At 39.9% G+C, this 288,358-nt stretch overlaps 2 protein-coding genes across 2 annotated transcripts; one reads left to right on the forward strand and one right to left on the reverse strand.

Moving 5' to 3' along the window:
* Positions 1–22,444: 22,444 nt before the first annotated feature.
* Positions 22,445–26,516, reverse strand: FZD4 (frizzled class receptor 4; the record flags this gene model as incomplete). Its single annotated transcript, XM_082278169.1, has 2 exons — positions 22,445–25,057; positions 26,256–26,516. 2 exons carry the CDS (start codon positions 26,514–26,516, stop codon positions 23,729–23,731), a joined length of 1,590 nt encoding a protein of 529 aa, XP_082134295.1. The 3' UTR covers positions 22,445–23,728.
* Positions 26,517–45,604: 19,088 nt separating this feature from the next.
* On the forward strand, positions 45,605–206,466 carry TMEM135 (transmembrane protein 135). The gene is made up of 15 exons (XM_082278441.1): positions 45,605–45,881; positions 56,043–56,170; positions 61,544–61,636; positions 80,530–80,563; positions 113,642–113,707; positions 144,117–144,163; positions 186,723–186,764; positions 188,089–188,235; positions 190,404–190,473; positions 195,727–195,894; positions 198,497–198,560; positions 199,238–199,314; positions 200,879–200,977; positions 202,465–202,532; positions 204,082–206,466. The coding sequence occupies exons 1-15, from the start codon at positions 45,741–45,743 to the stop codon at positions 204,212–204,214; spliced, it is 1,377 nt and encodes a 458-aa protein (XP_082134567.1). The 5' UTR covers positions 45,605–45,740; the 3' UTR covers positions 204,215–206,466.
* Positions 206,467–288,358: the final 81,892 nt, after the last annotated feature.

Raw genomic sequence — 288,358 nt, forward strand, 5'->3', positions numbered from 1 at the left:
AAGAATTTCTCATCTGAGCTTTGTGCCATCTGCTCTAACAGTGCCTTGATGTTGTTGTGCCAGTCAAGGTTTTCGTCTGCTTCCAAAGGTGTTTGTTTTGCCTGAGTGAGAGATTGGAAACATTTGTGAACCATGAGTATTTTCACAGAGAGAAGGAGAAACATTTCCTGGCCAGCCTTAAATATATCCCATGGCTTGAGGTGAACTCTATCTCAAAAATCCTCTAGTCTGCAAGCACCCAAATTGGAGAAAACAAGCTCTTCTGTCCCAGTTTAATAGGTGACAGGTGCAGATTTTGAAAAACTTACCTGAGGTGGTGCATCAATGCAGCATTTCATAGGCTGCTGGGTGCTTTTGAAGGCTATACCAAATTTACATGCAGAACAGCTCAGGAATGGCCCAGCCTATCTGGTGGGTGGTGTACACAGCACATGGGCAGCAGATGGGGCAATTGCTGAGTGCATTGTGCTTACAGCTGGCTTACATATCTGCCCACAAATCTGCCCCATATCTGCATGGATCCTCTGTGAAAGTCAGTATTTGAACCTCCAGCTCATTCCCATATAAATGATATGGATCATGAGCTATATTTAAAATTCAGTAGAAGAAATTTTTTTCCAACTTACAAAAATGTTCACAGTTTCACCAATCTCAGGATGAAATCAACACCTTCAAAGGTATGACAGAGATAAATAAAAGCAGCTGCCATTGAAAGCCTTGAATTCCCTGGGTCTTCTACTGTACATGTGGGAAGCCTTTCTTCCTTATTTGAAAAACACATGGGTAAAATATGTATTTATGTGTATACATTTGTATTTATAAACATAAGTCTTCTTCTTAACACTGTTGAAGCTGCAGGGACGCTGATATCTAAATCTAGGGCTGTTTTGGCAAAGAATGTCATCTCCAGATACAAATGTTCTTGCTGAACTTTTTTTTTTCCAGAATAAGTAAAACAGATAAATATAAAATTTAATAAATATAAAAGAGATAAATCTCTAGTGAAATTCTCCTGAAATTACGTCAGAGATTAAATTTTGTCCCACGTTCTTCTGTGTTAACAGCTTTCTTCCAACAGTGTTGGCTTCTTCTAAAGGTGGAAAGACAGAAAAACTGTTTACCCTACCAAGAGTTGCTTGTGTTTCTCGAGCACAATGAGATTATAAAGGCTGGTATTAGAGGGGTTTGCTCTGAGGACAATGCATCTTGATCTGGGTTTGTTGGTCCTTGTGTCTATCGTGCAACTTTCTCAGGGACATTGTGTAAAATCCCACAGATAGGCAGGCAATATGGCTAAATGAATAAAAACCACAGTTATAATGGAAGGAAGACATAAACCCAGTCCAAGGCTCCTATTTTACATTTCCATGACACTGGTTGTCCAGCACTTCAGCCTAAACTGCCAGGAAAAGAAGTTTTTCTCCAGTCTCCTCTGTGATCATGGTTGCCACAGAGCAACTCAGTCCTTTTGCATAATCTTTATAATAGATAATTATCCTTATTGTATAATAAAAAGATTGCCCATAAGTGTTATGGTGGGGTAAAAAACCTCTGCTGTTGCCTGCCTTCGTTCTCACCTGACTCCATGCTTCTGCTCTGACCTTGGATATCTCATTAAATAGGTCTTCTCGTGTGAGAAGCTTGCAAGAAGGACATTCATCTGAATCCTTGAGGTTTTATTCCCTTGGCAAGGCTTGTCCCAACCCAGCAGTCCTAGCAATGCATCTTGAGCGTGATCTGCCCAGCTGTTTTTCTCTCACAAGCAATAAATGTTCAAATATTAATTCTAATTCTCATTCTCATGGGGAATCAGGCCAATCCACATTATGTCAGGCTGTGAAGCAGACTTTCCAGAAGTTTACACCCTCATATCAAGAGGTTCTAGACAAACATGACACAGTTTCAACTTTGAAAGATGCTCTTAGACCTCATGTTGAAGGCAATTTTGCTTTTCATACACTCTGGGCATGATTAATTCAGGCTGCATTTTAATTTATCTGCTTTTGAGATTGTGTGTGGGTGTTGGTTGTGACAATTAGTGTCTGTATTTTGGTATTCTGGTATGTTTGTTTTATGGCACGTGGATGGGAGCTAGTTACATTTTACAGAGATATTTGTTGCAAAATTGAGGGGTATAGATAGGATTGAGGGAAATGGTATGCCAGTCTCTTCTGCTTAATTCACCACGTAGTGTAACAGTGCCATGAACTGGAAATGTATGTTTCAGGACTCCTAGATTACTTTGGGGTTTACAATCATCTATCTATGATGGTTTGGCTGGTCCTTTAGAGTTGTCTTTGAAAATTTTCTTCTCCAAGGCAATACTGCTACCCGTGTAATTCCAATGGTATGGTTTTTCCATCTACAGAAACTGAAATCTCTTCGCTTATGAAATATTTTAATGTTTGGCAGATCCTTGGGCATCCTATGGGCATGAAACTGTTCTGGTTGGCTTGCAGTGAGACTGGGAGCTATGAAGATATGGAAGCTTGTATTTTGCAGGATTTATTTCCAGCAAATATATTTTGTAGCAAATATTGCAACATTTGAACTTGGTAGTAAAAAATTTAAGAGTCAGTATCTCAACTATATTCCCATCCTATAAATTCTGATGAACTAAAATGGTTTTTTTAGTTAATAATCTCCCATCAGGGATAAAACTAACATCTGGAGTTTGTAATGAAAAATGAGAGTGAGATCATCAGAATAATCAATAACCTTGGGACTGGGACACTTTGCTCAGACTGGATGGAATGACCTAAATTAAAACTCTCTTAAAAAAAAAAAAAAAAAGGTGCTAAATAAGTCTGACTTTGGGAAGTTGAAGCTTACAAGATGCTCTTCATGTCCCAGATACATGGTGTGGTCAATCTGTTGCTCTGGGTCAAAAGTCACTCAGTTTTGACCAGAAATCCCACACTGGAGTTGAGAACAAGTTTATCAAAATTTTTGAGAGGTTTTGGGACTTGATAGTGGACACGCAAAAAAAGTTCATGCCGGCAGCTTTTTCCAGTCCTCAGATCATTATTATGATTGTAACTGGGTAACTACTGACTTATTTGAATTCTGTCCCTGGGTGATGCCTTAAAAAAACCCAAAATCTGTTTTACTCATGGATGGGATTTTGCAGACTGCAAATAGCACAGGGACTTGAGATCAGCAATGAAAAAATCTCATGAAGGGGCTGGCTGTGCACACTGGAGTCCCTGAGGAGAGCTTGAGCATTTGTATATTGTGTTTTTCATTGTGTTTGCTTAATGTGAGGACCAGCTGCCTTTAAATGGCATAATTAATTTCTAAATATGTAAGGCTGTGCTGGTTAAGCTACATTGTCATAAAATTAATAAACACAGTCCACATGTAAAATGCATTTCTTCCTGAATATTTACTTGAGTTTTCTTGTAGACAGGTATGTTTAGCATCATCAGTGGCCACACTTCTGCTTTTTAAATCATTTCCTAAAGCTTCATCTGACATAAATAAGTAAATGGACGGTATGACTCATAAGTGAAAAGAAACACATGTATATTTATGTAGCAAAGTTCAACAAACTTCAATTTTAGATGTCTAGTACTCGATGTAGAAAGCAACCCTACCCCAGAAGGCTTCCTGCTGCAAGTTTAATTGCAGGCTTCTGACCATTTGTTCCCTGAGTGGCGTACAGTGAGTTCTGTTCATTTCTCCTACCCCTTTAACGCTGACTTCTGTGCATTTCCCGTGTGAAATCATCCAAACAGATTTGCAAACTCTCTTGTTTTCACACAAAGATAGTGCCCTGGAATCCTGGCTCCTACATGAGACAAACACCCACCAGTGCCTCCAAACCAAAGGAGCTTGCTATGCTCTCCATCAGATCGCTGACACACTTGGTGGCCCCAGCTGAGACCACACCATGTTCTTTACAAGCAGAAAAAGACAGTCTGTCAGATAAAAAGGTGGTGCAAAGGAGGAGCGATGCTCCGAGGTGCAGTGATATTAAATGACTGGCTGGTGGTCAGCCCTTTCCAGGACTGTGAGTAACACCCAATTTGGTGTTCCATTCTGTGATAAAGGCAGCAAACCTCCTCTTGCAGTCCACCAAAACTCTTGGCAAAATGCCATAAATTGCAAACACAAATTATTGAAGCTGAATGCACCCTGTGCTTGCAGTTAAATGACAGCCTGCTCTCCTCTTTTGTTCCACAATTCCTGTCCTTGTGTGCCAAATCACAGTGAACCATAGCAATGAGCCCATTTAGTGACTCTTGAGTGAAAATAAAAATGATTTTTCATTTCATGAAGTTGTCATCAGAAATGATGTATGTAATTAGAAGACAGAAAATCTGCTAGGCTGCCTGAAGGCTTATGCCAGGATGCAGCCCACTGTGTGCTCCCTGTGCTGACTTCAGTTTTCTGAACATGGTCTGATAACTGAGTGGACTCAGGAACTCCCTCTGAACTGACAGGAGGATGGGAACAAGTGATACTCAGGCGTGTCAAGCTCATCTGCTATTGTCATCGTGATTCCTATGGTGCCAAGTCTGTCTGATGTTGGACAATGGAGGCTAAATTCACCCATGATGTAACTCTGCCAAAGGCCAACAGAGCTCTGCCGCTGGAGGGATTAGTCCCTCCTAAATCTTTTTCAGAGTGTTGGATGTGGTGCAGCTGATGTGTTAATGACTCCTGACATGTGCTGCAGGACTGTTTTTGCAGAGCAGCTCACAGGGAATCTCTCATGCAGCTCAATTGCTATTAATTTACATTACTGGAGGTGGTGTGCATTTCCCACATGTCATCTTGAAAACAGACCCCCCCAAAAAAGCTTTACTAGTGAAGCAGATCACAATGGGAAGCAGCTGATCCACACAGCCTCCCAGTGAGGGTAATCCCAGCTCCAGCAGTAGAAAAGTAAACAGAGAGGCTGGCTGAATGTGGGCATGTGGATAGTGCTAAAAGAGAGCAGGAGACCTGCAGGCTGCTTGGTAGCAAGGAAGAGAAAGTTTCAGGAACAGAGTAAATGAGCTGCCTCCTTTCTCACAGACACAGCCTAGCTGTATGAAATCTCCAGCATAACCTGGCTGAACATTTGATGATATAAACCTCATACAGCAATGCTTTTAGGGACCATTTCTCTGAAACACTGATTTTATGGTCTGGGTGGAAATTACAGTATGTAAAGCATTTGTCACTTTTTCTTTTGTGAAGAAGCAGAGTACTGTGGTTTAACTCCAGCTGGCAGCTCAGTCCTACGCAGTTGCTTGCTTATCCTCCCTTGGTGGGATGGGGAAGAGAATTGGAAGAGTAAAAGTTAGAAAACCCATGGGTTGAGATAAAGAGAGTTTAACAGGCAAAGCAAAAGCAAAACAAGAATTCATTCACCACTTTCCATGGGCAGGCAGGTGTTCAGCCATTCCCAGGACAGCAGGGCTCTGTCACACATGACTTGGGAAGAAAAGTATCGTAACTCTGAATGTCCCACACTCTCTTCTTCTCCCCCAGATTTATCTGCTGAACATGATGTGATATGGTCTGGATTATCTCTTTGGTCAGTCAGGGTCAGCTGTCTTGGCTGTGTTCCCTCCCAGCTCTTTGTGCACCCCCAGTCCTCTTGTTGGTGGGCCGGGCAAGGAGTAGGAAAGGCCTTGACTCAGTGTAAATCCTGCTGAGCAGTAGCTAAAACATACCTGTGTTATCAGCGCTGTTTCCAGTGCAAATCCAAACCATAGCCCCATACCAGCTGCTACAGAATGAACTATCGCAGCCCAAACCAGCACACGGTGCTTAAACATGAACTGGGGAAGCCCATCTTTGGAAATACTCCACAAGAAGGGAAAGAGTTTAAGGCTTAATTACAGCATTGTGGGACATGTGTGAAACTTGACCAGAAGCACCGGCTACAACACCCATTAGTCATGTGAAAGAAATACTCATTTTCCTGGAGCATGTGCACAGACTGTGCACTGGGACACCTGGGAAATGTAGAGCCTGTTTATGAGATGGTTTGCCTTGTGAATAAGCTTTTTCAAGTCAATCCGAAAAGTCAGTCCTTCACCTCCAATTGCCTCCCCTCACTGTGCTGTGCTGAGCCAGCCCATGGCTCTGGTGACACCCTAAATTCTCCCACCTTTGGACTCCTCCATGGAGGAAGGGTACAGCCAGGTTCGGGCTCTGCCTCCTCCCCAGGGCTTTTATCAGTACTCTGTGGTTTCCCGCAGCTGCCAAGAGCGGGGGATCCTGGCTGCTTCCAGGGCTGGGGGACAGGGTGGCTTCTGTGGGACAGCCGTGACACCTAGTGGTGACACACGCGAGATCCCGGGCAGCCGGGAGCTGCTCCCACAACCGGCCCTTGGGAGACCATCGCACAGGTTTTCAGATGCCACGAAGTATAAATAAAGGGCACCAGCTTTCTCTGAGACCACCAGTGGGAGCACCAGAACACATTTTCAAAGGATCTCCACATATTTAAGGAAGTTTTGTTCTGCTCAGATTTCCTGCCAGCCTTTTGAGGATTCCTGTTTCCCTGTCACCCTCCTGATCCACACTCCAGCAGTCTCTGTGAGCCAGCCCCCCTGCAGTGGGAGTGTGGCAACCACAGAAACCCTTCTGCACACCTTGAAAATAGTTTACATGATGAACAGAAAAAAACTAAGGGACCTAAACACAGCAGTGCTGGGAAGTGAAACATTAAACTTCTAGCTTGCAGGCATCCAGAGTGGGTTCTAAATCCCTGTTTCAGGTCCAATGCTGTGGTCATCTCCAGTGATCACCGAATCATAGAATCATAGAATGCTTTGGGTTGAGAGGGATCTTAAAGATCATCTAGTTCCACTCACCCTTCCACAGGCAGGGACAGTTTCCACTAGACCATGTTGCTTCAAGCCTCATCCAACCTGGCCTTGAACACTTCCAGGGATGGGGTATCCACAACTTCTCTGGGCAATCTGTGCCAGTGCCTCACTACACTCTGACTAAAGAACTTCTTCCTAATATTTAATCTAGATCTCCCCTCTTTAGTTTGACAGCTGGATGAAGAGCTGCACATGAGCCACGGACAGAGACTGGACGTTGTCTCTAGGTGTGGTTGTGTTCCTTACCATAGATCTGTTTGGGTCACAACAACCCCAGGCAGCACTACCAGCTTAGGGAAGAATGGCTGGAAGGCTGACCACCAGAAAAGGACCTGGAGTGCTGGTTGACAGCAGCTGAACATGAGCCAAGGTGTGCCCAGGTGGCCAAGAAGGCCAATGGCATCCTGGCCTGTATCAGCAATAGTGTGGCCAGCAGGACCAGGGCAGTGACTGTCCCCCTGTACTCAGCACTGGTGAGGCCACACCTCGAATCCTGTGTTCAGTTCTGGGCCCCTCACTAACAGAAGGACATTGAGGGGCTAGAGTGTGTCCAGAGATGGGCAATGGAGCTGGGAAAGGGTCTGGAGCACAAGTGTGGTGAGGAGTGGCTGAGGGAGCTGGAGAAAGGAGTGTGAGGGGAGACCTTATCACTCTCTACATCCACCTGAAAGGGGGTTGCAGCTATGTGAGGGTAAGTCCCTTCTCCCAGGTAACAAGTGATAGGACAAGAGGAAATTATCTCAGGTTGTTCTAGGAGAGTTTTAGACTGGATATGAGGGAAAATATCTTCACTGCAAGAATTTCAAGCACAGGAACAGGCTGCCCAGGGAAGTGGTGGAGTCACCATTCCTGGAGTTATTTTAAAAGTGTAGATGTGGTGCTTAGAGACATGGTTTAATGACCCGGCAGTGCTGGTTTAATGGTTGGGCCTGATGATCTTAAAGGTCTTTTCCAACTTGAATGATTCTAAGATTCTATGATTTTAAATAGGGCACACACCCAAACCCACATGCCAATGATCTACAGTGTTCCATCCACACAACCTACTGCCCACTTTGCACTTCCATGTAAAGTGTAAAATGTAAATTCAAAGTTTATGTCCAGAACCCTTCCAACTCAGCCTGCTGTACTGAAAGTGAGAAGTGAATGCTGATGCAGACAAGGGCAAGGAGATCTGCATGAGATATCAGAAAATTTGGGATGTCTAAACCAGAGCAGAACTGCAAGTGAGCTGCGCATGCCTCGAGGGATACTCAGTGCTCTGCAAGTGCTGGTAAATTTACAGCCAATGGCAGTGTGATGAAGGTGCTGCAGGAGGAAAGAGACCAATTAGACCATGGGGAATGATTGACTACAGGTGAAGGTCACAAATCTTTGCAAATATACAGTAGAGTTAATGTTGTGAAAGATTTACAAGGCCTGAGTAGGCATAGGAAGAGGGTTGGGGGTGGCAAATTTTGAAGCAGTACAAAAGTTGACAGCCATGTCTTGGCAGGAGATGAGCAAGCCTGTTAGATCCTCAGTAGCAAAGAAGAGAAGGGAGTGACACCTTTGGAAGCCACAGCTGGGATGGACTATGGAAGTCTTCATGTCACAGATTGTCACAGTCTTGAAGAACTTTTAAAGCATCTCCTTTTGTGTCTCTGTGTAAGGTGGCCCTGCTAAGGAGGTGCCTCAGAACCTTCTCCCAAAAGACCCAGAAACTGCATATGGTAACATAATTTAAAAGTATGAAAGCAGAAGGGAGTAAGAACAGCTTGGGAACAAACTTTCATAGGGACATCGTGAAAATGCCAGCAAATGGAAGAAGTAGCTGAGGCACAGTTCACACCACAGAGAGCAAAATGCAAAGGAAACAAGTCAGTTGTGAGCATGGCAGCTTGCCCAAGTGCACCATGTGCAGCTGACATGCCAGATTGCTTATCAAAGGTCCCTTATCTGCCCAGAGCCAAGGCAAGGGGTGCATTTGTGCTGCTGGCACAGAACAGGTAGAGGAATAAGTCACAGCTCCCCATCAAGTCGGTCCCAGCTGACAGTGGAGTGGATGCAGGTTTTAGAGACGAGCACACTTTTGCCTCTTACTGACCAGTAGCCAAGTGAGCTCCTGTGTGCCTTTGGTGGGAGTTAGCAGCACAAATCTACAAAATGCTCAGTTCTTAGAGTTAAACCAGGAGAAAATAGTCCCAAACTACCCCGAATCAAGACATGTCAGAGATGTCTGTTCTTCAAATACCATTTTCTTTTAGCTGTCTTGGGAGGAATAAAAACCTCTCCTGATAATTTTTTGTGATAATTTTTAAGACTTAGAAGTGTCCTTTCCATGTCAGAACTTACAACTAAATATTTTTACTTCTAAGCAAAGGGTGTCTGGAGCTGAATGCCAAGAATACAGAAAACAGAGAGGCAGAAGATGGCATCTCTGAGCAGTCCCTCTCTGCTTGCAGACTCCACTTGCATACCCTGAAACCAGGTGAAATTCCAGGCATTCTTACTTTATTGGACAAATTCTTTCCTCCTTCCAAGTGTTCAGGCCTGTGCCTTGGGGTTAAGGCTGTCCTTTCACTCCTGAGGGGCAACCTCTTCATTTGTTTCAATAGAAAAGCTTTCTACACAGTCCATCAAACAGAAAGTTTACAGCATTAATAAAAGTCTGAGCACCTTAGCACTTGGAGAAATGCCCCTCTTGGTTCCCTCTATAGAGGGGACAGGATAAGGTTGCTGTGTTCCTGCCTGTAGAACAACACTGCTTATGCATAGCTAAACTGACAGCAGAACAGGTTCATTATTCCTCATTCTTGGATTAATGTAAAGGCAAAAGGATCGTGACGGATGCTAACAGGAACACAAGGTTTGATCCTATTTTCGGTTTTCAGATCCCCACAGGTTTTTAATACATGATTCAGGCTGCTGCTGACAGCAGACTTGTTTTGCTGTACTTGCCCTTGCAGGCATGGCGAAGGTTACGCATGGGATTGAACCAGTCTGTGTCCACCAAAGGAAAGGGGCTGCTCAGGAATGAGAAGCTCCTCTTGAATTTTCAGCTCTTGCACTCTGATTTGGTGTCAGAAGGGTGGAAGGAAGATTGACCTGGGAATAGGGAGAAAGTCCTGTGTTCATCACTGGGAAATTCAGTTTTCAGGATGGAAATGGAAGATTTGTCTTACTGTTAGAGCTGCAGACTTGCCTTTGGCAGCTGTTATAGACTCACAGAATGGTTGAGGCTGGAAGGGATCTCCAGATGTCTTCTTATCCAATGGCCCTGCCCAAGCAGGGCCATCTAGAACTGGTTACCCAGGACCATGTCCCACTGGATTTTGACTGTCCCCAAATGTGGATATGAAGAGTCCACAGCACCTATGGGCAACCTCTTCCAGTGTTTGGTCACTGGTTTTGTTTGGAGAAAAAAAAATGAAAAAAAAAGTTGTTTCCTGATATTCAAGTAACACTTCCAGTGTTTCAGTTTATGCCCATGACCTCTGGTCCTGGCACTGGGCATCACTGGAAAGAACCTGGGTCCACGCAAAGTCTTTGCACCTTCCCTTCAGGTATTCATCTACACTGATGAGATTCCGCTTGAGGCTTCTCATCTCCAGGCGGAACAGACCCAGCTCACTCAGCCTTTCCTTACAGGAGAGCTGCTCCAGTATTTTTATCATCTTTGTGGCCTTTTTCTGGACTGTTTCCCAATGCAAGGACATACTGGAGAGAGTCCAGTGGTGGTTGATGGCAGGGGGCTGCCCTGGCTCTGCTGCTGAATGGTGAGCACAGACTTACAGGGGTTGTTTTCTCCAGACTGGTGTTCCCAGAAGGGGAAAAAGAATCACTCCCTTTCCCACTGCAACTGCCTTGATGAATGAGCGATGGCAGGTTAGTGGGCAGTGAGGTCTGTCGAGCCCACATGCTGGTTTCTCACGTTTCAGAGAGTTTTTTTCACCTTTCTGTCAAGTAAAAATAACATATTTCCAAGGGACTTTGAGTCTGGTGATGTGGGAAGAACCACCTGTTAAAAAAACACCAGGGAAGTTTTCCTGCTAATTTGTCAAAGGCAGAATTTTAATCTATCTTTGTGGAAAAAGCACCCCTGAGAACCAAGTCCTTGCTGGGGGGCTTAACATGTGGCAGAAGTTATGGGAGCAGTCAGGAAAGTGTGGTGGTTTATTATTAATGAGAGTAGCAGTTCACTGAGGGCCCTGCTAAGGTCAGAGATGTTTTTTGCCTCTTACTCCAGGGGAGTGATATCAGGGGTTTCAGAGAAATAAAGCTTTCCCTGCCTCTGAGACAAGCCTGGTGGAAAGATCCATCTCAGACTGGGCAGGCTGGTGTTATTAACTGTGTAGGGTACAGCAACAGGACAACACAGGTTGGAGGGCTTTTGCTGCTTCGGGATACCCTTCTCCACCCACGGGTAGGTGGCCCAGCAGGCAGAAAGCCGGGGTGATGGACTCATGTGTGGGCTGTGCCTGGCAGGACCATGCAGGAGCGTGGGGAGAGAGCAGTGCTACCGCAGCAGGAATATCCTCAGTGCCCTGGACATCTCCCCATCACCGTGTGGGCCTGAGCAGCCCACACACATCACATTCTGGGAGACTCCAACCCACAGCCTTCCCTAAGCAGTGAACAGGGCAAAAGTCCTGCCCCCCGAAAGGAGCTCAGCGCCTCCTACTTAATTTAGTAGGAGAAGCACAACTTCCTTTTGCTTTTTCTCAACAGAAAAAATGGAGAATGGAAGATGGCTGAGCTCCATGGCGGATCTCTAGAACATCCAAAGTCTAGCAAGCATTCTGCTGGTCTTCAGGATCTAAAAATTAGTTTTCAGGCCTTGCTGTTGGAAAAGACTTCTTGTTTAGAAACAGAGCAGTAAAAAGTCCTGCTCTGGCACCAGTGGGACATCGGTGGGGTATCAGGTCTCAGCCAGCTGTTTGTGGTGGTGATGTGACATCCTTGTGTGCTTGCAGACCTCAGGCAGTGTCGCTCAGCCACAGTTCCTCCTGGCACAAAAGCAGGCAGGTCCCAATCCCTGCAGAATGATGTTCCACTACAGCTTTTGCAGTTAGACGTTTGCTGTCTTTGAAGAGGACATGGAAATTCTGCACAAGGTTTTCGTTAAGAGAATTTTAAATTGAAACCACAAATATTTACACACACATACATATAAATGTATATACACATATATATATATATATATGTACCTGGCACTTGCTACTTACCAACTTTCTGTGTCTGTCCTCAGAAACAGAAATAGTTGGAAATATCCAACTATTTCTCATGATAGACCAAGGAGGTCTGCCCTGTACCATCTTAACCTCATAATCACTATGCAAAAAAAAAAAAAAAAACAAATGCAGAGAATATTTCATGGCATATATAAAGTCAACACAAAAAATAACACATATGAAAAGTACAGATGCCAGATGCTTGATATCTGGAATATTCTGCTTATTTACAGAAATAAAAGTGATGTTTCATTGTGTAGTTCAGTGCATGCTTTTTTTTATTTTTTTATCAACTCCAAAATCTGTTATAAATGGTTCATGCATTTTTCAAATGACACACTAACTGTTGCTTGAATAAACAAAGTGCATTTTCCTTCATCCCTGCCTGTTCCATTGGCTTTGCCTGAAATGCCAATGAGGAACTTTTGTTTGCAAAACTCGTCACAGAAAGATAACGGTGTGAATTCTGTCCAGCAGTGTTTGCACAAGCACCAGCAGTAGAACTAACACGAATACTCTTGGGAATTTGTTTCTACAAGGTTAATGTCAGAAATGATTTATTGAGGCCTTCCTCCTGCTTGCCAGTCTGGCATTCATCAAGTGAGTAAACATACCCCCCAGCCCCCCTCTCCATGATTTCAGAGTGCTCTGAGACTGATCACTGAGCAAACACTTCATTTCTGAGTCAATATTTTGGAAGTAATCAATCAAATTGTATTTATTGCCACAAAATTTAGGTTGAAATACTTTGAATAAAAATCAGAGGACTTTTCAAGACAAATTGAAGAGCAATCCATTTTTCCTGCTGATGCGCTGAAGTTGTTCAGCAAAGTGGCAAGATAGTTGATCCAGCTAAAGATACATTCACATTATATAGAATAATTTTAAAAAATCCCAAAAACAACCCAGTTGTTTTTTTTGTGAAATGACAGAAATTAATATTTCTGTCCTCATGTGCTCCCATTTCGAGAAGAAATAGAATTTGCATGGTGCTGCCACATACTTGTGCTATGGAAATGTCCCTTCCAATATTTTCACCATTAATTGTTGTTCCTGAGACTTACTTACTTTCTTTCTTTCTTTCTTTCTTTCTTTCTGTCCTTTTCTGTCTTTCCGTTTATTTTCTTTTTCCTTTCCTTTCCTTTCCTTTCCTTTCCTTTCCTTTCCTTTCCTTTCCTTTCCTTTCCTTTCCTTTCCTTTCCTTTCCTTTCCTTTCCTTTCCTTTCCTTTCCTTTCCTTTCCTTTCCTTTCCTTTCCTTTCCTTTCCTTTCCTTTTCCTTTCCTTTTCCTTTCCTTTCCTTTCCTTTCCTTTCCTTTCCTTTCCTTTCCTTTCCTTTCCTTTCCTTTCCTTTCCTTTCCTTTCCTTTCCTTTCCTTTCCTTTCCTTTCCTTTCCTTTCCTTTCCTTTCCTTTCCTTTCCTTTCCTTTCCTTTCCTTTCCTTTCCTTTCCTTTCCTTTCCTTTCCTTTCCTTTCCTTTCCTTTCCTTTCCTTTCCTTTCCTTTCCTTTTCCTTTCCTTTCCTTTTCCTTCTTTTTTCATTTAATTTCATTTATTTTCATTTCTTTCTCTTTCATCTGTTTTCTTTATGAAATGTACACTGAAATGGATTCTTCCTTTTCCATCATAAGTGATAACTATAGAAATCTGGATACACAGGGTCCTACTGAATTGCAGGTAGAGCTCCCAGAACCAAGGAAGCTCTCAAAGAATTTAATTTATACATTCTAGTCACAGCCAAAACTACTTTCCCTCACTCTCAAGTTTTTAGGTGGTGTAAAGTTATCAAAGAACCTGAGATAGAGGATTGAAGCTGGAAATAACTCTACATCAGTATCAGATGCAATGCTAATTTTGCTCTTCTCAAATGCCAGCTTAAAGTGTTCTTGTTAATGTGAGAACGTATTAGAACATTAAGCCATAAAAAACGGATAAAAGGTGTTAGACTTTGTAGGAACCCAGAGTGCCGAGAATATTTCTCTGCCTGTTTTTAAGGGTTCTTACCCCCCTGAACAACACTGTTTTAGCTTTAAACCTTGCAAAAATTACCAACAGTCAGACAACAACTAGAAAATACAGTGGTGTGAATTAGGTGATAGACTACTATGTAAGATTGTCACAGGGTGAAAAATTTAGAGGTTTTAGGCTTCTCTTTGTAGTAAATAGATAAGAGTAAAAAATATCAAAATGGAGGATTGCTGTTGTTCTCTAAACCTTCTTCTCCTTCTTCTACTACTCCATATTCTGCAGTAAAAGTGGTTTGGAATGATTGGATAGAAAATTCCACAGTTCCTAGTCGTGTTACTGAATAATTGGTAGGAAAGTGAAAATAATGTACATTTTTAGTAACTATTGGTTAAAATATCTTTAAAAGGCTGTGTAAATCTTGATAATTACTCACTCCTACTTTTCTTCCTTCTATGCTGTACCTGGGTCACGCTAGTGGCTCAGTTCCTCTGATAAGACTTAATAAACAACTATCTGGAAGCATTGAAACTACAGAAGACGTCTTGCTTTATCTTTTAAACTCCTTTCAAGGACTTTCAGCAAATTCTCTCCCATCAGGAGACACTCGATTTATGGCACGGTAAAGTGTCAGACTTATGGTTGGACGTGTTAAGGGTTCCTTCCAACCCAAATGATTTCAGGATTCTCTGATCAGCTGTGCACAGACACACACTTGGCAAATGGCTGCATTCATTGAAAGTCTTTTGCTCCTGGTTTTTCACTCTGCTGGCAGCTGCTGACCCTTCAGCTCTGCCAGAACTTGAGCACTGCCCCATCTGCTTTGTGCAGTGGTACTCAGATCAGTTTAAACACCCTTCTCCCCAGGGGTGTCACGTGCTGTCCCTTTGCTGGCAGCCCTGTGGGAATTCTGAGCAGCCACAGGTCGCCTGGGACAGACATCTGCCCACACTCTGGGGCACCTTGGGGCTCTCCTTCTATGCTGTTCTTCTTTCTTCTCTCTGGTGTCTTCCTCCTGCCTCTGCCCTGCAGTGTTTAGGTCCAGTTTGCCTTCCAACCCCTGAGACAGGAGATTCTATGGGCTTTCTCTGTGCATGTCTGCTTCAGTTAAAAAACACTCTTAGTCAAATTTGTGTGCAGATTCGTAGAGGAACTAGAAAAGCTAGAAGGAGAAAGCACTTTGCAGTACTTTTTAAAATATGGTCAATTCCTCACCTCCTCTTGTGAAGCACCCTAATTCCTTCCTTAAGTATGAGATGGTGAGCCAACAGGTACAATAGGGAACGGGATGCAAAGTGCCACATTTCTTTTTTGCTGTCAATCTATTCACTGGAGATTCTTATGCTCTGTGTGCCTCTTTGGACCAACAGATTCTCAGACTTCTTAGTCTTTCTTCTGTCCCCTGGAGGTTAGTTAGATTCTTCTTCACTTCATTTAAACACCTCCAGGGATTGGTGACTCCACTGGGAAGTTGTAGAGAAGCTTCTTCCTGGGAAGCTTCTTCCAGGGCTTGGAAATGAAGAAATTTTTCCTAGTATCCAATCTAAACTTCCACCAGTGCAATTTAAGGCCATTGCCTCGTCTTATCACTCATGTCCCAATAGCTGTGGCAGCTGCTGAATCCTACTCTCTCTTTTAGTCTGCCATGGCTGAGTCAATCCCTCCGGGACATGAGACAGCAGCTCAGTAGCAGATTTGGAAAGGGACTGCAAACTCCTGATGGGAGCCCAGGCTGCAGGAGGGAGTAATGGGGCTGCAGAGAGCAGCTACTGGAAAGGCCACCCAAAAGAGGAGGACTGGGCTGCCGGCTGTCTCTCAGACTTGACTTTTTACAGCCAAAATAAGGAAAAGCACCTGATATTCCAAAAAGAGGGAGAAGAAGGAATGAGGCCCTGTGCAGTGTCGTGGTGCATCCCGAAGGTGGCAGGGCTCTGGCAGAAGCAGACTCTGCTCTCTAGAGAGAGGGACCTTGAGAGGTCAAAAAAGTGACACCCAGCTCATCCCATGACAAACTAAGGGCTGGCTTGGCTGACGCTGACAGGGTGAATTACTGGTGTCTCAGAATAAGATCTGCCCTTTCCCTGCTTTGGTTATAAAAGCATTCTCTGGGGAGGTATGGATGGCTCCTCATTTCTTTTGGCTCTGCTCAGGCCACAGCTGTAGCAACATGATTGTTTTGTGAGAGGTATTTTTTGTCATAACTTTCAAAGGCTGGGACCTCTTCAGCTGATTTTTTCAGTGTTATATATATATTTATATATTCATAAATGTATATATATATATATTCCCTCCTGCTCTGAAAAGCCTCTTCCCCATCTCCAGGCCTCCCCTGCACCCCTCCTTTCAAGATGTACAGTTGTATTGTGGATCTTTTGCTCATGACTCTGTAAATGCTTTATGCTTTCTTCCTGAGGCTGACAGCCCTTCCCACACTGCCAAATGGCAGCAGAAAGAAGAAAGGCTGTCAGCCCAGGCTGGAGGCTTTCTTTTCTGCTGTGGTCCCCCAGGTCTTTTTCTTATAAACATTACTAGTGTGAGGCCAAGGAAGGGACTGTGTTAAGTCTTTCAAATAAACTTTTTGGACTATATGTGCTGCTGGCTTCTGCCAAGAGCAGCTTTCCTTACCGCAGCAGGGGACAGATGTCCCACTGGTCCTTTAGCCATGCTACTTTACCATGTCTGGTTTTTTTCTCCATGAGCACTGCTATCAACCCTCCTTTAACCATGCCAGCCTTGAGCCCAGGGCTGAACAAGGAGAGATTAATAAAATCATAGAATCATGGAATGGTTTGGGTTGGAAGGGACCTTAAGGACCATCTAGTTCTACTCCCCCTGCCATGGGCAGAGACACCTTCCACTAGACCAGGTTGCTCAGAGCCCCCTCCACCCTGGCCTTGAGCACTTCCAGGGGTGAGGCATCCACAACTTCTCTGGGCAACCTGTGCCAGTGCCTCACCACCCACAACAATAAAGAATTTCTTCCTGATATCTAACCTAACATCTTTCAGTTTATTAAACAGTGGGTGAGCTTGTGATTTTCTTAGCTGCTGCACTTGGTACAAACCATAATGTACAGCCCAGAATTGGTAGAATGTGCTGCTGGACAAAGCCTTCATCATCAGTAGCTGAGGTACCTGCCTTGCTTTTAGACACGAGTGGAGGGCAGGGCCGGGAGAGGCTTCGAGCAGCTGGGGCCAGGGTGCAGCTGCCACTAGGTGTCAGCCATTCCTTGCTGCAAGACAGAAGACCTTCGAATGCAAGAAAAATCCTTGAAAAACCAAGTATCTGCTTTTCCATGGCACTCCACTTATCATCCCTTACCAAGTACTTGAGCGAGAGTGCCTCTGAGCTGCTTCGGAAGAAAACACTTCATCCATTTAAACATTTACTGTCAGGTTGTTTCTCTGCATAGTAATGTTTTAAAACTTAATATTGTAGAAGCAGAAGCAGTCTGCTGAATGATTTGCATCTATTTTGCAGGACGGATGTTTTTCCCTTCCTCAGAGTAAGCTCAGGAAATGAAAGAACCAGACAGGAAACTAGCTAAACACTGATGGAAATGTAAGATGAAGATATTTATATTGCCAGTGTATTGACAAGCCATTGTCAATTGTTTGGGTAATTGTTTGGGGGTTTTGTTTTGGTTATTTTTAAGGTTTTAAGCTATTGATTTAAAAATGGACAATATTTAAGTAAAGTATTGCTTTTCTGAGCCCTCCAAATGGATCTAATTAATAAGCAGTTTCCCTTCTGGAAGGAAACACAATAACAAAATCAAAGTTACAAATTACAGTAAACTTTCTGGTGCAATATTATTTGTCTTTGGCATTTAACCTGTTCACTCTGGTGTTGTACCTAACATCTGGCACACAGGAGATCCCTGCTCCCCCAAAAAACTAGGAAAAGACAACAACGGTTTCTCAGTGATACCTTAGTGTGTGAGTCTTCATTTGCTGCTGCTCCCGTCTACGCCAGCTTTGTGTTCTTCCAGCCCCGTGGTGACTGTTTGGTAGGCTGTTCCCAGAGCATAAAACAAAACATCTGGTTGCTAACAACACAAAGCTGTTACAACAGCTGGAGTCTGCCAGGATGTGCAGGACCTCTGGTCAGAAATCATTTCCCAGCTGCAGGAAATAGTTAGTGATATGGGATCTATTGCACCAGCTCAGCATCAGCTGAGAGCTGCCTGACCTGCACCCATCCTCTCACCCATTCCTCTTGGAGAGGTGCAGCAGGATGGCATGACCCTGCTGCAGCCGGGACCATGCTCTGCCTCACTTCTGTTGCAGCCAGTGTTGGCTGTACAAGCACACAGACATGCTTTGCTCTGTACACAAGCCACATCAGTATCTGGCAGACTGGTCAAGCCATCCTAGCTTCAGAGAGAGGCTGAAAACTCCTGGCCTGTACTATGAGCCAATTAGTCCAAGCACGCTGAAAAGGGCACTATGGAGCATCAGCACCACAGCTGCTGTGGGGCTGTGTAATGGGGCATTCACCCGCAGGTGAACAGTTCACATCTGGACTCAGTCATCCCAGATAAAGGATTAGGGAGTTACCAACAGCCCTACTGAAGGCTTTGCTGTTGTAGTTGAGACTGGGGAAGCTGGAAGCAGTCAGGCAGTTGTCACTTCGCTCTCACCCATTCCTACAACCTTGCAGGTAGACACAGCTCTGGCCTGATGGGGGTGATGGTGCAAGAGGGCTTGGGAAGCAGCTCCACAGGGTGATGCCTGCACCATACCACAAGTAGTTGTACTGGCAAAGTGAAGGAGGAGCTGAAATGTGGCACCATTATGGGAATGAGTGGGTGAGGAAACCACCACTGAAGCCAGGGACCATATTTTTATGTTACTGGAGCTTAGGCTGCTCCTGATTGCTGACAGCAAAACTCTGGCCTCCTTCTCTACAAACTCCCTAACATTTGCTTTCTTTAAAGATAGCTTTAAAAAAAAAACAAGACAACACCAACCAAGTAAAAAACCCCAAGCCTAAATATCAAAACAATCACAAAAATTCCTCATAAAGGCTAATTTTTTTGTGAGCATTGTGTACAGATACATACTTCCCTCAACAGGCAAACCTGAGTTGATTTGTCATCCCCATGGCTTGGGGAGCTTGCTCACCATTCAGAGCCACTCCAGCAATCCATTGTCACTTCATAGGTGATGCCCTGAGACACCTGATGTGAGGGATGTGTGTGAAGGTGACCATCCCTAAGAAAGGCCTGGAGCAGCCAACACCGTCTTGAATGCCACACCTGAGGTTTTCAGGTGATATGAACAAGAGGGAGATCCTGCTGCCTCTCCCAGCTCTTTTGTTTGTTACAGTTAACTGTAGCTTTATTAAAGAGTCATTAGGATAAGTTTGAGAGATCTCATTAATCACCAGCCTGAGAACATTACAATGAGGAGCTGCCAAAGGCATGAGCAAATCACTCATAATTACCAGTTTTAGATGCTGCTCTTCAAAACTTGATTAGCTAGATACACAGGTGATAGTTGTTAACTCTTCTTTATAGCACGCCCTCACTATTATCCACTCTAGTCTGATTTAGGTTCTTATTAGAATAACATTCTGCTAATTAAGTAATCCCACACACAGAATGTTTCATGATGGAGACAATTAAATGGGCTTAGATGATTAATATTGCATACTGTTCTATCAGTGTCAAGAGAAATTGGTGAGGGATGCACATAAAAACCACCTCCTTGCTGTCCCCCAGTTCTGTCAACTGTGAACAGAAATGACAAACAGGAATGAAAAGTAGAGCATTAATAAGCTTAAGTTCTTAGAAAACCATTGCTAGAAAATGTAGACATTGAGTTGAATCTCTCCTCTAAAGGGCTGAAATGACTGAAATCACCCATAGGAATGAACAAATTTCAAGCAGGTTATTAAGATTAGGATTTTCCCCCTCCAAAAGCCACTAATAGTTCCCATACACTGAACAGGCTGGTGGTGACGCTGCCCTCCTCCACCATACACTCCAGATCTGAATGCTCATGCTTTGGATGTACATATTCCATAACACCTGAAATAAAAAGAGTCTCATAGGAGGTGCTGCTCTTCTCAGGAGCCACATCACAGCAGCAGCAGGCTGTGTTTCCATATTGCCTTCCCATTGGGATTTGAAGACATGCTCCCACAACACCAAAGCTCCAGCTGCATCCCCAGCCAGCACCCAGGACCTGTGTGCTGTCTTTGAAAGGGTTTCTGTCCACCCCATGTGCAGAAACATGAACATACTTTCACTGTTGCCCAAGGATGTCTTGTTCTCAGTTATAAGCTCCAAACCATGCTGGATTAACCCATTCAGAGCATCCTTTCACCACAGCACTAACGTTTCAGTCCTTCCTTCAGGGGAAAAAAAGCACTTCCAACAATGCTGAAGCCTATTTAAGAAACAAACTCGCCAAAAACGTGAAGGCTGCCAGGAATTCTTTAGTGATCCACAGAGGTTAAAGTTTTATTTTGATATAAAAATTAAATAGCAAAGTTGTTTTGGTTTTTTTACAGTGATAAATTAGAAATTTACAGTACATACATTGAAGTAGATATATTTTCTGTACACCCCAAAACAATCAGTGTCTATTTCCTTAAAATTCAGAAAAAGGAGCTAACTTGTCTGTTTCGTGTAAGAGCTAAGCTTGTACCTCTCAGGCAGATGCTTCTGCAACCTGCAGTGCCAAGAGCACAGGCTGAGGGGGGAGATGGGAGCAGGGACTGCGCAACTGAAGGAAACGCCTGCAAAGTTTCTGGTTGTATAACCACAGCAACTGCACTTCTGAGACAGGATTAGTCACAGCAGTTTTGGCTTTAAGCTCATAACAATGTTGAAATGGGAGAACATAAGGGTTGCTGATACCTGCTCTTTGCAAGAGCCAGTTTTCAGGCTGTCTGCTGTGACTTCCCACCTGTACAGCCCCGAAATGCAGTCAGGTAAACGCATGTGGGTGAATACATTGATGGAATGGTTTAATTGATGCAACAACTAATTTCACTTTGGGTCAGTACAGTGTTCCCCCAACTGCTGGGGAAAGATGTTTCTTCAGGAACAACAGAACAACAGGTGTCTCCCCTTAGCCTACCTCTTTCCCACAGCATTTGAATCCCTACATGCTTTAATGGAATATCCCCCCACGTCCCTCCTAGGGCTACACAGTGCCATCCTCATCCAGCTCACTGTGTCTCACATCACCAGGGGCATCCCTCTGTCAACAGTTCACAGGGTCACAGGCAGAGATGCAGGGATTTGATAACACAGCACTATTTAACATTCACTTCTGTGTACATAACAAGGTTAAAAGTGGCATTTATTGAATCAGTCTGCTCAAACATGGGTCTTATTGGCCAGGAGAGCATCCAAAGTGTTTCAGAGTGAAGGACACCTTGAGTGAACGTGACACCTTGGCACAGCCAAATACTAGGTTACAAGAAAAGGGTCATACTGCACCCTTGCTCCTTGAAAGCCAACATACAGCTGCTGACTTTACATTCCTCACTGCACCAGCAGAAAGACTGCATGATGGAGAAGCTCAGCCATCTGAACATCTCACAGTTGCAAAACTCCTTGTTCACAAAGGAATAACCAGATCCAAACACAACACTAACAGCAAGAGACTTTATGGAGAGGGTGAAAAGGCCCAGCTGGAATGTGGTGTTGGCCAAGACAGTGCTTGTGTGTCTTGAGCAGAATGTGTCAAGTTGTCACTTGTTCTGCTGGAGAGGGAGCCCAACCGCAAAGACTGCCACTAGGGTTTGTTTGGGGTCTGTTTTTTTTTTTTTTTTTTTTAAAGAAAAAAAAGTTCTTTAGCACATGTTTCGACACTGACATTGAGACAATACATGCTTCTGGGACGGATTAGTGCTCACTTCCAGAGCTGGAGTGAACTGTGGTTTGGGAAGCACATGGGCACCTGTGTGAAAAGCAAGTACTTTAATAAACCAGCATCTGTTTTCAGCTGCCCTGGAAGATCATGGGAGTTGGGGCACCGGGGGGATGCTCTGCAGCTGATAAGGTTCCACACAAACAAAGGATGCAAAAGCTTGGGGCACACAGATAAAACCAAAGGTCTTTCAAAGGGATAGAGCATCAGAACAGTGTTCTCTTAAGTGCTTCTGGGCTATTTGTATTTGCATCACCTTTCTTACTAGCCAGACAAGTCCCTGACACTATGTTCAGCTCCTCATGAGCACAAGCCGATGCCTCCTCAAATAAAAGGATAGGAAAACTCAACTGTTGCTTTGAAACAGCATTATTCACCAAGAAGTTGGATCTCTTGGATCCCTTTACAAAAACTGGAAAGGTCTTTGTTGCTCCTGAGGACTGAATGCCTTCTTACATTCTGTGTGTAAATATACATTTTAAAAAGTCTCCCTAGCTGTCAGTGAGCAATTGAAGCATCGTTCTGAGGCAGTCAGCTGTACTGCAATGTCATGGGCTGAGAATGCTCTTTTAATTGCAACTGACACACATAATTATACAACTGATCTCTGTGAACACGAGGTTGCCAAGAAACTTAACATTTTGCTTCTCCCCAGACTGGCGTCTATAGAGAAGATACCATCACACTGAATGAAATACATTAAGACTTAATTGCTTCATACAATGAGTCTCCAGAGAGAGACAAGTAAGTTTGTTTGGAGAAATATGGCATTGTTTGAAGGTACCTTCAACTAATTTTTCTCTTTTCTGAAGGAAGGAACACTATATTGTTAAGACATTTTTTAAAGCTTATAAATGCAGCAGAATAAAGTGGTCTGCTAGAAATAGCAGGAGCACCTGAAGGGGCAGGAATGGAAGCAGATGGATAATGATAATAGATTCGGAAGACCATACACAGTTTCCCACTTTGAGCTGATTCCTCTGCTTTTGAGGAAAGCCTTGAGTGAAGTTTTTGAAATTTACGAATATTGATAGAACCACAGAATAATTCAGGTGGGAAGAAACACAAGGAGGTTCAAATTCCCACAAGGCAGAATCAACTCTGCACTCAGATCAGGTTACAAATGGTAAAAAGAATGAGTTGAAATTATTAATAGGCCATTAGATGACTTAAAAGTCATCCTCATTAATACCTCACCAAATACTACTCATCATGGGTAAGACCTGTGAAGTCCATTTGCTATTTGTTTCAGGATGTGATCCCTGACTGAATTGTACAGTGTATTGGAACACCAGAATTCCCCAGGGCATAAAGACCCTCATCAAGCCCTTCCTTCTCAATGCTGAACTCAGAAAGAAGACACCTAACTGAGGTCCTGGGTGGTCCATCTTCTTGTAACTTGGTAACTGGACCCTAATTAAGCCCAGAATTTGGCCCCAGATTGCCTTTCGTCCATCAGCTATAAGATGATGAACAGAAAACATCATCTCACTGCTATGGGTTATAGCACCTCAGTTTCTAGACTTCAAGATTTCAGTAAATGCATCCTGCTTAAAAAAAAAATTAAAAAAAAAGAAGATAACATGTTTGGGTATTTCACAGCTTTTAAAGCCTCCCTGGGCTCTCCTATTTTGGGCAGCATGGTTTATGGCTATTGTATCTGCAGCATGTTCTTTTTGTTGTTTATTCTTTAAGGCTTCTTTTTTTTCCCCCATCCCCAGAGACAGGTTATGTAACCACCTCCCCACTCTACTCCCAACATACACACAGCAATCCCTTCACATGATCGGTCCTACAAAGGAGAGCAGTCAGACCACCGGGATGTTGTCCTTTTCTCATACCACAGTCTCGTTCCCTTTGCCAGGTTTCACCCAACCATCTGCTCTCTTCTCCCGTTTCACTTTTCCTGAGTTCACCAGCCTGTTGGAGCACTTCTGCCACGTGTGCAGAGTTTTGGCTGACCAGATCCACATACCTGATGTAATACCCACCAGAAGGGACATGAAAATTTTGAGCATCTCCACTGCCATGTTTGAATCATCTGCCGAGTAGCGGAAAATGGCCCAGTTGGAGATTTCGTAGAAATAACAGGCAATGACACATGTTGCTGGGACGGTGTACAGCACTGAAAAGACCCCGATTTTGACCATCAGTCTTTCCAGTTTGTCAGTTTTAGTTCCATCTTTCTGGAGATTAGACCTGATTTTAAATAAGGCCACGAGTCCTGCTGCAATGAATAAAGTCCCAATGACCAGGTAGGTAAAAAGCGGAGCCACAACAAAGCCCGTCAGCGCATCCAGGTTCTGGTTCCCAACATAGCAGAGGCCGGTGAGCTCATCTGCATCTACAAGTCTCATAATCAAAATGACAATGGTCTTCACGGCCGGGATGGCCCAGGCTGCGATGTGGAAATAGGAGCTGTGCATTTCGATAGCTTCGTGGCCCCACTTGAGTCCCGCAGCCAGAAACCACGTCAGTGTCAGAATAACCCACCAGATGGAGCTAGCCATCCCGAAAAAGTACATCAGCAAGAAAATTATCGCACATCCTGTGTTCTTAAGACCTTCTTGGATAAGAACAGGTTCTGCTGCCTCTTCAAAATCACAGGATATCCTTTCCCGGCCCACAGTTAGCCTCACAATATAAGCAATGCTATAAATATTGTAGCACATGCTCAAAAATATGATTGGACGCTCTGGGTAGGAAAATCTGGATGAATCAATCAGGAAGGTCAGGACCGTGAAGGCAGTCGAGATGAAGCAAAGACTGGCCCATATGGCCATCCAGATATCTGTGAATTCCTTAGCTGACCTGCTGTACAGACCAGCATCGTAGCCACACTTCAGGACACAGCTCAAGCTTCTCTTCACCCAAATGTACTGATCCGAGTTAGATCCCATGCCATGGCACTCTTCTCCAGGCTGCAAGGAGGTCTTGCTGTGAAGGGGAACCTCTTCGTCTCCTGGGCCCTCCATGCACATGTGGTTGTGATCATTCTGGGGTGGGAATTTGCTGCAGTTTAGGCTGTCTGGCCAGGCGAACCCAAATTCTTTTAAAACAGGTTCACATCTTCTTTTGACAGAGAGGCACATGCCTCCACAGGGACCTATGGGGATGTTAATCTTCTCTGTGCACATTGGGACATAAACCGAACACAGGAAGAACTGGAAGAGAGAAACAGAAATCACAAGTGTGTCAGGGGAAAATAAAACAGGTTGAAATAGAACAAGTTTTCTTTTTTTGCCGTTTTAGCAGTAATATTTGGTCCTTTGCCTTAAAAAAAACCAGGAAGCAGCATAAAACAAATAAACCAAGAACAATAAAAACAAAAGAGAAAAAAAATAACAACATTGTCTTCTTTCAGTTCAAATGTGGTCCGAAGCCAAAGCCTGAACATTTTACTCCCTAGGTTAGCTCCATGTAAATTTAGCCCATCAGTTCCAATGAAGCAAGTGGGATTTAGCCAGATTTAAACCTCAAGGGTACAATTTAAGAAAGCAGAAAACCAAACTAAAGTGGTTTAAACAAATACATATATCTGTTCTGAGCCTTGCCTGGATGTTCCAGCTAAGAAACAAATAGGAAAAAAAAAAAAGCATTTATTGAAATACTTTGGTTCACGATCCTCCTAGAAAAATGTATTTCTCTTACAATAAGGTCACGAATGCATTTACAACAGCAATAAAATATTGTAGTTTTCTCGTCTTTTGAATAATCGTAATTCGGCGACGCGACACCGTGAGAGGAATTGCGTGCTGACTCGGGAACTCTGCCCCGAGAAACAAGCTGGGTTTTGTTTGAGGAAATCCATGCCCGTGGGGAGGACAGGGATCCGGCCATTCGCCTGGGAAAGAAACTTTCGCGGTGAAGCTCCCGGCGGGGTCCCGAGCTACCCCAGCTCCCCGCGGCCAGCTCCGCTCGTTCCGCATGGAATCGGGCGCGGCACCTGGGACACGGCCGGGACGGAGGGCAGCGGCCGGGACGGAAAGCTCCGGGAGTCGCCGCAACGTCCGCGAGCGGGAGGGCGGGGGGCACCGCGCTGCGGCGGATGCTCCTCGCCGCGGGCAGCCGGGACACCGCCGGGACACCGCCGGGACACCGCCGGGACACCGCCGGGACACCGCCGGGACACCGCCGGCTCCCAGAACCTCCGCCCAACGTCAGCCGCGCTCTCTCCCCAGCCAGCCAGGAGCGACACTGCGAGGCGGCGGGACTTTCGGGTTGGTTTAGTACTGAGTCGAGAGGATGGGGATGAGGATGGGGGTGCTGGGGGACAGCAGCCGGCCCGGGGACCGCACGGCCCCGTTTTGTGTCGTCCCCACCTCGTCCACGCACCCAGGTCCCCCCGCAGCCCCGACGCACCTGGAGCTGGCTGGAGCATCCGTACTGGATGAGGGGGGTGAAGGTGGTGAGCTGCAGCTCCGCGTCCGCCTGCAGCTCGTGCCCCACCAGGTTGGGCATCTTGGTGACATTGTAGCCCAGGTTCTGGCACATGGCGATGCGGATGGCGTCGCAGCGCCGCTCCTCCTCGTCGCCGAAGCCCCGCGCCCCGCCGAGCAGCCCCGCCAGCAGCACGGCCAGCAGCCGGGCGCGGCCGGCCGCCCCCCCGCCGCCCCCCGCCATGGCCCGCAGCGGCCCCGGCCCCGGCCGCGCCGTGCCGCACGGGCCGGCTCCAACGGGGCGGGCCGGGGGCGGCTCCGCTATTAAACAGCCTCGCCGAGAAACGGCCCAGGGGAGGGACGCGCCTCCCGGCCCGGCCTCCCGGCGCCACCGCCCCCGCCGCCGCAGCCCGCCCCGCGCAGCGCCCCGCCGCGCCTCCGCGCACGGCACGGCCCGGCCCGGCCCGGCACGGCACGGCCCGGCCCGGCACGGCACGGCACGGCACGGCACGGCACGGCCCGGCACGGCACGGCACGGCCCGGCACGGCACGGCACGGCCCGGCACGGCACGGCACGGCACGGCACGCTACCTTAGCCTGGCACCGAGCAGTTCCCCTCCGCCCCTGGGGAGCCCCGACCCTCACCCCCAACCCCGAGGAGCGCACTTCCAGCGGCTGCATTCCACCCCTCCTCGCAGGGGCCCCTTCTCCTTGGTGACCCACTAGCTGCCCCCCCACTCTTCATCCCTTAGAAACGCCGGGGACTCCTGTCCGTGTCTGCTCTCCCTACAACAGGTCCCCCCTTCTGTCCCGTGTGGCCAGCGCCCCTGGGAGACATCGTCACTATCCCCAGTGTTCCCACCAGGGGTGTTGGTCCCAGGGGCTCCCCAAGCTCGGCTCCACAGGGACAGGGTAGGCTGAGCCCCGTGCAGATGTGTTAGGGCTCAGCAGACGTGTTTGGGCTCATCGTGCCCCAATCCTCCCCCCACTTCTGGCCTTTCTCCAGCCCAAAAGTGCTCAGCTCTTCCACAGTCGGATTAAAAATGTCCGGGGTGGCTTTCTAAGCTACCACTTTGTCTTCTCAATGGGTTAAACTGCACTACTGCTGGGTCACATCTGGGCTGTAGCGTTGTTTGTTTTTTCATTGGGGCCATGAAACCTGCAGGGCACTGCTAGATACCTCCTGGCATTCGTCTAAATCCCTGTAAAAAAGTAAGTGTGGATGAAGCATTTGTGAATTTGGGAGGAAAATGCTGGATGATTAAGCAGACCTTTAACATGTCAGCAGGAGGAGGGATTAAGAGCAGAGAAATGAGGCTCACACTTAAATTCTCTTGATATTATTTACACCTGTAATAAAATCTGGTTGAGCTGGTTGTGCCTTTAGCAAAAATATGTCATCTATTAATGAATTGTTTGTAAAGCACATTGAAAATATTTGTAAAACCCTGGTTAAGCAACCTCTTTCTGTGTGCATACAGCATGTCGCATGTGCGTGTGCTCCCGAGGGTGTCTGTCACAGGCAGCTATGCCTCTGAACACACCTCAGGGCCTTCACTGCTCCCCATCATTCCCCAGCTCCATTGGTCAGCCAAGACTGGGACTAACGGGATCAGCCACCCCTCGGCTATTGCTCCTTACCAAGCACGACACTATAAATCACAGCAAGACCCACGCTATGAAGTGCTCTGTGCTCTCTCACTGCAGGTTTTCCCTCTGAGGCTCCATCGCCAGTGGGGTTTCTTCACCTCTGAGAGGGGAAACTGTCCCGGGACATTGCAGGGACTGATGGGCATAAAGTGTGCTTTCCTCTAGCAAGATGGGTCGTGCTTTAATTGAGGTTTCCTGAGTGTAGGTATTTACATAGCTCTCATTGCTGTAACACTTTATGTCTAGCTTGAATAAACAGTGTCTCTAACCTCACAAAATCCTTGTGAGGCAGACGAGTAATACTATCTTAACTTTTTAAACACAGGGGCAGACAGTGCTCCAGTCCCAAGGTCAGGCAAGGAGCCTGCAATGGAGTCAGCAACTCAACCATATCTTGCAAGGCCCATATTTACCTGCAGGCATTGCTGTCTGCACCCAGCAGTGCTCAGCTGCTAATCTGGGTGGGTGATAATGCTGTGAACGCACATGGTGTGCTGCACATGTTGCCAGCACCGCCGAGTTTACCATTGACAGGACACAAGCACAGGGAATGGGTGAGGCGTGCTCCCCATGCAAACACCTCAAAATAGGAGGCAGGCTTCCATGGGAGAAGGTTTTGGTTGGAGTTTCTTTTTTTTCCAAATTATGTAGGAAAGAAGGCTAGAGGGAGAATCATAATGACCTTAAAAACTACGCATCTTTGTCTTAGTATATGAAACCCCTTTTCATCTGCCGTCTCCTGCTGCAGTTAGGCACCGAAGCGGAGTTTGCTGCTACCAGAACAAGGCCTTTACCTAATTCCCATGAAATAAACCACCTACTGCATATTCAGAAGTTACAAAGCAAAGCCCTCAACCCATGGACCTGGTCCTTGGGGTAAGTAAAACTGCAGTGGACAGAAATACCTTTGTAGAAGAACTCTCCCCCTCCAAAAAAACCCTCGTACCAGTATTGCCTCTTCTTTGAGAATACAAAATAAATATTAGAAAGTGCTACATTGTTGTGTTTGCTTTGGAAAGTCTTTTAGATAATGGGAATTAGTTTTCAAAACAAGAGTGCTGTGAGAGGCTGTGGCAAATCATATGAGAGGTTGGAGTTGGAAAAAATGGCAATTAACCTGCTTTCAACCTTACGCATATATTAGCAGTGATTCAATGTCACCATGATAAGCATGTAGATAACATTTTCTTTAAACAGATCAAAATAGGAAACCTCCTGGATAGTGGATTTATAGATTCTTAAATTACTGGGCAGTGTGAGACACTGGCCTGAATCTGGCACAGCAAAAGTTATATTCCTTCCTCGATTATTGATTGCCTAATTTGCAGGATTTTTTTTTTAATAAATTTGATTTTGAGGGTTCTTTAGTTAAAGGATCAGCAGCCACCCTTATAATTATTATTTATTGTCTCCACCAATAATTACATTTAGTTTTTAGTCGGAGTTATCTTCAGCTTCCAGCCACTGACTTTTGTTCTGTCTTTGCTGGACAGGTTGAGAAGTCATTATTGGGATTATCCCTGTAGGTAATGTCAGTCTGTGATTAAGTTACCTTTTGGCTTTTTTTAGTAAGTAAAATAGATTGAACTTCCTGAGTTTCTTATTGTAAGAATTCTTTATTCTTTATTCATATTTTTTATTTTAAAGGAGTCAGGTTTTACCCTGCTGTTTAAATACCACTTTCAGCCCAAACCATCCTTTACAGTGTAAATAGATGTGTCTGAATTAGCAGTCTAAGCCCTCTTGGTCCCTTTCGAGTCAGCTAAAGTCAGGATAGACAGACGCTTGCAGAAGGCAGCTTACATAATAGGAAGGACGTTAATACAAAATCCTACTTATTATTATCTTGTTTTTAGTATTGCATTAGTTTGTATGCCTTTTTTTTTGCATATTTATTAAAGCCATGGGCATGCTTTTACACTACAAAAATAAGTAATGCTTACCATTATTTGTTCCATTACCTTGCAGGGTATCTAAGAAGGTTCATAACTCTTCTATGAACATTTTCAATGCATCAACATTTGCCTGAACTGCAGTGGTAGAACATGGCTCAGCTTTCTCATTGGAGTGATACTTGTGTCAAAATCTCAGTCCTACAAGAAGACCTTGCTTAGACTTCCAAGGACATGATCTCTCCCACTGCATCGCAAGGAGAGCCAGGACTGATGTCTTGCAGGCAGATCTGAGAAAGCTTGGGCATCCTGTTGGTTTTCAAAAAATCCTGTGGATACCACATTAGGATGTGAATATTTTAACCAAACATAGATGTCAGCTTTTGGTCAGATGAATTTCATTCTAGAAATGCCTCTATCTCTCAGCTGACTGTAAAAGGAATGTAGGATGACCAGCCGAGAGATGAAAACTCTCAAAGAGGTGTCTAGTACTGGGTGAGAACAGCTTCTGCCTCCCAGCCAGTCTCCTGGGAATTGATGACAGAAAATATTGATATTGCCTGCCAGAAAGTTCTTTTAAAGATATTGGATACAAAAAATCTAAACAGATAGGGGTTTTAAAATGTATACATTCTAGAGCAGTTTTGGGACACTGAAATTTTAAGAATGACTTAATTACTATTAGTTATCTCTATTATGCAACTCATCTCATATGTATTTTTCAATATACAACAAAAATGACTGTTGAACCTCACTGTTACCTGTTTCGTTTACTGGCAATTCCACAGCTTCCATCAAGTAACAGACTTGTACCATTAATGATTTTCTTTTAGGCTCAATTTACATAAAACAATATTGTCTTTGACCACTGTCCATTAATGTTTTTTGTTTTGTATATTTTATTACATTCTTGTAATTCCTTTTGGATTTATATTAATTCAAATCAATGTCTCCTTCCTACTCTTTGACATTTATGCTTTTATTAAACTTAATTAACTTTATAATTTTTAAATTTTATTAAAGAATTTTAATTTTTTTTTTCCATCTGAATTTCCAGTTGAATTTTTTAATCAGGACCTTCTATCTCAAAATCAAGACCTAAATCAATTACCTTCTTTATTCAGTGATGTCTTTGCAAGCATCCAGCAATATATTTTAAATGGTTTCCTAATTACTATTCACAAGCTTAACATAAGTTTTCTCCCTTAGTTCTGTCCTTCGTGAGGCTGACCCTTTTAAAGCAGGAAATACATATATTCCCCAGTTTGCATTTATCCTGCTGTAGTTATCCATTATCATCATCATTTCAATTGTCCAGTAACAATCAGAAAAGAAGTGGTATCATCATGACACTTCCAGTGAACGTGGCTTTACGCAATGTCAGAAACAAACCCAGTTCAATGAGCTGCATATGTGTTTATGCACATGTGTAGATACAGATATGCAAATATATTTACACACACAAATATCAGGGGTTTTACATATAAAGTATTCATAGAATCATAGAAACATTAAAGTTGGAGAAGATCATCCACTGCAAGCACTAATCCAGCACTGCCAAGTCCACCACTAAACCATGTCTCTAAGTGCCACATTTACATGTTTTTTGAACACTTCCAGGAATGGTGATTCCATCACTTCCTTGAGTAGCCTGTTCCAGCACTTAATCACCTCTTCAGTAAAGCAATTTTTCCTGATATCTAATCTAAACCTCTCCTGGTGCAACTTGAGGCCATTTCCTCTTGTTCTATTGTTCACTGGGAGAAGAGACTGCCCCCAGCTTGGCTTCAGGTAATTGTAGAGAGCAGATATAATACAGGTAACACCAGTGCCCAAGGTAGTGCACATTGTGGCACTCGTATTCCATGAAGTTGAATCAATCAACACTGATCTCAGTGGGGCAGGACTTGTCCCAGACTTTAAAATAAAGTGTATATTATGTGAAAATTTACCTGCCATAGCACACTGCAGAATCCTTCTGGGCTTGACCCAATGGGATTTGGCTCCTGAAACTCTCAGGATACTCTCTTTAGGTTTCTACCTTTTGTGACTCCATGTGAGCCAGCTCTCTGTGCAAAGGGAGACCCAGACAATATCAGTAGTGAGTCTAGAGCACAAGTCTCCTGACAGGCTGTGAATCTGTTTTCATGCAGTTATGACTGTAATTTCTCGATGGTGCTTCAGTGCAGCTAAGCTGTGACACAGATCCCATATCTAGATTCAGATGTGTAATTCCTTGCATGCCAGTTTGGGTCAATTGTTGCTCCATGACCCTTAAAAGTCAATATTTGGTTTGCAGAGAGACCTCAGAATTTGGTTTTATAGCATTGTAAACAGGAAATTTCAGTTCTACTTAATATGCATAAATCCTTTGCATTTAGATAGCATCAAAAACATTCAATAATACAAGAGTATTTTTCAGGTGATGGGTGGGGTTAGAAATCCAGGTGGCACAGAGGTATCACACACAGTGTTCCATGGGAAACAGTGAGCAAAGCTGTCCATAAATTTCATAAGATGAATGGTGTCCATATAAAGGCCACTTAGGTCACTTCATCTATGTGTCAATATTTTTTTTTCACACAGGTACTTCTCTTTCTAACTTAAAGAATAACTTCAATTTTTAAAAAACTTTTAATCAGTTTTCCAAAAGCCTCTTTCCTCATATAATTCGGATTGATATACCTCTCCAACCAGCCTAGCAGAACAGGAAAGAAGCTGTGAGGTGAAGTCACTCTCAGGATCTAGTGAGACAAAAACATTTGTACAATGACTTTTCCCTAGTGCATCTACATTTATAGAATGTTGTCCTAAAATACAAATCCTGTCCAAAACACCCTGCCCTCTTCCCTTGCCTAATTTTGACAGACCTCTCAGGAAAGCTCTGCTGCAGGGATACAGTGTGACTGGTTTCAAGAACATCTCTTCCCTTTGGGACAATCAGTAGACTTTTGAAAATCAGAGCCATGGTGGAGGCAAAACTCAACATGAACTTTGGAATTAATGTTTTTGTCTCTCAGAATGACTTTCAGCTTAAACTGCTGCTCACCATTACTTCTATAATGCTCAGAACCTCACATTTTGGCTTGAAATTTCCCAAACTGACCTTAGCCCAAGTGATTGGGTTTTTTTGGAAACTGATGAACAGTTTTCTTCTCCAAAAATTGTTCTGAGGTCCACCCCCCCCCCCCCGCCTTTTTTTTTTAATGCACAGATAAGTCCAAAACAGCTTGGGTTTGTAACTTCAGATTTGGCATGTGCAGAGTGCAATCCTGAAGGAGGAATGCACTTTTTGTCTCGTTTGAAGAAGTTTCATTTCGCAATAGCAAATTAGCCTGAAAATTTTGGAAATAATAGACTGATTGCTCACGAGGCGTGATTTAGCCACGGTAGAAAATGACAGGCTGGGCTCTCTCTCCCTGAAAGGTCATGAGTCTTGCTTTATAAATAAGGCTTAGTTTCCTTTTTGCAGAGTCATCTTTCCCACTAAACCTTTCTGCATCCTGTTTTGCTTTAATTCTATGGCAGCATCAGAGGTTATTTCCTGTGTGTTTGCTGTCCATAAGCAACATTGCACTTGGCTTTTGGTGTCGTTTTGCACATTCTGTGAAGAAAATTTCAGTGGACTTGATTTAAGAGGGACTCTTTCTGCCTTATGTGAGACGCTGAGATAACTTACTGCTCCTAACTCACCCCGCTGGCACTCAGTCCTTGTCCTCACGTCCGGTTGTCACCAACATCACACAAACATGCTTATGGACACAGGGGGACAGATTTTTTAAAAATCATCCTACAGTGCTTTCTCCTCAAATGTATTACCCAGTAAATAAGCACTAAGATTTCAAACATTTAAGTCAATTAACTTATTACCAAATAATTAAATATCAACCTTTGAAGCATGCATATTAATTAATCCATTAAATGTTTTATCTTTGGAAATTATATCAGGCTGAGATATAAATCCCTCAAAATCAAAGCTGAGGAGGTAGGTTTACTGTTATGCTTCAGCTGGTTTGCACTGCTCCAGTGATACCATGACGAGCTGGTTTAATCAATCAGTTATTGCAGGCTGAAAGCTGTTCTGTGTCATTGGAGCAGCACAGAGCTGTCAGGCGTGTGATGAATCTGGCCACAAATCTTAAAAAGTACTATTTTTCCCCATTAAAAAGGCTATGTGAGCTGATATGCTGTGTTTAGTTACATAACAGCGAGTATTGACTTGCAGGGCACGGCTGGAAAAAACCCTTCTTTGTATTGTGTTAGGCAGGCAGCGGGGTCATTCTCCTGGGAAAGAAACTCGACATCTGCCAAGAGGTGAAGTTTGCTGCATTCACGTTGCTTTTGTGGTGCCTGTGAATACACAAAGGGGGAACTGGACACAGGAGTGAAACCTGTCCCGGCGCGGATACGGGCTGTTGGCATTGCTCTCGGGAGCTGCATCATGCACTAGCAATGTGGCTTTAAGTTATACACACCACTGCCTCCAGGTCCTTATAGAATCACAGAGAACTTTAAATAAGCAGCAATACTTGAGTCTTCCAGTTCTAGCTGGACTGCCCAGTTTACAGTGGCACTATTCTTCACTTTGTGGGCCATTTAAAACACAGTTACTGAGTGCTAATTATTTCCAAATTCTTGTCTCCACTGTGATTCTTTTATTTTTTTCTGACTTAAAAAAAAAATATTTATTTATGGTTGTTTTGTCTTTAAATGATTACAGTATGCATTCAGTTTGAGAGCTGTATAATTATTTTATTTAAGGAGACGTGTTTTTGCTAATATATTTATACACCCAGCATGGATATAATTGCAAAAGATATCTGCTTTATTCTACTTTCTCTTCCAGAATAGTTTATTCCCCTTTCTCACACAGACAGAGCTGCTCTTCCATTAACATATGATATTCATAGCTTTTCTTTTTCTTTACCTATTCCTATGCACTTAAACTAGTCCTACGTTCACAAGAAGACAAACACATAAATGTCATACCAGACATTGAGAAGGACTGGTTTGGCAAGTCTTTGGCAAACAGGTTTCCTAATTTCTATCCAAGATGGCAAATCAATCATATAGATTACTGTTACACAAACCAAAGGACTTTCAAATTAGTTGGTGCATAAATAATGCCATTCTGTCTTGTGCAGAAGGCTTTGATGCCATTCTACATTTGCCTTATGTTCCTTGCACTCTTACAGGTGATTATGTGGAGTGCAACCCACCTTACACTTTGTACATATGTGCTCTTCCTCTGACTTCCTGGCAGGGCAGGGTAGGCCCAGGTACTAATTGTTAGAAAACTAACAGAATAAAATAAATAGTGCTGTGATGACAAGGAGGGGTGGTGTGACCATGAAAGGAAACAGATCAGCTTAGTTTGGCTTCAGCTGTGAGGGAACCGCACCCTTCTTCTTGTATATTGTGCTGATCACGGTGGTATTTTTGCACTGTACTGAGGTTTTGTTATCAATGGAACTAATGCTGAATTTTTTTTTTATTATTACTGGATCTGGAATTTGAGCATGTACTGATCTTTCATTCTTGGGCAGTGTAATTTATATTTGGAGGCTGACAATTCATCTATTTCCCCATAGACTCATACATGAACATAGAAAAGAATGAGAGTTTATGTGAATTCCATTTTTCTCAGGCATTTTTATCCCTGGGAGAGACTTCCATGGGCCAAATTACCATGAAAACTAGATTACCATGATATTTCAGTTCCTTACAGTAAAAGATCATGTCATTCAGTACTGTTGACACTATACACACATCCTTGGGGAATTATGAAAAATATAAAAAGAAAACTCCTAAAAAAGTGCATTGAAAAAATGTAAGAAAGCTGCCATCCAACCTAAATATTCCCCAAGTAAAACTGGAGCAGATTATTTCCCAAATATGAAAATTTCAGACTACAACTGGGCATGGTGCTATATTGAGAGGCAAGGTTATTATTCAGTTTATGATATAAAATTACTTCAAATATATGAAGAAATTAATTGGAAAGAAGATAAACACAAAAACAACCCCCTTTGCTCTCATCATATGGGAAAAAGCAGTGAAGAATTGGGCTCCAAATTTAGACAAAAGCCACTGTATCAGCCCTTCCAGTGCAGTTGGTTCCTGAGGCTGAGGTAGAGTGACCCCTCCATGTTGTAATCCTGCAGGAAAGGCTCTCAAAGGCTCTCTTTGCCACCATGCCAAGATGACTGCAGTGGAAGGCAACCACTGCAAAAGCCAGTGACCCTCTCTGTGCTGCCCCAAAGCCTGCCTCTCCTTCCTATGCATCTGATGCAGGGATGTAGTTTTTTGATAGCCTTTGAGGGTGCTGGGTTAGCCTCCATTGAATACTGTGTGGGCAAGGCAGATAGAGAAGGTAATTGAGTCCAGTTCAGATCTAAGGTGGCTGCACTGGAGATGCTTCCCTCTGCCTTGACTATCAAAGGAGCTCAGGATGTGTATCTCATTCCTTAGCTGCTTCAGGCAGTTGGGTAAAGGTAAGAGGAACTAACAGAGGCTCAAGTTAAATAGGAGAGTGCGGATCAAGGAAGAATTTATGCAAAAACCCTTGGGCAACAGTGCATGACTATAGGATAAATATTCTTCAGCCTGACTAAAGGATCATTTTAACATCTTTATTGTAAGACTCGCACATAAAACGTAATACCATGCCCCTCCAGCCTTTGAATTATGAAAGGATAAACTGGGTCCCAAGAATATGATTTCTGGAAGTAAATAGCCAGCATTTCCAGAGATCATTTGTTAAGTAGACACAAGGGAAAAGAGGATTTCAAAAATCCTTCTGGAAAGCTGTATTGGTGAGAGATGGATTTACTTTCTTTGGCTAAACCAAACTGAGTTGCTGGATGTTAAGTGACATTTGTTTTGAGACAATGAACTTCAGGTAAGTGTGTAAACTTGTGTATCTCTTTTTTTGGACCACCAGTAGTTATAACTCCTTCATACATTGGTAAAAGCTGCATACTCTTTCAACCTGAGCTATTTAGTTAACTTAAAATTTCACTTTATCCTCTGAAAGTATGCTTTTCTGTGCTATTTTTACATCTTTCTCCCTAAGCAGAGATGGATGCAGTTCAGTGGGTGTGGGAGTGCCAGGAGAAGGTATAATTTCTTGCATACATTATGATTTCCCCTGTGAAGTTTGCTTAAGTTCTGCTATGAGGGAACTTACTTGAACTATATCATTTGGGTTAATCCTTTTTTTTGGCATTGAGACAGAATTTGGACATCTGTGGACATCAGGTCATTAACTATCCTTACTGCCTTGTTTTTAGAGGCAGCATGCTCTCCCAGCCAGGGCTGTATTGATTCCCTCCTGGGCTTCTGACTGAAGAGATCTGTGTAAAACATTAACATTACATTTCTTGTCCAAAAAAAGAACCAAGGAAATTCTTTTATTTTCTATAAATAGGATAAAGAAGGAAGGTGCTTTTCTGGTGTGGGAGGGGAATGTAAAATGATACCATGTCTGACCAGTTACCTCATCTCTATGCACAGGCATAGGCACATGCATACTGAGCTCTAGCCAACACAGTGAGCTTTTTGCTTTCTATCTTCAGTCTTCCAGTGCTAAAAAACCATTATAAAAGTATCAAGAGAAGCCTTCCAACAGTGACATATATCAGGCTGCAAAATGACTTCTCCCAGGGAGTGGTGAAAGCCCTATCATTGATGTTACAAACAATAGTAATTCTTAACACATGATGTGCACAAATCTGGACATTAACTGATCTGCAAGACACGCCTTCAAGATGTCACTGCCACACAGAGGCATGGATGAAGTTTTGGGCCTAGGGCCCAGAGAGCAAACCTATTCTTAATAAAGACCTTACAATCAAGTTCATCTCTTCTAGCTGGATCCTCGGATACTAATATAGTCCCACAGCATTTACTTACAACTAGAAAAAACACTGGAAAATAGTGTCTGGAAGACAATACAGGTAGGGACAAAGAAGTGGCCTATTACTTTACAAGGGGATTTTTTTCAGAGACACAAATTTAGGTGTTCAACCTGCACTGAAATCCAATGAAATCTGAAGACCTAGCTCCAAAGGCTTCTCTGAAAATACTGACCCCAAGATGCTGGGTTTTTACTCTTGGCCATGCCAGGGATATCTTAGCATGAGGGAAGTCTCTGCAGGAGATGTCTGTAAATGAGATCAGAACACAACCATAAAACAGTGACAAAGTCATCTGGAGCACACTGAGCTGTGCTCAGTGATGAGTATTTAACTTCATTATTTCTGTGTTTATTACATTTTTTCCCACTTGTGTTCTTTCAGCTTTATCTGCAGTTTTTATTTTGATTTGTATTTTATTATAATTTACTTTGCTAGACCTCAGTCTATTTACAGAGAACAAAAGAATGTAAACAGTAGAATAATAGTGTTTATTTTTACAAGTTTGGGTTGATCAAATAACTCACACATCCCAAAGTAGAACCATGCTTAAGGTAGGTTAGGTCATCTCAAGTGTGGGGAAACAAACAGAAATATCCTATTCTTTGCTATTGTTTATTGTGTTTATGCTGCTTGAGAGTTTTAACAATACCACATATATAAACATTTGTTCTTGCTTTCCGCATTATTCAGAGTTTTCTGAAGGCTCTTTGGTGCTTCTCTTTTTCCTAGGGACACTGCGATGTTGCTAGGCTTTAGTGACTTTCTCAACTTATTTATCAGAAATGTTAGAAATGGCTTCTAGGAATGAGCCAGAGGTGCTGAAAAGAAGGTTTTGTTCTCTGAACGCTTCTGTGTTTAAAAATGGTTCTTTTGAGTGTTTTAACTTGTTTGCTTCAACTTGTTTCCTTGATTCTTGTTCATATACATTCACAAAGCTTGGTCCAGCAGAGATGAACCATCAGCAGAGTCTGATGTTGCAGTTCCAGCAAATCCACAACTGTTTTTTACACTGCCTCGATTTTGGACAGGAGGTCCAAATGTGGATGTCTAAAGCTACATCTTCCCACCTAAACACAGTATTTCAAAAGCTAATAGTAATCATGGGTGTGTTGTTTCTTTAATTTGCAATTAAAAGCACTTTCAAGACAATTTGCAGCAAAGTGGGAAAATAAAGGCAAAGGGAGCAGCCTGCCTCAAAGAGCCTCCTCTGAGCCATTCACCCTGATCCCAGCTTTGGACAGCCACAGTCCTGCTGAAGGACAGTGTAGTTTATTAACTCAGGACAACCCACAAACATTGCCTGTTTGAAAATACAAACCTGAAAAATGAAGTAGTTCAGCAACTGCTACTTAGGCTGTTGAAGTCTACTGCTGTGACATCCAAGTGCTGGCAGCACGAGTGATGAAGCTATTTCAACATGAGCATTTGAAAACTACATAGCTGAAATTTATTGTTCATTATTCTTCTGGAAAAAAAGAAAATCAGGATTAAATTGAAAGCCTTTTCAAAAGTGCTGAGTTCCTCAAAACTATCATTAATTTTCAAAGGAGCTGTTGGGTGCTCAATTGCTTTAGAATAATTACATTTCTGTCTGTGGCCTCAGCACCCCAACGTGATGGATGGACAGTTTTATTACAGAACCTTTAAGCACACTAGAAACTCCAAAACAGAAAAAAAAAATAGCACCTTCTGAGTATTTTCTTAAGATCATGACTGAAAAATGCTTGTGTTTGAAGAATAAATAATGTCTCAATAATGACCTCAAAAAAGTTGGGAGTGGCAAACAAAAGTTTTTACTTGAGGATGTCATCATTCATTCCTGTCTCCTTTTTCTCTCCTACTTACTGAGAGATCCTTGGCATTGATGCTGCTGAAGAACAGCCCACCACTCACTGCTGCTCCTATGGGCAAATGACAGTGACTGGATGGTATCTATCCTACTTAGGGCCAGACCTCTCTATAGCATATTGATCTCAGGTATCATACAAAAGGCCCCAAAAAAGTTCCAGATAGCAATTTAGCTATCAGGTGTCATAGACAATAGAGGTGCAGAGCTCTACCTCTACTCTGAAGAGGACTTCTTGGACCTCTTTGGGAGTGGAGACCCATCTGATGCTGCCTCTGAGCTTCCTGCGTGCAGCAGCGTGGAATCCCAGCTGCTCCCATCCTTCCCACCCATGGTCTTGGAAAGGTGATTACCACCTGCATGTTTGAAGGCTGCTGCCCCCACCTGGTAGGCAGAAATGAAGCTATGTGCGACAGGTCTTTCCTGACTGCTCAATTTGATAACCATCAAGACAAGAGGATGGCAGAGGTAGGACATGAACTCCAGACACAGCACTGTGACTGTAGAGCATGGGCAGCCATACCTTTTGATAGAACCAGAAAAGATTTTGCTCTCTTTGGGTGGTGTAAAGGTGTGTTGTAGTGGTTTCAGTCAAACAAAGGTAGGGAACCGGGCAAAGGGGTTTCAAGCCGAGGTACCCAGATGATGCACGACTGATTCTTGCATTCCTTCCAGAACTACAGAAAGCACTTTCCTGGAAAGCAGGAGAGCAGAGAAGAAGCAGCAGAGTCACAGCTGCTGTTTTGGGCTGCTCTTGGGATGGTGTGTCCACATACACTGCCTCTCATTCCTTCTGTAGTGAAAGCAGTGGCTTAATTTAGCCTTTAATGACCAATTCTGTCACCTGATTTAGAAAGAAGAAATCACTGTCTCCAGGAACAGCAACACCATAGGCTAAATACAGTTGAAGTACAATTCAACTGATGCCAGTAGCATGAATATGGCTCAGTATGTCATCTCTTGGTTTGGCCCACACAGTCAGTGTGGTGAATGTTATGATTTTGTTTTCTTAATATAATCCTTGGTACCTCTGTAAGAAAGACTGCAACATTTCTGTCTGGAAAAAAATCCGTATTTGTATAAACATGAGGATATTACTGTGTGTATTAAAGTGTTCACAGGGTTTTATCCCACAGTCCATCCCATATTTAGTTTGGACATTACTACATCTGGAAAATGGGAAAACTTCCAGATAATTCCTTTACCTTGAAATATCCGTAAACATAAGGGTATTGAGCTTATCCCCTGCTAAGAAATGAACAAGTAGCATTCATGGTTGCAAGCCAGAAGAGAATTTCTCTTCAAATAATGCAAAATGGGTTGGGTTAAAAGTGTAAGTAGTTTCAGGCACAAGGGTGAAACGTAGTTCTTAAAGGGCCCTTCTTTTCTTGGAAGAAAGTAAATCCTCTCAATTAATGGCCATTCACTCCCATTCAATACAGCCATTTCATGTATTAGTGATGTATGTTACAAGATTGTGGTTTATTTCCAAAGAAACTAATTATATACCATACCTACCATTTGTCTTGGATTTTGAGAAGAAATGGAGACTGGAGTTCCTATGCAGTTCACTGGAGGAAGTAGATATCTGCATGTACACATTGTCACCACTGACCTGAAGAGAAGAATTGATTTAATTCCTAGCTTTTTTAGCAGCAGAATATTTTTTGGTCTGGATTTCATAAACTTTATGATGAGACAATTGCACAGATGGCTGGAGAACAAACAGAGGGATAATAACAATGAGAGTAGAAGAATGGGAAAAGCAGGAAATTGAGTGCAAAAAAACCCTACTGGTGGAAAGAGCAGCTCTTATCAGAAAGAGACGTTACTTCCAGAACTGAAGTGCAGGCACTGAGAACGGCATGAGTAGCAGGGAAAAGTTGGATCCCTTGTCCCAAGGGAGAAAACAAATAGCAAAAAAACCCCCCAAATCACAAGTTGGAAAGCAACATGAGGGAATGGAGAGGGCAAAGCATAACATTTCTTCCAAGCTAAAATGTTTCCAGATTGTTCTGATATTTAAAAATATTTAGAGACAAGATTTCCCAGATCCCAATGTATTTGGAAGGCAAAGCCTCCTGAAATGTCAAGTCCCCTGGTTTTTCCTCAGTTTATTTTTTTCTGCCTGGTTTTGTTCTAATTAGTTAAATGCTCTGCCTTGGATTCCCGGTTAGGCCACTTCCTAACACTGATAACTGCTCAGTGTGAAGGCAAGAGAAAAAGCTTCACATCTCCAGGTACTCTCATGGGATGAGATACGTAATTTATTTGTAGGTAGCAGACTTGGCAGATGCTGAAGATACCAGCAGAGAATGTTCCAAACTGTGAGATGCACTACAACCTGGAAAGGCAGGGACTACTTTTCTTCATTCAGCAACTGCTACCCAAGCCATCTGACTCCATAATATAATCAGTTATCATCTGCATGGGTAAACTAAAGGATTGCAGTGCTGTCCATCACTTAAGGTACCTTGTTAAAGAGTGAGTCTGGCCAGAGTCTTGTGCTGGAAGCTGCATTTTGTTAACCCAGCTGCAAATGGATCCGTGAGCAACTGGAACAGAGTCTCAATGCAGTGAGATGCTGCCACATCGCTCTGTTCTGTGACACAAGGCGTGGAGCCCAGGGCATCATTGCTAGTATAATGAGGCTCATATTTTTGTCAGCCTACATTTTTATGCAGACACATTGGTATATTTCACTCTGTTACATCAACAAAGACCAGGGACTAAGCTGAGCTCTCAACTCCCCCACCATTCATGTTGCTTAGCAATTAGCTCTCTCCCTGGCTTTGGTTTTGGGACTACTCTGGGTAGCTCTCTCCAAGGCACCTGGAATTTACAAGGCAAGCTCTGAACAGCGTGTGCCACATCACTTGGCTTTATGCCACAGGATTCACCACTAGTGTTTGTTTAAGTAACATTACAGACACACCCTGCTATTCCCAGTATAGAGCCTTGTTCATGCAACAAGAAGCATTCCTGAAAAGCCTGGGCGCTTATGGGGCAAAAGTAAACGTCTTCAGTGTTTTATTTTAATTCATGAGATTCCATCCTTTTCTGAGACTTTTTTGTCCCTATTCCAATCAAGGGTAGATTTCCCAGGGCAGAGTAGCCTGGTGTAGCATCCAATGCCAGTTGGACCATCAGCGGTATTCCCATGTGGCTTCTCCCCCAGGGCTTCTTCTCAGAGTTTTGCAACCCCATGGAAAAGGGCCTGGAGCAAGGTCAGGGCTGTGCTGCTTTCTTTATCAGTGCATCATCAGAGTCTTCCTCAGCTGACTCAACAGGAGACATGCAAAAGCTTTCAGTTCTGAGCAGGCAACTCTTCAGCTGATCAGGGGTGCTGCACAAAGGAACAAAGTATCTTGTTGGATCCTTCTCTACCACTTTTCCTTAACTTGAGCAGGGCAAGTGGTTCCAAAATCAGGACTGTCTGCAAAAGCGTGTGTCAGATGTGAAATCATTAGCTTGAGCAATTATTATTATTGTATGTGCCATAGCCCTCTGCCTACAAATACAAGGCAGCAACCAAGCCCTAAGCCCAGAGTAGTATCAAGGCCAAAACATGCAAGCAAAGAGAGCCAGAATCCGTAACTTAGGAAATAATTGCCTTTTCTGCCCACAACCAGTTTTTTACAGAGTAATACAAAAACAGCAAGCAAGGCACTAGGTCCAAGCCAAAGTCCAGACAACACTGCAGCAGGTTATACTGCCAAGGCTGCTTCCCTGCAAGGGCCAGCACACAGCAATATTCACTCCCTGAGGCAGCCACACAGCCACAGCTGCAGGGGAGCTGTACCCCAGCACTGAACCTGAATTTAAAGTTATCTCTAGGGCCTTCTACATTTTAAATACAAGCTGTCATAGACAGAGTTCTACCTAAAGAGGGTTGGTTGGTCAGATACGCTTGACTGAAATAGCATAATTGAATTATTTAGGCCAAAGATCTCCTACTGCAGATTTGTTGGGAGTCTGCAAAAGTCTCTCAGCAGCCCCAGGTTCTGTGAACCATCCAACCTACTCATCTATGGGCTGCTAAAATAGAAATGCAAGTATGATCTTGCACCCACAGCAAGCTCCTTTGGAAGAACAGTAAAGGAGTTTGCAAAATCAGTGACAAATTTGTTTTATCTTTTTGGGAGTGGTACAGGCTGGTCTCAAGTCTGATCAGTGAGGCGAACACTACAACAGGATTATTTGGAGCCAGGCTGTAAGAGGACGGAATTTTCTTGCTGCTTCTGTTCTAAGTCTGCATTGGACTGCAGGTTAGTTTGCTGACCTTCCTATAGACATCCTATAGGATGTATGTCTCACCTAGGTCTTGAAACAATCTCTTCTTGACCACAGCAAAGGAGATACAGAGTGTACTTGCTTCATCAGGACAGAGTGTTGCTGAACTGTTATTTAACAAAGACCCAAGTAAAATCCTCGGGTCTCGATACACACAGCCCCTTTGGTCCCTAAATTAGCAAAATTTCAAGCTGGATCCAGATGCCAGTTTTGCAACTGAGCTGTAACTGTGTCATCAGTCATTGCCTTCACGGTTTTATAAAAACTCCATTGTGTCCAAAGGTGATTAGGGGACTGAAGCAACTTTCATATGAGGAAAGGCTGAGGGACCTGGGGCTGTTTAGCCTGGAAACAACTGAGAGGGGGACCTTGTCATTATCTGTAACTATCTGAAGGGGCTGTGCCAAGAGGATGGAGCCAGGCTCTTCTTGGTGGCGCCAAGCAAGAGGACAAGAAGCAACAGGCAGAAATTAATGCACAGGAAGTTCCACCTGAACACGAAGAAGAACTTCCTTACTATGTAGGTAACCGAGCACTGTAGAAGGCTGCCCAGAGAGGTTGTGGAGCCTCCCTCACTGGAGATATCCAAAAGCTGCCCGGACACAATCCTGAGTGATGCGCTTTAGGGGAACCTGCTTAAGAGGGGAGCTTGGATGAGATGACCTCCAGCGGTCCCTTTCAACCTTAATTAATCGTCTCCCCGGCTGGCCATCCCACCCTCTGCTGTGGCACTGCGGGCTGCTGCTGGCCCCCTGTCACGGAGGGACTTGCTGGCAGCTTCTCCCTACATTCATCCCCTGCAGGGGTGACGGGGCACAGGGGACACGCGGGACATTGTGTGTGTGTGCATGTGTGCATTTTTTTCACTTTTCTGGTATCACTGTGTTAATAATTAAAGAGTTTCTTTTTAGGAAGACTTTGCACTTAATACACAGTTCTGCACGTGGAGCCATGCAGGTGCCAATCTACTTCCCAGCAAGTTTACAAAACTCTCCAGAGTCAGCCTGCAAACACTATAACCACAGGAGTCAGACCTTAAGTGTGTGAGGAGGCCATACCAGCTAAGACAGGAAACAGAGTGTTTGACATTAGCCAGGGGCTCAGAAGAGGCGGGATGACATGAGAAACAGAAGGAACAGGAGTGCATGAGTGGAGTGAGCTGAAGGACATGTCGCTGCCGTCACAGGCTGCGAGCAAACTGCAAGATGACCTTTAAGTCTGAGCTCAGTGTGGGCTCCTTGCCCTGCACTGAAACCTCTCAGCACCACGATGAGAATCAGCCGACTCGTGCGGGCGGCTCTCACGGCAGACATCCCAAAATCCGTACGGCTGTGACTATGACCTCACGAAGCAGACATATAGCTTTGTACAGGCACATAAATCCCCGTGCCGCGACGGGTGTGTGACAAGACACGGGACACACACGGGACACACAAAGCACACACGGGGGACACACGTGGGACACACACACACACAGACGGGGACACACAGACGGGGGACACACACACACACACACACGGGGACACACAGACGGGGGACACACACACACACACACACACACACACACACACGGGGACACACGCCCTCAGCGCCGCCGCGCGCTCCCCCCCCGCCATGCGCCGCCCGACCCCCCCGCCCGGCTGCTCGCGCCACCCCCGGCCCGGCCGCTCCCCGGCGGCCGCGGATTGGCTGCGGGCCTCACGCGAGCGGCGCGCGCGCGGGGCGGGGGGCGTGGGAAGAGCGGCTGTGCCCGCGAGTAACCCCGGCGCGCGCTGCGCCCCGCGCGACCTCTTCCCCCGGCACCGGCGGTGACGCGGCGGCCGCGCGCGCCCCGCGCCCCCCCTCCCCTCCGCGCGCGCGCTGCAAAGATGGCGGCACTGAGCAAGTCCATCCCCCACAGCTGCTACGAGATCGGGCACACCTGGCACCCGCAGTGCTCCTCGGCTGTGCTGCACGTCACCCAGAGCGCCCTGGCAGAGTCCCTCCGCATCTACGGCACCCTCTACCTGGTGGGTGTGTGTGCGTATGTGCGGCAGCCCGGCCTAAGGGGGGGCCTGGCCTGAGAGAACAAGGGCAGTGGGGTATCAGAGGCGGGGGGGATCTGGCCTTGGTATTGGGTGGATACCAGGGCACCGGGGGGGAACCTGGCCTGGGGTGGAAGGGGGCCTATAAAGGACATGGTGGGAGCCTGGCCTGAGGCAAGGGGGAAGACTATAGGGGGTGTTTGGGGAGGGCACAAGCGGTGCCATGGCAACGGGAGTCTGGCCTGGGGTGGTGGGGAAGGACATAAGGCATATTAAGGAAGGGAGGCTGGTCTGGGGTGGGGGGAGAGGGTTATGGTTGGAGGCAAGGGGCAGGAGACAAGTCAAGGGACAGCCTGATCCTGGAGTGAAGGGGAAGAATAGCAGATAGTATGTTTTGGGGTGGAGTCTGGTGCTGGGGAGGAGAGAGATGATGGTGGGGCCTTTTGGTTTGAGGGCTGGAGGGTTGTCTGGTGGGGAGAACCTGGTGTTTGAGGGGCGAAAGGCATGACAGGGAGAATATGTTGTATCATCTGGCACGAGTAGGGCAGAGGAAGGGCATAGGGGGTGGTGGAATCTGGAGGCATAACACACTGTGAGAGGATTGGTGCTGGTGGGTAGGAGGACATGGGCACAACCTGAACATCGTACTTTTGTCATCTTCCAGTACCTATGATGCCTGAATAAAAAGCCCCAGTGTTTGCCTGGGAGGCTAGCACTGTGTCTTTGCAGCAGCAAGTGTAATGCATGTGTGTCTTGCTGTTGGTGACACCTTGGTAATCAGTGCTTTAAGATCAAGGAGATGCCATTGCATAATGAAGCAAGACTAAAAAAATGCATTAAGGCTAAAGGAGTCTGAGTATTCAGAGAGTATCCTACAGGTGAGGTGTCTTAGTGTGAGTGTGCAGTCAGACTTGGTTATATCACCTCAGTAGCAGCTGGCGCATTTCCAGCAAATTAGGGTGTAGATAGGAGAGCTGGGATCTGTTTGCATCATCTCTGTAAACATATCCTGAAAGCCGATCTAAGCTGGAATCGCTGCAGGTGAGATCTTCCCTCTGTCCCCACCTCTGTGCTTCTCCTGTAGTGGTACTTGGGGGATTGAGGAGTGAGCTGGCCACCGAGCTGCCCCCAAGCTAACTTGACAGAAAGGAACACAAATCATTGAGTCTGCACCAGTGGTGGTGCAACAAAATTATTGAGCTATGTAATAAAGAGAAGGAAAGGAGTGGGACGGACATAATTCAGTTAAGCTTCCACTGAAGGGTTTATTGAGTGAAAATTGTGACATCCTTTTATATGATAAAATAGTAACTGGTAGCAGTGTGAACCTAAGGAGTTGTCATGTCTGACAATGAACATTTTCACTCTGAACTGCCACAGACAGGAGTGGCAGCTGTTGGTGGGAGCTTACAGTAAGCTGTGTCATGAAGCTAATACAGAGAAGAACATTCTCTTTTCTCCTCTTCCTTTACCCAGTACTATTTTCTTTGAATCTGTTTTCTGATCTAGTTTCCTCTGTGGGAGCATTAATACTTGTACAGCAGAGCATGGGCCTGAAGTGAGCCATGAGAGGCGTAGTGGTGATCTGTCAGGTCTGGCTAAAGATAAAGCAGCTTAAACAGTTCTGTAATTAAATCAAAATTCCCCAACAGCCAAACCCAGTCAAGAGATTTCCTGCTCGTAGCTCTGTTACGGTTCACTCAGTTGTGCAGTCATGGGTTAGGGGGAAAGCTCCCACTTTTTATTTCTTATAAAAGAAAAGCAAACCTAAAAATCCGAAATGTTTTTCTGGTCTGTTTTGCATTGTGACCACATAAACAGTTACATCTTGTCATAAACCCGAAGTGGGGCGGGAACCTTCTCAACCAATGTCTTGCTGCATTGTAAAACCTCTGCCTCAGTTTTTACATTGTCTTCTTTGCAGTTTAGTTTAGTTTCTCTTAGGTTTTTGTTGATAGTATTTAACTTGACTTGCCAGAGTAATCTAAAGCTTAGCTGCTCTAAAATCTTGCTGCTGTCTAAAGACAGAGGAAGCACTTGCCAGTCTCTGCTCCCAGGCACATAACTACTTTTCTTTGTGTGATTCTGGACTTCATCTCTCCATGAGCTAACCTGGAAGAGGTTACTTACCTTGCTTTTAGCTGGGGTAATTTTCAGCTACAGTAATGAATTATTAAGCAGGATTTGATGAGCACCAGAGCCAGTGTAAGGTAAGGAGGAAGAGGGTGGAGTGTGGACTGCAGAGGAGGAAGCAGAAGGTTTGCACATTAAGCAGCTTGGCAGGGAAAGAACAGTCCTGAATTAAGAGAGTCATCACAAAATTAATTCTTTGCCAGACTTATGGCTGTGCTTGAAAACCTTTTATTTGTAAATGAAATACAGCAGTTGGACAGCACAAATGTTCAGACCTTTTCTGTATTCTGAGGTTCACGTAAGGGGATGAACTTAAGTTATTTTGCCTTTATGTTTATGTCAGTGTATGTTCAGAATGTTTCTGGTAGTACTTAGGCCCTGTCCTTTGTAGGGCTCAGCAACAAAAAATGCACTTCATTTTTCTATGTCAAGCCTGTAAAATGGCTTCTGATTGAACCTCCTGTTGCCACAAGCTAATAACTAAGGAAAGGAGATGAAAGAGTTTCCTTTCACAAAAGCTTGTGAAGAAATGAATGAGAATGAATAGTTGAGAATAAATTGCCAGAGGTTGTTCTCTGAGAGAACATGTTTAGGGACAGTTACAATCCATAGTCCAAACTCTGTAACAGCTTCACCCCACATCTTTTAAATGCTTTGTTTCTCTTCTGTCAGTGGGAGACTGATGGAGCTAAATTAAGTGGTGTTAGTAAGTGAAATATTGGCTGTCATTACATAGCTGTATAGAGTCTTTGCTTTTAAGTAATGCTGTACTCTTTGTTTAGTTGTTGTTTGTTTTTTCCCCTTCTCTTTTTAGTAATTGTGCTGGAGTATTTTTTTTAGTTGGAAAAAATATAGCCTTGAGACACCATACTTGCACCATCGTTATTTTTGCTTCAGTACAAATGGATTGCTTTAGTGAAAATAGATTTCACATCTAAATTGAATTGTTCCTCCCCATATGAAGTGGCTGACAGGAATGCCTATTTTTTAAGTAAGGCTGCTTGTGTTTTCACAAACCAAGTGTCCTGGTGAGCAAATCTTACGAGACCCACTTAAAAAAAAAAAGTGACTTAGCATCTCTACCTGCAGAAGAAACTCTAAACAATCTTCCATAAACATTGTAATTGTACTTTTTGAAAACTATTTGCCTTGATATCTTAAAACTTCAATGAAAAGTCCTTCCTCATAATTTGCTGTATTTTCTTCCATGTATACTTTGTTTTTACATTAGTCAAAGCTAAACAAAATGTGAAGGTGTCATCTTGTATTTTCAAAGCTGAAAAAGTCAGACTTCTAGAAATTCACAGAGGTGAGGAGAAGAGAATGATTCAACAGGGAAATTGCATGAAGCTGGGAATAAAAAGGCTGGAATACTGGCTTTGAGTTGTCTCAGCTTCCATTTCCCAAGATTCTGTTGATTTCACATGGGAAAAGTGCTATTTATCACATGCATTAGAGCAAAGGCCTCTATTTCCTGGGGATTCGTAAGTTTTAGACATTTGTTTGCTGATTTTGCAACATTTTGCAGTAGATAAATGTGCTTAGTCATTTTTATGAAGTCTTTATAGTGTACCAGAGATAATCTGATCAGATAACATTTTCACCTAATTTAAATAAGGTAAAAATTGTTTGTTTGCTACATTGTAGTAACAGATCTAGAGCTCATTCTTCTAACCTTTTGCCAGTGGGATGGCAAGAGTCATTCATGCCATTTACCTTTGTGTTCTCTTAGTCTGATCATCTACTCTCTTCACCTAATTTAAGACAGGTTCCCTTCCTCACTTTCCAACCTAACTTCTGTCCTGCCCCTTTTCCTTTCAAAGACAGGTCTTCCTCTCCCCACCTACATCTTCTGTCCTTTCTCCCCAGCACCAGCTCCTTCCTACTCTGTATCTGCTGCCCTTCCTTCCTGCTGCTAAAGGGCACAGCCAGAACACAGCTTGAGCACTGGCCTGGGCTGACTCTTGGCTTACTCCTGGCTCTGACTCCAGACACCTCTCCCACAAAGATCTGCTGGCAGAGAGGAGAGGAGCAGCAGGCCTAAAGCAGTGTGAGTGCCAGCGGGTCTGTTTCACATGTCCTCTGAACTGAGGGATGGTCCAGTCATCTCTTTAGAACAGATGTAACCAGAGTCTGCTGCTCCAGTACAGATTTTAATGATCCTCAGCACCTGCTGTATTTCGTTGATTATTTTTCTTTCTTAATTTCTTCTCATACTCCTTTCATGCTCATTTCCTTACTTTTGATTCTCATTTTTGTTTCACTTCTAATATTTCTTCATACTTGTGCCATATCTGCTTCTTCCTGTGCCTAGAATAACCTTCCGGTTCTTAGATGCCAATTGCTTCTTCTCTCTCTGTGTCAGAAGGGGTTTTTTTTCTACTTAGGATTCCAGTGCTGTTGTCTTTCTGAGCCCTGTTTGACGCATCAATATCTATATTCTGTATCAATCTGCATTATTTATTCTGTAACCTCTCTAGGAATAGGACAGCATTGTATATCATACTCTCAGAGACACAAATGCTATCAGGTATTGTAAAAATATAAGCTGTTTTTTTCTTCCTGTGCAATATCAGTGGGAGGACATTGGTATGAGTACAGCATGGGCCAGGGAGCTGCAGTGGCAGCTGGCAGGTCACTTCACAGGTAAATCATTGTTTGACACCCCAAGATGCTGGAGAACAACTCTCATTGTGCTAATGAATTATTTTGAAAACTGTTACAGGTAAGACAGAATCACCAGCCAAAAGATCAAGGTGAAGTGTGAGTCTCGCATCACTTTCCTGGCTGTGTGCACATTGCTGTAGGATTGGGCCAGAGGTCGTTCCCAGGGATGGATAGTGCACACTGGCTGTGCTGCTGCTGCTTCAGGCTCGCTTCACATGCAGCTTCCCTTGGGAAAGCTGTTTGAACTGGTCCTGAGCAAAGCTGGGAAGCCAGCTAAAAGGCACTGAAGTGGATCCTCTCTTACCCACCAACATAGATAGAGTCGTCATGTATCATCTCTCTGAGGTGTGCAAGAAGGCTGTACTGGCCAGATTGTATTCTAAAATACTCTAGAGTTGCTGGGTATATTAAAATGTGATTTTTTTCCTTGTTTGTGCTGTAAACCATTGTGTGTTTGGAAGCAGGGTGGGGAGACTAGGGAGGATGTTACTCTGGAATATGCTTCTGTATGCCAACTTGGGTCTCTGGGTTAGGCTGTCAGTAATCTCTCCTCTGTCAGATCCAGTACCTAGAATTACTGTGATGGTGGTGTGTGATTGCCTTCTTTTGGATATCTGTTCATCTTAGTACTGTGCAGTGTCCTGTATCTCTCTGCTGTGTTATGAATGACACAAAGGTCACTGTCTTCTTGTCTTTAGATTCTTATGGAGGCTGGCTTAAATATTACTAAAATTAGCCTAAATGTTATTAAAGTAAGAACCTGTGACTTCTTCATTCCACGCTGCGATCATTTCCCTCTGTTCAGGTGGCTTTTGGGCCATGCTATAAAGTTCTTTCATAAATTGAAAATAAACAAAAATTGTCTTTTGCTGAGATGCTGAGAATTTAAAAAGAGTCATATAATGAATTTAGGTGAACCAAAGAATTTATACTCAAAGATGCAAGGGGTAACCAGGAGCCTGCATCACGGTAATGTTGGAAATCAGGGAAAGCCTTGGCCTTGACTGACTGAGCAAAGATCTTGGTAAAGACACTGCGAATCCTGGGAACTAGCAAAAATCATTAAAGGGACTGTTTATCAAGGAAATCAACCTGTTCTCTTAACTTGTTACAGCTTTAGAGTAGAGTGCAAGAATTTCAGGGTAGGAGGGCAATCCTTGAAAATTATGCTGAGTTATACATTTTAAGGGGAATGAAATACAGTCTCCTACTCATTTCAGTAGAAGGAAAACAAATAGTAAAGATAAGTTGTCATGGAATGAGAGTGATTCCAGGCTTGAAGGTAATTTAAATGTCATTCAAAGAGTATGTGAGTGCTGTTTCTTTCTTTTTTTAGTTGGTTGGGTGATATGGAAAATTTGGAAAAATCCAAATCAAAACAGCCCACTGATGGTGATCCTCATAGAACATCTCACACGAGACAGGGCAACTGAGAGAGCAGGAGGTGTACACTCTTCCTCAATGGAGTTATGAAATTGAACAATCTGGAAGCCAGGTTTTGTAATCAGTGAAATCAGGAAGGGATGACCTAATTGAGGAAAGACAAATCTGAGTGTTTCAGAGGACGCATGGGAAAGAAATTGCTTATTTGAACAAGTGTCTTTCAAAACCCAAGTGTTACCTGAGGGCATTTTGAGATTCAGTTACTCCAAAGCAGTTAAAAATAATTTTTATGAAACAAAGGAATAATGTTCTTGTAAAATTTGTAAAAATTTGCAAATGATTATAAAAGAACATAAAAATAATTGAATATAATTGTGAAAGAAATCTGACATATCTTTGTAGCTCTGCCTGCCATTTGAGTAATCTGAGGTATTTTCTTAACGATTTTAAATACTGGGGATTGCTTTGCTTTTAGATTCATGTGACTTAATTTATAAAATTTTCCTTGGGTTTTTAATGACTTGCAGCATATGGATTATATAAACCATGTGCACAGTTGTATTGGTCATCTCTAAATTTGCATTTTAAAGTGCCTGAACCTGTCTGATAGTTGTTATAAATGCTATTGAACTCTGCTTTCCTAAAGATTTGGCTAAGTGTCTGCATATTTCTATAAGGTTTTTTTAAAATTTTTCTTATTTTCTCTTTTTTTTCCTCTTTTTTGAAATAAAAGTTTGTTATGATGTGGTTGATTTCAGCTGGATGTCTTGAAGGAATGAGAGATGATAGTGCTTGTTTCCATTTTCCATCAGTCAGTGTTGTATGTGTTGTCTAATTCCACTAAATTTTGATGGAGGAGTAGTCCTTAAAGTCATACACTTTGTACAAACTTAAGGTTAAGGAGGGAGGATGGAGGAGGGAGAGACAGAAATGTTCTACACATGACAACAGAGTTGGCAGAAAGCCTGTGGTTTTTTTTAGCCTGCTGCCTAACCTGTCAGACTCTACATTGGTCAGCCAATTAGTACATTCATTAAGTGAAACCATCCTTTGGGTGCAGTGCCTCTTGTGGAATCCGTAGTTCAGGGATATAGGTGAGGATTGAGGATACTGGAGGTGAATCTGAGGTTATTGTGGTTGGGTGATGAATACTTGTAGGTGTTACATGACACATCATGAAAATAATCAGGCCTGGCTGGTTCTTCAAATCATGGCAAAGCTTGGGTTTGAGTCTCGTGTTCCTTTTCTCCTGGAACACCAATAGCCTAGCTCAAATCTTGCAGTAGACTATGTAGCTGTTGTTTAGGGATGGTGTTGGAATTACATATATTCTTTCCATGGTTAGGACAGAATAAATAAATTCTGATTTTTTTTCAGTTCTATGAGGCTTAACATTTGTATATAAAGACTAAGTTAAAAAAAGAAAAAGGACTTGAGTAATGATATTCCACAAACTGAGGTATCCTGAAACTGGTGGACTGATTTTTTTATAATTACATTTTTTATGTTAAGGAGTCAAAATGCAGTTGTGTGAATTCTATAGTTAATGCTAGAAAATATTTTTTTCTGTCTGTTTCTTTATTAATACTGACCAGGCTTTTTTTTTTCAATTCATCTGTTAGGATCTTGATGGAGATTATTATTTTGCCAAGGAAGTACCTGCTGGGTGTCCTGATTCCTCTTTCCATTCTTTCTGCTACTGATATCCACTGCTAAGCCTTGAGCAGTGCATTTATTATAAGAATTTGGTTTTCATCATAAAGTCTTCCCAGCTGACTTGAGTGAAGTATATCCCAGTGGCGGCGAAGAACTGCTGCATTCTGACATCAGATTTCATAATCTCTCTGCGCTTTCATAATACTTTTCTGAAATGTATGGAACTGATAGGGACAGCAGAAGGGTATCCAGAAATATCTGGTATTTTTTCCATGTAATCACACCACTGGTGGTAGAGGAGAGGAACTCTATAGTCTGCTCTTGCCTGCTTTTAGCTCTACACAACATTTAGCTTCATAGATGTCTATAAAGCAGTAAGAAAATTATCAGTTTTTATAAGCTTTTTTTTTTTCATGGGTCTTCATGAAGCTCTATTGCTGTCACACATACATCTCTTTCAATTTGGGTGAGCAATTTTCTGTGGAATTGTGTGTTACTGTTTCTGGTTCTTTTCTGTTTTTCACTTGGGAGTAGGATAGTACAGAGAAGAGAAAGCAGAAATTTACATTAATATAAAACTTGCTGGAGACATTACAGAAATAAATTTTTTACTTTGATTTGACATTAATTTGTAAGATACCAGTCTTTGCGTGTTGCACTTCTGGCACTTTGGTCTGAGGGAGCAAGGCTTCACACTTAGGTATAAGGGCTGTGTTCTTAAAACAAAAAAATTGTTATTTTGTTCCAGTGTTCCATGTCCTTCCTACAATATGCTAGAAATAGCTGAGTGGGTAGCAACTAGTTATCCAGCGTTTAGACTACATTAAGACTTTCCCTCAACAGAAAGATTATCTGGATTGCATTATTGCCTAATCCATTATGCTTAAAGCAGTCTTGACGCTTGATTAAGTAATGTGTACATCTGTTATCAGAGGTCGATTCATGCATGGATTTCTTCTTAATCCTTAACTCAAGCTTCATTTTGGAAACAAGATTTTGGCAGAACTTTCCCGTGGTTAGTTTTAGCAGAATCCTCATCCCATCTCTGATTCTAAAACATCTACTTGCTATTCAGTTTCAGCAGAATAGCTCCCTCTCACAACCCAGACTTTGAGAGGTGTTGGCACTATGGATTTGACAGAATGCCTTTCTTTCTTCTTATCAGCAACAGCAATATGAAGCTCAGTCTGTTTGGAACTTCTCTAAGCATTGACCAAAAACTCCTGCCAGTTTTGAGGCTCCTGGGGGATCAGTGCAGATAAAGATAATAATGCTATTAGAATGAAAAAATAATAGAATCTGTCTCATAGTGCACTCAAAATAGAGTTTCATGGAGTCGTAGGAGTACAAAGGCTGAAGGGACCTTGGGAGGCCCTGAGATTGCTCAAGGAATTTTCTTGTTAAGTTTCAAGGGTCTCCAGTGATGGAGAGTCCACAATCACTTTGGGCAACCTGCTCCAATATTCAGCCACCCTCAAATGAAAATTTTTCTTTGTTAGGTCTAAGCAGAGTTTCTTGCACTTGAGCTTGTCTGTTGCCTCTTGTCTTAGCCGTGGGTACGTCTGAGACAGGCCTTGGTTTCTACATCTTCCCATTAGCTAATTGCAGAATTTCTGTAGACAAAAAAAAGTTTGGGGACCTTTTGTGTTTGAGTCATTAAATAAGCTATTCTTTGTAATACATGGGACATACATTAAACTGACCAAAAAGAATGTTTATTTTGTAGATTGAGACTCTTTTCTGCCATAGACAGTTGTTTAGATAATATACCAATTCTATAAAATACATCAGGAATATGTTGTTCTTCCAGGAGATGGTGAACATTTTTTGAGGACTCGCAGTAATTTAACTGGAGTAGAAAACTTTTAAAAATACATCACCACTTAACAGACACTGTGTAAGGCCTTTATTTGGATTACTTTAGTGATATTCTGAACATCATTATGTGATTGTCCAGCTGTCTTGAAGACAAAACTCTGTAGATATATTGCATCTTAAAAGTTTTGATATCTGGCAGATGATGTTTCTGACAATTATGGCCAAAGGTAACAAGGTAATAAAATTCGTCTTATACTTCCCATTTCAGATTGCTTGATGTATTTCCTGGTATAAATATTGTAACGGCTGGAACAAGTTCAAAGGAAACCTTTGTGGTATTGATCATAAAGTTTAAGAGGCTTTGTTTTACTACTTAAATGGGCATGTCTCATTTTCCGTTTTTCTTTTTATTTTTCTTTACGATGTGCAAAAAAGTGCCTAACTGAATTAAAGTTTGTCCCCCATTCTTTTTCTTCCCTTCTCCCTCAGATTGCAGCTATTCTCAGGAAACGAAAACTTGACTATTATTTGTACAAACTGCTACCTGAGATCTTGCAGTCAACTTCCTTTCTGACAGCAAATGGGACCTTGTATATTGCTTGCTTTTGCATTCTAAGGTTGGTATACTATCCTAAAAATGAAACATAGCAAAGCTACTTTTTGTGCAGCTTTTCAATTTGTATTATCATTTGTTTCTTTTTGTAATAGGCTTGTTTGTAATGTTTTGGAGTAAGAAAAGCTACAGCAATCATCTTGATTTCTGATCTTACCATTTGAATATGAAACTTTGCTTTTTAAAGTTATTTTATTCTCATTTTTGTAATCTTTTAAATGAGTAAACAAGTGAAGGTATCCACTTTGCTTCTTTTTCTCTGTTTTACTGATTGAAAATACGTTGTTGCAGGAAATTCAGATAGATTCTTGGGGGGAATCAAAAAGGCCTACTCTTCCCTTCCTAGAAATAATTGATGTAATTTGATATTGTTTCTATTTTCCTGATGCAGAGGCTGTGATAACTTTTAATTATCCTGAACTTTATCCAGCCATCCAAGTTTGTATTTTCTTTATGGTCATAAATGAAGGAAATCCCAGCACAGCTTCTGGGATTCTGTAAGATACATACTTACTCTGAAAAATGAGCATAAAGGGCACTTCTGTATTCTGTTTCCAGCATATATTTCCAGTAGCTATCAGGATAGTTAAAAATTAAAAGTTGCTGTTTATTAATATGATTATGCATTAATTGTAAGAGATGTTACACATAGACAAGTAAAGCCTACAGTAGCTATGAGTGTTTGAAAGTTAACTGACAGCACACTCGACAGCCCCTCTAAAAGATAAACCCATTATGCCCTACTTCTAAATCTATTTAGAAGCCTCTAAACTTTCCTTCAAAGCTGAAGGAAAAGGCAGAAAAGAAGAGGAACTGGCTGAGGAGCCATGGAATGCTTTTCAAGTAAATAATTTTCAAAGTTCAAAGTGAATCTATAAGTAATGAACTCTAAAGAATATGATGTTTTCTAGCAATCTAGGTTGTATTAATATCGATTTCTTTATTTCTCTGAACTATAGATGCCCTTCCTTATTCTGGCATGTATTTGCCTGTAAATCTGCAGTTCTTTACCCCAATGCTGTAGTTAAATGTTATTCTCTAAATTAAGCTGGTATGGTTTTAGGTTTTATGGTTTTCAGCAGTTCCCGTTACAGAGGATATTAGCCATCTAGCAGATCTGTGCCTGTACTAGTTACTGAAGCAGGTAAGGGATGAGTGTCTTGCTCTGAAGCCAGTTGGTATGGCATCACTTTCACCTACGTGGAACATAGCTGTCTAAAGCTGTTCTGACCTCTGGAACAGCATGGCCAGATGCAGACTGGGTAATGGAAATGCTGCCTAGTCCAGGTACCCTCCAAGTCTCCTTGAAGCATTGTTTGGGTTTACCTAGGTCAGAACCATGCAAAGGATGATTCCAATGATTAAACGTGACAAGGGATACATGTAGGTGCTTAAGCCGTGCTGCAGTTACCAGCCAGCATCCTGGGAGGTGTACGTGCTTCTTCTCTTACAAAGAGATGCCCATGAGGAATAAACAGCTGCAGCAGAATCCTTGCTGGCAGAGTCTCTGCACACTGCCCACCACCTGCAGTTGCAGGACTTGCAACTTAAAAGTTGTTGGCTAGAGTGCTGATTGAAACTGGTGAACTGAAATCACTAATAGAGGCAGAACAAGCATTTAAGGCAGCCATGGGAATGGTGCCTGTTGAAGTACATGAATGTCCAATTATAATGAGAATTTTGCAGCTTTTCTGTACAAAATGAAGTTCAGAGCCTTAGCAGTTAAGTGACTAGGATATGTAAGAGTTATTAAGTGATGTTTCAGAAAACAGTGGATAACATGATTATCAGAGAAGAAATGTATACTTTGAAGAATGAGTGCATACCTGGTGATGATGCACTTGGTGCTTTTACATGAATTCCCAAGTGCCTTTGACTAGAGTGCCTGCCAGGACTCTTCAGGAAGAAAGGTCCTCTGTATTCCAGGAATTAGTAAATGATTAGTAAGCAGTTAATATATATGAAACAAAACAAGGCATAAATAATTTGTTTTCATAGTAGAAAGAGATGACCACTGAAGTTCCTGCTATGTCCTTTGTTTTGGATATACCTAAGGAATCTGGAAAAGGAGCTCAAGACTAGTATGAGAGATTGTATAAGATTATTTAGGGTCCAGAAATCTAAAACTGACTCCCATCCATTTCAGAAAGATCTGTTGATTAAAATCACTTGGGAAATTTGATAGAAAAAAGTGCAACGTAATGCATTGGGAAGGAAAGAAAGCAGCTCTGTCCTTACTGAGGGGTGGGCTTTAAACCAGCTGTGATTAATCAGGAAGGTGTTTGAAGATCATCATGGGCAGGTTATTTGAACAAGTCACTTCAGCACTTGAATATGGTCGAGGACCCGAATGAGTGTTGTTTGGAGAAAAAATGAGAACACACCAGGAAGCTGAATGAATACATGACACCTTTACATGAGTACTGTATGCCTTTTTAAGAGTTTCTCTTAAGATCATAGTGTTGAAATGTCATTCAGTTGAAATGTACTTAATATCTTACATTTAATATACTTGTCTTGCAGCTTGAGACAAGCTTGTTTCTCTCACCTGCTCTTGGGTGGTTGATGGAGGATGCAAATGTGAGACTTAATTTCTTTATTTTTGACCAATTTGTGTCTTTTTTTAATAGTTTTTTTTTAATGTTTTGATTGAAGTTGTATTATTTGAATTTATTGCTGTGTGATACAGTGTACTTCCTTCAGTAGCCCCTGAGAGTAATGGTATGTGATTATCCCCACCAGAATGTGATTTGGTGTTGCACATTTTGAACCATCAAGGAAGTACCAGTATCTCTGTTTCTGCATAAGTGGTCCGGGTATTTCTGGACTTGATTTGCAGCCATGGAAAGAGATTGTCCGAGACTGTGAAGACCTAGATGCTCTCTGTCTGGTTCTAGATAGTGATGAGAGATTGGATGAGAGACTTGTGCAGTAGGCTATATGCTGCAGTTTTTGTATCTGTTTTTGATTGAAAGGTATATTATAGCAGCAGCAGTAACTCAGAAGCAGAATTGCCCTGCAAGCCCCATGCAGTTGATTGTTCTTACCCTCTTGGAGTTTTAGACCTAAGCAATGGATTAAAGGGTTTATAGCTGGACATATTAACTCATATATATGGTAGTTTCTTCCTTTCAGCTAGGAAAAACTACCAAATTTGAAACTGATGCAGATACTCTCAAGGATGTAAGACTTTAGGCAAGAATGTGGAATTAAAATAATTTCAGGCATTGTTTAAAACTTTCATCATTTCACAGGTGGGTAAAATTTCAAAAATACCTAAATCCGGAGTCAGCAATGACTTAGGCAGTGGATAGATCTTCTTGTTTTAGAAGGATTGCCGAGATAACTTGACTGACTTTTTTTTAGCTCCTATTTTTTTGGTGTGGTGAATTAGGGTCTGTGTACAAGCTGCTCTGTTGGCAGAGCAGTGAGGGTGATGATCTCTGTTACGGATGTGTGACAGTCCAGCTGTCTCTTCTGCTTGTGACATCCAAAAGACTTCATCTGTCTGGGCTTCAGATGGAAGTGCTGGCTTCCTGTGTTGACACACATTGCATCTGTTAATGAAAGGTGTGATTTTTAGGTTTATGGTTTAATTACTTGTAAAACCTCACAGACATGGTTCTCTTAGTCTAGCAACTAGAGTAATTAAGTTTATCCATGTACAGCTTGTACATTGAGGAATTAGATGCATGACCTGAAAGAACTCCTAGTTCTTATTCCAATTTCTATCCACAGAACATGTGAAAATAACCATGCAAATAATAACAAAATCTAATTTTCATTTACTTTAGGAGAAGTTTAAATGTTTCAGTTAGTGACTGTACATTTTTATTTCCACTAGACTTTATTATGTAAAATGCGTTACTGTTGTTTCTGAAATCTTGTCAAACCAAACATGCAAGCATTTGTGAAAGGATTCTGAACCATGCCAAAAGAACAAATTACTGTTTCTTTCCCACAGAAAAGGCATTTGTTCTGTTACTTAACAGGTGTGTCTGGTAAGATGTGTTCATACTTATTAAGATGCTTAAAATGACTTCTCTGAAACTTCATACAGTAATTACTTTCCGAGAGAGTCGTAATAATGAACTTTAGCTCCTGCAGCATTTGGCATTGTCATCCTGAGAAATTATCCTTTTGCAGCCGTGGGAATGAGCAGTGTGTGTAATTGCCATTACATCACTTGCTGCTGATACACTGGCTCTCTTTTCACTTACGAACATAAGCTGGCATTGCTCGCTGGTTATGTTATTTTTGCAGGAGTATGAAATGAGGCTGCTTATGCCTTTGACGGCAAGAATGAAAGTGAGCTAATCAGATGGTGTTGATTAATTATCTTTGTTCTCTCTTCTGTGTTGTCAGCATGAACTTTTATCTAAGAAAATGTCCTCTTCTACCCTGTATGTGTTTGCCATTTTGTTTGTTTATTTTGTTTGCTGTGTTTTTAGAAGGATAGACTCCATTGTAACGTTTTGTTTTCCCACCGATAGTGCTTGTCAGCTGAGCAGCATTGGTATAATTGAAGTATGTTTATTATCATGCTCCCAAATGTCACGACTCTCTGACTCTTGTTTGCCTTTGTGATCAGCCTGTGTAAGTTTGAAGGTGCAGGTCTCCTGAACAGACCAAACATGGTGGGTGACACTGTGTCTGACATGCAGTTTGATTTTCTTCCTTTAATAGTGACCAATTTATTGTCAGTTGTGTAACTCTTTTTCTTCAACTCTTTTTGTTGAAAGAATTTTGATAGTTGGAATTGTGTGGACTCTAAAAGAAACCCAGATCTAGCTGCAAAAAATGAGGGCTTTCCTGGCTTAATAGGACTGGGAATTCACTGTTGCTTCCACTTGTAATGTACAGGCTGATTCCTTGGCTTACTGTAAATGTGTATTTTCCTGTTTTTAGCATCAGTGGGTTGTCTGGAGCGTGGCATATATTATAATGATTTGATTTGATTTCTGTCTTACCTGATTGCATTCCACAAGGCAGATCTTCCTGAAGATGTATTTGGACAAATAGCAAAGAGATGAGTGGCTATAAGATTTTTTAGAAGATTTTTCTGTAATTAGTATCTGCATCTTTTCAAAAGTATATCTTGAAAACTCTGCTTTCCTGGAAGAAAAGTAGCCATTTAAATGAAATGAATACATTATTGAAGTGTTTCAGGTGTTTAATGTTTGTGAAGCACTTTGGGAACTCTTCTTGAGAATTATCCAACTGTAAAAATATAATGATTATTGTTTATTAGTAAGTACAGATTAATGTGAGAAGACAAATTTAATAAATCATTTGTAATTTTATAAAACAGATAAAATACGGTGTGGTTCATTAATGTTCTGTTTGCATGTAATACATATACAAATTACTTTTTCAGGAAGATACTTGGAAAATTCTACTTCTGGTCCCCTGGCTTTGGTGCAGCTTTACCTGCTTCTTACATGGCTATTCTCATTGAAAGGAAAAGCAGGTAGGGTTTGTGTTTATGGATTTTCAGCTTAATATAGTAATGTTTCTTGTTTTGGTCATTTGATGATTGACATTTGACAATTCAGTGGTTTTATTTCAGAGTGCAAGAAATAGTAGTTCATTTGAAATAGTGTCTTTTGCAACCTTGAGTTTAAATCTAGAAAGCTACAGTGAAAAAACACTTTACAAACATTGAGTGTCGTGTTTGTGGTTTGTTTGTCTTGTTTAATGGGCAGTTGGTTTGCTCAGGATTGCCTGATAAAGCCGGGTTGCTTAGGGCTTCCTAATGAAACTATGGTTTTATTCTTGTTTGTTTTTTAAAATATTATTTGAGCAATGTTTGCAATTAGTCACAGAGAGGGAGAGTGCTGATGACTTGAGTTAACAACATGACATTAGTTAAGATAGAGGAGTCATAGGATGTTGTGCAGAAAACTGTGGATGAGCTGAAATAATTCAAATTGGATGAAATATAATGGTACAGAAGGCAAAGCCTTTCACTTAAGGATAGGTGCTGAAGTTCAGCTGTAAGTTCATTATGAAAGCATGAAGCGAGGGGAAGAAATCTCTGAGTTATCCAGGGATAGCCCAAGGCTGCCATTTGTAATGTGGCCACAGGAAGATGGCAGGTGAAATCCTGGCTTGTAAGGTTTTATTGTTTGAAATTCAACTTACGTTGGTATCTTGTATAAACAGTGGCAGTTATAATACTTTCTTAATTTACTATGGAGTGAGATGCTTTAGTCATCTAGTTAGTAGGTTTAATTTAAAGAAGAGAAAGTGACAGAAGGGTAAGGTAAGGGGTTACTCTTTTTAAAAAGATGATGAAGGAGGTATTAGAGGTGGTGTGAATGCACTTTTGATTACTGTGATTATCTGAAACTTCCTTAAGCCATCATTTAAAAGTAATGGCAAATATATATTGTTATGTTGTTGACTCACTGTCAAGTCCCATTCCTGAACTTCAACTGTGGAGTAAGCAAATCCCATGCCAAGTTTTATGTATGTCAAAGTTCTGTCCTTTTAAAAGAATGCATTTTTGAAGATTTAGGATGTGTAAGAGCTTCTGGAAATGTGGGAGCACTTCTAAATCACTTTCTTTAATGTAACTATAGAAAATAATTGTAATCAAGTTACCAAATAAGTTAATTATCTTTTTAATGTCCTCTCCAGCTGACTGATTTTCATCTTACTGTAATTACTTTGTAAGAAGTTGGATACATTTTAGTAGAACTTTGTCTAGTTACTGAGGTACCAGCACTGCTGTTGGCATCAGAGTTTCATTTTGGGGTGAGGGCAAATGCATTTTCTCCCTTTGATCGGTGATAACACCAGCTTAACTTTTCCTACAGACTTGTTACAATGTGAGGCTTTTCCGTGCCAGACTCCCAATATTTCTAGATAACATTAAAGAGGAAGAAATCAGGCTGGTTGTCAATCTGTGAACTTCTTATAGCTTTCAGAGTATTTGTGAGTGGAGAGTTGAAAGTGTTTATGAGTCCAAAGCCTTACAATGTTTTTTTATAACAGCAAAACAACTATGAGAAAGTTGCAAAGCTACACTTGCTAAGAGTAACAAAAAGAGTAGGCAAACAAATTTTATATTAAATGGGTTTTTCTAGACTTCTTAGTGGCAGTGTGTGAAAGCTCTGACATGTTAACAGGATTCTGTTTAGCATCTGAAATTTGAAAGAAATGGAACTTGAAATAGAGGTATGTGGACATGACAAAAGTAGATTGGTACAGCATGTATGCAGTGAATAATGCTGGAATACTTATTTCCTGGAGGGTTATTCCCCTTTCTGTCAGAATACCTGATGTGTGACCTAAGATATTTTGCCTAAAAGTTCACATTATGTTGGATCAGTTAAAGGAAAGAAGGAAGTGTTGGTATTGGAGTACAATGTGTATAGAAATGGGGGGGTCATTGTTCTTAATGAAAAAAATTGTTAAAGGATATCAGAAGGTACTTGAAGGTTAAGGGTTTTTTTTAAATACAAAGTTGTGTGGTATGTTCTCAGATGGCAACTATGTATAATGTGCAAAATGCTGCTACTGACAGTGAAATATGACTTTCTGATTTCACATCTGTTTGCCTGTTAGCTTCTGTTACAGGCAAAATCAAATTTTAATAGACTCATAGTCCCTTAGGAAACTGACGTTTCACATGGAGACACGGGCATTTTCAGTTATCTGCTGAGCAGCTTAGAACAAATTGTAGTGAAAAATCAGTGAGGTGGGAAAAAGTCCTGATTTGAGTTCATAAACATATCTTTAGCCCTTCAAATTGCTACTAGCAGCTGGCAGCAACATTGAACTTAATCACTTAATCTCTTCCCAAGTGGATACCCTATTTTAAGTACCTCACTGACATTTGCTTGCACAGCATCCCTGTCAGTCCTGAACTTGGGAACAGCAGGCTTATAAATCAGATTTTCTTCCAAGTGTTGCTGTTCACGTGTGCCAGCTTTGTACTGTGTAGTTCTTATGGAAGAATGGGAAAAAGAGATGGATAGCTTGGCTAGGTGCATTATAATCCTGAGGAGGAACATGTTTTCTAATGTGTTACAGAATTAGTTTGATTGTAGTTTCTTTCTGTGTAATATATAATTACAGATTTGCACAGCACTGGCAATGAGGAGGGGAGATGACATTGCGTAGAAACTTCAAACAGACTCATGAAATGATCTGCACTATATTATGCTCTTACAGGTCTATAAGGATATTAATGGCACATTAATATATCCATGTGTGTTCTATTTGGTGACTATAAAATATGGTTGTCCTGTCTATGAAAACTAGTTAATCAGGATTTGTGGAAAGGGCCAAGGAATAAAAACACTTCTTAACTTTTTTGTATATGTATCCATAAATGTTCTGATTGCAGACATGTATTCTATGCCTTTTGTTCCTTACTCTAGTGGGAGGAACTCAGAATTTTTCCCTTTTTCTGGTGCTCTCAAGCTTTGTGGATTGCCTCTTAGAATTAGGAAGAAGCATCTTTACTGGCTCTAATTTGTTTTAATTGCCAGCATTTTAGTCATACTGTATGTATACATTGTCATAATAGCTATGGCTATATGACAATAAGTAAGCAAGCTTCTAGTAGGTACTCTTGCACGATTATACTTAAAAGAATATAAAGTTCTTTGCAGTTTCACCTGTTTTACATCTTCTATTAAAGGAAAATGTGCAATTTTTTTTGTCACTGAATTCAGTTTTGTAGTGCTAGACATTAAAAGCTGTGTTAATGTCTCCTCAAAAATAGAGAAATGACTCAGTTCTATTAATTTCATTGAACTTCCTTAGGAAACCATTGCATTCTTTTTATTAACCTTTGTATGGAGTTGTTTAACCATACAATCCTTGTTGGCTCCTACAGGTGTTGCTTCCAACTGGTGATAAGAAGCAATTTTATTTATAATTTTGAAAAAAGAATATTTTGCTTATGTCTTTTGGCTTGTGTTTGTAATTCCAAGTTACAGTCTCCTGTCGTTTCTTTCAACATCTGTTAAATGTTATCACCAAGAATTGAACATATAGTAAGGAGGAGATACGCAGCTTGGGCTGAAAGACATGGCACCGCCTTGTTCTAGAAGTACCGAGACTGTTAGAAAGCACGGAAGTAACTGAATATACTTGTTAAAATTATTGTGAATCAAGCTGTTGAAATGTGATCTGAGACTTGGCTGAAGCCAGCCTGTTACTGGAAATGTGATTAGATCAGCTGTACCTTGCTGACTTCGAAGACAAAGAAGTCTCATAGCTTGGTGGCGAGCCTGTGTTTAAGACCTCTGTGATTACTTTCTAGGAAAAAATTGTTTTCTCTTAAGTGTTTTGTAACTGTGCTGATGTTTCAAAACCACTTAAGTTGTGTTTTGCTAGTAGCTGAATGGCAAACTTAATTTTATTGGACTCTTGCTCAAGAAACCATGTATTAATGAATTTCAAGAACTATAAAGCTTTAAGAGGGGACACAATTCCAGTTTTAATGAAATTAATTGTCTTGCTGCCTGGCTGGTGTTTTTTTTTTTTTTTTTTTACCCCTGCCTTTTGTAGCTAATTAAGCCAGAGAAGTTTTAACTACAGCCACCTAAAATTTCTGTGTCAGCTGTGAAGGGACACTTTTGGGGCTGCCCCTTAGGCTGCATTAATGTTTACATACTGGCTGTTAACATTATAGCGGCGCCTGTCTCGTCACTACAGTTACGATTCTGTCACTGATGGTATTATAAAACTTGAGATTTAGGGCTTTTATAATTTGGTTGTAAAATCTTGCTCTGGGCAACTATTTGTAATATGTTTCTAGTTGAAAACTTTGGGTGTTTTTCATAAAAAAAATTCAGTGTACTGGACTCTTAGAAAAATATTTAAAGCACATGCATTTAAAAAGTGAAAGTGCAACAGTGGATGTTACAGAGGACATCAATATATATGCACATATATTTTGTGTTCTTGGAAACAAAAGTATTACTATGCATTGCTTGGAAAAGTGACAGAAACATTTGTGTAAAAACAATGTGGAATTTTTAGACTGTATGTTTGTTCTGATTAAACATTCAGGGCTGTTAGGATTATTTGCTTGCCATAAATACTATTAGTCTAAACACATTATAAAGGAGGAATATGGCAGCACAATAGTGGTAAAAAGTATACACTGTAAAGAAATGCATCAATTTTGTAAGTTTGTTCATTCAAATACAAATTTGTTGGTATATATTTCTTTATAGTAGTGTGGTATATTTAGACTCGAGGTGACAATTTCCTTTCTCAAAAATGTTTTATGGTTATTCAGTTTGACATTATATTTTAGGGAAACAGATAAATTGCCAGTATGGTGGGGTGAGTAATCAAAACAAGTGAACAAACTCTTTTAACACAGCAAGTATTTTTGCAAGCTTTAGTCGTACTTGCTACAGTTAAGAAATTGAGAAAGCAAGCTATACTGTGGGATGATTTTTTGCGTATTCTTTGCATTGTAGTGAAAAAACTCTCAAATTTGGATCACTGACATGAGTATTTTGTGGTGTAATCTGGTACGGAGAGCTAGCTGGGGAACAAATTATTTTGGAATTGTACTCCTCTAGACTGATTATTGCTGTGAAATACGGAGCCAGGCTGTAGAAGTTACTGGGAAAGCTTTTTGTTTCTAAATCAAAATATGTTAAATTCCATTGTACTTCAGCAACTGCCTTGGTGAGAGCCAGTGTTTGAGGATTTATGTTTTTATAGTAACAGTGCATAAACATTTGAACATGTTTTGCTGCATGCTTTGAGGGCTGCTACTGTGCTGTAGTTACAGAACCATCTCATAAAATGTTTTGGGTTGGAAGGGACCTAAAAGCTCATCTAGTTCCAACATCCCTGCCACGGGCAGGGACACCTTCCACAAAAACAGATTTTTTTAGCAGTTATCAGAAGAAGGGAAAACTGATCATTCAAGGTTGGGAGTGCAGAAGTCAATCTAGAAGATGCTGTGATGGTGGCAACATTGTGAATGGCAGGTAGCTCAGGATAGGCAGCTCTTGGGAGTATTTTTCATGGAAAAAACTGCGATAAGCTGGTATTTTATGCTAGAAGGATTGATGCTCTCCCTAAGGTATATCCCTGGCAGTCATAACTTTGTTGATATATTCAGAGAGTTTTCTGTTTGTCTTGCTAGTATTGCATCATGTGTTAATCCTAGAAACAGTTTCTGGAGTTTTTTTAAACTATTCAGTTAATTCAATATTAATAAAGTCAGTTTTTAAGAACTGTCTTTTCTAAGCACAAGAGCAGGTCATTCCAGTGTGTTCTAAGTCAAGCAAGTAGGCCAGAAGACCAGTTTGGCTGAACAGCAAGCTCCTTGTGGAGCTCAAGAGGAAAAAGAAACTGTGTGATCTCTGGAAGTGAGGTCAGGCATCACAGGAACAGTACAGAGCTGTGGTTTGCATATGCAGAAGATTTGAATGGCCAAAAACTCAATTAGAGTTGAAACTTTATTAGTGCTGTATCTGACAACAGGGGAGGGCTTTTTAAAGTAGATTAATAGCAAGGGGAAGTCTAAAGAAAACACATTGATACTTGTTGAAGGTGGTCACCTGACTAATACAGATGTAGAAAGAGCAGAGGCTGTTTTTGCTTCCATCTTTAATAGCACTGATAGGCCTTGGACTGCTCAATTCTTTGATTTGGAGGACCACATGGTCAGTACAATCCATTTGCAGACACTGAAATTGTAAGGAACCAGCTGTATCAGCAGGATGTTCATGGGGCCTGGTGGGATTCACACCAGAGTTCTGAAGGAGCTGTTGGGTGTTGCTGCAGACCTGTTGGTCTAACCTCAGTTCCTGGAAATATTCTAAAGATTACTTTGGGTAATATTGAAAGGCATTTAAAGAAACAACATGATCACCAGGCACAGTTAACATGGGTTCAGAAAGAGAAAGTCCTGTTTAACTTATTTGATGTCCTTCTGTGACCACGTCATCCATGTAGTGGATGAAGGGAAGACTGTCATTCAAATCATAGCCATATTGTGAAGCTGTCCTGTGTGACGGAGAAGGATGTCCTCTGTGGGTTATAGAAAGATGCTGTGTGACTGGCACTTGGTTTATTATGGGAGAAAGATCTTCTCTCTCATATGGTGTTCTTAATTACTCCTCTAGTAAGTCTATCCTTCATTCCTGCCCTTTACTCCTTGTAATTCTGTGTATGCACATAAGATGCAGGTATAATCCTTATACTTCTGGATAAAGGAAGTGGTTACAGTCAACACTTGGGCTTTCCTAACTGTATGAAATGTGTGTTTCTATTTCATACCAGTCATTTCTTTCCAATCAGTTGTGTGATTCACCATTCTGTGTCTGAGTTACAGTCTAGAAAACTGTCTTAAACTAGATTTCATCCGCTTGAGATGGCAAAAGTTTGGCAAGGACAATTTTGTGCTTGTATACAGAGTAAGAAGGTTTATGGGGAATCAGTGACTACAGTTACACACATCTGTAGTCAGTCAATCCAGGTTATAAACTAATCAGGATTCTGAAAAACTCTACTGTGTCTGCATAAGTATTCAGCAACCAAGTTGAAGATTCAGGCTGCAGCATTTGAGTGCTGGAAAAATTTGGTTAAGCTTTCTTGTGTGGCAATTGAAGTCTTGCACAAGATGAAGAGCAGGAGAGGAGCTACAGCTTTATAGTTGACAGTCCCTTTTCTGGGATAACACAGGCAGACAAAATAAGAATATTGGGAGATCCTGTGTGAAATATATGCCTGTGATTTTGGAGACGCTGCAGAATGAGTTGCAGCATCTGGTTGAGTCTACAGAGACTTGGTTTATTTTCTCTCTGTGTTGTTAGAGTCAGGGCTGAGATGGATCTTGCAGAACTATTTGGTTGCAATTGCTCAGTGTTCTCCAGATCTCTGAGTTTCAGAGGGATTTACCAGCTTAGGCACAGCACCAGCCATGTGGCTGCTTCGTGAATGTAAAGGCATCTTGGGCAGCACCCACTAAACTCTGGCCTTACTCTATCAATGCACGTGGGGCCAGCCTGGGTGAGCAAAGGGCAGTGCTAAGGTCAAGCAGCAAGCTCTGATAGATCCCAGGTGACTGTGCAGATACCTTCCTCTCTTCCTGCATGGCTCCATGAATAATTGAGACTTGATTATAGTTAAAGTTTAATTTTTAAAAATTATTTCAAGGACCACTTTTGGCAAATCTGTTTCTGAAACGTTCACTTTGTAGGCTGAAAACAAGTAAAAATGATTAAGTCATCTGCATAGTAGTATAATTTTGTATTCTGTTTTTCATCATTAAGCATAAAAAACCCACTAAAACCCCTTGTAAAACTTACAGTCCTATTGAAATGCTGACAGATAAAATGTTAAAATTCAGACTGCTGCTGACCACTGGACTATTCTGCAAGTCTGACTTGGATTCAGTTGGCACAAATGCTGGATTAATTACTCTGTCCTGTCTGCTCAGCACTAGCATCCAGGACACACTCATTTGGACTTCCTTGGCTTAAGCAAACACTTAATACATCTTCTGTGTCTGAATGCTTGTGTGTAACATGCAGCTCCCAGAGGGGGAATAATAAATACTCTGCTAGTATAGAATAAACTTCAGATGCTGCTTAGGTGAGCTGGCTTGAGTGCTGACATTTACCTGGCAAGATAACATCCATGCCTAGCATGCCTCTGGTGCAATGGCTGGAAGTCTTGGAGGGAACTTTTCAGTGCTGTGTTCCTCAGGTCTGCTTGGAGGATATTGTTTTTAGACACTGCAGATGAGAGCAGCTGAAGTATTTGTTTCCATGCGAGCCGCACTTAGAAGCCCTCTGTAAATGAAGTGGCTCTTTCCTGGAGCCTCATTGTTCCCGAGGAACTAAGGTCGTTGCTAGCTCCTGCAGCAGGAAAAGTGTGAAGGTAGAGACTTAGAATGGTAATGATTTGCTATATTTAATCACGCACAGTTTTTCTGTGGCAAAGATTACAGCAGTATACTTAGGTCATACATCTTACTTCCCCTTCCTGCCCTCTCCCCTCCACGTCCTGGGACAGAAAATGGCATGTTTTTATTTCCTTTGGTAAGGAAATAAAACACTGTGTGTCATAGTGTTTCTTGTAATCTGATGGCCTCCACTCCAGATTGAATCTTTTTTGATAAAGTAACTGTATGCTGTTAAAACCTTCTCCTAAAGACAGTCTGTCTAAGAAGCAGAAACAGTATCCATAGCTTTAAGGCAAGAAACGTCTCATGAATTTGGGCCAGTACTTGTCATCACAATCCAGACTGCTCCAGCTTTGGTGAAAGACTGAAACAGTATGGGCTGCCTGGTAGTACAGCATAATTTGGTCTATGTGAAGGAATTTGTAGGGGCTCCATCTTGCTGCTTCAGTGATGTGTTTTTCCTTTTAAGCTCTTCAGTGTCTGTTAGTCATTCCTCATGATCAACAGACTGAGGAACTAGCAAAAGTGTTCTAATATCAACCACTGGCAGTTTGAATGTTTGAGCTTAATGCCAGAAAATAATAGGTTCAAACTGGACTTGGCAATAGCTTATTTCTGTCTTTGGTAGGTGAAATATCTCATTAACATCTGTCTGTAGTATCTGGCACAGTTCATCATCCAGTACTGATGTCCTGCCAGAAACTGACTTCTTCGTCAATGGGGATGTATTGAAATGACATTCAGTCAAACTTTTAGTATGGTTTGTCTCCCTTTCTAGAGAAGGTTCACATTGATTTCTGTCACTGCTGTTCTTTGGGACCCCTTGTGGGACCCCCATTATAGATGCAGGTACACTCTTAATAGCATTCATCTGTCTTCTGAGTGATTAAATGAATAGTTCCTAACTGGATTTAAAGTCTGTTTTTAATATGACTTAATAGGCTGTCATTAGAGGGTCTAAAGGGGAGGTAAAAAAGCAAATGTCACTGTATGTTGACAAGTCTAACTCCACACACTACTTCTCTTGGAAGTGCTAGTCTGCTGTTGCTGAATACAAGGGTATTTAGAAGTTAGTCACACCATGTGAAAAGCTGCAGTAGTTCCCTGTTTGAGTTGGATTGATTTGTCAAATGAGCTTTTTTTTTTTTTTACATATTGCTTCAGGTGCTTTGTAAACTGTAATTCAATCCCAAATGTAACATTAAAACATTATGAGTCTAAAGAGAAAATTAGTTCTAAACATGCAAACACTACAATAGCTATTAGTGTGACAGACTAGAAAAAAAGTATCAGGCTGCTGAAGTCTTTTGAAATAGATGAAGTAACTGATGATTTGAGTGGCTTATCAAAAAACTTGTGTTGTGGAATGGGCTTTCTCAAACTGGGCTCAGAATATGAGTTGGAGAGGGAAGGCCAGCTGTTCCAAGAGGCTTCTTGGGAAGCCTCTGGAACTGCTTCTTGCTGAGCTGCTGTAAGATGGGTTTGGGATGTGGAGGTAGGGTGTGGTCGAAGGGCTCTTAATTTGAGAAGCCTGGAGGGTAGAGGTTGAGGAGAACAGGTCAAATACTGGATAAATTTCCATGGGGATTGGGACAGCCCCAAGCTGTCAGCTGAAGGAGTAACCTTATATGACAAATTTTTTTCTCCTTCCTGCCCTCTCACTCTTAAAATACACTGAGTATATGTCCAAGGCCTGTGAGTACTGGACATATTTTCAACTCTGAATTTTTTCCATGCCCTGTTCTGCTCTTCCTAGTTTTTATTAACAGTTTTGTCCATAGTGTCCTATTTTGCTTTGGAGTGGTAGTGATTGCCAACAGAATACATTGAAACAATGACCTGCTGCTGCTGGGAGTCTCCAAAACAGTATGCTTGCTCAAAAGTATTTGCTTTTGTGCCCTGTGCTCCTGCCTTTCCAGACAGAGTGGCCAAGCAACCCATGCCCAGAAAGAACTGAGTGTTTTCTTTGTGATTGACTGAGCTGATTAAAAACAGTTCTGTGTTACTATCAACAGCCCAAAGAAATTGTTTTTTGGGGCCTTACTTAACACTAGATAGACCTTCTCTACCAGGAATGTGAATAATTTAAAAAATCCATGGAAATCCTTCATTTCTTTTCCTGAGGTTTGATTAATTTGTTTTTCTTCTGCTATCTCCCAGTCAGTCATTCTATAATACTAATAAGCTTTTTGGAATCTTTTTATCTCTTCACGGAATCTTGTGAGGTTAAATCACACTTTAATTAAGAGGTTTTTTCCCCTCTGTAGGTCAGCATTTGTTTTTGCTCTGTAGATACCACAGAGAAACTGGGAGAGAAGGAAGAGGGAGGGAATGGTGAAAGAAAATCGGTATAAAATAGACTATAAAGGAGTTTAAAAAAATTGAACTATAGATGTTATCTTGTGTTGCACTAGCTGAAAACTCTGTAAGAATTATTGGTACTAATTTAACTGGAAAGTATTACTGTAGATATATTTTATTTTTGGCTTCTCTCCCTTTCCAGTTTTCTCATACCCTTTCTTTGGCATGTGTTCAAATCACAGAACATGTTGAGTTTATTTTATTTCCTTTTAAGAACAACAAATTCTGAATATTTGCATAAAACCGTTTTTCTTAACATGTAACGTGCTCCAAGCAAGAATTACTGATTTGCAGTTTGGAGCAATTTCAGTTTCTCCAGCCTGCAAAGTGTCCATTTCCGACTTTAAACAACCCAAAATATTGAAATAGGAAATTTGTTTGGAGAGGCAGTGGGTCATGAGTCCTTAAACTGTATATTTTTGATATGAAGTTCTGAACATTATTTTTGTGCTAAAGACTTGGTATTGGTCTTTACTAAGTTAAAAAGTTACCATGTTCTTTTTTGGAAAACTTACTGCTTAGGTCTGTTTTCATAATTTTCTGCATTATTTTGAAAGCTTGTCTGTTCCTGCTGATTTTAAGTGAACTTTTGCACCAGGACTTTGCTCTGACCTCCAGCCGTCAGTAGGAAATTGGTGGGTGTGAGAGATTAACGATACCCTAAACATAATCTGTAGTGCTTGTGTTTTTACAGGGATGCAATCACAACTCCACATCTATACTTGGTTCGCTTGTGGTGTCAAGCTGCTGTAAAGCAGAAAAAACCCTACCTCTTACCTCTTCATTTTAACCTCTTTCATTTCAGAGGAAACCTGTGATGTGTGTGTTTGATTTAATTCTGCAGGTTTTAAAGTGGTGTGTTTTACAGTGGTGGGGAGGGGTTGGAGCTGACAGGAGGAATTCTTCCTGTTTTTGCAGACCATGAGTCCTGTCTGGGGAGCCATTACAAACTATTATGTTAGCTTCTTAGTTCATGTTCAGAAATTAAAGCCAGAATTAACTCTTCTTGAATCTTTCTTTTTCTTTTAAATTTAAAATGGACAGATGTTCTGAAAGTTTTCTAACATATTTATTAGTAAAAATCACTGTTTTGCTGTTACAAGTCATTACAGGATAAGTTTTGTGCTCTTTACCTTTTCTAACATTCCACTCCCTATTTGCCTTTGAATCCAGTGATTCCTATAAAAGTAGTTTTATTTGTGATTCCTTAGACTTGTAAAGAATTAAAAAAAAGAATATCAGTTAAAATACAGTGATAGTGTCAGAATATGCAGCAGATTCAATGAACAGTGGCATTTATATAAAATTCAAACTTGATTTTGTAGGAAACTAATATAATGCATTTATGAAAAAAAAAGGTTATAAAAGTCATGTGTAGTTCAGATTTTGTTGTACACGTCACAAGGAAAGGTGAGTTTCTAGTACTTGTTTGTTCTTGGGTCAAGTCTTGTTGGTTTGACCACATTAAGAGTTTTTGGAAAAGCAAATAGCAGGAATCTGAAGTTTTGGACTGGTGATGAAGTTAGAAAGCTTTATAGCAAAGCTAAAACTGCTCTTGTCTTAGCAGTGAGTTAGATATTTTTCTTTTGTGGTTGTTTTCCCCTCCAGCTGTTTAAATTTATTGCATATGTGGAGAAACATAACTCATCAATTAGATGCTTAATCAGAGAACCTGTTCTCTTAATTGCATGCATAAAGATTTTTAACATGCTGCTGTACCCATCTTTGGGCTCCTATTGCCCTATGCTGCTGACTGCTGCTGTATGCTGGGTTCCAGGAGCTGTCACAGGGAATGGGGACTGGGTGTACCTGCCCTGGTGTGTCCCTCGTCCTGGGGCGTGAATTTAGGGGCTCCCTCTCACAGCTCACACCTAGGGCTGTTCTCACTGAAGGAGGTGCCTGTTCAGTCCATTTATGCTAATTCTGTACACAGTGGCATTCATCTTGCTGTAGTTATTTCCTGTTATTTCTGGCTTGTTAACTTATTTCCCCTTTAGTTTTGAGCAAGACAAAAAAAAGTGATCATAAAAAATGCAATACTGGTAAAAAAAGAGCAATTATAGTAGTTCGAATAAGTTTAATTAATTGCAGAGAACGTTTAGATTTCAGGATGTCTGCTCAGAAAGGTTTGTGGTTTAACTGAAACGAGGCAATAGAGAAAACAATTCTTTAAACTTCGTATCACCAAAAAAAGGTTTTGATGAGGGAATTCTAGGGACTGGAGGGCTGCTATTAGACACAAAAGATGGGCAGGGCAAGGTCAAATGTATGAAAGAAATAAATATTCTGAAGAAGGAATGAATATTGAGAAGGATACAACTTAAAAATGGCAGGTCCTACCTCTCTTCTGTGGCTGTTTAGAGAAAGAGGTGTTGCTTTCTGCTGGAAATTTTCTTTGAGGGCTGCTGTGGTTGCAATAATTAATTTATGGTAAAATTTCTGTGAGCATAAGTCCTAAGTATTCATCCCGCCTTCAGGCAAGGTTGGTTGGGAGTTTTTTTTGTGTGCTGATGGTGCTGTTTTGTTTTTTATTTTTTTTAGCTTAGCAACAACTCTGTATTTAAGGGAAACCATAAATACATTGAAGGAAAACCATAAATGAGAGAGAACTGGCAATGAGTTTTGTAGGAAAAAACAATCTTGGTTGTATTTAAAGATTGGTATTTTGTATGATTTACTATTATATGAAGCAAAAGCTTATGCTGCTTGTGAAAGTAGAGTTATTTTTTGAATTTTTTAGCACATCAAGCCAAGCAAAGAAACATTCTTCAGCAAACTGTTCCACAAACAATATGTTGGCATGCAGATTTGGACAGTTGCTGCTCCTGTTGGCACAAATAGGATTTTTTACTCACGTGTAAGAGAAATTGCACTTTGGCCTCAATCAAATAAGTTTTCCAGAGTTTATAGCACTTACAAGAAGATATGAATACCTTGCTCACAGGCAAATGAATTCAAAGTCTGAGAGCCCCACTTAGTGATACCTTTGACTTTAAAATACTTTTAGTTAAACAAAGGATATGAGAACTTTAATCTGTTTTGTATTTCCTATATTTTCATTTGAAGTCCTGAAGATGAAAAACTGGAACAGTTTCAGTAAAGAGCTATAAGTATGATTAAAAACTTAGGGAACATAGTGGAAAAACTGAAGGAGTTCAGTTCTTCTACAAGAAATGGTATGGAGGTGACTTGGTTGGAGGGGGGTAGTGTTAAAGGGGAGGTAAAGATCTAACTGTTTTCAGAGACCAGACTATATCTTGTCTTAGGGTGCAAATTGCACAGATAAGTACCCATAAAATAACATATCAGTGATTGTGGTGATTGGAAATACTTAAAGGACAGATTTGATCTCTTTAAGTAAATGGCTAATTAATTAAAGAAGAGTTCATGTTTTGTATTTGTTAGGGAGACAGATTGTTTATCACTGTAATCTCTTCTGATTTTATAATCTGTGAAAAAAAATTATTTATGATATCTTGAAGTTGCTTTCCACCTTTTTTTCTGTAGAATAATGGAATTGTTCAGGTAAGTCTTGGGAATTCAGCTAGTGCAGCTTCCTGCTTGGAGCAGGGCTGGCACTGAATTCAATCCAGCTTGCCTGGGGATTTGTGTGGTCAGCCTTGCAAACCTCTGAGGACAGAGGTTCAGTGGCCCCTCTTGAGTCCTTGTTCCATTGTTCTCCTGTCTGCTGGAGAAAATGCTGTTTTCATGGGTCAGGTCAAAGTCTGCCCAGCCGTGCTGCTGGTCCTCTGTGCCAGCTGGTCAATGCCTGCCTATATTGGGGACCAGAACTGGGCACGGGGCTCTGTGGTGTTGTGAGTGCCAAGTAAATGGGATTAATAATTTCTCTTGACCTCCTACCTAAACTTCTGGTAATACAGCTCAGTACACTGCTAGGTTTCCTTGTTATTTTTATCCTGTAGCTTTCTGGGGTTTTTAGCAGTTATTTTAGACTCTTTCCTCTGGGCAGTGCAATAACAAAGATATGTGGTTCTCTGTTGAGGTTTATAGGCCATAGTTTAAGAGCTATTGCTGTTATAATTTGGTCTGAATGTTACCAAGTTGTCCGAAAAGCAAATTTTACTGAGTTAAACTTTTCTTTGAGGAAAGTATAAATGAACAAGAGAATTATCTTCTAGAAGACTATGTATGGTCTGTTGTAATTTAAACATTAAACATGGAATCTGCAAGATTGGAATTATTCAACTGTAGATAAATGTGACCTGTGCTGGATAACTAAACTCTGGGACTTTGCCTACTCACTTCTCTAACAAGCTTGTCAGAAAGTTCATTTAAAAGTGTGAATTAGGAAGAAGAAGGAGAAACAAGGTGAAAAGTATACTAAATACTACTTCTCATTGAGGCTTGAATTAAAGGGCAATTAAAACATGATTGCTTTCATGCAAGCCTCCTTTATCAGGTGAAGGAGACCTGTCTTGTTAAGACTTTTTCAGCCAAGTTTTTTTTTGGCTCTTTAATTTAACACAAGCAACTGGTAGGGTGGACCTTGGTCGGCTGCTCATGAATTTAGGGTTACCCGTAGCTCCTGTGTTTTTCCTTCCTGAGTTAAAGATCACAGATGTCATTAGAAACAGAGCTGGGTATGGGCAATACTGTCAATTGAAGAGGTGACTGGGAGGCAGTGAGAAGCCACAATGAAGATATTTATGAAAGAAGGCTTTGGAGAAAATGGCCTAAGACAGAAACCATGGAGGAGGAGCAGGCAGTAAGGATTTGTGTGTGTGTGCTTGGGCTTTCCCGCAGTGACCTTGCCAGACCGTCACTGCTGTAGCCACCTGTTGATGTTGGTGTTGCCAAGATTAGCATTCAGCAGTGGTTCATGCACTTTAGGAGTGAAATGTAAGCTGTTTATTAGTCTCTTTAAACCTCCCCAAAGCATGTAGTTAGACATGGCTGACTAATTATTTTTATTGTTTAATCATTTCCTGCTCTCCTAATACCATTTCCCAATTATGTTCTCCTCTTATTTACCAGCTGCAGTTTTAATACAGTCCTTGGTTTGTACCAGTGACCCTTTTACTTGGCCTACCTCCATCTTTCTGTCCTGTTTTCTGTCAGCTGTCATTGCTACAAAATAGTGCAAGATTTTCTGGACTTCCAACTGCTTTTTCACAGCAGAGTTCAGGTTTGGGTTAGGCTTGTTGGATCACATTTGCACAGGGCCAGGAAGAATGCCCCTTCCCCCTCCCCCCCTTTTTTTTTCCCTTTTCCCTGGAAACATGGGGCTATTTATTTTAAAAACAGTCACAGAATTAATTTGGAGTAAGAAAACTCTTTCTGCTTGGAGTTTGCCAGGGCCTCACAGACGGGCTTGTTGCAGGCAATTGGAGATGACGTCATCTAACAACTTGCTGTATTTTCAGTTCTGGAAGTTACTTCCTCGCGCAAACTTTTTGTCTGCACATTTTGCCTCGTCCTAACCACCTACTTCTCACACTGGTCTTGCTGCAGCTGCACTGCAGCTTCTGATTTCCTTCCTCTTCTCTAGTCCCTTTTCCTTTCTTTGTCTTTGTGGTTGGTGAGTTGCATTTTATCCCCAAAGAGATTACAACAGAAACTAAAACTCATTTAGTTCTTAGTTTGTTAGTGTTTTAAAACACTAACACATTTCAGGAGGAGGCTAAAAAACCCTGCCTGCATGACAGACTGCAGGGGAGAATCCACTAAATAAATTACAAGCACATACAACGATCATCCTGCTTTGTACACACTGTATGTACTATAATTATGAATACACAGTGTATACTCTGAAAGCTGTCTGTCACTCAGTTGCTGGTTGAGGCTTCTCACAGGTGTGTTACTCCGGGATGTTTTTGGTGTTCTGACATTTTCCAGAATACTTGAAGTGGATTGAGTTACCAGGTTAGCCCTCATGGGTACGTTTATTTCTGTGTTTCCAAAAAGCTGTTTGGATGTTTATCATAAATTTTTAATGCTATTACGGGGTATAAAAATAACCTAAGAAATGAGAAATATCCAGTATTTTTTCTTGAGAACAAATTAAAATAAGATTTACAATACACAGAACTATATCAGCTGGCAGTTTGCTATTCAGGAGGGTTGGGTCACCAGTATTGTTTTATCACTTGAACTAGCCAGCTGAAGGACCAGGTGAATGTTTGCAGACCAGCCGGAGGGTTGAATTTATCTATTGCATCAGGTGAATTTTTACCCCTTTCTGTTCAGATATGTCATAGAATATTTTGATGCTTTATTGCAAGTTGTAGGGGCTATTTTGCTTAAATACTCACGGACCCTATTCCCTGTCTTTTGTCTTCTTGTTTCTTGTGTGCCTCATCCTCGCCAAATCTTTAGATTCAGGCTTTGTTTTTTCCTTAGATTTCCATGCTAGAGTCTTCTTTCTAGTATCTGGCACAGGGTGGTAGTGGGTAGAGAGGGTATACAGAGAGTAGATTTGTAATTCTGCTTTTTTAAAAAAACACCAACCACGAAACAAACTGATTTTGAACAAAGTAGTTCAAAACTAATTAAAGTTTTGAACTTAAGCCAAATTTGAATCTTCTTTGTGAGTAGAGAAAAACTTATGGAAGTCAGGATGCTGCGTTACTGCTTTCCACAAATTCAGTTCTGATGTGGAAGCAGTAAAACTTCTAAGTGGGATGTGTCCCTGTAGCTTAGATGGCTGCTGTGAAAAATCTTCATCTGGATGCGTAATTTGACAATGTTATGGACATGTAAACATGGGAGTTAGAAAATACTGAATAAACTTTTTGGGTGAATCAAGCTTGGGAGCTGTGTGATAGGGATTTCTTTATTTCCTGCTGTCTGTGCTTTTGTTTTATTCGCTTCTTCAACTGAACTGATGGGAAGATATGTTCTGTTAACACACGGCTCTCTTAACATTCTATGAATGCTTGGAAACTTAAAATGTCATGACAAAATGGAACATACAAGCCTGGGTTAGACCTTCTGTTATATATTACCTTCTGTAATAGCTGTATAATAAAAATCCTAAATGACGTGAAGACAAAAATGGATTCAGGTTATAAACTCACATCCCCATTGAGAAACTTTAATGGTTGAACATGTGGTGCCTTCACAAAAATGATCAAGTTTTGTATGTAAGACCAGTGGGTACAATAGGAAAAATCCCAAATACTACAAGGCTGATGGTAGGTAAGCTTAAGAAATTAAGAACACCAGTCCAGTAAGAAATACTGAAACGGAATGTTCCAATATTTGGCCACAGACTCTAACAAAATCTTTGCAGAAGAGGAGGAATAATTGAGGGAAAAGCAAACCTGCAGTGGTAGTGTCTTCCACTTTCTTATGGGCGATGATGGCTTGTGACTGATGTACAGAAAATAATTTTTATTTCATCTGGACCCTAAAGTGCAGTCAGCTGCTGGAACAGCTCACATCTGCGTAGTTGAGTTGAATTTTGGTCTTGTGCTGCAGTAGGACAAACAAAAACATGAGAGCATGAGCTCAAGATTATACTTTTCCTGAAGAGCGGTGTGAGTTACGGGCTCAGGTCAGAAAATAGAAGTGGAAAAAAAGTAGATAAAGGTTAGAAGAGAAGACAGTGGCCACTGTTCCAGGGCACTGTTGGCACTGTGACTTTCAACTGGCTTGAGCCAAGATTAGTGCATCATCAGTCTCAGTAGAAAACTTTTCCTGATACTGTAGGCAGAAGGGCTAAGGTGCCTTGACTTACATAGTGCTGATCACAAAACAGAAGTTAGCACACAAGCATTTTGCTGTAAATTTACAGTTTCACTTAGGCTTAGGTCATTGTGTGCATGCTTCTGTTAGTGGCTCATGTGTAAGCATATTTTGTGATAAGTGCTGTGTGTAATTCAAGGTGCCTTGCCCCTTGTGACAGCTTCAGGACTCATGTGGAGTAGCCAGTTACTATGTATAACTTGGTTCCTGTAATTCCTCACTGCTTTGGATACTGTGCTATCAAGATGCTATTTTTGGTTTGTACTTATTTTTCTGTAAGGTGGTAATGATTCACCCTCCATCTCTTCTTTAATAAAATATTCTTAATGATTGTTTTTCTTCAGTCTGAAAAAAATATTTGATTCATTCACTAGTTTTATCTTTTCTGTTTATAGGAGAGGTCTTCTCACAATCTACATGGCCAATCAAGTAAGTAGTCCTTTATTTCAAGAATAAAAACATGTAGGGTCCATTTGAAATGTCTTGTTTAAAGTTGGTGGATGCTGAGATTCATTGTCTTTTTTTAATCATTGCAGGATTTTTCTTTAAGAATTATGCATGATTAGGTAACTAAAACTATCATAAGAAAAAATTGTGATCAGAGGCCTTTCTGAAGGAGCTGTAAAGCAGAAGCTGAAATGTGGTTCATTGTACTATGCTCAAAATTTCATGTGTCATAGCCCCAAGAAGATGGTAATTTTGTATTTCTTCTCCATGATAGAATGGCACTGGTACTTAAATGATCATTATTTTGCAATGAGAAATCCAACACCATATACTTCAGTTTTGTAATTAATAGTTTCTTAAACTTGTATGAGCTGTTGTGCATGTAAACATTTTTACCACATGGTTGTAGCAATTTAAATTTTGTCTCATATTTCTTATATTCTCCTTCAAATAAATAACATTTGTCTAAATGATGCTTTGTGCATTAACTTTCTTCCAAATATAAAATGCTTCTGTTAACTTGGTCATACTCTTTTAGGAAAGATTTTATTTTGCCAAAGGAATTATGTAAAGTTTTTGTACAGTTTGAGTTGCATAAATACTCACAGAAACTACAAAAAAGAAGACAACTTAAGAATTGTGTTCAGACTGCTGAGAGAGTTTACTGGGGCCTCAGTAGAGTCATGCATGAGTCGAACTCTGATGGTGATGGTAAGATTAATGACTAAAAGGGTGAGACAAAGGCAATGTATCATAGCACAGATTAGGGTGATAAAATTGATATGTTCTCTTCCATCCTTGTAAAGTCACTGCTGATGACTTGTAATTCTGAGTATTTTGTGGGGGCAGAACTTTTGGAAGGAGGTGATATCATGACGTGTTAGCAGGTAAATATCCTGGAAAGTCCCTTTATGCATTTACCAACCCTGTTACATAGTTCTCTCTCAAATTCTGGTGCTTAACAATTTCTTTTAGGCAGAAATTGTTTCTTTGCTTGTTCTGTATTCGTAGACTCTATCTTTACAGACAGACCCATGAGGGGAACTTACAGACTTCAGAAGAGAATAAAGTAATTTTTGCCTTTCACTTTTTTATTGTCAAAGTACCTACCATTTTAACTTTTGTAGCTTCTTGACTTGTATGGCTCATACTCTGTCCTTTAGGATTCCTTTTCTTTATGAAGTTTTTTAATCTAATTTGAAAAGATGACAAATTCTCCTTTTGAAATTTAATTATTTAGATGTTCAGACTCCCAGTAGTGCATGGGAACAAGGTTTGATTCCTGCAAGGAAATCTTAACCTTGGAAGTTTTCCTTGAATTCAGAAGGGCAACTGTGTAGAAACTTCTCATTCAAGAAATAGAGGTTATGAGGACAGTGATATTTAGTTGGACATACCATCACTCCTTTGGAATGGACTTTCCAAGAGAAGGGGGCAATAGGTGTGCTTAAAAAGCAGCACCTCCGAGGATCCCGAATCTGAGAAAGCTATCACTGTGTTCATGGCTCTAAGGCCGAAATGCCACACAGTTCACCTGCTGTTGGATGGAGTTGTAAGGGAAAAGCCAAGCCATGCAGTTACATTTTATGGATGCCATTCATCATCCATATTCTCTTCAGCATAATGGCTTATTAGTCGCAAATCTTTGGTGAAGCCAGGGCTGCCAGGGTTTGCTCTGTAAACTGCCTGTGATCGTGTCATACGTACCTTGTTAGCAAGCCCTGTAATCACAGTAAATGTTTCCCTATTTGTGTTGCTTGTCTTTGTCTTAGAACTTTATATGCTTTGATAAGATTCACTTACAAATTTACTAAGCCTTTAAAACATTTGTTTCTGTCAGCCTTGGATTGCAGCATGCCCCATTTTGAAAGCTGGCACATTTTAATCGTTGGTGATGGCAGATAGATTGTGAAATTAGCCTGCATTTCTTGCATTCTATAAAACTCGTGTCAGGACCTGTTAAGATGTTAATGGAACTAAATGTATTCTTTTGTTTTGTTCCACATTTTGCTACACTGTGTTTTGCAGCCTGAGCAATAAAAATTAAGGCTTTTTGTGGGATTCTTCATGTGTGCCTTCGCCCAGGTAACTGGCAGGAGGTAACTGTAATTACTGTTGGTTATTATAAGTGACTGTCATGACTGTTGCTTCAGTGAATTTTTATAGCCAGATTAGGGCTTTTAAATCAGAAAATTTTATTCCTACTGTCCTGTTGGCAGTATGTGACAATTTGCCGTCAGAGATGAATTTGCTCAGTGGAAAGGGGAAAGATTTGTTAAATCTTTATGCATGGCTGCTGTTTATCATTTCAGTGAGTGAAGTGCAGTAGAACGTGAAAGGCAGTGGGGTCTAAGGACTCTTGTTCTAAAGGTGACATTTTTATTGTTTTTTTAGTCTGAAGCTACTAGAAACTTGTGAATGGAAACATGTGAATAAGTGTCCTGGTTCATTTTAAATAAGTCAGTGGTTATAGATTTATGTGAACCTGAACTCCCTAGCTGCATTTCCTTGCTACTTACATGATAACATGACAGATTAAAAAGAAGATATTTAGAAGATGTTTAGGCTATATATGCTCTATGGAAAAATAAAATAAAAATGTTTTTTCAGACTAGCTTGCTGCTAAATTGAAGCTATATAAGAATGTAGAAATAAGCATACAGATTGAAACATATGTAGCTTTAATTTTAACATGCAGAATCTAAAATCAACTTCTGAGCTTCTCCCTGGAAGTCATTTGAAGTTTTTAGAAGTAAATTAGTATGCCTAAGTCCTAACATTGTTGAATGTGTGTTTTTGAGACCTAAAGTTTCTGTAATAGCCCAGAAGAGAGTAGTAGTAATCAGTGCTGTGGACCACACAGAACCATGGAGCTTTCAAGTTCTATTTTGGATTGCATGTATTAAAGTAATGAAATTTCTGGGATCATAAGAGATGCATTGGTAGTGAACATACAAGATGATCCTTCATGGATAATTTGAGATCAAAAGGAACCCCAAGATTCCAGAAAAAGGTGGAAAGTGAAATGTAATCTTTCAGTTATTTTTATCTGGAACAGTAGATGATATTAATGACTGTCCGTGAAGACGACCTATAGCTCTTATGTTTCCAAACAGTTAAGGCATACTTTATTGAGAACAGCTCAACAGTTGAGTTGTTTCTTTTACATTGAAGAAACCGTATTTTGGGATTAGGATTTGGTTTTTCTAGTGTTGAAAACAAAACAAACAAAGGCTGCCTTCAATATGCATGATAGGAAGAGACTAATCTGAACCAGGACTGGTTTGAAAGCTTTTTTGAGAAACAAAACTTTAGAAAAATTTCTGTGTTGTCACTGAAATGCTACACCAGACGGGAGGCAGTGTTATCCTAGCATGTGCTGAGCTACATGCTATGTTTGTAATTCAAACTGTGCATCACTACATCAAAGTCTTTATTTGTTCTGTTCTAGGACTTCTCATGTATGGTGGGCTGCTTACAAAATTGGAAATGTTAGTATTAATAAGAGGCTCTTGAAGGTCACGGATTAAATGATATAAAGTTTAAGCATAAGGTGAAGCAGCTGGATGCAAAAGGGCTGTTTCTTGAGAGTGATGGGAGGAAGAAGTGTAGGGTATGTCCCAGCCATAGAGAAAGCATTACTGAGTGGAAAGTTATAAATTTGGAGGATAGAAAGAAAAGGAAGTAGAGAAGCATAACCTATAGGTAAAAATCGAAAATTTATTGTGGTAAGGGACATGGAGCTGGATTGACATAGCAGGAATTGGTGTGTGGGAGTGTTAGAGGTAAAACAAGTGGAAAAAAGATGAGAAAATGTATAGTTTATTCTAGTTAAAGCAGAGAGCAGGTGATAAAGAAAATTATGGGTTTGCCATGAAAGGATTGGATTAATTTAGTGATTAATTAATTTTAAGAAAATTCTAGGAAGAGCCCAGAAAGAGAAACAGAGAGATGATATTATTGGTGTCCTGGAAATGGAAGTTGGAGAAACTTTCAGCAAGTGCATCTGGACAAAGTTTACACAGAAATCTGAGGATTCTGGATCTTATTTATTCCTGTGCTGATGTTGGGTCATCAGTGCATCTGCTGTTTGTGAAATACTGCAGACAGATCCTCATACGCAGAGAAAGAGATACTATTTAAACAAATGCTGAACAAGTTGATCAGTGGCATTCCAGTGAGTGGTGCTCTGCTTCTCTTTGTGATAAAGTAACACAGCTGAGCACAGTTTTTGGCTCTTTTAAAGTAGTCCAAGTGGTTTCATAGTTGAATTGTTTTTCAGTTGCATAAACCAGCTAAATCTGGGTTTATTTTGGCTATATTGTTGTTTATTCCTACTAGTCAAGTATGAAGGTTGCATGTAAGTTGCACTCCTAAAGCTTGAAATATTTGGTCTAGGAGCATGCAAAAATGCTGAAACACGGACTCAAAAAGAAATCCCTCAGGATCTAATGGAGAAATGAGTATCAGTGCTCTTCAGTCAACTTTAATTCCAGATATTTGTATGATTTTTTTTTTACAGGGTGGAAGTCATAGTGATTCAAAGTATCACAAAGTCTTCATGCTCTGCAATATTTAAAAAAACTCAAAGCTATTAGCCTCATTTCAGATATCTGGCACACACAGAGAGCAAAGTAGATACCGAGCTTGGCAGAGATATGGCACAGTATAGAACAAATATTTGATGTCAAGACCCCTCCAATATCACTTTCCATATACACTAAATTTGTTATTGTTTCAAGCTTTGTGAGGGTGATAGGTGGATGGATGAAAGAAAGAGGAGTGAGACTTGCTGTGGCAAGAGAAGAAACAACAGCAGAAGGGCACTTTTGATCTGCGCTTTTGCTGATCGTGTAGTTTTAACTTTTTGCTGAAGGCAAACTGGTAATATTGTAAAGGAAGGTACTTGCATGCAAGAAATGCTCTGACGCTGAGCATTCCTAAGTGATTTTTCTCACCAGCTTATCAAATGCTTTCTGTACAAAATTGCTGATGTATCTGAGTTGTTACAGATGTCTCAAGAAATACCTTGTGCCAGATGCAATTAAATGAGGGAGGATACTATGAATAATGTAGGTTGAAGGGTGTTTTTGCTTTGTGGGGTTTTTAGAGTAACGTGCAATCATTTGTCATTAACATAACTTGCAACTCTGAGAACTTATCACCCAGTGCTGTTACATTTTATAAAACATTGTGTACCAATTCAAAAATATCCTTTAAAGTGAAAAAGAAGTCATTGTCGTCTCTTCGTTTGTAATTCTGTGAAGTTATAGGTATTTAACACATCTCATTTGTTTCAGCAAAGCATTATATTTGGCTGCATAGTTTATTCATCATAGCACAAAAAAGTGTTTTCTGTTTGAACTTACTCAACTGACATTTCATAAATTGGACCAGCTGCCACCTTTTCTTCTCCGTTGGGAACAGTTTCATCTTAGTCAAAAGATGGAGGCAATCCAAAATGACGAAGGACAGGTGAATTTACATTTAGCAAATTCACATTTTAAATCCTTTGAACCTTTCAGTTGTAGTAAAATGAATTTGACCACTCCTTCCTTGTCTTTTTAGATAATTTAAATTTTGTTGTGTGCTTTCATGTAATCCTGAGTACTAATATTATACAAGGACTGCCAGGATGTTAAGAGTTGAGCTATTCTTTTAGCATATTAGTGAAGTTAGGAATAATTGGATTTTTTTTTATTTTTCTAACATTTCAGAAGTAATCTTCATCACTGAAAATGCATCAAGTAAATGCTTGAAACACTTGTTTTCCAGGATTGCTTTGTCACTCTTGCTTGTACCTCACTTCTGGGGTGACCGTGGCTTTGATTACAGCAGCAGCTGGCAGGAAATGTGTATTTATTGACTACGGGTGTTCAGATTCTCCTTTTGTTCCTTGTGTTTTGTCACCTTTTAAGTTGACAGTGTGCTAGTTAAGGTAAAACTGTTGCTTAGTTCCTTCTCTCAAGCCAAAAAGCTGTAAGCACCAGGCTACTGTTTTTGTTAGAATAGTAAATGGTTTTATTTTCTTGTTTTTTAAAGTTACTGTTGGAACAGCAGAAGTACCTTGATACTTATTTTAGATTGGATACTAAGAAAAAATTCTTTACAGAAAGGGTTGGCAAGCTCAGGAACAGGCTACCCAGGAACGTGGTGGAGTCACCAGCCCTGGAGGAATTTAAAAGGTGTGTGGATGTGGCACTTAGGGACATGCTTTAGTGGTGGACTTGGCAGTGCTGGGTTAGTTGATGATCTTAAGGGCCTTTTGCAGCCAAAACATCTGTGATTCTGTGAAAATGCCATTTGAAAACTCAGAGAGAAGGATTTTCCTTCTTGGAAGCTGCATTGAACTGAAGCTTAGGATTGTAAAGTGCTCCTGCCTTGTGGAGGGCAAAGCCCCATTTTGGGATGATGTTCTGAAGCATATCCTGATTTCCCCAGGGAAGCATCGAGAACCCAGTCATTGCTGCCTGGGTGAGGGAAGAGCAAAAAAGACAGAATTTAGTCCTGGCTGGAAAGAAGTTGGAAGTACACACTTACAGCAGAATTTCTGCTTTTGCATGGACAAACTCTCTCAGGTGATGTCTTGCCATTTGCTGTAGTTGATAATTTTTGTAATTCTGTCACAAGTTAAGCCTTTAATTTTAGTGCCAACAAGAAACAAGTCTTGTCTGGTATTAATTTAGACATTGAAATCAACTCAGTAGTGTTTTCCCTGGAGCTGCAGTTCTAATGTAACACATTTCAAGTTTGAAGCTCAATGGAGAGTCCTGAATCCCTGCTTCTAATAGTGGCATTTTTGCAACTGTTTCGGCCTACATCGTAGCATTGGATTTTGTCAAGATTTTGTTTGCTTCTTCTTCTATCAGGTCATGTGGTATTCCTTGGTAAGTCCTGGCTCCTGTTGTGGGATGGTTTTTTTCTCCTATTTTGTCATCTGGGTTTAGGAGGAGAGAATCTTCTGTAGCTTCTGCTTCATTACTGCCTGGATCTTAGTGGTAAAATAAGGTAGAAAGCAAAGAGCTTACATCTTTCCCATTTCATGGAGGGCATACTCAGATGGAGCTCATGCAACGTTTGTTCTTTAAATGTGGCCTTCACCTTTGCGCTGCCTCATGGTTTAAAGCCAGGCAGAGTCGGCCCCTTGTTCTCAAAGTGACACTTGGGATATGGCTGGTGTCACAGCGTGGATGGTCAGGCAGCACAGATGCACTTGGTGACAGTGACAGTAATCTGGCTTATGAAACTCAGGAACAAGAACTGAGATCAATGGATTTTTATCCTTTAGATTTTAAAGGGCAAATCTCAAAGAAAAAAGCTAATCATGTTAGTTTACACTTGAAGACAGTGCGCTGGAGTGAGAAATGGGGTTTGTTTTTTTCATGTCCTTTCAGTAGGCAATCCTTAATGCTCTATAAATGGCAATAAAATGTAGCATTCTTGGACACTTGATGGCACTTACATTTTGAACTTATCTTTCAGAAATATCTCAAAGGAAGGAAATAAATCATAATAAAAGAGGATTTATGGAGTCAAAGATTTGCATAACTAGAATATGCTGGTCACTCATTCTGATCTCTTTTTCCTTTGACGGGTTAAACTGAGAGCTGAGAAATAGCTTTTATTAATTCTAAGCTCTTACTAATGGTTTTTATTTGCTGTATATCTAGGTGTATATAGGCATGTGTCTGCAGAAACAAAAACTCCAGGCAAGGAATAATTAAAACTAACGAAGTCCAGTTTTGAATAAGAATCTAGAAGAAGAAGTCTTGATTTCTCTTCTCAGAAAACTTGTAACTGTTCTTTAACCTTGTTATATGTCTGCTTTTGTCTCATTCTCTCAGCATCCTTGAGGTACAGAAGAGTTCAAGAACTGCCAGTTGTATACTAGGGTGGTAAAGGCAGTGTAAATGTAGTAGTAGCAAAAAGCCAAGCTTTCAATTAAGATGTCAATAAAGTTAATATAGACTACTTGAAGTACAGTCTTCTGAGTAGTTTGGAGGAATATGGACACTATTCAAAAGAAATGGGTGCTTTTTATTGCTTGACAGTAATGTTCAGATTTGTTTCATAGGCACCTAAACAGAAGAAAAATTTTACCCTTTCATGAAACGATTGAGTTTATTGTGGTGACTGTGCAAGGAAGTGTATTGTAAGATCAACATTTCCAAACTCCTTGCTTAGAAATGAAATGCAGATGTTTTCAAATAATCAAAGACTTGGACATGCTTTATTCTAGTCGACAAATACTCAAGAAACTTTCCAAAAATTTCATTTTGGAATTCAGAATTAGATGCCATAAATGGGTAAGCTATATACTTTACACATATCATGTTCTGTGGGATAGGCAGTCTGGCAACTTAAACAGGCACTATTGAAATAAATTGCTACTTTTAAATATAAACATTACATAGAATTCATATGAAGAGGGAAATAAGCTGAAGTTTTACTTTCTTTTGAATAGAGCATAATGTAGTCTAATTTGATTAACAGAATGCTTTACATAATTAAATTATGGGCAATCATGGCACTCTGTGAGGATTTTAATAGGTTGAAATTTAAGGTCATTGTCACTGCCCCCACCCTAAATCTAAAGAAGGCATGTTTTAAAATTAGGAGTCGTGTGAACTTAAACATTGCTGATGTCTTCACTTTTAAGTAATACTGTAATAAAGTTAGATCCTGGCAGCTGGCATTCTTGTGGATTGACATGGCTAATTGGCTTTGACATCTTAGCCTCAGGAAACCTCAGCCATCACTTCAGAGCAGGACTTTTGGCAAGAGCTAGAGAAAACATTTAATACTTTGTCTCTTGCTTTCTGTGCAAAGCTGCTTTGCATTTTGAACTTTCCTGTGTGTCTCGTTTGGAACGCAATATAATACTTATCATTATTCTCCTTTAACATGATGTTTTATAATGAATAGCTATCCATTTGAGTTTCTATAATTAGCAAAAGTGTCAATATTACAAATCAGTTTTGAGGTCTATCTCTCAGCCACAGCTGATAGCTTATGCAGATTTTCCTGTAAGAAATACACTAAGTAGTTGACTTTTACAGTTAACTCCTTGCTAGTCAGTAGTAGAGATGAAAGTAATGCTTAGCTTTAGATTCTGAAGAGCTCCAGACACCCATCTCTAGTAGCGTTTCTGATTATGAGAATTGCTGTGGGCAACGATTTGATAGATGAGAAAGATGGGTCAAGAGGGAATTCAAGACTTGCCAGCAGGGCAAATCCAAGTAGTGTTTCAAGATGGTTGAGGATTTTCCTGGTGGGAGGACAGGATTTTCAGAGGTCTTCTGGTAAAAGTGTGTGAGAGCAAGAATCTCCTGTTTTTTCTATTTCGTGACAATTTTAGCAGTCTTCTTCCCTTCTGTCAGATCTTCACATTGTTAGGCAGTCCTGTTTTCCTCCTCAGGCCTTTGAGAAGCACAGGCATTATCCTCCTTTTTCCAGCTTCAGTCGCTGTTACCTGGCAGTTTCTGCTGCCCTCTCATGCTTCTAAGTTAGTCAGGTTTGGGAAGAAGGGGAAGTGGCCCTGCTCTGGGAGAAGTGGGGGGAAGATGCAATCCGAGGACTGAAAAAGTTGGGACCATATGCAAAACTAATGTTTTCTCATTCTGTACGTGGTAAGGTGTAGATAAGGAAACTTCTTTGGAAGGGAGGGATTTTTTCCATTTCCAGCAGTATTTCCCATTTACATGTCCGTCTGCTTCAGAGCTATGCTCAGGATCCAGGTGCTGCTGCAGGAGGGAATGCTCTGAGTGTTCAGTGAAGCAGGTGAAATGCTGCTGCAGGCTTGTCACTCCTGCCTGCCCCAAACCTGGAGTCCTCTGCTAAACCTTGAAAATCAGAGTCCATTGGAGCGGGGCATGGCAAAAGTGTGTTTGAGGCAGAGGGTTATTAATGTCTCTGCTTTGTCAAATGGTGAGCTGAGGCATGAAAAAGAAAGGAAAAGTTCTTGGACTGGGTTCTTTGCAAGCTCCTAATGGGGACCTGTTTTGGGGAACAGTTGTAATGACCTAGTGTCAGGTACCAGATTTACCAAGAACACACTAAACTTTATGCAGCTTCCTCTTGTTGGAGCACAAAGGAAATGGGGTAAAGGTGTTTGTGTGTAGTCAAAGGTACAGAGGTTGGTGGATCAGCAGAGCTGCTAACTGAGTGCATTGGCTAAATCTGTAAACATCCACTCTGTCTCTCTACTGCCTTGTAACAAAAATGGTAATGTATAGAATTGTGGAATCTTTATTTTTTGAGGTTTCGGCAGTCCTACTTAAAATTGTTCAGTTACTGTGTTGATGAGAGTTGTTGACAGACTGCTTCTTGATGGCTTCTCAGATGGTTTAAGTATTACGTAAACTAGTCCTGGAGTACTGATTTCATTTTGTAGAAGAAGGAATCTTCGTTTCTGTGTTCAAAATATGCAGAATGAAGATGTTTCTATGAAAACAACAGTGTGCAAAGTTTAACTTTATTCTGCTGGTTTGTGATTTGTTTTTTTTTTAAACAGAGCGTTAATCTTGCCATAGAACTGGCCAGTGGAACGAGCAGACATTCTTTCTGATTAACTATATATTACATTTAATTATTATTTTCTGTGCTCCATATGTTTCAGTTGAAATTAAATCCTTCATGTTTTAATTGCCTTTATCCACCTGTAGTATATTAGTGCCAGTTCTAGTCTGATACTGTTCCTGACGTCATTTATAGGATAATGATAATTAAACAGAGCAGCAATTTCAGCCCAGAAATTATTCTGCTCCTTTTGAAACTCTGAGCTGTCAAAATAAAAGTCAGTTGTGCATTTGAATTCCTTAAACAGAGTTCCACAGAAAGTTTTGGAGCAAAACCAGTTTGGACTAAAAATTACAACAAGCATTTTTTTGTACAAAAACGAGTTGTTTTCAAAAATATTGCAGTTAGCGTCTCCGTTTTCACTGTTTCTGTGATGCAAAACAAAAACTGCACCTTTGCACATACAATCTGAAATAACATTCTTATTTTAACTTCTGCATGTTGAAGTATTTTCTGTTAAAAAGTGTTTCTCATGCTATGTATAAAATGGTTTTAAAAGTCTTTTTGTGAAAGAGTAAATGTTTTTGGTTATGTTTATAGTCAGATATAATAGATGTGCTGGTGTATGGCAAATGTTAACACGTGGCTGCTAAAGTTCTTTAAATGATGCTGTTACAGGATATGTCGATTTTTAAACAATGCTGAGACTAAGTTTTTTGGTTGTTTAAACAGTCACTGGTTTGGCATTCAGGGGGAGGTGGTTCATTTGAAATCTTGTCTTTGTGATATGCTCCTTATGCCTCTAATAAGGTTAGAAAAGTGGAGGAGGACAGCTTCTAGCACAGCTTGTAAATGTCAGTCTGGATGGAAGACAGGTCAGCTTGAAAACCATATTGGTGTTGGAAAATAGAAAAAATCCATCCTCGAAGCTGAGCTCTAACAAGGAAACATTGGTAAAGAAAATGTAGAATTTCTTGGTAAAGCAGAAGGAAGTAATTCTAAAGTATCAATCTTCATTTTTTAAATGTGAGGAAAGTTAAAGAAAGAATAAGATTTATTTTATCTACATCTGACTGGTTTTCATAAGGCAGATTTTTGTCTAGGTTTGAGTCCTGTTCAGGTGCGAAACTTGCCAGCTAGTGTCCTGTCTTTAAGACTGGTTCTGTCTTTGGAAGACAAAGTGACTTTCATAGCATTTTTAAAGGAAAATCCAGCGATGAGTGTGACAGTAGAACACTTTCTGAATCTGCTTCTCTCTCTTTTCTACCCTTTCCACACAATGGATCAGTAAATCAGACAATTAGTGACTATGGAAATTTCAGTAGTGCATCACTTAGCATGTCTTACTTACTACAGCATTCTGCTGAATAGGGCTATTTCCAAGGAACTGCATCGTTTGAGATTGATCTCGTGGTCACTTCCATATGAACTAATATATTAATGTTTTTGTAATGTGAGTAGTGTGATTCTTTAAGGAGTTTCCTTCTGGTTCAGTAACCTTTCCCTGTCAGCTCAGCTGCAGTGGGGTGCCTCAATAGCTGCTGCTCTCCTCAGATCTTGAAGACTGCAGGAGATTTTTGCAGACTCAACTGAAATAAGTCTGGAAATGGAAATGCCCTGTTCAGTATTTCTAGGGAGAAGAATGATCTGAAGTGGGAATCAGAAAGAGGGGCTGAATGCCATCTGTTTAAGAACATAAGTTTCTCTATTTAATACCTGGTTTATGTTGACAGAACATTCAATAAACTGGCATATATGCCAGTGTTTCACATGTTTCTGAATTTTGTGTACCTACCATAGTTTGGGTTAAAAAAATTACAGGTATTGGTTTCATTAAGATGTATTAGATTTAAAATTCATAGAAAGTCAATAACTTAATTTAAAGTGTCCTGAATTTGCTTAACACTCCTCCAAAATCAAACTTAATAAATTGTCACCTTTGGATATTTTAAAGTGTTAGTGATTATACTATTTTTCAGTTGCAAATTTCTTAATCTTGAAAAGTTGTGGTTTATATAAAATCATTCGTGTCAGTAACCTTGGATAAAGTAACTGTTGGCTTCACTCTTACTCAAATTTGCTGGTACAATTTCTGAGACAAAATTCTATTTGGAACATTTAACTTACATAATTTGATGTGTTTTGCAGATCAGTATGTTGAAAAAAGGGTCTTTAAATATCAGTCACATTACAAAAATTTTCAAAGAGTGGATTGTATGACTGTTGGATTGGAAATACACACTTTTTGTATGTGTAAGCTCCTGCCCTACTAGCTGCTTATAAATACTTTATAAACAATTGTATTTGTTTTGAATATTTGCAAATTTAAAATTCTTTAGATGCTTGTATAGGAATGTTTTTGTCAAAGAAGTACAAAAACCTTCCCTGCTTCCTGACACACACACACATACGTACATACATGCATGTGCTGTCTTTGTTTCTATTTTTCTCTTTCTGTTTTTATTAATTAGCAGGAGCTTTACAAATTATGGTCATTATCCCAGATAAAAAATATAAAGTTGTTTTTGGTGACAACAGTTCTTCTAACGCACTGCAATTATCTGCTGTGCAAGAAATGACTTCATGAATAACCCTTTCGCTTTACATTTAAACCCCGATATTCACCATGTCTCTTACTTATTCTGGGCCTAATTAAGACTGCTGGAAGCTGAACCAGGTTCCTGAGCATGTTAAGCTGTGCAAACTGGCCCCTTGAGTCCTGAGCCAGGACCCTGTGCACAATATCAACCATTTTGTGTCAAAATGGATACACTGAACTTGAATATGGGCATTGTTTGCTAATGCTTGCAAATCACACTAAGTCAGTGGCCTTAGGCAAAGCAAGATGTAATGAGAATTCACTGATGTAAATAACCTTGTTGGAGAACTTCGCCATGGTCATAAACAATGAAGCTCTTGGACACCTCCCCCCTCTTCCCAAGAGCAAATCTCTATAGGTTTTCTACTGGATTGCCTGACTGCCTGCTTGTATGGCATTTATGAATCTGGATGAACCAGAAGTTGAAGATGTTTCTGTTTTGACAAATTTTAGAATAAGGCTTCTTACTGATTTGCTAAGAAAGGGCACTAATGGGCACAAATAGGTAATTTTTCTCTCAGAATTCCAGCTTATGTGTAATGTAGCCTGTGTATTCTGCATGTAGAGACTCAAAGAATGTGTGCCAAGCCAGAAGGATTATATTTGGATTATATTTGGAACTTTACTGAATGGAGTTACTGCAGTCTGTAGTTTGAGCAGTAGCTCAAAGCAAAGTCAGATTGAGTTGTGTTAAACAGTATTCACTCATGTTAGAGGGGGTTGGAAGGAAGCCTCAGACACAGGTCAGGGGTATGGAAAACCTTAAACCTGTGCAGTGAATTGAAAATACAAAGGTGGTGTGTGGAGCAGTATTAGAAAACTCCAGCTACAGGAATTTCACCACTGGGTTAAGAGGAAGGGCCAGCATAACAGTCTGTTGGTAAGCATCGTGACCTTCAGCAAAAGTAGATGATTGATTACTTGGAACTTACTGATTATGTAAGATCAAACAAACTATTAGGCACTAAAATGAAGAAAATGAGCAAGTTGGCGTTTTGCAATATTCTAAGAAACAAAACTGGTAGTTTATGGTAATGTTTGTATTTTTAACATATTTTTTCAGTTTGTGGGTTATCTTGTGTGCAAAATCATCAACAGATTCACAGATTCACAGAATGCTCTGAGTTGGAGGGGACCCACAAGGATCATAGGGTCCAACCCTTCAGTGAATTGCCCATACAGGGATTCAGCTCACAGCCTTGATGTTTTTAGCACCATGTTCTGACCAACTGAGCTCATTGTACATGTGGATCTCACACTATAGGCATATCTAAATTAAGTCATAATACCATGTATCTTTTTTTAGCTGTAGTACAGATGTTGTTCTTTTCACTTTTTTCAACCTGCCAAATCTTCTGCACTGACTTCAGTGCACTGTATTGAAGTATTTGCAAAAATTTGCAAATGTAGTAATTCTCCACTGGTCTATGGTCGTTGTTGTTACGTACTCAGTTGCACAGTATTTATCTTGTAGCAGTGTTCAAAACATTGCTTTAAATTTGGACTTGTAATTTCAAATGCAGAGAATTAATTAACCTGTTACTTCAATGGTACTTACCTGTTGCTCAAATAAGATAAATAGGAAGTCTCCCTGATTAGAGGTCTTTTTTTGTTAATGAAAGCAAGTTTGCAGAGTATATTTGCATTACCTATAAAACCCATTAAACTTTTATGGGTATACCAGGAGTTTACAGGTCACTTGAACAGGTGATTTGGAGAAAAAATACTTGGCAGGTTTGGTAACAGTGTTAATACTGAATTTTGAGGAAGCTCCTGGAATATTTTTAAATAATCACCCAATATGTATTAGATTAATAAAACAATGAGAAGAAGTTCATCTCACTAAAACACATTAACTCTGACAGCTTCTGTGCCATTTTATTTTCTCATGAGGCATTTTTAGCCTGGTTATTGAAATTAGATTTATGAATGTTTAGATAATCATGAATGATGATCCTTGAGATCAGCATTCAAGTCTTAAATAGCAGCTTAGTTGTTTACAACCATCTGCAACTCCCAACAAGATGCAGACTGCTGTAAATATATTATGAGCTTCTGGACACTGCTGGAGGTGGTGAGGCTACAATGAGAGAAGGTGAGCTGCTCTTTTGTACCAGTTGTCACTGAGCAAAGCTGGTAGTTGACTCCCTTTGTTGCTGGATTGGTCAGCAGTGGCATAGGTGACAGAAAAGTGAAAACAAGCAGAAACAGAAGCCTGTGAATTTTCCAACGTATTATGTAATGGCTAAGGAAGAAAATTGAAGATGAGAAAAAAGGAAAAGGGTAAAGCATATTGTACTTTGTGTGCTTATCTTAAAAACTTGGGACTTTTATTTAAAAAACCCCAGCATTTAGGAATTTTTAATATGGATAGATTTTCCTTTTATAAAGCAATCTGGAAAGTTTAAAGACTCGTAAGATGTGTCATCAGAAGAAAACTGGAAAAATAAATTGGTCAGAAAAAGGGCAGTAATTCACAAAGAGAATACCAAGATTGTTTGATTAAAAAATTGATAAAATATTCCTGTCCTGCAGGTAGAAAACTCAGAAATTGTATATATCTTTATGATGAACTTAGAAGCACAGAATCTTGTATTTCTTTAATTTCTTCATATTAATAATTTTTATACATCCGTGTTCACTAGCTCCATTTTTTGTTCTTCAAATTCAGCCACAGAATTTTAGATTGGCACTGTAAAAGTGAGGTTCATGCAGATATGGCTAAACTATGGGGAAGAGCACCTATTGTCATTGTCATAAACCCTCTGGGAAAGAGGAAACTGGGAAGACAAGTTTTTGCTATTTATAGTTTGTCTAAGATTGTAAAAATGAGAGCTGGTTCTAAAGTTTTCAGAAGCCTCATGACACTGTTCCATTGATGAAGTGGCAGTAATGCAATGCATGTGGGGAGAAAACTCCTCTTTTATATATACAGTGTTGGAATATGATTTTTTCACTTAAGAAGTTGAAAATATGAGGAAAATGTCAGTTCCACATTTTGTAGCTATTAAACACCCCCATTTCCCCTACTCCCTTCAATTTAATATTAAGGGTGATTGGGAAAGGAGTAGAGGATAAAACTGAAAAATCATTATCATGCCACTATGTAAATCATGAGTGCGCTGACAGGTTTACTGCTGTCTGCAGTTCTGGTCCTCTTTAAAGTGTAATAGAAATAGGGAAAGTACCTCGTGGAAAAATAAAGATGCAAGGGTGTTGAAGAACATGTGTAAGTGGAGGAGCTAAATTTGGTAAACCTGGCCTGGGGGAGAATAAGTAGGAGACAAGTAATGTAAAATTGTGTTTGTATGAAGAGCAGGATTTGTGATGAATTATTTACTTGTAATGCTGGAATGAAGGGATGCCAAAGAAAATTGTTAGCAGTTCAAAATAAACTGAGGCACGCACATGCAAAGCTACACCGGACAATTAGGATGCCAAAAGCTTTCTCGTGGGCTGCAAGAGAAATTGTGGGAAAAATAATACATGAAGGCAATCAAATGTGGAGATCCTATATGTTGTTCTTGCAGCTGTGCCCTGGAATTTGCTTCAGTATAGCAGAGAAAAGTATTTTTCAGGCACTTGTTGCTGGTGGTTTTTCAAAACCAGGAATTGAGGTGGCGGTGTTGTGGACCTCTTCTGGTATGGCCCCTTCTATGCTCTGGGGTCTAATGCAGGTATTTCTCCTTCGGCCTGTGGAGTGGGAATTCAAAGACTTTATATATCTACATCTGGAGAGGCAAGTCTTGCTCCTCTTGCCAGTTCAGCTCCAGCAGCAGGAAGGCATTTTGCCATCTGTGTAAGCTGAGGAACGATTACCACTGTTAGCTGGGTGACCTGCTGGACCTCCAGGAGTCCATTGCAGAGCTTGCTGAAGCACATCTCTCCCCTTCCCCCTGCCTCGTGGTGTGTAGGCTCTTACCTGCATATTTATTTTTCATTATCCTAGCTATCCATCGAATAATTAATTGAGCATACATAAGCAGGATTTTCTCTCTATGCTTAATTCTTAATTCTTCTTACCTTACATAAAAAAACCCAGGCAAAACAGGCACTAAAGAAAATGCGGGGAAGCCACATGGCTTTTGGTACTTTGGAGCGTATGTGGTGGAATCCCTGGACAAACTGTGTGTGTCTGTTGCTAGCACCCAGTTACACAGAGATGGTGCATGCTTGGGGGGATGTAGCTTATCTTACCAAATCCTCTGTTAGTGTATACGAATGGGGAAAGTACTCTCTTCGGCTGAGCTTGTGTCCCTGACAAATGTGGGAGTCTCTGTTCCAGTGGATGGACATCGGGGAGTTTTTAGCGGTATGATTAATAAGACTTCTATAACATTGATTCCATAGTTTTGTTTTACTTTGTCAAATAAAGCAGATCTCTTCCCCTTCCCACCTCACTAGTTTAAAAGCACTTGGACTCCTTATTTGTCATAGAAAATATAGGCAGGGGTGATATTTTTCAAGAAGAAATATAGAGAAATACTGGATGGTTTTAGAGAGCTGTATATACAATTGTGAGTTCTGCCTGTAACTCTGTTTATTCTCCATTATCTAGTGAGAAACAAACCTTCTGGAGGGGTATTTCTTTTTTCAGGCTGGAAGGATGGAAAGGATGTTGACTTTGTGACTGAAGAAAGGAGGAGATAGCTTCTTTTATGGTGCTTTTGAATCTTGGCAATTTCCTCAGGTTACTTTTCAGTGGGAAGATAAATATGCTGTATATGCATATTTATTTTTGATGTAAATGTCTGAAAGTATGGAACATTTTTTTAATCATAATAATATGCATTTCCTAAATAATGTTAACGTGAAATGGAATCATCTGGCAATTAGGGCTGCTACATCTTTCAAAAGGTTAAATGCTAATTTTAGCGAGAGACTTAAATAAAATACATTATGTTAACGTTTCCCTTAAGTAATAGATACATCTTTCCATGACATATCTGATTCTTTGGTAATAGTATTAAAAGTTTCCTGATTTTAATTGAGAATGGTGAAAACGTTAGGCACTATAAACTTCTTTGTATAAGAACTTAGAAATAAGGGAGTTCTTTTGATTTTGATGGGCTTGAGCATCTTTTCCATATGGATTCAATTCACATTTTTATCGGAATGTGGAAGTCATTACTCTGACATTTGAAACTGAGGTAGCAATAAAAAAAATTATCACAAACAAGACAGCAGACACAAATGATTTTGTGTTTATTACCGGGTGGCCCTTTTGAAACTTTCCCAAAGTTAATTGGTTCCAGATATTTGAGAATTAAAATTGTATTGTGACAAATTTATTTCTGGTAATATTTAACTCGAGTCTTCTCAGTAAGGCGGCTTAAACAAACAGAAAAGTTGTCAACCCACTCATGTCTGTCTCCAGTTTTTGTTGTAGTAGCTTTAATCCCAGTGATTTGGTTTAATAAAGACCACTGAGAAAACAAACTGGTGGTGACTGCACTGCTCTTGTAAATTATTTATCGTATCTCTAAGGTTTTACTGTGGCGTAAGTGCTGCTGTGTTAACTTAAATTGTTCACAAATATGTCATGTTGGATTAAATGCCTGTGTAGAGTTTATGTGTGCCTGGGAGCAATGCTTCCTGCTGTCTGGTGTGGGATTGGTGTGTGTGTGCAGCTGGGGGCACACAGACCTGCCCCTGCTCTCGTGGTGAGTGACCAGAGCAGGCTAAAACACAAAACCTGGGGTTTCATGCTCTACTTCCAGTACAGCAGATGCTGGTTTACACAGGGCAGTCTGTCTGAGTGCTTTGTGGTTGTAGACATTCCGTGAGGTCTTGGGTATGGGTCAGTGATGGGATGGCTTTGGTGCTCACCTCAAGTGTGTCAGGAGCCCAGGGGCTTTGCCTGAGGGAGGCAGGAGCCCAGGGCAGGGTGCGTAGCACCTCATGTTGTTCTGCTTATGATTTGGTATGATGTATTTTCTGTACAAAATACATCACTTTTTCAAATATTTGTAAACAGGACACAGTGTGGCTAAGTAGCATCTAAGTGCGTATTCCACAATTGTCATATATATGTCATATGTGTCTTCCTGTACTGTAGTGGGCTCTACTGCTATTGCTGTGTTTATTCAGTATATTTGTTGAATATTCTTATGCTGGTATTGTATAACACTACCTTTGTTTTTTCCATTTTAAAATTAAACTTGGGCATGAAAAACATTACTAAACCAAACTTACCTTAGTATTTACTGTACCTATCTTATCAATATGTACCTCAAACCTTTTTTTGTTTCTATAGGAACAAGCCTTTTTTCAGATTTCTCAAACTTCTATTACGGGTCTCAAATTTTAATCTTGAAAGGTTTTTAACATCTAGGGTTAGAAATGCCTAAAGCTGTTTCTGACAAGTAATGAAAGTCCTGCAGTGGCAAAGTCAAAAGTGGAAATTGCTAAGAGTTAATTAAGTTTCTCTTAATGAAAGGATCCAATTTGTAGCTCGGTATGCCAAGTTCTTGGAAGACAGTATTTTTCCTCTTAGAGATTGTGAGTTATCAGCTGTGACACACTGGGAATAAGATACACATTCAAACCCCCACATTTATATGTATATTTAAACTTAAAAACCACACCTGGTGAAAGGGAAGAGAAAGCCTTTGTCCTTCTGTATGTTTTCCAGAATTAGCAGTAAGTAAAAACGTTAAAAGGAAATGTTAGATTTGTGTAGGCATGGGTTTAATTAATACAAGTCTATGTTCTGTAAGTGCTGTGTTAGTAAAATTTATGAAGGAGCACTACACTGCATTAGAGTAATTTATGGCCCAAATAAATGTCAGTTGCTACGGTAAACTAGCATAGAAACAGTGTAACTAGGATAAAAAAAGTGAAGAACTAGAGTAAATTGCAAACATTGTAAGAATAGTGATACAATTCTTTCTTTATATTCACCCAAGCAAGTATGAGTTCGTTTACAATATATTTATTAACAGTCTCAGGCTAATAAAACAACACTTACGGAGCAATTTTGGACACTTTCCAGCTCTCTGTATTGTACTGTGACAAGTTAGGCCAGTGCTTTTTTTTTATTTATTAAGAAAAAAAAGAAGGAATCTGTATTCCTGGCTCCTTTATAAGGCTGTTAAATGTGCCATTTGGCATTTCAGAGCACTGCTTTGCATTGTGCTCAATTAGTGCGGATGAAGCAATCGCAGCACCAGTTTCAGAAATGTGCCTAATTACTATAAACCACTGAGGGATCCATTCATTCTGCGTTTCTGGCTCTGTGGGTGCCAGCCACAGAGACTCCAGCAATTTCTGAAGCCTAATCCTGAGTCACTTCTCCATGTTTCTGTGGCACTTGCCTTTTGGAACCTGTAATGGGGTCTGGCTGTTTATGACCGTGCATTGCTCCGCCTCCCATCTGTAGTATATTCTGGAAATGAGACCTTGGTGCATAGGAAAGGATTGAGAAAGACTCTTCAGCCCTTTCTACAAACATACACACACTTCCCTCCTGAAAAAGGAGGTGACATTTTATGTTTTATTTTAAATTATTCTGACTGCTGCCATAGAGAGCCTTTATTAGTTATGAAGGCTATGGATCAATTTTTGGAATAGGATTTACTTGCAGCCTGTACTAGCCATTATGATTTTAGCCATTAGTAGCTAGTTTGATGATAGCCCTCTTTCAGCTTGATGACAAACCTTTCCCATTAACCTTTTTTGGATGCTTCTGGCTGATATCTTATTTTTGAACACCTACTGCGCATTTAAATCCAGACCTAACAAAGATGAGTGTTGGCTACCGACTTCTGTAAGACCTGTATTTGACACAACAAATCCACACCTCACTGCTTTAGTTGAAGCTGTTTTATTCATATGCTTTTGTAAAATGGTAATTCATCCTTCTGTCTTTCTGCTGAGTGAAGGAGTTGGCTGCTACCAGAAAGTGATCCTGTATAGATGCTTGTGTAAACATAAGCCTGGAACAGAGCTGTCTTGGAGGAGCATCTTAGTGTTGACAGTTCATGCTGACAGTTCTTCTGATGTTTTGATTATGCAGGTCATTTAAATGCCAATGAAGCCCATCCATTTTAACACCAGGGGTTTTTTTCTGTACATTCTGTCAGTGAAGAGGTGAGACTTTAAACATCTGATAGATGAGAGGGAAGAACTTGTAGTGAAGACCTGACCTGATATATGGTAGTTTAACTTATCATGTTGCTAGCTACTCTTAAATGTTTGCAAAACAGAAGCATCCTTTTTTCAGCCATGTTTTGAAAGCTTTCTGAAGAGCTAGCCCAACTGAAAGTGTCTGATTTATGTTTTTGTTAGAGGTTTTTACACTTATTGGGATTAATTTGCTCATTTGATGGGGAGCACAGTGTGTTTTAAGGTCAGTTGATTATCTGCTGTGGTTTCTAAATTGTTTTCAGCATTGCTACATTCCTTAGATAATTCCTTGTTCTGTAATTGTGTACTTGTTGTAATTTATGTACTTTTCCCTCAAGAAGCATGAGCTGTTATTTGGCTGTGCTAATGTACAGGGTGGTTAAATGAACATGCCTATCCATGCAATCCAGTGCAGTTTATAGAACAGACCCACTACACGTATTTAGTACCATTAAACCTTGCCAGGAGTAACTGTACGTTTTGTTCCCGGTAAAAGATCCTCTCTCTTGTTATTTTGTACTTGGTTAAAGTGTTTGCTGTAAATTTTAAACTCTCTATAGTTTTTTTAAGTTCATTATATTTTTTAAATAAAGAGAATAGGTAAATGTAGAGTGAATAAACTGGTCTGGTGAAGGGATTCTGTTTGTCTATCCCTGAGGTAGGAAGCAAGCAAGACTTTGAACTATATTTGAATTGAAATTTAAGCCATCTCCTCATTACCTTTCCATTGTTGTGATACAGCTCTACATCACTTGGAGTAGCTTAGGGCCATGCTGCAGTTTCTGAATTTGGTAAATCTATCAGTAGATGTACTGGTAGTGGCTCCTGTGTGATCTGAATCAGTGGCCTTTAACTGTGCAATCACTGTCTTTTCCTTGGGAACATTGCTCATTGCCAATAAAAGATTATAGATGTCTTGCAGATTAGCAGCTGCTCAGTTTCATAACTGTAACTATTGGTGTGTTTAAAACTTCTGTAAAATACAGGTTATCAGTTCCTCCATTGGCTTTTCTCGGATGCTTCTCAGCTGCAGTCTCTAAATACTTCACAGTCTCTTTTCTTTTTTTTTATTCTCATGAGTTAACTCTAAGTGGCAAATATGGTAACCATTTTTTGCATGAGAAGTAGAATAATAGAATTATTTATTTGGATGGTGTTCAAAAAGTATTCAATAACTTGTTTGATTCAGTGTTAGAAAGCTGAGGCATTTGTCCTTGACTGCTTCCAAATTTCTTGGGTTACATTTCTTTACCACATTGGAATTGGAATTGTTCTGTATGTTCTCAAGGCAATGTATGGAAATAACTAAGTCAATATTCTTTATGACTTTTGGGAGGTAAGTGAAAAGTATTTTTCCTCTTTTGGATGAGGAATTGCCATGGTAGTACCATCAGGAGTGGATTTTTAGGATCTCTTGATTGAGGGTCTCCCACCCTTGGGAAAGAAGACCACACTACCTAGTTACAGAAGAATCCTCTGTGTTTCAGTTGTCTTGCCTGATGTCAGATAAGAAAAACAAAAGCTAGAATCTGGCCTTCCTGTGTGCACTCCACTCGTTTTACCAATAATCTCATTGTGTTTCCTTGTGATTTGCCTCCCAAGTTTTAGAGAAAGAAGGAGAGGGGTTTTACAGACCCAGCATTGATTGCCATGTAGTTTCATTTCCTCCTTTTACTACTGTCGAGCAACCATCTGAATTTTGATGAAAGTCTTATATCCCCTGAGACAACCCATACATGAAAGTAGAAATCAAGTCCCATATTTCTTGAATTAGAGTAGGCTACACTTTTTTCCCTATACAAAACCATGCCCAATAATTGTTAGGATGACAAAGTTAGTTGGCAGCAATTACCAAATCACTGTATGCCAGGCAAGAATATTGCATAGTACTGAAGTCAATTCACTGCAGTAATTTTGGTGACTGCAATGTCATCAAGCAATTCTGACTGAAAGCCTCTCTGTATCTAATGTGTTTCAGGACATGAAGGTTTTATCCAACTTCATTTCAGGTGGCTTGAGTCCGAGTCTGACTCATGCCTTGTTTTTTAAGGGCATTTTACTAGTTCAGCTTGCTAGAGGTGCTTTCTTCTGCTTTGACATTTGTTGTTTGTCCTCTGGTCCTGCAACTGGGCTGGATGTAGTAATTCATCCATTTCAGGGTCAGGCCAGCTACCTTCACTTAGTGGAAAACATTCAAGAGCAAGAAGGAGGAGTATCCATCTGGCATGACAGAGAAGCAGAAGTGAAGTGTTTTAGACTTACGCGGTACATGGCTAAATACTGCAGATTTGTAAATTTAGAATTCCTAAGCTACAAAATTAGGTGTGGTGAGTTCTCATACCTTTTGTTCAAGCAGATTTGACAGATTTTACTACTTTTTGCTGTTGTACATGTGCACAACGCTTTAATGATTGTGGGTGGGTGTTACTTCAAACCTTGATTTATTTAAAAGCAAGGCTTGTGGAGTACAACTGCAGCATGGCCTCTGTCAACAGCCTTAGTGTTGAGACATGGCCCTTCTGATAGTGTATGTGAAGGAGAAGTGTGGCTTCCTCCTGAGATTGGTCTTGCGATAAGAGCTTCCTCCTTTTCTTAAAAAGAGAAAACGGCATGCATGCATGCTTTGCTGTGGGCCTTGTACTGCTTGGCAGAGAAGGGTGATTCTTAGATGCTGGAGGGACTGTTGTGTCAATTTTGAGGACAAAGTGCTTGGGAAGAAGAATTCTTGCTCGTTCAGTTCGTCTGAAATGGCTTCACTTGCAAACTCTGAGTATTGTGCAGCCTGTGAGTGAGGGTTTCTATTAGTTGCTCAGGGCCAAAATAAGAACAGTTTTCTTGAGAACAGGAGGCATTCAACCAGTGCTTCTACCAGTTCTCAAAATATTGTTCTAAGTGATGAAATTTTTAGTTCTCCTTAAAAGAAAAAAAAAGTTGATTAAAAAATGATTCTGAGTCCTACATTACATTTGTAGTTAATTACCATTCCCTATATAGTATATGGCTTTCTGAGTTTTCTTGCTGATTATTTTATATAAACTGGTTTTAATCACAATCAACATCTGATTTAGTTAACTGTTTTTACAGTTAAAGATAAGAGTGTGTGATAAAAAAATCACAATTTTTTGTTAGGTCATTACCAGAATGTATTCTTCCTCAAAAGCAATTTAGCTGTTGTCTAGCATCAGTAAAACTTTTCCAGGCAGAGTAGGGAGGCATTTTTATAAGCTGCCCCAAAAATGAAGTAGAGTTAACTTGTGTATTCTGTTTCTAATTAGTTCTGAAAGATTGTGTGACATATATGCATTTAAACAATAAGCTTGGGAGGTAAGTTGAGTGTCTCATTCAAAGTCAGTGTAATCTATAGTACTGTTTACACCGTGGTCATGATAAATCACTAGTTTGAAAATGTTTTTTGGATTTAATTTGTATTAGTTTAGCTCATAACACTGTGGGTAAATTACAATACATGGAAACAAACCAATTGAGACAAATTTTTGTTCCATTTGCAAATACAGAGAGCAACTACTTAAAATTGCTACCAGTGGGAAATGTAAAAGGTGAGGTAATCCCCTAAAGAAAAAGAGCCCTGGTTGTGAAACACATTAAATGTAAATCTTGTAAAACTTGTAGGGAATGTACTGAAGTACTGAATTGAACCCACTCAGAGTTCATGCTAACAAGAAATTCTGGTCAATGAAGGCAGATAAAAGAATTGTAAATGACTGTTTAAATTAGTCTGGAATTCCAGAACATGTGCTTGGATAATATGAAATAAAGCTGTCTAAATATGCAGCTCTCATTAATTTACTGGTTATAGTGAATGTCTGTTACAAGATCCGAGGCTGCTGGAATAGCTTGCTGGTGTTTAAATCTCTGCCGTTTTACAGGGGTTAGAATGGAGAATAGGGATCCAAGGATCTTTCGATTTTGCTCTCTGTTGTCCCAATAACTCACTGAGGAACTGCAGGTGGACCATGAAAGCTCGCCTCAGTCTTCTTTAACTTGTGTGGCAGAAGAGTTTGGCTTCACTTGTTTATAATAGCTTGGGAATGAATTCTACAGGAACATCCTTGTTGCCATGTCACACACCCTGTCTTCTCGTCTGTTGACTTTCCTTCACCAGTGCTCTTAAGATGAAGAGGGTGAGGTGCTACAAAATCATGGCAAAGAGTCAAAATGGGTGAACAGGCAAAGATGTAGTAATAAGTGTAGGATGATCAACGAGGCCAAGTGCATTGTCCTGCCTGTGGGTTGGGGCAGTCCCAAGTACAAATGCAGACTGAGCAGAGAATGGATTGAGAGCAGCCCTGGAGAGAGGACCTTGGGGCTTGTGGTGGATGAGATGCTCAACATGACCTGGGAATGTGGGCTTACAGCCCAGAAAGCCAGCCTCATCCTGGGCTGCATCCAAAGCAGCGTGGCCAGCAGGGTGCGGGAGGGGATTCTGCCCCTCTGCTCTGCTCCCGTGAGACCCTTCCTGGAGTGCTGTGTCCAGCTGTGGAGTCCCCAACATAAAAAGGAAATAGACCTGTTGGAGCATGTCCACAATGATGGGAGGGCTGGAGCACCTCTCTTATGAAGACAGACTGGGAGAGTTGTGGTTGTTCAGCCTGGAGAAGACTCCAGGGAGACCTCACTGCGTCTTTCCAGTAAGACTTAAGACAAAGATGGGGACAAACATTTTACAAGCATCTGTGCTGACAGGACTAGGGTCAGTGGTTTTAAACTGAAAGAGGGCAGGTTTAGATTAGATGCAAGAAAGAAATTCTTTGCTGTGAGGATGGTGAGGCACTGGAACAGTTTGTCCTGAGATGATGTGGCTGCTCCATCTCATGGAAGTCTTTAAGGCCAGGTTGGATGGGACTTTGAGGAATATGGTCCAGTGGAAGGTGTTCCTGCCCATGGCAGGGGAGCTGGACTAGATGGTCTTTAGAGGTCCTGTCCAAACCAAACCATTCAATGATTCTATATAGTGTTGGAGTTCATTACAGCTCTGAACTCAGGGCAGCGTTCCCCTTTTATCCTGAAAATTTGGTGACTAAATCAAGCCCTGTCAGACCTGCTGTATGTTGTTTCTCCAGCAGCCTTTGGCCAGGCAGCAGCAAAGTTCTCCATGAATCAGTTTCGAATGGGATAGAGATGGAACATGATGAGTGCTCCTTCTCAGCATTTTGGAGCTGAAAATGAAGATTTTGCTGCCCCTAAATCCTGGGTGGGGGGCACTGACTATACAAGCAAATGTGCTTGTATATTCCTGGTCTGGCCAGACTGGTCTTTCAGCCATTATCTTTTCTGCTATCTGGCAGCATTACTAATCAAAACCAGGTTTGACAGTTGTCATGTGCTTTCTGCAGGCTGGCTTGCAGCTGTTTGCTGTCCTTCTGCTGTGTGATTGGAAAGAAGGAAGGTTTTAGTTGGCTTCAGTGGATCATTTCTCAGATGCAGAAACCTCTGCTCCATGATGATGGTGGGGCAGGCTTGCTTGGACCTCCTTTCTTTGGCATTTCTGTCAAGGCAGTGGAGATTAAATGACCTATTTCTCCAGTTTCCCATGCTGGCTGCTGGCCTGATTTGTGGGTAATTCAGTTCATGACCATTATACTGCTGGATTTTTTTTTTTTTTCTGGCTTCCTGATACTTTGTTAATTGCAGGGTTGAGCCCTTCAATCCTTTGTGAAGAGAAAGCTAGAAAAAGGTGAAAGTCAGTTACAGGCTGGGACCAGGAATCCCAATGTAAATACCAAGCATTTTTTGGGAGGGGGCTGGGAGGAAGGAAAGGGAGAAAAGCAGGTAGAGGAGAAGTCAGGAAGAAAAGCAGTTACCATGATCTTGGCAAATGTTAGAAATATCACAACTGCAGACTACTGGGCTCAGATTAAGATAAATATAGACAAATGCTTTTATTTCATCCTCCTAGCAGCACATATTGTGTGATTATTTCCTTGCTTGGTTCATTTGTTAAGCATGTGTTCTGCAACTTTAAATTATAAAGCTCTTTCAAGGACAGGCTGAGGTTTCTGAGCAGCACTGCAGCATGGATCAGGATAGTTTAGTTAGGTCGAGGGTAGAGGTAAATTAGTTCATAAGGTAGTTTATTAACCCTGAAAGTGCACATTTAGGTCAATGAGCAAATGGAATTTGTAAATGGAATTGAAGTTACACTGAACTGTGTGTAAATTTGAACCTATGTTTACATGACAAATCTGCAAATGCTCTCTGAAATGAGAAAGACAACTCAAAAAAAGTTACTATGCTATTAGTCTTGTTAGTTTTAATACTGGTTTATTTTTGCTATATTAGTGATGAGTTTTGCACATCTCCAAACCTCTGGTTAGGGAATCAACACACATTTATTATTTAAGAAAGAAGAATGTTTCCATATAGTACTTTTCCTTATAAGATACATGGCCAGGTGTGTGCTTTGTTTGCACAAAGGTTGAGTAAGTAACCAGAGGAGAGGGAAATAAAGTAATTATAGAATGCAAAGGTGCATGTGTGGTGCAATGTATTCTGAAAGCTGAATTTGGGAAAAAATTAGAGATGTTTTGGAAAATGGATACAAGGTTTTCATGAACTCCGTAAAATATGCTTTATCATGGGGTTTAAATTGTTTAGTCTTCAGAGAGTTCACAGTTAAGTTGCTTTTATTGAAGGTAAAGGCAAGAAATTATTTGGTCTGTTTTAATTGGTGGCTGGAAAGAGCTTGTGTCTCGCAGGAGTCAAATGTAGGCTGATCTACTCGTACAAATAAGGTTGCAATAGTTCAGTAATGAAAGCAGAGACATTCAGAGTCATTCAACAAAGTAAAAGATGGAGGTACATGGAATTCACATCTGTACGATGGAATTAATTGAATTTTCTGTGGTTTTTCAGAGACTAGGAATTTACATATCCGTCTTTTTAAAAGCTTCAGTTCAGCTTCAGTATTGTATTTTAACATGTTTAAAAATATTTAAAATCTATAAAGTATATAGAATAGCAACACATTCTATATTGGTATTGTAATTTCATCAAAAGTTGTAACAGTAATTAAGCTCCTCAGTTAAATCTGTTATCTGGAGTAAGGTTTAGATGCCGACAGTTGCTTTAAACTTGACTTTTTGTGGACAGAATTCAGGGAAAAAAATTCAGAAACTTCTGTGTTTTCCTATTCATTGTTGCTTCTAAATCTTACCAGATCTTTTTTTTTATAGCAATCGTTCTTGTTTTCAAAAGTTGTGTGATGGTTAGCTACTAGGGGCTATAACAATAGTTCATATATAATCAAGTTGAAAGATTGTTATTAATGATTCTGGATAGACTGTCAAAACTCTTTTTTCATGTAATTTGCTTTTCATGAAGAAGCACAAATTTTACAGGCAAGAGCTGTCAGCTAGCTATTGTATCCAAGATCAGAAAACCTAATAGGAGTGAAAAAATGTCTTTTGTGGTATTCCATCCTTTCTTATTCTTATGAACAATTTGCACCATTTTAATTTTAATTCAGTTGGGGTTTTGTTTTGGGTTTTTTAATGCGCATTTAGAAATAGATGCCAAAAATTGTCAGGTGATTAAAAAGTATACATTTCTTAATTCATTAACTTGCGTGATCAATCTCTTCACTGCTTGCATTTGCAGTTTTAGCTTTGGTAAAACAGTAACTATTCTGATGAAGTATTATGTGAGACCATTTTATTTTTGTGAATACCTAGAAAATCCAAAACATCTGGAATCTTAAGCAGTATTTCTGTTTTTCCTACCACTTCTATCAATAATACACAATTATCTTCCACTTTAGTTCTGGTTCATACAAGTGGTTTCTCTTTTTTTTTTTTTTTTAAACCCACTTGCAAAGAATTTGATCAGAAGCAACTGCTTTGTTGGAGTGGGAACAGTTGGTCATCTTTGTCTGGAGATGACATTAGAGCTTGCACGGTGTTACAGAGTGGTAGGGTATGTTAGGCTGCTGTTTCACCTCACATATAATGTAACACACGACACATCCTTTATAATGACCAACAAGTTTAGGATTCAGTAACAATCATCTTGGCAACACATTTGTTTCACACTGAGGTCACTAAAACCAGGTGTTGATAGTTTGCTTTCTTACAAACCTCTGACTCCTGTCGCTGAGTAGATGGCTTATTCACAGTGAATTGAATGCAAATAAATCTCAAGTTTTTACAGCTTTCTAAAAAATCTGATTATACTGTAATATTTAGTGAAAAAACAGTTAAAAATTAGTTGGATTCCTAGTCAGCAGTTTCTTTGAGAATAGTATAATTATTTCTTAAATGGAGTTATGCCTTGTTTGATTTGCAACAGAGCAGTACTCTGCATATTTTTAGCAGATTTAATACAATGAAATAAACCTGCCGTTTCAATATACTTAATAACTTTTAACACATTATTTAAAATTATTAAAGACATTTGAGTTCAAAGGATTTAAACTTAGTATTGAAGCAAGTTGTATGCAGATATTTGGCAGCCTAAATATTGACTATTATTATACTGGTTACTTTGGGAGATTTGAAATTACATACCAAGAACATGCCAGGCAAGATGTGTTCAATAAACTGGATTTTAGTCAAAGTAGATTTGATGTCCTGTAGGGATCCTTTTGCTCTCAGCAAGATATTATCATATATAGAATTTCAGAAAGTATATGAGGTGTGCCAGAATATTGTTATTTTTACCTTGCTGTTGTGGGATTCTTCATGCAGCTTTTTTTTCCTCTATTCTTTATGGAGAATTAAGTATGATGGAGTTTGTCTCTAACATTTAAATAAAATGCAGTACATGTATATTTTGACTTTTCCCACCCCTAGGCTTATTCTTCCATATCCAACGTGTACAGCTCAAATGCCTGCAGGATGGCCTTCCACTTGGCTGGCACAAAGCGTTTCCACCACTTAGAGAGAATTTGAGGAACTGGGCTGTGTTTCTTTGGGAAGCAGAAGAAATTTAGGGGTCATCTGTAAATTGCATTTTTTTTGTGGACTTATCACTTAAAATATTGTTGTGAAATACTGAAACAGGTTGATCAGAGAGACTGTGGGACCTCCAATCTTAGAGATGCTGAAAATGGGCTTAGACAAAGCTAGTCCAAGGAACCTGAGCAGGACCAGACAGAATCATAGAATTGTTTAGGTTGGTAAAGGCCTTTAAGGTCATAGACTCTATCCATTAACCCAGCACTGCCAAGTCCCCCACTAAACCATGTCCCTCAGTGCCACATCAGCACATCTTTTAAATACCTCCAGGGATGGTGACTGAAACACTTCCTAGGGCAGCCTGTGTTCAACTGCTTTACAACCCTTTCCAGGAAGAAATTTTTCGTAATATCCAATCTAAGCCCCTCCCCCAGTGCAATTTGAAGCCATTTCTTCTTGTCCTATCACTTGTTACCTGGGAGAAGAGACTGACCCCGACCTGGTTACAACCTCCTTTCAGGCAGTTGCACAGAGTGATAAGGGCTCCTCTGAGCCTTCTTTTCCCCAGGCTAATCACCCCCAGCTCTTTCAGCTGCTCCTCATGAGACTTGTGCTCCAGACCCTTTCCCAGGGCTGCTGCCCTTCCTTGGACATGCTCCAGTACAATTCTGTTTGTTTCTGCATTTGCAGGGCAGAAGGGAAAAAGATAGAAATTGAAGACAGTATGAAATCTTTGGAAAAAAAAGAAGTGTTGCAGATAAATTTAGGTTTTATGACTGGCAAAATTTTGCTAGCTGCTTACTTTTATCATTAGTCTCTGTGATGTTGTAGCCCTGTGAAGGTATTACAAAACTCTGAATGGTTACATCATACTCTTCTTCCTTGTAAGACATTGCCTTACTCAAATCTCCACATGTTCACACCTAGTTTGCTTTGTCAAAAGGATGCAGACCTGAAATATTTACTGCCGGTGTCCACTTCCTTCACCTTAAAGCTTACACCAGCAGTGAGATTGGGCTGATTACTGTTTGGAAAGATGAACTTCTGTAAGCCTCCTCTTGGATTTTGCACGCCAAAACCCCCAATAGTTTTCTTCAGCCTTGTCATTGTCAGTCAATGGCCATAGGTGGCCTCATCCCCACCATGCAGTTTCTGTGGGAAGCTGTGATTGTAGTGCTAATCTTCTTAGTGAAGGGTGGCCCACCCTTAGTGAAGGGAGGACATCTGTGGTGTTACATTTGCTATTGCTGTGATTTTTCCTTGTTTCTGAATGGTTTTAACATCTGGCATTAACGAGGTAAGTACAAGTGTACTAAGGAGAGATCTTCTAGTAGTAGATGTGAAAAGAAAGTCACACACACCAGTGGTTTTCAAAAGAAACAAAAGCAGCTTAACTGTATTGACAGAATGCTCAATTTGGTTGAAAAGTCCCTAAAAATGTTGGTGAAAGAAGCCAATTTTGTGAAATACAAAAGGTTGTGTGAGCTTCACTTCATCTCTCAGAGAAGAAAGGTTTGGGAAGTAGGATCACAGTGGAGCACTGCCCTGCATCTTTGCGGGTGTAAATGAAGTAATAGGTTTTGCAGCCTCTTGTTCTGGAGTTCACACATTCATTTACAGGTGTGTGGGGAGAACATAAGGTAATTAAGAGGTCTTTTATTAAGTTATTTTCTGCAGAAAATAATTTAGAAAAGAGTAAACCCCACTTAATCTGTGTCTAGGAAGACTGAGGAGTTAATCTCGAGATGTCTTTGATATCACATTTGTTGAGATACAGCTGTCTTAAGGTAGTGGTAGTGGGAATGCAGCAAATCATGCAGGCATGGAAGCACTGAGATGCTTATTTTAAAAATCACTGTTTAGAAAGATGATCAGCTACTGCAAACTGCTTTTATTTATAAGCTTTCTAAATGTGGTTGTTTTGTTGGTTTTGTTTTCCAAGCAGCCTTCTAACTACTCCTTAACATAGATCCTTAAATGTCAGGGTATTTTTTTAATTAGAACCAGATATTAAAAACATGGTTTTTTACAGTTGAAATTGAAACCAGCTTCACTGTTTGCTATGGAAACAAGTTTTCAAAGCAAATCTGTTCATGTGTACACTGATGTGCCAATCTGTGAATTTATGAAACTTGTGAATTTTTTTCATGCCTTTTTCCAACCAGTTTGTAGAAAGATAGGTGGTGCAGAAGCTATTACAGTCTGCATTAAGCCAGTAACCTGTTTCTGTATCAGAAGTATGTGCCAGTTGCCCCACTGGATTAAAGATTAAAGAAAGGATGGGCCAACTAACACAGAAAGGTATTCAACTAATTAAAGATTAAAAATTTCCCCAAAGTTGTGTTCCCTGCCATTTGCACATGACAGTGTTGTGTTCTGTTCTGTAATCCCACCATTACAGAGAGTTAAGAGGGGCTCAGGTGCTTTTAGGAAAAGTGCTGCATCATACTATTTTTTCATACTCATTTGTCAATTTAAGTGTATATTATTAAAGAGCAGTTTTAAAAATAAGTTTCATGAGTTGTGAAATACCATATAGCTGTATTTTCCACAGTACTGCACTTTTACCTGACAATGTCTGGAGGACAATTATCTGGGGCTGAGCATATCTGACCTGCTCAGAGAGTCTTCTGGAACAGCTGTGGTGTTGCCTGAGGGATCACGTACTGCTTAGGTGGTTACTTATGCTGAGACCAAAATCCTCAATACATGTCTCACCTTGCAATAAACACTTGCCTAAGCTGTGCACATTGTTCTAAAGGAGTTACTGGAGCAATTCAACTGTAAAATAGGTGCTAAAAGGTAGCAGAAAATATAAAACATGCTATAAAACTTGAGACAAATCATCATGAGCTGTGTTGTCTGTTTTTTAATATGAATTTGTCTGTGTATTTGTTGGTGCAGGCCACAGAAACATTGTTCCGAATGGCGGTAGCAAGAGGAGCTATCACACCTTTAAGACATGGAGAAGTAAGGCTCAATATATCCGTGTTTTTTTGTTCCTTATTTATGTGTGATATAATGCTTTATTATTATAGTGCTTTATAAATTCCTGGAAGATGTACTGTCTTCAGGTAAGTGAAGAGAACTGGACTATATATAACTTGCATACCTACATTTCAGTATTTTTTTTAAAGAAGAATGGGAATTTAAATCTTGCCCATTCAGAAATGAAATATTTTTCAAAGAACGCTCTATTTTTTTCTTTGCTTCAATCATAACTTAGCCATATGATAGAAATGACTCAAGAGAATGGCCTTTCATCTGCTTTGCCAAAAGCTGGGATCCAGTTTTTCACTGAGTTTTCTCTATTAAAGATGTCAAATCTAGAGAAATTCACATGAGGTCAATATTTGTTACTGGGTGGCAGTGGAGAGGTTACTTCATCCTTTGTTCCTTTCAAGAAATAAAATATACGAAGTATTAGTACATTAATTATTCCAAAGAGGATAAATGTATTTGAATATTACCTTACCCATACATGCTTCTGTTTATGGTGAACATTGTTTTTCTTCTTTGTATGGTTTTATATGAGGTAAAAATTGTTTTGAATGTCGATGATAGTTCCAATATGGGTTGGTGCAATTTATACTTAGATTGAATTTCATTTAAAAAATAAAATACTACAGTCAGTCATGACACTGGAAGTGAGGAATGATCTGGGCATTGCCACAGCTGGATGCTACAGTGTGTAGGGTTTTTCAGTGTTAGATATCTCAGTGTTTTTTTGTGGTAATACGATTTTGATCAAATTCCTAATAAGCTTGTGAAAAATTCTTAGCATTTTATCTGGAATCCTGGCCTACACTGACCCTGGAATCCCAGCTGTGCTGTAAAATGTTCCCTATGCTGATGAGATTGCCTTAATTTCTCTTTTGTGACAAAGTAATGTATCTCTGCATCAGTGTCTAAAGATGTACCTGAGATTTCATGTCCTGTCATTGTTCGTAATTTTGGCTTTTCTGAATATCTGGATCCTCTATGTATTTTGTGTACTGCTGCTTTCTAAAGAAGAGCATAATGCCATTTCTAGAAATGTTAGTTACTGAATATATGCATCCCTTCCAAATTCCCTGGTTAGGATTTTTTTTCAGTGAAGGGTACTTAATTCTCTATGTTTTAATGACCAGGTTGCCCAAAAAGTTTGTGTAGTTACCCAGTGAATGGTGTGAATTATGGAAAATCAAATTATTGGGTTTTTTTTTAAAGAGTAACTAATTGTACTGTTTGCAGTGCAAAATACTGGGACAACTACAGACGTAATTGTGAATGATATTAGGAATTTCTGAATCTGATACATCTTGTGTTGAGCCAGTTCAGCTCACCGATGAGGTAGAAAAATGTTGTTGCTCAAGGGAGATCTTTTCATTAAATTCCATTGTGTAATTATAATTTACTTAGTCTGAAAATGAGAAATTGCATTATTCAGATGAAACTAATTTTTCCAGAAGAAACATATAATTATCTAGAGTCGTACTAAAATTTTTTTTTGCTTTTCCAAGAAATTGCTGGATGTTTGCACAGTGTGAAATTAGAAAGGGAGCCAGAAAAAAAGTTGAATATGAACTAAAGTTGACTGTATTCTGTTTGAGAAGTGTGAATTTGGCAGTGAAAATGAAAACAGAGAAACTTTTTAAATGGAAATTTCAAAATATGGAGGCAGCAGTCCAAATGTGCAAAAGTGCTGTTCAACTTTCACATCAGAGCTTAAAAATGTAACACCATTTAAAATTTGAGAGAGGGTAAACCTGTCCACTATTAGAAGGCAAAAGTCATACCTGTTTTTTTAAAATTAATTTTAAAAAGCAAACAGTATTCTGTCTGTACCACTGAACAGATTAATGTGGAAACGTTTCTTCTACAGGCAAAACAGGATGCATGAAAAGTTGTCCGTTATGATCCAGTTGTCATCATCAGGTGGATTTATAAGTTATTATAACGAATATCCACTGGCAGTCCCTTTTATTTCTCCTTTCTACATTTCCTCATTCATTTGGCCTTATCAGGCCTTTATGCATATATAATTTTTATGGTTTTCATTTATTATCCTTGAAGAAATTGAAAAATGAGGTTGTACAGGTTTGGTCTTTCTACTTTTGAATGTGGTTTATAAAATTGCTGTTGAGAGTTTAGATAACTGTGCTGCCAAAACCAGTTATCAAAATTGGGTGCATAGTGCCAAAAATTTCTTAACTGTGGAATATTAGTCATAGAGGTTCCTGAAGAATCTTTGCAGTGGTTCTCTTGCTCCTGGTTGGGTTTAAGTGTAGCAGCTTCCATGGGAAAGAATCAAACCCAGAAGCATAATTTATTCTCAGGAGTCAGTATGTTGTTGTTCATGTTAATTAGTTATTTCTGTCAGTTATGTTGTTGTGGGGGTGGACCATGAGGCAGAGCCTAACATTCATTTCTGTTAGCACTTCTAGCCGATTCCCAAATGATCCAAAAATCGTGGAGCACCTGTGATCACACCAAATCCCATGGCTGTGCTTCTGAAAGGAAATCTTAGGATGCATTTCATTAATGACATAAAGCTGAGTGCAGGTGATTGGCGCAGCTGAGAGCTGTGCATTTGGGGAGCCTGGACCTGGCACCACCTAGAGAGCATCTCCAGCTGTTTCTTCTGCTTCTAGTCTTCATGCAGGAGGCTCAGATCTGCTGCCATCTGTTCCTCACAGTGTCCAGTCTCTTCCAGACAAGCCTGCTGGCTCTGTGGGTGCTGGCTGATGTGGCAGCAGTGATGGGGTTGAGGAAACAGGAGCAGCAACAGCATGCCTGCTGAAATGAGTGAGAAGAGGAATACAAGGAGGCTTCTGCTTCAGAGCTGACTGTGCTTTCCAGTTTTACATTCCCTGGAGCCTCTACTGCTGTGTGCTGAACGCCAAGGAAGAGCCGTAAGGAGAAGCAAGGGTTGGCAGCAGTGGGCTGTGAGGAGTTGCTGGGTGCACAGTGGCAACATGGAATACATTTGGTACAAGCTAAGATTAAGTTTGGTGGCTATACACAGAGAGAACTTATCAAACCAGTTATCAAACCAGTGCTCTCATAAATAATGAGGCTGGAGCATTTGTAGCTATGAAAGTATCATTGTCAACCAAACTTGAAGTATAAATATATAGAAAAATGTAAGTTTTTCTAGCCTAAAATGGCTTATGGCCTTGCAGTGTAATACATGTAACCGTATGCATTGCTATGGCAGTACATACCCATGCTTGAAAGTGCACTTTGTTGGAAGAAGATAAGTCTTTGTTTTTGTTTAAAGCCGTTTTTAACAGATTTCACCATTCTGTGTGTTTTCTGTAAATTCAGTAATGTGGAGCACGAAGTTTTATGAATTTAGCCCAGATATCTGTAAAAAGTAATTTCTGTGGATTTGTGTTCATAGTTAATACCGCTGATGTATTTGCGATACCACGTTTAGCTAAACGTAGAACAAGGGGATTAGTAAGGATCTTTAAAATGGGGTTTCTTTAATATTTTTACAAGTGAATACGTAACAGTGGGAACAGCAATATGAATGCTCCTTCGTGGTGCAGCACTGCTTTTCCTTCCACAGACGTACTAAAAGAACCTTGGAAAGGTTGAAGTGGCATTACTGCCAGCTCAGGTTTTCCTTGCCCTCTTTCTTCCCGGTCCACTATGCCATAGCAGAGTGCAGTGTAGAGTCTTGTAAACTCACCTGTGGAATTTAAGTCATATAGACATGAATCTTTTGTATTATTAACAGTAACTCTGATGACTTTTTGTATGAGGAAGAACTTTTTAATTTTACTTGCCAATGGAGTGATTCAAAAGAGATATTATGACACCTGTCATCATATTTAGTTGTGTAATGTGGAGATGACATGGAACTAAGTATTCATTAAATGATAATCTCTTTTCCATATAAAGGGATTCTGCATTTGATTCCTAAATTTTGGGCTTTGTCACAATGATATTTTTGCTTGTGCTTTTGGCCAGTTTCATTTGTAATACATGAAACCCAGGAATACTTCATAAATGATCATGTTGCAGGTTCTGAAGAAGTACCAAGAATAGTTTGAGATTGATTTTCATTTAAATAAAATTCCTTTGGGTGCACAGTTTCCTGTGGTTTCAGCTCAGGGGCATACCAGGAATAATCACTTACAGGCACATTAGAAACTGAATTGCAGTTGGACAGTGGACATCTGATCCCCTCACCCTTGTGCCTTCCAATCACAAAGATGTCTTCATCATCCAGGATTCAAAAGTTCTGCTGTCACAGACTCCCCCAGCATCTCTGGTTTCCATGCTTTTTTCTTGAATACTTTGGTACTGTCCTGTTAATATGTGAGGAAAGATGTTTTCTCAGACTTTCGTTAATCTTGCAGCAGTAGAGACACTGTAGTTACACCGAAGTCCTGAAGGTGCTTAATTTCTTAAGTGTCTGTCTTTAGCCAAGGGCGTGTTTAAAAGGCAGCACTGTTGGGCAGAGTGAGCCATATTTGTTCTCACTGCAGGGATATGATTCCTAGCAACCCAGACTTGGTACAAGGAAACTTAAATTTTTTTGTGGCCGTGTCTCAGCTTCCATGGGCTGTTTCTGCCTTCAAGTAGGATTTTCAGTCTTTTGGATCTTATCCTCTGGGTTTTTCCTGTCTTAGTTAAGGGTTGCTGGCACATGGAAAGCAAATGTATTTTTAAAATTGAATGTGTTGCAAACCAGTGTAAATTTAATTTAACCAAATCGTATTTCTGAATGTCGTGTAAGATCCAAAATGACAGTAGGTTTCAGTATTAATTTCTCTTATAATTACCCACTTATATTTGAAAAATATTCGCAAAACTAAAAGAAAGGAGTTGCTTGCAGGCAGGTCTGAGTACCTGTTCATCTAAAGGGAGGTCCCTTCTCTCTGTCATAAGAAAATAATCTGTACTTTAATTTTTAGCTTACTCAAAAAAAAAAAAAAAAGGCATTTTAAAAAAATTAAGAATAAAAAGGTATCCTATAACAGTGTTCTGAACCATCAATTAACAACTCAAATTATTGGCATACATAGTTATTGCTTTCTCATTAGTGAAATCTATTTTGGAAGTAGTATGGAATCTGTCTTATAACTTCTTATAAAGCAGGGACAAATGGATAAAGCATATCCACAAGAACAGAACTGTTTTGTAGTCCTCTGGCTTCAGGTTTTGGTTTGGGACAAATGTGTCAGAAGTATTTTAAAATAGTACTGGGATCTGGAAAATCCTTTTGCCAGGTCACAATGGGTAACAGTTCAAAGGTAACTTAATTGCCAAAGACTGGCATACCTTATCTATGTTATCTGGAAGTAAGTCAAAAGTAAGTAATTCTTCTGATTAAATGTAGTGAAAGCTAAAGCTTGATTGGAGAGAGAGAGAGAGAGAGAGAGAGATTGAGAAAGCCATTGAACCCTGGGGAGGGAAACCACCAGATTGCCTTTGAGGTGTTCCAGTGTGCAGTGTTCCAGTGCTGTTTTTGCCATGTATTCAGTTGTGTGAAGGTGTTATTTGTCTTGGTTGCCCTGAGTTAGCATTTTAAGTGGTCTATAGATTTTTAATTAATTTTTCATCATGAAGAGGAAAGAAAATTTGTCTCAAAAGCATAGCTGAATATAAAGAACTTTTCTGCTCTTTTAATATGCCATTTGCCTGAGGATAGTCTGTTCCTTACTAAAAATCGTCTCAAGCCTTGATAAAGTATTGATCTGCTCTAAATAATTTTAAAGTGTTGTGATGGAATTAATTTTTTAGGGAATGTGAAAAATTAATGCACTGTAGGAATCACATTGTCTGGTGTAAATTTAAGGTAGAAGGATCTGAAAGTAGGATAGTGGCTGCATATTTCAGCATATGGAGAGGTACCACTGAAGAAAGGTAACACGCAAGTTTGGAAACTTGGAGAACTTAACTTTCAAAACAGAAGTGAAATAAGATCTAGGTGACTCACGCTTTGTATTTTTCTTTTAAGCGCATGGAAAATGTAGTCTGTCTATTTTTCATGGAGTGGAACAATGGGATTTAGTACTTCAGGCATTTGACATACCATGCTAACCATTATTGTTACTGTAATTTTCTTTAGTGCAAGCTCATGGTATTTATCTTAGAATAGTCATAACTTCCCTTTATGAAGTGAAACACAAGGCTAAAAAGTAAATTAAATTATGCTCAGGGGTATTTGCCAGGTGTGTTTCACCAAGAAAGTATGGGCAAGGAATAAAGTAAGGAGGGAATTACCTATTTGAAAGACTTCTCTTTTTTTTCTTTAATACTTTGCCTATATATTTCAGATTTCTTACTCTTTTCCATCAGCGAAGCAGTGAGTGCGTGGTAAAGGTAGACAATAAAAAATTATGGCAACAAAGCTAAATGTAAGGAAATATATTTATCTCTCAATCTAGATTTTGGTCTTCTATGTTGTGGCCTTGGAATGAAGTTGTCATTTGCTTTTATCCTTAAAACCTGCCTGCAAAACTGCCCCCTGCAACTCCATTTCTCCTAGAGTTAAGATCATGTGCAGGGGCATTTTTACTCCTGTACATGAGCAAAGGCAGAGTAGGTGCTACTGGAGCTTCATGCTGTAATAATGCTTCATTCTCACTTTGGTGGTGTTGATAATGATGTATGTTAATTCTTTCATGGAGTTAAAGAAATAGGCAACTGTAAGAAGATACTTAACCTGATAAAGCTAAGAATTGGTTCACATTCCTCTAGGCATTTAAGAATGCTGAGTGGTACTAAAGCATACACTCAACTGATCTTCAGTTTCCATGCAAGTTGTTTGATTCAAGTTATTGGAAGAATAGCCTTGCCAGTGTATGAACGCACATGATCTTCACCAGCGCTTCGCAGTGTAAATATGTGCGTGTCAACTAAATCACTGCTTTATGTACAGTCACAGAATCATGGAATGGTTTGGGTTGGAAGGGACCTTGAGGAACATCTAGTTCCATCTCCCCCCTCATCATGGGCAGGGACACCTTCCACTAGACCAGGTTGCTCAGAGCCCCATCCACCCTGACCTTGAGCACTTCCTGGGATTGGGTGTCCACAGCTTCTCTGGGCAACCTGTGCCAGTGTCTCACCACCCTCACAGTAAAGAATTTCTTTCTAAAAACTAATCCAAATGTACTCTCAGTTTGAAGCCATTGCTTCTTGTCCTGTCACTACAGTGCCTGATGAAGAAATCCCTCTTGGCTTCCCTGTAGGCCCCCTTCAGATGCTGGATGGTTGCTGTGAGGTCTCCATGCAACCTTTTCTTCTCCAGGCTGAACAGTCACTTTGAAGAAGGGGTGTCTTAATGTCAGTGTAAATGTTACATTCAGTGATTTTCAGGTAATTAAATGTAATTTTCCTTTTGGAAAACAGTGTTCTCATTCAATTCAAGTTATTTTGTGCTTCTTGTCCATGTGTTTGACTTAGTAAAGTATTGTTGAACACAAAGAAGAAATAGTAGTAGTCTTTGGTAACTTTTAATTGTCCTGTATGTTAAGAGATTGCATAAGTCAAAATGCAGTTTGAAATGATTTTTTTTGGGTTTCTGAAAAAAGGGTGAATGTGCCTACAGTCAGTCAGAAAGCTTTTTCCATTCCATCCAACTTCAACAATCATGTTGTGATTCTGTGTGCTACTCTTTGTATTTAAAGACCTAAATTTTCAAACATTTTTCAGTAGGTATAAAGCTAGAATAATCCTTTATTGGGTGTATATTTGATTAATATTATGTAAAAGTTAAAATTTACGTGAATTTCTCTAATTCTGTAGAAAAAACAAATGGCAGTATTGAAGGTAAGCAGTTCCAGGTTATAAAGGCTAAGGGTTTTATTATTCTTTCCAAAAACGTGAAGGTATGGGAAAATACTCTTGATAGGGAGGTTGACTACTTGGATTGGGAACTGATACCAAACACAGGATGAAGTATTTCTGGTGTGACATTATTTGATGCTGGGGGAAGAGACTCTAGAACATTTCTATCACGTGACAGGTAGTGATTCTTATTGGGTGAGCACAGCTAGCTTTTTTGGACACTGTAAGACTGGTACTACACTCCAGTGATCTGAAATAATTTCAAACTTAAAAATCTTTGATGTTCTTCCTTCTTTTAAAGAACTTCTATGCATTTGCCCTGAGAAGCCAACCCTATACCTAAATAACAGCATGTTTAGGACAACAGTCTAGCCTCAGATATTTAGGTACCTTTACAAATGTTAAGCAAGTTATTGTTACGAGCAAGATCAAGTGCTGTTGCTCACTGCTCAGGAGTGAGCATTCTGGGTACTCAAGAATCAGGAATAGTGGATGTTAATGAAAATAAACGTTGCTAAAGTTCTGTAGTAACAGTCTGCATGGGTTCGTTGTGATAATTTGCTGTAATGTTTTTACAATATTTAATCACTTAGGAAGGATTATATTGTCTTTCTTGACTGATATCTCAGTGCAGGGTGATGGCGATAAGTGAAGATCTGGTCTGCCAGCAGCAGGGATGTTAGGGTGCATGAACTGCTGGAACAATTCTCCCACTCTGAACCATGAAACCAATGTGCTCCTGTTGGTTACAATTTAATGGAAACTAATTCTTTGTTGGTGGAATCAGGTGAAAAATATGTGGTTCTGATTAGCAAACAGTCTGTAGAGTTTCTTGGTCATGGAGAACATTCCTCTGGCCATGTGCATGTGTTCATGTGTGTGTAGCTATACATATTTATGTTACAGATGCGTCTTCTTATATTAAAAATGCTGGGCAGTTCAGTTTTTTTTAAAATATATTGTTTTTTAAAATGTACTACAATCGATAAAATTATAATGTAATTATTAAATATGTTTATTATGGTAGAATAAATATTCAGTTTTATTGTTTCTGAATTTCAGAAACTCAAGTTTTTAAACCCAACAACCCTCAAAATAATATTTAGTAGAACTATGTAACAAAAACTCAAATATGAGCCTTTTTTGAAGTGGCACTGTTTTCTGTAGGAAATATGTATTATACAAGTGACTACCTGGATAAAATAATGACCTTTCATTTATAAGTATCCTACAGAGCTGCAAAAAGTAAACTGGTATCTGCAGTCTGCCTAATGGACTGCTCACCACATCACCACATGCAATTAAGCATAAGTGATTTTTCTGCTCAAGACAGCCTCAAGACTGATTTAGCAATGAAACTTAATTACTTCTAGCCCTTAGAGAAAATGGCCCAACAAAGTTGAGGTTGTTGGCAGAACAGTGTGGGAAAGCTATTGCTGCAACTCCCTTCCCCACTTCTGATTTTCTGTTTGCAGTACTTAAAGCACAGTTAACCTTCAGTTAAGCAAATATTCCCACAAAAATGGTGCATTTTTATTTCTTTCTTTGTTACAAGGCCAAAGAAAAAGATAATGAAACATTGCAGTGTTTTAAAAGCAAGAATTCTGATCAAATCCCACTGCTTCAGACTATGGGTGAAGTTTTTCTGTGCTAAAGGAAATGAAAACTTAAAAATTAGTTCTCAAATGCCCATCTAAGTGCTAGGTAGCCATTCTGGCCAGAGAAATCTCAAGCTAAAAGCTAAAGCTAAGTGCATTTGTTCTTCTTGACAATTTAGTATGTTATAGGTAAATTATTCCTTTATTTTGTACTTAGGTTACAGGAAAAAATGCTGAAGGAAATGAACATTATCAAAAAAAGGAATCGTATTAATAAACTACTTTATACTCAAAATTGCTTCATGTGAGTTTTTAGGAATGTGTTATTTTTCAAGGAAACAGAGCTTCAATTCTGTGACTCCAAGGAATACAAGGAATACATCTGGAATAACAATTCAGAGAGACATATGGCATCAATTGGCTTATATTTTCCTATATGGGGGTTCTGACTGAAGTAAGAGGGAAAAGTGCTCATTAATTATATGGGATTAAAAATGCAAATACTGTGCTGTTTTGGATTTACATGCCCTATTAAAGAACTGTGAGTATGGAAAAGATGTGGAAGCGGAGCAAAGAAAGTTTACTTTTCTGTTAGCTGTGGCAATAACTTGCTTTACTTCTGTAGTATATTTTTCCCCTTAACAGTTTTGACCCCCTTACTCTTATCTTTTCATATAGAGAAATTTCTCATTTACCTCTGGGATTGTAATTTACAAAAAGAAGCAATATTGCGGTTGTAATTTGTTTGATAAATTTCCTCCTTAGTATGCTTCAGGTCTTTTTCCTGTTAACAGCTGTGGACATGTTTATCAATGGAAATATTCATGGTGACAAAACTAAAAATGTGCCTAAGTATTTGTGAGGGTGTGCAGCATGAGACACTAATTCCCAAAGGCATGTTTAGCACATGCTCTAGTGCTTTACTCGGTAGGGAGTGAATTTAAGAGTGTGTATAGGTCCCCTTGATTTTAACAGTATTTAACCAAACAAGTGACTTAAGCTTTTTGCTAGATGGGAAATAATAATTTAAGCATGTACTTGAAGGGGGTTTTCTTTATTTCTTTTTAAATTTTCTTTTTTTTTTTTAGGTCAGAGCTTTGAAAGACTCATTGGAATGAACACTGTTTTAGCCTTACATTTAGAATCCCTGGAATAGTTACCAGCCCCAACTTCTATTTACTATATTGTATTATATATATACCATATACTTTTTAAAATTTGAACTGCTTAGGCTGACATTTTCGGAGGTGATAATGATGGTGCTCCCCATCTTCACTATGCAATGTCAGTTTCCCTCCTTTCACAACGGAGGCACACGAGGCCTTTCATGAAATCCATCATGTGACAAAGTAATGAAAGACCGACCAGAGGCCTGAATTGCAGTTGCACCAGCAATGTGTATCAGGAGCTACATGAACTTAGTAAGGGATGATGCCTGCCTTGAACAGCTGACTGTCTGAATAAGCTTGGGAAAAGGCTGGGAAAAAGTTTAGTATTAACATCTCCTTGAGAGGCTTGGGGTAGGTAAGTGATTGACTCGAAGTCCTCCAAGTACATGTGAAAAGTAAGCTTTTGCTCTCTTCATTATGTGGGCAAAATGCCACTGCTTATTTTGCAATAGGTCATGCAATAGATATACTTATTTCCTATAATAAACTAATTAATGGGGTTACCTGCAGTGTAACATGGTCTTGGTAACCCATATGATCTCCTGCATTTTAGGTTCTGGTGGAGCTGGGTCCCAGTGGCTTGGCAACCTCTGGTATTTGCAACTATTCAGTGATATAAGGTGATGCTCAGGTTGCCCTGGAAACTTCATGCTAAAAATTTAGGACTAATGATATTGTTGGGATATATCATACTCTTTGCTTATCTCTTGAATTTCACTAAAGTTTGGAAGCTAAGCTTCACTCCTAATTAGAAGAAAATGTTTTATTGCGTTAACAGTAACAGCCTTGCTGCCTCCTTTTGTTCATTGCTGAAGTGTTTATAACAAAGGGAGAGGTGCACTGTGCTCTTTACTAAGCTCCTTTCTGGCAGGTGCTTTGACTCCCTTGCATGTTGGATTTTAAATCTCTGTTAACTTGTCTGTAAGAGTTCAACATTAATTTATAATTTACTTGTCTGAATTCGCTCTGAGCTGTGTCATTTTGCAGTCTGTGCAGGATGGAACCGAACAGAGGCAGATGTGGAAATATTTCTTTTCAATAAGATTATTTTGTACACAATGTACTCCTTTCTGTGGCATTCATTACAGCTCATTGGACTTTGTGTAAATTCAGGACAAAAATGTAGACAAATAAATTTCCCTGTGTCATCTGCATGCCCTTGAACTCAGTTTCACTTTGAAATGACTGTGTGAAGAGACCATGAGTGGGTACAATTTTCCAGTCATAAGGAAAGTGCTTGGAATTCCTGACATTTGGAAATGTGCACATATGTTTAATAAAATGTGAGTTGTTTTTTTTTTTTTTTAAAAAGCTCTTTTAAGTTGCTGAAACTCAGAACTTTTATGTAATGAGATCTGACCCTGGAGCTGTTTATCAGACTTAAAGGAAGTGCCCTTCACTGGACATTTGAGTGGTAGTGATAATGTTGAAAGGAAAGATTGACTAATATCTCTTTCTATGCTCTTGGTAGCCACCAAAGATCTTAAAGTTCATTCTCTTGTTTAGTCTTGAATAACAGAGCCATTTAAAAGTAGCAGCTGGTGACCAATGTGGTCTGGTAGAGGTGGTGGGTATCAAGAAATAATTTCTGTGTGAGATGTCTTATTTTTCCAAAGCATTTTCCAGCAGTGAACTGTACTTGTGAAACTGGCTTAAATGAGCATTTTTCCTTCTCCCAGTATAAATTATTGTAGTTCCAGTGTATGTAGTTTCTACAAACAGCATTTGGCATCAAGAGGCACAAAATATTTTGATTATTTTAATGTGTCAATAATATGGGAAATGCTGTTCTAGGTAGGGAACTTTGTATACAAAAGACAGAAATAAAGATACTTAATTCTATTGACTAATAAATATTTTTGCATGTATTAAAATATCAGTACATGATTTTAAAACTATTAAAGTGCTGCTCAGCAATGGACATGGTCACAAATAGCTGGCTAAGAAAAGGTTCCTCCCTTGGTCCCTTATCTCAAGGCGTTTTTACGAAAAAAAAAAAAAATACAATTTGAGGTTACACTAATTCTGGAGTGAAAAGTGACACCTGTTTAGCATTTCAAATGCTGTACTTATGTCTGAAACAGAGAGAACAGTTTGTGCATTTGAAAGTTATCTCCTGGCATCTTCACCCTTCCTCATTTTTGTTTTCTCCAGTATTCAACAGTTGTTTTTTTTAAGGTGCTATCAAGACAAAGTCTTTTCTTATAATAAGTAGAAGGAGCCCACAAGATTTCTGCTTCTACAGTTTCATCCCCAAAGTGAGAGCTATGGCAGAGAAATGTGGTTAGAGAGTACAAGCTTTGCTGGAGTGGTACTGCGAGAACTGGGCCAGCCTGTTGAAGGGGGACTCTTTGGACTGGTCTCACCATCTGATCAGAAGACTGTGGGAAAGGTTGTCTGTGAGTTATAACATGATTTCGTGCTGCCTGCTATTAAGATGTCTTCAGTCCCACAGCACTGAATGTGAAAGGTTCCCTAAGTAGGGATTTTGGGAGAGCTAAACTTAGACAAAGCTGCTTTTATTGCTGGAATACTTCATTCAGTCATTTTCGCAGTATAGATGGGAGTTCAGATTTAGCTCTGTTAATTCACTCAGGATATCTTAAGAAATTTTATGAAAGATCTCTAAAAAAGAGAAAGAATTGTGTTTCTGTGCCTGATATTCTTATCTGGCATTATATTAAACATTTGAAAATATACACATTAAGCATTTGAAGATATAGTAATGAACCAGGGTTGCTTCAATTTTTCTTTGACCCATTTCTATATTGCAGGCAGATTATAGTATCAAAATACTGTAGTAAATCACTTAATAATTAAATTCTTTGTTGGTATCTCAGGAGTTTGAAATTCCTTTGGGTTTTCCCACCACCACCTTTGAAGATAAGGCCTGATCTGTCATGTGTTACATGATTCTAAAGTAGTTTCTGCTCAGGTAACCTAACAAGCAGATAAAAATGGTGCTATATTTGGGGGAGAGAAAATACTTTAGAAGTTTTTTTTTTAATTTAACAATTTTTTCTTTAGTGTCTGTAGATTTAGCAAAATTATACCCTTTCAGAGTATGCAGGAATGTTTATCCAGTTGTGTAAGGCTGTCTAATTATTAATCAGAACCTTTCAGGTGTGAACATTTGGTTTTTAATTGGAAGCAAAAGCTCTTTGCTAGAGATTCAGTACTTATTATAGGGAAGACCTGAGAAAGCTCCTAATTTTTATATCAAAGCTTTCCAATAGAAGACACATTTTCAAGAGAAACCAGAAGATAACAGAATTTAATTCTTAAGTATTTCTTTTTTATTTTTCAATTGTTTAATTTTTCTGTCGTTTAATTTTCTGTCTTGGATTTGTTTCTGCTCAAAAGCATAGGGACCTCAGGTCAGATTCATAAAGGCTTCTTACATTAAATCTGCTAGTATTTGGCCCTCATTCAGTTTTAATGTGATATGTATGTGTCATGAGTTTGATTTTTTGTTTTAAGGAGCCAAGTGGTAATAAGGGTCTGTGATTTCCCCCCCAGACAATATTTTTATGTGTGCTTCTCCCTTGGTAATACGTACAGTATTGGTCAGCATTTGAAGACGCATTTCATTGCCCCAGTAGTGAAGGAGGTGTTCTAGGAATAGTATGAAGCACTGCCAGAAGTTCTGGAAGCAATCAGAGAATTGCTTTGATGTTGGGATATTTGTACAGGGGTACCAAGCTAAGGACCCTGTACAAGGCTCAGTTTAGTTTCTTGTTTTTGCGGTTTAAAGTAAAGCTCTTGAACACAAAAGCAGCAACCGAAAACCCCTAATATGTTTTTTGTTGTTGGATTTTTTTTTTTTTTTAAAAAGGCAGCTAGTAATTAGGGTTGAAAAGGACTCTTAATGGTGTACTAATTTATTCCTTTTCCTTGTCCTGACAGGTTTAATTATTCCTAAGTATCAGTGAATAGACTGATGACTAGCTCAAAATTGACCAGTTCCATTGATGATGGGACAGTGGTAAAACTGTTCTTTCTATTTAGTTTCATTTTTTTGGTGAGACATAGTAGTGAATTATTCTTCCACAGGTAACCTGTGTTTTACTTAAGTGTAGATAAGCCAATAAGACATTTCCTTTGATTCTTGTGGATATTTTTAAAATTCCTCAGTCATCATCCTGTCTGCAATTTGGAGGGTTTAAATCAGTTTTACTGGCTGCAATATTTCCTTATAAATTTAGATTATAACTTTCTTTCCAACACATTTAAAAAGATTAAAGTAAAATTGCCTCCCTCCTGTAATATTTTTTTTTCCTGGATTCCTGGCATTTTTTCTAAACTTAAAATAACTCAGCATGCTGAACTTTTCCATATTGTCTCCATCAATGTTTTCATTGTTATTTCCTTTTCCCCCTTTGCTTCAGGGAACACATCTTTCATGTCACTCGTGAGCAAGGGAGTAGCCGATTTATACAAAGACCAAACCGCTTACCAAAATGATCGTCTTTTATAATTTCCACAAAAATTGAACTCCTTTTCTGCCTGCCTGTCAACCTTTTGCTGTTGCCTCCTTCAGTGTTTTGTATAAAAGCTATGCTGTTATTATCCCACTACTGAGTGATTCATCTCATTTGATAAATAACTTCTGGTTGTGTACTGCTCTGCTTGCTTATTTCTCAAGGAACATGCAAAGATGCAGATTATCAATTTCACTTTTTCCAGGGGCTGAATAGCATAGTTCTGCAACAGCATTTGATTTATGGCAAGTGATAAGGAGGTAGGGAACAGAAAAGTGAGGAGGGGATATTCCTAGCTAAAAAAACCCAACAAACCTACTCCTGCGTGAGTAGGTAGAGGAAGAAAACTTACATAATGGGAGAACAGAATTTCTCTGTGAATCAGAATAGTTCATGTATTTTACTGAGTCTTCATGAACTGGTGTCACGATGAGCAGACTTCTGTCCAAGCTCTGTTGTCCTTGTAACAGAGGCAACTGAATTACACAAGACCAAAATGGCATCAGTGAGTGCAGCAAACGCAGTAAGCTGTGCAAGAGGACAGCCTTGGGCGTGTTCGGAACTCACCTGCTGCTCCAGACTCTGTGAAACAGTCTCCCACTTGAAAGCTTTGTCATTGCTACAGCTGAAATGGAAAATTACAGTGTTTGGTCTGAAAATAGCACTTTGCTCAAAGAAGTGGTGTTCTGATGTTCAGAAAAAAAGCCAGAAACATGATAGAGCATATGGGTGTGCATCAAGTATGACAGGAGAAAATACCTCAAAGATGCAAACTCATGAACTGAAATAATAGCATGTTATATTCCCCTTAGCTGACATCTCAAATATCTTTGTAATGGTGAACACTAGATGTTATTCAGGCCCTGGTCACTGCAGAAATTGGATGCAGCCATCAAAAAAGTGGAGAAGAATCACAGAATGATTAAAGTTGGAAAAGACCTCTAAGATTGACTCTAACTCAGCACTGGCAGGTCCACCACTAAACTATCTCCCCAACTGCCACTTCCACTCATCTTTTAAGTCCTTCCAGGGATGATGACTCCACCACTTCTCTGGGCAGCCTCTTCCAATGCTTAGCAACCCTTTAGGTGAAGAATATTTTCCTAATATCTAAAACAAACCTCCCTTGGCTACAGCTTAAGGCTATTTCCTCTTGTTCCATTGCTTGTTCTGTGGGAGAAGAGTCCAATCCTGCTGGGAAGGAAGTTGTTTTTTAATCCTCCCTCCAGAAAGTTTCAAACCTGGAAAGGCTGGTGCTTTTACTTTACTTTGTGCCTCTTCTCTGTGTGAATCCTTTTATGTATCTATGGACAGTATCATTTCAACAAAGAGAATATACCCAGGTCTTACCTGCTTCTATTTTAAATATGTTGAGGGTTTTTTTTCAATATTCCTTTTGGTCTCAGTGGGGACTGAAATGGATACCAAGGAGGTAATCTAAAGTGTCAAAAACATTAATACCCACTGTTATTATGTGATAGCATAATTTTGATTGCATGAATAAAGTATCTTAAATTATTATTTGTAAGATGTTTATTTAAAAATACTAATGTGAGCACAATAGTTCACTTTTGTTTACCAGAACTATTGTATTTATTTCCAAACTTTCAACCAAATATCTATAATGTGAGTAATCTCTTATATATTAATCTATTAAATATTGTCCAGATTAACATTTTGTCTATATTGGTATTGCATTTCTACAAGGGTTTTTTTTTCTGTAATTTGATAGCTGAAACTATTGGTTCCTATTTTACACTGGTGTTTACTTGCTTGAGTACTTGTAACCTGATCTGTTTGTCTGAATTTTGGCTGTTCTGGGGCATGTGCTGCCTGCTTGACTCCGCTCTGCTTTTGTCTCCCTGGTTTTCACTTCTGTAATGATTCCCTGCAGTCCATGAACATTAAGGTTCACGTGAGGTCAACCATACCTTGCAGATAGTGACAATAGTGCAAATAATGACAAGTATGGGGGGGTTACATGGTGTTTTCCTGTATTTAATTTAGAGGCTGGTGATTTGTGAGTAGCCTGCAAGGATGCTGCACCGAGTTTGGTTATCGTTAGGTTCAGATTTGAATCCCTAAATATCTTCCTGTTCCCAACCCTGGTTGTTTTTTTTTTTTTTTTTTTTTTTTAAAATCCTTGAAGTTGAGCATGTTTGGGGATCTTCTCTCTCTGAGTTTCTCTTTTTTCATGTTTTGTATGTATTTTATTTCTTTACTTTTAGTGGTGGTGTGTTGACAAAGCTGTTTCTATTTAACCACCACCTGAACTTGGGTAGCATGAAAGGAAACTGGTCCAGCTAAGGAATAATTTTAGTCCCTAGTGACAGGGGGACCACATGGAGGGAACACAAAATATTTTCTTACGGGTTCCAAAAAGAAGAGATGGCTCTAGGCTAAAATACCTTTTGCAAACTAGGAAGTGATGTATACATCTGAGTGATTTGAAAGCTCAAAAGAGTTTCTCTCTCCACCAGCTGATGCTAAAAAGTAATTCAGTATTACTAGTAACAGTGCTAGAAGGTAGCAAGGCAGGCAATATCAACAGCAACAACAAAACTCGCTCTTTTTTTCAGCTTTTTTAATAAGCCTATTCTAAATTGTAAGATTATAGGCTTCTGCTTATACTCTGAACAGCTGTTATTGGCTGGTGGAATATAAGGACCTCTTGGCCTCCCCCAGAGATCCCTTTGGCCATGCAAAGATGAATGCTGGGGGTTGTGGTGCTGGGTACTGCTGGGCTGTTGTGGCTGCTATTAAAGAAACAAAGATGAAATCCTTTTGTTCCTGCCTTGGATTCAGAGAAATTACTAAAATACCTGAAATCCCAAGAAATTGTGATATAACAGTTTACTCAGAGATTTCAGGAGCATTTGTGGAAGCATTCCCTTAAATATGGAATAATGAAATCTGATGAGATAACCTTACATGTCTTCTTTTACTTCAGTTGTCTTTCTTATTAAGTTAGCAGAAAGAGGCCTTTGTTTTGGGATACTTTCACTAGATATGCTAAAAATCTTTTGTTTGATTGATTTGTTCTTACATGCTCTATTGGGAAAAAAAAATCACATCTATATGTGATGGATACCCTGATATTATGCACTCTGTCATTTTACAGAGTAGGATGTGCACTTAAGCTGTTTCACAGGAAAATCTTCTGAGACTGTTGAGGAAGCAGGCCAGAAACATAATTATGCCAAAACTGCTGACTTTTAAAAAAGAGTTTCCAGTGATAATAGGATTTAAACTAAATGCAGTTTAATTTCAATTCCATTGCTGCAATTTGCAGGAAAGAAATTTTACCTCGAGTTTACATTTTTCTGGGTTTGAATTTGTTAACCCCTTGTGGTAATCGTAGTTGTGACACTTTGTTTGGCTCTTATTTTCAGTGATAAAATGATAAAATTGTGGTTCGAAAGAGATTATTCTGGTATTGCATTGCATTTAGATGTTCTCATAGCTCGTTTATCCTGTTGAATACAAGTAAGATAGCATGTTTTGGCCCCACAATTTGTTCCTATTCCTGTTTTTACAGCACTTGTCTGGGAGTAGCTGAGAGATGAAAAGGTGTTTTCAATTGGGCATCCCTGAACCCAAGGAGGTTTGGGTTGTTTGATTTACTTTATAATCATCCACTGTCTTCAAAGTTTAGATAGTAATTTTTTTTGTACAATCCCATTTTGAATGCCATTTTATTTCATTAGCTGGCAGTTCATCTACTCACACCTTGGCTTGGGAAGTCCAGAGTTTCTTGAGTCAGTTTAATGGAGCAAATATTTCATGATCACCTATGGATGCATTTCACCTTTTGCTGTACTGCTTTCAGAATGCCTGTCCTATAATCAAAAAGCCTTTAACAGCAGGATCTTAATCAAATCATCTGGTCTTCTGCACCATTTGTGGTGCACTTACAGGTGCAGAAGACGGAGAATTAAATTATTTCCTGACAGAGCGATGTGTGGAGCCCTGTAATCTTCACTAGCTAAAGCTGGTCCGTGTGCTTCAGAGCGATACTTAATGAGACAGTTCAAAAGGGCAGCAGGTGTGTTCTGGAGAGCAGCAAGAAATCAGTCAAGCTCTTTGCTGTTGTATTTGAAGATGTTCATGTTGAGTCATTTTACACAGTTCAGTGAACTGAGTGACCTCATGATGTGCTTTCCTTCATGTTTTCACTTGTCACAGGAAATCTTTGCACTTGTTGTTCATCCTTTCCTGTAAACCAAACAAGACAAGTCTTCTAAATGTACTTGTGTTGTGGCTCCCCAGGCAAGCCAAGGTGAGGTAGACTCTGGTGACATTTTGGACTAATTTGGTGCTGAGAATTATTTGAATGCAGTATTTGGGGGTGTGGGGGGAATCTCATACCACTTTGAAAATATGATGGTTTTGAAGATTCAAATGTATAGGAGCAATTTTACAGGAAAGAATATAATCGATGTATACTTTTAGAGGAGTAATCAACTGTATTAAATGCAGATATTTCATTAGCAAAAGTATTTAAATAATCTTTTTTCTCCTGTAGGTAAAAATCATATGTATGATAAGCCTTTACATTTTTAAAAATAATTTAAATAGCTTAGTTAATTTTTCTGTAAACAAAAATTCGTTTAAAATTTTTTTTTAAGTTATTAGTGGAGTAAGACATTTTTCAGATGTAGGTTTTTCTCATGGCATAATTATTTTGGGCTGCATTGAAATTTGGAACACGCATACTAGAAAACAGTTGAACTCACGCCATGTTGTACTGTGTGCTCTGTGTAGACCTGGTACTTTTACTCAATCTTAGCTGTGTTTCTGCAGCAAAATCAAGTGTGAAACAGGTAAAAAATCCACAATTAGCAGCAGTTCAAAATTTTGTTTAAACATCTTGTTTGTGTTATGGTCTCTTTAACACTATATTTAGCCATTAGTTAATGCATTTTGTATGTGAAAAAAGCAGTGATACTGTGCTTGATGGCTCTGTGGTGTAGACTGGGAAAGATAGGAGTGAGAGAAAGTGTTGCAAGAAAGATCAGACTTCTCAGGTTGAGGTGCTGGAAGGTTTCTCATTTGAACTTGTTACTTTATCACTCAGGGGTGCTTGCTGAGTCTCTCCTTACTGAATAGAGAGAGTCTAGATGAAGGAGAGCTTAAGGTAAATCCATAGCTCCTTAGTTGACATGAGATAAGGTGTGTTCCCTATAATGTAGTATTTTTCATTATTTGCGTAAAATAATGAAGAACTTGAAATTTTTGAGTAGCTTCCTGAAATGTGTCCAGAAATTTGAAACAGCTGAGTGTGGAGATACTGCAGTAATGTCAAGATCTTATTAAATCCAGCTGTCTGATGAACTGGTTGACCAGTTACAAATGCAGCTCATCTCCCTATTGTGACTTTCTCAGGTTCCTGGTAATTCTCAGGGTACTCCACCATAGTCTTGGACATGGGTGCTTTCTGCAGTTATTTCAGTGGATAGCACAGCTATTTTCTGGAATCAGATTCTCATTAATTTTTGTAGTAACAATTGAAAATGAAAATAATATTTGCAGATGAATTGGTTTAGGTCTCGATAACCAGCTCTTAGTTAATTATGTCCTTTTCAAGAGTTTTTTAACTCTCTTTATCCAGGTGACCTCCTTCTTTGAGGTGTTTTGTATACGGTTGTGATACTGTTTGAATGTGTCCTCATCTATATTTTTAAAAAGTTATAAAAATAAAAAATCACAGTATTACCAAGTGCCACAGTACTTCTGAAGTTCTCCAGGAGCAGACTCAGGAGATTTGGTAAACCAGGTATCCCACATTATCTGTCCCTTCCCTTTTTTCTCCTCTCCACCTTTTCCTACTGGTCTGATACCACTGTGTGGATGCAGTTTGCCATTGGGCATTTTATCCACCATGATGTATGCCGTGCAGGATGTAATTTGAAGGTCTGGGACAGCCTTTGTGGCAGCCCTTCTTCCCCTGCTCCTAGCTGGTGAAGCTGTGTGCAGACAGCCATCCTACCTTCCCAGAGAACAGCAAAGGGTGAGAGAGGTGGGGGTGCAGAGCAGAATATGGCAGGGATGTAATATAAAGGAAATTTTGATGTTTTAGTTTTCAAATGTTATGTTCTGTTTTGGGATCAGCAAAAAAGTAATGCCTCTAGGCATGAATAAACATTCATACCTACTTCTAAATATCTGAGAGAATATTTAACAATGACCAAAGGGCATAATCTTTTATTAACCTTGTTGCACTTCGCTTATGTTGTTTTGATCGTATTTTTTTCTCTGTTGTGATGGGAGTCAATAGCAGAAAGAATAAAAATTAATCTGCCTTATTAGTAGCATTCTCTGCTAGTGCCAAGACTTTTTCCTGAACCTGTAGGTGGTGTGTGCGGAAGTGGGTGACAGATCTTCTAGCATTTAAGTGATTGATAGTAAAACAAACAAGACAAAATTACAACTGCTGGGAGAAAGAGGAATATTATATAATCTAAACCGTTTATCCTAATCAAGGTGTAATAGAGTTCTGTAACGGAGGAAGAGTTGATGTTTGCTGATGTGTGGGCCTTTGCTGTGTAATCTTTTAAAATTAAGTACTTCAGTAAAACACCATTATTTTCCCACTGATTTCTGTATCAATTTTGAGCTTCTATTTCTTAGGTCTAAGAATATTATAGCTTAATAAAGAGATAGGGAAGGCCCTGTGAATCGAGCTAGAATGGTTTATAATAGTGCTTCTCATAGCTTCTGCTTAGCATCTCTTCTTTCCACTCAGTCTCCATGTAGGAGGTGGTTAAAAGGACCATCAGAGGGGCTCTTCAAAGCAAAACTAGTTGCTCTCTGAAGCAGAGCTGTCACCAGCAGCCTGAGCCCCTTCCCTGGCTTACTGCAGTGATGGGGATGCAGAGTGAGAAGGAACCTCCAGCACTGGGATGGAGTAGACATCTGTGGCGAGAACTCAAGTCCTTCCTTTCACGTGCCACAAGAGTATCTGTACTTTCTCAGGAAAATTCACTGGAAACTAATTCCATCGCAGCATGAACTCCTCCGTTCAACAGATAACACACTCTGTGCTTTCGCCCCCTCCAGTCAGTTCTGATTCTCTTTCCAACATGCTCACATAAGTACTACTTACTGAGAGCCCTGTTCCCCTGAGGAGCTGACTGTGTCTTACACTGACAGCCAGTGTCAGCTGTACAATGTGGAGGCTCCTGTCTGGGGAAATGTGAGAGGCATTTTAGCTTATCAGTTTAGCTGTTGCCCCTCCTCATGTTCTCAAGGGGACTCCTACTTGCAAAGCAATGCGTGTAGTTCACAATGTTAATGAAAACTCTGACAAAATTGTGGAGAGATACAGGAATACTCATGTTAAATGACATCATATGCAAGGTGCCAGGATTTATGCACAAACATAAATAATGATCATAATTTAAAAATATTTTTCCTCACTTAGTAAACACCAAAATGCTGCTGTATATTTATATACAGAAATAGCATTTGTTTTAGGTGTCTGCTGGTTGTACAGCATTTTTAAGAAAAGAAATGCACAGTTCCTGAGCACATTCCTTAATGTGCATTTCTCCTGGCTCCATTGGTTTCCTCAGCCTCTTCTTTGCCCTGCCCACCATCTCAACCGGCAGAACAGAGGGGACAGCTGTGGGCATGGGCATGCGGGGCGGGAAGCTCTTGAGCACAAAAGATGACTGTTGTAGCCAAATTACAATAAATCTGAGCATGCCAAAATTTTTAGTAATTTTAAAATTTGTCGATCTAACTGACTTCAATTATCAAATACACCACTTAACATAATAGTTAAATGGTTGCAATAGTGGGGAAACCCTGCTTTTTATGTCCCAATTATCAAAATAGATAATTTATTTCTACCTCTTTAACCCTGTCCCTTTACTAGCTGTTAATGCTTATCTGAAATTCATCACATTCTGCTACTTTTCAGAAATTTCACCAGTATGAGTCATTACTGGATACAGTGGCTTTCATGATGCTGCCTTGCAAAGTGCTGTGCTTATAATATTTTAAAACAAGTACTTCACAGCAACAAAATTATTTCAACACCTGTAAGCTTTTAAAGACAAATAACTTGCAGTTCCTTTTTGGATACTAAGGTAATATTAAACCTTCTAATTCTTCAGTGATTGTGAGCTCTGGAAGAAGAAGAGACAGATAAGCAGAAATTCTCATGGTGGAGATGAAATCTTGGATGATATTTGTAACGTGAGCTAAGCAGTTATGTTCAGAAGCCTAATACAAGACATCTGTACAGACTACTAAGAAAATTTATTGGGTTTTTAGTATTTACTACATTTGTAAAGCTCTTGTAGGATAAGTAACCAGATTTAAATTTCAGCTTACATATGGATTTAATACTTAGAGATGTTAGTTAGTTTTCATTTGCGGTGTGGTATTTCAAGTATATCACTAATTCTGCCTTTCCAATATAATTTGAACACTTCACAACTAATTCACGTTTATTTGTCTAAATTATAATGAAGTAAGGTTCAAATCATGCTGGTTGAATTGACTGTGTTGTTAGTATCAGGCTATGATTTGATCTGGGTGTGGCTTAAGCTGTCTGACCCTGCCCCTATTAGTCCTTGAGAACAGAAAATAGTTGCTTTCTGGTGGGTCACATCTATGACTTGTTTTTCTGTGCATCTGTGTCCCAGCAGAAGACACATGGAATAATCAGCAAAAAAAATTTGCTGGAGGAGGAGTGATGACTGCATAGGCTGATGGTGCCTGAAAGAGCTTTGTGTAGTTTCAACTTGAGCTGTGTGCATGGCCCAGCAATGGGCAAACCTGCACAGCAAGATGTGTAGCCATCATGAGGAACGTGTCAGGTTGTAGGAAGATCGTAGTGACCCAATCTTAGATTTTAAAATATGTATTTGAAGTGTAGATTTTTAAATTGAACTCAGTACACTCCAGTGGTATAATACAAAACTTTTGCTTGTGTTGGTAATGAAACTGCAGTTTCATGTGGCAACTGCTTTTTGTGCTTCAGTCTCTCAAGCCTTGTGCATGCTTGAAAGCAGTGGGCTCTCCTTGGAAGCTTCCAGAATGGATATTCTGTGGCTCTGTCACTGTATGTTGTAGCTCTGTTTGCTGTGGCTAATAGAATATGAAAATTGGGGGAAGAAACTTGACAAGTGTTTAGGAAACAAATGAAGAATTCTGAAATGCTTAGTTATAGGTACGTGTGTGTATATATATCTACACGGAACTTGTGAACTAGAAAATTGAGGGTTTAGGTGTTTTTTATTCTTTGCTGTTCTTCTGGGACTGGCAGGTGCTCCCAGTCTTGGCTCAGTTACTGTCTGCATTTGCCAATTGTAACCTTTTAATCATGATCCAACAACAGTGCTTTAACAAGAACCTATATAATCTCTTGTTTAATAACACATACTAGTGTTTCTTTTGATCTTATCAGCCCAGAGATTGCTTCAGACTTGCTGGCAGAAAAAAATCAGGAGCCTCTAACAGCTGAGTGTTGTAGGTGTAGCTGAACTGGCCCTGTGCCCAATAAGTATCTGACAAATTGTTTTCTGCATTTTCATAAAGCCTATAAATTTTACAGCAGCAGCAATGTTGCTTCAAAAGTTGTTTCAAAAGTTACTTAATTTCAACTAGAAAAATAATCATGTGGATGACCACAGGTATGACAAGAGTTTTCGCCATTGCTTTTGATAGCTCATGAAGTTCTCCCCAGATATGCTGCATTTCAATTAGAGAAGGAGAGGTGTTATAAAGGTTTTGATTTGACAGGCTTGACTATAGAAAGAAGATAAAACATTGCATCCCTTGAAATGACCAGAGAGATGTGGCTCCACTTCAGGATTTCCATTGGCATGTCTTTTGGGATTATTGGAAGTTCGAGCTTGGTGAAGGACAACCACCATTTTCTCTTAACTCCTTATGCTTTCATACAAAACCAAATAACCCATTTTCAGTGTAAAATATCTTTATTTTAAAAACTTCATTAATGACATTTCTGTCCAGGAACTGCGTGACTTCTTTAATAAGCAGTGGCAACACTGAGAATTGGAATAGCTCATTTTTGCTGCTTGCAGCAATACTTAGGAATTGAGGAGTGTTCCTAATAGAAAAATAAGGGATGTTATAAAGATATTTAAATGGAAATTAAAAAAAAAGTAAATCACAATTTTTGATTAGTGTGTAAAAGAGAAGAGATATTATATGACTTCACAGGAACCAGACAGTGCCAACCCAGCAGGTACAGACAGTAGTGTTTGATGATGGTTGCACGTGTTCGGTTACAGCTGTTGGATCTTGGACTCAGAGTCTTGGTTATTCCAGATCTGTACGTGCTTGAGGAAACTCAGAGTGCTTTGCATTCCCCCTTGGCTCCTTCTCTCTCCCTGGGGGATTGAAAAACAAGGAGCTTGTGGTTAAATGTAGAGATGGTTGAAAACACCCTAGCCTTGTCTAAAGCACTGCTTGGTGCTCTAAGGTGCCATCTGTGGGACAGCACTGGCCTTGGAGAAAGGAGCAAGGGACCCAGAGACACAAAAAGCTGGATGGTTGCAGTAGGGCTGGAGCTGCTGCAGGATTTGGGAGTATGTTTTCCCTTCAGTCTTCACTGTATTTTCACTACACCTATAGTAAGTCATTTGACAGACCTGAAGTGTATAGTTTTATTTGACATTTATTCAATAGTGAAGTTTAAATAAAAGTAACAAATTCAGAAGCTTTTGCTGAAGTGCACATATGCATATTTTATTATTTGTAATGCATTTGTTTTAAAGATGTGCATCAGTAATCCTATTGTTATGAATGCTGATGTGACAAGACACCATAAAATCATTTAGTTGGATACTGATCAATACTGGCTGGTGTATCTCACCACACTGCATCAAGTGTACACAAACCAGTCTAATCACATTGCATTAATTAATCTTGGTAACCAGAGAAAAAGTTACCGTTTTACTAGTCTGAGTTTGACAAGACTTTAGGTTCTAGCTGTCATTTGCAATTTTTTTCTACCAAATTAAGGAATAGTTTTTAACTCCTGCAGGCTGGTAGTTCAGCTACCTTCCTGTCTTCTCTTGAATAAGCCTCAGGCATTAACATACTGGCAACAACTTTAGTTTTATAGCAATAATGTAACATGGGCATTGAGTTGCTTTTTGTATCTGCCTCTCCTGGGGTTTTTTAGCTCACTAACTGGTGGGAGTAGAGTTGTGCTCTGGAGAATCTACTGTACTTGCCGAAAAAGAACATCAGTCTAAGAAGTGGTGGAAGAGTGATGAGGGATGCGAGTGATTATTACTTACTTGGGACAGTAAATAGATAAGTGGTTTGGAGAGCAGGAGAACTAGTTCAGTGCTCAGGAAAAGAAAACCCCTTGCCAAACCCATGGCTGATGTCATCTAGTGTTAAGCGGCTGTATCAGCCTTCCTTTGCACTGTGTAAGTGCCGTTCATGGCAGCAATCTCAGAGGCATAGCTGATGCTTTTGGCACCTCCTGGGTTTTGGGCTGAAGTTCTCCCTTTTAGTCCCATGTAGGTGACGATGTAGCTGTCACGTAAGAACTGCTGTCTCAGCTAGTGGTGACTAATTCCATCAGGTAATTGTTTACTGTGGTAATTTCTTGCCTGCGGCATTAAATAATGGTGAAAAATAACTATTTATATTAGTAAGAGTGGTCATCAGATCAGATTTTAAGAGGCTGAATGTAAAGTGATGTGGCTCCTGCTTTCATGTAAGTTCTCTTTATACAGCTTTTGGTGTCTTTGTTGTCTTTTATATGACTTCTGGTATCTTTATGTAATTACTCGGAAAGGCTGTGATTTCCATCCCTTTTAATGACTAGAAAATGACAGAAAATTGCATGCTTTTTAAACTAGCTATTTTGTTATTGGAAAAGATTAACAAATATATTTCATAAAGACAGTTCATTGATTAGGATGTTACATACTGTGCAGGTGGAAAAGAGATACTCCATACATACGTATTTCCTGTGCCATGGAGTACAAGAGCATTACATTAATCTGCATGACTAGTTCCATTATTTTAATTTGTTTTGTTTTGGGTTTGTTAGAAGGGAGTTTGCTTAAGAGATAATCTTAGTGATAAGAACCATAGAAAGCATTTTAATAAGGGCAGTAACACATCTTGAAATAAAATTTAGGAACCACAAGCAAGTGTAGCTTTGGGGAGTTACTGTTAGTGATGATCTCTTTTTTTTTTTAATTAGACCAATTAATATGTATGGAAAAACCAGAGTGGCTTTTGGGTACAACAAATCATTCTTCATGTCTGAAGTAGGGGTAAATTAGAAAAATGGACTGTGTAGTCAAAAGTCCCATGGAGTATCTAACATGATCCCTGGTAATAATAGCTGATATATAAATATAATAGATAGATATAATAAAAGGTAATGCAACTACCATGCTGCTATTCAACTGTGTGTGAATGTAAAGGTGAGAGGGGGCTTATAACCTCTAGCAACAGAGACAGCAGTAATCTCTTCTGTGGATGAAAGTCTTATTTTAAGGAATAAAAAAATATGCAAAATAGTTGGGGTTTTCTGCATCATATATTTTAAGAGTAAAAATTTTTAACCAGCTGTACAAAGTTCCTAGTTATATATATATCCCAGTTATATAGCTTGTAACTTTGGAAGAAATTGGCTGAAGTACTAATTACTGAAGGGGCTTATTTAAACTGGATTTTTAATTTTCCATGGTTTTCACCACTAAACCTTCCCTCAGACAGACTTTAGCTGGCAGTTCAGTTTTCTGTAGCACGCAGCGTTCAGGATCTAGGAATAGTTGCTTTGTTTTTATCAAGTGTAGCTGTACCTCTCGCATTCATTGCAAAGTGGTTGATCAGGAAGGTGATGGTTTTCAGGCTTTATGAATATATTGGAAGTCAAGTGTCATGTGCCAGTGGTTGAAGCTGCCTTAGGTCTTCTGTGAGCTGCTAGTAGCACTATGCAGTGTTGGAAGTGTAGCTCCAACACTCTGGATGCTTCTACCAGCTAATATCACGGATCTGCCCATTTACCTCCTCCCGTCTTCATTAAATATATTATGTGTACTTCCAGTGCTTTTCCTTTTAATTACCAGGTCTGTGTTACTTTATCACAGGCTTCAGTCCTCCTCTTTATTCTGGACGTATGGAAGAACCAGCAGCCTCCAATCAGAGACCTTTTGTACCCCAGGAAATCTGACTATAATGGAAATGCTTAAAGAAAATGCACATAACCTCAGGATTGGGTAATGTGCAGGAAAAGCCTGAATACACAAGACTCAAGTAGTTTTGATAGTTTTAACATTGTTATTTTTCCTTTCTTTGGGCCAAGATTTTCATCTGGCTGTGACAGCAAGTCATTTGTGAGCTGCTGCTGCTGCTGCTGTTACTGGGTCAACTGCTGTCACCAGTGTAGGCTGAGGGCATTGGAAAGCAGCTTTGCAAAAAAGAATTGGGGGTCCTGGTGGACACCAAGCTAATCATGAGCCAGCAAAGGGCCCTTCCAGCACAGGAGGCCACTGCCAGCAGGCTGAACAACGTGATCTTTCCCTTCTACTCAGTGCTGCTGAGACACATCCATAGTGGTGTGTTCAGTGCTGGCTTTCCCAAGCTGAGAAAGCTGGGATGCTTTAACCTGGAGAAGAAAGCTCTGAGGGCATCTTAATGATGCATATAAATACTTGTTAGATTATTATCAAACTTACTGGGGGAAAAAAAAGGTAAAAAAAGAATAAAAGAAAAAAGGGCAAGAAAAATACTATTTAGTGAACTGAGTGTTTTTAGTATGCAAAGGCATACATATTTTCACAAATTTTGTTTTGTTTTGTTGTCCCCTGCACCCCCCCCCCCCCCCCCATCCTCCAGAAAACGGTTCTTTGCCATTTCTCACTTACTTCCCAACATTGTTGCTCAGGCTGTCAAGCCTTCTCCCTGTGTCTCCAGAAAAACCTCGAGAGAATTGATGGTTGTTATTTGATTGATTAAATCCATTTTGACCTTTAGAGGATTAGGGCAGATTTTTTTGAGTAGAATTTGTGTTTAAAAACAAGTCTGCTTTTGCTGCTGGTTTGAAATGAAATATACCATTACCCTCATTAAATACACCTTTGCCCTAATGATTTCATATAAAATGATTTCAGATGTTCACATTTTTGATGCAGATAAATAAAATATGATAGTTCTGATGAAGGAAAAGGAAAAAATGGGTAGTTTACAAAGCAGATGTTACAGTGTCTTGTGTGACCTAGTTTTAAGTCACCTGCCAGAGGATTTATAAAAGGGAAATGGTTTCATTTGTAAGTTTTTTTTTTGTTCTGAAAGTCATTGTAAAGATTTCCTGTGCAAATTTTTGTCACTCTTTCTGATCTGTTTTAACACACAGCAGCCTCCTGTTCTACAGGTTTATAACCTAGTTTGTACCTCTGCCACCTCTTTCATTTCTTCTCACATGAGATGTCTGTATGGTCTCATGATCAAAACTTCTTCAACCCTTGAAAATAGGTGCAAATACTTTCTGAAAGACTTGCAATATTTCTGTAAGGATTTTGCCTCCTAAATGATGGTATGAATATGGGCCAGTATATCTAGAGCAAAACAATATTTTCTCACTTGTGAGCTGTACCTAACAAAAATGGAGTGGATTAAGGCAGGTTTCTCTGAGTTCCTCTGCGGGTGGTAAGGAGGAGGTAACAGCTCTAAGCCCCAGCAGAGAAGATGGCAGAAGGAAGGACATTCCCCTCTCCGTGCTGGAGAGCTGCTGAGTTTGCTCATTGACTCTTGTATGATGACATTGATAATATAGAGCGAGATAGGATTGTTCCATGTGAGTTTAGCACTAAGGTAAACTACTGTAAAGGATACTCTTGATTTGGAATAGAATTAACTGCTCTCAAACTGGCTGGAAAGCAGTTCAGCAGAAGGAGCTGATTATGCAGACATTTTAAACACCATGCCTTTTAAACTGAAACAATATGATATTTGAATGAATCACTAAAGCAAAGACTGCTAAAATATGATGTTTAAATTTCAGTTCTAATATTTTATTGTTGAAATTCTGTTGTTTTATACTTATTTTACTACTTGGTCTTTTATTACAGATGCTTTTAAGTGGTGCCATTTGCTGTGTCTGTTGTCCCACTACCTTGGCATGTATTTCAATTTTTTAGCTTCTACAGGAATCGCTCAAAGTCCACTAGAAACTAGGCAATCCTTTTGGGTGGACTCAGACAAGCTTTCATTCTGGCCTCTCAAGCACGTAAATAAAGTGTAGTTTTATAGTAAAAGTTATAAAATCTTCATGATCCAGAACATGCAGTAGTAGTGTGTTATGTAATAACACTCTTTCTCCTTCTTGTAGGTTCTTTTGTTCTGCATCACAGCTGCTCTGTTCATGTTCTTCTTCAGGTATGTCACTGGTATATCTATTTATGTGGTAAAAATTGTTTAGAACAGTGTTTCTTAGAGTTTACTGTTTTTTGGTATTCATGTGTATATTGTATATTCTTCACTCAAGCGGAGTTGAGTGGAGTGCTTCTGTGACATCACCCACTTCTGTGAACATAATTGGGCTAAAAAGGGAAATGCCAAATCTTCTGGAGAATGTACTGATTGCTTAAGGAGTTTTATCTCCTAAGTATGACCCTGGAGATCTAACAGTGTAAAAACAACTGAAACCTGCCTTTCATGGCTCTTTTCAAGAGCTCATGGCAGGAAGATCACATTTTCTCTTCTGGTAAAAATAGAGAACAGGAAAATCAAATTTTGTGGTCTTAAATAATATCAAATATTTGATACTATTTATTTTTTAAGAATATCAAGTATTTGATATTATTAAAATATGCATGCAGGTGTAACTACCTTCTTTCGATTTTAGAATAAACTTGTTCCACATGTTTTCACAAGCTTTGAATTGTATTCCTGTTTTAAAACTCACAGTAGTGGGAGATGGATGAGACACTCATTTTAATGACTTGTTTCTCTCTTAGTTTGCAATATATATGTATGTCGTTTATCTTGTTTCCCTTTAAATACCAGACCTCTCAAATTTTCTTCATTATATCTCAAGTTGGAAAGTTGCTTTTTAAAGTAACCTTTGACTACAAACCTTTGACTTAGAATTTTCTGCGACATGCAGCCATCTATGGTTCTTCAAGTATGATCCCCTGGTAATTACAAAACTCTGGAGCTGCAGCTTGTTTTTCATAATTCCATTACTTACGGATATTGGCCAAGAACAGTCTGTGGATAGAAGAGGGCTGTTAATTTAGGGCATTCGAAGAAGCATTCCTCCTTTCATTTATAACCCATTAAGAACCTTGCATTGGCAGTCTTCTTGCTTTATTTTCTTCTACGTCCCAGAGTGAAACCATAACAGCCTCAGAGAATTTGTCTTGTAAGGTTCAGGTTAAACACCTGCCTGCATGAATGCTGATCGAATGAGCTCAGAGCACTAAAATTCTGGCCAATACTATAAATATTGTATGATCTTGGAGGAAGCTAGTTGTCTCCTATTTATGTCTTTGGTAGTGAACCAAAATTTTCTCTCTAGTTTTAGAGAGAACCTGCAATCACAGGTCTGCAGAGAGATCTGCAAAAATCACAGAATCCTCAAATAGTTTCGTCTGAAAGGGAGCTTCAAGGTCATCTAGTTCTAACCCCCCTGTCATGAGCAGGGACATCTTCCACTAGACCAGGTTGCACCAAGTCCCATCCAACCTGGCCTTGAACACTTCCAGAGACGGGGCTTGTCAGGGAAACCGTTCCAGTGACTCACCACCACAGGGTATGCCACAGTAAAGAATTTCTTCTTAATATCAAATTGAAGCCAACCCTCTTTCAGTTTGAGGCCAATACCTTGTCCTGTCACTACATGCACTTGTAAAAAGTCCCTCTCCAGCTTTCCTGTAGCCTCTTTAGAGGTGAGAACTGACACAGAGCCCAGACGAATTTGGTGTATTTTTCCCTGACCTGACACAGAAACACTGGCAGTTGAATGGGCTCCAAACCACTTTCTCTTCTAAAATAGTGACTCCATGCCAAGGCTGATGGAATATCCTGTTGAGCAATCATCAACAACATCTAATTCCTTTTGTCTTTGTATTTTAACAGAGGAATTAAAATAGATGATCAGGTTTAGTTTAATTCTTGGGGAAAAACATCTATTTGTAAACACCAATGAATGTGCTAAGACAAGGTAAATTTGTCAAAAATAATTAGCACAGACTGGTTTCTGAGGTGGGTTTTTTTTCCTTTCTTGGTGTAATCATTATTGTGAGTAGGACTTCTTCACAGTGTGCTACTTTTCTGAAGAAACCAGGTTTAGAGGGATCTGGGTGAAAATACCTCTGGGTATGCACAGTCTAGTCAACTGCTCAGGGAGAAAAGATGGCAGAGAGGTCACTTAATAAGGCCTCAGAGTTGTCCGTTTTTCTAGACTGGCTGTGACTGTGAGTTGGTCACTGTCTGAACCCATATGGGAATTAACCATTGATCCCCTTCAGTAAGATTTTGGACAGCCCTCGGAAAAATCCTATGTGGAGTCCCAGGGAAGGCAGTCTTCCTGTCTCTGTTGCCATCTAAAGCAGAAAATAATTGGGAGAGTCATTAAATTACATTTCCTATTTAATGGCTCAAAATCACTTCAGCTTTTTTCTTAATCATAAGTGGATCAAACTGACAAAATCACATTCATACTTTTGGAATTAACACCTTATTCAAAGTCAGATCTGTTTGGCTTGTAGAATATATTCCCAGTGACTATAAAACACTGTTTACTCTTACCTGAAAAGCAGAAAATTCTCTTTTGCATTGTTTTTAATCAGTTTCCGGAGTGGCTGTTTTATCCTCTCCACCCAACTAAAATGTCAGCCAAGGTACTGAGAGCAGTAGCAGTCACCAATATCACGTATCATCTCTTTCATTATTGAAGATAAAATTCTAGTATGTATATGGTGTAATTTGAAGCTTAAAGCATTTCTGAAAAGAGACTTAATATAAGTCCACCTCTACACTATGAAAGTCTGAGTGATGCTTGGGAGTCAAATGTTGCAAGGAATAAAAGCAAAGTAGTCAATTTTCTGAGTTCATATAAACTGCCTTATCTGGGGTTATCAGGTTCTCTGATCTTAAAAATGATTACTATTACCAATAGGTAACCCTGGTTGGCACTGCATTCCTAACAGCTCCAGATTCAACTAAATTTGGCTACTATTTCTGCTCTGGGTAGTTTTGAGCTGAATAATTTTCCTTGCGCAGCTTGTACCATGATGCGCGGCAGCTGCATCGGCGCTGAGCCAGTGGCTCTGATTGGGACAGCGTGGAAAGCAGAGATGCTCCACAGCATTCACATGGACTTTCATGGTCATTCTTAAGTAACTGCATACCAACATGGCTTAAGGTGATCTTTGCTGAATCTAGGAGATAAAAAGTTGTTTGTGTTGGAAGGTTCAAAACTGTTTTCTTCATGGAAGAATTGAGATATGTTCTATACATCATGCAGCTTCCAGGGTATCTTCTAGGTTGCTGTGTTAATAGCAGCCTGTAAAGTTGAGTTTGCTTAGTGTTGCTTCTGGAAGGCCAGTGCTCTGGTTGATAGTTACCCATTAAAAGAGGAAAAAAACCAATATGGGACATAATTGCAACATGATTTTACCTCTTCCTTGGGGTGGGTGTCTTCCTACCCACTCCTACTCTTACAGGAAATACTGATGTAACAGATGTATGAATCTTGGTCTATGGAAGTATATATATTGTTCTTCTTGATTTATTTGAATATTTCCTTTTCTAGTATCATGATTTTCTTCAGAATCTCATTATAATCTCCATCTTATATTATTTTCTAACCAATTCTGTAACAATGTAATAATTGTAAAAATTCTGTAATCATCCTGTAATGATGAGGCAGGTTTCATACTAGTTGAAAACTTCACTGAGCAGCCCTGATATTTATCACTAGAGTTTCCCCAAAATTCCGTTGGACTGTTCAAATGCTATTGCATCTGCTACAGGACAAGAAAAAGAAGGTGCTAAACCTCAGGTGTTAAGGAGTGAGGTTACAGAACTGAAATGGTAGAAGGAAAAAACAGGAATAATTACTCCGGAATAGATAAAATGGGAGGAGAGTCAGAGTGAAAGGTAAATTCCGAAGAGGAATACAGAAAGGAAGACAGTAGGAAGAAGGAAGGAGAGAGTGACTGAAGAAGAAAGAAAAAAGGTCATGTCAGGAGACAGGACAAAAAATAGAAGAATATACTAGGAAAAAAGCAGCTGAAATGCAGATGATAGGTTTACAAGCACCAGAGTTATATTTACAGACAGAGGAAGCATATTTTAGTGCAGTATTTTTTTGTTTCTTCTCTTCCATCCTCATCTTGTGGTACTTTTCTCCTATCTTGGACCTCTGTTTTTTCTCAAAATGCTTCTGCTCCACTCCACTGGAAGCGATGAAATTAAGATGCATTATTCATTTGTGGATAGCTGTAGTATACACAGTATGGTGAAATCTGACATATGTATATTTAATTCACACATATAGGCAACCACAGTTGAAACAGGATTGTTCCCTTTCCACCCATTTTTGCCTAAGAATCTTAGATGCAGAAGTGTGTTTGGGGAGAGGAATGTTCTTGTATCTGTAGGATATTATCTGAAGGAATTAATTTTTAGGTGATATTGAACTCCACTGGCTCTGAGTATTCACCGCTTACTCAAAAACCCCAGTAGTTTGTGGTGTGATCTGACGTCATTGTGTCAGCTGATGTGTTGTGAGTAGGACTTCTTCACAGTGTGCTACTTTCCTAAAGAAGCCAAGTATTGAGGTGTCTGGGTAAAAATACCTCTGGATATGCACAGAGTCTGGCCAACTCCAGTTCCCTTCAGGGAGAAGAGACAGCAGAGAGGTCACTTGATCAGTCCCCAGAGACCATTCTTAAAGTGTCTTGTAATAAAAGTACGCTTTTCTTTAATGCTTCTAATTTTTTTTTTTTTTAAATTGAAGTTTGCAAGTAATTAAGGTTGTGGGCAGAAAGGTTTTGATTATACCATGGTTTCATGCCATCTTATTTCAGTTTGAATAATTCCTGGTACTGTCCAGAATACTCTTCTAGAGTAATGGGGTAGAATGAAATGGAGAAGCAGGAGGGATCCTACAGTGTGTAAAATAAATATTTGTAACACACGGTGAAACTGTTGTTTTAGTAGCAGTTTCATTTTGAATATTACACATGGGATTTTTTTGGAAGACTGGTGCAATGGCTGTGCATTTTCGTGTTTGAAGAAATCCACATAATATAAAACCTGCGATGTCTGTACAATAAATGAACACCTACATGTAAATCCTATCCATATAAACTTAGAAAATCCAATGATGTGTTGGCAGACTACATTACTGGTTGCTATAGCAGTTAATCCTTGGACCATATACTACCGGCTTATAATATGCACACGTTAATTCATCTGAACCTTAAAATGCTCTGAACCTTAGAAAGCAAAGCTCCACCTGTGAGCTGAAACCATCTATTAAGGGAAGCTGGATGTTTCTGATGATTGATTGATCGTAAGTTGAGGATGAAGGCTGCCTTCTCTAGTGGTAAATGCTAAAGTGTTATTTTCTAAAACAGTAATTTCAGACAATCTGAAGTTACTGCTGTGATTTCACAAAGCAGGACATCATGTTTTGCATAACTCAGGATTTGCATAGCTCACAGCAGATAGCTCTTGATCTTTTAATGTCATTTATATATTATGTGCTGATTAAAAATGGTTAATGAAAAGAACATCTAAGAAATGCAGATGCAGTGTCATATACTGCTACAAAAGTAGAGTACTGAAGCTTGTGTAAGTCACTGAAAACCTTTGAGAAAGGTCCTTTTGTTCACAGGGCCCTTTATGCTATCTCATTGAGGAAATTCTAGCCTCCCAAATTACAGCCATTTGCTCTTCTTTCTCTGTGAAACACATATCCTGTAATTTATTCAGTATTTTGACATGATATTTCAAAGTGCCTTTATTTTCTTTTAAAAATGTGTGGTACCAGTGCCTTGTTAGTCTCTTGTTTCATCACCTAAACTGCTTGAAAGATATTTTTGCTTTATAATTCTACTTCCCTTCTGCAGTAGAATCAGCAAGCTTAACAGTCGGAGTTGCTATTATATGGATTTAATATCAAATAATCTTCCCCTTTCTTATAAAGATGATTTTGGAGCCTTTTCCAATTGCTGTAGAATTACAGGACTGCATTAAAAGTCCTCTGCTGTTGAATTATTAGGTAATAAATCAGAAGAAAAAAAGAGATGAGGATTTTTTTTCCATGTTTATGTATGATTTTTACTGTCCTTATATAAACATCTCAAAGTTAGTGACTCAAAGCATTGTTTTGGTAACTGTCATGAAACTTGATTTCTGAGGTATTTTGGATGACCTGGTGAGTAGATGAAAACATTCAGCCTCCTAAGAAATGCTATAAATATCAGTTTGCTTTATTTAGTGTGAGCAAAAGTAGAACACGGATTGCAGGAGAGGGTTGGGGATGAGAAGATAACCTTCTGGGTTAACTCAGGCACTTCTGGCAGAGCCCTGCTGCTGGACTTGCACAGACTGGGTTCAAATATAAATGTGGGTAAAAGGTGAGATAATCCATGTTCTGTTTATGTACCAATAGAATAAAAAGTGAAAAAGGATTTTTACTTTTTTTCTTTTCATGAAACATCTTTTTTGTTCTCTCGTAGTCTTTTAGGAGACTTTCACTGCATTTTAGTTCTTTTGTCTCTTAAAACTTGCTATGCCATATAGTACTTTTGGGTTTGGTTTGAAGGGAAGTTTTGTGGATTGCTGAGTTTTGCGGAGCTCTGGTCCGAGCTTTCTGCTCCATTCACAGGAGAGGGAGACTGATCCCCTCGAGCTAATGCTGGACACACATCTGTAGTTCAGAAATGTTAAAGATGTATCTTCAGCATATTTTTATTAGTGCAAGAATTCGAGATTTTTAGATTTTCGTACAGGTAAGAAGAATATCTGGACCTAGAGATTTTACAAAGAAAATGTATATTTAGGGTGGAAAATTGTAGTGTCCAGCAGGGTTAAGAGAAGCATCTTTAGTTGGTTTGTGAGCCTCTCCTGACACTCTTGCACCTTCATTGTTTGGAGTGGCTGCTATACAACATCCATGAGCAAATCCCACTTTTGCTATTTCTGTGTTCTTATATTTACAACTGCAAATGATTATTTCTCACCTATTCATTTGGGTAGTACTGGAGGAAGAGGACAACAGTAGTATCCATAAAATGAGAAGAAATCAATTTTGATCCCCAAACTAGCATTAAGAGAACCTTACAACAATTAGATCTTTAACATATCTCTAGGGCCTGTTTCCAAGACTAATCTTCATCTTTAGGCACCTATTTGAGATATTTAAGTGAGGAAATAGGAGGGAAAAATGGGCACATCAAGAGGGCAGTTCCCATCTTGTGTAGGTTTAACTTCTGTTGCAGAGCTTCCTCTCTCTTAACTGATGATACAGGGGATTGTGCACCAAACTTAACTTGCATAGTTCTAGGTGGAATACATCTAAGCTAACATTTTTCTCTAAAGTTACCTAGAGACCGTATTAAAATTATTCTGAGGGATGGTAAGTGTTTAAAATTAATGAAATAGTGAGATACTATGGTTTTAATTTTTTTTCTAACCTATTCTGAATACATGGCCCATATTATCTTTCCATTTCTTGGGCCCGTTTTTGGCTTTAATATGAAAAAAAAATTACCTTGTGTTCTGCTAATAAGAGCAAAAAACCTAAAGGGACATGTATACTAAAGTATTTAAGTATTGATTTTTTAATGGGTTATTGCCAAAGTTTTTGGATGGAAATGACAGGAAAAAGACATCATAGAACAAACTGCTCTCCTGCTTGGAAAAAATATGTGAAACATTTGAAAATCTCCTTCTGAGTTCTAAATAAAATTATTGTAATTTTTACAGTAATAGAAAGTTCAAAACTGCAGTAAACTGTGATCTCTTTAGATCCTTCTCAAGGGGAAAAGTTAAAGTATTTATACTTTTTTTGTGTCCTGGAGATGCGTCTTTGGAACTGGAAAGGTTTAAATTTGCCAATATTTATTTCTGTCTTTCAGAAAGTACATGCCAATTTGGTAACAGTATTTAAAATATTGCTTTAAATTAGAGATTTGTCATGTAATGTTAATTTTACGAAGTTTTTTTCTAGTACCTTTTCTTGAGAAAGAATGTGTTAACAAAATATTAAGTTTGGTGATTAGAATGTAGCATTTAATATTCGTGTTTGCCTTCTGAATATATGTGTTTGTGATATTGAAATGTTACTAGAGCAGTCTTAGTCTTGAGATACCAGGAGTTATGGGACTAATTTCCTGAAAATACTCTGAGAGAAAACTTCTGACATTTTAATGATGATCGTTGGTTGCATTTACAGTTTCTCCCAAGGAGATACACACCACATCAGCCTTTAATCCTTGCACTCGTTACTTTATGGTCAGCTGTGGTATGGCTGTCACGCCAAGCCAAGCAGTGTCACCATGTCCATGCATACCCCCAGAAGAGGTGCAGAGTCCATATACACCCTAGGAAACTAAACCAAATCTGAGAGCCTGTACTGCAAGATTTAGGTGTTCAAAGGGATAAGCATAAATAAATTTACAGTATTTTAAACACTCCTTCTGGTAGTAAGATCAAAGCAACTGTTACCTGGTGCTGAGTCGTGCAGGTGTCATCTCTGCCTCCCCCCGTCCGAGCCGGCAGCTCCACAGTCTCCTGAGCAGCAGGTGAGAGAGAGTGTAGGAAAGGTGAGATAGTCACAGTGGCAGTGTCACTATCAGCAGAGACAGATGATTAGCATTGCTTTCCCAGAGTTGGGGTCGATTGTGAGGAGTGGTGGTGGGAGCCAAGGAGAGGGAAGGGACTGGGAGGAGGCTCTGTATGGGGCTGTGTGTGGTGGGAAAGCAAATGCTCCTCTTGAATGCCTTTCAAAATATTTTTTTCTTTGGATCCTCTTGACGTTGACTGATGGGTTACACTGAGTTCCAAAACTGGCTGCTTCCCCTTCCCCTTATCTGATGCACTGCTTGACCAGAGAAGAAAAGAGAAACGGGAGGAGGAGAGGTGGGACGGTATCCTCAGTGAAGGGGTAAGAGGCCAAGCAGGACAGGGTTTTAACCAGCCATGAATCAGCTGTAATTAAAGGAGTGGGGGAACATGGGTGGTTGCATTATTAGGGCTATAGTGCAGCTTTTTGTCTTTGGGTTTACCAAAGCTCTTCAGATAAAGTACTCACTTAGAAGCATAGTGGATCATCAGAGTAACTAATATGCAAGTCATCAGGTCATTTTTTTCTTTTTTTTGTTTCTGCCTCTTGATCTGACAGGGAAACATTACATGCTTTTGCAGCATGCTGTCTACAACTCTGTTTTTGTATGCCTGAGCAGTACCTAAATGTTACCTGTATCAAATGATAGCCCGGAATGAAGGTGGTCATTGTCCTTTTGGCATTTTAAAAAAAGACAGATACTGCCTCCAATCCCTTGAACCACCTTTCTTGTTACAGGAAGCTTGCCAGCCCCCGTACATACTATTTTTCACTTTGTCTTTCAAGTTGAAAAGCTCATAGTGTATTGAAATGAGTAGATGGGTATTTTATTGTCATATTATGCCATTGTCTTCAGACTAGCTCTCTTCTTGAAGGCATGAGCTGTGATAAGATCAAGTCCAAATTGGAAGTATTAAATGTGTGGGCTGAACTTGGGTTAGTTTTCATTTTCCCTATGTTGAATCATGCTGCTCCTGATTCCTGCAGTCTGCAAAAAGGTTGCAGAGTAGGCTTTTTCAGCTGCCAGCAAGGGGGGAAAATTATGTTCTGTTTAGTTCCTGTCTTTCCTATCTTTATTTGTGGTTGTAGTTTTTGATATTGAGATATGCTGGTACATCTGTTTAATGGTAATACACATGTCAAAAGTCAGGAAGATGCTTTACAGCATCTTTAAAGCATGTGACTTCTCTTTCGTTGGGCTTCACTGCTTTTAAAAAGTAACAAAACCCCTTTTACACTAAGTTCAGATGTCCTGCTTAATTGCTTCCTGCGGATTAAGTAGTACCAATGATTTTACAGCTATAGGGGAAGAAAGGAATAAAATTTGATAAAAGTATCATGGTTTCCATTGCCACATTGCAAGGTATATATGGCAGTTTGCATGCTAGGAAATAACTGAAATAGGGATTTTAGTACTGTGCATACACTATTAAAAGTGTAACTAAATAGCCTACAGAAACAATGTGTTTCTTTAGGACTTAAAATGTAACACCAGTTGTTACCAGTCCTTCATTGCATTTGCTATATCAGTAAGTTTACTCTTGTATAGAAAATACAAACTTTTGAATGTAATGTGAAGAGATTAAATTTAATTTACCGTGTTTGGTCACTTTTAGCCATATGGTACCATAGGGTCCTGGAATGTATTTAAACTTTTTCTTTCCAACAGTAAATCTTGTCCTCATTTTAACAGATTGCTTTACGTGTAGCTGGATCCAGTTGCACAGCCTCCTCAAGAGAGGAAATGCGTTGCCTGCAGACAAGTGGTACAAGAATTACTGCTGTACAATAGGGAGTATTTTTCCACCATTATCACTTTTCAGTGGAGATTCTTTTTCAGATACGTAACAGTGACTCAATGAACCAGGAAAGTGTTTACCTGTAAGGTGATCTCGTGGTAACAGGAGAAGCTTTTGAGGGCTAAAATTTCAGGCGTCTCTGTCCAGAGCCATCCCCAATGGAAGAAAAAGAGGGTCTCCTCCCCTTCTTTAGGTTTTTGTCAGTCAGTCACAAAGGGCTTTTGAACTGCTAGCATATTGATGTGTCTGGGCTTTGGCTGTTTATCATCTTCCTGTCATCCTTAAATGCAAAATAAAAGAAAGGAAGTAGCTTCTGATTCTCAGGCTTTGAGAATAAACTGCTTGTCGCTGCTGGGGACCTTGCCGTCCCAGCTGCCCTGGAATGCCTTCTGTGGGGATGCTTCACATCACCCCTGTAGCTCCCAGGCACTGGCCAGAACAAGGCTGATATTACAAGTCAGATGATGAAAAAGCAATTGAGGTTCACAGATTCGATTTCTGTCTTTGATCCTGGCGTTAAAGCACCAAGCTCTGTGAGTGGAAGTATAGTGCAGACAAGATTTCTGGTCGCTTTAATACCACTGCTAAAAAGATCCATTCACAGGATGTAGGGATTGGCTTGTATTTTTGCAGGATTTCAAAACTGTTATATGTATTTTGTCTGTGTTTATTGCCAACACTACAAGCAGCTAGGTTTTTTTCTTCCTTATTTAAAATTATTGTTCTGTAAGATTTTCTTACTTATAGTATACTATAGTATAGTGTACTGCGTAGTAAAGATTTGGCAGCTAATTGACTTACCCTTTCACATACATTTGAGGCACTTTACAGTTTACATACAGTGTACTAAGGGAGAAGATTTAAGTACCCTGACAAAGGTCAGAGACAAAATTTGTGTGCCATTGAGCCATAGAGTTCTAGTCCAGTTCTTAAATCACAAGGCTATCTCTCCTGCATTCCTATTACAGGGCATAATTTAACTTTGAAAAATGGGGCATGGTACAGAAATGCTGCCAGAGAATTAGGTAGGAAGTAGTATATAAACAGCCTATATAGAATCATAGAAAGAGGCAAGAGACAAGGAGGTTATGCAGGACAGTGTTGAGTACTTTGCACAAGTCCAGGCAGGTGACATAATTCACTCTTTCTTTATCTACCACCACTGTAAAAGGCCACCAGAATTGTCAGGTACAATTTGCCATTAGTGAAGCCATGTTGGCTGTCACCTCTTTGTTTTCCATGTACCTTAGCACAGTTTCCTGGGGGATCTGATCCATGATCTTGCCAGCCGCAGAGGCAAGACTGGCTGGCCTGTGTTCCCTGGGTCTTCCTTTTCTTCTTTTTTAAAAGTGGGAATTTTGTTTCCCCTTTTCCAATCATTGAGAGCTTCACTGACCTGCCACAACTGCTCAGATAGGATTCATCTGCCAGTTCCCTCAGGATCTGTGGATGTATCTCCTCAGTTTCTATGCATTTGTGCACCTTCATGTTCTGGAGATGGTCTGGAACTTGATCTTTTTCTATACCAGATGGCTCTTCCATCTCCCAGTCCCTGACTTTGCCTTGTGCAACTCAGACAGTGTTGCTGGATCACTTGATGACAAAGACTAAGGCAAAAAGGTCATTGAGTACCTCAGCTTTTTCCATATCCCAGGTAACCATGTCTCTTATTTCCTTCTAGACTGGGCCCACGTTTTTCCTTGTTTTCTTTTTATCACCAGTGTAGCTACAGAAGCTTTTCTTGTTGCCCCTGGTGTCCCTGGCCAGATCTAATTCTCTAAGGGTTTTAGCTTTCCTAACCTCATCCCTGGCTGCTCAGGCAATCCTTTTGTATTTCTTCCAGGCTACCTTCCTTGCTTGCCATCCTACCTAGGCTTCTCTTTTTTTGTTTGAGTTTGCCCATCCATGCAGACCTCCAGGCATTTTTGCTGAACTTCCTCTTTGGGATGCATCACTCCTGAACTTGAAGGATGTGATCCTTGAGTATCAGCCAGATTTCTTGAGCCCTTTTTGTCTCCAGGGCTTTATCCCATGGTACTATACCAAACAGATCCCTGAAGAGGCCAACATCTGCTCTCCTGAAGAGTTTTAACCTTGCCGTGTGTCCTCCTTGCTGCTGTGAGGATCTTGAACCCCACTGCTTCATGGTCACAGCAGCCCAGGCTGCCCTTGAGTTTCACATTCCCCACCAGCCCGGTCTTGGTGAGAAGAGTGCAGCATAGCTCCTGTCCTTGTTGACTCCTCTGTCACTTGCAGAAGGAAGTTATCATCAACACATTCTGTACTCTTTATTTCTCTTGTTTTCTTTGCTGTCCCAGCTCCTTGGCTTAGTTTCTTTTGGCCATCTGTTGCATGTCAGTTTTTGCTTCTGTTTTGCTGCTGCTGCTCTCTTAGAAATAGTTACCTAGTTTTGCTGAGCTGAGGGTCTGTGTAGTTGCTTGTTTAAATTAGAAAAGAAAAACATTCTCCTGACATTAAAAAAGGAAAGAAGAGATCCCTTTGAGAAGCAGTCAGGAAAAATTTAAGAACCATCTATGTATTTACAAAATTCACCAATGAAAGGACAGTCACACCAAGAAATGAACTGTAATTCTTAGAAGATGGATTTGGAGTTGAGAAATCCCTGCTTGTCACTTGAATGTTACCTATGTCTGTTTGATTGCTGCAGTCCTTTGTGGCGAAACTGAGCAGTTGCAGACACCAGCATGGTCATGAAATACAAATCCTGAACTGGTAACTTGCACTCATCACATGTTTCTGATTTGATAGCAGACAGGGCAGAAAATCTCCGTTTCATGAAAAGCAGAAGGCAATTACATTACATTAGAATCTACATGTTTTGGTATGTATTTTTAAAATAAATAGTCTTTCTGTTTATGTAAGGGTTGCACATGATCAAATATTTTACATGTAACTACTGTGCAAATTGAGTATATATTTGTAGTCCAAAGACTGCCGTCCCAAATATGACTTTTACCATATGACATTTGTATTTCATTTTAGAAAAAGGCATATTTTTAACTACAGGCATTGGAAATACTTGAAATTCTGTTCCTGTGAGCTAATTGCTGACTAGAATAGGAAAATAAGAGCTACTTTGTGGTTAGATGCTTGTGGTCTTTCTTTTGGCTTTTGGCCCTTAGATAAAATGTCAAGGAAAGCACAGTAATGGATAATGGCATCTATCAGTGTACCCTGGACATAATTTGAAGCCTGTGAAATGTCTGCTACTTTATAAACATTGATTTACATAGTTCTTCATTCTACCATCTGCTTATTTGGTTGGAAGAGAATAAATTATGTCATAGATGATTTTCACAGACATGCTTCAGTTCGTAAAGTCTCAATTTCACAGAGAAAGAAACTGCTGCAAAAAACCCCAGTTTCTTCTGTGAAACTGAGACTTTATGGGCCATTTCAAGTATTCTGAAGAATGAGACATTCTTTATTCTCTTTCATATGTTTGATATATTGACTAGAAACCATACTGAGGAAAGGTTTCTAGTATTACATTTTTTGCCTGAATAAACCTTACCATGAACTAACCAGATCTGATTAATATAATAACAAACTCGGAATCTGACTCTACTCTTACTCACTATAATATCAAACCATGGTTCTGATCATCAGGTAGATGATGAGATGATTAAGTTATGGATAATTTTATTTGATTTGTAAAAAAACATGGATTTTACTTCTGGTGTGAATAAGATAATTGTTATAAGTAAACAGAAAGTGAGGAAAAACCTGAAAAATTTTTGAATTATTACAGTCATATTGAGTATTTGCTCAAAAGAGTAAGATTAGTGCCTTTTAGATTTAAGTCTATGTTTTTTTAAGTAGGTAGAATACCTTAGGTGTTTTAAATAGTAATTTTCTGATGTGCCTGAGATTTTTTCTCTATAAATTTGAATGAAATTTAATTTTTTTTGGTGAGACATTATATTAGTGTTTAGCCCAGCATCATGCAAATGTCAAAAATTCTGGCACGATTCCTCAAATACACTCTTTGAAGACACTTAGAAGAAACAAGGAGGTGAGTAATAGTGTGCACAGTTATTGGAGAAGAATTAATTGTGTCCAGTCAATCTGGCTTCCCTCTGTGAAGATTAGAGGCTTCGTTGATTCAGAATTAATAGAGGATTTCATATATCTTCAGTAAATCTTTAGACAGACTCTCATGTGACATTCTCATAGGAAAGGCCTGTAGAAAAAACCCTCCTACTTAAGGATGAAAAACTCGAGTATTGAGTTTGCCATTGGAGTGGAAGTATCATCCAGGGATAATTGGTTCCATCCACAGATTTAATATCAAATTCTAAGTAATCATCCTCGTCATTATTGAAGTTGTTGAACAGCAACACCAAGCCTGTCTTTCAAGATGTCTGACTTTATGCATAGATTTAATAAATGCATAATTCAGAACAATTTGGTAAGTTGGAAAATACTCCCAAAATATACAATGCAAATTGATGGATGGTTCTGCACTTCAGAAGAAAGAACTGTACAGATGGGGAATTTGGAACTTCTTTGTGGCTCACAATTATTCATAGCAGCGTGTAGGACTTAGATGGCAACCTGAACACGAGTCAAAGTACTGGGTTGCAGAAAACAGCAATTGTAATTGGGTGTACATGGCTGATGGCTGGATGGACACAGCCAGAGAGTTGTGGTCAATGACTCTATGTCCAGGTGGAGGCTGGTGATGAGTGGTGTCCCACATGGCTCTGTTAGTACTCCTCACTATCTTCATCAATGACATAGACAGTGAGACTGAGTGCACTTCTATCCCTGGAAGTGTTCCAAGGCCAGGCTGGATGGGACTTTGAGCAACCTGGTCTAATTGAAGACGTCCCTTCCCATGGCAGCGAGGTTGGAACTAGATGATCTTTGAAAGTCCCTTCCAGCCCAAATCATTCTCAGATTCTGTGATGATATAAATAAGACTACAGTGTACAAAGCATGTGAAGTTACCACTGATCTCTCCTTACTGTCAATAATGCCAGCTGCAGTAACAAAATTTATACATGGACACATTGTGCAGAGCCCAGAGCAGAATGGGAGTGAGCACTTATAGACCATATTTTTTGAGGAACTTGAAATTACTTTTTTGTTTATGAAATGTTTTGTTTACTCTACAAAAAGTAGATAATACAAGCTGATAATAGTCTCTCGTGTGCAGTACTTCTGTAACGAGATAAGAATAATGAACTCTCTCTTGGGTAAAAAATAAAAGAAATAATAGTCTAAAATTGCAGGGTTAGAAATGTTGTGGTTAGAAATAATTACATTTGAGAAACTTTCTAGTATTAATACTCACCAGATAGTGAGGGATGGTTTGACCAGGGTTGACATGAAGGATAGAGCTGCAGTCCTTGTTTTTGATGGAGAAGCGACTATTTGAAATTTCTTCTGTAATTTTATGTGATTAGTCTGTATAACTTGTGGTCTAAGTTCAAGTGTGATTATGATTCTGTCTCTGAGAGTGCATGTTGATTCTAAGTGCAGTAGAACTCGAGTGGGCAGGCATTCATATATGGAGGCTAAATGGCTGCTCTCGAGCTAACATGGAAATTTTGGTATTTATATTGGATTTAAAAATAATAATAATTCCTGTTCCCTGCAGGAACTATTCCTTCATAAGATGTGAATCTCCTAAAAGAGAATCTATTGGAAATGCTATGTTTTTTATGTGTCACCTAGGTGCCAAAGAGCAGTGGATGGTATTTAGTGGTAGAATTTCTGAGGAAGGACTGCTGGCAAAATAAATGTGTCACCAAAGCAACAGAGATCAGCTGTAAAGAGGAAGATGATGTGTTGAGGAGTAGCTGGAACACCTTTGTGACTTAATGCAATGTAAACATGCATGGTAGCTGTCATAGGCTGGGTCTCTAGTACATGCTTGTGTGCATTTCTTCCAGGAGTGCAAGGTCTCCTGAAGAAAGAAAGAAAAGATACATGATTGTAGCTAAGATCTTTATTTAGCAGTTGCTGTAGAAGGCTGTTTGAAATCTTGCCACTCTTGAAATCTCATCAGCTGTATGATGGAAATACCAAGGAGCTTAAGGTTTTTCCAGTTATTCATTTCCTGGTTGGAGTATCTTTTCTCTTTCTGTTGGTTCATGAAGAATTAATTAACTAAAGAGATAACTGCCTATAGCACTTGAGGAAAAACTAAAGTCATAAAATGCTTGAAACCAGAATGTGTAAATAAATGGAAAAACTTCCTTCTGGAATTCTGTTTTGAGTTCATTGTTCTAATTTTGTAAAGATCAGTTGATAAAATAAGACAAGAAAGTGATTTGATTTGTCCCTGTCCTTTTGAAAAGTTAAATGGTAGGCCCAGCTAAAAGGTAGCACTATTACGTTTTCAAGATTTGTCGCCTTCCAAAGCTGACTTAATGAAATTGGAATGTAACTTATCCTCTGTTGTCACTCTGTAACAAAGACTGACAGGTTGCTGATAATTTCTTGCCTATGCACCTTTTCTCACAGGGACAAACAGAGGGTAAGCCTTATGGTGAAAGCCAAGCTTTCAAATCATTTAAGAGGTTTGGAGCTTTATTTGTGGCTTCTGATAAGAGTGTGAAGTTTTCACTGTACTGAGTGTGTTGTGAGTAGGTGGCAGGGCAGTGTCAGTTTGAGTTACATCAGCACAACCCACCCAAGCAGTTCTAGTCTAAAGAGTCATGTTGGGAATACAATGTAAATCATATTGATTAAAATGTAAAACCACTGGCTGCTCGAGACCACTATCAAAATTGTTTATCGTGAGTTATAAAGTGCTTGAGTATGTTTGAATAAGTGACGAATGTAAAGGGAAAGTGCAGGAATAAAAGCTTTGGGATCTTAACCAATGTCCATACTTTTGTCTTTGGGAGTATAAGAAACATTTGCTTGCATTACATGTTTGATAAGCTGAAGATGTGATCATTTACAGTAGGTTCACTGTTAATCTGCTGTCAGTTGTCTTTGGGAATATAGAGTGAGTTACCCAGGAGTTATTCTTGTAATTTACCAAAGCAGTCTGGGGGTTCTTTGTTGCTCTCTCAGCCTCCCAGCACATCCTTATTTCAGTCACATTTGATTCACAGACAGCTACTATTAATTTTAAAATACAAAAGACTAATTTTATGTGTAATTCCATACAAATCCCTCTTTAAAGTGCCCTTGCAATCAAATTGCATAGCAGCAATTAATAGAAGTATATTGAACATGCCACCTGGTACTCAGAATTATAGATAACACTGTGACTGATATGCACATTTGCACTCACATGTATCCGTTGACAAGCAGTTATCTAGGTTTCAATGAGAGGCATTAAAGAAAAATGCAGCATTTCTCAGGAAGGAGAAAATGAATATAAAGTCAATTTTCTTTTGAATATTGTTAAAGTGTCGTTAAATAATGTACTCATAGGTGAAAATGCCTGCACTTTCAGTTCGTTTCAATTCTGATTTTAAAGAAGTCATCTGGCATTGGATCTACAAATGCATTTTAAAGCTTTAATTTATACTACTATATTAATTTAATATAACGTATACAAGACTTTGGAAAACAACCAAAACTATGATGGTATGTTTTAGGATCTAGGAACTATTTGGTTGACTGCCTTCTCCTTAATTAAATTTAAAATGTGCATTTCTGTTATTTGCCCTCTAATTGGTAGCTCTTTATTCCTCCTTGTAAAGTACTACTTCAGCTGAAACTATTCTTTGAGCAAAAATAGTTTGCATATACGTACTATATTTTGTGTATATATATCTATATTCAGAAGCTCTCTATTACGGGAAATAACTGAAGATTTCATATTTGGGAAGATCTGGTGCTTTAGATTGTCAGAGCACCAAGATGAGATTTGCAAATACTTAAGTCTGAGGTCTTGTTTTTGCAGTCTATTCTTCTCTGTTCTATCCGTTACACATAAAGAAGTAATCTGTTTAGAGGGGCTTTTCTTCTTAGGAAACTGGAAATGTTTAACCCTCAGTTCTGTCCAGGATATCCTAACCTATGCCCATTAGGTCAGTCCTGGAGGTTTCCTTTCCCCCAGTGAGACAGTCTGCTAGGCTTGTGATTTTTCTGCCATTTTATTTTATTTTCAAAAGCAGGGAATGAAGGAAAAACCCACACACACCCTTCTTCAACATTTCAGAAGCTGTCTGATAGTGGAGGGATAAAATCGATTCAGGTCTGAAGGGCTTTAAGGTGTGTGCAAGGTAGGATAATTTTTCACTTCCATAAGTGCTCTTTGTCATACTGTGTGCCACTAGACTGCTGATAAACCTCAGTGTGGTATTTGGACATAGCTCTTACTCTGCCAACATATAGAGTGAGCTTTTGGAGGATTTCTCTTTCAGTAGTCATCTGCTCAGTAATAGCCTTTTTTTTTTCCTCTTTTTTTTTCACTTAGCTGGAAAAGATTACCTGGCATACTTGACATTCATCTCAAGAACCCAACACCTTCCCTGTTCTGCTTAGCATCCCTTCTCCTGTGCTTTGCTCTTTTCATCTTATGTCAGATCTAATTTGGTGCAGATACCCTGTTTCAGATATCTCAGTAGGTAGAAGATAGATAACCTCATCTGCATTTTTATGTTGACAAAGGTTTTCCAGAAATCTCCTCTTTACCTAAGAGGAGAAGTACTCCTCTTGTCAAGTTCTGTTATTTTAAAATGTGCACTCAAATGTCCTTTCTAAGTAGAAATTTTCATGTGTTTTATTTCATGCTGTGTGGGAATTGCAGCTTAAAAGATAAAGATAGATAAAAGAAAAAGAAAGTTTAATAAACTGTGTCTGAAGTGCCATTGCATTTGTGCTTCAAAAGGCATTGCCACTTAAAGTTCATTTAGGGCTTTTTAAGAATTAATAGTAAATTCCTTTTTTTTTTAAACACCAGATGCTGTAGTTCCACAATGACATTTCCTGATTTTTAAGAACTTTTTACTTTTGATATTGAGTATGCTAGCAACTAAAAAAAAAAAGACGTGGGAAGAGAAATAATTATTTTAATTTTCTTTTTAATTAAAATATTCTTTGCTGCTGTTAGAATAATAGATAAGCACTTTTTCAGATTCACTGATTAAAAAAATTATTTAAGTGGAATATTGCCTGAATTATTTTGCCTAATGTATTAAAAGTAACACTTGGGAATTGGATTTTTAGTCTAATATAATCTCAGATGGTTTCTGATGTGGACATCTAACAAACAGGAAGAAATTGCTTAGTTTTCACTATCAATTAAGTTGGTAGTTGATGGTGAATACATTGGTGCCCCCCAGCTTGAGCAAGACTCAGTAAAACAAAATATTGTTTTCTTTGCATAATTTTGTAATGAATATTTCCTAAGTAACACCCTATAAAACCTCAGGCATTCTTGGATATACAGAGGAAAGAATTGTTTGCATTGTGTGTGGTATTTCTGTGACCAGATAATTGTCTCTCCTTTATACTAATTGCCAGACTTGCTCAAGGTGGTGCATTAGACATGAAAAGGAGCTGTAAGGATCAAATTGAGTTTAATTTGAGGAAAACCAAAGGGAAGGTAGGGCTGCAGGCTCAGTCTTTTCAGAGCCAGTGAGGTGGCAGGTGGGAAGCAGAGCTGCTCTAGTCCTCGGCCTTGTGGCACCCACCTGTGCAGAGGAGGTCAGGGACCCCCAAGGAGCCTGGAGTTCCTGGTGCTCCAAAGCCTCACAAGTTACAGCTTTGGAAATCTGGCTGTAATGCTCATTAAAGAAATATGCCCTGAGTCCTGAGCCTGGAAAATGCTGATGGTTTCCACCATATGTGAAGGACACAGAATGGGGGTTTTCTCTTGTGCAGAATAACAGGAAATTTCTTTAGATTGTTATAATTTTTTTTCTTTGCATTTGTTTTAAAAAGTGATGTCAGTGGGCTCCTGGCTGTGCAATGATAGAGAGTTATTTGAGCCCTCTGAACACTGGCAGTTGTAGTTACTTTCATTTGTGTATGACTTTCTGTCTGTGTATGACCTGCACAAGCTTCTTTCAGACAGAATTCAGGAATAATGCTCAAGGATTAGCAGTGTCTCTTTCTACATTTATTTTATTCAGTAATTAAATCAAGCTTTTCTGTGGTCAAGGATTTTATAAGATTAACATTGTCTAATAGAGTTAATTTATGAACTATTTATCTCACAAAATATTTGAATTCAAACCTAAATTAAGATCTAAGAGATGACTGTATTTTTTCTAAAAAATTTGTATTTTCTAAAAAATTTTACGCAGATTCTTCCAAGTTATTAACATACATAGAAATTATTGTACTGGAACAGATCAATGATTCATCTAGTCCTGCTGAGAAGCACTGGTGAAGCATGCCAAAACATAAATCAAGGACTTGATCAGGATTTCAGGTCTGTCACGCAGTGCTTAACCCAGCTGGAGACCTGGCAGCAGAGTGCAAATCATGGGTGACTGATCTTCCCTCACCTCCATCTTCCTGCCCCACAGGAGGTGTTGTTCCTTCATTGAGTTAAAGTCTCAGTGCTAGAAGGTACTTGCAGAAAAATCCATCATGGAGCAGTGGCCTCCCGGAAGAGCTCTTGCTCTCTACGCGCAAGGTGGGACTGTGTGGTGGGGGTGCCCGGCAGAGCCAGGTCTGCGCCACAGGCCTTCTGTACTGACCTGCCTGCCTTCCCCAGGAACCAAGGACATAGCTCCTCATTCTCCTCTCTGCACAAAGTCTTGTAAGATGGAAAAATGTTGGGAGCAGGGGGACAACATGCATCAAACTACTGTTTTGTTAAGGTCATTATGTGTTTCAGTTCTGCTAATAAACAAGCATTTGCCCTGTTCCTCAGAGGAAGATGCTCAAGTGGTTACTTTTGAATGGCAGAGTGTGGCACTTACAGGGTGAAGTGTGTCTTGTGAAGGTGCAAACCAACCCCCATAGATTTGCTGTAGCCACAAGAAACAGGAACAGTCTTCATATGAGGCACGTGTAAACCAGTCTGCTGATGGTTGGGTTACAAAGAGAGCTTACAAAGAGAGCTTACAAAGCTCTCAAAGCTTACAAAGAGATACACAAAGGATCTTCAGTTTGATGTAGCATCTATTCCGATGTTACATAGCAGGTTGCTGAGTAGTCTGAAGTGTGAGGGTTCTGAATCCTTCTTTGGGGAATGGAAGAGAAGGAATTTCCCTTTCCTTCTTGGAAGCAATTAGGGGAAAACGTGATTGACTTACTTAAAGCCTGATTGTTGTAGGTTGAGGAAATACAGAGGAAACATGTAGAAGCCTTCCTGCAGGGCTACCCTATCCCTTTCAGGGGTGGGAAATTGCTCAGTATTGAAGAAGTGACTGTTGTCGGTGATCTGAGTGGAGGTCACGGCATCCACAGAGTCCTCTGTTAGTCTCAACTGGAGCCTGTTGCAACAGCACATGTCCTACTGTGGTCTCTGGCAATGGCATGTTTGGTGAATGTCCAGCAGTGCTATTGCTGGATGTGTGGTGTTAGGGATCTCAGAGCAGGCGCTGCTCTGGTTCTTCTAAACTGAAGTTGTTTGGGTTTCAAACCTGCTTGAAAAGCATAGGGTGAAATAACCTGTTAGTGAATGCTGGTGGAAAGATGCAGCATAAGTAATATGTGTTGTTGACATGCTTGTAGAAAATACCAGGTTTTAGGTTAATTCTCTCCCCATTCTTCCAATTATTATTTTTTTAAACTATATGTCTATGACAGTGTTCCTTTAAATATGATGTTTGGTGTTTGTCAGGTGGCATGGGGTTTTAAGAGTTTAATATGGATAATTACCACATAGTTAAAGGTGAGATAATGTGGGTTTTGGTCTCAGAAAATTAAATACTGTATTTAGCAGATTTACTGTTGAAATATCAGTAATGCAGAAAGATAAGGTATTCTCCTAATGCTTACTAGGACTTCACAATTGTTTCCTGTGTAAAAATCAGTTATAATTGGGATCTATGAAATACAAAATAAAAATTCAAACCAATATATTTATAAGACACATAATCAGAGGTGTGGTATGACTTTACAAGATTGGGTTGGATGGAATGTTAATTTTGGATTACACTTAGGAATTCATGTAGTGTTAAATAAGCCTGAGGTGCCGTGAAGGTGATTGAAGCACTATACAGATGTTCATATTACGGAAAATATGATTTTATGACAGAAAATGTCTTACAGAAGGTAGAAGTGTCATACATTGATTTTTTTTCAGCAATTTATGGCATGATTCAGTTTTACAGCTCTTTTCTTTCTTGTCAGATTTTTCCTGGCTTCAGCAGAGTTCTGGCTGCACTTTGCACATAGCTAATTTTGCAGAGGGAGAACTGCTTTTTTTTTTGTTTTCTTAGGGCATGATGAAAAAAAGCTTTTGATCTGTTTAGGAAACTGTATAACACCAGCGCCTTCTGACTTTTTATCTGCTCATCCAGTTGTAATAAAAGTTTTACTGAAGTGATCCTGCTATTTTAAATTGAAGAGACAAGGTGGATGTCAGTGATACACACCCAGCAGTAGATGTGGAAGAACAGTATTGTCAGACACTACCCCGTGATTTTATTGCAGAAGTGGATATAATTTATTGTTTGAGGAAAAGAAAGCAGCAAAATATTATTTTGAAGGTGAGCCAATTCATATATTCTTGGACATTACACAGACCACCCAGATCAGAAGAGATGTTTTATGTCTCTTAAATCTAAGTAGATTCAGCTGACCATTGAGCTGCCTGCCCGAGGCCAGTGGAATACTTAGGAAAGGAAAATCCACCTTTTAATTTCTCCTTCTTTTCATACTTCCTTAGTGAAAGGCTTCACAGCGAATAAGTCTGATGAGTTTCTGGAATAAGGAATAAGATTTGCTTGTCAGAAGTGCAGTGCTCCTTGTTGAGAATTAGGTTTGCTTACTCTTGGTAATGGGCATGATCCTGTAGTAGAGTCTCCTTCCAGCCATATCTCTGTGTTGCCACAGTATGGGCACAGCATCTAACAAATTGAATCCCTGAGGACAGGTACGTCTACTAGAGGACAAGACAAAAAAGTGTGTGTGTGTGTATTATATATAGGAAGAAATTTGACAGAATTCAGTGAAATTCCACAGCTTTCTGGCATGCCATGTTGAATGGTAGGGTGGCCCACCAGATGTTCTCCAGTTTATAAAGCTCCATTTTAAAAAATATCAACAGGGAAAAAAAGTAGGTTTCTCTGATATTGGGAACCTCATTTAAGGATGAGAAAAATGTGAATGTCCCAAACTGTAATGCTTTACTGTTTCATTCTGCTCTTATCCACAAATGAATTATGGTCTTCATAATGTTTGCTTTTATGTTGTGATGGCTGCAGTCACTGACAAGCTCTTTCTCAGCTAACCTTGAGAAAAATCCTTTATCCAAATGATACCAAAGAACCAGCATCGAACAGCAAATTTTCCGTCCTGTCATATTTTCTGAAATTTTATTGAGACCCATCTTGGAGAAATAAGTCAGTTTTTACCAGTAAAGTGAATAATTCTTTTGATATGCATATATGAATTTTTGCTTATAGACATTGATGAGCAAGCTGGTGTGATATTTCAGTTTTTTAACTAACACTGGGTTCTGAAGAGTAATTTATAATGTACATTATATTTAGCTTATATAAACATCCACAGTTAGATTTTTGTATAAATGTATTACGGAGTGTGGGGTTTTTTTTCGTAAAGCACTTACAGCTCAAATAATTACAATTCATTAAAGCATTGATTAAGAAAATCTGTGGCAAATAAACTGGTAGTTTCTTGTGGCTTCGTATAATTTTGTGGTATTTCCTTGAAAGTTTTGCAAAAGAGGAGACACTGTAGCTGTGGTATATCTGTTTAGAAAAATGGCTTATGTAAGTTTTAAAACTGCTGGTTTAATGAGGTTTTTAAGCAAAAAATGGTGTGATTTTCAAACTCATTGTGGATTTAAATTTGAGCTGCTTTATGCTGGCAGAATGAGGCAATCTGAGGGGAAAAAAGGGTAAAAAGTGATTTATGAGAATCTCCATTTCAAAATATAATGGATTGAATTTAATATGGGACTTTTGAAATTCATATTGTAAACATATGTTAATAGAAACTTCCCATGAAAACAGATGACAAGATGTGAAAAAGATAAGACTCAGGCAAAGTTTCTTTTTCTTAAGTGTAGCTTTTTCAGGTTAGCCTTTTAACAGACATAATTTCTGTCAGGGGAGATAACTGTAAAACTGTGTATTAGTCAAGTGAAAACCTGACCGTGGTTCACCTGGTTTTTAAAGGAGGAAGGATGTTTGCCACAGCACTCCCTTGTGTTTCTGCTGGTCTCTTTCCTAAGGAGGCTTTGAACCCTAGAGCCAGTTTTAGTCATATTTGTAAAAGCATAAAGGCCCTAAAGATGGAGAAAATTCTGCTTTTTTCAAAACAATAAGCAGCTGTGTGGACAAGACAGCTGTGCTGGTGATCCCGGGCTCCTGGATGAGCCCAGTTCTTTGTAGACCTCAGAGAAGCACGTGAGGGTGTTGCACTCATGGAGTATGCTTGCTGTACACATTTTGCTGGAAATCAGGCTCTGTGGATTCTTTTGCTCCTGGAAGAAATTGTTGTTTTAACTGTTCATGAAAAAACCACAATTTATTTAACCTAACTGGTTTTAAACAACTATGCCACTCTTCTGTTGAAGTTGAATGGGGATGATAAAAAAAAAAAGCCCTGTAGAGTCAATAATAAAGGGCATTTAAAAATCTTGGTATTTTTCAAAAATGTCTCTGAAAGGATTACTGTTTATGCGCACCCTTCTCAGTACAGATTTTGGGTTTTTTAACTATTAGTAGTAAAAAAAGAAAAACTTCATTACTGGAAAAAGAAACTGGAAGGGAGAGATGTTCAACAAGATCTGGTTTGATGTGCTGGCAAGTTAGGTAAAGTAACAATTAAAATGCTCACTGTGTGCAGATACTGAAAATCTGAGTTGTGTAACTTTGATGTATCAGTACAAAAAGTTGATTAATATTGTTTGACAAGAAGCTCAACATGTCCTGGCAATGTGCATTCAGAGCCCAGAAAGCCAACTGTGTCCTGGGCTGCATCCAAAGCAGCGTGGCCAGCAGGGCCAGGGAGGGGATTCTGCCCCTCTGCTCTGCTCTGGTGAGACCCCACCCAGAGTGCTGCATCCAGCTCTGGGGACCCAGCACAGGCAAGATGTGGACCTGTGGACCTATTGGAGTCATGAAGAGTCGTGAAGATGATCAGAGAGCTGGAGCACCTCTCCTGTGAAGTCAGGCTGAGAGAGCTGGGGTTGTTCAGCCTGGAGAAGAGAGGGCTCCAGGGAGACCTTATAGCACCTGCCAGGGACTTTTTACAAGGACATGTAATGATAGAACAAGGGGGAATGGCTTTACACTGAAAGAGAATGGATTTAGTTAGATATTGGAAAAAAATTATGAGAGTGGTGAGGCAGTGGCACAGGTTTCCCAGAGATGCTATGGATGCCCCATCCCTGGAAGTGTTGAAGGCCAGGTTGAATGGGGCTTCGAGCAACCTTGTTTAGTGGAAGGTGTCCCTGCCTATAATAGAGGAGTGTGAACTAGATAAGCTTCTGATAGAAGCCGTTCTTTAATTGCATGATTGTTAATTCTTAGTTTCAATTAATTTGGGACACAATTTCAGTATACTTTTTAAAGTTAAGTTACTCTTTGTAACCATGCAAATTCTGTATTGGTGGAACAACAGGGAAAAAAATGTGTACAAACCTCAAAAAAACCAAACTGGGTAAGAGTCTGATAAGAGAGTCTGAGTCCTCCAGGAGGGCAAGATAAATCTGAAAAGATAAAAGGTGTCTTTATTTTCTCCATTGTCTCTCTGTCCAGCTTCAGTATACAAAACACCAGCAGATTTGTATGCACACTGCTCTTCTGTGAAAACCTCTCCTGGCAAACCAGTAGGTTTAATGAAGAGGTACAGCATTACTCTGTCTTTTTATTTGACACCAGCTCTACAGAGCCTCTTGCATCTTCACGAGCCTTCTGTGTGAGGAGAGGTGTTCCACAGCCCCCGTTACCCATGTGCAAGGCATAAGAAGGTCTGGGACAGAGTCTAGATCAAGCTGTATCATTTTATTTTATCGAGAGAGCTGACATGTATGTGACCAAGGGCTCTGTGGAGCCTCTGTGATCTGACCACATAAATATTCTGAAGCTTCACGGCATGTGCTGCTTTGCCAAGGTTGTAGCTACAGTGTTCATTAGTCATCTGGGCATCAGTGTGGCTCGCCTCTGTCAAGATGTCTTAATTCTGGAGTATTTGCCCTGATAATAGGAATACACAACATTTTGGAGGATAACCTTCCAGAGAAGATCCCTTAAATATGGGTAATTCTGTCAGTATTATAAACAAACACCAAAAAAACTTCCACAGGAACTTTTCCTGAAACACCACTGAAAGCATTTGTGGTATTCCTGGTGCAGATTGTTTGTAATCAACTTTCCTTTGCTCCTTATATACTAAATTTTCTTGCACATTTTCTTCTGGCCCATAGGGATACATCATGAATCTAAAAATGAGAAAAGAATTACTGAAGTGCTCTTACTGGGATTTGACATGAGTATGACAGGCATTGGTTACTTTGTCCTTTCAAACTGCCAGTTTTAGATACATCTGCCTGTTCTGCAAGATGTGACCCTTAAAGAGGACAAGGCTCTAGGCATTCAGACCTTACCATTACTAGTAGGATTAGCAATATGGCTAAAATGTTCTTCCAAGTGAAGTCCAAACTGATATTCCAGACTGCAGTGTGACCCCCAAAACTCACTTGGCTGCATTCCACAGGTCAGTTTTTTGCAAGCACATTATGAAACACATTCATCACTGAATGCCATATAATGTTGTTTTACAAGCTAACAGTGCACATATTTTTATGTATTTTGAAATGTATTTATGAAAGAAATAGTTACACTTAAAATACAGAACAAATAAGTGAATATAAAAAACACCAAAACATCCTAAATCCCCAGACTCCACCCTTTGCTCCATCATAGATAAATCAACAATGTAAAATTGTTGTTTTTCTCTAGAACAAAAGTTTCACAGCTGTATTTAAAAGTATGTTGATGAAAAGTGATTCATAAGGTGAAGTAATCATTTTTATACACTGCACTTGGCAGACTCCAGCCAAATTACACCATAAAAGAAATATTATATTTGACAGCAAAGTGTTAGCGATGTGAAATTTGAGAATGAAAACTGTCTGAAGACTTACTTATGACTATGCTGCTCTCTGATGGTACCCTGTTTTTCTGACCCAACTGAGGTCAGTATGTGTTTTTTCCCATCTTTTTGAATTTAAACTTTAGATAAACTTCTAACGTCCTTGTCTTGTAAATTAATTCACGTTGGTTTGGTTTAGACCAATTTGAAGGCTATTTGGAGGCTATTATATCTGATTAGTCTACTGCAAATTGTTCACTACATAGAATTCTTACAAGCTAAATATAAAATAATTAAACTTTTAAGGTAGCCCAAAACTTTATAAGTTTTTAAACTGCATCCATTTTGTCTATTGAATTTTCATTTGAAAAGAGCGTGTGTGATTCACCAAATTGCTATGGACATAATGCTGGATGACTTAAAACTGTAACAAATAATTACAAGGATTTAACAGAATGGGATAAACCTCTTTATTCCCCTTGGCATGAGTGACTTGGGAGCAAAAGGTTGCGACCTACAGGGTCAAGAATACTACATGGAGTGTTTGAGGGTAGTAGATTTATCAGACAATCTTATTCAGGCTCTGCTTTTCCACTGACTTGTCCTGATGCTCTGCAATTAGTAGACACCAGTTACCAGGGATGTTAATGCTCCTTCTGGGCTTTGTTTGTTTTGTTGTTTGTATGGAGTACTGATTAGGGCTTTTGAGTGTGGAATTCACTTGCAAGTGATTTATTTTGTATCTCTAGGATGTGTTCCAGCTGGTTTGGTTTGGGGTTTTTCTTCCCTGGGAAATCATGGTTTCAGATAGCAGCCAGAGCAGCAAACTTTTAAGAAGTTACAAGACGTTCTTTTTAATAAATATTTCTTCTTAGCATGAGAGAATTTAATTTCCTATCATGAACTTTCTTTCTATTTTTATTATCTTTCTAAAAAAAATTTCAATATGTTACTTTTTTAAGCACTAAATGAAATGTTAATCATGGATTTATAAGAACCTATTGAATAAAGTTAGAAGTGAGGATGTCACTACATCTGTGTACTCAAGGAAACCCGTGGGATATTTTACAAAAGTATGTGCCCTTGCTTAAGCTTCTCATTCAGAAATTAAACCCCTATTGATACATAGAAACAGACTCCTATTCATATGTTCCATATGATTTGTAGCATCCTAATCCTTGCCATGAATCCTTTCCTTATTCTCTGCATCGTAGACTGAAACACGTCAATTCAAAACATGGCTTCTTCACTTTTTTTTTTAAATGTCAGCTCTTGGTTGAATACAGTTCTAATTGTCTCTTTTCACAAGTGCTGGGAGTTTCCTAAATCCTGTTGAAGAGTAGTTTATTTTCAGTTATTTAAAAACTTGTCTTCTGTGCATATAGTAAAATTTACCATGAATCTGCACATTCATGCAACTGCCTAATTTCATAAACCTTCAGTTTCTTTCACTTTTACTAGTGCTTACACTTTTTACCTTCAACTGTCAGTGTATTTTGGGTGAAGCATGTAAAATACTACTGTTTTTAAACAATGTTGTATTCTAGTAGCCAGTGGAAAATAATGAATTTAATTAAACTTTAGCAAGTAATGAGTAGAATGAAAGACCATGCAGCTGCTACCTTCTGCCTGGTTTACATACTTGTTAATAACTTACTTGACTTCAGTGTAATTTTGTTGTCCTGTGGTTGCCACACTAAAGTAAAACTTTTGCTGTAGTTTCTTGCTGGATTACAAGTAAAATTCTGAAACCGTAATAATCTTTCTCACAGCTGGCTAGGTTTTATAACTTTATAATAAACAATTAAAATGATACAGGTCCAAGAATTACCATCTGCCATATGAAGTTAGGAGCACTGTTCACATAACGTTGATGAATATATTAAAGCAGTAAAAAACCGCCAAGAACGTGCCACTAGAACTTGTATTCCTCTCCATCTAATGACTGCAAATTAAAAATTAAGCAGCCTTCTCTAATCTGCTTTCATGGCTTTGCAGCATCCAGAGCAGTCCATGAGTCAGCATCAGGTGCAGTTAGAAAAAAAACATGTTCTGGCTTGGGAAGAGATAGATGGAGGAATGTAATCCCCTGAAGAAAACAGTCCAAGTATCCTGGCTATTACTCTAAACTTTTTCACTGGAAAGCTGTCAGAGTTGAAGGAATAGTTCATGGCATAAATCTTTTGTCTGCTGATTTCTTCCTTTCCTGTTAAAATGTGTAGTATTAGCAGGTCAAGTGGGCCAAAAATTTCCTTTGCATATTAAACTCTTTCTTTGCCATATTTAGTTTGGTGCTTCTGTTGGAATTAAAGGGACGTGTCACCGGCAATTCCTGTTTGTTTATTCTTACTAAAGCCCTATAAAGGGAGCACATCTCAGAAGCAAGACAGAGACATAAGATCTCTCTTGAAGCACTCTGTACAAGAAAAGTCACAGGAAAAGGAGAGAAAGGATGGCCAGCTTAACTGGATGGGTACATGTACCGCCCACAGCTTCATATTGAGTCCTTGGTCTACCAGTCACAATTGACACTGTTTCTTCCAGAATGTTGACTTTGAAAAAAGCGCCTGGCACAGACCAGTAGAACAGTTAATTCCTGTTGGCTGCACATTCGTATCAAACACAGAAGTAGTGGCAGATGTGCTTTCTGGCCCTCCTGCAGCTGTGTCACAGTTGTGTTCCACAGCCAAGCCAGTCATGTCCCTTCTCCAGTTGTGGATTGTGTCCACACAGATTTATTTACCTGGTTGTGCCTCTTTTCTGGTGGATAACTGAGAAGCACTGGATAACACCTTTACTTTTTCATCATGAAGTTAAGCTCCAGAACTGACCTTCACTTTCAGATAACAAACACACTGTAATGCTTTCTGTTCCCAGACCTGCTGGGATTGCAGCCACATGAAGGTTTGTTTGCCACACTATTTTTATATGAGTTAATATTTTCAGCAACAACAAAGTGCATTGAGCTTGCTGGCTGAGTGTAAAATGAGGGCAAGATCAATTTTATTCTAGGAGGACAAATGGTTGCATTTGTGACTTGAACATTAATGAACAGTTAATGAAAATTCTAACAAGAAACAGGTGAATTCAAAGTTAAAAACTTATTTTCTTGCTCTTGTTTACTATTTTTTGAGGGTTTTTTCAGCTAAAGGAACCAAGGGCTGACTGCGGCCTGATCCCTTTTGGTTCGTCATTTACTGCAGTGATACTTTGTTATCAAGGGAAAGAAACCTTCAGAACAGCTCTGGAGAATCTCCACTTTCCCTTCCCCCCTTAATAAGGTTATGCAGTTGGTTTAATTTTTGGATATGTGAGGACGTTTAAGTGAAGTGTTGGGTCTATTTTCCAGACTTTTAATGTAGAATAAAAGTACTTGAAGTCATGAGAGATTGTCTTATTTGCTTCCCATTCATGTTAAAATATCTGACTTTTCAATTTTTTTTAAGTCTTCCGTAATGGAGAGTCCATGACATCCTTAAGCAATCTATTCTTAGCCATATTTTCAGATAAGATTTTTACAGAGTCTGATTGAACAAACCTTGATACAGTTTTGGTCTATTCCTTCTTCTCCCATCCACAAACATGAGGAAAACAGATTATTTGCTTTACTTTGTAGCAAACTTCCATGACAAAGACTTCATCACATACTGCTATCTGCTATATTCTCTGCCCACCCCCATCTCCCTTTACCCTGTTCCCCTTTGTGATGCACAAGACAATTTATTTCAGCTGGTAAAGCTTTATAAATATGATAGAGCAAGACAATTCAGTGTTTTGCAGGTTGTAGCCTTCCTTTCTTTTGCATCCCAGATCAGATTTTGCTTTTTGATGCCTCACAGTTCTTACCCTGTATTTGTGCAGTTGATTGTTTCTGCATACATATAATGCACATGCAGTTGATGAATAGCATCCTGTTTTTTTCTGAGCCAATCTCTTCCACTTCATAAAATCATAGAATTGTGAATGTTTTGGGTTGGAAAGAGCCTTAAAGATCATCTAGTTCCTGTCTTCCACTAGACCAGGTTGCTCAAAGCCCCATCCAACCTGGCCTTGAACACTTCCACAGCTTCTCTGGGCAACCTGTAACAGTGTCTCACCACACTCACAGTAAAAAATTTTTTCCCAATATTTAATCTAAACCTACTCTCAGTTTGAATTCACTACTTCTTGTCCTAGCCTGAATGTCTGTCTAAAAAGTCCCACTCTGTCTCTCTTGTAATCTCTCTAGGTATTAGAAGGTGATATAAGGTTTCCCCAAAGTCTTCTCCAGGCTGAACAACCCCAACTCTCTCAGCCTGTCTTAATAGCCCTCGTAGCCTTTTTCTGCTCAGTATTATCTGCAGATGTAATAGGCATGTACTTTTTTCTCTGTCACCACTCTCACTACTGAAATTACTGAGTAGCAGACATCCTGGACTGGTCCTTGTGGAGTACCACTTAGTATGTCCTTCCAGTTTTTCAGGAAGCCATTGACAACTGCTCTCTCACTCCTCTTGTCTAAGCAGCTTTGTATTCATTCTAGATATCTTCCATTAGATGATGTTTCTGTGGTTGTTTTTAAAAGGAAATGTCACATGCTCTAGGTCTGAAGCCTGAATTAAGTCAATAGCATATGACACACATTGCTTTGCATTCCTAGTCATTAAATGAGACCCAGTGTTACAAGGATTTTTTTTTGATAAGTGTGTGTTCATTGTTAGTCAAGTCCTTGTGGTTGTCTTCCAGGTGCTTACAGTGTCTGTTTACGTATGACCTTCCTCCTTAGGAAGCCAGCTGAATTGCAGTTTTGTCTAATTCCTCCTTTCCCAGACAGTACCATAGTTGGTGTTTAGCACTGTCTTTTCTAAAAATAACTAAACATCCCAAAGTTATGTAGCTTTCTGTCATGGTTTAGCATAGTTTGGTTTTTTAGTAAAGAAGGCTCCATCGTTACAGAAATGATTCTCTTGCAAAGAAGTGCTTACAGTTTCCTCTATGACCTGACAGAACCTATCAACTGGCTAGTTTGAATATTGGCAACTTTTTAAGCCACTTAAGAGGTCACTTTGGTGGCTCACAATCAGTCTGTGCCTGGCCTTCTCTAGGAATGCTGGGAAAATTGAGATTATGGTACATATTTTGTAGTTGACAAAAGCAGCTGTGGTATATTTACAAAGTGAAATAATTGTGGGTGGTTTTATTGATCTCTTAAAGGATACCAACAGCATTTAACTTCCCAGCAATAATTTTTGGAAGATTATTTTCAAAAATACTGTGCTCTTGCTTAAATTAGTTAACTGCAGAAAGTATTCTGTATAATAAATTTTATTTTTCTTCATATTTCTGAGGAAATGTGTTTTATCGGGATGGGTATATACTTTCTTGGTATGGAGTTCATGTTTTCTTAAAAATTGTTTTTTCAAAAAATCAAGATTGGAAGCAGTACAGATGTTTCGAAGCCACATTTATGTGATTATTAGAAGAAGAAAGGACAAGAATTGTCCATCACAGAAGTGACACATCCTCCCTCTGACTGTGACCTGTAGGCGTGGGCTGTGTGTCAGGTCACTCTAGGTCTCATGGCCAGTCTCTCAAGTTGGTCTTTTTGGTTTGTTTGGGATTTTTTTGGTGATGCAACTTTCTATTCCAAATATTGCACCTGGATGTGCAGCACTAAAAATATGACCTAACTGATCAGCACTGTAGTAATTTAAAATAAAACTGTTATGTTAGAGTAAAATGTGGTCTGTTGCTAAAGTATAAGCCAGCAAGGGAGTTACTCAGGAGTGAATTTCTGTGGTTGCACTGAAATTTGGTTTTCAAAATAGTGTTTTCTTGAGGCTGTGCACAAACATTTTATTCACTCTGTGGTTCTTCCAGCACAGATTTTACATTTTAATGTCTTTACAAGACTTCTTATGGTACTTACAAACATCAGAAGCAAATACCACAGCATTCAAGCTGGAGATGTGGGTGTAAACTCTAGGTAAATCTGTACGGGGGCAGTTACCATAGCAAGGAAACAGAAGTTGAATTTCAACAAACTTTGAAATGGTCATTTAGTTTGTGTGTAACAACCAGCTGATGTTCTCCTAATGCTTATGGCTAAATACTTGTAACAGTCTTGATGATTTTGGCAACATTCTGCATTATACGGAATTAAGAATATTTCTGAGTAACAGAGTGAAGATCTCAATTCAAGTCAATGTATTAAAAATAACTCACTGATCTTCACTCTCTATCCTAGCTCAGCAATGGCGTGGCACATTCAGAATGATTGCTAATTTCTTTAGAATATTTTTATAGCTTTTCATTTCATTATAAATTTATTTGGATCATATATTTTATTAAATGTCAGCGATAGGGTTAATAAGTATAAAAATATAAATGGATTTTCTCCTTTTAATCACATTTTCCCCAAATTGAAACGAAGCAAACAGCCAAACCTTTTCCTCAAATCCAATTACAGGATCATTTAGGAAAATCAAATGTTGTATCCATTTCTCTTGAATGCTGGAATTAATCATTCAATGGGAGAGGTTTAGCTCACTGAAATTTTTAATTATCTGCAAATAGCATTAAGTATGTTTACAGAAAACAGTTCCAACAAATTTAACCTCTTATTTTTTCTTTTCTCTTTTTTTCTTCTTTTCCAATTGCAGAGAGCCGGTAGAAAAAGCCAGAGGAAAATTTGGCAGTAGATAAATTTAGCACAGGTCCCCTTCTAAGATAGAATCACTGCAGGTGCCTCCATTATTTGATAATGAGCAAAACCCGCTGTCGGTTTGAGATTATTTGTTTTTTAATCTCATAACAGCATGTCCCTTTAGTGACTGACTCATTGTTCTAACAACAATGAGCCAGCATCAGTGCAGCCCTGGTTCCAGAGGTGGACGTGGGTTTGTACACGTGTTGAGGTACATTTCTCTGTGTCCTCATGCCTCTAGAGACAATTTGAGTTTCCATCTTCATGTCTCCAGGGGTTTTTTTACATTTCCTATTTTTGTTCTGTGCCTGATTTGGAAAGAGTGTTTGGGTTTTGCTGTAACAGAAGGTTACTGTTTTTTGATAAAACACTTGTAAGGAAAAGGTCAAAATTGGATAGTGGAAAAATAACGTCACTTCGCAAAATTCAACAAATCAATTGAACTAAGTAGTTAAATCCTTAACTTCATTGTTTAGTCAGCTTTTTTAATTGCTTGGAGAACTGTATTCGGGTCTGAAGTCCTCAGCACAGGAAAGACATGGACCTGTTGGAGCAGGTTCAGAGGAGGCCACGAAGATGATCAGAGGGCTGGAACACCTTTCCTGAATTGGGGTTGCTCAGCCTGGAGAAGAGAGGGCTCCTGGGAGACCCTAGAGCACCTTCTAGTACCTAAAGGGGATTTATAAGAAGGGTGGCAACAGACTTTTTAATAGAATCTGTAGTGACAGGACAAGGCTTAATGGTTTTAAACTAAAAGGGTAGATTTAGACTGGATATAAAAGATAATCTTTTTATTATAAGGGTGGTGAACTGGCAGAAGTTGCCCAGACAGGTGGTAGATATCCCATCCCTGAAAACATTCAAAGCCAGGCTGGATGCAGTTCTGAGCAACCTGATCCAGTTGAGGGTGTCCCTGCCCCTGGCGGGGGTGTTGGACTAGAGGCTCTTTAAAGGTCCCTTCCCCCCATACTGTTCTGTGGTTCTGTGTTGGCTTCTTCGATTAGCTGTCTGAGGCAGGGGCTTTCATGAAGGATCTTGAGATGGGAACATGGCCACCTGAATGATTCAGTTGCTGCTCCTGAGCCCACAGCACAGCATTTTTGGTACACAGAGATATGGAATGTCTTCATCCAGCTAAAATAACAAATTTTTTTTGTTGTTTTTAAGACCTTTTAAGACAAATTCCACTTACTGGAATTGCAGTTACTTGCACATTTCAGAAAGTGCTAATCTCTGAAGAAATGAGAGCATTTTAAGTAGTAGGATAATTAACATCACTAGAAATCTGATTTCAATTTGACAGTAAAACAGGAAACTTGATTAACAGTCAGATGTGAAGTGTTGATTGATAGCAGCTTTGGTTTACAGCCCTGAATCCAGTATTGTAATTTAACTACAATAAAAGCAGCTTTCTTTTCAGTTGCAGTATCACATTCTTCACAGAATTACAGAATTTTTCTTCCAAAATGGAATTCCCTGGGTTTACATGCGAGCTTGTGGGACCATAGTTCACTGTTGACTACATGGTTTGTCATTTCCATGCACCTTTTCTTTCCAAGTACTGAAAGTGATGCATTCAACTTAGGTCAAGAAAAAAATAATGTACATCCTCCACGGTGCTCATCTCACCATTCTCATTGAATGTTGTCCCTACTTATTCTTTCCTTGTTCATTTACTTTTTTATAAAATAAGGTTTTATGTTCACTGTGTCTAATGGTTGCAAAACCATGGCCTTTTCAAAAGATCATTTTGTACTTCAGGCACAACTAACAGAAATGCCATGGATACATTCTTTAATGTTTTATTTAAACATGCAAAAGTTAACTATCTGATTTGGAAACACAAGTTATGAGACTTTTGACTGAATTTTGATCCTGGCTACATTTGCACATTTAAAAGTTTGAAGTATAATTTTCATTAACTACAGCTCTTCTGATTTCAATTATTTTTAATGTGACTTCTGACATGTTTTCCAAAAGCTGCATGTTGTCCATGGGATACAAGATTAGATTTTGCTTATAAAATTTTGCTTATAATTATTTTAATTAAATTTTAATAATTTATTTTAATTTTGCTTATAATTGCACCTTATAATTTTTTCATAGTTCTGGCTTGAATAGGTAAGACCTGTGTGTAAAAATAAAAAGAAAATATATGTTTAATCCAGAAATGGGGAAATTCAGGGGAGAGAGAATCTGGGTATGGGTAGTTTCTTTCCCGTAAATTTGCCTCTGGATTGCCTCTGTGCAAGTTGTGTCTCATGATGCTACTGAGTCTCGGAGGAGGCAGCTGTTGGTGCAGTGGTGATGTTCTCTGCCTGTAGCTGGAGTTAGTTCTCCTGGGGTTACGTGGTCCAGTGTGCTGGGGCCTCCTTCCTGACCCTGGGAGGGAGGAGGGGAAGAAAAGGCTTTCCATCAGTTTTTCCATCCCAGTCCTGTGAGAGTAGAGGAAGAGAGAAGCATGGGGGTTGAGCAAGCAGCTGTGTGGTGTGTAGCTGACTGCCAGGTTAAACCACACCACCATCTATGATGGAAGCTTACTGTGATTTGATCTCCTGTGCCTCACATAGATCTAGAAAGGAAGCTCCTTTGTGCTTATGTGCTACTCAGCTGCAAGGAGTGTTTTTTATCTGAAAGAATTGCATCTAAATACCTCTCTGTTTCCCAAGTAGGGTGCTGCAATCTTAGATTTGGTGCTCTTTATTTCTGATGAGAAAATATATAAGCAAGGTAGTCTTTCTTTTTTAATATAATGTGAGAAATATAAATAATTCCTGAAGTCAGAATACTCTTGTGTAACCATATCTACAGAGATTTTTAGGATTCAGTTTCCCACAGATTTATTTTAATTGGGACAAAAATGTCTTCCCGCATCCTCATCATAAACCACTGACACCTTGACGCATTTAGACATTGAGATTAGCACAAAAATCAATTGTTCTTTGGTTGCTGAGAAGGATCTAGATAGTCTTCAGACAGCTGGAAAGTTCACCACAACTAAATAAGGACAAGTCAAAATAGATTTTGTAGTGTGTCCAATCATAATGCTTAGAAATAAGATTTTCTACTTAAAAGTGTAAATGTGTGTTCCTCCACTGGGCAAAATACTAGTGATAGACATTTCTGAACAACCTTTGGTTTTGGTTTTCTTCGTCCTACCGGATTGGACTGTATTAGCTCTTATTTTATAACCAGAGATATAAAATACTTCATTTTAAAGTAATATTTTTCTACATAGTTACATCACTGAGGGAAGTCTGACTGGTTTGGAATTGTTCTTGGATCTCAGAGCCTTTTGGGAAACTAGTATTTCCAAAATGTGATTTTATGTTGCAGTCATCACATAAACAAATTAGTCTCAAAACTGCTTAGAACTGAGCTTGAACTAATTCTTTCATTTCTGTGATTCAGGATGATTAAGCATGTGTGTCTGAGTCCTGAATTTATTTATAATCCTGTTTTTCAGTGGTGCTTGCTCTGCGCTTTCAGTCTTGTAGCCACAACCCACTTGATAGCATGGTGTCAGTCCATGAGGAAGTATTGATGAATTATTTTTTAAGAAAAAGAAATGAGCTTTTGAGAATAACATTTAAAGGAGAGTTGGGGGGAAATATGAAAGAGGAGCTCAACTTGTAGGAAGAAAGGACAAAAGATGGAAAAGAAAGAAGAGAAATGGATATAGAAGATACCTCAGAAAAATGGCACCTGTTGCAGTTGACTTTTAACACTGGGGAGAGGATGAGAAATGAATCATTTAAGATCATGGAATCCAACTGAAAAACTGGAGGGAGGTATAGTAACCTCTCTAAGCAACTTAAAACAGAAAATGGACTATCCTCTAGAGATCAGCATAGGTCACAAAATACTGTAGATAGCCTTTAATTCCTAAAAGCAAGGGATTTAATAGCAAGGGCTATAGCTGCCATGTCCAGACAGTCACATTTCATCACTATGATTCTCCCTCTTCCATAAAGAAGACACTGGAAACCTGCACCCCCAGCCAGTCTTCACGGGCAGAGGTGTTGCAGTAATATGCTAACACATGTCCTGTGCTTGAAGTGCTTCCTTCCCACATGGCCATAATGAGAGCTCTGCATATAGGAGTTTCTAATTTGCTCTTACCCTGAAGGATAACATAAGCACTGTGGGGATGTTGTTAAATGTGGCTTGTTGTTACTACTGTGAGCTGCTTTCTGCTTACCAGTTCCGTGGGCGAAAAGTGATGTTCCCTCAGAAGGTTTCTGGTGCAGTGTATGTCAATTGGTCACAGAAAATCTTGAGAAGAGCTATGACAAGACATACTAATAAAAAAACCCAAAAGAGACATACTAATAAAAAACCCAAATCATAATTGCTGGCATCCAGCCTTAAAGTTCAGTGTGGGAAATTCTTCTTGCAGGATGGAGGGAGAGTACAGTTAACTCGTGTACAGCACCTCTTTACATATATAAACATAATTACAGTTAGTTCGTGTCTTGTTGGAAGTATAGCTTGTATCAAGCCTTGGCTCTATTCCACTTTTGCTGTTTTCTTTATGAAAAAATAAATGTGTGTGGCCGTAAGTTAAATTTATCTTATAAATACGCACGATTAAAATCGACCCTATTTGCTCATGTGCCAGAATAGTCCCAGCAGGGGAATTTTGAGAACCCAAATTTATTGCTTTGGCTCCTTGATTCTTCTGCTCCTTCGGCTCCAACCAGGGCTCTGGCCAAACAAAAGCTGGAACAGAGTAGAGCATTTCTGCTGTGTGATCAGGTACATTCTGCCAGCAGGGACAGCTGGCAAAGTCACTGGTGCTCTTGGCTTTGTACCAGGGACAATCCCCTCTGATGGGAAAATGTAACCAAATTATGCACCATTTAAATTACTGCTTGCTGGGCAAAAACCAGTGTTGATCTCCTGCAGCATGGGATTTGGTCCCTGGGATTTTCAGGGTGGTGGGAAACACAGAGTAGTAGAATGGTTTGGTTTGGAAGGAACCTTAAGGGTCGTCATAGGCCACGACACCTTCCACTAGATGAGGTTGTTCAAAGACCAGTCCAACCTGGCCTTGAACACTGCCAGGGCTGGGGCATCCACAGCTGCTCTGGGCAACGTGTGCCTCATCACCCTCACTGTGAAGAATTTCTTCCTAATACCTAATCTAAACCTGTCCTCTCAGTGTGAATCCTTTCCCCCTTGTCCTATCGCTACGTGCCCTTGCAGAAAGGTAGGTGAGCTACGCTGAGTTCTTCTGATGCCATACAACTCTGTTATCCCAGGCTTGGCAAGTTGAATAGTACCCTAAAAAAACCCCTTACAATTCACTGTTTAAGGTTTTTCCCATCCCAGCAGTGTCTGCAGTGCTGGGCACATGTAATGCATTGTACTAGGCTCATTTGAAGCTTGAGTGGCTCATGGGGGTCAGCAGCAGAGTGCAGGCTTTTTCACCCCTTGAGCAATGAAGCATTGAGTAAAAGTTATTATAACCAATTAGTGGTGGCATTATTATTACCAATTAGTGGCTGTATGAAGCAAATCATTACTCTTAGTTTAGTTATTAGCAGCCAGGTGTTCATGAAATGTGCCATGTGCAGCCAGTGTTGTACCTCAGCAGTCACTGCTGAGGCCAGTCACTGAATTTGTGATGTCTCTCTGCAAGGGGGTTGTCACACACACCCCCCACCCCCAAAAAGAACTGTGTTTGACATCAGTGCATAGGTTTTTTTGGTTGCTGCCAGTGTTGTGTACCTAGTGAGTGAAAAAAAAGGTCATTTCAATCTCTAGACTGGCATTCTGAAACCTTTAATATAGTGAATTCATGATTCATGATGTAAAGCAAAAAATTAGAATTCCAGTTTTCTTGTTGGTTGCTGCTTCATTCATCAGAACAAAATGGCCATGCCAGAGAAGGGGAGTTGCAGTACAAATTACTCTTGACTGCAAATATTGTTTCTCTAGGACTCCTGTTTATAGAACAGCACAATAAGCAGTATTTCCACACACCCATTAGTTATGCAGAATGACTTTACAGAAGACAGTTTAGACAGCAAGCAACATTAATTAAATTCTATCGAAGAGCTTAATTGCACCTTTTACTTTTTTAAAATTAAATAGGAAGTTAAGGGAAAAAACTCTAATTGTGTCTTTAGCATCACTTCCTTATTGAACTACATATTTTGATTAATTTTTCAGGGAGATTCATGGCTGTAGCTCTATAAATACACAGAACAACTAAAAAAATAAGAAAAGTAAGCATAGCTAATAAAGATCCAATACACTAAATAGTTTCTGCATAGAATTGACTTATTGTGTAATTAGAATAGGCATTAGAAATATTTTTTGTTTCTTGGAGAAAAAAAGTAGGGGGTTGGAGTGCTAGTTTCTCTTTTGGTGATTCAGATGTCTTCTGATTTCCAATATTAGTGAAGAAATTTTCTTTGAGGTCAATTCAAAGGAAATGAATTGTAGGATAGCATCCATCAGGGTGCTTTGAGCACAGCTGGGCAGGGACATCTGGTGGTGCAGTAAAGGAATCATTGAACACTTGCAACTGGAAGTGCAGTTGCACTGGAATGATTAAGGAAAAAACATAATTATGGTCATACTGTGATTACTTTTCTGTTCCAATATTATTCCACAAACACTTACATGCGTGTTTAGATTGGGGTTTGTGTATGGTTTTAATTTACTGCAAAAGTAGAAACTAAAGCCCTATTCTTGAACTGGCAGCTTGCAGGCATAATGTGTCGGACTCCCTTCAATCGAAGGGCATTTAACCTACAGTCCGCTGCAGGTTTAAAATCAGACTTATGAAACTGGACTGTGGTTCTGTGGATGGAGTGGGGTATATGTTAAACCTGTGCATTTGGACTCTGTACTTCTGCCAGTGATTCACTGTGATCTCTGGGCTAAACTGATTTCAGTTGCTTCAGTCCATCATTTAATTTTCAACCCATTTTTGAGTCCATCTTTCTGTAAGAGTGCTGTGATAGTGCTTCAGCTTTTGAACTGTGTGTATGGGTAAAGAATCATAACAAATACAATTACTACATATCTTTGGTTTCAAAGTTCTATGTTAATTAAAGATACAGTGAGCAATTTTATTTGTATGTATTTACCTTGAACCCCTAGAGATCAAAATATGTGACCAATATTTTAACTGCTGTAATTTTAAAAGACAAAGTCTTTGCCATGAATTTTTTGATGCTGTGTGCAACTGTGCCTGATACTTATTGTGCACATGTTGACAAAACCAAGTCCTTGGAACCATACGTGTTGAAGGTCATACCCTTGGGAAGAGTTTCCCAGGAGTATTTAGTGCTGTGATGTCTTACCAGCTCTGCAGCAGGCACTCCCCTTCATTTGTGAACATCTTTGATCTTGTTAAGTTTTTCCTGCTGTTTGTGTATATCCAGCCATTGGTAGTACATGTTGACCACTCATGGAGCCTTCTGAGAGGTGGTGTCACCTGCTCTAGGAGGGTGTGGGCACAGCACTTCCAGGGACAACATGGTCTCTGCAGGTGGAAGGCAAAGGGTTTTCTTCATCTGCTTGTGTTTGCAAAGCTTTTGTGACTGTTGGCCTGTCTCCCCTTAGAGTAGGTGTCCTCTTGAAATAACGGTGTTGATAATTTACTAGTTTGTGCTTTGTGTATTGTGTCAGGAATGCATTTTCATCATCATGTATTCCCCATGCAATTCTATAAAAAGAAAAGGGCAAAAAAACACAAGTATCTTCTCTCTCCTATGCTACCAAAATGGCTTTTCAGGAGGAATCAGTAACAGCTGCAAGCTTCAGCTCTTCTCATTGTATCCTGGACAGAAAAAAAGTCAATAACCTAAATCTTTCATAGCCAAATATGGGCTCCTTGTTGTTGTCATTCGTCACACAAGGAACCCTATAGTTGGTAAGAACAGATAGATATATATAATCAAGCTCAGAATCAGAGCAACCACTGTATAATTGAAAAACTGAGACTTACAGATTAAGTCATCTTAAAGTAAGGAGCTGCAGAGATCAGCGCTTTGCAAAGTACAACAATTTATCTCAAAGTCAGAAAATCGATTCCCTGCAGCTTTTCACAAGAGGATGGGTGTTTCATTGAGATCCAACCCTCCTTTCTCTCCTTGCAGCAAAACTTCTGTTTTGTTAAACTCGTCATGACTACTTTTCCATAAAGCAACAGTTCTTTGTCATCTTGCATTGTCACCCTAGTGGTTCTGTCACCATCCTTTAAAAGTTTATCCCCTGTTGGTTTGGATAAAAAAGAGAAGCACTGGCATTTGATACTGTATCCTTTGTTTCAGAGATGTCCCAAGGCTGTGGTGACAACTGGGAATCAAGGATAGCCACAGAGTTGCTGCAAATGTGCTGGTTTTTGTTAATGAAAAGCTGGTGTTCCTCTTCTATGTGATATTTAATCTGTAAAACTTTATATTGCAAACAGCCATTATAGAGAAATCTGTTGGTTTTATCTTTCAGGTGCAAAGATGGCTTGAAAGGGTTTACATACTCTGCACTAAAGTAAGTAAAGTTTCTGTGACTATGTAAGACAAGATTTTGAGGAATCATGCACAGGGGCAGCTGCATTGTAAGAAGAGTATTCCTAAGAAATATCATGCTGCTCTAAAATTTTTCCAACTTTCAGGTATACAACATATTTTGAAGAAGGCATAATCATAGAATCCTTTGGGTTGGAAAAGACGTCTAATGTCATCCAGTCCAACCTTTAACCCAACACTACCAGGTCCACCACTAAACCATGTCCCCACATGCCACATCTACATGTCTTTTCAATACCTTCAGGAACGGTGACCACCACTTCCTGGGCAGCCTGTTCCAATGCCTGACAATCATTTCAGTGAAGCAATCTTTCTAATATCCAATCTAAACTTCCTCTGGTGCAACTTGAGGCAGTTTCCTCTTGTATGCTAGAAAGAGAGAAATCCCTTTGTATTTGGGACTGTTGTTCAAGGAAACTCAGACATATGATTGCATGTGTTTGAAGGAGTGCAAATCTCCTGTCCTTCTAAAACTTGAAAAAAAAAAAGTTTCTAAAACTGGGATTCATGATAACCCATGTTTTCCTGGAAGCAAATGGCTGCTGTGTTTTTATCTGGAGGTTATTTGCTACATTGCAGAGTGACAAAGTTTTTATACCTTCATTACCCACAGCAAGACTGCCATGGTACAGTGTAACTTGGATTATAGTGCATAGTGTTAGGAAACATCTTGCCATTGTGTCCTCCCTTGCCCTTGATACACAGTAATTCTACACCTAAGATGAGCCAATATATTGACAATATCAACTTGGTGAAGAAAGAAGGCTGAAGATGAGGCCAAGCAAAACAAAGCTGTTGCTTTCAGTGGGAGCAAAAACATTTTGGAGGTTCTGCAAAATAGATATTTTATAAAAATATTGTAGTAATTATCAACCTTTACGTGACCCCATTTTGCTGGAGATAATTGAGATATTTCAAGTGCCTTTTTGTATTCTTATTTAGTGTTCTTCCCTTGTCTGAGAGATGGACTTCCCTATTAATGTTTTTCTTTTTAGTTTTAAAAAATTCCTGGCATCAATTGTATCCTCTAGCTGAAATATATCTTTAAATATATGTCAGTGGAGTGATCCTCTCTGAAGAAGTACGAGGTTTGGTAGCTGTATAAGATGGGTTTTTACAGACCTGGGAGTCTATAAAAATTAAACTGGTCTAAGACTTAGAGGCTTATACAGGGCTTCATGTATTTGTTTATTTATGTAATTGGTTTGTTCTGTTTTGCTTTTTTCTTTCAGGTTCATGTATTTGTTTATATAATTGGTTTGTTCTGTTTTGCTTTTTTCTTTCAGGTTCATTGTAGGGAAAGAAGAAATTCCCACCCATTCTTTTTCACCTGAAGCAGCATTTTCAAAAACAGATAGAAAAATCAAGCATAGTGAAAAAGTATCGCAGCCAATGAACATACTGGCGCTAACAAAAAAGCTCATGGACAAAGTGTGAGTAAAAAAACCCCAAAACAAAACCAAACCAAAATGAATCATTGTTGCATAGAGCACTTTAATGTCTGTTATGTTGTATTTGACAATGTTTTATAATACTTCTGCCTTGCATTTCAGTGGTTTTCTATTTCATTTTTACTAGGTAGTTAATAGTGGCAAATTATGAGCTCTAGTGAAAGCAAAACTTAAGACCTGTATGTCATAGGTATGACTTGCAACATGCAGTTGTCTAACAAGGGGAGTAAATTCAGTCCATGGTGAGTGCAGGATGGTGGTTACCTTTTCTGCAGTTTTCAGCAGAACCAGTTCATGGCATAGTTCTGCTGAAACTAGTGGTAATGTTAAGAAGAAAAATTGCACAGCAGCAGACCTTACTTCTGTCACCATGAGTGACTGTAACATAGACTTTTGGGGGACCAACATCTCTGTATTGCATAAAGAAGAACTACCTAAAAATAGGATTGATGGCACATGGGCTGCCTCCACTGTCGGGAGATAGGAAATTGCAAAGCAGAGTGAGTCAAAAACTGTCTTGCACAAGGTCAGGTCTAGACATCTGAAGTTAGGCAAGGGAGGTGCCCCCTGTCTACAGGATCCAATTCTTTGCCTTTTAGTATGAACTTAAAGAAGTGAGAGCAGTGATCTTTTCAGTCTGATATGGTCAGATGATGATTTACTTCTGCTATGACTGATTTGTCTGCTTCAGGCATGTTGGATACCACAAGGAGTCATTCATTTACAGGGACGATAGAGTAAAAAATGGATTAGGGGTAGGTTCACATGACTGAATCTTCACTTCCACTGACCTCTTCAAGAGCAGTTTTATGACCAAATCTCTACCTGCTGACAGGCAGGAGAGAGTCTTCCAAGTACATTGTATTCTCAAAGTAGTGGCTTATTTTACTTGCTCCGATGATGAACAAACATGAAGTGATCGCCATCACATGGTGACTTTCTGTGATTTGCTGTGGGTTTTAGTTGAAAAATGTGAGGGAAGTTGTCAGTGGTTTTTCAGTCATGACTCTGTTAGACAGCAAAAGACCTACAAGGGTAAGACAGCTCCAGCCATAATCAAATTCTTTTAGCTGAATTACTTATGCCTGTTTTGTCTTAAATACCTGTTATTCAGTTTGCTAGAGATAGTTCATAGCTCTTCTGTTGTTGGTTATGCAAGGATTGAAGATGGAGAAGAACATTTTTTCTTTAAGGTTTTGAAACTTCCAACTCAGACATTCTGAAAACTTTCAATATGGAGTTTTTATGCTCTCACTCGTTTCTCTTCCATATGGTTCTTTTCAATATAATTGAGTCTAAATGCCTGTAACCTGAGCACATTCTCATTACAATTTTTGCTACATAAACTGACCTCACAGATGATTTATGGCCATTAGACTTTAGAGTACACGATTCAAAACTTCCAAGGTATTTGACATAGTATATAAATTGTGTAATTTAGTTTACATTAAAGCTTAAATACTTGGATATAGCAAAATATAATGTTTGGGCCCGGTATGACATTACTTATTTTAATTCTACATAATGCAGGGCTAGAAACTGTACAACCCACACATCCCACCATCCCAAGCCAGTCTCTTTTAAATGCTCAAGGTCAAATTCTCAGTCCAAAGGAAGAGCTACATAAAAATCTACACTGCAGAAGAAATAGCCCAAAAGTGAGAGAGGCTTGTAATTGAGAGAAGTGTCACAGGGTGTTTCTGTGCATTTGTATGATCTGCATTGCCCTTCCGTGACCCTTACAGTGGTGTGAAAGATGAAAGGACACAGTTAACAGATGCTTGCTCAAATATCCTTCCAGAACTATGGAGCAGAGACAAACCAGGGAAGGTCACATCACTCCTCCTTGTTGACCACAGCAGAAAATTTGTTCTTTAATTTAGCATTTTATGTGTAGCATGGCAAGAGGTTAGATCCAAATAAGTGTGCAGACACTTTTTTCTTGGTGTACAACTAAAGTATTGTTAGTTTTTATTGTCCTTTTATGGCATCATAAAAGTTCACAGTGCCCTTCAGTGGGTAATGGGGAGAATGAGTGCTGGGCAAATAGCACTTTATGTATTTTTAGGCAAGAAAAATTTATGAAGTCTCCTGTCGCTGACACTGAAAACAGCTACGAGTTAATATGTGTTTCATTATGCTTTTTGCAGGTGCAAACACGGCCCAAGGCATAGATGCTGTAAACACTATGGAGATAATTGCATCTCATACTGTATTAAAGTAAGTGCAGAAAAAGTTCGATTGACAAACTCTGGCAAAGAGGGGGTAAAATTCTGTAGGCAGGAAAAGCATATGCTTAGGAAGTGAGAAATGAGCCTGTTACTCATTCCTCTTCTATTGAAAATGTGACAAGCCAGAAAACAGATTTTCTCAATTTAGGACGGGGCGGTGGTGGGGTTAAAGTTCTCTGGTCTTTCAGATTAGCTGTAGTGAATGAGTAACATAAAATGTGTGGGAAAAAATGGACTAGCAAGCAAGGAGCTTGTTTAACTATGTGATGCACTTCACGGCTGAGACCACTTGTGACTCCCCCTAAATAAAGCACCTGGAATGTGCTGCTGTGGCAGGCGGCCGTGGTTCCCGTGCAGCTGCGCGGCTCTGGAACGTCGCTGCTGGGCACTGGGTGCACTCCTCCAGTCGTTTATTTTAAGGGCTCAGGGTAATGAGAGATTGGTCACAGTTGCTACGCCCAGGAAGAGCTGTTTATCTCCGGTGGTATAATTCATCCTTCATTATTAATGTGATCAGCACATTTTTTTTCAGAGAAGTACTGTGCAGAAATTTGTGTTGGCTGGCATTGGGTTGGCACAGGTGGTACCACCTGCTATGCCTGTTTTGGGAGTTGGTAAGACTCCAGAAGATCTCGATCCCTTAGTAGTTGACCTGGTTTTATATATGGAGCAGCAAAAATGGATTTGAGTATCTTCAGATGCTTTTAATATATATTACTTTCAAAAATAAATTTTTAGAATTAAAATTGTATATATGGTTAATATTATCCCAGAAAAGCCACACTTAACTTTGGCATGAGAAGAGATCTAGCACAACATTTATTTATGCATGTTTACTAACAACATCATTTTTTTTGTGTTAACACGTTTTTTGCCCTGCAGTATATTAGCAGCATACCGTGGTGTAACATAGGTATAAGTTGTGCTAGAGTTGATAGAATTGCCGATAGTGCTTAAGTGTTCTGCTTATTGCAATGAGAATACTCAGTAGAACACTGATGAATAGCTCAAGATAGTTTTTTCACTTTTTATATGTCACCTGTGTTGTAGGTATGACATATACGTAGATGTATAGACCCAGATTAAAATTACACTTTTACAACCTGTTACCACTGTCCACTTTATGTTTCATTCATGTGCTCTTTTCTTCAAGGCAAAACATCTGTGGCAGCACAGACTTTCCATTTGCTCTGTGCTGCTTCAGTGTCTTGCCCAGTGTGTTTGCTGTTCAGTGGCTCCTGGCTTGCTATGTCTCCCATCTCCTGAGTGGGCTTACGTTTGGTCAGGTCAGCATCCTCTGAGGAGCAAACATTCCGATGCCTTTGTCTGCAGAGTACTCTGTGTTTTCCCCATAGATATCAAGTCTCTGGCCTTCAGAATCAATGTTCAAGATTGCAGTGAATATTATATTCAGAACAAATATTAAAGTTAGGCTGAAGTGATTTTATGCAGATTTGATATGTTACACATCCAGATCTCTGCTGATGGCAGCATCTCCTGGTGTGCATCTGTTTTTTTCATGGGTACTTCACTATAACTTTGGTCTGCTGCACTTTTACATAGTAGAAGTGCTGTCTGTCATCACTTAGGCATATTTTACAATTTTTATAATTAGCTCTTAACTACAGTTAGTCCAGACTTGCTTTCAGAGCTTTTTATTAATACCACACAATATCCTTATGTATCCTGTGCTGCATGCTCAGCATTCAAATGTATAAGTACTGTCATAATGCCATATTATTTTACAAGCACAGTTAGACCAACCAAGTAGGGATTTCTGTTAAGAGTACTCATCATGAAATTCTACTTCTCCATGGAGAACCCATAAAAGCTGGAAGAATGATTGTGTGTGTGAGACTTTGTAAGTAGAGGTAGATGATCTGACCATAATGGGATGTAATAAGCTTGAAAGAGATTTTAAAACAGAAGTGTGATGAAGAAATAGGAGTTAGTCTTGTTCAATTACTCTAGTCGAGAGACCCAAATCTGATTGCAGGGTTTGGGTTTTGCAAATTACAGTAACCTAGACCCACACTACTCTCTCTCTCTGTCCTTTCTTAGGTGATGGGGGAGATGTGAGTTATTAAAAGAACCTGAGGTTGGGGAGGAAGGTGGATATTCATGAGTACTCATCCTCTTCACTTGTTTATTCAGCATCATTTTGTTTGTGCTATATATATCCGTAAATGGAATGAGGGAAGAAAAAGCCTGGCTGATAATAGAGCTGAATAGTCTTGACCTGACAGAAACAAATTTAAAAAAAAAAATTTAAGGCTATTCTCTCTTTGGGGAAGACAATTGTGCATTTGAAATATATTTCATTCTTGGACCCATCCTCTGTAGTATTTTGGTATAAATTATTCTTGACTGCAATAATCTAATGAGGGAGATATTGCTGAAGTGGCAGTCAGATCTTTTACTTTCCTGTCTTCTGCGACCTTTTTTTAAAGTTAAAACATGAGGAAAAATTTTTATTTTTATGTATTTTGATTTTTAAAGATCCAAAATTCTTTAAGTTCAGTTCTCTTTATGACTCTTCCTGAAATTGATGAGTAACAACTGCCAGCTGATATGATTTGAGCGTGTTTTTACAATTCCTTATCCATAACGGAGCTTTCAAATCTGATAATGGTGTGATGAGCTTCTCATTGCCAAAATTTCCATTCAGTGTTTTTTTCCCTTACCCTTGAACAAGTGGTCTTCTCATTAATACATCTGTGCTTTAACTGTCCTTGCGTGCTCTTTTTCTCCTGCTTCACATTTAAATGCACATTAGCTCATTGACATCATCATGGCTTTTACGTAACATTCAGTAGTGTCATACCACCTGAGTTCATTGACTTCCCTTCAGACTTTAAATACTTGAAATACTTTATGCTTGTAAATCTCTGAAAAGAGCTGTGGCAGAAGCAGTGGAACAGTATTTTTCCTCTTTTGGATTCCTCCTGTTTACAGTGAGGAGCCATTAGCCAACAGTAGCAGTCCAGTTGTCTGTTTTTTTCTGCTGGTGCTGCAGACAGGACCAGGTAACCCTCCAGATTTACTGGTGACTAGAGTGACCTCAAAGAAGGTCACAGAATCATAGAATGGTTTGGGTTGGAAGGGACCTTAAAGACCATCTTGTTCCAACCCCCTGCTGTGGGCAGGGACACCTTGCACAAATCAGGTTGCTCAGAGCCCCATCCAACCTGACCTTGAGCACTTCCAGGATTGAGGTATCCACAACTTTCTGAGAGTATTTTCTAATGATTGTAGTCTCAACGTTCTGTCTCTTGAAGGAACATGGGCTACTATACCCAGAATAAATACTAAATACCTTAATTAATTGATTTTAACTATCCTAACTAATTCCTAATACATTGCAACAGGTTGGCTGAGTTTTTGCTATGTTTCTGAACTCTGTATATGTGCACATGTGCTTTTCTGAATTTGAGTTACAGCAAATATCTTGAATGTGTTATTAAGAAATTTGTTTCTCAAAAGCAGGAAAAAAGGTTTATTCAGCAAATTCTGGAGATACATCATTACACTGTGCTACTACTTCTGGCTGATCTGAGCTCCAACTCAAAATCTCTGTGGAAAAATGGCTCTTAGCAGAGTTTTCTTTGCTCACTTATGTTTATTACAGTGTCCTGCATATGCTCTGCTGCGTACTGTGTATCCATTCTCATTGGAGGTCTTTTTATGGAAGATGAAAGTTACAATAGTGTACATTGATTGTAAGATATAATACTTCCTGTGACTGTGAAAAAACACCTGTAGGTGTGATATGATTTCACCTGGTTGAAGTAATGAGCTAAATAGAAAGATTTTGTGCAATACTTGATATTTCATACACATCAGCACTAAACCTCACTCCTTTGGTTCAGCACTTCTAATTTGGCTACTAATAGGAATAAAATCAGGGATGTGTTTGAGTGTTTCCAGTTGTAATTTAGATGTTTCCTCACCCCACTGAAGTCCCCTTTCCTGGATAAAAACGTCAAGCACACTGTTCTGTTGTTTCTTGTTTTGGGCTTTGCTCATAACTGCTGGGTTTAGGACTTTTATTTTATTTTCTATGATGGCATGAAGGAACGGAAATTTTTCATTCAAAGAGATGCTGTTGGATCATTGGATGACTTATTTTCTTTCACTTGATTCTCATAAACCACTTCTTGAGTAGCAGGAAGAGTAATTGCTTCAGAATTCAGGAAGAGTTTATTACTGCATGTTTAACCACAATAAAATTTTACAAGCTTTATGATGCATTATGAAGTTCTTGAGGAGGCAAAAATGGTTTGAGTTCTGAGTCTGAAAGGTTGCTCAGTCAAACCCTCTGCCAGATATCCTTGTCACTGGAATTGTGTCCCTGTCACTGTAACTGAATAAGGTGCTTGCCTGAATTGCAGGTGAGTGCAGAGATAGTTTTCACATAAAGCATGTTCCAAGCAAAAACTGGGTAAAATTTATTCAGAATTATTAGAAAAGTTCAGCCTGAGGGTAAGAATAATGATAGGAAACATTGGAGGAAATTAGAAGAAACTGGGGAGAATAATTTGGAAAAACAAGTCAGTGTGGTTTTGTGTCATGTTAAAAAAAACCCAGGTCTGTATCCAAGGTGGAATAGTAAGTAAATTATTTGTAACCCATTTTATCTTTTCTCATTAGCTCTGCACATGAACTTCCTTCCAGTTTTGCCCTCCCCTTGCTCCAGGCATCCCACAACCTCATGTTTGGCTGAGGCAAAGTCCATGAGATGTGCCAAGCCACCAGGGTTAACTTCTAATTCTCACACTTTCTGAAATTTATTTTTGGTGGACTTATTCCTCCTTACTGTTTTCTGCAGGCATTTGAGTGTAGAAATGCTCTTTTTTTTCCACTGCAGTGCTTTCCTCTATAAACCCCTTTGTGGTTAAAAGCTGGTCAGTAACCTGGAAATGAAGTCCTCAGGATTATTTCAAAGGACAGAATTTTGGAGTAGAAGAGAAGGCTCTCTCTTGAGACCTTTCAGAAATTCATAGAAATTAAAGAAGACTTAATTGTCTGTGGTTTTACTGCTTTTGCTATTTTATAGGGTAACTGGGAAAAAGAAAAGTCTTGAGTTTAAAGGTGGGGATACATTTATGCATTTTATGTATTACCTGCAGAGTGGGTTTTAAACTATTCAATGTCAAAATTAAGTCCTCCTGTAGAAGCTTTTGCTTTTTCTTTTTCAGAATTTGTGGTTTCTTACCACAAAATCTCTCTTTCTTTTCTCTAGGGCTTCATTAGAATGTTTAGCATCGGTTACCTGATCCAGTGTTGCCTTCGGATTCCTTCCACCTTCCGGCATCTGCTTACACAACCATCACGGCTATTTTCCCTTTTCTACAACAAGGAAAATTTCCAGCTTGGAGCTTTTCTGGGATCTTTTGTCAGTATATACAAAGTAAGTTTATAGCATACAGAAAAGACAGATGCTGTTTTTTTTATTTCACTTTTCGGAATATCACAAAGAGCTGAAAAGTCAAGCTGCTTAATAGTACCGATACTGTTTGCTGCAGCATGTCACTGACAAATTTTATACTATTGCAGTAATCAAATTGAAAACAGAAAGTTATTCTTCCATTCTGTGTGTTTTTTCTATAATTTCCAAATAAACCAGCTTGGTTTCAAGATCAGGAGATAAAGAGTACTTCAGAGAAAATGAATTCAGATTTCAAAGGGATTTGCTGGTACACAAAAGCATTTTAATGCAGGCACAAGTAGTGACTGCGGTAGCGTCTGTGTTGCCGGAGAGAAGCCATGGGCAGATCTTGTTGGCTCACATATCTGGAATTCTTACTTGACACTAAATAGCAGGAGACTGCAGAACATACAGTGTGTAGCTGAGGAGACACTGCACTGTCTGCTTGGAAGTCTATCTACCCCGTTATAAGATGACAGATTGTGAACTAATACACATTCATACAGTGTTGTTGGAATTAATCAAATTATGTTTATTTATGCCAAAAGAGACTGTGGCAAAGCACACGCCCCAGTGCAGAATACATTGCACAGTGCAGTGTTGAAGTGTCTTTTGCACTTTTGTATTCTTAATCGCATGGCATTTTTCAGCTGCCACTTTACTTGCTCTGCAAATTCAAGATCATGCTGTATTATTGAAGGTAAATATTATTTACTGAAAAATAAAAGAAGGAAGTCATCCATGTAAGCAAACAGCATTTCACTGATTAGTAATTAAATTGAGAGAAAACAATTTGTAAGGTTACAAAGTCTAAAATTTTTGATAGCAAAGCGCAAATGTGGTGTTCAGAGTTTGCTTGAAAATATTTTTGCTCAAACTGTAAGAAAAGAGCCTTTAGAGAAGAAAAGTATTTAAATTGCAAAAGCTAAAAAGATTTTGATGAGTTTAAAAGCTCCAATTGAGAGGTGCAATTTAGTCCAGTAGATACTCATTTTATGAGGGTGACATATTCTGACCTTTGTTCACTATTTTTTAAGTATGCACTCAGCAGTGGTGAGGCCACACCTCCAGTCCTGTGTTCAGTTTTGTGTTCAGTTTTGGGCCCCTCACTGCAAGAAGGCCATTGAGGGGCTGGAGCGTGTCCAGAGAAGGGCAACGGAGCTGGGGAAGGGTCTGGAGCACAAATCTGATGAGGAGTGGCTGAGGGAGCTGGGGGTGTTTATCCTGGAGAAAAGGAGGCTCAGGGTGACCTTATCACTCTCTACAACTGCCTGAAAGGAGAGTGCAGCCAGGTGGGGGTTGGTCTCTTCTCCCGAGTAACAAGGGACAGCACAAGAGGAAATGGCCTCAAGTTGTCCAGGGGAGGTTTACATTGGATAGTAGGAAATCTTCCTTCACTGAAAGGCTTGTCAAGCGCTGTACAGGATGTCCAGGGAAGTGGTGGCATTGCCGTCTCTGGGAGTGTTCAAAAGGTGTGTGGATGTGGCACTTGGGGATGTGGGTTAGTGGTGGACTTGGTGGACAGCTTAACAGTTGGACTTGATAATCTTAAATGTCCTTTCCAGGCTAAATGATCCTCTGATTCTATGATTCTACTGTATGTTATTGTTTGCATTTCATAACTTACACAAATTTGGGTTGCATTATATTTTTCTTCCAGTTTAAATAGGCGTGTAGGGCAACAAAGATTCTAGTCACTCAAAAAAATTGGGCCATGGCAAAAAAAAATGAAATGCTTGTTGCATTTTGGATCCAAAATACAGTTCTATGTTTTTAGATGAATGTATTTTCCTAGTTCCAGAATTTATTGGATTCATGAAAAAATCTCAGGAGGTTTGGTATGTAGTTGAAAAAAACCTTTATCATGGGAAAGAGTCTAGACGGGTACAGCAAATGAGGATGACATTAATTCAAGATTAGCTTTGGTATTAGATTGGAATTCAAATTAGATTAATCTGCTCTCTAATTTTGAAAGAAATGGCAGCAGTGAATTGTAAATTAAAACACTGAAATGTTTTGGGTACTGTGTCCAACTCTCTGGATTTCAGTATCACCAGTGTTTTAAAAAGGTCGTTCTTTAGTTGCGTTGATTTCTTGTGGTTTGTTGATGTAATTTACTGTCTCTTGATGTGGTAAAGATTGCCTAATCAGACATAACATGTCCCAGTAATGAAAGTTTCTACAGCTCTTAAGAAATTACAATGTGATTTTACCTTTCCCTTTACAGAGTCTTATAATGGGAAATTTGCCTCCTCAAGTATCAATTAAATCGCCTTTATTGTAACAACCTTACCAAGTAGAAGAATGTGTTATCCCTGGAAGTGCTCAAGGCCAGGCTGGATGGGGTTCTGAGCAACCTGATCTAGTGGAAGGTGTCCCTGCCCATGGCAGGGGAGATGGAATGAAATGATCTTTAAGGTCTCTTCCAGCCCAAACCATGTTATGATTCTGTGATTATGGGTATTATCACACTATACTCTTAATTCCTACTGTGCACTATATTACCAGTTTATAAGGAATACCTCCAGTCTGTGTGTTACCAGAAATAAGTAGGGCTAAGCCAGCATTCTGTTCTCCTACACAGGGTACAAGTTGCTTCCTGCGCTGGGTCCGAAACCTAGATGATGAACTTCATGCACTTGTAGCTGGTGAGTCCATGAAAAGTTTGTGTTGCCTGTGTTGGGACTCTGTAAGTATTCCTCTTGTCTGTCCTCCCATTCCCTTTTCAGGCTTCTGTGATGAAAATAGGACTGTGTACATCAAGGTTGTGTTAAACTGATGTTTCAAGTAGTGTCAAAGAAAGAGTTGCAATTAAAATTGTAAGGCAAATTCAGTCAAATGTGGAGTTTATGGTCATCTCCAAGGAGAATATATTACTGTGTGCACAAATATAAACTTGTCCTTTAATTTACAGCTGTAGAGATGTGAGATGAAAATACTGACTCTTCCATATGTGACAGAATACACATTGTGCTCCAGTGGGTCCAAAGAAAGACCCTTTTGCCATGAAATTCTTGTGGTGGTGAGGCCCTTCCCTCATGTGTATCTGTCACATGTTGGAGCTGCAGAGGTCTCTCATCCCACAAAGAACAGAAATTTGATACTGTGCTCCTGAGCACTGAAGTACAGATTTGTTTCAGCATTTTAAAACATTCTCTCTTTAGTGATATAATCCATACTTGGATGGGCAGCAAAAGAGCATCACTGAACTGACAACAGAAATAAATAGTCCTGTGCAGTGTTTGTTGGGCTGACACACCACAGCAGTGACCTTAACAATGCAAATCACAACCTTAACAATGCTTTTCTTTTCTAATTGTTTCAGGGTGTCTAGCAGGAATTTCTATGATGTTTTACAAAAGTACAACTATCTCTATGTATCTGGTGTCCAAATTAGTAGAGGTAAGTTATTAACCTACTAACAGAGATCTTCATTTCATATATTTTTTCAAGGCAGAGGAATGAACTTCAGAGGCTTTGTCAGGCAATTGCAGTAAAATACAAAGTTGTGTTGTGATGGTGTTTCAGTATATGTGTGCCAAGAGGTAGTGCTGCCATGTGGTCTCATATCTTTCTTACTTTCTATTTTTTGACTCATTTTAAATGTCCCTATCCACTGGTCTTCATGTATATTCTCCATGAATTTTTTTAATCTCCTGACAACCCTTTGCTTTGTAGTTTTTGCAGATTTTTTAAATCTGAAAGTTCCAAGAATGTCTGTTCTGCCAGAAACATAAATCAGACTTAGTCCTTAATTGCAGATTTATTGCCAAAAGCTACAGCTTAACTTCCTGCCTTTGTTCCCTAATTTTGGCATTCAACAGTCTAAGATAACTCAAAATAGCTTAGGTTTTAGTCTATAGCTGAAGTTGTTATTGAATTCCCAGCTTTGGAATGAACTTTGTTCTAATTGCTATTCTTCAGGCTTGAATTATTTCTCTGAACTTGTTAAAATTAGGAGCCTAGGAAAAAAAAATAGTTACAGAGTTTGGGTATGCTGATTATACTTTCTAACCAGCATTTGATTTCTTACTGTAATTTTTCCATAAAATTGAGACTTAGTCTTGGTTAATTCCCCAACACCACCACTGGAATGAGTTGATAATGTTCTCTCACTGTGCATCATCCCCAAATCACATATTTCTCCTGCAGACCTTGAGAGGCTTGGTCTCTAGCAATATTTATCCACCTCCATTACCAGAGCAGAATTCATTTTAAAGAACATAAAAAGAAGGAACTTTTTTTTGTTATGTGTAAGATTAAACATAAAAAGAGAAGATACTCTCTGTTCCTACTCCTTGACCAAGCTCTGAAGGCAGTTCACATATTGGTCATATAAAGGCAAATCTGTGTTACCCATATTGACTTTTAAAGCACCAGTTGTAAAAAACCAATATTATCTTGTATTGCTGATGGTTTTCTCTGGACTTTGAGACATCAAGGCTACAGTGAAATAAGAAAAGTGCTGTGTGTTCTTTCTTTCTTTTTTTTTTTTTTTTTTTTACTACTTTTATCATCTTGCGCAAGCCAAGGGTAACTGACCAAAGAGGCGTGTGCTGCTTTGCAAGGTCAGGCTGTGCTCAGGAAAATAAACTGTACATGTTTTCTCAGAAAGTAAAGTATGTGATTTCAAGCTGTTTAAGAAGAGTGAATATTCACTTTGTTGGAATAGTTATTGCACTGTTCTTTTGCTTTTTTAAAATGAAGAATTTAACAGAGCAAACTTTCCCTTTTTTATCTGTAGGATCTGTAACACCCAAGCTGTTGCTAATCCTGTTCTGTGCATTAACAGCCTCTTATTAGATTGATCTAGGACAACCTCTATAATCTATCTTAACCAATGTCACATTTGTGGGTGTATTAAAAATATATCATGATGTCGACATGCTTTTTTGAAAAGGTAAAACAAAAAGTAAAAAGGTACTTCGATTTTGTTGAATTCAGCTTTTTTTGTTTATTTTTATAGACTGTATACTTCAAAGGCATTGAAGCAGGGAAGGTTCCCTATTTTCCTCATGCAGACAGCATCATCTATGCCATTTCTACGTCGATATGCTTTCAGGCAGTAAGTACATTCTCTAGCAGAACATGAAGTTCTTTAAATCAAATGTTGAATGAAATGAGGAGCACAGGAGACAGTTGTATAGAAAAGATGGTGAGATGTAATGATTCACAGCATCTTGCTCCTGCCTCCTGGGGCTCCTGCATCCTCGTTTTGAGTGTCACTGTGGGAAGGTCATTTCTAGGACTCATTTTCTCCTGTGCTTGTAGCTGAATATACCAAACATTGAATTCTTTGGAAAGGATCTTAAAATGCACTGACCCAGAAGATGAACATTAGTGTATGAACTTCCATAAGCATGTGAAAGGACGGTTTCTCAAGGAAGCAAACAATATGATACAATATTTTATGGTTTTTTAAATCAACTGAAAGTTTTCACTGTCAGCTGACTTGAATTAATGTTGCCTAGTTGAAAAAATCTGCAAAAAAGTAGTAAAAACCCTGAAGTGTTACATTTGAAACAAGCTGTAGTTACCATCCTTTGCACTTCTCAAGTCAGCTACATGCCTTTACCCTCAGTTCTTTTATCATCTGCATCAGCTAGAAAAGCAACTTTTCAGTGCTACCCAAATAGCTCTACTATTCTACTACATCTCACCATTTCTAGACCTTCTGCTGAAACATCTCTGCATGAACTGCATGTTCTCTGGACCTCCATAACTATGTATATTTTTTGTGCTCCCCAGTAAAGAGTATATAAAATGACCCTAAAGCAATCTTCTGCTGTCTTGTGCTTAACAGGACAGTTAAGAGACACTCCTCCTCCTCATTGTTCCCATGTTCTTGGGAATATCTCTAAGTCTAGTATCAAAGTGAATTGATATATTAGTGCTTGGGATGTGCCTGAAGGTCTCCAAAATACTGCTGTCAGGAGCAATTGTGTGAGACTAACAGACATAGAGTTCATATGAAAAAAGAAGGAATTGGTTTTTTCGTTACTTAATAACTAATTGGAAAACGAATCTTAGGCTAGAAATAAATTGCTATGTTTAGCAGGAAGAAGGAAGGAGAAATTAGTAAAAGGATCTATGCTGAGGTGTTTGTTATTCACTATATTTCTTAGTGACCCAGAAAAGTAATGAAATACAGAGAAGACATGGATTTTGGCTATATGACATTATTTAAGATAATGTAACATGAACTATAAATACGACTACAAGAAATGGTGGATCACAAAATGCAGAGTGGGTAGGGGATAAAGTAGCAGGTAAATTTGGCATCCACCAGTCCAAAGTCATGTATACAGGAGTAATGATTGTTGTTGCTTTCGCTGCAATGAGATGTAAGTTAATTGTCACTACTGGTAAAAAGATAGTATTCTGGGAATATCAGTCTGTGCTGGCGGTGGTCATACAGAGCCCTGAATTCAGCAGAGGGCAGGAAAAATGAGTTCCATAACAATCTTTTTGCTAATTTTGGCAACCTAATGTAGCAGATGAAGCTTTTGCCTGACAGTGTCAGCTGGCTCTGACAAAATCCTCTCCTTGCAGGCTGTCATGGAAGTTCAGAACCTGAGACCTTCATACTGGAAATTTCTTCTGCGACTAACAAAGGGCAGGTATGTACTCGGGGGTGTGTTATGGCTTGTCTAAAACTGTCATTGATCACACTCAGCTTTCTGTGTCATTCACTGTCAACAGCAGAGCCCTAGAAGTACATGAGGGCTAATTTCCTGTGGATTTACTCTGCTTTTCAAACGGTTTGCAGTACTCTTGAAGTTCTTTGCTGCTGAAATGACATTGCTGGGTTTAGTATAATGACAGGAGCAGACTTAACTCTAGTGAAGACTATTTAGCAGATGAGTGTTTTACTTGAAGCCTATTTAGTTCACTTGGAGGGTGGGATGCTTTCAGATTCCATTGGAACATGAAGAATCCAGTAAACAACTATGCATGTTGAAGGAATCACTTAGTATGTACAGTGATTGACAACAGGTATTACTGTGGATTTAAAAGCATTAATAGAAATGTCAGAATATCTTTTAAGAATACTTGAAAGTTTCAGTACTTTTTTATAACTTTCAGTTGGGAAAGGATTTTTTTTTCATGGAAAGCTACTGAAAAATTTTCACTGATTATAATCATAAATATACACTGTAATATCTTACTGGATGTTTCTTCTGTTTGCTGCAGGAATCTAAAAAACTTTCTTTTAAAAATAGATTTTGCTGTAACTGACTTATAAAAATACAGGTTAGTGAAGTGTAGACTGTTGCATTGGTGTAGTGTGTGGCAGGAACAAGGCATCCAAATCTTGATGCAGATCAGTTTATGAACAGGATTATAAAAGGTAACGTCTGTAGCAACAACGAGCTCTCCGGGCTGTAAAAATAGAAGTGAAATCAGAGGCCAGTCCCAGGAGCATGTTGAATGTACACTCCCCATGGCACAGTACACACATGAGGTGATTGAATACATTGCACAATATAGCAGGAAGCTTTCCTTGGGATGCCTGGAGGCAGTCCTCAGGCAACCTCTGAGGCCATACAAACATGATACAGGGAATGATGTCAGTGCAGATGTCCAGTTTGGGCTGCATTTTTTCATTTTGTCCTAATCCTAAACTTGCGTTAGTTGAAAGAGAGGGAGGAAGAGAAACTCTGTTCTGCTCATTTATTTTATCTGAAGCAAATCTCTGTAATAGTAATTTTGTCACTGTCCATAAAGGCAATTTCTTTTGACATTTTGTACACTTTTCAGTCTATAATTGTGAGGAACAACAAAATGGAAATAGGGTGTAACACCCATAAAATTGACATCCAGGCTTGGGCAGGCAGGGCCACAGTTTGCTCTGCTGGAATGAGAGGGAACAGTAGTATATTTTGGTTTGACCTTTTTTTTGTGGAATTAAAAGTAGAAGGGGACTCTTCCCCTTTTTCATAAGTTGCATTATATGAAGTATACTTACACAAACATTATTAGCCACATTTTTCAAATGCATTTTTTTAAAAATCTTTATTGCCTGAGGTAAAAACTTTCAAACTCTGAACAGTGCAGGTTGAAGCCTGTACTTCAGAGATTTTGATAATCTTTCATGACATGAAATAATTTTATTTTTTGTAAGTAAATGTGTCATGCATTCATGCTTTTTTGTCTTTTCTTTTTCAGGTTTGCTCTCATGAACAGGAAAGTTTTAGATGTGTTTGGTACTGAAGCATCTAAGAACTTCAAGGATTTCACACCTAAGCTTGACCCAAGATACACAGTTGTGCCACCAGAGCTACCTCTGGAGCTGTCTTGAACACGACAGTGTGGGTCGTCATTGAATGTGATCAGCATTTTGTCCTGAAAAGTTAATTAACTTGACAGTCGTATATATGGAGGAGGGCTAGGGCTCCACTTCAGTATTACTTCAATGAGAAATGCTTTTTACCAATCAGAAATACTGAAGCTTTGCAGAGAGGTGTGGCTTAGTGATTAAGCCCCTTCCATAAGCAGAAAACATTTCTGGATTACTATAGTTGGTTGACAGTATGGTAGAATCCTGAATGAATTAAACAAATGAGTAATATATTTAGAGAAGAGAAGTAAAACATAAATATGCTTCATAATTTCAAAAATTCCATAGTTCATGCCAGTAAAATATTTCTTGGTAAAACTAAAAGTAATTCTTAATTTAGAAAGGAAGACAATTGACACAGTTTAGGTCCAAAATTTTACCTGATCTTAAGAATATTCCAGTCTGGTGAAAATGCCTCCCTGTTTTTCTAAATTGTGTCACTGATTTGTCTCAAAAGAGCCACCACCTCCTCATTAGTTAAAATTAGGGTATTTTTATACAGCTGTGGTTGCAAAATAAGGCATTCTTTAGGAAAAGAAAATGCATACTGATTCAGAAATCACATTCCAGAGCTGTAAATTCCACTGATGACACAGATAACAGACAAGGAAAACAAGAAGGCGGTACCAGTGGCTGCTGCGCGCCAAGGAGCGGCGGGTGTGGTGGGCAGCATCTGCCAAGGGGAAAAGGACACAACTGGCAGAGGAAGGAATGAAACGTTCCAGCCTCTGAGATGGTGCTGGAAACAGCAGACAGTTACAAAAATAAAAAAGCCAAGAACAAAACAAAACAAAGCAAAACAAACACCCACCATCCCCCTCCCCAACTAAAATATACTGAAGCAAAATGTTTATTTTTGAAAAGGTTTGACATTGTCGCCTTAGATGGCATCGGGTTGTTTGTCAGGCTGCAGCACCAGCCAGCGTTTCAAGCATTTCTTTGGAGGAGAGCTGACCCCTGAGGTTAAGCTGTTACAAGAGAAGAGTTTTGACAATCATATTAATAGTCTTTTCTCCTTGTAATTGGTGAAGAGTGGTTTTCCATTGGGCCATCAGTCCCACGACTGGCACAGTTACATTAAATTTGATATGGTACTCAATGCAAATAACTACCTACACAAAGTCCATCTCATTTTTACTGTACGTATTTCTGCAGATTTGTGTTCTAAAGTGGGACCTTGACATGCTAATTGCTTTTTTTTTTCTTTGCTTTTTAGGGCTTTTTTAAATTATAACCCATTCAGGTGATCCTGAATGATGCTCATTACCCTAGAAGTTAATGAAAAGATAAACTATATTCACATTCAACAGAAAAAACTGTAAAGAGATGAGATAAGCCAGGGAAATTTCAGTAGGTTGCATGTATTTTAAAAATAAAAAAAGAAGAAATCAGTGTTTTATTGGGAGTCTTTATCAGATAATATGAATTGGACTAATTAGTAGACTCTTTGTCGTATAACACTGTAATCCTACCCCAGCCATAAGCATATTTTAATTCCAATTAGTTGAATTTCTTAATACTGAATATACAGGAATTTTTATTAGATTTATTCTCATGAAAATTTTACCAATCTGTGCTCAAAGTCTGCTTCCTCATCAGCTACACTAACAGTGATGTTTTGTCACTGTTACTAAAGGTGCTTCATCCTTTTAAACATTGGTTGTCCAATTTAGTGTGAATAAAGTTCTGCAAGCTAGTTTGTATGCAATATTTTGTTGCTTGGAATTATATTAAGATTCCTCAAAAGGAAATAAAAGTTAATTCAACAGGAACTTTAAAAGGATTGTACGAGATTTGTAGTGTTTTTCCACTGGAATATGGTCTAAAATATTTGACCTTATAAACTCTGAGAAGTTATATATTTTAGGTGGTATATTAGAACTCACACGCTGTATTATGAATACTTTCTACTGTAACTATATATCATTCTCAAACGTAAAGATATTTTATAGATGGAATAAGTTTCTCCACTGGAATGACAATTGTGATTGTTTCTCTATTTGAGGGGTTTTTTGGGGAAAAAAACCCAAGAACTACATCTCAGCAGCTAACCAACAGTTTTGTCTATGTTTCTTGCTTCCAAAATTCACAGTTCTTGTTTCAAGGTATTTTCATGTAATATAAAGAGAAGTTAAACATTTTTAAATTATTTTTATTCAAATTGAATATATGTAAGAGAAAAAGAAAATAAAGTCCTAATGTTCTTCCCAATAATAAACAGTTGCTGCTTGAAAAAGTGACTTTTTTGGCCAGGTTGTTAATAAGCTCTCTGGAGTTGTAAGTGAAATGGAGTCATAGGATCATGGGGACCTTTTAAAGGCCATCTAGTTCCAAACCTCCCTGCCATGGGCAGGGACACCTTCCACTAGACAGAGCTTCCTCAGAGCCCCATCCAGCCTGGCATTGAACACTTCCAGGGATGGGGCATCCACGGCTTCTCTGGGCAACCTGTGCCAGCGCCTCACCACCCTCCTTATAAAAAACTTCTTTCTTATATCTAATCTAAGTGGATCCTCTTTCAGTTTGCAGGCATTAGCCCTGGAAGTGATTCTTGGTGGTGAAGGAATGCTGGGAATGTGACCGAGCATTTAAATTTATTGCAAAATGAAGTCTTAGTGCAATGTCAGTGAAGAGGTGGCACCGGAGCAGTTCAGCTGGCAGCTTCAGCTCTGTGCTTCTGTGGGTAATTGGGGAACGTGAGTTGATGTTACTGCTCCTTTTTCAAACAGAGCAAAGCACAGCTCCGGATCTGCTGGCAGGGAAGAGCTGCACACCCTGAGCTCTGCCTGCCACGTGGCCAGGCAGCTGGGCTGTATGTGACTGAAAGGCCAGTGCTTTCTGCCTGCCCATGTTTCTGATCGTAGGATGGGTGTCTCTTTGAGGACTCCAAACTTCTTGCAGAAGTTTGTTTTGCAAAGAGGAATACAGGGTTAGGCTTGCTCAGGAGTTGGTGGGAAGTGGTGGGTCAACCTGAAATGTCACAGTTCTGCAGTAGAAGTTTGGGTATCCTTAGGGAGTCTGCTCAAGGCAATAGTGTTTGGCTCCCTGCAGGCATCTCAGGAGGCTGCTGCCTCATCCGTGGCTCCCAGAAACAAGCATGGCCTATGGCCTAGTTCTTCATCCCTCCCTCACCTCTGCTCATCTGGTTTTGAGTCATTCCCCTTTGTGAGTTTCCCTTCCTTTTTCCCCAGGCCACTGTGCTTTTGCCTATGTTTGAGGACATGGGAAAGGTTTTTTTCCAGATACCTGGTGAGATTCCAGGTAGAAGAGTCTGCTGTGATCTGAGCCCAGACTTATGCTCCAATTTAGAGCAGCTTGTGACCAGCTTCAATTTCCAAGTTTGTCAGAGGAAAATATTTCTGGACAAGTGGTCTTTGGGTGTGTGTGCACTGACAAGGCACAAAAAGGTAGCAAGAAAATCAGTGGTGATTATACTGAGCTTTCACTTTTTTTAAGATTTTTTTTTTTCCCACAACTACATTTAACATGGGGGGGAGGCAGGGCCCAGGCTCTGTATGGCTGGACTCGATGGTTTTAGATGTCTTTATCAACTTAAGTGGTTCTACATCAGGGTTGTGAGTCCTTGCTGTGGTGCAAAAGCACAGGACTAGGAGGATGTAGCAAAATGCAGTTGGGGTCAGCAAAGTCACATTGGTGGCTGTAGCTTTGTAGCTAAATACTGGTCTGGAGGTTTCCATTTCCAGATTAGTTTCTCTGTCAGTTTGCAGGAGGAGGGTGTCTCATAGGTTGCCTCCTTTGACAAAACCAATACATTTTCTCTCACACCTTTGGGAATGCAACAGAAAACTTTGACATTTTTCCTTGAGCTACACAGTTTCATGGATTTTCTTATTATTTAGTAGCAGATCCTGGATGTTTTATTTATCCTGTAGATATATTAACAGTAAGATTTAAGACTAATGTTTCCCCCATAAGAAGCCTAAAACTGCCATTGTGGATATACTGACAAAACCACCCAGTGCTCTCCCTTGCCTTTAGCCACACTGAAATGGGATCACTTCACTCAGGACACAGCACTCACCATTTGCAGCTGGTGGACTATGTCCTTCCATCTCCATCTACCAGGACGCTTGCTTTACCAACATGCTACTTTGAATGTGGCAAGCAGAAATGGGAATTAGAGCCCACTTTGATCTCAAGGACTTTTTTTCCTCCTGGCACAGGCCAGGGAGATTTTTACTTGCTAATTAAAATGGAGAACAGTCAGAAGTTTTAAACCTTAATGCCAAGATTTTACCCAGGGTGGAAGAGTATGGTTGGAAATCCAGGCGAATGACTAATCTTCTTGTGCTGGTGGAATCCAATTGATGTTTTTTCCCCTCAGCTGCCACAACAGAGACATAAAAAATGCTGCCATGACTATTTGGAGCAGGAGTTGATGCGATAGTTCCCAGGACTGCTTGAAGTTTACAGAAGACCTAATCACACAGAGTCAGGACAAAGGCAAGGCTTTTTTACTGTGTTTTCCTAGTATTTTAGAGTGAAAACCTGCTTTCCCATTACATGCAGTAAAAACTTGCAAGAAAAAAATGGGATGAACAGATCTGGTGTGAGAGTCCCACCTTAAAGTGCTGCTGATTGCACTGCACTAACACAAACATAAAAACCCTAGTTCTAAAGAACCCAGAAATGTTGGTTTGCTCTTTGTCTATTGGCTGTAAAACAAACAAAAAATAAAATAAACTTTCCCCCTCACCATGACATGTAACTCAGCTGGGAAACTCCTTTCCTGTGACCATTTACAGGCGTTGAAAAAGTGACCAAAATGTCAGCTCTAACTAAATCCAAAGGCTTAAAAAAGACATTGGCTCATGTGGTGCAATTCTTACTCCATTGCCATCACTGCTATGTGGGTTTGAGACACTATCATCAGTGCATAATGTTCACCTAGAGGAGCTGTGGGTAGTGTGCAAGGAGGAACAGTCACTTGGACAAAAGTCATCTTTGAAGGCACATGGCCTTGATTTCCCAGCTCATGTATCAGGGGTGATGAAGAAATCCAGCTGGTTTCTAGAACAGTACAGCTTAATCCTCTGCAAGGTCACAGTGACAGCCAGGAGGTATCCTGGAAATCAACAGGTGTCCTGTTCAGTCGGATGCTCTGTCCCACAACTGTGAGTGAAGCACAGACTGCTGTGGGTCCCAAAAGCAAAGCAGTGTTGCTCATGCAGGGGATGTCAGGAAGCAAAAAAGCTGGTATGTGGCCTGATATCTTTACTTCATGCTTGCAGGCTTACAAGGATCAAAAGACATCACCTTTCATATGGATTTTTCTGTATGGACCAGTTTCATCTGCCCAAGCACAGCCTGCTGGAACCCGGGCAGGAAACCAGTGTCCAAAAGAACAAACTCGGGATTGTTAAACCCAAGGCCACTCACCACTGCAGACTTCCTCCGATGGCTTGGAGCCTGTTTCTCAAGGCACTACTGGAGTCAGCCAGGGACTGGGCAGATTAGACCAGTCCCAGCAAAAGGGACTGAGCCAGACTGGCTGCTGCCGTCAGAGCTGTGCCCAGCGGCTCCCAGCGATGTGCAACACACAGAACAAAGCTGCTCTGATGGAAAACCTCCCCTTTGACAGTGCCCTTCACATGCTGGCCTGCCTGGGAACTCAGCTCCATGCAGTCTCTGCTGGTCAGCTGTTCATGAGCATGACCTCAGGCTTCATGTGTCTCTGGGAAAGAGAGGGAGCCTGGAAAACAGTCTTCACAGTGCTCCCGTGGGAAGCCGAATGCTAAAGTCTTGCTCCCCTCAGCTGGAGTTTCTGCTCACCTGTCTGTCCCCCTTCAGCCTCATGGTCCTCATTCAACCCCACAGTAACCTACAGCTGTTGAAGATCATCTGCATCCCAGCTCCAAGGCATGAAAAATCCAAAGATGATCCAACAGGGCGAGCTCAGCCTTTTTGCTCAGCTGGGAACAGCGGTAGTGGAGCTGCCCTTCTCAGCTGAGGATGTTTGGCTGTAATGCTGGCTTTGATCTGTACACAGACAAGGATGCTGGGCAGGAATTACTGCTTGCTCCAGCAATCATAATACCACTCAGCATGGGATTAATTTTTGATTCCATGAGTTAGTTTTAAATTATTTTGCTTTAATAAGTTGGAGTGGGAGGAGAATATTCTCGCAGAGATGAGAGTGAGTCCAAACAAAACAGTGTATGTAGAAATGCAAAATGATTTTCCTGGGAACCTGGGGGAGCTGAGGCCATGTTTTCAGACATTAGCTCAGATCCTTGGAAAAAATCTTTGAGCTCTTCATTCTAAAGAGTTTTCTGTTTGATAAGGAAAGAGTGACCTTTTCCTTGCTGTGTTGGGCAATGTTGCCCAAGACTTGACAATTAAAGCACTTTATGCTGTATAAGCAAGATCTCCCTCTCCTCCTGCCTGCTCCCTCCTGTAGTAGGTGAGAGCACAGACTAGATTCCTAAGTGATTTAGGAGTATTGTTCTCCATATTTGGAGGCTCAGCCTCAAATCATGATTCTGAAAATCCACCCCAGCTTCAGTTTAACTTGACAGTAGTGTACTCCTTTCAGATGTGAAAACTTCCGAGGACCTTCTGTGCTGCCACTTCTCCTGCATGGATTTCCTCAGCTGTGATAATGCTGGCAAGCCTTCTGCCTCCCACATGTCAACAGGAATGCAAGGGTCCCTTTGCTGACGCCAGTCCTCTGGGGCAACAACTGGCCAGGGGGAACGAGGTCTGGCCCATGTAAACTCCTGGACATGCCCCAGGACCTGCTGGCTGTGTACTGGTTGGTCCTGGCCAACAAATGTCAAGGAGCTCACGAACAAATTAGCCCTGAGAGCCCACCTTTTCTTTCCCAGCAGTGTCTCCTGGCGCCCTTCAGTTCAGAGGTATGGATGCAGCACTGATGCACGGCTGGAAAGGCACCCACCAGAAAAAGACCTGGGGGTGCTGGACAACAGCAGCTGAACATGATCCAGCCTGTGCCCAGGTGGCCAGTGGCACCCTGGCCTGTAACAGCAATAGTGTGGCCAGCAGGACCAGGGCAGTGACTGTCCCCCTGTAGGTGAGACTACACCTCCAATCCTGTGTTCAGTTCTGGGCCCCTCACTAACAGAAGGACATTGAGGGGCTGGAGCGTGTCCAGAGACGGGCAATGGAGCTGGGGAAGGGGCTGGAGAACAAGTGTGGTGAGAAGCGGCTGAGGGAACTGGGAGTGTTTATCCTGGAGAAAAGGAGGCTCGGGGAAAACTTTTCACTTTCTACAGCTGCCTGAAAGAAGGCTGTAGCCTGGCAGGGGTCAGTCTCTTCTCACAGGTAACAAGCTATAGAACAAGAAGAAATAGCCTCAAGTGGCACCAGGGGAGGTTTAGATTGGATATTTGCAAAAATTTCTTCACAGAAAAGGTGGTCAAGCATTGAAACAGACTGCCCAAGGAAGTGGTGGAATGAATCGCTGTCCCTGGAAGTGTTCAAAAAGCTGTTGGTGTATTGCTTAGGGACATGGTTTATTGGGGGACCTGGCAGTGCTGGCTTTACTGTTGGACTCGATGATCCTGGTGGTCTTTTCCAACCTTAATCATTACATGATTCTATGGGGAGGGGCCGAGCTTCCCAAAGCTCCAGCACTGCCTGCTGCTGCTCCAGGGGCTGCTGCTCCACAGAGCAGAGAGGCGTGGCAACCTTAGCTGGAGGATTGGCAAAGATTTCGTTGTGATTTAGAATTCTCCAGGCAAGGCTTTGTGCCTTTGTTTTCACAGGAAGTTTCTGATTCCTAGTTGTCGCTTACTGCTGTTAAATGGGAGGAAAGTGACTCATGGAGTTTCCTATTGGCCTGAGGAGATATGCAGGGAAACTACTTACCAGGGACTCTGCCCAGACAGCCGAGCGCCTGGCAGTGAGGGAGAAATCAGGCAAAGAGGTCTCAGATTCATTATCGTGGCTGCAAGTTAATTGCCTGAATCAGTAATGCACATAAACACATTTCTCCTGTGGGCAATCATTGTGGGAGGGAGCGGTGCTGCTTTGCCAAGGGCCGTGGTCAGACTGGGTGACACGCATTCTATAGCTTTAACCTCCATAATTTACTGCACGGACAGAGCGGGAGGGGAAACCAGAGATGGATGTGCCTGTTTCCTCTCGCTCCCCCCTTGGTCCATTCCCTGGAAATCACTGTCAATTCACCAGGAAGGGCACAGACTGACGTGTGTTTTGCCAACAGGCCCGCGCTGTCTGTGGTCCCGCTGCAGCCAGGCCTCGGGGCAGAGCAGCCAGCGAGTCGCAGGCAGGCAGGCACACCCCCGGGCTGCTGTGCTGCGTGCCTGGGGGCAGCAGGGGCACCTCTGTCCTCCCTCCTTGGCCACAGAAGACCTTCCTAGAGGTGATACTGAGCGTACAGGTGCATCCTGCAACACAGAAGGAGCATTTTCATGTTCCAGGGGAAAAACCTTGCTGAGAGGACGAACTCTGCTTTCATCAACATCCTTTTACTGCTTCTTTAAACAAAATACCTTCTTTTGCCTTTGAAGTCAAGAAATGAAGGAGGAAAACAAGTAACTACCATGTGGGGGAAAGCAGCCCCTCATGACATATATGAAATTTCTGAAAAGCTATGTGGATCTGTGTCAAACTCCACAGGGAAGACAGCACATGTTGTGCCAACAAAGCCATGAGGCAGTAAAACTTAAGGGGAGGGGAGGGGAGGGGAGAGGAGAGGAGAGGAGAGGAGAGGAGAGGAGAGGAGAGGAGAGGAGAGGAGAGGAGAGGAGAGGAGAGGAGAGGAGAGGAGAGGAGAGGAGAGGAGAGGAGAGGAGAGGAGAGGAGAGGAGAGGAGAGGAGAGGAGAGGAGAGGAGAGGAGAGGAGAGGAGAGGAGAGGAGAGGAGAGGAGAGGAGAGGAGAGGAGAGGAGAGGAGAGGAGAGGAGAGGAGAGGAGAGGAGAGGAGAGGAGAGGAGAGGAGAGGAGAGGAGAGGAGAGGAGAGGAGAGGAGAGGAGAGGAGAGGAGAGGAGAGGAGAGGAGAGGAGAGGAGAGGAGAGGAGAGGAGAGTCCAGCTGCATGTTGCTGTAGGCATTTGCCATTTCTAATATCTCTTGAACTGGCTGAAATTCCTCCTTGTGCAGAGGCACATGAAGCAGATGAAATGCTGCTCGTCAGGTTTAATTTTAGTCTTTCCAACAACATTGTGCATAAAAAAGTGGATCAGTTTTAAAGGGTAGGCAGTGAGTGTGGAACCAAGCAGATCTGCTCCTCTAGGAGAGATGGGGACATCAGCACATGAATATGGCACCTTTTGAGCAGATCATGGAGCCTCTCTTCCTACTCTCCTGCCATTCCTGTGTCTGAGAAATTGCCCCTTTTTAGAGGAATCACTTGTGTCTCATCCAGAGCCTTTGGGAGGAGAGGAGAGTCACCCATCAAACCTGCAACAAGCCTGCAATGTGCTGTGGGGTTTGTCCTCTGCTGTCATCTCCTTTTAGAGGTTTTAAAGAACTGAAGAAAGTACCGTTTCTTATTACAGACACAGTTGCTTGTGCTCTCCGGCCACACAGCCCTTGCCTACGTGACTGTCATGTACACTCAGATCCAGCCCTGATTCCTGCTTGGGCTTCTGCCATGGAAGACAAGGAGTTCTCTCTGTGCTCAGATGCCAAAGCGAGAAATACCTCCCTATCAATAAACATGTTTCCAAAACTCGGCACCCAGGAATCCCTCACATCCCTAATTGCCCTGACGCCATGAGATGTCTTAGGCAGATATAAAAATACACCCCCATGAACACACACATGCGCAGATGAACACAGTACAGGGTACAAAAGGTATGGGACTTTGCTTAGTTTTGTTTCATGTGGTTTAATTTGATGCTGCAGTGAGAAGGGACATTTGATTTCCTTTTTTAATCAAAGGAGAATACAAAGAAAACATTTTAATAGAGACGAAGTGTATATCTATTGCTCTCCTATAAATGCTTTATAAAATCTCCATTGCTGAGGGTTGATGCCAGTCTTTTTCTGATGATGGTACTTTTATTACAAATGAACCGTAGAAAATAAAACTATTGAGCTAAATTATATCTGACAAATATATTGTGGTCAAACTAATTTTTTCCATCAATACACAGTTCCTTGTCCTTTCTCTGCAGACAGTTTTTTTTTGCATGAAGTCCTTTCCTATTGAAGTATTTGAATTACCTGGGGCCAAAATTTTACCTTCTGATTTTTGGGTTGTCTCTAGATGAGCAAAGAAGTCTGAAGGAGGTTTTGCTCTGGATCCAGCTTAGCCTGATGCAGCTGCAAAAGACTTCACTCCAGAAGGAGCTGGATTCCATCATGTGCGTGAGCTGCGCCTGGAGCCCACAAGTCACTTTAGAAATCTTCATTCTCTCTCTGTGATGGCCATAAAACCCCTCACAATTTGCAGCTGTTGATAACACACCAAGAAGCAGAGGTCTAATTTGATGCCTGTGCTCATTTTCAGGTGACTGGCCTGCATGCAGTTTGTCAGTGAGTGCTTTTGGGGGCAGAGCAGAGGCTCTCACCAGATGGTTTCCCACCAGAAGATACTGGGGTGCAAGTGGGTGCTTTTTGCAGGGGGGGGTCCCGAGTGCAGGGGAGCCAGCCAGAGTCACGACATGAACACCGATACGATTTGAGCATCGTGCTCCCTTTATTGTTTACTTTCACCAACTTATATCTACTTTGCAAAGATTCACGCCCTATTCCCACAAGACAGCCTCTAAGCAGTGGGGGAGCTGACCAGTGTATAACTTTGCCAAGGATTTTCAAGGCTGCCTGCTGCCAGGTGTCTTCCAGGCCTGCCTGCAGCCAGGGGCCAATTCAGGTGTTCTTCCTCAGCAGCCCTGGGTTAGCCAGACTTTCCTGGGGTATCATATGGCCCTGTTCCACAGGGAATCCCTCTACAGGTGCTGGTGGATTTGATCTTTGATTTTTCGGTGCAGTGAGTGCCATGTTTTGTCTCCCTGAGCCCCCAGATGGAAGTGAGCCACCACCACCGGAGTCGATAAGCCCTGGGTTGCCCATGGCAAGGATGCACTGATCCAAAGGTATAGTGTCATCTTCAGAGGAGGGAGAGGAGTTGTCTCTTGTTTTTGAGGGATGGACCCCTGAGCTGGAGCTCATATGGGAAAAAAAATACCCAAGAAATATTTCTGAGGTCTGGATCTGCTATGCCACACTTCATTTGTGAGGTTTTGGTAAAAGGTGATCTTTCCTTGCTTCATCATAACAGAGTGCTAAGGCAAACTCAAGCCCTGACATGGGGACTGCTCCACAAAGGGTGTAACAATGGGCTCAGGCCCACATGCTGAGCCTGAGCTTCCCAGAGCTGCCTCTTCTGCATTCTGAATAAACTGGGTCCTCTGCAGGACACATCTGGGGTCTGGTCCATTGCTCCAGGGGTGCAGCTGGCCCAAAGTGCGCTGGCTTGCTGAGCAGTGCATAGACCCTAACGGAGACACAGCTGTGATAATGATCCAGAGGGCAGAGAATCTTTTGCTACTTTTTCCAGGAGCACCAGTAGTTACACCCATCCTGAAGAACTGTCTGCACCGTTCAAGAACATACCTTGAGCTGAGGTGGGAGAAGTCAATGAAAAGAGTCTTTTACAATTTGTGCTGCCTTAACCTCCTTCAAAATTAGGCAGCTGATGAGCAAAAGGTATTCATAGAGCTGAACTTACATTAAGAAAAAAGTCAACAAGCAAGATATAAGACATCCCACCTCAACCCTCTGGAAGGTTTCCTTTACCATTTTCTGCAAACCCAAGGGTGACCTTTTATAAAACTAATGGAGAAACCAGTGCTGTTTCCTCCCAGCTTGAAAACAGGCTCCCCAAGAAGATCTCAAGTCAAGAACCAGCCAATGAAATACCCTGAACCATTATGCACAGCTGGAAATGCCTATAAGATTCTTTATGATATCATTGAAACATTGAATTGTTTAGATTAAAAAAGACTCCTAAGATCATCAAATCCAACCATCAATCCAGCACCACCATGTACACCACTAAACCACATCCACAAGTGCCACATCCTCATGATTTTGAACATTTCCACGGATGGTAACTTTACCACTTTTCTGGTCAGCTTGTTACAATGTATGACCACAATTTCAGGCGACATATTTTTTCTTAATATCCAGTCTAAACCTTCCCTTATACAGCTTGAGGCCTTTTCTTCTTGTCCTATCATTTGTCACTTGGGAGAAGAAACCAACCCCACCTGGCTACACCCTCCTTTCAGGGAGGTGTAGAGAGTGAGCTGGTCCCCCCAAGCCTCCTTTTCTCCAGGATAAACACTCCCAGCTCCCTCAGCCACTCCTCATCAGCTTTGTGCTCCAGCCCCTTCCCCAGCTCCGTTGCCCTTCTCTGGACACGCTCCAGCCCCTCAATGTCCTTCTTGCAGTGAGGGGCCCGAAACTGAACACAGGATTCGAGGTGTGGCCTCACCAGTGCTGAGTACAGGGGGACAGTCACTGTCCTGGTCCTGCTGGCCACACTATTGCTGATACAGGCCAGGTGCCATTGGCCTTCTTGGCCACCTGGGTACACCTGGCTCATGTTCATCTGACCGTAGTAAAGGAGGAAGTGTTATGAATGGATGATGAGGGTTTAGATAAGTCCCTGCCTTTTGCCCAGGCCTCTGGCAGCAGGCAGTAGCTTTACTGAGGTGGCCAGCACCCCAAGACCCACTCTCATTTGCAAGTTCTTTAATAATGGCTGATTCGGTCTATTATAGAATGAACTATTTATTTAATAGACACAAAACTAACAGACATAAGACTTAAAACAGACTATTACTGCACAGGAATAAAATAAAAAGAGACAACTAGTATTACACGTGGGGTTAAAGGTACTATCAATTTTACAGCTAGTGAAGAAATAATATAACTTAGGATCCAGTGTTTCTTACCATCCAATTCCTGATGGAGCACACATCAAAATAATTTCTCTCAGTTCCCAGGAAAGTAACCATGGAATTTGCATCTAGACTCTGGGAAGAAGTCTCATGCACCTTCAGGGCATGTGTGTGGAAGGCTTCTGTCTCCATGAAAACTGTGTGGGTTTTTGTAGACATAAGAACCACGTCTTTTGGTCAAGAGTATTTATTTCTTGTTTATCTCTCAGCACATTTACTTTCCAGACTAAGATATTGATTCTTAGCTGGGGCCTGAGCCCTTTTGGCACCAGAGATGACTCCATGCTGGGCCTGTGTTATCTCTTACATATGCACCAACCATCTGTGGCAGAGAGGAGGTAGACACGTCTTGCTACAGGAAGGAAAAGAAGAAAGAATTAGAAGTAACTGGCAGAAATGAAAGATAAATAGAGCTCTTCTTTGCTCTCTGTGTTTGAAGAGCAAGACCAGATGGGCCAGAAGTGAGCAAGCCTGCTGCTGACAGAGAGGGGAGAAACAGAAGTAAATTGTATTTATTTAGGTGCCAATCAATATGAACAAATATTCAGCAGTTCTAACTGTGACAAACCAAAGCCTGCAGAGCGACTTTTTTTTTTAAATCACTGAATAAAAAGTCAATATGGCCTGGAAAGAATTGGAAAGATATTATTTCCTGGTTCCCATGGGAATGTGAGTTGGGATACTCTGTGCCTGCTGTTGTCAGTAGCATCTATTCTGAGAAGACCCTGAGTGCCAGGTTACAGCAGCCCAGCCTGGGAGCATGTGGGCCGGAAGAGCAGCTGAGCTGACTTGTCTATTTTAGCCTGTTCCAGGCATCCTTGCTCTCCTCCTTAGGATGCCGTTGAACCAGGAGAAACCCAAGTTATACCCTGCAGCACCTGAGAAGTGCTGTGCCCTGTCAGAAAGCAGAACACCTTCCACTTGCAGGACTGACACAGCTGTGTTTTCCTGCGTGGGCGTTGCTGTTTGATGCATTGGTTTTGTTTTGAGGTGTTTGACACATTTCTCTCTGTGAATGTTTATGGAATAAATGTTCTTGCACTGTAGCAGGTGAGAGGATCATGGATGACAGCTGAGAAGATCATCCCCCAGATCATGGGGACAGCAGTCCTGTGAGTCATAGGACCATGGGAAACTGCACGAGGCTTCCTGACAGTTCCTTGTCTCATCTTCTTCTTTGGAAGGGCTCCAGCTCTTTTTTCATTATTTCTGCTGAAACAACTTTTTTAAAAAGCCATAATTTTGCATCTTTTTTCTTTTTTTGTCCCAGAGGTTGCAAAGTTTGAAAATGGAAAACTTTTTGGGTAATTACTTTTTTAAAAAAAATCAGGTTAAATGCGATATTTATTACAGGTACCTGGACAAGCAGCAACACCAAACATCTTCACATCATAAAAGAGAAGTGAGCTAAGTTGACAGTTCTCCAGTGCCCAGCTGAGGAGGGGAGGGATAGAGCAGCTTTGGTAGGAACCAGGGTCAACCCACCACATTCCATGTCGAATCCCCCTGCTCTGGAAGCCCACATGATGGTGACTGGTTGCCCACAGTGTAGTGCCCATGGAGATGTGGCAAGCCAGCGATGCAGGCCTGCCACAGTAGATTTGAAGCACTCATAGTGCATGTTGTCTTAAAATCCAGCCTGCCCTGTGTTGCTGGTTGGTGCTGGGAGGCACTGGACTCCCCCAGAGTCGAGGTGGCCATGAGTGTCTTTGAGCAGGCTGCTGGGGCTCTTGGATGTTATGGAAATGCAGCTGCTGGAAGAGGAGCCACAAGGAACAGGCATAGCTCCTCCTCTGCTTACTGAAGTGAACATGGTCACCAGATCAACTCTCCAGAGTATCCTGGAGTATCCTAAACAGACAGCAGTGAAATTCATTCAAGTTAGCAACATATGGGCCCCTTTCTCCCCTTTTGGCTTGGTGAGCAGTCAGATGGGTTTTCCCCCCAGCCAGGCCTATCTCTGAGTTCTGCAAGGTCTTAAGCCATGGTTAGTTCTGAAGGCACAGCCTTTGTCTCAGGGGAGATGGGGATTTTGAGGGGATTTTGGACACATATCTGGAAGGCAGCATTAGGGAATAATTGTTGCATGCAGCATGCTATTTCTGGAAACCTTCCCTCCTCAGCAGTCATGTTTCTCGATCTTCCTTGATTTAGTGATTCAAAACTCCCATTTCTTTCTTTATTTGGACTTGTACACAGTGTTTTATTTCCATTTCTGCTTTCAGTCTATTCTATGACATTGGGCAAAGCTGTTCAATGTCTTTCTGTTGTTTCCTCTTTCACTCGATGTCCATCACATCCTGTCTGGGACTGTTTCGAATGAAAAAAAGGATGCTTCATTTTAACTGTAAATGTGTGGGTTTTGGATCAGACAATGAGAGCTGGTTTTGAATAAAGATGATCTTTCAATCTGCAGTTGTACTACAGAAGAAGGTTCTGCTGTCAGGCCCCGCTCCCTGCCCAGATCCGGTCATTGGATGACCATGAGATTTTGCCAGTGGGAATAAATGTTCTGCTCTGTTTCCAGTTTGACTTTTTCATGCTTTAGTCTCCTTTACTTTGTGCAAGTTGAAGTAGATATTTTTGAGACTGGGAGAAGGATGGTAGTGCAAGTCATAGTGTAGTCAAAGACAAACACAGTTAATAAGGATTGACTTGTTTTTGATATGGCCTAGACAGAATTGATCCACTTTTCTTGCTTGGTCTGCTATGCAGAGTTCATCCCTGGCCTGTGAGAGAAGAGTTTTTTGATCATTGACAGCCCACTGGTGATGGGTGCATTGAAATTACATCATCCAGAATGGCAGAAGACCAAGATTTCTTCTATTGGTAGACAATTACCAGAAAGAGCTCAAAGGTTAGTAGTGTGTAATTAACACAGACATGGGAAAAAGCCCCAAAGGATGCCCTCCTGCCCCATTCCCTCCCCACCCACCACCATTCCAATCCTATAACAGCTGAATTTGTGGACTTTCAGTACTTGAAGGGAACCTACAAGAAAGATGGGGAGTAACTTTTTAGCAGGACAAGGAGTAATGGCTTTAAACTGAAGGCGTGCTGATTTAGATTACTTATAAGAACTAATTTTTTTTTACAATGACGGTGGTGAAACACTGGAACATGTTGACCAGGGAAGTTGTGGACACCCCATCCCTGCAAGTGTTCAAGGTCAGGTTGGATGGAGTTTTGAGCAACCTGTTCCTTTTGAAGATGTCCCTGCTCACAGCAGGGAGAACTGGACTAGATGACCTTTAAAAGGTCCCTTCTCATCCAAACTATTGTATGATTCTATGAATTTACAGTTAAGACAATTAGCAATGAATCAGCCAGATGGATCTGTGGCCCCTTTTGTTGTCATAGGACATTAGTGTCTCTGGACCCAACTCTCAGCAGGTAAAAATCGGGAATTTTTGAGGTGAACACTCTGTGTCTGAGCACAGGAGACACCTTGATGCTGGTTATCTTTACATCAAGGTTTAGAAAACTGCAGCCTGATTTCCCTCTAGTTTTCAGTAGATCAGAGCTACTGAAATCAGTCAGATTCTCACCTAATTTCTATGCAATTCACACCCATAAATACTGACTTTAGCAGCATTTAAGTGGGGCAGTGCCTGCTGCAAGACCATGGTTCAGATTAGTGAAGTTACACAGCTGTACTGATAAGGGTGGGGGAGAGAACAGCCCATTTTTCCAAGAAGAAACCCCTCAACTATAGAAATCAATAAATCCTCAGGAAAAAGAAAAAAATCTGGTTTGAGATCAAGTTTCTCTAAGATACTAGCTTGCCCTTGTCACTAATGTTTTAAGCATGTGATTTTTAAATCATAAACATTTAGATTAAGACCATAAAATTTTGAGTAGGTATATAGGAAAGAGTGTAACATTGAAGACAGATCATTCTCTGAATATATAAGAAAGTATTTGTAAGTCTGTGCTCACAAATATACATACATTTTGAGAATGTAATTCTTCTTGTATTTGTAATATTACTTCATCATGAGGAAACTGGAAAACTTTGTTCAACTTCACAGAGCTGTAATACTTTTATATAAACAACCCACTCAGTCCAGACAGCTACTTTAACTTCAGCTTAAATCCTGTTTGCTTCAAGCTTTGAGTTCCATTAGTGCTCTTTCAAGTTAAGCATAGGCTTAACAGCTTTATTAGATCAATGCCCAGGACAGCTGGTGAGAATTCCAGCTATCAATGCGTCTCCAGTGCAAAGACAACTTCTTTGGTCTTCTTGTTGCCCTTAAAGCTGCTTTGCTCAGCTACAGGTGTGCACTTCTTTAACAGCCGATTTGGTGGGTTGTTTATAGCCTTGGGGGTCTCCAGTGCTGATGAATGTCTCTTCTCTATCACCCCCTGCCTGCTTGCGCTGCATCCCCTGTCCCCATCCCCAAGGCCTCTGCTATCATATCAGCCTTGCTTTCCCCATACAATGTATCATTATCCCGGGATCATAAATATTTCATTTAAGTGTAGAATAAGTATTGTCTATATAAAAAAATACAGTTTTACCACATTATTATAACAAAGAAAACAAATGAGGCAATAATGACCATAGTCTCTAAAAAAACTGCTCTTAGAGCTGAGCAAGATAAAGCAAAACTTTAGGCAAGCCAAGACACGTTTGAACAAAAGCCTGGCAAGTCCTGAGGCCTTGCAGAGAAAGAATGAAGCCTGTAGTCTTTTATAGCAATGACAATCCTGAATTTAATGGGATACAGGGCAACAGTGAAATAAAAGCATTCAATAGGCTTGGTGCCCAAACTGAATATTGAGAAACAGCACTAACAACCTATTGTTAGCCTGGTGACTCCTCGTTCAGGAGACCCTGTTCTAGGACATGAAGCACTACATCCAATATTTTTTTAAAAGGAGACAGAGTATTTGCTCTGCATTATACTTACGTAAGAAGTGCATTATCTCCTGAGAGAAGTCCAGTTCCCTGAATGCTATGTCCCTTATAATACACCTTAGATAAGACACAGTTTTACCTCTTGACTTTAATTATCCTTTCCTTCCAAGTCTGTTCTGTGATATTGAGTACATAGGCCTAAACAGTGAGCTGGTGGGCAGCAAGATCTTTTATCCCCTCTTTCAACATATAAGGTTTTTTTGGCCAACATTCTTCTTTACTATACAGAACCTTGGAGGTGTGCAGCGTGGAAGTCTGATCAAGGCACTCTTGCTCTCTTTACAGAATCACAGAATGGTTGAGATTGGAAGGAACCCCTGGAGGTCATCTTATCCAGCCCTGCTGCTCACACAGGGCTACCTTGAGCCAGTTGTCCAGGTCCCTGTCTAGATGGCTTTTGACTATCTTGGAGGATGGAGACCACAACCATGTCTGGGCAACCTGTGCCAGTGCTCCCTCACATGAACAAAGTGTCTCCTGATGTTCAGGCAGTACCTCGTGTGTTTCTGCGTGTGCCCCATAGTACAGCATGACTGTACAGGCACTTCATGGAGGTTCCTCAGAACCCTGAGTTTCTGGAGATGGTTTGGAGGATTTCTCCATAATGGTGTCTTCCAGGCCCTTCCTTGCTCACATGCTGGAGATCCCCCTTAAGCCTCATTTTGCTAACTTTGTGGTCCCTTCCTTCTGCACTTGAGATGGGGCGACCCAGGTTATGTGTGCAGACTGGGGAATGAGAAGTTGGAAAGCAGTGCCAAAGAAAGGGTCCTGGTCAATGGCAAATTGAACATGAGTCAGCAGTGCTCTGGCAGCCACAAGGGCCACCCATGTCCTGGGGACATCAGGCATAGCATCACCAGCTGGGCAAGGGAGGGGATTGTCTCACCTGGAACATTGTGTGCAATTTTGGGGACCACAATATAGGAAAGACATTAGAGATCGTGAAAAGGAGGGCAATGAGGTTGGTGAAGGGCCTTGAGGGGAAGCTGTATGAGGAGTGGCTGAGGGCACTTGGTCTGTTCAGCCTGGAAAAGAAGAGACTGAGAGGAGACCTCATTGCAGTTACAAATTCATCATGAGGGGAAGAGGAGGGGCAGGCACTGATCTCTTCTCTCTGGTGACCAGTGACTGGACCCCAGGGAATGGCCTGAAGCTGTGCCAGGGGAGGTTTAGGTTGGATATCAGGAAAAGGTTCTTCACCCAGGGGGTGGTTGGGCACTGGAACAGGCTCCCCAGGGAAGTGGTCACAGCACCAAGCTGGCAGAGTTCAAGAAGCATTGGAACAATGCTCTCAAGTACTGGGGATGGTCCTGTGCAGGGCCAGGAGTTGTACTCTATGACCCTCATGGGCCCCTTCCAACTCAGCATCTTCTGTGACTCTGATTCTGATCCACGGCCAGTTACCGACTTGTCCTATTGGCATCCTTCTCACATCCTTTCCCCTCCCCAGCAGGACTGAGGACAGCACCACATGGGTCCCCATGCCCTTGCCTACTGCCCACAGAGCTCTGCAGTCACTTTTGATGTTGTCCAGGTTTCTCCTGGTGGTATTCTTTGTGCCTGCATGGAATAACAGCAGGAGATAGTGGTCAGAGGACCAGACGAGCTCTGGCAGTCCCTCCACAACACCTGGATCCTGGCCCATGGCAAGCAGCAGGGATCTAGAAATGTTTGATCGGGTTGGCAGATGGGTGCCTCTGTCTCCCCCACCGCAGGCTGTTTCTTTCTGATAGTCTTGCAGGATTTAAGGCTGAGTGAACCAGGCCTTTTACTTGTAGTTGCATCTGGTTCCCCTTCATCTTCGATGATGGTGAATCCATTTTGCAGCTGTAAGCCCTTAGGTAAGGCAGAAGCCTTCACCCTGATGCCAAATTCACTGGCTTCCACTCTTCCCCTTCTCCAGAAGTTTTGCTTACCTTACTGGTGGGAGGTAGACACTGCCTGTTTCTCTACTGCTGGATAGTGGAGACAGTCAGCAGAGAAAGAAGGACTTTGGGACTGTTATTCATCTGCCCTATCTCATGTATTGGTTTTAGGGCGAGATACCATAGTCCCTCAAAGTGCCTGGTTTTCTCCAGTGACTGCAAAGCTGTTCTAGATACAGGAAAGTTATACAAATTTTCTTTTTCTTTTTTTTTTTTTTTTTTTTTGGTGGTGTGTGACCTCAGTGCTTATAAAATAGCTGCAAATTAGGAACAGTAAGAATTAAGTCACATTCTTGCATGCACGGTAAAAAACAACACGGGAAAAATGGAGATAAAGAATAAACTCTGACCACGTAATCTTACTGCTGGTTTTCAGTATTTGAAAAACTTTTTGGTGAAAATGTGCCAGCAAATGTCTTTAATTTAATTTTTAAAATATACTGGGTGGTCTCTGGATTAAAAAATGTTGATGAATACGACACTAGGTGGCATTGTATAAATACATATAAAGTCTTGCAGTTTTTCTGTTTCAGAGGAGCTGTAAGGTATGAAAATCTCATTGAAATATGTGGGATTTGTTCACTAATTTTTGTTCTCTGGTCATTGTAGTCTGAGATTTAGCATTTCTGAAATGCATGGAGAAGTCCAGTGATAAGCTGCGTTTTATGGTTTTATCTGCTACTGAAAATCTACAGCTCACAATCTGTCTTTTATTTACATATAGTATTTATTCCTGAACAACAGCATCTTCTAGATAATAAATAAGAATGGATTCGAGCCTCATGGCTACTTATCTTTTGTGAGCAGCTTACAGTATGACTGGTTCTGTCCCAAGGTGGCCAAGGAGTTTCTGTGGATCTCCATCCAGCATTCCTCTTCTGAAATAAATTTCACCTCCTTATTTTTATGAACACTTGTGAGGTAGGTTATGCCTCTGAAGGATCATATCAGGACTGCATGATCACCCCACTTTTGTAAATGGGATTGAAATACTGATAATACCAAACAAGAGGATGTTGGTAGGTCACACACGTCACAGGGGGCAATGAACCTGGTTTGTAAATGGTGGGAGATTTTGGGGTGTCTGAAGTGTGAAATCACTCAGTAGGATCATGTCCACCTTGGCAAAACTGGAGTGTGCAGAAAGATGCAAGGCTTTAAAGGCATCAGGGGAAACTTTTTCTTGGAAGTGGCAAAATTTCACATCTGTTTTGAACTTGGACTAGTGCTTAATAAAGGGTACAGGGCAGGAAAAAAAAAATCCTCCTCATTGCTCAGCCCTCCTGGGCAGATTCAGGTCTTGGGGAAATTTATCAGGTCGACTGCTGCAGGGGAAATGGGCTCTGATGAACCCATGCAAAACTGACTGGAGTCAATACACTGGAGCCTTCAACAACCTGGTCAGAAATTCGGAAAGTTCTCATGTCTTTTCTGGGAAATCATTATGACTGGACACCTCTCCGAAGTGCCGGCACTCCAACAGTGCAGCACAGCAAGCAGAAGGAATTAGAGGTCTCTGTGCAGTAGCAGGGCTACAACCTCTTTAGGATCTTGGTGAGATATTTCACACGACTGGAGTGCTCTGAAGGTTGGCTACAAGCTCCATAGGAAGGAGGTAAGGAGAGGGAACTGCCCTATATGAGAGACAGCACTGGGAGCACGTCGAGCTCTGCCTTGACATGAGCGATAAGCCATAAACTGAGAGCTTATGGGTCAGGATTAGAAGGTGGTGTTGTTGTTGCAGATTTCTGCTACAGACCACCTAATCAGGTAAAACTAGTTGAGACCTTCCTCAGACAGCTGGAAGAAGTCTCACATTCACAGGTCCTGATCTTCATTGGAAACTTTAAGTACCTTGGTGTCTCCTGGAGGAACAATCAGCAGACAAATGAATTGTAGGTGTCCTAAGCAGACATCAGTGCACAGCTGTGTCCAGCTGTGTCCAGTGCAGGGAAAAAGAAAACCTGCAGGAATAGACTTTACCTTGCTTATCTCGGACAGCTCTTATTTTTACAGCAATGAGAAAGGTCAGCAGCAAACCTTGGTGATGAGGAAAACAGGATGGATCCCTTGGCTAGACATGTTCTCTCGGTTAAGTTTTTGTATTTCTTTCACCCAGTGTCACTTCAGATGAGCAAGAAGTTGGATTTGAGAACTAGAGGTGCCTCAGCCTCACCTTGAGAAGGCAATACTCCTGAAAACCATTTCCAAACACATTAAGTTCAAAAAGGTGATTGGGAGTAGTCAGCATAGGTTAAAGAAAGGGAGATTTGCCAGACCAAACCAAGAGCCTTTTAGAAAGAAATGATGAGCTCGGTGGATGAGGAGGGACCATATGGCTTTCGACACTCTGTTCTGTGGCATCCTCATAGGGAAACTGATGAAGTATAGGGCAGATAAATAGACAGGGAGGTGGACTGAAAACTGACTGAATTGTGGGGGTAAAAGTGTTGTGAGCACCAGCATGAAGTCCATGAAGATACTAAAAATCCAGCTGTAATTGGTCCCTAGCAACCTGCTCTTGATGACCCTGCTTTGAGCAGGGGCTTGAAGTAAACAATCTCCAAGACATCCCTTCCTATTTCAAATATTCTGTGATTTTGTGAACAGCACCTTCTCTGCTGGCCTCACTTAGGGTTGAGCTTGTAGCTCAAGCCTCCAATTTCATAAGAGTCTGTAAAGATTTTGGACAGGACAGAGTGATCTGTGTCCTGCAGGACTGCCTCCAAACTTGGGAAGCAAGTGGCAGATGTATGCAGTCTCATTTTGGGGAAAATCTCATTTTTGGTTATGGTCAGAGCTGTGTTTATAGCTATAGGCTGGCATATAAATACTTGGTAATGCTGGAGTGTGTAAGAGTCAAAAAATGGCTTTAGGCATTTAATGCCCTTCTCATACTTGGACTGAAACTTCTTATACTGGGCTGATTTCACACAAGAACTATTTTAAGGTTTTGTGGCTAACGCGTCAGCGTGGCTGATAACTGATCTGCCATGCCATGTTAGTGGTACTGCTGCTAAACATGGGGAATTTATTTGTCTTTACACACTTACAGCAGCAGGCTTCCTGGGACTCATCCCACTGTAGATCCAGGCAACCCAAACAAACAAGCATGTGGATTGCAGCTAGAAATTTGCAATGTGTTGGGAGAAAACCATCCCAGCTAACCCTGAGGGACCTACAGAGGTGACCAAGCCATCTTGATGGTCCTGCTCATATGGGAGGAGGTTTGCATGGGCAATGCAAAAGCAAAAGTGATCTTCTAGAAACTTTTAGGGAATAGAACTGGTAGAAGTTATTTCCTTTAAAATAAGGGTTATTTTCCTCATGGTCAATTTTGTTATCTTTCAAATACATATTCCAAGATTAAAAAAAAAAAAATAAAGAAATAAATGGCTATCTGTATCAGTGTTGTAACTCACCATTTTGTGAGATTGTTTATTTTAGTTCAGCTTTAAACAAAGCAAACTCTTTAAAGCAATTCAATGGCTTTAGAAAAGTGGCTGTGATAAGTGGTGATTTACAGTATGTTTTTCACAAGATGAAAATAAAGAAACCAAAATATTTAAAAAAATGTAGTTAAGTTGAACCCTGTAAAATTATTTTTTATTGTTTTACTTTAAAAGCTTAATTCAGTCTTATGCTCTCTGGAGGAAAATTGAATGCTGCAAGGATTAACAGACATTAGCAATTGAACTGGCCAAGGAAAAGTTTCTTGTGTTTGCCTGTCCTCTTCTAATGCATTTTTGGCCAGTACATCCTGTTTTGCTGTGTTAATGGATTATTGTTCCTATTTCATAGGAGACAGTAGGGATATGAGAGAATGTTGAAATCATGGGGCAGTAGAAGTATATTAGCACAAAACCCAATTATTTCTATCTTTCATAGCCAGAGGGAATGGTGCAACATCTGTTCTCAGCAACTGTGGAAATTATTTGGTCAACCTGCAAGTCAGTGGTTATTGCATTGCACTGACAAGAGCAAGCATCACGTGATTTCAGACATATGGAAGGTGACTGCTGGGTTGAGTTCTAATCTGAGTTGCAGAGTTGAGACAAAAATTTACAGTAAATAATTTATATGGCAAGTTTGGATTCCTTTCTGCCTGTGGGATTTTTTAAAATCTTTTTTGAGGGTCTTAAACTCTTGTCTTTAACTGCAATAAGCGATTCCTTTCTTAGAAAAGGATACAGAATCTCCTAGGGCTGTTTTGAGCCGACACCTATGTATTGCCTGCTCATCAAGCAAAATAATAATTCATGAATGTTCATGGATATATTTTCCTTTTCCTCAGTTTACTTTGAGATAAAGCTGGTACATGGTAACCAGCTTAGTGCCTTTTCTTTTTTTAAATTTTCACAACTAATACTAATAGCTGAAATTGTTTGTCAGTAATGTTTTAAGAGGTTGCCTTTTCTCTTGCAATTGTCACGTTGCTGCAACATCACAGAAACAGCTCTCTGGCCCTTGGTATGACTGAAGAGCAGAGAAGGAAAGTTGCAGGGCAAAAACCTTCCAAACCACAGTTGCTACTTGAGGAACAGAGCCCTTGCACAAACTTGCAGATCCTCCCAACCTTTTCCCCCCTTTTTCCTACCACTGGTCATTTATTCTATCTCTGCCCTCCAGGAAATATTTTACCTCCTGAACTGAGTCAAATACTGAAGTTGTAACTGATGCAAGGGGTAGAAACTCTGGCAAGGAAAGTGAGAGTGCTCTACAACATTTTTAAGCTGTTCATTTCAAATTAATTTCCTTTGGCACATAGAAGAAAAATTTATAAGCCTTGTTTTCAGGATTGATGACAGAATTTTTCACACAATTTCTAAAGACGGAACCTTGGCCTGTTGAGTAGCCCTCATGGTCCCAGACCTCTCAGTATCATGTTTCCTCCTGGATTTAACATGCAAGAAATGAATAAATAACAAACAACTTTCCGATGAGATTGCTGTAAAAATGCTGTAAATCTTACCGAGGCTTGTATTGGTTTTGGCTCAGATACAGTTAATTTTCTTCATAGTGCCTGGTATTAGGCTGTGGTTTGGATTTGTGCTGAAAACAGCTGGTTGACTGCAAATGCTTTTGCAGCTTTCCTTCATTTGCACAGCACTGAACTCTGTTTTTCTGTGAATATCAGTTAAGGAAACAGGAATGTGTGAGTTTCAGAGGGGATAATACAAGATGAGAACAGGAGCTGCCCATGGCAAGGCACAAGTATTATATCTAGCCAGCTCTATTGGATATCATGGAGCACTGCAAATCCATAAGCACATCACTGATCTTTTCTACAGCAAATTTCTAGTTCATCAGATAAAACCAAAGTTGCTGGTGTTCTGGGGGATATTTTCGTTTTGACATTTTGGGTTTTGGACCAAATCATCAATTATCAGTAGAGCCAGCATTTTTCTGAGTGTGATGGGATAAAGTGTAGTAATATTTTAGTCACTGAAGGTACCATTCTTCAAATCAAACATCAAGTCCTCTTTAACATGCTGTGAAAACATTTGACACTTTTACCATGCAAAATAGAGCCTTCTCAGGACCCTCTGTGGGTTGTATGATATGCAAGTGCCCACAGAAATCTGTGTATGGTGCGGAGCTCCCTGCAGCAGTCCTGACCACGTGGTGCATTGCAGCAGGTTCATGTTCTGCCTCGGTTCTGCCAGCACACTTGTCCTGATTTTGGGTGATATTAGTCCTCCCGGGAGGCTGGCACAGACAGTTTCCTATCCCCCAGGATCAGCATGGCAGATCCCAAACAATCATTTCTGATGTTGTATGCCCTCTGCTCATAGCTAGTTCTGCTTATGGCTTTATTTTTCATGTGCTGGAGTGGAATACAAGAGAGGGTCTCAAAGCTTGCAGCTGTAGCTCAAGGGTTACCATGCCTTGTGTAGCGGCTTTGGCAGCCCTGTCACACTGTCCTGACTTTGGCAGGGTGCTTCCCAGCTGGGATCTTCTTTGGGTGATTTTGATCAGTGAAGGACATTTGTGGCTGTAGAGGAGATCCCCTTCTGTACTGCACAGTCTCCATGTCACAAGTACAACCTGTGTATACCACAGCATGAGATTGCCTCTTCACCTGGATTTCAGTGCAAGATATCTCACTGCTTGTAAGTCCACTCAAAACCCGCCAAATTCCATGCCTTCCTTTAGTTGGGAGGAATGGAAGAAGAGGAGTGTTGACATTCTGGGATGTCTGGTGCAGTAACGGTGAAATGATCTGAGTCCCTGGTTGGGCAGAATTTGGCCTAAATCCTGAAAAAAAGATTCATGTGTCACTTCCCTTGGCCAATGCTGTGAGGAGAGCTTTCCTGTTCTCATGTGCAATCCATCAGGTTGATCTGGCCATGGCTCAGCTGGTGTAAAAGTGCTTAGCCCACCATCCTGATGACCGGTCCTCCTCACCTCCTCCTAAGTTCTGCTGATGCAGTTTTTCCAAGCTTCAGGCTGTCAAAATGTCCTCTTGAAAGAAATGAACAAGCAAAATGCACTAAAAAGTCTTAGGTAACCTTGGATACGAGCATGGTTTTTGCTAAGGGTAATGGAAGGATAGCAACTGACATTAAATGTAGTGGGGGGGGGGAAGGTGGGGGCAAGTGGCCAGGGACATGCTGGGACTGTAATCTCTTAAACCATGGCAGCACAGCATGCCATTTCATCATGTGAGAGAGAGGACTCAGACAGAGAGGACCCTAGGGAGCAGGAGTTTAATTCTGATCCTTAGATCCAGACATTTTTTGAAGGGTGGATGCCTGCTGCGGCTGACCTGCCTATCTTGTCTGTTAGTGTGCTGGTGCTTGATTGATTCATCACTGTTTTGTGCTTTTATATAATTAATTTTCCTTGGCATTTGAATGCCCTTTGATTCCAGCCCCTCAGCTAATATTCAGCTTCCCACAGACACATTAGTAGTGTGCTCTAATAACGGGTAAGTGGTGTGGTAAATACCCTGGGGTCTCGTTACCGTTCATGAAGTTACTGTTTGAGAAATATGGTTCCAAATGTGCTGGTCAATGAAAATAATTAGTCATAGCCCATTATGAACAACTGCTCTGCTGTGCCCTCTGTGTGCACTCCACAACATGTGTGAGTGCTACCCACTGGTGGGTGTCCTTTTTCGCCCACCTCTGGCTTGAGCTGGTGGTCTCTCACCAAGCCCTTTTCTCTTACTTGGTTCTCACCTCATTTATGGCCATTGCTGCTCTGCTGGCTGGGTGATCCTTCATCTCACCATGGAGGCACTCACAATGCTTTACTGGTAGGAGCTGTTCCTGCCAGCAGCCACCTCTCCTTGGTGTTCCTGAGCATGGAACTCTCTCTGGGGGAGTTTTTCTCTGGTAGCAGACACCACAGACAACACTATGGATAGAATGTGACCCAGAGACAGGATAAAAATTCCTCTCTTTGTTGGCTTCACAGACCTGTTGTGCTGACCTCTAAGGTTATTCTACTCCTGTGTAGGAGCTTAGACCTTGGAGAATATTTTTTGGGAAAAAATTTATATGGGAATATTTCAACTTTTCCATCAAATAGTTTTAAGGGGAGCATGTTACAGAAATGTCATTTCCACAGCTGTTGCTATCCTGGAGATTATGGTAGTTCTCTCAGTCATTATTAATTTCTTGAGCATTTAATCAGCTTTGTGCAAAGAGGCCTATGAACACTCCACTACTCTGCATCTGTTGAACTTGCAGTGTGACAACCCGGGCTGTTAAATTGCTGTGGCTATATGGAGAGCAAATCAAATCATGGCTCAGCAAGCTTTGTTATTACAGCAAACAGAAAGGACCTATTTAATCTGCCTTTTTTGTTTGTTTGGTTTTTTTTTTGTTTTGTTCTGGTTTTCCAAGGTTTAATCCCTTCCCCGTCTCATTGTTTGTGAGTGAGTGAGGCATTTTGGGATCGCTTGGAATGTCCTTCCTCTGTTGCTTCATTTGGGCAACTCCTTTGGCCTTTGTACCTGGAGACTAACTTACACCTCTTTCTTGCAAAGAAAGAGAAATACTGGCTCTGGGGCTGGGTTATGCCAGCTCTAAGAAGGTGCTCTCTCACTTAGGTCTCTACATATTCTCAGTAAATGCTGGTTTCTCTCCTTGACACTGATACATTTCTCTGATGGCCTGCAATCAAGGGATCTCAAGGTCTGGTATCTCATCTGAACCGAGCAGGAAGATCCTTGCTCTAGCGGTCATTGTGAGCTCTGGAGGCATCCATGTGGCCTTTTGGCTGATCCCCTGTGAGTAGGAGCTGTTTTCTCCACCTTTCTTGTCACTTAGAGAGAGAAATGGGTGAGCTCAAGGCTAATGCAGTGCTGAGGTCCTCACCTCAAACCTCAGCTCTGTGTAGCAGGTGGTTACATTATTCAACTTGAGAGCAGTGTAGTTGCTTGGTTTCTAGGTCAGCTTGCTGAATCTCTTACTATTCCCCTATTCCTGCTATTTTTGGCTAAAAAGCCCTATCCCCCTGTTCCTTCATTCTGTCTATTTACAATTACAGTTTGAAGGAGTATTATAAAAAACTTTAAAAGAACTTTTATAGTACTGTAACTGTCAGAGGATACAGTGCAATGATTTTTAAGGCTTAGGGAATAACCACAATTGTGTTTAGGATTAATTTAATAGTAGAAAGAATAGCTTAGTATGTTCCAAATAATGATGCCAAGATTGGCTTAAAAAAATTATTTGTATTTGTGACGACTGGAAAAACTGCTTTGTATCATTTAAAAGATCTAAAAGTCCTGAAAGTTTTATGGATTTTTGCATGAATAATTCATCCAGAAAGTCACCCTAGGAAAGTGTCCATAGCCTAGTGTTCTTTAGCTTCTGGTGCTTCCGTTGCCACTCACAGAGTGGAGACAATACTTCATGATTTTGTAGCTACTGACACGCAAAAAATAATGAATAATCACGTTGGCAATTTCAAAAGAGTCCAGGATTTTACTGTATGAGTGCTCAAACAAGATATTGACAAAAACCTTCCAAACAAAGAGTCAATTTTTACGAAAAAAAATAGGATGAATTGGTGGAAAAATACAGAAGAACTGTTTTTGTAATGGATATTACTGTACAACTAATTTGACTGGTTCTATTTATAAAACAAATACAGCTGTGGAAAAGCTTTATGAAGAAGTCCATAAATATGCAGCTTTCATTCACTTTTAACCCTGAATGGGGAATATGTTCTTCCTATTGCCAAACCTGTGTATAATTTATATTTTTGTGTGGAAACCATGTAAAGCTGAGTGGAGTTTTCATCTAGTTGTAACACAAAACCAGGAGAGTTTTGTGGTTTTGGCTGGCGCTTTATTTTATAATTTGATTTTAATGCAAGTAAAAACAACCTTCTTGGCTGGGAGATGGGATGTCAATTGCCTTCTCCCCAAATAAAAAATATGTGCTCTGGGAAGCTGGTGTAGGTTGGCTGTTTGTTGGCGAACCTTAGCCTCACCTGCAGATCCATAAGCAACCTGCCCTTGACTTCACCAGATACAAAACCCTCCCTCCCCTCAGTGTATCATCACTGAGTAAGTATTTAAGTTTTCTTTCCTTTTCCATTCTCTTCGGCTGGCCCAATTTCATAATTACTTAATGCTGTTTTCCCTCTTCAGAGAACGGAAACCAAGTGGTTTGTCACCTTTCTTTGCAGTCAGATTTGCTTTCAGATGTCTGTGTTTTGGATTAAAAACACTGAAGAAGGATGTTTCTTTGCAGTGTTTCTCAGGGAGATTTAATTGCAGGAATTCATGTTAACTTGTGTTAATATTACCTTTGGCAGAAACACTGTTCCTTTTTGATAAATACAGTCTAAAATGACAGAAGGAGTTAGAAGAACCCACAAAATTATTATTCTGTTTCTGTCAGGCTGCTGTGTGTGAAGGGAGATTTCACAGATAAAAAGTCCCCTAATGATCTACCATGGTGTCTGGTAAGATACAGTTTAAGAGGAGTTTTAACACAGTGGAGAACAATCTATTATTACTGTAACTCACTGTTCTGTGGCTCTAGGCAGTTGATGGTTGCTTGACAATTTTTCCTCAAAAATTCGAAATCCAAATGGCATTCTGATTTATATATGTAAATATATGTATGTACACACACACACACACACACATATATATACACACATATACCTATATGTGTGTATATATATATATATATAATATATATATATGTGTGTATGCGTGTATGAAATATATATTCCAAAGTAGAAAATCTTCTGAGCACCCCTGCTAGTTACTTAGGTTTGTTGAATTCACTCACCAAAGAAGTTTATCCCAGTGTCACTCAAGTGGAAGCATCAGTAGAGATGGTCACTGCTAAAAATTCTCCTCTGCCCTTGCAGCATGGACAGAGTGCATCTTTCAGACTCAAGTGATTGGATGGATGAGTGAAGGAACCTCTTGATATTCTGTGCCCACACAAAAACTTTTGATGCAAACTGATATGGACTCCTTGCTGCCCGTGTTCTTCCCTATCTGTTTGCAATCAGGGCAAAGCTGAGTAAGACCTTAATTCTTTGGGAACTTGGAAGACTTTGTAAACAAGACGAAAAATTGTATTTGAAGGGAGATGAGATTTCACTGCTGCTGGCCTGAGCAGAATGGATGGCTGCTGAGTGCTTTTCAGTATTCTGAGGACAATTAGAATAAACCAGCTGGATTTTCAGAGCAGCAGGCAGTGTCAGTTAAGCAAATCATTTAGGAGTGCTTATTGCTTGTTGTGCCCACTGTGAAAATTTTAGATATTTAAGCCTAAAATGTTCTTGTGCAAAACTGGCCTTACCCTGTAAAATTTTGCATGCAAGCCACTGTGATTGACAAGGCACATGTATGTGTTAGAAGATGGGAGCCCAGAGGCATAAACACCAGAGTTCTCCAAGATCCTGTAGATGTTTTCTTTTGTTTCAGTCCGACTGTTTTCACTTACCTTCCTAGAGCTGAGCAACAAAGATGTTTAACCTTACAAAAATAATATATATAGGTTTTCTCAGGAGAAAATAGTAGCTGTTCTGATAAAGTAAGGTCTATGCACTCTTAATTCCATTTAAAATGAAAATATTAAGACCATTTCTATGCTGGCTGCCCTTCAGCATGCATTTAGTCAGCTTGAATTCTGATTACAGACAGTGCTGAAACCTGGCTTGTGACCTGCACTAAGCAAGTTTCATTAGAAGAGATTTGGACATTGCTCAGATAAAACTAGATGCATATTTAGCTAAAAATAAGGAAGAAACGGAAAGGTAAAAAAACCTCTCTCAAACAAATGTAATTGCTGTGTTTAAAAATGATGTCCTTTTTTAGCTCACCAAATTATTTCAGACAGAGGAATGAATGATGAATAAATTCTTAAATTAGCTGGGTCTGGGCTGGCTTGCATTGTTTGGGAAGTCATGCAGTGTCCACATGTGGCATAGGGTATTTATCCTCAAAGTCATCAACATTTGTCTCTGTTGTTCTGTCAGATTTGCTGTGCGTCATGCTGGGGGCAGCCAGAGGACATGCGGAGACCAGAGCAATAATTCCTTGAGGGCTCAATTTATGCCAAATATTGAGCACGCTTTTCCCATGTAAATCACAAAAGACAGTTCCTGTATTGGACTCTAGGAATATTGGTGTTATCAGCAGTGCATTTTTCCCCAGGCATCTATGTCTCATCTCAAGGAGTGCTTGGCTGCCTCTCAACATCATTGCAGACCCTGATGGTGTCCTTAAGGAAGTTCTTAATTCTGTTCTCTTTTCCAGCTTGCCAAAAACTGTCCTTTTCTGTCAAAACCCTATTCTTTACCCCATGTGCCTTTGAATCCAAAATCATAGTATGGGTTGTTTTGGAAGGGACCTCAAAGACCACCTAGCTCCAAACTGCCCCCCGCCATGGGCAGGGACACTTCCCACTAGACCAAGCTGCTCCATGCCCCATCCAGACTGGCCTTGACCACTTCCAGGGATGGAAGTCTAGGCAACCTGTTCCAGTGCCTTAGCATCTTCACATTTAAGGATTTATTCCTAATATCTAATCTAAAACTACCCTCTTTCTGTGTGAAACTGTTGTCCCTGGTCCTATCACTCCATGCCTTTGCAAAAAGTGCATCTCCAACTTACTTGTAGACCTTTTTAGGTTCTGGAAGGCTGCTAGAAGGTCTTCCTGGAGCCTTCTCTTCTCCAGGCTGATATCTCATATCTCGACATGATGCATGGGCTTGCCAAAAGAGGGGAGTCTGTCTCTTGTCTCTTCCTCCAGCCTAGTCCACCACGCCATGGTGGTCTGCCTCAGGATGTCCTGCCAACCTTGTTCTAATTATGAACTTTCTAGGCAGAGCAGCATCTGAAGTTTGATGTCATTGTCATCATCACGGACGTATTGCTTCTGTGTCCCTGCCTGCTTAGTGCCCATCTGTGTGTTGCTGACCAGAGAACTGAAATGCACAACTTCAGCAGGGACAGCCATTTGGGTAATTGCAGATTTTTATTTATAACTACGCAGTCTCTACTTCAGGCCATTGTTGCTCAAGAAACTCAAGGCATGAATGCCTCACTCAGCTTAAGGCCTAAGAAGCACAAGTAAGTTTGAGATAACCTCCTTACCATGGCACTTGTTCCCCCCTCTCCATGTGTAGCTGCTTTTTCAACCTTCTGCTAGAATTTTACCAAATCCAAATTATGCTTGGCTCCATTACTTAATTTCTCCTCCTCCATGCAAAACATTATGTAAAAAAGACTCCTCCTAAGGCTTTCTGTTGTCCCTTGTGGCTTCCTGCAGATCTCTGGGATATAATTTATATGATCAAGCGCTTGTCAGATTTCCTTAGTTTGCAATGTCTAGCTGTGTGCTGTGGGACAACACTTCATCCTTTGATTGTTTACCTTACTCCCTCTCTACCCACCTCTGCAGGAAATCTCATCAGAGCATTTGCCACAGGAGTGTCAGTCTTGGAATGAGAAAAGCCAGAAAACACTTTTTTTTTCTAAAGCCAGGTCTTCAGTAATATGAAGCTTTTCCATCTACAGCAATAATTTCTACAGAAACACAATCATTTCCTTCTTACCTGGTGATTATTTTCTTGGTCAAAATTTTGCCTTTATTTTATTTATAGCGGTGTTTTTTTGAGTTTTAAAATTATTGTTATTATTATTAATAATAACAACAATAATTCATGTTAATTCCCAAATACTGTTTTATTTATTATCTATTACTGACAGCATACCTTGGAGTTTTCTTTTTCAACATATATTTTATTGTTTTTATTTCGTGGAGATAGTTTTATATTCTTCTAACCCTCAAAGATTTGCAGTTTAATAGTGTGTACATATGTCTGCAAGAAAATGAGTTAGTGTGGTCCCGTGGCTTACTGCTGAGAAATAGTTACTTAACTTCCCTGAAATAATTAGTTCATTTTGATTTATATTTCCAACATGCTCGGGAGATATAAGTGACTGCTTAACAGAGATCGCCTCCAAGTTGTTCCACAGTAAAGTTGCTGCAGTTCAGGTTCTGGCATCTGTTTATCCATACAAGCTTTCTCCATATACTTTCTTGATTTGTTTAATAGAGTAAGGATGTGCCTTACATAGCTAAATTACCCAGAGAGAAATACATTGGTGGCTTGCTGGTAGCTCTGCAGAGGTACAGTTAATAAGTAGCTGTACTACAGTGTGCAATTTTAAAGTTGAATATGCATATAATTGTGTTCCTGGATCCAAGTCAGTTCTGGGGAACATTTTGCCCTAATTTTAAAATCTATTCCTTTTAAAAGGGGTGCACACAACCTGTAGGGACAGAATAATTGCTTTTCCAGGGCCTATTGCTCAGCTGTGGGCTGGAGTGGCTAATGGGTAAGTGCAGCAATTCAGATGAATGGGATTGCTTCCAAAGCAGGACTATATACATATAGTGTGTATATATATATGCATATACCCACACATATAAACTGAAAGAGAGTAGGTTTAGATTGGATATTAGGAAGAAATTATTTACTGTGAACATGGTGAGGCACTGGCACAGGTTGCACAGAGAAGCTGTGGATCCCCCATTGCTGGGAGTGTTCAAGGCCAGGCTGGATGGGGCTTTGAGCACCCTGTTCTAGTGGAAGGTGTCCCTGCCCATGGCAGGGGGTTGGAACAAGAGGATTTTTAAGATCTCTTCCAAGCCAACCATTCTATGGTTCTATGTTTCTTTGATGCCTTACTTTTCTGTTTAAATAATCAAGCTTCAGTGGTTACTTCTGCATGTCTGGAATGAGGTGTGCTAGAATTATACATTCTTCCCCATTTCAAGAATGAATACATCTTTAGACAGGCTATTTTTCAGTTGCCAAAACACACTGTGAATGACATGATGCACAAGGGTGACTTCTGAATAATATGACATTATTAATGAGGTTGTTCTCTGAGCATAAGCACGGTGCTCAGAGATATCCCGGCACAACACAGGGATAACCTGGCACAACACAGGGAAGTACACTCCACAGCGAGGCTGAACTATTACAGAGCCAGCTAAACAGAAAATTCAATGCCTCTGTGCTGGCCTCGGGGCTAAGGGTTAAAAGCTTTGTTTGGGTACCTGAGTAGTGAGGTTGCCATCTCAGTCCTGTAGCAGGAGGAAATGAATAAAGTCTTTGCCTCTACTAATTAAGTAAATGAGCTATCCAGGGATCATGTTCCTTACTCAATGTATGTTACATGCTCCTAACAGATGTCAGATACTGAAATTCCCCATGCACAGCGATTTGTAAGCGGTAGAAAAATGTTTAATACTTTGCTCCCTAAATGATGACCGTAGGGAAAATACTTCTGTAAGTATCCTTCCCAAATCTATTATAGGGACCTTAAATGTAACAGATTATATGAAGATATGCATATAAATCTTATGGATGTCTTGTACACCCTTCAAGCTTCTTCTGCCTCACGGCTTTCTGCACCTGAAAATTTTGAGCTCTCGTCAGCTCCCTGCCTCTGGGTGTGTGCTGGCTCAGCTGCTGCATCTGAATTGCTTTTTTGAAGGACATTCTGTGGCACTGTAGCCACTGAACGTTACCTGAGGAGATGGATGGGACCTGGGCAGAGATGTTCAGGTGGAGGGGAGGAGCTAAAAGATGAAAAGATGTAGCATGGACATACAGGTTCTTCAACACCGCTCCGTGGCTGTAGGTAACAACCCTGTCAGGACAGGCTCCTACTGCAAGGACCAAAACCCATACTGGAGTCAAGAATAGCAAAATAGGGTGAAACTGAAGCTTTTAATCACTTTTGATCTCAAATTCTATATTCTAGTTGTTCTTAGACTATTCCTCCAGAATTCTAGTTCTGTATCAAGATGAATTGTTGATCTGAAGTTTTATTCCACATGGCCTGCCCATTGTGCTGGAAAGAGTGAATCTTGGTTAAAAGCTGATTAGAACACAATTTTTAAAAAGTCACATTTTACTGGTATTTATGAAGCTCTTGGCTAACACTTTGGTGTGAGTTCTGTGGTTTTTATAGTGTTCAAGTGTGGAAACTCTATTTATTTGTCTCCTAGGTGATTATAACTAGCTTGGATGAACACATAAATCAAACTACTTTTAAAATATTTATATTTTCTTTAAAAAGCAAGAATGCATATGACTATAGTGGGCTTAAAAAGTTCCAGAGGTGATGGAGTATTGGAATGCAGCAGTGCCCAGACAGCAAATACCAGGAAGACATGAGGCCAGGTAAATTATATCTGGACACAAGAAATAAAGTCTTCACCACAAGGGTGCTGAAACTTTGCAACAGCACTCCAGTGAACTTATGGGGACATTCTCAGAAATTTTCAAAACCTGACTGGAGCAATATGATCCTGCTCGGTGCTGCATTTGCATTGAATGTGGGAAAATGGAGCAGATCACTGCAGATCCCTTTCAACCAACTCTATTTTACCATTCCACCCCTCTGACTGGAATACTGAACGTAGATCCATGCAACTTGAATAATTATTTATTTATATTATTATTTGATATTTATTCCAAACCTATTTAGACACAGTCCTGAGCAGCCTTCTCTGGTTGACCCTGTTTTGAGCAGATGGTCTTGAGAGATGCCTTCCCACCTCAGCTAGCCTGTGAATCTGTGGAATTACATGAAAGCTGAGGAAAATACTCCAGGGTGAGTGGATTTCCCAGTTCAATCTGTTTGAAAAGAAAGGCTGAAGGGTGGCTTTGTTATGGTGGACAAGTGCCTCCGTGGGAAGGAGACAACAGGCACTATAAGAGCCCTTCAGGAGGAAAAGAAGAATATAAGGATCAGAAGTGGAAGCAAGGTAATTCAAGTGACAAAACAAAATATCAGTCTTTCAGTGATGGCAGATTACCCATCATTTGATATATCTTTCACTGTCCTCCCAGGAAGCCTGATTTAGTCAAACATGAACAACTTTTTTGTTAAATACAAGGTATTCATTCCAAGAGCAGATACAACCAGGTAAACTTAATACAGCAGGATTTACAGGAGGCTTGCTTGGACGATAATTATGGATCTGTGTTTGATAGCTGAAGAGAATAAAATGAAATACAGGAAGAAGGTTTAGTTCAGGCTGTTGCAGTTTTGTGGGGTCTTATTAAAGCTTCAACAACAAATTTTGTTCCTCCTGGGTGTTCTTAATGGTTGCCAAAACTGCCTGTTGACATTTTATCTCTTTTCATTGAGGTCTGACTTATAAGCAAAGTGAGGCGTATTTGAAGTAATGAAAATAAGATTGTTTCAGCATCTGCTTATGGGTGGGTGCTGGAGCATAACCCTGTGATGCAAAGGACAGTATTCCCAGTGCCTGGGAATAGCATCAGTGTTTTGCAGCTGGTGGGGTCTTTCCCTGTGTAATCAAATATCTGCCTCATACCTGGAAAAAATTCTCGTGAGGCTGTACACCATTCTTAAGTGGGTATAATAGATTTTATCAGAAAAAAAAAAAGATTTATGGAGTGAATCTATCTGTCAATATAAATATTAATGAGGTGTTGCTTGGCTTCACATGAGCACTACTTACTAGTGAGATTGAAGCTATTATCTGAAATCTTGAGATCTACTGAGACCACAGTGGAACCAGTAAATGTCAACAGGACTGCAGCCTCCACTGAACAACATCGAGTCCTTATGTAAACAGAGGTTTGGGGACTGAAAAATCAGACCACCTTAAAGACAGACTGTGTGTCCTTTCCTGGCACAATAAGAATACATGGTAAGCATGGTTTGTTTTTTAAGTAGTTCTCCTTGACCTTTCATTTAAACATTGACACAGGGAAGGGAAATAAGAAGATTCCTACCACATTGTTTTCTCTCTGAGGTAGGATGCTCGTGACAAAGAAGTGCTGGAAACCGTCTTCCTTGCACCCCATAGAACAGAGAGAAACTATCATCACCACTCCAGAAGTCCTGGTTGTTTCCCAAACCCAGGGGTGGTGGTGACACTTTCCCTCCCACAAAAAATGAACCAGCCTCATGAATTCCTTCAACTCATCCTTCTGCATTCAGCAGTGAACCCCAGGGGTGGAGACATTCTCCAGAGCATACTTCAGCCAACCCTGACTGACTTTTCTACGCAGAGCAATGAAAGGAGGGAGGGAAGTCTCCCTGCTGTTAGGATGCAAGTGTCTGCCAGATGTTAGCTGTTTCAGAGGGTGACTGAATGAAGCCAGTGCTCTTCCCTAGAAATAATCACCTGGCTCAATAATCGCTCCTCATAGCCAGCTGTAGTAGCCAAGAATCCCTGTTTGCTCAACTAGTCCTGAAACAGCAGGAGTCATTCCCTTTCTCTTCAAACTTTTCCCATCTCTACCAGTTCAGTCTTTTGGAAGGTTAGTATGGAGAAACTGCCTCTGGTTCCTCTTTGTCTCTATATCTCTTTAAGGCTATTTCAGGGCTGGGGAAGTGACAATCTAGAACATGAAAACGGGGCTAAACACAAAAATATCTTGACTTCTTAATTTCAGTAATTTCTGGTATTGTATTAGAGAAGGTAATAAATTCTGTGCCTTTTCAGTATAACTGAAGTCTTTAGAATGAAATTTTATAGCCTGAAAAATAATGGCACATACCTCTTATCCAGCTCTACTACAAGAATCTTCTCTTTAGTTGAAATTGTCTCTGGGGCTGGACCATCTAACCGACCTGCTTTTGGTAAAATAATATATTTGAATTCTTAGGGCTTTCCTTTCTGCAGAATTTTTATGTCTTTATGGGAGTAAGTACAGATGACTTGAACTAAGGCTCAGGACATCTACAAGCAGACCTCAGAGTGCAAGTTCAGGACACGAAGCAGATGGTGGCACTATTGTTACAAAGAGTGAAGTGACTAGCTCCTGTTGCTCCCATGAAGTTCAGTGATGTGCCCTTCCCAGCCATGTTTTAAACAGATGCTTTGTAAACTTTTGTTCTAGCTTAGATGAATATTATCAAGTTGTGAACACTGGGAGTAAAAGTAAGGATCTTCTAAAAGAGAAAACAAAAAAAAAGCTCCAAGATCCTGGAAAACTGTAGAAATGTATAATTAAAGGAAAACTGAGCCTGGTGAATGGCTGTTTGCTGCAGAGAAAGAACAGTTTTTCCACTCTAGAATAAAAACTTTAGGGACTGGCTGTTTGCTGCAGAGAAAGAGCAGTTTTCCCACTCTAGAATAAGAACTTTAGGAACCAAATGAATTTTTCATTTGGGTGGTATAATCTTGTAATCATTCAATATCCACATCTGTTGATCTGGAGAGTCCTGCTCACAGAAAGGCTGCAGAATTGACAGCAGTGCATGTTTCATCAAATTAAAAAGAGGGAAAAAGACCCTGTAGTGATCACTTTTCCTGTCAGTGCGTCAGTACAGTGTATTCAATTCTTTACCCTCAATCCTTCTCTGATAATGCTCAACTCTGTGAAGTAAAATGGAAGAAAACCCAATGGTTAATGTGCCACTGTGGAGCTTCATAACTCTGATGTACCAGTGAACAAAAGAGAAAGCCAACTGTCATTGCAAGACGTTTTAAAAAGGCAAGGATTCGCACAGGGCTTTATAACACAGTATAATAACATTTAGCTAAATGGAGTCAGTCTTGCAGGTTGCTGTACAAGCAGGAAGATCAAGCCCATAAACCAAGCATGCCCAATATAAAACAGAGAATTAATATAAATTTTAGAATGTCGTTAGGATTTAGGTTGGACATTAACTAACAAAATATGGCTCACTTAAAAATCTACTACTGTTTAATGTCCCTGATAGGAAGTTATGATTCTAATAATGTCACAGATAAAATTCAGTTTAGTATCAAATTTTGTTCTAAAGTGGGAAGGCAAGAAAAGTAGTTAAAAATGTATCTAATCCTGAGATTTTTTAATGGCAGCTGCAATAGAAACTTGCACAGAATTAAATCTTTAGTCCACAAAAACTAAACATTAAGAATAATTTTATATATGCAGTTAAAAAGCCTTACTGAGATTAAATTTGAAAAACCCCTACAAAGGACCCTAACAGAACTTCCCCCCAAAAATGCCCTAAAAAAACAGTGATCTTTATCTTCTAATATTCCCTGGAATATATTTGTTGAGCCTGGGTTTTCATTTTAATAGATACAAGAGAAGGACAAAGGCTATTGCTAAACATTTATTAAAATGCTCTTCATGTTTCAGATGACAACTGACCAAATGTTTTGCATTAAACACGTTCCTCCTTCACGTCTTGTGAAAACCCTGTTCTTCCACTGTGCCCACAAGAGTCTACTACATATGTTGAATAAAGTTTGACTCTCCCTCATAGCACCTTAAAATCAGTGAGGCTGTTTGAAGAGAAACAAAGTGTGTGAATAGGACTACAATTCACACTAGTCTGTGTGAATAGGGATACAATAATCTCTTGGAGGACATTAAAGCAGAGACAGTAGAAAAATGGTGTTGTTTATATTATATATGTATATATCTGTGTATTTTCTTTGCTGGTCCTTTCACAGACTACATGCATTCTGGGGCTTAGCTACAGAGTTGAAATCTGAATATGACATGCAGTTTCTTCATTATTCTAAACACACCTAAAGCTCATTGTTGTTGGAGAGGAAACGGGAGGTGGTTATGATGCTATGCAGAATTGGAGCAAATAAATATAGAAAAAATAGGAAACTCAATTCAAGTGCAAGTCCATAGCATATAGTTCATGCACATGGTTACTTGTGTTTTTGGATATTTTCAACTGCCCCAGAATGCACATTGCTGAACAGTATTTGAACATTTCCTGCACCGATTTTCCATTCACTGTTTGTTGTGTTAACATTTTCTGGTGTCATGAAAGACCTGGTGCCTCTGAAGGCTAAAATTTCTGTTTTATTCCTTTAATTTCTTTGCATTCATGTTCATTTTGAAGTTTTCAAGCTTATTGAGGAAAATTTCTCTTCGGTCTGTGATGATTTGCTGTCACTCTCTACAACTACCTGAAAAGAAGAGGTATCAAGATGGGAGGAGGTCTCTTATCCCAAGTACTAAAAAATAAGAGGAAATGGTCTCGAGTTGTGACAGAAGAGGTTTAAATTGGACATTCAGAAAAATTTCATTCCTGCAGGGCTGTCAAGCACTGGAATAGGCTGTCCTAGGGAAGTGGTGGAGTTATCATCCCTTCAGGTGTTTCAAGGATGTGCAGGTAGGTGCTTATAGACATGGTTTAGTGGTGGACTTAACAGTGCTGGATTAATGGTTGGACTCAATGATCTTAGAGACCTTTTCCAACCTAAACCATTTTATGAGTCTGTCTTTCTATTTGATGAACTCATTTAATCAGCCTTGCGTGGTATTGACAAGTCATACAAACATATCACTTTCAGCTATTTCGGATTATTCCAAAGCCAGCAGGAAGAATTTATTATAAAAAAATTTTGCTTCATTTCATGACTTCATTGTTCCTTCAATAATGAGAATGCAATGTTTCATTTTTGTATTTCCATGCAAAAAAGCCAAGGAACCTTAGTGGGTGAGCATCAATTCTGAAAGCACAGTGGTTAGATTTACCTTCAAGTGATATCATTGCTTAGAAGAAGAGTTTCCTTCATTACCATGCTTAGAAAATTGAAGGGAATTGGTCTCCTCTGTTTCATTTCCATTACTCAGGAGCTGACTAAAGTGTCCTCTTTTTCAGAAGTTTTGATCTCTTTCAAAGTCTGGGGTGCAAGGGCTGCAGGTGGTTAACAATAATGAGAGCTTAAACCATATCTGCTAAAGAAACTAAATATTGATTCTGAAACCTCTCTGTAAGCAGGAAAGATTTGACATTTCAAACTAATAATGCTGGGTAGATTCTTTTATGCATTAATGATCTTTCTGAAAGTGGTTTTACCCTTCAGAATGTGGAATGGAATCTTTGGGGATTGAATGTGTTGTATAAGCACGATTAATTGGACTACATACTGTCATTTAGTTCCCCAGGGTTGTATTCACCCAGTAGCAGTGGGACCTGCTGTTACAGAACTGTCCCAAAATGTGTTACTAAACTCTATGACCCTCTGAAATAGAGGTTGCATATGAACTGCCTGCTGTTACTGTCCTTGGCACATTCTAGCAGTCTAGCTCTTCCAGATAGTATTTTGGAGAGGGCCAAAGCCATTTGACATGGTCCAAACTGTAATGGAATAATTTAATATTGTAAATTTACAGTGCAGACAAATAATTTCCACTGCTGAGACTTCCTTGTAACTGTTTAACTTACAAATATAGATACAGCTGTAGTGTCCAGATGTGCCATTACTGAATACATTGATGCAATTTGTACCATAATTTAATGTAAGCCTCTGAAAAAGCTTTGGTGTTGTGGGGTATGGAGTCCACACCACAGCGTTCTTCACAGCTGAGGAACTGAGGTATGGGGGAAATAAAGCACAGATTCCTACACACAGCTACTTTAAGCTTTAACTCAGAAAGCAATTTTCAGATTGCCTCTGTGTTAAATAAAGCTGTAGAAGAATCCAGAGGAGAGTTCATACATACCAAGATAGAGATGTTTTTAGAGGGAGACTGAAGTCCACTCAAGCCATGGCTGGGTTGCACTGTGATCTTCTCCATTGATGAGATGGGATAGAAATCCTGGCTTAGTTGCTACAACCACATCACTGCAGTGGGAGTCTGCACCTAGGCTGGAGTAACTCGCAAAAAGTTACATGCTAAGTCAGTGTCAAGCTCGGCACAAAAGGAAGATTTTTCAGCCTTAGGCAAGAGGTAAGGTTGGTCATATGATGTTGTTGTCGCACAAAGGATGCTGAGACAGACTTAAATGTTTAAAGTTTTGTTCATGGAATCTGTAGCTGATGGCACACACCCGCTCTAAAATTACTGTTGGGAAAAATACAAAGGAGAGGAAGAAAGAGAACAGGGCAAGCAAAACTTTCACCCATGGATGGCCAAGAAGAGGCGCAACAGAGTCTCCAATTAAGGCATCTTCTGGTGATCCTCTCTGGGTGGTGCTAATGATGATACTAATTTTCTACCATGTTTTTCTCCAGAGTCCGTATGCCTTTCATTGTGATGTGTTCGAACTCCCTTCTGTATACTCCTGCTTAAAACATTGTTTGCCCTGAATGAGCCCAAGTGTTTCACAGTGAGCTTAGGTATGTATCATAAGTCTAACTGGAGATTCAAGTCTTTCTTATCCACTATGTTATTGACTCATTTATGCTTTTCATTTAATGTAAACTTGGAGCTATAAAAGAAAGGGTGGGGAAGAGCAAGGGGAAGCAAGGAGTCATTCTTACTCTGGTGACAGTTTCTTCCCATGAGAAATCAGAGATAAGAATAATGTCAGGGTTTGCAGGTGCAACACCATGAGAATAACAGCATGAAAAAAACCAGCAGGAGAACAGGTTAAAACACTGTAGCAGCTTTGCTGAAAGGTAACAGACCTTCAAGGGGAAGACAGACTACAGAACTGCAAAGAAAAGATCCTGAGCAAGATGAGGTGAAGGCATTCTGAAACAGCTTGGTGCCTGCCCTTCTCTCTCCATTCCAGCTGTGTTCTTATCTCCTGCAATACCTCTGCAAGAAGCAGGTAGGAGCAACAAAGGTTTTTCTGAGTGGGTTCAGGTGATCATAACCACAGGCACAATAGTTCCATGTGCAAAAGCAAGGAATAATTGTCTTCTATTGTTAGAAAAAATCTTAGACTGCTCTATTAGATTTAATACATCTGTCTTCAACATTTTACACACCTCTCTTCCTCTAGATTTATTAGATGTTATACATTTCTTATGTTCACAATCACAGAAAATCACGGAATCAACTTTTGTAAGAGAAGGTTTGCAACCACAGGTTTATTCTCAGGCCAGCTGTACCACATTTAAAAGTCTGTTCCTGATAAATCTGTGATTTCCTCCACATTCACTTATTTTACGCCATCTGAGGATGTAGCCCTCTGGCTACAAGCACTAGCTAACTGCTGTTCCAAGCCATAAAATCCATTACAATATTAACTTGGCATGTGTTTTGCACAATAACAATTTTCCAGGACAGTAAACTTTTTGAGGATAGTAAACTCACAATATTTCCCTGGTTGCAGTTATATATTTCAGTCTGCTGCCAAGAGCTGCAGATCTTCCTGAGTCTGGCAAAATTCCACATGTTTTAACAAAATTGTTGGTGGTGTGTATCATTTCTTTACTTAGAATCCACTTGGAGATTTTTATTATTATTGGTCAAAGATGTCAAACTCAATGGAAAGAAAATCCCAAATAGACCTTGAGAGTGCCCCTTCTTGCATTTTCAAGTGTGAGACTCCAGCTGGTACTGTAGCCACTACAGAAAGCTTGGTATAAGCCTAGAGAAAGAAAGATGGGAGGAGAGCAAGGCAGCAGTGAGATGATGGCACATGTCACTCACACAACAGAGTCCCAGAATGTCTAAGCACAGCAGATTTTGGAGGAATTCAGCCTGAGCAGGTTTGAGGGGCTATGAGAAGCTTCTCTCAGTGAAAGGTGATGTGGGAGACCGTGGAAGGGCATTTGCCTGTGTATATAACAAATGGCTGCTGAAAGATGATGCCTTCTGCAGAGTGAGAAGGATTTGCTTGTGTTTTGTACGAGATGGTCTTTGAAAATACAGCTAATGAGGCAGGCCTGGGGCAGATTCAGCAAATGTGTGAGTGACAACTAGTGAAAGAAGCTGTCAGCTGTTGTAAATCTGTGTTGAGGTGGGTACTGGTAAATACTTCTGGAATATTGAGAGACCAGTAGCAGTTGACAGAAGCCTCTAATTTCTCCAAATCGAGCTGGACTTGGTCGTAATGACAAATACACTAATTAGTCCCCAACAGCAAGAATGTACTTGTCAGGTCCCTGGTCTGCATGGCAATTGTTGTACAGGATGAAAAGGGAGAGGTGGGGAAAAGTGTGTGTATATACACACATGTGCATCCACCCATCCATACAGAAATTGTTTGTGACATGTATAACATGATGTATTAGAACATAAAGTATGCAGAAAGAAAAGGGAGATGGTAAGTTTGGCTGGGTGCCTCACTAGCTGTTGGACAGAGTTCTGCTGCTTTGCTTGTGGCCAGTCTGCCTGAACCAAGGAAATATGAGTGACTGATTGGGTGCCAAACCGAGTTCTTCGCAAAACAGAGCAATGATCAGTTCTGCAGAAGGCAAAATCTGAAGAAAAGTCATTAAATCACTATGGGTCACACAATCTACTGTTATATTCAGTTATTCTCTGACATTGATCGAATGGGGGAAGTATAATCAGAAGAGTTTAGAGTAAAACTCTAATTTCTGGGAATCTTTAGTAGTGTAAAAAGATCATCTCTCTCTCTTTATTTCTCTCTCCTTAAAACTTCAGTGAACTTCTAAAAGTCCCATGTAGGGATTCTCATGGCGTTCTATATCCTGTGATACAGAGTCAGGGAGATACAGACATGGCTCCTATTTCATGGCTGTATAAATAAATGATGGTTATAAAGAGATGATGTCTACAGCAAGCATCATCCTGGTTGTAGGCAAGTACTTGTGGAAAATACGAGGATGAATTTCTTAGGGCAAGTGAGTCAAATATGAACTCCATCAGAATTCAGTTTTCAATTCTTTGGCATCTAAATATTTCATGTTGTACACAAAACAGTGGTGACTTCAGGGACAGAGTTTGTTTTCTTTTTAAAGAAGTCTTCTGCATTGCTATTTTGACATTTTCTTTGGTTCCTTGTTGAGCAAGGGGAATTTAATCATTCATTCTCTTATCCTTTCCCAGGATTACAAGAAGTGACAGCTTGTTGCCATTTTCCTGCCTTCAGTCCACCTGAGACACTCAGGCTCTGCATATAAGATCAGTCTTGATTAGATTTCTACAGATATGTGTATTGAGGCAAGCTGTATTTCTTTCTGCACTCAGGTTCTGAATCTCAATTTTTAGAATATTTATTATTAATATCGTTGCTGCTTATCATCTCTTCTGATACTAAGACTGTAAAGCCAGGTCGTATTTGACTTTGAAAAGTCTATTCCAACTTGTAGCACCAATTCAAAAGTTCTATTTACCATAAAAAAATAAACTTAGTATATGCAGCAGAATAGATCAACTGAACTCACCTGTTGATAACTTTTTTTGTAATTTGACACCTGTTGAATTTCCCACGTGTTCGCTTGTTGGAAGAAATAACTTTCAGGGATGGGACTATGCGATTACATGGATTTATTGTTTAAAATAACAAACACATCAGTCGAGGCGTGAGATTTTACAATACCTCTGAATAATGGCAACTAATCACAAGATTTAGGGTTACATCGTAATTTATAACTTTCTAATCCAATAGACACTTTAAAGGACACTTTGTTTTGACTTTATGACCTATCACCTATGGCACTTCTCACTGCAATGCAGCTGTGTCCTGACCAATAACTTCTCATGTCACATACACACAGATGTCTCTCTTATACCATCTACACTCTTAACTTAAACTATATAAAATCACACTATTACATTTTAAAAACCTCCACCAGAACACCCAGTGTACAATTTTACTTATAACTATAGGAACACAGGCTTGTAATCCTTTTGCTTTAGATCTATAAATCTATGTCAATTAAACCAGACCTAGTCTCTTCCAGGGTTGTGAATCAAACCCTCCTTTAATTGCAGGAGTTTCTACTCCTCTGTCTCCCACAGACACCAAGACTATTGTAGGCTCTAGCAGAAAGAATTCACTCTCAAAATTCATTTGTGAACACTTGAAAAAAAGATCTTGTCCTTACATATTTCATATCTCATCCCTTTGCAAATCGCTTTAAGCACAGAATATGAACAAATTGTGAATGCAATACTCTGGAAAGTAGTTGCTTGGGGAAGAAAAATTGGTAAGAGATGACTACCAGACCAGCAGAATATGTTACTCTGAGATCCATGGTCTGAATTTCAATTTTTATTCATGAGAAATTGAATTAAAAATTAATAATAAGACCATATTAACCACTAGAACAGGCATGGATGAGCTTCTTTTCACTGCTGTTTTCCTTCTGGGGGGGGAAGTGGGTCTTCAAAGGTTTTTTCCAAATTAAATCATTATCTACTTAAGGCCTAAATTGCCTCTAGGAAGTTTTAGAAGAGTCTTCATAGAAAGAAAACGGTACAACCAGGGCCTGGCCAAGCTCGAGTGAAGCCAGTCAACACACTCTGATTTTAACCACCAAGAGATCTGATTTGCTGCTCTTCAGGCTTGGAAATAGGTTAAAATCCCCCTTAGATAAGTAGTTACTATGTCTCACCTTCCATATCAGTGCCTTACATGGGAAAATACCAGGTAGCTCCCTGCAGTCCAGTTTTGTGCAGAGCAGAGTACATGGTAATAGCCAGGACCAGAAATCATCGAGCTGCTGTGGGTCAGCTTCTTAGACTAGTCTAACTTAACTGTGGCAGCAATAATCAGTCAGAGACTTCAATTTCAGGCCATGAGATGAGTCTTACTTAGGGTCAGATTCCTCAGTTTGAAAAAGATGTAGGTAGCAGTTAGTCACAAAAAAAGTGAACAAAGACAAGTTCATACACATGAAGTGGGTTTTGGTCTCCCAGTACATCTTAGGGAAGCCTACTGGATCCCTGCCCCACCCAGTTCCAAGATATTATTTTATAGCTATGCATCAGGTTGTGAGTCCAGTATGTCCCTGTTTGCTCCTGATGTACTGGGCCCCTGGGCTTGGAAAGGAGGGTGTTTGCTACTGTGCTGCCATTTTAATATTCCGTCTTAAGAGACAATCCTCCCTCTGACTGCTGCATATCAAGTAACATCTGTATTTACTATGCAGGAAATACCTTCATAAGCAGTGAAAATCCACTCACATTACAGCGTTTTAATTCTTGACTTGTTCTGTCTCCTATACCCTGAGGCTAAGGAAAGGTACTTTTTGATGCCTGTCAGAAGTAGCTGCCTCATGAGAAAGGTGAGTGCTTTCTGCTCAGGATTTTAACTGGGGGGACAAGCATGTCTTCACAAGGACAAGTCATTCATGCCCTTGGGGCAGCCCTGATGAGTATAATGCATTTTCTCATAAGTGGAAGCTAAGTAGGCACCTCCATATACATTATCTGCCAGTATAATTAATAGACGCCTGTATTTATGTATCAGAGCTGAGTGGTGATGATAAAAAAAATTGATTAGTGTTCAATGTGTCAAAATATTAAATAAGACTTGGATATCTTGAGCCCCAAAAGGCTGCAATAAATATTCCCATCTTTCCACTAGTTTCCCTTCTAGCTGTCACACTCTCCTTTGTTCTGATTAATAGAATCAACCTTCTAAAGTTAAAGATAAGAAATAATTTTAAATGGTGAAGTAGGACATCTGTAGTGAATGCATATTCTCTTCAGTCCAGAGGAAGTGAGTGGTGTAGGAGACTTTGAAGTGGCTTTCAACAGGAGATTTAAGCATGTAAACAGACTTTGTGGAAGATATATTCCCCCCATCTCATCTCTGTTCCCCCTTTCTAATGGATATGCGCTCATACTTTGTTCAAAACTTACATCTGTTGTCTTTTACACTCATTCTGCCCTGATAACAGTTTTCACAGATATTAGGATGGCAAACCCCATACCTCAGAGGTGTTTTACATTGTGTTGTTTCCTACTGTTCCTAGTTTTTCCAGCATCTTTGATCACCTTGTGAATATGTTCTGAAAGAAGTGGATTCACTCACTAGCACAAGAAGGAGGCAGATTCCCTGCGGTCCTGGAAGAGTTGCTCACAGAAGGCAAGTCTTCTCTCTGTTGACAAATCTTTAGGTGTCAGAGAGGTCTCTAAAACAAACAACCACAGCTGGCAGTAGCTGCTCTTTCCATCTTGGACAAGAAATGCTTGTTCCATAAGCCTGTCTGCAGAGGCTAACAGAAGAGTCAGTTCACACCATGTCCTGATGCTGCCCTCTGCACTTTTGCCACCGGATTTGTAGGAAAATCCCTTGCCCCTGTGGTCTCAATTAGCCATAACATATATTGACATTAGTTGAATGCATAATCTATGTGAACCATATTAACATCCCCAGATGCTTCTGGCAACAAGGAGCATGAAGGTCTTTAGACAGAGACCAGTGACTCACAACTGTTATGTTGGTGAAGGTGAGTTTATGCATTTTCAAAAGTGAGGTTTACTGCTTGTGAGTAATCTTCCATTACTTTGTTAATGTTTTCGGACAGGCTTCAGGCAATCTTCATCTCTCTTAGTATCAGGTGCTATAGAGTAGACATGAGTACAGTTTAAGTTTTAATCCTTAGGTAGATATCCAAGTTTGGAAGAACCTGTTTATCAGAATACAGAGAAGGTGTATATGACAATCTCAGGTACACAGATCTATTTTGCAGACACCACCAAGGAAAGGCTTCTTTGCTTCTAGAGATGCTGAAAATAAAAAACCACTTTAAATAATAGAGGAAAGACAAGTTTGAAAGGAAGACTTGCCTATTAGTAAGTCATGAAAAGGAGGAGGACTGAGGGTAGCGCCGCTTTCACGGGTTGGTTAAAGGGTTGATAATGTTGGCCCACAGGGTCATACTATGGAGCACTCAGGGAGCATTGGCATCTGCTGTTTCTCAGACTCAATGTTCTTTAAAGTCAATAAAAAGGGAAAATGCTAGTGGCAGAAAGAGCAGAATCACTGAGCAAAAGAATAATGTTATCATTAGTCAGAAAAGCTGTCAGAATACTCAAGCCTGGGTTCTTGTTCTTAATATTTAAACACCTGAAAATTTGCTGGCACTGTACCTTTTCATGGTTTAAGTAAACAAAATCCTTAACAGTCAGGGCAATGTAGGACGTTCTGTAGCTGCAGCCACTAGGAACACACCAGAGACAGGGAAAATCCCACACAGTGACTAGTGCCAGGCTGGACTCCAGGATGAGGATGGCAGTCAGGTATTATAAGAAATACAAGCCAGGGCTTGAAGTCAGAAAAATTAATGCCGTTTTTAAATTGGTGGCTTGTGGGAAAGTTGAGTGACCAAAATCTGGGCAGTCAGAACACCATGGAAAACGGGAGAGAACAGTGGGTCCAGGCCAAAGCCAGGTGTTCTGTCTTAAAGTGCAAACCTCGGATATTGGCTGCTCACTCTGAAACGAGGACTCAGGACCCCAACATCAGTATTCAGACTGAGCAGTCATGGCCATGTGGATAGAAGATGGCTACAAGGGTGAGACGTGAAATACCACGTAGAGCAGCAGAGAGCACACAGCTCACATGGCACAGCTCACCCAGCTCTCCTGGCTGGCCTAAGGCCTGGAGTGAGGCCCTGGTCCCTGCTGCAGAACTCAGTTTCCCAGGTCCGGACAGTGGCACTGCTGAATTGCAACACAAAAAGCTCTCACCACATTTGCAAAGATCATTCATAAAAATGTACATGACCACTGTTGCCTGAAAACCAGACCCCTTATTTGTGTTTTCAAGAGAGCATGGCACTCAGCCATGCCTTAGGAGAGTGGAATCTGTCTGAAGCTTATCAAAATTGTATGTATTATGTAATTGTAACAGCATTAATTATGAATGTATGTTCTTTTATTCCATCATTTGAAGTGATCCTTGTGGTTCTCAGAAAAAAGCAATGTGTGACCTTCATGGTGGAATTAGACCAGCCACAAGCACCTTGTAGAAAAAGAGTGGTATGACAGTGCAGAATGATTTGGTACTTGTGAAGAATTTGTTCTAAATCTTTGGAAAAAACAGGCAGAATAATCTGTTTCAGAAGGTTTTGCTCTTTTGGGAATATACTAGAGCAGATTATGAAGTCTTGGAATGAATTCATTCTTACAGGACATGATTCTTTGAACATTGATCCCACTGCTCCAAATGAAGATTAATACTTTGTGAACAAGTTACCAAAAGACAAATGTTGTGGAATTATTCATTTTTTTCTCTTATGCTGTGCTCAATTCCAAGCAGCAGAGATATCACATTTTGTTATTGATGATCCACAAGTGAAATGCAGTAAATGACCGTATGTGTGCCTTGTCCTAACGCAAGTCACATCAACAGCCTTTAAAAGGACTTAATTATGGGACGTGAGGAATCTGTGGAACAAATGTGTAGCCTGTGTGTAAAAGGAATATGTGATGCCGCTTGTCCTGGTCTTCATCATATTCATGAATATGTGCTCTTGTCTCATTTCTGCAAAGCCTTTCCTTCCTGTGTTCAAGCAATGATACCTCATAGATCTACCTCTATCAGCAATGGGTTGTCCTCAAGAACAGAAAATGTGGTTTGAAGCAATAGCATTTCAATAGACTGGGAAAAACTGGGTGGCTAATTAGCCAGAGTAATAACTTGTACTATGAGGAGATAGGGAGATTTTTCTTTTTAAGACCTAAGTGACCTAAATTTCCACCTTCTTTACTTTATGGTCCCATGATCTGGCAGGGTGGATACAATATTGCTTACAATCACATATGCTAGCTATGCACATTGTTTAATTGGCCTGAACCAATTAACTAATTTTAAGAATGGTTTGAAAAACTAGCACTGATGTTCATGGAGTCTATTAATTTGTCTCCTTGGAAGAAGAATACCTTAAATTAACACAATGTACAGCTTACTCCTCTAGTCCTTGTTCAAACAGCATCACCACTGATTTCCATATAACCCTGCCTTCAATGTAAAGTCTTAGGAAAGACTGACTGGAAATTGAATCCAGCAGCTTTGCCATCTAAAAGCAAACTGGGAAAAACCAATTATTCTTGTTTTTCTGAGGAAACATGGTAATTTTTTTACAAAATTGGAATAGAAAGTTGAAATCCACCTTGAAAGAAATTCACAGGATTTTCCTGCCTCACAGTACGTATTAAATTACGCTTGATGTTTTCATGTGACACTACAAGTGGCTAGTAATTTACAGGACTTATCTTGAAAATTGATAAATATCCTCAATGCCAGTTAAAGGCAGTAGTATGGACGTAAAAGATGGTTAGTACCAAAAGGCATGGAGCTCCTGCTTGTTAATGTTTTAAAGTCACATTGTTTTCAAGCTCATACCATGACCAAGAATTGCTCTTGAAGAGACACTCCTGAATTATCTGCTGTCTTATCTCTTTCTTTTCCACAGCAATCTTATTTAACCATGACTTATGTTTTGAAGCCATATCCCTCAAGTACAGCTAAAGGACAAACTGTCTGAAGAACCATATAAATAATAAATCCTACTTTTAAATGTCAACCCTAAACAAACATCTTAAAGACCATTTAGCTTGTTTTTAAATTATAAGGAATAATAGAATTTTGCAGAAAACCAGCCTCTATGACATTTCTTTATACTTCATATTAACATCAAACAAGCAGGTTTCCAGGAGTGAAGCTGAACTTTCTGTTCTCCCACGTGGTTACTACTGGGTATTCAAAAAAGCTGTAGCTTCTCCTGAAAACCAGTGGCCTCTTTGAGTCTTAAAAATTCCCCCTCCCCACACCACCCCCACTTTTTATGCTAAATGGGTTATTGGATTTTAACCTTGATAATCCATATTACTATTTATATTTCAGTTTTCTGAAATTGTTATCTTAATTTCTCTTTTTTCTTGAACCTCTTGCTTCACATTACATTCTGCATTATACCATCCACTGATTGATTTATGAATGTTTCTCTCCAGAGCAAAAACTCAAATTGCCTTTTTTATGGACAAAATTTTTATACCGTGGTGTTAGATTTGAAAATTCTCTCATCCATACTGATCTAATAAGTGTTTCTGTCTTGTGGAAGCTACGGATGCTTGCAGTAAATTCTGTTCTGGCAAGGGCATCCCCTGGAGAGTTCATAAAATTTCAATGGTTACATTCCCTTCTTACTTAAAGTAACACAAAATAGTTGGCAAGAAAACCAGGAAAGAAGAACGTCTATACCTCATCAGAGGGCTTATCTTGATGAAACCCTAAGTCAGGGAATAGAGCTCTGTTCTGAATGGAATAATCCTGTCCTCAAACATTTGGTGTATCAGAGATATTTACTTCTCTGCTGTACAGTCTGTCCACATATCTTCATTTTGATCTTCATGACATTGTAGTTTGGGTCCTTTCCCCCCTTACTTCATGTTCAGGAGAGACATAGCATTGCTGTTTCTCTCTCAGTCCTGATGGTCTTTCCCAGCTGCTAAGCTTGGCTTGCAGATGCTCTCTGAGTCCTCACCCTCCCACCGAACCTCTTGTGTATTTTTCTCTGGACTCTTGACACCCCACCCACAGCCTGGATATTTGTGCAGCATCTTTCTCACATTTACCACATTACTTTCTGTTAGTTTAATTTGTTTCTCTCCCTTATCAATATTTCATTTTTCCTTTTCTCACAAGATCTTCTTGAGGGAAACCCATGAGTCCACTCCCATATGTCTCTTTTCCCTGCTTGCCTTCTGCCCATGAGGCTCATTCCTACCCAGCCAGCATCCCTACTTCTGGCACAGCCTTTTGAGCATTGGATTCACTCTTGTAGGAGCAGACACACTGTTGGAACCTAGTGCATCTGGGGATTCCTGTTTATTTTTTGTAGAGACTCATGAATACCATCTCCTGCCCACTGAATATCCCCAGGATGAAGAAGGACTGGTTGGAGAAGAGTGGTGAGCATTTGTTTTCTTCTGGGATAGGATACAGCTGTGGTTTTAATATCTTCAGTGGTTCCCTCAGGGATGAGAAGGGGAGGGACAGGACCAGACTCTGCACATTCCAATCCCCTGGGTGGCTGTTGACTGGAGAAGGGATTATTTTTGTCTTGAGTAACTTCACTGAATGTAGTAGCAGAGCATCAGACTTATTCTGCTGGCAGGTTGTGCCTGTTAGTTGAGGTGCCAAAATGCTTACAGCAGCTTTCCAGAGCAAGAGAAGCCATGGACTGGCACAGAGGATAGACTGAAGGGAACCAAAACCCTTTGCTTGGGGTTGAGATACAGTTCTTAGGCAAGTTCCCCTTCACTCCTTCACTTATGCAAGGAGAAGAAGCTGGCCCTTTTTTCTTTCTGTTTAGCACTATTTATTTGGCTTCAACTGTCTAATGGGGCCATTTCAAGTGTGTGGTTCTTGGTGACTGATACCACCCTTGGAGACATGATGCTAATGAAGGCAGATCCTTGTGCCATATAAATCCACACAGGGTTCCTGCCTTCACCAGAAATACGCTGGCCAAGTGCATAAAGTCACTGGGAGATGTGAGTCAGTTACCATGATCTCCCTGCAATTTGCCTTTCCTATCTCAGAGTGGTTTTAAGTTTGAGATTGGAGAGTGTAAGAGTGGTTTGCTCTACTAACTCCCTTAGGGAACAAAAGAATTGAAATGGGTAATGAAGTATTCAGTGAGTTTGCTGCTTGCTCCCTCCTGCCAGTTTATTTCACTGAGAGCCAGCATGTATGCTAGGCTTCCCTGATGTCTTTATATTTTTTTTGTGGGGCTGCATGCCTGGGACAGAGGGTGGCAGGTTCATTAGCCTGGTCTGTTATTGGGGAACTTGTGGTATTTTGGGTCTGTACCTGTATCTGGGGCACAGGAGGATATAAAGCTCCATGTTGTATATGTGGATGCACTCAGAGTCATCCTTTTCTTTTTTATCATACCTAAAATTATCTTTTTTTTCTCGGATGTTAGCACGTATTCTTGTCTCTGTGACTCACTTGGTCTACTCAGATTAAGATAATGAGATAAAGGAAATATGTGTCATTTTGTTCACAATTATGCAACGACTCTAGTCACTGCAAAACACACCTCGATTGTCATAAGGTCCTTGTGGAATTATAGCATTGAGGTGTGAAAAAAAAGAAGGCGAAAACAAGCCATCATCGTGTTAAAGACTTCTGTGGCTGAGCAGAAACACATGTACTTTTTCTGCTTCGGGTAGCTGAAAATCATCCCTTTTGCTGACAAGATAGTGCTCACAGTCTTTATTAGCTAACCTATGAAGATCTGAGTATGCAGGGAAATTCTTTTTTGTTTTGTACTTGCCTGGGAGCTGTCAGAGCCTTTTCTTTCTACCTTCCACTCCTGTCAAGTGGGAATTAGTTTTAAGAGCTGAACTGGCTCCTTTGCTCCAGAGTACCACCCATGTGGGACACACAGCGCTTTGGGCACTGCTGCACTGGGCAGCAACTTGATAAAGCAAAGTAGCAGCAGGTTTTCACAGGCAGCTGGAGCCTTTCCAGAGCTGAGAAGGGTGTTTGATCTGACTGATACGTGAGACTTTTCATTTGGGTATAGGACTAAATTTCCTTCTTTTCCCGAGGAGATTTTAATGCTCAGCTCTGTGTTCAGTGCTGTATGACTGCACTAATCAAGCACTGGATTGGGAACATTTGGTAGCTGTCTGTCCCTTCTGTCTCTGTAAAGGCTTTCCCCAAGGTCCTTGGGACAATCTGGCTTCTTGTACAGACATATGCAAATAATTTGTTGTGGTTCTGTACACAGCTCCAGAAATTGTCCTGCTGGTCTGTAGCAGACACAAACCCACTGTCTCCTCTAGTTCCTTTAGCAGTAGAAGGGCTTATATGAGAAAATGTAACAAAATTTGCCAATAAAATGAAAATCCAGTTTTGGTGATGGAACTACTTGATGACTGATTAGGGCCTCCCTCTACCTCCAGGATTTTATCACAGGCATCAAAATGTAGTTACATCTCTTATCTGTTGCAAACCTAGAAAGTTAGATATGCTTAGCAATCCTGTGAATTACATTACTGAACTTCAAACATCTAAATGCAGTATTTGAGTCAGAAGGCTGATCTCCCCAGGCTCCTCACATAGTCAATGGAGAGAGAAAATATCCTCCAACAGGTAATTTGTGTGTCTAAGTCATGTTCCTTCTGCAAATTTTGCTCTGGAGGAATTTCTGCTTTTTAGTGGGGTCCTGGTGCTGCCTGTCACCACAGCAGATAGCTTTGTGGGCAGCTTGGAGGCAGGCTGGAAAGAAACCTTTGGCAAGGGCTAGGGTAGTATCAAAGGGCAGCTTTGAGGATGCATCAGGTCTGAAGAGCTCCCCTTCTTTTCTTAGGGAATTAGGCAGATGACGATCTCAGAATTTCAGCACACCAAAGAAATGTTTTGGACTTTGGGAAACATGTTCTCTGCAGAAATCCCAGCACAAACCATCCCATCAGCCAATTTCTGGTTTGGAAAGATGAAATTTTTAGCTCAGTTGGTTAGTGCTTGGTGCTAAGATCACCAAGGTTGTGGGTTCAATCCCCATATGGGCCATTCACTTAAGAGTTTGACTTGAAGATCGTTGTGGGTCCCTTCCAGCCCAGAGTACTCCGTGACATTCTGTGATATTTATTTGTAGCACCAGTGGGGATGAAACAGCACAGGCACACCTGCTCACTGTTCAGGAAAGGTAAAACATAGCTACATGTCCATTACAGATTGATCTTGCTTCTTTCCTCCCAAAAATATACATCTTCCTTTAGATGTCTGGGCCAAGAGGAGACTTCTGGAGGGGTGATTGTGTCATGCCTGAGGCAGCTGCTGAGGTTGAACAGGTTTCAGAGGATGTGAAATGACAAATGGGGAAGAGAACAACAGGGTGGAGCTGATGTAGACCCAATCAGAGCCCAGCCAAAAATGGAGAGTAAACAACAAGGATACAGATGTGATCACAGAGTTTTTTAGTACCAATGGGGACTGACTGGAGTTTGCTGCCAGGGTACAGACAGTGGGGAAAAGTGGTATATGAAGTTTTACTTTTCCTCAGATACTGCAATTTTCTTTTCTTTTTTTTTCTTTAATTTTGAAAAACAAATTTTCTCAGTTTTGTTACTTTTTTTTTTTTTTAATATAAAACCTTTTGGCATTCTGGAATTGCTTGCTATGAGAAAAAGCCTCGATTACTCAAAGTTTCATCTGACATGTATTATTGATTGCCAAATGTGCAAATCAATGGGGGAGGGAGTAAATATCAGAGATATGTGCATTCAGGCACCACACTGCTTTGTAAAAGACTAGACTGCTGAGTAAAATATCTCTAAAAAAATTGTTAGTGCTTTACAATATTCCTGACTCCTCAAAATTTGATTACATTTTGACATTGCAATGACTTTAATTTGCAAGTTTTCATTCTATATTCTAACTCCAGCCAGTTTGGACAGATGGTCAGTACCTGCAAATGAAAACTAGAGCTAACATAAGGATGAATGTCACCTCCTATCTGCATTTTATAGTGGAAATGGCTTTTTTGAGTCTCAGGTGAAAAATAAGATCTTCATAAATAGGAATGGAACGAAGTAGGACAAAAAGCAAAAATAAACAAATGTGATACAGATTTACTCACTGGTTTATACCTAAGTTATTCTTATGCTCATAGGTGTACCAGAAGAGAATCTTTAACTCTGAAGTGTTCAAGACTTGTTTAGAAACAGAATGTGAAGTGCAGAAGAAAGAAATTCACCTTCCCTCACCATCCCCTAGAAAAAGGGACATCTTATGTTTTAAAGGTTTTCTATTATCTTTTTTCATCTCAAACACTAGAATAGTGGTTACTGTATGAGTTGACACAGGCAGACAGCTGGGACAACCACAACCTTGTTTGTAGAACATGGAGTGAATTTATTTCTATTACCTTGCTAAGCAGCTGACCCCCAAAGCAACACATGGACAGGAGTACACAAGCGGAGACACAGGCACCATTAAAGCCGGTCCGTGTCTGGCCTGCTGTTCACACAGACTTATCAAGAGTTACTCCCAGCTGCAAGGTCACTCAAGTGATTTACAGTCCTCCTTGCCAGTCTTCCACTTCTAATCCATTCCTCCCAACAGTTGCCGTTTTACAGCTAGAGAACTGAGATGTGCAGAGCTCATCCTCACTAAAATCAAAGGGATTTTAATGGAGCGGAGTCAGCTCTGGAGCAATTTACCCCTGAATTTGCAGGAATATGAAGTAGAGCCAGGAACAGAATGGATTCCTTAGTCTGTGTCTGTCAGAGACTGAAATATTATAGTCTATGACTTAAACATTTTCTTGAAGGACTTTTAAAACTGTATTACAAAAGCTGCAAAGAAGACTACCGCACCCTGAATGGGGCCCTGACTGAGGCCTTACACCACTCGCTGATGAAGATAAAGTAACAACTCAAGGCTGGGGACATTTACTGAGCACAGGCTTAACACCTCCAAGGTGGAGAGACCACAGCCCCAGGGCTATCAGCTGCCAGGCTCGAACAGACCCTTGCACCAAAGGGTGGAGGGAGGAGAGGCTCTGGGTATCTTGGAAAAGCCTCTGGTGCAGTGACCGCCCATCCTCCACTGTGCAGAGCAGCCCAGCTGAGGGGTCCTCACCGGGGTGGGGGGAAGCTCATCCACAGCAGGAGGGGGTGACATGGCCCATCACAGGGGCCCCCCTCAAAGGGGTCTCCAGACCCTGCACCAGAGATGTTGCAGCAGACCCTCAGTGCTGCAAGGGACAGTGTCAAGCTGGCCCTGCAAGAGGAGGCACGTGGGCATTCCCACCTGGCCCAAAGCATATATTAATCCACGGAGTTCTGTACTCTTTGGCATGTGGCGGTGTGTGGCCCTCGGATGAGTGATATGCTTCCACCTAACCCCTGTCACTTCTCCCTGTTCCCCCATCCCCCATGCACACTTCTTTTTTCCATTTCTTTCTTTCTTTTCTCTTTCCTTCTCTTTGCCTCTTTTACTATTAAATAAAATACATCTAACCTTGTTTGGTTTTAATCTTGTTTCTGGGAATATTTTGAACCTTCTAAGTTCTTTCCGGTTTATGCACAGAGACTTAGCTTGCTTTGCTTTCCTGGGCCTAAACCAGATCGTAACAGTGTCAGCAAAAAATGCAGACAAAAGACTGGCAGGCACTGGTTTAGTCACTAGCACAGTTATTGGCATGGTTCAAAACCATGAGAAATTAAGGCATAATCTGGGCCTATGACTGTCCTCCAGAAAGCAGCATGGATACAACCAACATGTTTTGGAGTATAAGAGTTTTTCTATGTGTATCAAGGCCCTTTGCCCGTAGTCCTAAATTACAAAGAACCTTTGAATGCTAAGCCATTTTTCTTTACGTTCAGCTCAAGTGGTAATAGGACTTGTTTTAAATTCTTGACCCAGACTGGCATGTGCAACAAGAAATTAAGAAAATATATCATTAATATTGTTCCATTTTCCATGTCATGATACGCCACTTATCAAGGTGTTACTGATGTTTTTTTATTGACTTCTCTATTTTTTCTTGTGTGATTTTTCCCCTCTGCATAACTGTTCTATGCATGACTCCAGTTTGCCCCACAATTGTGAATGGCTGGAGTGGGCTCAATTATCCCACAGTTAGGCAAAGAGACAGAAATTGAAATATCATAAAATTAGAAAATTCCTAAAGGAACTGCACAAATCGAAGGGAAATAAAAGCTTAACACTTACTGTAAGCATGGCATCATTAAATATGTCATGATTTTGTACCCTTCTACACAGGTACAGCTGGAGCATGAAGTCAGTGGAAATGCAATGCCTCAAATCTTGCTAGAATTCAGTAGCTAATCTGTCATGGAGCTGTTGGAAGTACATGGAATCCAGACTGTCACACACAGAGAAGTGTATGGTGAGCAGGGTTAGAATAGGACACCTGGGCTGAGGTAAAACAATTACGAACCAAAAATGGGAACTTATCAGCTGAAAGAAATAGTGGAAAGGAAAAAAAAAAATTTCCTTGTAACAGAATGACTATGGCATCAATAGAAATAAACTGTGAAAAAGGCAAATGTGAGTTTGGGGCATGTGAGCAGAGGGACTTTAGGTAGAAAATGTGTAAGGTCCTGAGCAGCTTGCATGAGGGATACAGTTAAAAGAATTACCATCAAGAAAAAAGAGCTTTAAAGCTGAAAGTCTTACAAAGAGAATAACTATAAGTTCCACAGAAAGGAAGGAGACATTCACGTCTCCTCACACAACAGATTTTGACTTAATCACTAGAGCACAGCCAGGATTAAGAGAAGATATATTCTCTTAACAAGTACTGCAGGAGTAAAAGCATCTCCTAGTGAGTTTAGATGTTTCAGTTAAAGGCCAATCTTGGCACAAGAACAAACGAGTATAACCTAATTTTCCATGAATTTGGTTTTTGGTTTAGATAGTACAAGGTTTAAGGTTTTACAACTTTCTTGTGGTAAAGAGAATGAGAATAAGATACTCTGTAAAGGACAGATTGTGTTTAATTCATGCAAGTTCTATGACTATATGTGAAAGATTATACATTGTGGCTGCCTGTGACATGAAAGAACAGGGAGAGACGACCCAGGAAAGCTGTTTTAATATTTCACTGAACATTTGCAAAGCTGTGTTGTGCACACTACTTACAAGAGCCTCCACTCTGCTGCCCTTCTCTGCTGAAGACAGTGGAATACTTTAATGGAGCAATTTGGTACTCTGAATCCTTCTTTAAGCTCTCTCTTCCTGGCAAAGTATTGTACCACTAATGTACTGATAAGGAGATAAACATAGTTTGAGGCACTAAATTGCTATATTGCAGAGGTGCCTAGGCCCAGTTTTGAAGATGTATGTCTATACAATGGTTTGTGTTTCTCTGATGTTTTCTCTCAGGTGTGAGGGCATCCCAATGCAGGTGGATGGGATATCAGACCTTTCCTTCCGATGCACAGTGTTCAGGGTGTCTGACTCAGTTGTACAACCTCTAATGCTAACTGGACACCTGACTTCTGAGTTCAATACTTGACTTCTAAGTATGGCATTATGGAATATCCCATCACTTGTGGGTCCTTATTTTGCATCTACTTTTTTTTTTGTAGATTTTGCACATTCATTGTGGGTTTTTTTATGATAAAAATGCTGCCCTGTGAGAATAAGAAACTTACCTGGATAGTAAGGTTTGTGTTTCAGTAACAAGAAATCTAATTCTGGCCTTTGAAGTACACTTCACTTTGACAGGAATGCAGATTTTTATGTGAGGTAATGTAAAAATGTTAGAAACTTGGTGAATAACTCCAAGGGAAATCCATATTTTATAGAGAAGTTATAGGTTGTTAGGTTAAATGCCTGTGATGGACCATTGTCCCTGTGGCAGGGAGAGGGCTTTTGTCAGTTTTTCAGCCTATGCATCTCTAATCTCAGCTGGTATAAGGTGATGCTGAGCCACGGGCTTCCTAGCTGGATCATACATATGCATTAAAAAGAAGGCCCTTGGCAACAACTTCTTTTCTCAGTTTAGCTTCCAAACCACTTACAGGATTTTTCTAGTAAACCTTTCCTCTCCTAAATAATGGATTCTGGGACAGTGATTGATTGTTCTTGCAGAGTTATGTTCATTGATTGCTAGCAAATGACTTTCCCACTCAGTTACTGCTAAAACAACAAAATAATAGCTGTAGTCACAGTATTTTACAGCAGTTTCGTAGATGGTTTACACAGATCTTAATACCTGCCTATCCATATCTACTTCACCCTCTCTGCTGAATTTGCTGCTGAATTCATTAAGGGAATGGGAAAGATTGGTTAGAGGAGAGAGGATGACAGCCATTTTTTAAAGTATATCTTGTTGTACCTGTTTTTTCTCCTGTTGCGCTGGTTAATAACAATTTTGTTAGCATATTTAGTGAGCACGTCCTGGTTTTGCCCAGGACAGGGTTAGTTTTTTACAGTAATTGGGAAGGGGACATGGCCAGACCCTGCTGTTATTCGATACCATTCCATCACTTGCCAGGGTTGTAAGGCAGTCTTCTCTGGAGAAATCATGGGAGGCTGGGAGGTGAAAGGACATTGTTTTATTTCCATGTAAATTGTTTCTTTGTCTTATACCTTTTGTTATTAGTATTGCTGCTGTTACTCTCCCTTTTCTTATCTCACTGCTGTTTCCAGCAAATTGTTCTTATCTCAGCCAGTAATTTTCACTGTTGTGACTCCAAATCTCAACCCCATCCATGGAGTGGGAAGGGGAAGGGAAGGAGGAGGGAGTGAGCAAGTGACATGTGGTTGGTGAGAGTTTTGGTGGGGGCACTGAATTGGGGAGTGCTATTCCTAAACCATGACAGAGCTTTAGAAAAAAGACAAAACTCTGCATTAGTATTGACTGTAAGTTCCACAAAACTGAAAGGGTGTAATAAATGCAGTACAAAGTAGGATGCTTTCAAAAAATTTCTCTGCATTTCAGTATTACTTTCAGTATGCTTCTGCTTTAAGATAACTGCAATATTAATATAGCAGGGTTTCTAAATTTTTAGTATGACATCTGTGATATTTAGTAGGTTGAACACCAAAATCAGAGCATGATTTGCTGTAACCTTTTTTGTGGTGACCTGAGATTCTTATAAAAGCTATACACTATATCTTTGGGAAAGGCTGTCCTTTGATTCTGGCAAAAGCCAAGTATTTCAAGAACTGCTTTTGAATAGACCCTCAGGAATAGAGGGTAGGAAAGCCAAGACAGAATTTCATGGACTACCTTACTTGTGGTGTCATGAAGACAGTGATCTAACAATACCTTGGCCTTGTATATCTACAGAGTGATGATGGCTGCTCCCATAAAGCAGTGGTATAGCTGTGGCATGGCTGTCATGGCATGTATGGCAAACCTCTCACTACAGGCTTTTCTTGTCAATAGCTGTTCATTGTCACAAGAATAGGGGCATCCTGGAGATAGAACCTCATGTGCATAATTGTGGGTGTCTTGCATGCATCTAGGGACTTTCTAAGAGAAGGTTATGGTCCCTGTGATTAGGACCAGAAAGTTCCTTTGAACAACACAGACCCACCTGGCTGTCTGTGTGTAGGAGTCAGGGTCTGACTCAGCTGTTAGGTCTTCCTTGGCAAAACAAACAAAAAAAAGATGACCATCTCTTTGTCAGCTCCAGGTGCCAGACAACTGTTCTGGAGTGCAGGTGCAGCAAGAAAGAGTTGCCCACACTGTATTTGCTTTCCTGCATGAGGCTGTGAGACTCATGAACACTCAGCAGTGGGAAAAAGGGTGTACTCACATCCTGGACAAGCACATACTCACAAAAGGGACAAAGGATAGACTCACAATTCCTGCCCTGGACACACAGGAGCTACCAGTGACTACCCAGTGTGCCACCAGCATCCCACAGACTGTGAATGGGACATGCCACACTGTCCAGACCAAGGCTGCATTTGATTAGCTTCTGCTTTGGGTGTTGAGAGACTAACAATTATCACTATTCCCTTGAACTCGAGTATAACCTTGGTGCTGGCTGTTCACTGCTCCTCTCTGGTCTCCCTTTGATGTGCATGCTTAGGAGTGATTTGCTGGGTCTGAGACACTGTACTCCCTGTATATCCCTGACCACTCTGCATCCTTGAATGTCAGCTGCCCTGTGACTCAAGAAGGTGGCCAAGGAGAGCAGTGAAGAGAAATGGCACCTAGGTAAGAGGACTTAGTTTAAAAAAAGAGTTTACAGTATCCCAGTAGTTAAAGATTATTCTTCGAGGATTTTCACTGAGATAGGAATGGGAAGGAGCCAGAAGAAATGCTTGGAGAAGGTTCAGAGCTTAAATGGAAAATGAAAACTTACATAAAGGACAAAGTTGCAGTCTGCTCATTCCTGGTAGCAGAAAGCTTCAAGGATGCTTTTCTGGGTTACATTAGAAGCTGAAAAATAAACATCTGGTCTTAATTACACAGGTGAGTTAGGTATCCCATCAGTAAACATACTTACTTTAATTGGCTCACATTTTCCTTAACTGGTCAAGATGTTCCTCTCAAGGAGTGTGAAATAATGAGATAGTTGAGGAATGACCGTGTTTAATAGAAGCTTCCCTTTAAAAGGACAAAAATGTAACTAGTCAGTTTTTCTCCAAAATTAGCAATATGTTTCCTTTAAGCTTCTCTTACATAAGCAAAGATTAATCAGTTGAGGTAGTAGATAATAGTCGTTGCCACTGCTTAGATTAATACCATGTCTGTATGGTGGTAGGATAATAGAGGAGGTCTAATTAAGTAGTGCAGACCAGTTTCCAAGTTCCTAATGATGAAAGAGAAGTCATACTCTGAGATAATAATAGATGGTGTTTAATATTTGTCTTGGCCAATCTTTGACCACAAAACAATAAGTTTTCAGAAATTTTGTTACATAAATAATTGCTAATATTTATCTTCAAAGAAGACAAATTGCAGAGGATAACATAAAAAAATAGCTAGACTTTTGTGCAGAAGTACCAGGTATAAGACATTGGGGTTGTAGTGAAGCTGGGAAGTGACTGCTGCTGCTGGAAGATGCTGTTCTGCAAACCACGTGCCTGACTTGAGTGTCTGACTAACCCAGAAAAACTATAGTTTATTTATGCCTTGACATTGCCTGGTTTTATAAGAAGATATTGGAAGAGGTGAGAGAATGCAAAAAAGAGTGTGTATTTTACACCTTCCCCTAGGCCTGGGAGGGGTTTGTTACACCTGTGATTTCACAAGGTAAAAATGCAACATGCTGCTATAAAGGCAGAATAGGTGGCTGTTGTCAGTTTGGCTTGTCATGCACAGACAGGACAGCCACCCTAAGTTCTCTTCTTTTGAAGTTTCAAAAGATTATATGCAAAAAGATGACTATAAAATGGTATCTACAACAGTCCAGGGAAAGCTGTTCCAATAGGTTAAGTGTTCTTATATTAAGAAAAAATTATCTTAATTCTAATCTGAAATAGTTTACTTTCCATTTTACCCTCTGAAGCAGAATTTTTCTGTTATATTGAAGAGTCACTGTCTTATTCCCACATACTCAAGAAAAAGAAAGTATGGGATGGGAAATTATTCCTGGATTAGCAAATTCAGATCTCCATGATCTTTGGGAACTGTATCATAGATGGAGATCTCACATAGAACATAAAGTATCCTGCTTACTGTAAATCAAAGAGGAAGGCAGCAAGAAAAACCAAGATCAGTGATCCTCCCTCAATGGCATTTATGCAAAACAAATAAATAGAACCTTCAAGATGAGCTAGATGCTGTGCTTTAGAAGAAATCCTAGAGAAACAACCTGCCAGACTTATTCAAGTAAAAATTCAATCCTGACAGATCTGATAGAGTGTTTAACCTTGGGACAAGGCTTTCTGCTGCGACACAATCCCTTGTTCCTAGCTGTGATCCATCTCAGCATAACTAATTATGCTCCTTCTTCTGTTGCCTCAGAGGAAGGCAACACCTCTCTTCCATTCCTGAAAATAAGCTGTGCATTGAGACAAGAATAAATCCATTATGTAAATACAGCAAACCCAAATGCAATCAGTAGACAATAACAAAATTTTTCCAATCACCTTTAGAAATTCCAGTAATTTAAAAATACAAACTTTCCCAGCCTCTGATTAAGGAAGTAATCTCTCTAGTATTTTTATTGCTAAGTTAACCAGAGTGAAGTCCTGAATTACTGTCTTTAGGTTGTTCTCAAGCTCTGTGATTCTTGAAGACCAGCTTCCCAAATGATCCGGGTACTTTTCTCTCACCATGTTCCTCTGTGATTTTATAACTTGCTTATTTTCAGTTTAGTTTCAAACTTTGGATTTTTGTCTTTGTACCAAAAACCAATCTGTGCCGGGCCCTGTAAAAATATCTTTTGTAAAAGCTGAAGGTCATTCTTTACATGCAGACGCTGTTTTAAAAGGAATGTTACTGTGAATGTCAGGGTTTTTTTTAAAAATCTTGCTCTGTTGTTACTGGTAAGCCTTTCCAGGGGAAAAAAAAAATACTTAGGGTTTTTGGTTTTATTATTCTTCATGTTTTGGAAGTGCTCTGGATGCAGTTGATTTCCCCATATTCCTATGTAGTCCATTAAGTTCTGTAAATGTTTCAGCACATTCCTAACTTCACCCATGGGAAGTGGCCACATGGCAGTAAAGGCAACAATTCACATAAACAGAATGCTGGGCAGGATTTTAGTGGGTTGTTTTCCAAGGCACGTATTGCAACAGACAAGGGAATACTTAAAATAAAGGAATGCAATTACGCATCACAAAGCTAATCACATCTGAGATGTCATTTAAGAAATATTAAGAGTGTTTTTTGAGGGAAAATTACAAGGTGTTAAAGTCTCCCTTCTTTCAACAGTCTTTTTGGTTTTTAATTGTTATCTATTCTTTGATTTTTTCAGGTTTCTATGGCTATCCTATAGCTGCAGATAAACAGGCTGGGGACCATTGCTAGCCCCGAAGCCAACCAGCATGGCAAAGCTGTGTCTTGGATGTCCTAGGGGAGGATGGCTGCATCTAACTTGCATGCTGGAAGAGCTGCCTGGTCATGGTATCCTCATAACCATGCCTGACTTTTCCCTGAGAGATTGTTAGTTGACCTAGATGAAAACCATGCTGTGGACCTGCTAATTCAGCATGCCCAGACCTGCATGTCATATTTAGGCCTTTAATATAGATACTACATGTGATTCTCTGTCTTTATTTCAGCAGACGTACCTTCTCCTGTCTCATTACACTAATCAGCAACTAGATTTCAAATTCTTAGCCTGCTAATTGAAAACGACAGGGATTTGTTCCAAGAGAAACATTCTTGAGTCTATGACAAGGCATTGCTGCCAAGGGTAAAAAAGTGATTACAAATATATACTTGTTTCTTAGCAACCATTGAGAGCTCCCCTTTCTAATTAATACTGTACCATTCCTTGAAAGCCTTATTAGTTCACAGTACTGAAAGGTCAATTAATCTCAGTTAAAAATTGATGGTATGAATAATTTTTTGTGAAATTCTGGCTGTGCCTGTGTCTAATCTTAAGGCAAGCAAGCAAGCTGTTTTGTTTTATCACTTATTTTTACAAAGAGCTTGAAAATACTCAAACACAGGATGTGTGTGTGTTGTTCATCCGTAAAAGAGAGAGACAAATTTCCTTCACTTGGTACCTCAGTTCCTGGTAGCATAAAGGGGAAATTGCTTACTCATGAAAGGCATGATGAAGGAGTTCCTCTCACTTTACCTGCACCAACCAACCACAGAAGCAGAAGTAAGAGAGAGCTCAGGGTTCTCCAAAACCTCCCAGCTTTCTGAGCTGTGAAGGCATTTCATTGACATTACTGAAATGACTTTCTTGTATATAGACAGAGTGCCGAGACAAAGCCAAAGCTATGGAAATCGTGTCAGTGGCTGCTGTATTCGTGAGCTCTCGCTTCAGTAAGAAACCCAATGGCATGATTTTATCACCAGAACATCTTTGGGATTGCATGTGAACATAGACCTATCTATACAGATATGACTGAAGGGCGGGGGTCTCATTAGTGTTGTGACACATTTATGTTGCTATCATAATACAGCATCTCTAGGGTAACAGCAGTTGTTGCTGGTAGATAGTTCCAAGTGTCCTGCTTCTGTGTTAATGTAAAAAAGTCCAGTTTGGAGAGGAGAAGAGGTTGTGAACAGACCTTGGGTAGATATTGATTGTTCAAAAACCATGTTTTTTTAGCTGACATCATTTTGGATTGGGTGAGGTGCTGTTCAGACATGAGATGAATATTGTATGGGGCTGCAGAATGGGACCACAGCACTTCAGAGCAGAAAAATCCACTGTTCTTCTGTCATCCAGCAAAGACCACATTGTTCAGAGCTCCTTCTGTCTTAGAAGTGTTGCATAGGTGTAAGAATAAAGACACAGGATAAAGTCTCACAGAGGTGAGACTAAGACCTATTAGGTGTTTGCAACCTGATCTGAAATGTTTCCTCTCACTCTATTATATAGTGAGAACTGATTACCGAAGAGGAAAGAACTTTCTTCCTGCTGCTTTCAATCAGAGTCAGATCCTGAATTGTTTGAAAAATCTCACTATTCTGCAGAAAATTATTGTAGTCTGAGTTACAACAGTGATCAGTTTTCAACAGCACCTGGTGTAGTTTTGTGGTTCTTCTTCCATTGAGCTCCATCAGATGTTTTCCCTTTCTGGGAGTAAGGATAGGAATATAAGCCCCTGCTCCAGAGTGTACTTCATGGTGCAGTAGCTCTTTTGGGGATGGCTCTTGTAGGATATTTAGTAGAATTACACAATACTTGACGCAGAACCTCTTCAGACTGTCTAGTCCAAACCCTCTGCTCAAAGTAGGGTCATACAGAGCTGTGTCTTGACAGGTTCTGAGTACCTCCAAGGATGGAGACTCCACAATCTCTCTAGGCAACTTGCACCAGGGCTTCCCCATTCTGGCAGAATAAAAGCTGGCTCATGGCCCATCCCTTGGCAGCACTCCATGCATTCCCCCTCATCTCCCAAATCAAAGAGCTTTCTTCCAGGCACCAAAAAAGGTCAAGAAAATAATCAAACTCTGAGACAACGGCTGAAGTTCTTGCTGTGTGCTCAGGGCTGCTGAAGGCACAGGACACCCAGCTGGGCTACACTGACTGTGCTGAATGGAGGTAAATACGCACGTTGCCAACACATCCGTGTACTCTCAGTAGCACAGAGCTGCTCCTCTGTGCCCCTAAGAACAAATGCTAGAAGACAAAGGGAATTGGTTTGTTGTAGCTAGGAGACTGATTGGTAGTGAAATAGGTACATAGGAGAAAAATGCCTATTTCCAATAAAATAAGGGGACATATATATATATGCATATATATGCATATATATATATATATGACTATTTATAGAAGAAAAACCAGTTTATGCCTGAAGTTATGTAGGACTCTGTTTATCAGCCATTACTTGGGGGATCTGGAGGAATACTGCTTATATCAAAGTGGAAATATTGGATCCATGGCTAGTAAAATCAATAAGGGTGACAAATGTGGTAAATTATTGTTAGCTGTGGGAAAATGAAAATGAGAATGTCAGTGGCTGTCTGGCTCAGGGAGCAAGGTGACAGACTACTCCATTCAAATATTGAAGATAAACTGATTTTCATCTCTGGTAAGGAGAAGCAAAACAAATATTATAGAAATATTAAAATTTAAGGGAACATTCTGTGTGATATTTTATCTAAATCTTCCTTAAGTGTCTCACGGAATTGAGACTTAAATTGTGACAATAAGATCCTGAGTAACTGATGAATTTTTTCATTAGAGATAGATAGCTTCTTTTTTTATTCATCTTTAATAGCAGCAATTTGTGCTCTAGGAGCAACATGCGGTTTAAACTCAATTTCCACAGTCTCCTCTCATTATTTATTTTTATATTTATGTCAGTTAATCTATAAAATCTCTACATTCATGAGTATTCCTAATGTTTGATTACAATCATGACATATCTATATATACCTTCTTATTACTGTTGCTAAATAAACCTTCAGAATATCTAAAATGAACTTAAGCGCAAGGTACCAATATTTCTTAGTTCTGCAGAAGCATAAAGGTAGAAAAAAATCCTAATTCTAGATAGTTGGAACTCTAAATCAATCTGTAATATTGCAAAGACACAGGAGCAGAAGGAAACCCAGAGTAACTTGATATCATGGTGGCTTTCAAGGGCAAGAATACACTATAGTCTCTTGAACAGTCATGGAATTAATGGGTTGTGCATACAGTATTCTATAAACTCTGTTGCAATCAGTTCTCCTTTTTTTTTTTTCTCCTCTTCACACATTTTCCATAATGAACAATAATTTGGAACATAACAGTATTGAACTCCTACAGCCAGCAGAGCAGTGGCAAGAACAGAATAAGCAATAACAGAGTGCTGAGTCCTGGGAAGTCTGTGGAGGATTAAGGCTAAAAGAAACCAAGCAAACCCCAAAAGGAACTGAGCATTAAAACCAGCGGTGAAAAGGAACATAAATACACCTCTCGCTCTCACTTACATGAATTACTTTTTCATTGTAAGGGGATATGGTACAGTTTGTATCCCAATGTACAGCCAGAATTATATTAAAAAACCACAAGCCCCTTTTTCTCTATAGTATTATATGAACACTCTGAAAAAGTTATGCTCCTTTCTGGATATCTCTGGATATTTCTCCCACTGATATAGTCAAGTTAAGGGAGAATAACTGAGCTAGTGATTCAGTTAGGCAAAATTCCTGTTTTAAGTTACTTGCAACTGAAAGTGTTAATCCTACACTAGATAAATATGATCTTAACTTCATCTGTAAATTGGAGAAGTCCGTGTAATGTGATATACAAACCCTGTGAAATGGCAGCAATTAACTAACACTTCATGATGTCAGACAGGAACGCCTGTTCTGCCATACCCACAAGAAATACCATCAGCAGCCAAAACAGCGTGTGAATGTTAGTTAGGACTTAGTAAGGAAAGAACAGAATGGATAGCTATGCATGTTGTTATGTCTCCACTTGGGCTGTGGTGAGTCGAAATTTTAGCAATTCCTCCATCTTGAAGGGCTGTAGCAGAACTGAAAAATGTTTAGAAAAAGGTTACAGATGTTTAAAGTTAAAAATTGTCTTCCATATTTTGAACAAATAAATAGGCAAGGGCTCTTAAAGCACATAGATAAGAGTGGGAATTGATGGAGATCTGTAAAATCATGAATGACATTGAAAAGAATTTCATTATCAGCACATCTAGAACAAAATTGTCTTTTATGAACCAATTCTGAGCTAGCTGTGAGAATACATGTGGAACAGATGTTTCAGTTAGGATTGATTGCTGTGGTGTCTGATAGTCCTCAGCCTCTGAGGCTGAGCTGCCCAATCCTCAAAGCTCTCTGATGTGGGAAGCCGGACTAAAATGGGCTGTGTTCCCTATTTTTTCTCATTCATCCTTGAAGTTTTTTGTTATTCTGTCCCATGACCAAAACAAAAAGGGTGATCCTCTCTTCTTGATGTTTTGGTTTTGGGATCAGGTCTTGTAGTGGTTTTGCTTATTGTACAGGAATTCTAGTTCTATCAGATACCCTTCCTGCCTGCTGTACATCCTTAGCTCTCCTCACAGATTTTAGTACTTGCACATGTTTTTTTGTGCATCCCATTGTTGAAGACATATCTCAAGTCACCATTTGTGTTTTGCAGTTATGGCTATTATTTAAAGCTTACCTTATAATACACTGCTATGTGACATTATGCTTTGATGATGATGATGATAGTATTTTTGTGCTTAGGCATGGGTTTAGGGCAAGCAAGCAACTACTAACTATACCTGTGTGCATCTATCCTATGGCTGCAAGCAGCCTCTGCTTCAGCTGCAGGTTAACTGCAAATAGCATGTTCATAAGCAATGAAAGCATGCAGTTTCTCCTAAAACTTGTGAACCTCCCCATCATAAGATTTTCTTAGAGCCAAAACTGTGTAATTAGAAAGAGTAGGCAATTACATAGACCAGAAATTTATCAAAGAATATTGAACATAAAGACATTATTTCTGGGATTTATTGCCAGAAAGAGATATCTTAGAATACATGACACATCTGCCTGGAGTTGGCAGGTATGCCACAGGATCTGTGGAAGACCTGTGACCTCCTGGAGAAACAGCTGGTTGCCAAGCAAGATATACACAGGGATCTTAAATAGCAGCAGGCACTTATATTTAGGAACCTGAATACCATCCCGGTGTGTCTCAAAAAATCTGAGAGATGGTTGAAGGCTACATACCTGTCGCAGTGTCAGAGAGATGAACCTTAAGTCTAATTCAGGCCCACCATTTTTCTGTAATGTGAACCTTGACAGGGAATGAACAAGCAAGATCTCTGGGGAATGGACTGAGGTTAGTCTGAAGTGACACTAGCATTACAGCTACGTGTAGTTTCAATTCAGGCACAATTGGTGGTAGGGGAAATGTGGGGAAGCAGATGGCTGAGGGAAAGAGATATGTGATTAGAAACCGAAATATATATATGGCTGTCAGGTTACAGATCTAGGGGATGCACTGTAAATCAGATATGGGAAGGCTGAGACAGAGTCAGCCACAGCTCAGCCTATGGTCCTGGGCAGCAGGATGTCTGAGGAACATTGTCACAGTATGTCCCCTGTCACTGCATGTCAAGAAAAGGAGCTGAGTGGTGTAGAAGGTGCTAGGCTTGTGGAGGGGGAACAGTCCAGGTAAAGGAGCAGACTTACCAGCTTCTAGAAGGGGCACAAATGAGGAGAATTACTCTTTGAATGAAGCCACCCAAAAGAGAGGTAGGGCTGATACCAGGCTGTGACTGAAGTGGTTTACTTAACTTTTAACTGGATTGCAGATGCTTGCATTTCTCTGAAAAAAAGAAAGGCATTAAAGGCATATTTTTATTTGTTTGTGGTGTTGTAAGGGATTTTTTTGTTGCATGTGTTTTCTTGTTTTGTCTTCGCTGTCTTCGGAAGAAACCAGCTTTCCCAGTAATCTGTGAGAGGGAAGAATCTGCAGTTTTGACTGATCCTGTCAGTGGTGTGAATAAAAGACCACATTGCTGGTGAGTACCGAGACCTGATGTACCTGTGGAAAGACCTGAGAGCATCCATCCTACAACAGCAGAATGCAAATATAATGTGCAGACCAGATTTCTAATGGTAGTCAAAGGTTTTTATTGTCAACAAAATCATGGGCAATCTGCATAAAAGGAAGCTGATATTGTTTATGTCAACACAAATACAGAACAGTACAGGTCTGTTTAGTGGACTCTCCCTGTCTTACAAAGCAAAATAGAGGCAACAAAAAAATCAGGTCTGGGTGTATTACAAAGGATCCTTCTAACATCAGAGTAAAAGACCCATTCAGTCCTTCCATAAGGTTCTACAAACCCTAACTGAAGTCCTGATTAGTACTTTCTCCAGCTGATAAAGCCCCCTCATTTCAGTGCTGGTATTTTTATTGCACGAGTCTAGCTGGCATTGTTTCAGTGCACAAAATGGAAACAACAGCAAGCTGGAAAGTACCTGAATGTGTCAAAAATGAACCTCTTTTACTAATGGACTTGCTGTGATTCTGACATTGCCAACTGAAAGACGGATGTGAGGGTAAGTAGGACATAGACTGAGGGAGACTGCACAATGTAATGAGAAATACCTTGATGTATGATCTGAAAGAAAGAAAATTTTGTGGGCCCTGGGATTCAATACAGACAAAATGGGCCCTGGATGGATCTTACACCAGTTTAAATGCAATCTATTCACCTTCAAACTGCACCAGTAAATGGAATTGGGGACTTTTCAATTTTGTTTATCTACTTAGTGTTTAACTGTCTACAGGAAGTTAATTAGGCATGAGTATGAAAATCTCTCTTGCTGGAAGTGATGGCCAGGTGGACAATGGCTCTGCCATTCACTTTGGATCTCAGCTGACTTTTGTTGCTGACAGTGGTAGTACCACTGTGGCCACTGGAAGGACTAGGATTGTGATTTACTTGCTATAATCCAAAATAATATTGAAGTATCATCGCATAAACTGGAACACCTGTTCTTAAAATTAGATTCTTGTCTGTGTGAGAACAAAGCAGCTAAAAATATGATGCTAATATGATTGCAGAAGGTCTTATGTCTACAAAATTAGCAAGGATACATATCCTAAGGTCTGTGGCCAGGAGAACAAATGACTTATCCCGTCCCAAGGAAAGACAGTGTTTTCGGAAAACAGAAGTTGGACTCTATGGTCTTGGAGGTCTTTCCCAAACTTAATGGACCTATGGTTCTATGAAATATGTTTCCAAAAATTCTTTGTTTTCAAATAAATATTTTCCTTTCAAGGCAAATTAGTGTAAATTTCTGGGAGCTCTGTGCTTGCTTTGACTACAAGCTTTGAGGTGAATAGGCTGGAAAAGGAAACAAGTACTCATGAAACTGTTCAGAAAGGGAGACCGAAATAGAATGAAGCTTGCTCTGTGTATGACCTGACCTGTTCACTGACATATCTTGTGTTAGTAGATTAAAGCATCTGTTTGTCCAAAATGGCAGTGATATTTAACACTTACAATATGCCTTGAGGTCAAACTTTGCTTTATCACTCTGAATGCTTAATTCTGATTCAAATTACTATTACTCAGTATTTTAGTAGACCCTGATCAGCAAGGCAGCGAAGAGATTTTATACAATTGGGTAATGGGATAGCTGGACAAGTAGTGTAGGAGATAACACTTCTAGCTGCTACACGTCTGTTGATGAAGGCTATCACACCAAAGGCTATCTGATTCACAAATTAACTTCTCTAATATTTCAGAGCCACTAAAAGAAAACTGTCTCCTGACCTTTAATGAAACCAGTCAGTAACCTAAACCATGAAGTTACTCAGGAGACACAGAACTGTCTATTCCACTTGATTAGAATATGAAAACCAGTTTTATTTACAGAGAAGTACATCTTGACTCTTTCAGCATTACTTTTTTTTTTTTTTTTTTCAGAAGAATTCAGGCAATTTTCAGCTTCTTCTTTGGGTTGCATGAAATCATGCAAATCTAATTAGCTATTCACATCCTGAATCAGCTGATATTAGAATGACTGAATATTAGGAGAAAAAATAGACTGAAATTACAGCAATGAAACTCCAATTTAATGAAGATGAGAATCAGGTTCATTGTTCATTGTTGTCATATCTGAGTTTCTTACTTTGGAGATGGAATCATCGCCAGATGCTAGGCATAAATTTGTGACATAATGCAATTATTCATACTTCATCTCTATCTAGTCAATAGCTTTTTTCACAGGCTCCCAGGAATTAGCTATGGAAAAGAATACATATGCCAAACTGTCCACTCAGCAATGTGAGTTTCTCCCTTTTGGACTATTAACAACTCCTTTATCTATTGCACTATATTACTTCTAATTTCATGGGCTTTGATGGATGGGAAATGAGAAGGTGTGTGTGTTCTTCTCTGACAAATTCACGTATGTTCTACCGTGGTCTGTCTTGGGACTAGCAGGAGAAACATATTTAATGGTCTAATTAGGAAATCTCTACCCAGTATGGCCCTACATATGAATTTTGTAATTTATTGCAAACCACATGAGTGTTTTGTAATGCTGCTTCTCTAATCACTTAATTTGTTAGTGACTCATTCATATAGACATCTACATGTAAAATGATGTCATAAAATGCATGTATCTCCACATCTCAGTATGAGAGATGGCCTAAGCAGATTGCATCCTGCTACTGCAAGTCCTCATGGCCATCTCAAGCAGATGTACCAATTCCATTTTACAGCCTCAATGGGTTGAAATAGAATAAAAAATATGTTTGGAGCAGAAATTTTTGTTGAATACTTTTCCCACTGAGTAAAAGAATGTAGACAGTATCCACGGCAACATTTAGATTTTTTTAGACAGGTCTCTATAATCCCAAAGAAAAAGATATAGACTTGTACTGGAAGCTGAGACCTCATATGATCTTCAACATTGTAAGCACTTCTTTCAAAGACCAGAGTGTTCTACTCTAAAAAAGATTTTAAAAGTGTTTTCTGTCTCCTGCTATGCTATTTTCCTTAAATGCCAGATGTTGGAAGATTCCTGTACCAGTGGCTAATTTCATTCAAATGACTGCAAATGAGAAAATCAGGAGTGTTTGGGGAGGCTGGGAATGTGTTTCCCATGAAAAGGAGCCCTTTCTTTAAAAAACCTTGAGTGTAATAGCAAAAGGGAGGGGAAAGGCTTCAGGGTGAACAGAACAGTTTTTTTATTCTTTCTGAAAACAAGTAGCAAAAGCATCATTGACATAACAGAAATGCTTCTCCTCTGACAGTAGCTACAAGTTTTTGCTACAAGTTTCATCTTGGGTCAAGCCAGTGCTGATTGAACTTGCACCACAAAATGAGTGGATGCTGTAACACGGTCTTGTTCAAGGGAGAATCCAGCTGGTGTCATACAGCAAGAGCTGGTGTTCATCTGGAGAATAAGGAATAGGTCAAAATCTGCAGTGACCTGAGGCTGGACTGAGTGTGGAAGAAAGTTAATTGAAGAGCCAAGAGAAGGGAAAGGAAGAAATCTGGATTTTCAGGTTATATGCTCTTGTATGAGTGAAGCTGGAGGCCCAGGGACTACCACATCCTGGTTGGGGTGAAACTGCAAGGCAAGAGGTCTGGAGTGCAGGTCTAGAGAGCAACCTTCCTGAGGAGGAGCTGTGGGCAGGTAACTGGCTTCCTCTGCCCTTCCTTGTGCACACAGATGGGGATTTTAGGAGGGCTGAAGTTGTTACTAAATGTTTTTTTACCAATTTACTGATTTCTACTAATGTTACTTTTTTTGTTTGTTTTGTTATTAAACTCTCATGTTTTGGTCATTCTTACTCTCCCCTGTTTTGAAAATTACTTGCCCAGTATAATCTCCATTTATGTAAATCCTGGGATCTTGCCCTGTTTTGAAGGGAGCTGGTTTACTCGCTGACCTGAATTCTGACCTCATTTACACTGATTAGGTGTATTTGTTATCATTCTAAGAATACATTCAGAAATATGGGGCTTACATGAAAAATTTTGCATACAGATATTAAAATTTTCCATCCATTTTGGTATTATGATCCACACTCAGTTTCCAAAAACATTTCCTGGTCCAAGGTAAGCTTCAAGAATATTTACTATCCAGTAAAAATACAGTATGTTGGGACCAAAAACCCCAAATTCTTTTCTATTTTATTGAAAGGAGGAACTAAAGTCCTCATGGAAAAAAAAAACTATGAGGGAGACTAACTATTTGTTAGACAAATTCACATAGGTTACTTTGAATCCTAAACTTTTCCTACATTTAAAATTTAGGATTAGAAAGACAAACTCCTTCATTTAGCCTTCTAGAGTCTGCCATTTTACTCTGAGTTCTAGGTGTAAATAATCTCTGACAGAAGCATCAAATTTACTTCAATATAAAATGAAAAGTCCACGAGGTTTTTGGTTTTTGTTTTTGCTTGTTATTATAAAACAAAAAGGTGCAAACTGGCCTTATTGAAAGGCTAAAGAAAATCGAAGTAAAGTTGTATAACTATTTTGCTTTAGGAATAAACATGGTGTGATTTTTCTCAGCAGCCTTGTTTAGCACACAAATGTAACTGGATTGAGCCACAGACAAGTTGCACTTTATAGCCTATGAAAGGTTTCACTTGCCAAACTGTATCCTCTGTGTTTCCATGCATATTTTAAACAAAAGTTCCCAAGACATATCATGACACCCCCAAAGTGAATCTGTTACTATTAAACCATTATTGCATGTCATTCAGTTCTCGATGACTTACTTTTTAAATCAGCAGAGCAATAAAAAAGCTTTATGGCGGTTATTTGCCAAACTTATTGACAGTGGTGCCTCAACAGGGATTCTATAGTGTCTTTGAGTTTTCATTATGTGGGTAGGGGAGCAGTAAAATTGCATCTGGAAACTATTTAACTTCATATTTAAAAAGAGGGACATAGGAAATGGAGGAGACATGGCAGTAAATGAAGAAACCCAGAAGCAGTAAGGAGAAAAACCGGAAATCACTGCAATTATACATATTTTGCTTTTCAAATCAACTTTTATTTAAAGCAGTGAAAATTTTGGAATACATGTTAATTTTTGTAAAAATCAGTGGATTGACTCCCCTCTGAATTATATGTCCCCAAAAGTCATTGTAAAAATGCATAGAAAGGGCAGAGGCTGGTTCTCCTAAAAGGATAATGGACTTTTCCAACCAAATATAAAGCCTAGACAGATCCTCATGCATTGTCATAATTCACACGAAAATCAGAGTGGAAAGCTAGTAACATGCACAACTTCTCCTCTTATCATGAACTGGGGTGAAAAGCCAGAAGAGTGAAAGATATGTTTGAATCAGCTAAGGCCTCCTTGTTACTATGCTTCAGTGCAGGAATAGTTAAGTTTCACTGCCTGTGAAAAAAGACAGAAGAGGAAGACAACAGACTTCTCTTTGCTTCTACTTTTCATTTTTCCCCTGAAGAAAAGGCTTTCAGGAAATCTCAAGCAGCTTTCAAACTGCATGGCTGTCAGGGGCAACATCTGCTGACATGGATTTGTACTTACACACTTGACAGTTCATGAGGAAATCTGCAATAAACATGCATTTTTGCAGGTGTAAGTTTTGTGTTCACACATTGTATGAATATTTTCAGCTGATTCATAACTAAGGATGATTAAAAAGACACACCCAGTGTTTTAGCCATGTACTTGGAATTAGATCTACAGCTAAAAGGTTGTCAAATGTCAAATATACAAGGGAAGCTATTATGAAGTGGGAAGATACCTTTGAGAAAGTTGTTCAAAGGAATTAATTCATGTTTAAATTTTGTTAGCATTAAAGGCATGCTATGTTTTGCTGAATGGAGGTCAAAAACGTGTGTCTTTGTTTCAATGGTTCATATGGGTCTATGGGGTTTGCTGGAAATACTAGCCAAGAGCTGGAGCAAACTATGATGAGGCAATGAAAGGAAAGGCTCTTCTTATCCCAGTGTAATAACTGTGTATCATAGATGGCTTGAGAGCTCTGTTTCTTATTCACATCTGCTACATTCATACCCTGTACTTCACAAACCTTTCAGGGGGAAGAATGAAAAAACTAAATGCTTTTTTTTTTTTTTTAGAGGAAGACCGTAACATGAAATTCCCAATCAATTTTTTGGAAATCAGTATAGGCTAGGTGGATTCTCAAAGGAGGGGACACAAAGACTGAAAGCAGATGTAAACACAGACTGAATCAAAATAAATTAAACACTGCAGCAGTCATGGAAATCTGGAAAGTGTTTTGTCACTATATTTTACCAAAAGCAAGTATTTACAAAAAGACTTCTTGGCAACAGCAAGGCAATAGTGAAAAGTAGGGATAGCTTTTAGAACTATCAATTACATGCATGATGGCTAATATGTCATATTAAGGATGCAACCTGGATATCCATCCAGGGAAGATTCTTCTTTTTCCTTTGCATTTTCCTACATCATTTTTGTTGCAATGCAAAGAGAAAGCAGATGATGTGTTCCTTTCCAAAAAGGAGAAGGGAATGGAGATGGAGTCTACTTATACAATGCCAATTATTTGAACGGGCAAATTTACTCCACAAAAATAACCAGCAAAACTAGTATAATGATAAGAAAAGGAGAAAATTGTGGCCTTAGGTGAGAATGAGCCTAAGATTCTCTAACTCTAGAGAGATCCTTGTTTCTTTTTGCCTGTTCTCTTCTGTCTTCTTGTCATGAATATCCTGTAGCTCTGCTGGTGGTATGTTTATGTACTTGTTCTCAAACAGCTGTAAACAGATCTGCAGCATTGTAGAGCCATAGAATCATAAAACAGTTTGGGTTGGAAGGGACCTTTAAAGGCCGTGTAGATCAACTCCCCTGCCATGAGCAGAGACATCTTCAACTAGAACAGGTTACTCAAAACCCAGTCCAGCTTGACCTTGACTATTTTCAGGGATGGCATATCCAGCATTCACTGGGCACTCTGTGCCAGCCTCATTATAAAAGACCTCTTCCTCAGGTCTAATCTTAATCAACCCTCTTTTGGTTTAAAACCATTCCCCCATGTCCTATCCTATATGTCTCTGAAGACATTTGAAAGTCTCTAATGGGCAAGACCAAAGGTCTATTGGGACTTAGAAGAGTCACTAAAGAAGAGTCTAAGGGAATAACAATCTTTCCTCAGTGCTCTCAGAAGAGCTCTGAGTCTGGCTATGCTGGGGCCGTGCAGCTGTAACAGCTTCCAGCCATGTGCTGCTGGAAGTGTCTTACACTCACAGAAGAAGTTTTGGATACATTTGGTTTGTTTTACAGATGTAGACTGGGCCATGTACCGAGGTTTTAGAGTCAGAAAATCCCTTATAGCTCGCAGAGAGTGAATTGCAGTTCCTGCCTGTATCTAGCTGAATCCTAGGTTTGAATCTCCTGTCTTCAGGTGCTTTTACCATCATACAATGTCCCGAGTCATGCACGGTTGACCTGGCTTTCTGCTCCGGAGCTGAAGAACTCTTACTCACATTAGCAATTGTACTTCAATCCATCATGATGTTACTTCGCTGCCCCTTTTTCTTTTTGAACCATGCATGTTAACTCTCCTGTGTCAGAACCTGGGGAGAAAGGAAATTCACACCATTATCTTCCTGGAGAATCTACATCTACATATTAGCTAATTGCAGGATCTAGGGCAGCTTTTCTATGTTTATGAGTTGTTTATATTTCATAGGGTGTAATTAGTGTCACAGTCCAATGTCTGTAACAACTTGGCTTCATGAAACTGCATGCTCATTAATGCAATTGCTATACTGAGAGATATTCTACACAGCCCATTTCATACTGATGGGTTTCTTTTGATCTCATTTGGTATTAACCACCATTATTTTCTTTCCTCAACAGCTTTTCTCAGTCTTTAAATTCCCTGACGCCCCAAATGTGTTAGCTGTACTCAGCACTTTAGTGTTGATCTGGAAATGCAAACTCCACTGGAAAAATTGGTTTGGGGTGACATGGGTATTTATGCTAGCCAGCTAGGACAATTTACAAAGTATTTGTTCTATTCTGATGTTCAGTTATTCATATTCCTGACTTTACAGGTGTTCTGAGAAGAATTTGCTATCAGTTTTTGTTTCTGTGTGTACTGTGGGATGACTTCCAGGTAGTTTTTATAGGAATATAGTATTGTCAGGCTATTTAGGATGATGCATGAAATTACCAAACAACCAGTGAGGAATTGATGAAACTTAAAAATATAAGAGCTTTTTGTAGAAAGCATTAAATTTTCAAGCAAATTCATCTGAGCTCTCCTTCAGGCATGCCAGGTTTGGGAAGGACATCTTCATGACTTGGTCAGAGGTCTCACTCTTAAGATCTCAATCATTTGTGTGCATGCTTGGAAATAGCTTGGCAGAATTTAAACTGCTAGGAAGCTGCAATTTCTGACTGCTTATTGTCTCCCATCTTTAGTTAATTGTTAGGCTTGCGTGGTGGGCAGATTGTAAGTAGACTATAAATATGTAATTTTAACAGATTTTTCACTTTGATATTCAGCAGTGAAGTTTTCCACTTGAGAATAAAATTACCCATAGTAAAAAAAGTAGAATTTTCAAAAAGGTTTTTGAAATGAAAAAAAATCACATTTCTTCACCTGAAAATGAAGAAATAAATAATTTTTTTTTCAGGTATCTTTTTACACCTGAAATCACTTATCAAATGTGAACAAAGATTCTTGCCCCTTGGGAAAGTTATTCTTAACCAAATAAACTATCGTTGTGTTTTTCTTTCAGTGATCACACAGTTAGGAGGATGAGATGGGAAACCTGTCTCTGTTCTTTAATCAGCCACACCACCATCCTACACTGTGATTTGGGCTCTGAGACATTACAGTGACTCCAGGACTGCTGATACTACATTTGAATTGTTTGTCTCATTTGAGGACAAAGTTTGGCATCAGGATAAAGGAGCCTATATATAGGAGGGTGAAATGCCTGTCAGGAGGAATCCATCAGAGGGTGGTGAGGCATTGGTACAGGCTGCCCAGAGAAGTTTAGGATGCTCCATCCCCGGGAGTGTTCAAGGCCAGGCTGGATGGGGCTACAAACAACCTGGTCTGGAGAAAGGTATCCCTGCCTGTGGCAGGGGTGCTGGAATGGATGATTTTTAAGATCCCTTCCAACCCAAACCATTCTAGGATTGTATGATCCTACAATTCTGTGATTCTATGATTTTCTGCTGGAAAATAAGGTGACCAATCTGTCATCCCTGTCACTGGCAGTAGGGGCTGGCAAGCATTGCCATCAGTCCCTGTGCTATCTGCAGACTGATTTTCTTCTATTCATGATCTTTTGTAAATGCAAATCATGTGCAATTGTTTCTGATTTGGGACTGAATTATTGAAATGTGTTAACTGTGAGAGTGACATCCAGTAAATAAGCAGATGATGAGCTTTTGGGTATAAACTTTATGAACTATGAATATGCATGCTAGTGTTTATGAAACATTCAGGAGCTGAGAGCATTTCCTCTACTATCTAGAAGATGTGTAAATACTTCATACACTTGTGAATGCATTTTCTTATTGTTTTTACTTTGTCCTTGCAATCAGCTCTATGTTCTGTATACTGAACGTAAAACACCAAATACATTTTGATAGTGAAAATATTGTTTCAGTAAATGGAAATCACTCACATAAGCTGTTTTTTCCTGTTAAAAGTGGGCCACTGTTTCCTGTTAAAAGTGGGATGCCTTTTATGATTTGAAGGTTGTATTAGATTTTTAATTATATGTTGCTGTATAATACTACTTAAATAGAACTTGAAAAAGAATTCTTGTGTAGAGAATAAGTGAAGTTTAATGCATGGTTTCCATTTAATTAGATATTTTCTGCTTTAATAGTTTAATTCCCTACCCAAATTTCATTTCCATAATCAAGCCATGCTTAGACTGTTGACATACCATTACTTCATCAAATATTCACTACAATCTTTCTTTCCAAAATTCTCATTACTCTAAAATTAATTGAGAATATTTGAATAATGCTGAAAGAAAATGAAGTTGACAAAGTCATTGAGTAAAGTTCAACTGTTGAAACAGCCCTATAAATGTGAGTTTTACAATCAATGACAGAAAATATTAAAAATACAGTAAGTACAGTGAAAAATGTGTATATTGTTTGACCTGTAAATGTCTCATTTCTCTCTTTGTTATTCAAATACATTATGTGAAAGGTCCTTGCATTAAAGCTCTTATCAAATGTATAAGCCAAATATTTCTTAAAGTTTTGAATTCACCATCAGTGAAGATAAAGCTTTTTAACTATAATGTTTATGAAGTCTCTCCCCAGGTTATTTTCCAATTTTATGTAAATCAGTTCTGGGCAAAGGAGTAATTTGGGAATAAGCAATTTCACTGGAATATCTTTCTAGTGGAGCTAGTTCCACTCTACTGCTATATGCAGTTTAACTATACCAACAGTTTCCTCTTTCTGGATATTTGGGTTGTAACTGGAGATGTGGACCAGGGTAAGATACAGAAAGTGTTGTTCCCCTCCCTTAAATTATCAGGAAAGGACATGGAAATATAGAAACAGGCAGACTGGCTTTCTGCAAAACTGCCCTAAACCATAGCCAGATGTATAAAAGGTGGAGAGGGGGATGGCACTCCCCCCTTAAAAATGTTCTAAGATCACCAGAGGAGAAAGGAACATGGAAATTACACCTTTATCAGAATTGAAAATCATCTGCACCCTGGATTATGGTCTTAATTCTGCTAGTTCCTTGAGCAGGCACTTGGCTGTTTCAGAAATCTCTTTCAATGTTTCCGTGTTGGGGTTATGGACTAACAGTGCTCATGGACCTCTTTTTTGCCTTGAAAAATGACCATGAATCTCTTTTAACACAAATAATAGCAAAGAGACCAATTCAAATCTGTGAGAAAATGAAAGTGTTGAGTTCGCTATGTTGGGGCACTTAAAGGTTTCTATTTTACTGTCACTGGAGATTTTCACTACAGTAATTTTCTACTCATGCAGTCAGAATCAGTTTTGTTTCATATTAGGATAGTAGAGAGAGAACAGGTACACTTTGGGATAGAAGTATGTTTTGGAGAGATTGTAGAAAGTCTGAAGTATAAACCATCCATCTTGTGAACTTCTCTGGTAGCCTTTAAAGAAAAGGAGACAACATATTTAGCCCAAAAATCTAATTTTCCATCCTTTTTGTTCTATTTTATTTTTAATTCTGTTTCCAGGCTTCATGATAATCTACTCCCTTTCCTTTTATTCTACAAAAGCAAATTCTTTGACCTGAGATTTTGTGACTCCATCTTTTTGTCTCTCTTTCAGTCTTTGCTAAAATCATAACATGCTCAGGAAGGATTCTCAGCAAGTAAGTAGTCAGTATCAACACACACACTATATACATACTCATATATATATATATATATATGCATATATATGTGCATACTCACATATACCAAGCAGCAGCCATAAAATAAATTAAATACATTCAAAATGAAATATGAAAATATACCATAGAGACTGAGATTGTCTGGAACTATGAAGCATTAAGTGCTGGACACAAATTTCATCTCAAAGTTCCTTAATGTTTTTAGACAGAGACCACATCTTAGGCCTCAGCTGTACAGCACCAAGCATTGTCAGGGCTCTGTGAGACTTATTTCTGGAAAAGTCCTTAGACAACTGATTGCATTGGAAGCTGTCTCTGCTTCTACACAGCAAGTGACCTCTCTAAGGGTGGGGGGCTGTCAGGTACTTATTTATTCAGGGATGTAACATTTGCAAAATATTTCTTGATATAATGCTGCCTTTGTGAGCCACTGACAAGTTTATACAGAGACATGAATGATAAGGAACAAAAGTATTTCTCTTAAGCCTGAAAATAGATAAAATGAACTGCTATATATGTGGGAAGGTTATATAACCTTTCTTTACAAATTCTATGTTAAGCTATGTTTTTCCCTCTATCTGGAAGCATCCCACAAAAACCAAATATGTGGTGAAACACCCACAATATTCCTAATGATTTTCTCATCATAACTATCTGACAGAAGTGAAATTATTTATTTCAGGGGCAAAGGAGTGCTCAGGGCTCCCAGAGAGGATGTGGTGTGCCAGGTCCAAAGAAAAAGACTGCAGCTGCCCTCTTGCTCAGGTCTACTGACAACCACATCTGGTGGGATGTGAAGCTCCATGCCATCCTCACTAATAACAGATCAATTGTTTGTTTGTAAAATTCCTTTGGATACTGTGGAATTCACTCTTGTTGCTTTCTCAGTGTTTCCAGAAGACAAGACTAATGGTGCAACACAGAATGCAAACCAGTGGGCTGCCAGGAGAGAGCTTAGTGCATTTCCATGTGATAAAGGACTGTATTTCTCCTCCAGCAGCTATTCAAACACAATCTGATTTCTTTTCCACTGGCAGAAGTCCTAGACATACTGCACAATTGCAGTTTTCTGATGTACTTTGCAATTTGAAAATCTCTGGTTCTTGTAGCTGATAGACAGGGTTGAAGTAGAGGTACTAGGCTGGGGAAATAAGAACAGGAAACAAGTGAAAAACAGTAACCCCAGTGAGACATTTTGAGCAGCAGTATACACAGGTAGGAGATTGACTCATGCATATCTTCCAGGTGACCTTGTCCAGTAGTTTCACCTGCAGAGCTAGTGTAAAAAACAGCTTGCAGAGCTGTCATTCAGCAAGCTGACTCTGTCATGCTAGAAA

The sequence above is a fragment of the Coloeus monedula genome (assembly GCF_965178545.1).
Source record: "Coloeus monedula genome assembly, chromosome: 3".
NCBI lineage: Eukaryota > Metazoa > Chordata > Aves > Passeriformes > Corvidae > Coloeus > Coloeus monedula.

What these genes read in the sequence shown, in the direction of transcription:
- TMEM135 (XM_082278441.1), top strand. Translation starts at nt 45,741, where the DNA reads ATGGCGGCACTGAGCAAGTCCATCCCCCACAGCTGCTACGAGATCGGG. An exon ending in CAATCTACATGGCCAATCAA is followed by an intron (nt 80,564 to 113,641) that starts GTAAGTAGTCCT and finishes TTGTTGGTGCAG; the next exon opens with GCCACAGAAACATTGTTCCG. An exon ending in TTTACATACTCTGCACTAAA is followed by an intron (nt 186,765 to 188,088) that starts GTAAGTAAAGTT and finishes TTTTTCTTTCAG; the next exon opens with GTTCATTGTAGGGAAAGAAG.